Source organism: Archocentrus centrarchus, chromosome 23, assembly GCF_007364275.1.
Source record: "Archocentrus centrarchus isolate MPI-CPG fArcCen1 chromosome 23, fArcCen1, whole genome shotgun sequence".
Classification (NCBI taxonomy): domain Eukaryota; kingdom Metazoa; phylum Chordata; class Actinopteri; order Cichliformes; family Cichlidae; genus Archocentrus; species Archocentrus centrarchus.
This window is the reverse complement of record NC_044368.1, coordinates 6,671,588-6,898,044: the sequence shown is the minus strand read 5'-3', so window position 1 is coordinate 6,898,044 and position 226,457 is coordinate 6,671,588. Positions and strand designations below refer to the sequence as shown.

The window sequence follows — 226,457 nt, the reverse complement described above, 5'->3', positions numbered from 1 at the left end:
CTTTATCACAGCAGCCCATTTTCTCAACCAGCAGCCTAAAAATGACTTGTGCCTGCTCATGCACCTTTTATACCTCATTATCTCCAAACTAAGCGATGTCTGAGGTGACACTTTAAAGCCAGTATTCAAATTGAAGTGTCCTTGTTGAAATTATTGCATCCAGACTGTCCGTCCTAATCTGTCACTCTGTACTTCCAGCTGAAGGCACAATCTCTCACTGCCCCTTTGAAGCTGCTTTCTCTGTCGCACCTCCATGAAAGTGTTTCTTTGAAGTCACGCTGCGCGGCCAGCCGTTCTCTGAAGACAAATAACGCCATGTTGGAGCAGGAAAACTGCAGTAACTAAACTTCAGACGCCTCTCGCGCACGTCTCCCAATACCTGGAGCGCATGTGGAGCTGCCCTTTGTTAAAATGCCCTCTGAAAAGTCAATGAGATACAAACACAGTTCACAAATGCAAAGAAATCAAGTAATGACAGTCCAAAGGCATGACATTTACCAAATGGCATAATTGAGCTCATCAGGCTTTGAAAGATTACATTACTTTGGATGTTTTAGTTTAGATTTTAATTGTCTGAGGAAATGTTGTCCTAGAAGAGGACAAATTAGATTTTTTTTTACTTTTATCGATGAATCACCATAATAGATTTTTTTTCAACCAATAAGTCAGGGCCTGCTGATTAATGTGGGGCACTTAGAGTAATCAGATTTTGTTATTAGTGTAAAATAATAATATAACACTATTATGATAATGCAATATTATTTTTTAGCTATATTAATATTAAATGGTTATATTCTATATTCAGTCAATTTTATTACATTTTGACATATGATTATTACTTTATCTGGCACCAATTACATTATCAGCTGCTATAAAGCATATCTGAACCCGTTCCACCCCAATCCATCCGGCCTATTTTCTCACACTGCAGCCATCATCGAAATCAGTCTCTTAACAAAATGACTTCTATCCATTCCTTCATAGACCCCTCATAGACCATTATCCTAAAAACAGATGTCTATTTGAGATGGCACTACAAACCCATATTCTCCCCCTGTCCTTTGGTCTCTCAGCTTGCATTTCAGTTGGTTTGACTTCTATACTTTTGTCTCATCTTCTGTCCTACAGCTCTTTCCTTTTACGTCAGTGCAGATGGTAGATGTCAGTTCAGGATCCTCTGAGTCCCATGTCTTTCTCTCTCATAATGTCTCTGGTTTTACTTACGTCTGCTTTGCCATCTCCCGTGACTGTTGCAAGCTGCCAAATTTCCTTGACATTCAGTCTCCAGTTGTCACATTGAACATTTCTGTCTCTGTGTATGACCCTAAAGGGAGTGATACTCCTGCATTTTAATAGATTTGAACTTTCCAAATTATGTGTCCTGTTGAACTAAAAACTGTTGGTAACTGTACTGGCTTTTAAATGAGTGAATATTCCCACTGGCTAAACAGTTTCCAGTCTGTGTGTGCGGCATCCAGAGGCAGATTAGAAGAGTGAACAATTTACACAGGAAGAACTTTTCTTAAAATAAATCACATCATCACTCTGAGGCTTCAGCACGCAGAGGCAGCCAAAAAAAAAAAAATATCTAGACACCCAGATATCAAGCTGATTAGCACTGGCTCCTTCCAGCTGATGCATAAACACTTTACCAACACCTGAAGTGACAAGCCCACTCTGAGCAGAGGCTGAGAATGACTTGAGTGGCTTATTTCTCCTTCGGGAATTAAGTCATCGGCTTCAGGGATATCTTCCTGGCTATGGGGGTTGCCATAGCAACGGGATATGACATGTGTATCACCTATTCAAGTTTCTTTTTTTTTTTTTTATGTGTCTGGTTGTCACAACCTTCTTGGTGAAATTCTGCAAAGCTCTCTGCCTCTCCTGCACCTGCAAACACACCTCGTGTTCCTGAAAACCAACATCCACGTAGAAATGACATAAACCATCACAACAGGTACAAAATCCCAACGTAGTGACTGTCACATAAATTACTATATAAAGTGCTGCTCTACATTTGCCACCCACAGACTCTTAATCGTTGGTAGAACCATTATCAACACTTTATCATTTGAATGCATCATTTATCTGAACCACACAATTAAAAAAAAAAAAAAAACAACCTCCTGAAGCTAAATCGGCCATGCTAAAGAAGATGGAGAGAGTCTTCCACCATGCCTCACTTCTTTTTCGCCTCCAGTGGGTGGCAGTGTTCCCAGCCAGTGTGTGGTATAGGGAGGCAGCCTATCATGGATGTTCTATGTGTGCTTTTCTAAAGGCTTATGCGTTCAGTGGTTTTCCCGGTGGAACAGCTTTGGAATATATTGGCTAGTGTGGGGTTAGTGTGGGAATCCTGCAGCAAATCCTCAAGATGGAAAGGTGTAATTTCAGTCTCCACCTGTGGTTTCTTGGAGCTCCTTCCTAGTCAAAATAAATAAATAAATGCAGTTACATAACAGCCTGATAGTATATGTAAATACTGATGGCTAACTGCTGGAGCTCAGTGCTCAAATGTGATAGAACCTCATTTCTGACTGATCTTTCTTTTGGTAGGATGTGTTTTTGGTCATCGGGTTGCACAAGTTAAATTTGCTGTCATTTCTGTTGTTGCCATTTCCATCGTTTTCCCCATTTGCTCATCCATTTTAATAAGCCCAAACCTCCGGAGAGAGGGAGAGCATGTGAATTTGAATGTTGCTGATGACTCACAAAGTCCGTGCCAAGCAGAATAGGAGGCGGCTCTGGGGAGCATCAACAGCCTCTGAAGGTCACTCTACGCTGTTACCATGACAGCACTGGCCTCCCTCTGAGAAGTTCTGCTCGTGCTGGTTGCGTGATTTAAGGGGAGGGGGGACCCGCCCTGGGATGCGTGCAAACACAACAGTGCACGCACAAACATGTGCATCCCCTCCCCTCCCCTCCCCTCCCCTCCCCTCTCCCACCTCATCATCAGCACTACCAAGTCAGCAGGGGAGAAGCAGAGGTGCGTGTTCAGCCCTGAGCAGTCTCTTTCTGAGCTCTCCCCTGGGAAAGACACACAAACACACACATGAGCATCATTAACAGAGTTGTCTGAGAATCAAAAAGAATCTTTCCAATCAGTGTGTAGAAGCCAAAGTAACCAGAGCTTCACCTCCATGCCATCTTGCAATATGTAAACAGAGAGTGAATTGACTCTGTGCAGATGGATTAGACAGACACATACACTAATCACCCATCTGTCATCTACACTTACACTCAACCATTAAAATGTAGCCATCCTCTTTGTCCTTCCGTTCATCCGTCAGCTATCACTGCCCACAGCTCGCCGTCATATGTATCTATGGGATGCGTGCAGAGACAGACAGCTCACAGGTGGTGTCTCTCTGAGTAGGAGGAGTGCAGGGTTCATACAGTATGCATGACCATTTCCATGGCAGCTCACTAGGGAGGTGACTTCACAGGAAGCCTTAACAAGGCAATTATCTAAGTTAGGTTTCATTTGTCTCTAGCAAAAGGTGCTCTGTGCTGGAGCGCTTAGACCTTCAGTGCCTGCAAACATTCCCAGATGACTTGTTGCTCAAAGATTTGTGTTCATTTCAAAGGGACACGTGCGTCTTAGTCCGTCAGCCACAAACTGCCATTGACATCACTGCTTTTGAATGAGTCACAGTTTGAAATAGTCCACATTTCTTTTTTTCATGTAAAAAAGAAAGTACATCCTCGCTCAGTTTGAAGGTGTCATGTACTGTATCAGGACATCAGAAAAAAAAATCATTACGAGGTTCTAAAATTCTTTTAAATGCAACCTCTGATGAACAACAGCACACAACATATTACACACTGTCATTATTTATTCAACAAAAACTATGGCAAAATGCAGAAGCAGTGTGAAAAGCTAAGTACACCCTCTGATTCAGTAGCTTGTAGAATCACCATTAGCATCAGTAACTTGAACTAATTGTTTTCTGTATGACTTCCTCAGTCTCACATCGTTGTGGAGGAGTTTTGGCTTTACAGTGTTGCTCCAGTTCATTGGGTTTCGTGGATGTTCATTTATGCGCAGCTCTCTTAAGGTCCCACCACAGCATTTCAGTTTGACTCGGCCTTTGCAACACCTTACTTCTTTTCTTTTTTAGCAACTCTGTTTTAGATTTGCTGCTGTGCTTGGATCATTGTCCTGCTTCATGACCTAATTTCAGCCAAGCTTTAGCTGTTGGCTTCACATTTGACTCTATACACTTTGATTCTCTATGCTTTGGTATACAGCGGAGTTCATGGTTGACTCAGCAACTGCAAGGTGCCCAGGTCTCGTAGCTGTAAAACAAGCCTAAATAATCAACCTTCCACCTCTGTGCTTGACAGTTGGTATGAGGTGTTTGTGTGTTTTTTGCCAAATGTGCCACAGTGCAGTATGGCCAAATATCTCTCAAACACTTTGGTCTTGTCTGTCCAAAGCACATTGTTCCAGAGGTTTGGTGGTTTGTTCAGATGCAACTTTGCAAACCTAAACTGTGCTGCCATGGTCTTTTTAGCGAGTAGTCCAAATAAGCCATGCTTGTTTAGTCCTTTAGTTCAGTCTTTTTCTAATTGTACTGTCAGTAACTTTAACATTTAACATGCAAGCTGAGGCCTGTAGAGATGTAGCTCTTGGTTTTTTTGCAGTTTCTCTGAGCATTTCATGGCCTGACTTTGGGATGAATTTGCCATGAATTTAACACGGTGTAATATGCCATGTTTTGTTGTTAATCTGAGATTGTATTCATCTAATTTTATATATACTGGGCCTTTGCGCAGCCTATCAGTTCACCTTCTCTCTGAAATGGGCCATTTATCTCCTGTTCTTTTAAGGCCACAACAGATTAACATGGATTTTTGCTTTTATGGGTTCCAGTGGTTTGCAGATAATCAGACATGCACGCCTTCCAGATCACAACATGAGTTGCTTTCTTTTCCCTGACAACTGATCCACAGCTAGAGAAAACGTATTGGATAGGATCCAAACCTGGCTGGATCCTATCCAATAATAACTATTGTTATTTTTTTTCTATATTCAGACTTTCAGGCGGTGACAAAAGTTTCATGTGTATTGCTGCACATCCCAGACTCTTCGAGCAAACTTCAAAACCAGAATTTATATGAAAAAAGTAACAAAACACAAGATATTCACTTTGTCTGCACAGTCTGTGTTAAAGGGAAAGTTCACCACCAAATCATTAATTTTTCATCTGGCCTATATTGCTATTTTTCTCTCTAGAATTTTGTTTTGGTGTAAGCTGTCCAGTTATGGGGATATCAAATATAGACATGCCTTCTCTTAAATATCAGCACTGATGTCTCTTTCCAGTAAGATTAGGATGTTACTGTGAATTTTGAGCAGTTTTATCTATAAACCGTTAGCTTTCTGCTGAACAACACTTGCAAGTAATATCCATTCGCCCAAAAGAAAGCATTGTGCTTGTGTTGTGCTATGTATTGTCTTTTGGTTTGCAAGTATAGTTCAGTAGAAGGGAAAGTTTCTTTTTTTTTAAGTAGCTGGGTCATGATTTCTCCAAAACAGTCTACATGGATATATATACTGTAGCACTACAAGCCAGAATAAAATACGTACATTTGATTTTTGGGTAAATTGTACCTTAAATTTGTTTTTTTATACTACCTTCATATAAATGAGTGGATGCTTTTTCCGTTACTGAAAGCGATATTAATATAAGCTCAAAAACTCTCTATCATTTGATAAACACTGTGCAGCTTGCTGATGTCATGTGTTACGGCTTTCACAACTCTTTCTACCATTCGGCGCTGCCAACTCTCTCCTTACACAGCTTCAATACCAACTGTTTAAATCCCTTCTTTTACCACCTGCCAACTTCCGTAGAACAAAATATGAAATGTGCATCTCTGACTCTGTTTGTGTGTGCTTAAATCCAATATTTTGTTATGATCCCCTTCCCGTTTCCTTTCTTCCCGTTTGCTTCACCGGAGCATTACGACACTGACATTCAGACACGCTACGCTGAGAGGGCCACCCAGAGCATCATGGGCAGGTGACACATGGCTGAAAAGGTCATTCTTCACGTGGAGCTGCCCATGATGGTACACTAGCAGGAATCATCCACTTGGAGCATGACGCTATAGAACGGGCAAAAGCTGTAAGTGGCTGGTATGAAGTGACCCTCAGGAAGATGTGATGTATTGACCTTTACCTCACAAAGAAACACGACAGTCAGCTCAGTACTTATGCCAATGTTATCACCCAACCATTGTCTGTTTTATTGCATGACGGTTGGCGCATTAAGATTGTTTCTCTCAGATATGGGAGGTCACCTTGACAGGCTCTTGATGTGTTCTGAATAACCTGGAAATCTGGCTGTCACATCAGATGTTAATACTGCTGCCAGTCCACAAGAGATGACTGTAACGTTGGCATCCATCACCAGAAAAAAAGGTCATCTTGACTGTGGCATATGGAAAGAAAGACACAGAGAGGGAGCAAGAATGGACGGGAACAGCATATTTTGTGTTTTAATTTACATAATGGCTGGCTGTAAGGGAGATACTGTGGGACACATTGTGAAACAGCAGTGCTGATGGTTTTGAAACTCCTCTCCAAAGCCATTAGTGATTAGATAAAGAGTGTAGATGGACTTGTAATGATGCTCTCCCGCGTGTTCTCTCTCTTTATATCTCGCCTCTACCAGATAAAAGACAGCGAGAGCCCCGCAAGGCTTTTGTTGTGGACATTATTTAGTTGTAACACACTACATCACCACTCAACCACTTCACCACCTGCATTGCACCTGTTGGCTTTGATCAGTGGTTATTGGTAAGAAATGTGAAGTTGAATGGGATAGTGTGAGGCCTGAGCTGGTTCAGGGACTTGTAGCATTGACTGAATCAGAGCTGCCTCTGGTCTCATATCTTGTTTGTATAATTTGTCAAAATCCAATGCTACGTGCAATGCAAGTATAGGAGTAGATATAAGATTTCACAAGGCTTTCATCACAGAGATAACAATTTGAAAAACAGAAAAAGTTTCAGTCAAGCTGTAATAAACCTAAACATGTCTTCAAGAAACAAAAAGAAGTCCAGTCGCCTTTTTCAAGCTCCAGAGACTACTATGACCTGGATGACTGAGAATCTACACAGACAAACCTAAACATGATTTAGTTGTCTCTGAGATCATTTGCAGCCATTAAAGAACTCAGTGTCCTGCCAGTTGCATTAATGATTGGATCATCTTTGGAACCTTCAGAACCTCTTTAATTCTTCATGGCACAGATTCAATAAAGTGCTGGAAACATTCTTCAGTTATTTTGATGATTCAAGGCAGGATGAATCCATACTTGCATGCTGGTCACAGCAGAATTCAAGACTCATCAGACCAGGGAATAGTTTTCCAGTCTTCTGTTGTCCAATTTTGGTGAGCCTGTGCAAACTGTAGCCTCAATTTCCTGTTCGTAGCTGACAGGAGTGGCACCCAGTGAGGTCTTTTGCTACTGAAGCCCATCTGCTTCAAGGGTCGACGCATTGTGTTTTCAGAGATGCTCTTCTGCACAGCTTGGTTGTAATGAGTGAAGCTATTTTGAGTTACCGTTACCTTCCTATCAGCTCGAAGCAGTCTGGTCATTCTCCTCTGACCTCTGACATCACTCAGAGAACTGCCGCTCACTGGATAGTTTCTCTTTTTCAGACTATTCTCTGCAAACCTTAGAGATGGTTATGCATGAAAATCTCAGTAGATCAGCAGTTTCTGAAATTCTCAGACCAGCTCGTCTGGCACCAACAGCCATGTCACGTTCAGTGAGTTGACAAAACTCTCTTTCTCATTCTGATATTCAGTTTGAATTTCAGCAGGCCGTCCTGAATGTATCTGCATCCCTATTTTCAATGAGTTGCCATGCAATTTGGCTAATTAGAGATTTGCATTAACCCATAGTTGAACTAGTGTAGCTAATAAAGTGGCAGATATATGTATATAGACACACACACACACACACACACTTGACTAGTGACTATACATGCAACTGCTATGTCCCAGTGACTACTAAAATTAATTTGAATTTAAGTAATGCTTCAGATTAATTACCCACCTGTGTTTAAAACTGCTTTCCACCAGAAGACTTCATTCTTAGCTGGAGGCACCTGCTGTTAGCTGTTACTAACTGAATGCAGAGTTTAACTAGCAAATTTGCCTGCCAAATGTGACACCATATTGCTTTTAGATGGCTTCATGAAAAATAATTTATTTGCTGCTGTTTTTTTTTTTTTTTTTTGCTGCTGCTACTGCTGCTCAGGACAAGACTAGCTTAACCTAAGGAGTAGATAGTGGAATTTTTATAATATTTGAGATTTTTGGCCGTAGTTGAAACCAGAAACTTTTAGATAACAAAACAAGCTACTAATTACTTAACAAGCTAATTAGTTAGTTCACCATTCTTCAAGATTAACTTCAGGCCTGGAGCTGGTACAAGATTTGCCAACAGCTTCACACCACTGAGGTAAGAATTTGCTGCTTCTGATCAGGCTATTAATTTGCATAGGGTAAGTTAATTTGAGTCTGTCATTAATCTCAGTATTGGAAGCTGTGAGGTTGCTGGCTGTCTTTATTGTTCACCATTTAAATACAGTATTTGCATTAATTACTATTGTGAATAATGTTTTTTTTTTTTTTTGGTTCCTGGTTGATGCTCCTTTGCCTTGTATTTTAAATCAGGTTACAGATACTTAATGTTTTTACTGACAAACTGTGGTCTGGATGGGAAGCTTATTTTTCTGACTGACATATTGGTAACTTACTGCACTGAAAACACCTCCAGCCTCCAAATGCAAACTTTGAAGCTCTAAAAGAAGACTGCTGTCTGTCTGTATTTAATATTGAGGTAGGCCAGTTAAGGTGTTTATCTCAAAGCCAGTGGCATTAGACAGAACAGGGTTGTTTACCCTACAATATAAAGCACCTTGAGGTGACTGTTGCTGTGATTTGGTGCAATAAAATGGAATTGAACTGAATTTAATTGAATATATATATAAAAAAATACAACAAATTTTTCCAGGCCCTACATAGCAAGCTCCATGATTTCCTGATTTGTCTTGGCTGGTCCTCCTGTATGAAGCTACCTGGTTCTGTCTCACCTTCACTGGTATCCATGTTTCTGCCTGCCTGCATGTGGTGCCATGTAAAACTGTCATCCAAATGATGAAAAAATATTGCTGTAAACAGTGTATTTTGTGACACCAGGAACAAATGATGTTTTTATTTCATCATCCGATAATCTCATCATATTGCACAGCCAAAGGTCAACAAGTTGGCTCTCCACAGTGGTTTTCAGTGGAGCCATCAGTGGCACCTGCTTTTCCATAAATATGAGTCCAGAGCCAGTTTTGATGCCTTTTGAGGACCACCCCATATTCTGGCAGGTTTGAGAACTGAATGTTATAAAGTGTTTCTCAGTTTAAGTATGAAAAGAAAAATTGTGGTGGCCAGAATCTACAGGTGCAGCTGCAATAAACTGTGAATTTGTTGCCGTAAGCCCATCCATAGCCACTAACATCAGCAGTTTCAGAAGTGCAGTGCCAAACAAACAAATAGAAAAAGACCAGCGCTGGTGCCAGCTTTTGGGTGGGAATGTGTTTAGTCAGTTTCAGACTGTGCACCAAAACTGACAATATGCTGGTGGAAAAAAAAAAAGAGCTAAAGTGCTCCCACTAGGTGTGTTTCCTGTTACACAATGCATTAAACCCACTACACATGCAAAGGTACTCCTCTCAGTCCACTGACATTTCATGAGAGCAGATGGAACATACATTTTTAGTGCTATGAGTGCATAGTTGATGACTGCTCGGTTCTAGCTCTTCACGTACCCTGCTCAAAAAAATTAAAGGGAAACTTTTTAATCAGAATATAGCATCAAGTCAGTTAAACTTCTGGGATATTGATCTGGTCGGTTAAGCAGCAGAGGGGGTTGTTAATCAGTTTCAGCTGCTTTGGTGTTAATGAAATTAACAACAGCTGCACTAGAGGAGCAACAATGAGACAACCCCCAAAACAGGAATGGTTTTACAGGCGGAGGCCACTGATATTTTATCTCTCCTCATTTTTTCTGTCAATTTTTTCTTTTTTTTTTTAAACTAGATTTGCATTTGGCTAGGGTCAGTGTCACTACTGGTAGCATGAGGTGATACCTGGACCCTACAGAGGTTGCACAGGTAGTCCAACTCCTCCAGGATGGCATATAAATATGTACCCTTGCCAGAAGGTTTGCTGTGTCTCGCAGCACAGTCTCAAGAGCATGCAGGAGATTCCAGGAGACAGGCAGTTACTTGAGGAGAGCTGGACAGGGCTGTAGAAGGTCCTAAATCCATCAGCAGGACTGGTATCTGCTCCTTTGTGCAAGGAGGAACAGGATGAGCACAGCCAGAGCTACATTATGAAATGACCTCCAGCAGCCACTGGTGTGAATGTCTCTCACCAAACAATCAGAAACTGACATCATGAGGGTGGCCTTAGGGTCTGACGTCCTCTAGTGGGCCCTGTGCTCACTGCCTGGTACTGTGGTGCCCAGTTGGCATTTGCCATAGAATACCAGAATTGGCAGGCCCACCACTGGCACTCTGTGCTTTTCACAGATGAGAGCAGGTTCAACGTGAGCACATGTGACAAACGTGAAAGGGTCTCAGGAGCTCTGTGATGCCCTGGTCCAGATGGGAGGAGCTCCTCCAGGACACCATCTGTCATCTCATTGGGAATATGCCCTTACATTGTCAGGCATGCACACAAGCACGTGGGGGCCATACAAACTACAGAGTACCATTGCTGGTAGAGTTGCTGCAATGAATTCATCTGTAAGTTGATAATTTTGATTTGGTTTGGATATATGTTTACATATTCTCAAAGCATGAATGATCCAAGTTGAAACCTCCTGGTTGGTTGGGGCCTGTGTGTGTGTGTGTGTGTGTGTGTGCGTTCTGCCTGTGCCTGCTTGGGTCTCCTCCCACAATCTATGCATGGTTGTTAGGTTAATTGGTAATTCTAAACTGGTCATAGGAGTGAATGGGAGAATCTGTGTGCTTGTCTGTCTCTCTGCGTGTTAGTGCTGTGATGGACTTGAGCCATTCGGCATCCCTAAGCAGAATGAGAAAAGGGATGGATTTGCTTAAAATAATCTGTCTGTAGTTATAAGCTTGCAGTTTTCCAATCTACATATAACCTTCTGGTGTGAATTGCTGCAATCTAAGTTTGATTTGAAACTGGGTGTCTTTCTTTCTTTAAATAGCTTTTTTTTTTTTTTTTTTTTTTTTTTAAATAATGCACACAAACACAGATGACCTTATATCATCTGTGTGCTTTCACTTTCTTTTCTTCTATTTTCTCTCACTTATTGGTATAACATTCCCCAAAGTACATCTCTCCAATTGCTTCTCACCAGACTCACAGTCATTTTCAAAATCGCTGCTTCAAAAATGCCTTTAAAATGATACAGACTCGGGTGGGAGGCAGTCTATGTGAATGTTTCTTTTTTTTTTTTTATTTAGTTTGTTTTCTTTTTTTTAATTTAGCCAGCAAGGCAAGCAATGAAAAAGAGAAAACATTTGGAACTGATGTGCATCTGTGCCTTCTCAAAGCTGTCCCCTAATTAAAACGCTCATAATTAAGAGACATAATGTGATATTTGCTGCTAACATGGCGCTTTATTTGCATCTAGAGTAATTGATGTGTGAAAATGATATTCCAGCTCTTGGTGAACTGCCTTTTGGGGACTCTAATAATAAAAGGCATGCATTTTGTTTTGAATGCTATTTCATATTACTAATAGATGATAGTTCCCAGAATGCAGTCCAACATTTACCACTGGTGTAACCACCAAGAGGATATTTGTTTAACTCACATTGCAAGAAAAAAAAATGTGGACCAAGGAAAGAAGTGCTTTCATTACTGTAAATCTACCTGGGAAAACTACTTTGAATCATTTTGTGCAGTCAGAGGAATGCAGTGCATGCTGAAAAATGCATATAGGGTCTGCAGACATGAAATCTGTAGGATAAGCTCAGCTCTGAGTTTGCAGAAAGGACTCTAATGGCATTGTATAATGGCACCTAGCTGCAGGCACAGGATAGCAAGAGCACATGATGCACCACAGTGGGTCCTCACAGATCACATTTGCCTCAGTGGGTCTTCATTTGCTTTTTAAATGAGAAGCCTCTCTCAGCTCCTCTCCCCACATCAGAATGGAGGATATAAACAGAGTGAGATGTGCTGAATAATCCACCTTCTCTCATCTATTCCACAACTTAACTGATCTCAAGGCTAAAACAACAGCCATTTGATTTGCAGTCAAGTGAGGAAAATGTGGCAGTGGGGAAAGCCACTCGACCATGTGCTCTGTTCAGCCTGTGCTTCCAGCTGACAGGCTGATGAGCTGCAATCAGCCCTCCTACTCTGACTGGGCCATGCTGTGGCAATGATTGGTGATTTATGTCCGAGGAATAGTCAGACTAGGCTGCTTACGGCTACAAGTGAAAATGTAAATTTTTCTCTTGATTTTAAAACATTGGATTGTGATTTTGAGAACTTTATGCTAATATGTTTTGGGTAAAAGTGGAGAGATTTACTGCACACCTGTTCCTGACATTAGATGTTAAGCAGCATAGTTTCATCCTTCTTGACTGTAAACATCAACATCTTGAGAAAATTTGTAACGTCTCTATAGGAGTGTATTGTATTTGCTTGTTTACTTTTTGGTGTACAATACTTAAGGAGGATATGTTGCATGCAGTTAATATAGGAAACCAAGTGCTTGAAGCACTTTATTTAATCTTAGTTAGTTTAGCCAGTTTCATAATAAACTGAATATTTCACTGTGAATGGCCTTTATTTTTAGGTTAGTACTTTTAATATACATTTAAAAAAAATTGTGATCTAAAAAAAAAATAAAAATCAGTCAAAACCAACGTGAAAGTGATCTCTCTCCTTGCAAACAAACAGCATTCAGTGATGTAGCTTTTCACCTGTTTGCATGCATCCTCTAAGTTACTCCTATCTTGTGGCTACAGTTGACTATTGTCTCTGGAAACAGGCTAGACTCTGCTAGGTTATGAGCCATTGGAACCTGTAGCATCTTTCATTTTAATGTGCATGTATGTGTCCCATTAACAAAGGCTGGAGCTTGACCAGCATGCTAGACATGCTGGCTTACTTTCACTGCTCTCAGATCAGTTGTGAGCTGCACTTTGCATGGAAGGAGAACTATTATTTGCAAATAATTGAGCTTCTATGATTTTTATCATAACAGATAGGTTTCATCTTGCTAACAATCTTGGCCAACATATGTGATGTAGAGGAATCGGAGTGTAAAGTGAAGAAGTATAACTCTTGTCATGTTAGCATGGAGAACCTTGATGAGGGATCTGGAGACATTAAAAATGTTTAACCATCTGTTTTGCTAATATATGATCTTCATTTTTTATTAGTAATTTAGCATTTAGCTATAATTTTTTTGAATTTTGAATTTAATATTTTATTTTATTTTAGAAAACATTCTAAATAAAGTTGTAGGCCTGTTTCCTGAGTTGATTAAAGCTGTTCTTTTAAAGCTTCTTTTAAAGCTTTTAAAGCTATGTGGTCTTCACAGGATAGCTGGGTTACAAACATATGATTTTATAGAATACTGTATGATGCATTACTGATGCATCTTCTGATGATAATAGAATTAATAATTTACACTTCTTTAACCAGGAAGGAGTGCAGAAAGGTGAAGATATACGAAGCAGAGTGCATCAAGATGCGGCGGGGGGGGAGAGCTGTTAGCATAAATGAATAAGACAGGCAGCACAAAATCCCGACAAAACTGCATATAAATTAAATAAAAGCCCCAATTTAAATTAAGTTCATTGTGTTCATTCACAGTGTGATGGAACAGGTCACCGACATAAACTGTTGTTGGTAGCAGTGTAAGACATAGTGACATAATGTCTAGTCCTTTAGTATTTTCTTCTAGCCTCACCTATTAAAATGATTGTTCACCAACTGGTTTAATAGTTTAATTTAAATCTAACATTAAGTTCGGGATGGCCCCCAGACAGTTTTTCTTCTTTGTTGGGATAAGAATTAAACATGCTTGCATGGCAGCATTTCAAAACTGTAATTTCCACCTATTTAAATGGTTGTCTAAATAACACATCCTTGTTTCCTTAAGTAAAGACATTTCATAACCTGAGAGCTTCAGAGTTCATTTTACAGCAATTTCCCATTCACCTTGTGGCTTTGCTAAACTCTAATTTCCTTTTTGTATGACTGTAATTTTGGAAAAATAATGGTTCAGGGCCTATCCATTGAAAATGGTCTAAAATGAGACGTGTTTTATTTCAGTAGAAAATGAGTGGCAGAGCTGAGGCTGTTCTCCAAAAAGCTTAACGCATAATGTCTGAAATGAAAAAGCTCTGGTAATGTTCCTTCTAATCTAAAGCATAAGTAGAATTTATTTTTTTTAATAGTTAACAGAGAATGGAGTTTAATGGTGTATGTTGTTAGTGTGGGTTTTTGTGTGTCATGGTTCTAAGAAGAGAGCACTACTCTGCACCACATTATGCCTGTGATTTTATGTACGCAGACTGTAAAGAAGACAAAATGACAAATGCATTTTGCAATAGTTAAACTAACAGCTTGCTTGTGAAGATATAAATTTAGAGGTTTTTGGTGAGATTGTGTGAAACATTTAAGTACTCTTTTTGGATGGTACTTAGGCCTCAGTCACACGGGCCTAAAAGGTCAGTGACCCCTTGGTGACCTCCAGTTTTTTTTTTTTTTTTTTTTTTTTTAAATATAAATCACCTGTTTAAATTGTATTAAGGCTTAAAGTTATGCACCTGAGTCGGCATTATTGATGGACTTCAGAGGTCCAGACCCACCCAATAAAGTCACTGTGCCCCCTCAGCTAAATTCTGCTGGTATACTTCAAATATGTTATGCAACTTCATAAAATTTGATAATGACAAACTTAAATACCCACATATGTAGCTAATAAGTTATTTCACTGTGAGCATAGTTTAATTATTCAGATCACAGTAGTTTAGGCTTTCTGCAACAATTATTTTGATTTTAAATTCAATTCTGGATCTAACAGGGAGCCGATGAAGACTAGCCAATATGTGAACAAGATGCTCTTTCTAGTCCCTGTCATTACTCTCGCTCAGGGTTATTATAGTTAACGAAAACGAACGAAATAACGAAAACTGAAATTGAAAAAACATTGTCCTTAACTGAAATAAATAAAAACTAAAATTAAAAGGAAGAAACGACAACTAACTAAAACTGAATTGTGAGTTTACAAAACTAACTAAAACTAACTGAAATTATAGATATTGTTATTTTTTCAAAAGTCTTGTGGATTGATATGAAATCATTTTTTTCCTCTCTCCGAGTTTAAGCTCGGAACGCCGTCGGGCAAATGGGTGCGCATGTGCGTGCGTGCGCACACCGCGCTGCTCCTCAGAGAGTCCCATGTGGTGTTTTTTTTTTTTTTTTTTTTTTTTTTTTTTTTTTTTTTTTACTATGATAGCACAGATAGCAGCGAGTGTCTTGTTGTGGATGATGTTGTGGATGATGAAAAATGTACGGAACACTTCTTAGTCAGGAAAAAAAACACCAACATCAAAGTAGACCTGAGAAGCGCACACAAGGTAGCTACGGAAACCGCTCTCATCCTACAAGGCAACCCGGCCTGCACCTCCAGAGAAACGTGACTACTCGTCGGGTCAACGCAGCCCACAACGTTGTGTTTAGTCCTTGTGCGTTTCCGGCTACTTTATCAGTCAGATAATAACAATCAGGACTAATAATCAAAGCATCAATATAAGGACTCACAAATGTCAGCAAATTCCTGGAGGGAGCTGCTGAAACTATGGGAATGGACATGAAGGAATGAAGAAAGTGGAAAAAACAGGGACAAATATGTTTGCACCCTAAAAACTGAGCACAAAGAGCAAGGACCAAAAAACCCCCAGCACACAACCACAAGGTAATTAACACACGCTATCCAGCTATACATGCATAAATGCGGACATGAGTTCGGACACTTCCGTAGGCTACATAGGCCGCAAAGACCCTGCAAGTCTAATCAGTGAGCATCAAACCAAGCTAGCTCCAAAACAGAAGCAGCATCAGGTGGAGAGAACATCAGGATGCAGCTGGATTTGAGCTTTGACTCCTTCAAGGAGTTTGTTTTTGTCAAACACCACATGTAGCTGTTGTTAATCTGCTGCACTGAGGCTGAACTTTATTGGGAGTTTATTGTAGAATTTATCGAGTTTTGGAGTTCATATTGTTAGCAGTTTCTCCCTGTTGATGTTCATGTGTGTCCTTAATATTACACACATTTAGCATGTAGTGCTGCTGTCTGTGAACAGTTGGTTGCTGAATATATTTCTTTAAAGGGGATCTTTAAAGCGTACCTGATTAAGTATGAAAATACTAAAACTAATACTGAAACTAACTAAAACTAAGCATAAAACCAAAAATAAAAACTAATAAAAACGAGCAAAACCACTCTGAAAACTAATTAAAACTAACTGAATTAGAGAAAAAAAAGTAAAAACTAACTAAAACTAAACTATAATGTAAAATCCAAAACTATTATAACCCTGCTCTCGCTACAGCATTTTAGATCAATTGAAGGCTTTTCACATTTTTTTTTTTTTTTTTTTTTTTTAGGACAACCTAATTGTCCAGCCTATAAGTAATAAATGCATGAAATTTTTCATCATCACTCTGAGACAGGATATTTCTAATTTTAAAGAGACTGTATTGCACAATTGCAAGTCAGCAGTCCTATATATTTGTTTAATATGGACAACCTGGTCAAAAATGACTTGCAGTGTTACTGGAGGCCAAGGTAATGCCATCCAGAATAAGTATCTGGTTACACATTTCTAAGTTTTATGTGAATTTAGAAGCAGGAAATTAGAGGTCATCCAGCCCTTTGTCTTTAAGACATTCCTTAAGTTTAACTAATTGATGTGTCATCTGGCTTTATGGATGGATAAAGCTGGGTATCATCTGCATAGCAATGAAAAGGTCTGCTATGCCTTCTAAAAATAGTGCCTAAGGAAAGTACGTGTAATATAAATAGAATTGGTCCTAGCAAAGAACTCTGTGGAACTTCATAATTAATCTTAGTGTGTTAAGCCTCCCCAGGATATTCTGTGTGGTGAGTTCATTAATTCACTTCTGCACCTAGAGAAAATGTCTCCCGTTTGGCTTCTGATATGCCACTGCAATCCAAGATATTTCGCAATCTTATAAATGTGGCTACATTTCTCTTTTATTGCACTATGTATATATGGTTGTAATTATGCATAGCATGTTTTCCCCTTTTTGGAAATATAAAGTGACTTGAGCTGAATACCTCCTGTCAAAGTTGGTTGCCCATCCAGTTCATATGGTCTGCTGCCAAACACATTATGCACGATTAAGAGCATGGCTACACAGACTGACAAGTCAATGCCAACACAGGTGGCAATAACTGCTATTGTCGGCTAGCCTGAACTTCAGCTAATTCGAGTCAATAAACTGGATCTTTCAATGATGTTTGTGGTGCTGGTGCACTTTTAATGCAAACATCTGACAAATAACCTCTGTGTGGTTACCTGTGCAAACAGACCATCCAAGAAGTTTATTAATATCCGTGCCTGCTCGATGCACCCAGGCAGTGGATTCATGGATTTTGCTAATTATGATACCTAATGTTAGCTGATAAGTCCATTCTGTTGTCAATATCTGGGCTTTAAAAAAATGATATGGCGATGGTCAGAATATTAAATTATCAGAAGGAATGTGTAGTTAAGCTTGATAAACATTCTGCTACTACTAATGCATTAAAAATCCTTCCATCATGTTTTCGCTATGGCTTGTTTCACTATTTCACATTTTGCTGAATGTTTTGCAAGAGAAACTGTAATGCCAGGAGACATCAGAAATGCTATAACACTACCAGAACTCCTGGAGCAATTCTGACAACTGCCCTTATACTAACCTCAGAGTCTCCAACCCTCCAGCTGAACCAACCAGCCAGTCAGAACTAATTTTGCCTTGATGCCAGCCTGCAATTTCTGCTGAAGTTTCTAAAAAAAAACCTCAGGGATTTTGTTTAAGGCTTTTGTAGCTGCTCTTGTGGTTGAAATAATGTCAGTGATTGAGTAAGACCTCAGAAAATAGAGCTATAGAATCCCAGCTTTTTTTCTCTAACTGTAGTTGGATCAAATTATGGTAAAAATGACAAAAGGTAAGCACACCGAAAGCTACACTAAGCCATGTAGGTTATCTAATGTATTAGATGATAAATGTCATGTTCATGAGTAGAGCCTGAATGATATATTCTGTATCAGTCAATATATTAGCTATTTGCCGACATGTATAATAAGTGATTAATCTGAATTTAAAAAGTAAAGAAGAGAGAAGAGAAACACATTTTGACAATGTTTAAACTTCAACCATGTTTAAACTGCACTGTCATGTTAGTGAAAACTCATAAATAACTACAAAAATATCAGCCGATATGTTCTGTTTCTGAATCACCAAATATCGGTATTGCTATCAGTCTTAAATATCTCATATCAGTCGGGATCCAGTCATGAGTGACCATATATAAAAGAAACAAGAAAAAAAATCTAGGTTATGAAAGTTTCTCACAATACGATTTACTCGAGAGCACCCCGTGTTCACTTGAGTTTAATTCTTACAATTGTGTTATGTGAAGAAAAATGCAAAGGTGGTGACTTTTATGAGTAAATCGTATAAAACAAGCATTTACAGAAGTGCGTGTCAATCAGTATGCCCGTGCAATAGCGGACCACTTGTGCTTCTATACCATTTATATTTACTTGCATATTTCTTTGGCAATGAAAGTATGCTTAGTGTTTAAGAAATGTACATAAACATCTGAGTAAACCATTTGCTGAAGCTTAATGCTCATGATACCAGACCTCTTATTTCATTGCACCTGCTGCTGTTGTATATTGCCAAAAAAAAAAAAAAAACCTTAGAAAAGTTTTTGATTACAGCCTTTCAGCTGTATGATGACTCTTTCTCTAAGCCAAGCCTGTGTTTGCGTGGCCACCTCTTTTCATTCTCTGCAGCTCTCTGAAACACAGAGCAAAACAATTCTGAGGTGTGGGAGTTGGGATGAGTGATCTTTGTTGACCAAGACTGATAACTGTTGATGATCAGAGAAGAAAATTACAGTGCAGAGCCACCAGCTGTATCAAATGCGAATGCATGACAAACCTTCCCATACTTCAAAAAGTGGCAAAAAATGTGGCTAAATGAGTGCATCTCAGTGATGATAAGTCTCTTTATTATGTAATGAGCTAAATTATAGATAATACAGCTCTAGAAAATCATAGGGTGTCAGTCTCTCCTGTCATTTCTTCTTACCCATCCTTTGATTAATTTTTCTGGGCTTGAGATCAACTCTGACCCTTACTGGTGTGGATGGAGCTGCTTTGTAATAAAGCCCTCTAATCTTTGTGAACTATGACATTACATGTGGATTGATACTTCATAATAACATGAAAACAAACAGCGATTCTTTTAACTTTAGCAGTGAAGTAAAATATACACGTTAGAATCATTAAACAAGCTAAAAACCTTTGTTTCAGCGCACCCTTCACCTGCTACTCTGCTATTGCATGCATTTGGTGCTTTAATGGCTGTATGCAAACGTGAGTTATTCAACTACCTTCAAGTGATCTACAAGCATACAGACTGTTAACGCATAATTTCAATATAAGCATTTATAGTCCTGAACCAGAAGATTTCCTCTCACTTTTGAAGGATCAGTAATTACATTAACCTTTTTTTTCCTTTATTATTTCAGAATGACTCTCAATCAAGTGTGTGGGTTGTTCCCGTCATTAAAATTACAGAGCAGAATGAGATCTGTGGACAGTGTGCTGGGATAATATTGTGACTGAGTCAAATTATCTACAACCAGAACATACACTCACTGGCCTCTTTCTTAGGTACACCTTGCCAGTACTGGGCTGGATCCCCTCTGCCTTCAGAACTGCCCTAATTCATGGTCACATCATCAGCAACAACAGGTAGGCTGTAGTGTTTAAATAATGCTTAACTGGTACTAAGGAGCCCAAAATGTGCCCATAAGAAATCCCCCACACCATTATACCACCACCAGTAGTCTGTTGTTGATACAAGGCAGGATGGACCCATGCTTTCACAACATTTGACATATTCTGACCCTGCCATGTGAATCCTGCAACAGAAATCAAAACTCATCAGACCAGGACATGTTTTTCCAATCTTTTATCTAGTTTTTGGTGAGTCCACGTGAATTATAGCCTCATTTACCTGTTCTTGGCACTTGGTGTGGTCATCTGCTGCTGTAGCCCATCTGCTTCATTGTTCATCATGTTGCATGTTCAGAGATGCTCTTTTGGATACGCCAGTTGTAATGAGTGGTTATTTCAGTTACTGTTGCCTTTCTATCAGCTCAAAGCAGTCTGGTCATTTTCCTCTGTCCTCTGAGATCAACAAGGAATTTTCACCCAGCGAACTGCCACTCGCTGGATGTTTTCTCCTTTTCAGACCGTTCTCTGTAAATCCTAGAGGTGGTTGTGTTGGAAAATCCCAGTATATCAGCACTTGTTGAAATACTCAGACCAGCCTGTCTGACACCAACAACCATGCCGCAATTAAAGTCACTTAAGTCACCTTTCTTCTCCATTCTGTTTGAACTTCAGCAGGTCATCTTGACCATGTCTAAATGAACTGAGTTGCTGCCCTGTGTTTGGCTGATTAGACATTTGTGTTAGGTGCACCTGTTCAACTGCTCATTAATGATTTGGCCAGTGAGTGTAAAGAACCAAGTAGAGTTCCTTCAGCAGTTGTGAAAAATTACACATGCACTATATCTATCTCTCTAATAGACAAAGAAAAGTTTAGTATATAAGTATTGAAAACTCAGACATTGTTTGAGTGCACTGTGTGCTGTATTCATGACTAAAAAACCTTATATGCCATCTTTTTATTGTTCACAGCAACATTAAGGTTGATAAGACTTCCTGAGCTCCACAGGATTTGTTCCAGGCAGGGATCTGTGGATGCATAGCATGTTGTACCAGTAGCCTACAGCTGTGAAACTCCACTTGCACTCACATCATGTGACTGACTAAAAATAACCCTCTCTCCATGCATGATGTGGATGATACTCACACTAAGAATAGGCCCACTGGAGGGAAGTGACATGATAGTAAATCGTGAAGCAATGGCTGCAGTGCAACAGAGGGGGGGATTTAATAACTTGACCTTAAAACAATGCAATATCAGTGAACCTCCTGACAGTACAATTTGCTCAGAACAGCCGCTGCTTGGTATCTGTCAGGTATGCATGGTGCTGTATCCGTTCCTACCTCCAGACTTCTCTGGTAATTGAGTTGAGAAAGGACTGGTAGAAGACAAAAGCAGTCCTACTTGTAATTGATATGAATTTGATTTGACTTTCAGCAAGTATCTGACAAACACACACACTTGTCTATAAGATTTGCATAATGAGGGGTTAATGTTAGTATTCAGTTAAATGCTGAATTTAACAATTTAAATGAGTGACACAGTGCATAACTGCAGGTGTTGGAAATACAGATATTTTATTTAAAATTAAACAAATAATTTTTTACCCTACAAGGTCTGATCCTGAAGGAAAGTGCCCTAGCTCAAGGAAACAGCTGGCTTTAGAAATGATTGCTGGTTGATTTGAGGATTCAGCAGTGCAAGGAAACCTAGTTTTCTGTGCAGCTAGATGAACTCTAGCAGAGGGCATTCAAGATATATATATATATATTTTTTTTGGTAGCAGGAGGGAGACAGATGCTTGGATAAGAGCAGGACCTTGACCTGGAGGTAAAGAGCTGTTTGTCTCTTTGCAGACTTAGATGCATGCAACCATGTTATGAATTCATCACCAGAGTGTGGTCCACTGACCTGGAAGAATAAAGGGAGGTTCATGAGTCCGTCACCTGAATTTTGGATTAGGTGGAGAAGCGAGGGTTTAAAGCGGCCTAAGGCTAGGCAATAAACATGTAAGCTCTGCAGTAATAAGGAATCAGGTCTTGGCACGACTGTATGCACTAGTTAATATTTTGCAGGATTTTTGTTTTCTAGGTCTTTTGCTTAGATAATATAGCCATTGGCTGTAAATAAGCTTGGAGTTGGAGTTTGTTATGCATGCTGAATGGAGGGGGCAGAAAAGAGAAGCTGATCTTCCAGTTTCATGATAACTGACTGTTACATGCAATCAGATTGTTCCTGCTAATGACAATTTGATCTTGCTGGATTTCAATGCCCATGTTGACAATGACCAGAGCCGTGAGAAGGTGTTCTTATCAGCACACTGAACAGCAATGGCCTTTTGCTCTTGAGCAAATGTGCAGAGTATGATCTCCTCATAACCAACACAGTGTTCAGGCGGGCAAACAAGTACAAGACCACATGGATGCACCCTCGATCCAGATAGATGCTACCTGATAGACGCCAAAGGGATATCTGGGATATCCTCATCATGAGAGTCGTGAGAGGAGCAGAGTGCTGGACAGACCACAGACTTGTTCGTGCCACCGTCAGCCCTTGGGTACTTGGGTGGAGGTGGGCGGTGCTTTATTGATTTTTATTCAGGAATAAAACATTTTTGACAGTGTTGGGGCTCACGTTGGCCTTTTTATACGAGCCTCAACACAGGCTTCATTTGGAAATGCCCCATTTGCTCGACACAGGCCTCGGGGGTTTAGTATTAGATGTAACACCGCTGTATGTGGGATCCAACAGTGTTGGCTATGTAACATGCGTGACATTTTGCTCTTGGATGTGCACAGGTGCATCAGGAGTCATTTCACACGGGACCAAACTGTAGTACAGCCATTTTATACATGACATTTAAGGCACCATATGGGGAGCTGGCTGCATTCTCACTAGGAGACAGGCATGCGGCCATCTTGGCTGCTATAAGAAGACTCTGTGCTCTCAGGCAGGCATGTATCATTTATCAAACATCTGAAAATGACTGAGTTGACAGACTGCTTGATGTATGATCATGCAATCAGAGGTGTTATCATATGTAGCTGTGGAGGCATTGATGCATGACTGGCTCAGACCTCTTTAGGGCAAGTTGGGTGATAACACTGGTTGGAGACCTGGGTGCACTGATAAAAGGAGGAAGCTCACCTAACCCCAGAGAGGATCAAAGTTGCTGCAGTGAAGGATGAAATGAAGGACATTTTTCCAGTAGCCGTTGACAATTAACTGATTTCACTGATAAATGTTTTTATATGTACAACTTGTAGGATTTTATGTATTACTTCTTTACTTCTGCCTTTTAAAACTAAGAATATGTTGTTGACAGACATACTGTATGCATATAGTCTCTTGTAAGGATATTTGCTGCTCTGTGTTTACGTAACAGCCCAGATATTATCACTGCTGCTCATTTAGTTGATGATGTGCTCATTGTAGTTGGAGAATTGTCTCACCATGTCTCAGCTTTAAGCTCACAACAATGGAAACCAGTAGAAGATTCAGAGGTGAGAAGCAATTACAGGATCATTTCCCCTTTGTGTTTTGTTGATTACTAATAACAAAAGTTCAGATTTAGTTGGTTTACAAGTATTATATAAATATTTTTTTTGTTGTTGTTGTTAAAGTTATAAGAAAACCAAGGATTTCTTGATTACTTGTGTAATGTATAGTACTCTTATTTCCAAGCAGCCAGACATTCTTGTAGTTTTTTTTTTTTTCTAAAGTTTTCACTCATTTTCAGTCCAATCCTTGGACCCCCCCCCCCCCCCCGCCCCCCCCCCCCCCCCCCCTTTGTTAAACTGCTTAGCAGTGACCTATGAAGGGAAACAAAGAGAAGAAGTGGGGGTACGCCAAATTACACAAGAGCTGGACTGAAAATCAGTGCCAACAGGTCTTACAAAGTGCTGCATCCAAATTTGAAATTGTTGTTTCAAATCTTCGTCGATGTGTATGGAGGAGGTCAGGAGAGAGGTACAACAGTGAGTGTCTACAGTCATCTGTAAAACATGGTGGAACCTTGTGGAAGTGCCTTGTACCTGTATTCTTTTTAAATGTCAGCATGAGGTGAGTCTGGTTGAACTTTTGGTTTCAAAAAGATTGGCAGGTGTGTAAAACTGGGAAAATGGCCTTTAGTTCCCTTGACCCATAACCCTCAGTAAACACTTTCCCGATGAGATTATGGCCTCGGCAACTACTTTCAAGTCTTACTGAATAAAACTTGAAGTCATGTTTGTAAATTTTTGTCTGTGTTAGAGTCAAAATGCGGATAAACCTGGGTAAGCTCTAGGGTGGGCCTACTTTTTGATTGACATTTTCCACTCTACTCTGTAGTATCCTTCGGTTTCACAGTCAGTCACCCCATGCTTGGGTGGATTCTCATCACTAATAGTCTGTTCGTCGCTGGTGTGAACCATGAGCCAGTCATCATAACTTCCACATGACTTTAAATGGGAATGGATATTGACAAGATTTTATAGATAGCAGGGCCATCATCGATTCTGCTTGTAGGTCCAATTCATTATTGATTCCCTTATTGACTCCTGATCAATTTTCTGTTTCCAAAAAAAAAAAAAAAATCCTAGATGGCTTTTGAGTTTGTGTGACTGGTTTATTATCTCTGAGTCTGAACACAGTGTAGAAACAAAGCTTGATTGTAATTCGGGTCTCCATTGCCTCGAGTTTGATGTGATTATTTTGAAATGTCACAAAAACCATGCCAACAGTGATTAAAGGACTGGATACCTTAGAGGTACAGCACCGATCAAAAGTTTGGACACACTCACCCATTGAAATGAATGGTACTGACTGGTACTGCATATGATTGTAACGGGTTAGACAATTTGGAATCAGTTTCAGTTCTTGGTTCTCACAATAAAAAAGACCCACAAACAGCAAACAGCAGCAGAAATCTCAACAGCTTGCTAAAATCTTCCTTCATGTCTGCTGGCTTAGCTGGCTTACTTTTTCTTGCCTGGACTTTCAGTGAATACTCGGTGTGTTTGTGTTTTTCTATAAGTGCAATGTAAATGAAAATTGGTCTAAAGTTATAAATAAGTTACAGAAACCCCTGAAGGACGTGCACACTTTACCCTGTTTCTCATTTGAGCTTTGACAACAATTTTAAGTGTGGCTACAAACTGTACGTGTTGACAGAGATGAGAAAAAGAGAACGGGGTTGTAGAGACATTTGAGGTGAATTTGAAAGTCAGCGATGCCTTAGATGAATTTACCCTCACTGACCTGTCAAAATAGCAGAAGCTTCTTGGACCACGAAGCAGAGATCTGTACAGAAATTCCATTGGGGGCTTCTGCAAAGTAACATTAGTTTGCCTTCAAATGCAAAGCCAGGTAGAGTAGATAACATTGTGTTACATAGCAGAGATTTGCTGGAAAACTTTGGATCCTGGCATTCATCTGGATGTGGATATTTGCAAGCCATCTAGACATTGTTGCAGACACTCCCCCATGGGAACATCAACAGCATACCCCAGCAGAACATGGCACCCTGTCACAACTGCTCAATAGCACAGTGGCAAAGACCTCAAAGCACTAACTCCATCAACAGCCCCCACTAAACATCAAAACTTCACATATCCCAGCACAATTGAGCATATGGGGATGAAACAAGCCTGATTTATGGGAGAACCACCCCCAACCCCGAAAACACTGCTTCTGGGATTTGGGTACTAGACAGCATAATACACCCCTAGAGTTTCATATCCATGCCCAGATGAGTCAGAATTGTTTTGACAAAATGATGGGGACATACACAAAATTAGGTGTGTTTTTTTTTTTTTTTTTTTTTTTTTTTTTTATATAAATGTTGAAGAAGCTAATGACCTATGACAGTCATCCTTTGCAAGTGAAGTATATAGTTGCAATGATGGCTAGCAGCACCATTTGTTGGTTTTGAATTTGCCTCAAATAATGTGGCTGTAAATCTCCAGCAAGCTGTCATTTGAGTCACTAAATGTAAACTTCTGAATGTAAACCTCAATAATAAGGCACATAAACCTGCTGTTTATGTGCCTTATTATACTTCGGCAGTTGATGACTCAATGACCATTATTCATCAGGCCCTAAAATTCATATTTCACAGCCCACAGGATACTACTACTTGTTAGCTTAACTAAAGGTTACAGTGTCCTCCTCTCAGATTGTATTTTGTCATTCTCCTCCAGACTTGCATTTCTGTAATTTCTGCTCTTTTTTTTGCCATTCTTTCCCCTTCTCTATGGCATGCTCCGCTCTTTTCCTGACCTCTGATCATATCAGCAACTCAGCACTGTGTATTTTATAAGCTGCCCAACATGCTGTGTATTCTGAGCCTGTTTTTTTGGACCGTTGATTCACCTTAGTGATGTTACCGGTGCCTGTCTGAGGATTACTTGATATAGATTTACATTTTAGCCAGCGATCCATGTTTGATCCCTTCAACTTCACTTTGTTTAAGCCTGTTTGTGTATGCTAGCAAGACTTCCTGAAACAGCAGTGGAAGCTTAGATTGCTGTAATTGTGTGCAGGAATTTCCCAAATCACAAATGCTGAAGGAATCAGTTAAGTTATGTGCAATACCTGCAGGCAATGTTTAAACTTTTTTTTTTTTTTTTCCCCCTCCAGTGTATTTCTTGAGCAGGCTGCAATTTTCTCTGACAAGCAACTCTTGTTGTATGTTTTTTTTTTTTTTTGCAAGATTTTGAAAGATGTCATTTCTGGAGGAGCTTCCTCATTTCTATGCAGATTCATTGGGTGCCCTTGTGTCCTGTCACCTCTGCTTGTCGCCCATTTTGTCTGCTCTTCCCTGCTCCTGAGGATTGTCATCTCCAGCAGATCTGCCCTTGTCATGTGGCTGTTAACAATCAGGTGAGCTGACAGTTGCCCACTATTTACCCATCAGGCTCCTCTCTGCATGGTTTGGTGGAAAAGGTGCAACTTTAAGCTTGATCTACATGCATGACCAAATGCACATCTCCATCGTCCCCTCTGGTAGTCGAGTGTGAGTGAAGAGTGGGTGGAGAGTGCAGGGATGACACAGTGGCGCATGAGTGTCTCCTCATCCATCAGTCTGTCACAGGCTGTCGCCCAGCTTCTCCCAGGGACGCTGTCGATCTGTAAACAAGAGAAACACCAGGCTTCCTGGGGCACCATGCTAGGATGCAGACAGACAGGGCAGGGCAAGCCTCTCCTATATGAATCACACACTGATAGAAAGCTGATTAGACCATAGCAGGATTTTGATCCACACAGCCAGGTGTGGATGACTAATGCCTCTGAAGAATACTGCTTATCAGCAACCGGCCGTGTCGGAAAAATGAAAACAATTAATGGCGTTGTGGCATTTTTTTTAATGAGGGAAGAAGACGAACTGGGAGAAACTGACAACAGGACTTTTTCTGCTTCAGTGCCTTGAAAAGAGCTATCTGCTTTTTTTGGACTAAATAAGGATGGGTAACCTCTGACATTTTTTAGTGTTTTACTTATAAGTCCTTGCACTTAATGTTTATTAAATAAGCTTTTTTTGAAACGTGTTCAGTTTCTATGAGTCTGAGACTGGACTGAAGATATAAGATTTTTTTATTTTTTATTTAAAGACACCTGTGTTGTAATTGTTGCTAAATATCAGGTTTGTGTTAAGTAATTAGCTGCTAATGGCCGCATTACAAAACGCATCCAGTACCCCCTTCAACACTAAGTGAGCCAAGCATTAATGAGTTATGTGCTGTATGTTGGAACATGGGGGAAGGGACTAACTCGGTCCTTTATTGCCCCCCTAATTATTTTCCACATCACATGATTAATATTGTCACTTTGATTTTGCTCTGAGCCCATTAGATGAAAAGCTCTGTGACAGAGGACATTGCTTGTAGAGCAAAGAGTCAGAAATGTTTGCTGCCCTGTTGTTTCCAGGCCTCAGAGACACCTCTGTCCTCTAGAATAGGAAGACTGTGAGCCACATTGCTGGAGTGGGGCCTGCTGCCTGTCTAGTGGGGGCTGTTGGCTGGTTCAGGGCCAGGGCTACAACTGGGGCCAAGCTATTTCTGAACAGGACCAGGGAGGATGCAGCTGGCGTTCCTGCTGTTGACAATGTATGTGTGCCAGTTGACCCCCCCCCCCCCCCCCCCCCCCTTCCCCAAGAACCAACAACATTTCAAGATAAACTGCCATTAAAACCAGTAATCACAGCACAGCTCATGGTCAGAGCCTTGTCTAGGAACATGCAAGGGCAGGAGGCTTCACTGAGAGGGGGATTTGTTTTCTTCGGTTAGCTAACACATTAAGTGAATATCTGACTTTACATTTTCATATTGACAGGTTTCTGTCAATATGAAAATGTATTAATGAGACACAATTCTGTGTATGACTTTCCTAAACAGCTTCAGTGCTATGCAACCAGATAAACCTATTACTAAAAAGCTCTTATTTGCCCATAATGTGTTAAATTTCAAAATTTGTTCCCCTGGACAAGAGGCAATCATTTCCCAGACAGTATTAATAGTAATAATGATAGTGGACTATTTAAAAAAACAAACAAAAAACAAAAACAAAAAAAACAGCCTAGATTACAAAAAAAAAATCAGTTAAAATTAAGTCCATGCAAAACTCAAATATCAAAATAAAAAAAAAAAAAAAAAGAAATAAAAATGAGATTCAATTAATTCATAGTAAAAAGTAAATTAAAATGTGCTTAAAATTTAAAAGTTAAAAGAATAAATTGAGGTAAGCGAGGGGAAAAATAAAGTCAAAGGTATCTATAATAAAATTTACAAGAAAGCCCTTCAGAATAAAAGAATCCTTAACAGCAATTTAAAAAGGCTGGAGCCAGAGATCCTCAGGCAGGTCACAGCCAAGAAGCCCTATCAGCAGCTCAATTGATAGTAATGACATACCAATAACCAGAGGTGGGAAGTAACGAAGTACAAATACTTCGTTACTGTACTTAAGTAGATTTTTCAGGTATCTGTACTTTACTTAAGTATTTATTTTTCTGAGTACTTTTTACTTTTACTCCCTACATTTTTACACAAGTATCTGTACTTTCTACTTCTTACATTTTCAAACAGACTCGTTATTTTAACGTCAGAGAGAAGTTTGCATTTCCGGTCAGTGCGCCGTCAAACATCAAACGATCTGAGCCTAAACGGAGGAATAATAACACATAAGAGACAATCGTACTGCGTATCCTCCATCACCGGGGCTTATCTCGTACAAAGGGATTAAATACACAAACCCATATAATTAATGTATCATTTATAGCACTATAATCAGGGGTCACAGCGGGCCGGACCGAGTCCGTAAGTTGCGCTGCGGCACATAAACAGCTTAGCTAGCGCTACTGAAGAGGAGCGAGCATGAAGGGAGTAACGTGTGGCAGGTAAATGCAGCGTTTCTAAATGCTCAACAAATATCAGCAAACACACAAAGTGTGTGCAGTTTGTTACACAGCTAGCTAAAAGAAGAGCTGCTGCATTTCAGGGAGAGCAAAGAGAGAGAAGTTCACTCAGAGATGGAGAAAGAGGACAGGAGAGGAAGAAGAGAGGTTAGATTTAAAGGTAAGGACTGGAAAATAAACTGAAGTATGCTGACTTTGTGTAATTCAAAGATTGTATGAAAATACTGCAGTTTAGGTTAGCTTGTTGTACTGTATTTACAGTAAAGCTCTGTGTTGGACTGGAGCACAGTGTTTGTGTTCATGGTCAGAGTTACATCAGTGCAGCAGAGATGAGTTTGAATCAAAGCTGCTGATGCTGAGATTCATTCACTGAATCCAACATTTCTACAGCCTGTATGCTGTCAGTGTAGGGGATGGAGATCAGCTCAGATAGCTGTGAAATACTGGGTTACATCTTTGTGAGTTCACTTCATCCACACAGAGCAGTAAACCTCAGAGCAGCAGCAGCAGGTCAGCTGATCACAGCCTGCACACCAACATCATTTACTGCAGCTCACAATAGAAAGCTGTGCTTCTTCTCCCCATGCAGAACCACTACAGCTGATCTTAGGGTTCCTCCACCTTCTGAATCCCACTGTAACCCCTGAGTATCCTCATGTTGGTGTTTAGGTGGAGGCACAGTCAGCCTCTACTATGGAGGACACAGAGAATAGAGCTGTGTTTAAATTCCCTTTAACAGTTTGTGTCCTACATAACAGATTCAAGCTGAGTGCATTCATTAGAATTAAAATTTAGATTGGAATAACGTTTGTATTCTCATGTAATATTATTTTATATTATTACAATAATGTATAATAAGGTTCGGTTAGTTTTACACAAAAATAGCAGGTAGAAACATCCTCCAAAGAACTACTTTTACTTTCTTACTTTGAGTACATTTCAGAGCCTGTACGTTTTTACTTTTACTTAAGTAGAGAAGTTGAACCAGTACTTCGACTTTTACTAAAGTATTTTTTAACATAAGTACTTGTACTTCTACTTAAGTACAGAATGTCAGTACTTTTGCCACCTCTGCCAATAACAACGCCCCCCCAAAGTTGGCAAATGTGTTCACTTAAACCTAAAGATGAACTGATTAGAATTTGGTGGTCCAAGGACAAGGTCACTGAGATCTTAGAAAACACATTTTTACCCCTTAGTGTAAAAAGTCAGGTTGGTGTTGTCAACACCTCGCCCGTTGGGTGGGTGGCCAATTTCAATTTTGTGAATGATAACTCGAGAATGATGTGACCAATGACTGACCAATGATGTTCAGATTCTCACCATTGATGCATCTACTAAAAATCTTGGGGGAAAAAAGTTAGTTCTTACGACAATAATGCCAATCACAAGTTACAGTATTCTCAGTGGTTTGCATTTATTATGATTTTTAGCAATTCTTACTCCTGGTTCTTACTTAGCTATTTGCTTTTGAATTGATATGGTGAATAAAGTCACCAAGGCTTATATGCAGATTAAGATCTATCAAGATCTGGTAATTATGTGTTCTAGAAGTTGTACTTCCAGGGGATTTGTGCCACCTAAAGACTCTACTGGCTAGAGGCTGAGGGGTAGCTCTTGCAGCTTGCAGTATTTTTTTTCTGGTAATTACTCAACTCTTCAACACAATATCCAGAAACTCCTCATGGGAATTTCTGTTTTGTTTCAGTTTCTGTAGACTCACGGATGAATGGATTTGATGTTGGTCAGTTTTTAAGCTCACTGTGGCAAAAAAAGATTTCAACACGTCTGACAAATGTTTAATCTAAGATGGGCACCTCAGATTTTATCTTATTAGAGTATAGACAGACATGGATACAACCTGCAACCTGACTGGGTGTTGTAGGTATATAAATGCAAAGGTGGGAATTCTAATCTGCCACTTTACTGCAGGTGCAAAATACATTTCACTGTGCATTGTGCTGTGTATAACTGTGCATGTGATGAATAAACATTATCTTAAATTAACTACTAAAAACTCAGCTTGCAGTTAATATTTTCATCAACAATCTGCAGATTGCTTGATTTTTGTCTACAATTCCACAGGCCTTTTAGTGTATACATTGATCAATCTAAAGTATATTGTGGTTCTAGCTGCATTTTTTCTTTGGTTGCGGCGCTGCAATGACACGTGAAATTGCCTTAGGATGAATTAAGTGTCCATCCATCTGTCCGTGCCGCCATCTGTTGTAGTTTGTCACAGACATCATCCTCATGCCTTGTTTTGTTTGTCAAACAGTCCAAAATCTAAAAATATTCATTTGACTGTCACGTATGTTAAAGAAAAACATGAAGTAATGACATGTGAGAAGCTAGGAACAGCAAATGTTCACACACAGTCAAAGGGAGTATGTGCCTACTTTTTTTTAAATTTTATTTTTGGCCAGGTCCTGGATGTGCTCACACTGTTGTGCATGAAAATATTTCATTATGTGTCTCTGAATCATTTATTGATTATTGGATTCTTGAAATAAAAACAACAGTATGCCAGAGAGGCTGGTAATGTTTTAGTGCTGGAACATGTGATGACTGCAGGGTGCTGCAGAATATTTACAGGGTCAAATGCCCTTTTCTAGTTTTTAGGACTGAATCTTTTGGATTTGGATGACTATACAAACAATAAAACAAAGACTTCTCATGAAAGTTGATTTTAATTAATAAGTCCTGCTCTTTTTTTTTCATTAATGAGCAGTTGAACAGGTGTACCTAACAAAGTGGTTGGTTGTGCATTTGTCCTTAGTCCTAATTTTGCACCTTTTGAGAGTTGGCATAAAATAGATCTATCATAGGTTTAATGTTAATATGCTCATGTTCATATACGACACTATCATTTAGCAGTTACAAAAATACAAATTGACTAATTAAACTAAGTGAACCCATGCTTTTCTATTTTTTTTTTTAAAGCTGCATTATAGAATTGACTGACAGTTCATTGTAAATTATATTTTTAGAAAATTATTTTCTCTTCCATCCATCCGTGCATGCATCCTTTATCTGTATTGACCTATCTTTTGCAGTCTAAGTTGATATCAGGCGAGGGGATGGAATAATCTGGGTCAGGTCACCTGATAAGTAAAGCCATGTGAGGGGCTGACAATCCTTTACAGCCATGGTCACACCTATGGGCAACTTGCAGTTAACCTGTGTTTAGACTGTAGGATGGAACTGGAGTACTTGGAGAACTTGAGAGGTTGTGCTGCCACCTGAAGAAAACAATCTGCAGTAAACTGAACCTGTGTAATCAGAGCAAATCACAAAGGTCCCTGATGTCTGCGCTAATGACAGCTTCATTCACATGTCTGAGAGGTTTTACAATATATACATAAGAGCTCCTCCTAAGCAGCACCTCAGTCATGTCCCTTGGATTGATTTTATATTTTTACAGGAAACCATAAAACAGAGAGCTCTATTCATTCTGCAGCCCATCAGTTTCTGGCTAACCTTTGAGTGCAGCTGTACAATTTTATTCAAGCCTCGCAGCTGATGGAAAATCTCATTTTCTACCTGAGGTAGCTAAAAATGACGTTATAAGCCCCTTTCCATAGTCGTGAATGTTATGTCACATGAGACACACTAGCAAAGTGATCAACACATGCACTTTCACCTTTGAAAATGTATGTGTTGAGACATGAATTTTACCAACACATCCATTTTTTTATGAATATAAAATGCATGCACTGTAAACATATACATTTTATTTTTATTTTTTTTTATCTATTTTTTGAAGCTTTTGTAGTGATGAACTGGTCACCCAGAGGTCAAGCATGTAACACCGTCAGCCTCTGGGTGACCACTTTTCTATTGCAAGACGATTGCACAAAAGCAAGGTTGCTAAGCTCTGGTGTCATTTTGCAGTTAAATCCTTGTACACCTACATCACTATTGGAGGAATTTCCAAATTTCTGTTTCATGTCTGAGTTTCTGGCTGGACTCTGATTGTAAGCGGTTACTGTAGTAATTAAATTCTGTGTATGTAGACAGGAAGTGTTTTACCTAGTGCAACTATAGCATACCTGATCAGTAAGCCGTTCCTATTGCCATAGCATCAGATGCAACAGTTGTGAGAATAATCTCAACTCCTTACATATGGAAGCTTGAGCAGGACCCCTTGATGTCATAATTTAAGCACAATAGTAATGGACAATGTTGTGAAGAGTGTATTTTAATCCCAAATCAGTCTTTTCCTAAATCTAACCATGACCAAACAGCCCTCTGACCTGCCTATCTGAATGCTCTTTATAAAAACATCAGTTTCTACCTTCTAACAGCCATCCAAATAATTTTATAGATACAATACCGAATATCTATTACTATTTGCAAAGTTAAAAAAAAAAAAAAAAAAAAAATCTGGTGCAACTTTACATTAACAATTCAGACAATGATTATAGACAATTTACCAATCAATTACTAATTGGTCTTATCAAATTATTAACAGTAAACAACACAAAGTTTAATTACTTTTTAGTAGTAATGGAAAAAAATCTAAATATATATATAATGTCATGATATAATTTACTGTCAGTTTAAAAGCTGGCAGTAAATTATATTGAGGTTGTCAATCCAACCTCAGTGCTTTTGAAGCCGGATTGGCAACATATTCAATCACTCTAATGAAAGCTTGTCCTTGCAGGTGTTCGCATGGCTTTTCTCTTGGCAGGCTCAGCCTTCCTCTGGGGAAATCCTCCTCCCTTCGAGTTCTTGTTGGATGTTGTGTGCATTTGTGTATGTGTTTGCTCATACGCAAGGGCAGGTCATGACTTACTATGTTCTGACAAAAACACATATACACATAGAAGGGCTCCTGAGGTTCTTAGGATCCTAGGGGAGTTTTTTTTTTTTTTTCTTTCTTTTTTTTTTTTTTTTACGTGACCTTGAAGGCGACATATGCCCTGAATGGTGAAAAACACAGACAGGACATGTTAATATGTATTGAAAGGGTCAGCTAAGGTTACACAGCATTGCCCACCATACTTGACGTCTCCCCACTACTCAACCAATCACAGCCAAGGACTCAGTGATGCAGTGTCCCTCTTACTGGAGGGATTCCTAGGAACTGCCTTGTGACGAAGCTGGCTTAAACAGCCCAGAGTCTCTCCTGTCTTCTCACACCTCTCCCCCCCCCCCCCTGCTCTCTGCCCCAGGCTTATTCTCCAGACCTTGCATTAAGTGCATCTGCCTCTTGTGTTTGAACAGAAGACATTCTAGCGCCATCCACACTACTCCCACAAGACTGGCTATGTAGACGGCAGACAGAGTCATCATCCAGCCCTCTTTCTCTCCTCTCAGCTAGGCTCCACCTCTCACTTTCCCTTTCTCCCTCTCTCTCTCTCTCTCTCTTACAGCATCACATACACACACACACACAACACACACACACTTTTTCTACAAGACCTCCTACTCCTACTACAGATGAGCGCGCCTCCTCGACAGGGTGAGCCGATTTGGAGCTGAAGGTGTGCTGTTGTTGCCAGGTAAGAGACCACGCTTCTGCTTTGGGCTACCCCAGAAGTTACAAAGAATCGAGGCATCTCGTTTGTTTTGTAGTGTGTTTTCATAGTGGGGTGGATGTGTGTGATGGATCTGTTTCTAGGTGACATAATCAGGAAGGGTGGGTGTTTTGAGGGTGTCACAGGGGAAGTACACTTCACTCCCAACCCTTCTTATTAACACCATTTTTGGCGCGCCTTTCGTTGCCATGTGCACTGAAAGGCTTTTTAGTGCTTGCTCAGAAACTGCTGTAGATGCAGGGTGGAGTGCAGATAGTGAGCAACATATAGAACACATCTTTTGTTGCGAGGGGAGACCACAGTGTGGATGTGTGGGCAGATGGAGAGGAGAGGAAAGGAGGGGAGGGAAATGGAGACGGAAGACGAGCAGCTGCTTTTATCCCATGGAAGCTAATCCCTCCGTTTGTTCACCTCGCTCCATCAGATAAAATAAGCAGGCTGTAGCCCCGGTGCCCTATCTGTATATTTTTCTCCACTCTTCTCCATCTTTCAGTCCTGATGGAAATAAAGAAATAAAGAGAGGCAAGGTGTTGAATTGGAAATGAGCTGTAATGCCATTCGAAAAGGGAGCAAAGCAGCCTCTTCAGCTTCACTTTTCTAATACTTTCTCCTGACTACACCTCATGTTGATTTTATTATTCAAACTTGTGGTAATAAATTGTTTTTCAAAGTTGCAGTCTTTTTGTTTTTTAAGCTTAAGTTCCTATCTAGTGAGCAGATACAATTTAAAATGCCATTATAGTTCCTCATGTTAGCTGGCATTGTCCCTATCTGGTATCATTATTAGTGGGAACCCCCGTTGCTGTAAAGAAGGCTTATCACCTCCCACGGGTTTACTGATAGTGCCGATTGGCTACTGCACATGTAATGGACGGCTGCTGTCGCTCAGCAAACATGTCAACCATATCCATGGTGATTGTAGCGTACCTTTGCTGACAAGTCATTAAAAAAAAAAAAAGGTGGCCTGTCACCTCTTGCCTGCTCCCAAATTACCTAATATCTCAGGAGGCATAATCAGCCAGAGGTGTAGGAGTGGAAGAAAAGGGAGAGAGAAGAGGGGTTGTTCAGGTATTGCTGTTTAGCCAACAGGTTTGGATATGTACGCCAGGTAGTCTCCGATGTGGCAAACTGTTACCAGGTGATGGAAAGAGCGTGAGTGAAACAGTGCTCTTTGCTTTCCTCACCTAAATCTAAATGACCTCTGAGCTAATTCCCCAAGGCAGAGCTTATGTTTACATACTCTCAGGGAGCTTCTGCAGATGCTCCATTTCATAATCACTAACTGAATCAGACAGGCTGAAGCCGGGCACGTCCACGTGACGGATGCAGCGTGGACTGGTGACTGATGCTATCTTTTTGAAAAACCTTTAGTTTCAAACAATCTGGAGCCAAAAACTTTTCTTTGAAGTGCTGCTGTATGAATTTAAGACACAGCCTGGTCATGAGTTCTTCACCTTTTGGCTTTAAAAACTCAGTTTTTCTTCTGATCATGTTTACACCAAGAAAGTGAGGGCACACTGACTCCAAATCTAACCAAGTGGCCACTCAGCTTTCACCTGAGGCGTTGTCATGTTTTATCAGGATTGTTAAAGGGCTATTAATGAGAAGTACAGACCCAAAGTCCCAAGCCTGATGTCCGAGCGGCTCTAACCTTTTGTCTTGGCTGAATTATCTTGAGTGAGCTTTTCAAAAAGCCAAAAGCTGTCAGGATGGAAGGACGTCTGCCAGCATTACTTTGCACATGGTCAGAAGCTCTCACTTATGACAAGTTTATTAGAAGATGGAGTGGAAAGTTAGTAGAGCCACTAGGACAGTACAGTGAAGCAGTTTTAGTTCAGTTTGAAACAACAGAAAATGGAGGATATAAACACAATATTGCTTAGGATTTGACCCTGTGTGGCCATTTGGTTGTGGGTGCCTGTAAGCAGGGATGTGCACAGAACAGTAACACTGTCACCACAGAGACTGAGTCATGCTGGTGGATGCCTCATAACTAGTGTTCCCACTCTCCAAGGACATCCCTATAATCATCCTTTGATCACATTCATCACTGATAGCAGACATATTAGTTAAAAAAAAACAAAAGACTGGGAATAATGCTGTGGTAACATATTACACTTTTGTCCTGCAATAATTACGCAATTTGGGGCTGATTATTGATGGATTTACAATATAATCCTGTCTCCCTTACAGTGCCACTGCCACAATAATTTAAATATATTGAGAGAAAACTGTTAAAACAATAATACTGGTATAATTATACCATCAAGCTGATGGATAATGTAGTCGAACAGTTCTTGAAATTAAAATTGGATGAAAACAGTACATTCAGTGGCAGACCAATCTGTCTGCAAAATGTAACTAAAAGTTCAGCTGCATCATTTTTCAATCCTACTCCTGCCATCAAGTATAAAACCCAACAAACTTGTGCACAGTTCTCTCCAGCATTCGCTGTCTTCATGAAACTAAAGTACAAATTAGTTCACACATGTTAATATAAATTTATTACTCTAAATTTATGTCAGCTGCTTCTTCAACAGATCATTGGGCAGGTTGGTTATTTGATTTCTATGCTGTAGACAAGAGACTCGCCTTTATAGTACAGAGTGTGAACAGGCAATTAATTTTCTCAAGGGGCCTAATGAGAAACTGGGACTGTTGTGGAGGGCCACACCAATAAGTTGAACTCAGTTCTGCTTGGTGTTAATTTGATCTCTTTATAAGCCTATTGGTGTTGGCACTAGGTGCGTAACATGTTGACTCAGTAAAAACAAAAGACGTGTTACACCTTTAGCAGTTCATGACAAAGCATGCTTTTCAGGACTTTTTTTTTTAAACTGTTTTTTGGCACCAAAGGTTCCCTGCAGACTTTCAAACCCAAACAAGCCTTATTTAAATCAGAGATAAAGTATTACTTTAGTTTGAGTCAACCTGATGGAGACAAATTAGGACATCACAAGTGTTAAATGCTTGAGTTATCTTGTAACTTTTCTCATTTTTCAATAAATAACTCCGTCTCATTATTCCGTCAGGTTAAAGTCAACCTCAGCTCCCTGAATTTGTCACTTACAAAATGCTTTTTGAAGCTAATACAACCCTAAATTGTGTCGTGTACTGTAATGAGGGACTAAAGGTCGTTGTCATAGTTTTTCTTCCTTGCCTAACTGCTATGAGCATCGCTGTAAAGAGCTGACACTAATGGGGTAATTAGCTTGGTCTTAAGTCCTCATTTGAAGCTCTGTTTGACAGAGTGTAGAGGACTCAGGACTGCTTGATCTCTGTAGACCCACCGAGATAAGACTCAGATTACAGGATCAATCCACACACGGTCTCACAAACACACACATACTCATACACATTCTACTGACGCAGCTAAACAGTCTCATGTATGCTTAAAAACATAATCCCATTACAATAGGCAGCTTCAATATTGTGCTTAAGAGTGGGCAGACAACACTTTATTCAGTATGTGATGTTTCAAGCTGTACCACATGAGAATTTTTTTTTTTATACTTTTGGGTTGTGCCCATTTCAGCCGTCATGATTTTAAGCGCTGTGTCATCATGACTATCAGCCACCTGCTCTAATTTATGTTTGCCATCCACATGCACACTCACAGCTAGGTGCTTCCTGCAACATTCAATTACTGGAACTCTGTTTTGCGTAAAAGGCCATGCAGGGAGCTTTACTGTTAGTCACAATTTTTAAAAGTCATGATTAAAAGAGTGCAATGACACATGGATTGCATCATTGTGTTTCAACATTTTGCCTTAAACAGGAATCACAGGAATAACCGGTATAAACAGGAAAAGAAAGCAATACTCAAATTAGGGATGTTTGGTTATGGCAAAAATAGTAATCAAGATTATTGTGCTTAAAACTGACATCTCCATTTCTTGGAAAAAAAAAAAACAAAAAAAAACCTTTTTCCTGGTCAAGCTCTTTAGGAAGCTCTGTGTTTCCCAGTTTCCACCTTGGTTTTTATCTTTCTTGTTGATGGTGTACATCACATACAGACCACTGAGGTCTTTTGACCAAAATCTGTTGGTGGTTCCTCGTTCTAGACTGAAAACTAGAGACTGCATTCAAGGTTGCAGCTCCTTAACTTTGGAATGCTCTGCCATTGCACCTGAGATCTGCAGACTACTGAGTCTTTTAAAGAGCAGCTCAAGATGCACAGGCTTGCTTTTAACCTGTGGTTTGTGTGTTTATTACTATTTTTCCTTATTGCTGTGAAGCACTGCATGTTCCTAATTTAGAAAGGTGCTATACAAATAAATTTGACTTACTTACTTACATGCAAAGCTGCTAAACTGAACCTAGCATGAATGGAGGCCTTTCCACACAAAAGAAAGCTAGTAAAGCTATTCTTATTTGTGCATAATCCTGAGCAGTGGGTCCAATCTTCCAGCTGTATTCAACATTTTAAATTTATACCAATCAGCTGCAACACAGTCAAGACAATTGGCACTGAATTGCAGTAAATCAGAAAGGGTGAACACCACAGCCTGAATAGTGTCTAATGAAGCCAGTAAAAAAAAAAAAAAAGAGGCTGTTTTGGATATGTCTGCTTCAATTTGCAGAACATGTGCTTAATTACATTAAGTGAATGACTTTGGAGTAGCTGAAATGAACTAATATCACAATGACTTCATTCAGTTTTGTTTTGCTAAGGTAAACCTTGGTTAAATACAATAACTTAAACTAATTTAAAAAAAATTACAGGATTTCTGTCAGAAGATCTGACAAGAAAGCTACAATAAAAGGACTATTTATACACATGAGGGCAACGGGAGGGAATTGGGCGATGATGAGTGTTTTACAGCCAGTGACTAGAACTAAAACACAACCAGGACTAAAGGCTCAAGAAAATGAACAAATCAAATCAAAACTAAGAAATCTAGCACCAGCTCCTGAAAATAAGCGAGATTAGAGATTCTTTGGGCTGCTCCCTGATTCACAAGGGGTCACAGATTTTTTTTTTTTTTTTTTTTTTTTTAAACATCAGATTTAACCCTCCCAGAGAGTTCTCTCTCCTCTTGGCCTCAAACCAGGGATTTTTGATATGTTAGATGAACACATTAACCACTACACTATGAAAATAAGCAAGAATACAAAACTTCAAACATCTAAAAATACAAAGCAAACCTAGACAGAAACCCAAACTCATTAATCCACTAGAGACTAAAACTGTACGATGGACCATGACAAGTCACCTCTATTGCTGCATAGCCAAATCATTAGCTTAAGCTTGTTTGTTACTGACTTGGGCATTTAGCTTAATTATTACCAAATGTATGACTTAAATGTGCTTACTTGTAAAACATGTCAGTAACTCATCTGATACAAAACAGTGATGTCATTGGATGGGCCCGCCCATAATGCCGAGGCTGCTCATGTATGTCCGTCACAGCCAGTCCTGCCCCTGAATTCACAATTGTCCATAGAAAGTGTATTTATGAAGGCTATATTTCATGACTTTGTCATGACTGACTGTGAGAAAGCTGTTCATTGACAGACGTTATCTTTGGTGTACATGCTTGGCGATGGTGATGGAAGGGAGGGGCAAGAAGAAGAGAATGATTTAGTGGTAAGGCTTACCTCCAGTCTGAGTACTGTAATTTTAAAATCCCCTTTAGGAGGAAATTGCTTTTGCCCTCCTACAATTTTTTAATATCCTGATTCATACTTAGCGCTGGTGAAACACATCTACCCATAGCATTTCTCCTGCCACTGCCCGAAGGTGCTGTGTGGGGAAGTTATTAGAGATTAATACCATTTGGGTTTGTGGGACTGCTGAGGGACACAAGCCTTGCTCTGTGTGCTCCATGTCAGTTCTCCCGAGCCCCCAGCTGCCCCTGTACAAAGTAGATGAAACATCCCCTGTGCCCAGTGAAAGTATAGATGAATTATTACTGAAGGGCACGCCGCATAAAACGAGGCCCTGGAGCACATGTTCAATGTTTCATAAGTCTAATAATGCATTCTTTTAAAAAGCAATCCTTCATGTGTTTACCTGAAATGCATATGCACACCGAGCCCTAAAGAAGGAAGTACCACCCCACCTCAAGGCTTATGTCAGTAATAACCAAACCAGCTGCTATTCATTGTGTAACTGTCTTTTTGTCCCTCATTGTTCCTCTTTTTTTTGCATAAAATGATTAGATTAGAGGTGTTCCCATTTGCTCTTGTGATGATTTAGCCACTCTGCATCATGAGTGTACCCGTCAACAGGGAGATGAGCCTAGAATTCAAATTACCAGTGTCCATTCTTCAGTCCATCTTCAATTCATGAGTATACACAAGTAAAACAGCTGCTTTTTGGCAGGGAGGGAAATTAAGTAATGTGAACTGAGTATTACAAAGGCAACCGCATCAATTTGAGCAAAGTGACACATTTACAAATCAGGCATCAACACAAACTGAGTCTTGTCTAAGGCAGAAAAGGTTAATTGTGTTTTTACAGCTTGTACAAGCTCGCAATTCTCCAGCCTCTGTCGGTGTCCCCGGAATATGTCAGATAGACGAGGGGAAGCAGATCAAATTATGTCCCAGTAAGTTGCCTCTTGCCTCTGCTACAGTTAACTCGCTGCTTCTGGGCGCCCTTGGAGGATGCATTAGTCATAAAGCAATATGACACCCAGCAGTGCGTATTTAAAAAAAAAAAAAAAAAAGAACCCACAAAACAAACAAAAAAAAAACAGCAGCACGATGGGGTAAAGCAAGCAAGCAATTAAAATCAGTGTCACTCCACACCACCTTGCCTGTGACACAAATGACCTTGATGGATTTAAAATGTGTCACAATAATTTCAGCATGTGTTGGGAAATATGAGTAGTTGTCACACACACAGAACTTATTACCTCTTTCCTTTTCCATTGCTCTGTCAGCTGAGTGTATATTTGCCTAAATAGAGCAGCCCTCTGAAGTGAGTCACATTGCTGTATTGTTTTGCTACCAATCAAGGTCATTGCATGCTCATTAAATTCACTGTGGATGGATTAAACCGAATAAATGCACAGGCACATAATCAGCATTACAGCCTTAATTTTGTCAAGTGACCCAGCTGTGAAGATGATTTCATTCTTCTCTCTAACACAGCAATGCAGTGAATGTCATTAGCTGTTGAACCGGTGACTCCCTGGTTCCCTGTTAGAGAGGAACCCCCCTCCTGCAGTGTGTGTGTGTGTGTGTGTGTGTGCATGTCTCAGACCTGCTGTGGAAAAGAAATTGCAAGGGAACACCAAGTGATAAGGAAAAGGCAGTCCTCCCTTTCACCCCACCTTTTCTCATCCCTGGCCCCGACAATTCTCCATTACTGTTAGTCGAATGGTATGCGTGCCCTCCGCTGCTGACTGCTGAGATTTGCCTCTGATGCAAACATCCTTGTTTGTCACCATGGCAACCAAGTCTCCTGCCTGCTGTAGATTGTCATGCCAGCCGCCTCCCCCATGCTCTTCCTCTTCGATTAGCACCGTACTGTAGCTGACATGTGCAAGAGCCGTACATTGTTCTGTGATCCGTCTTATCTTCATAAGCTGCTCTCGTCTGTACTGCTGTCCCTGCTCCAGGGTGAAGTGGTCCCCTTTTAGAACTCTTCAAAAATCACATTGCATACAATTAAACCCTGAGCTAAAGGAATGTTTTCGCTTGATTTTGTTGCAAACTGACAGAGCAAGAGTCAGTTGGCGGAATAATAACACCACCAGCAAAAGACTAGTGCAAAAGATTGAGAGATATAACAGTAAATGGTCTCAATTTCCAACCCTCTTGTTTACCCTACCAGCTACCAATCCCCTCATCCTTGAAAAATGGAGCAGTCTAGCATGTTTGCAGATCCCGTGAAGGATGAGGCACAGTGGAGGCCTATAGGTCCGTTCTGTACAGAGTTCACTGTCGGAGCCAAGTGTCTCGGGGGCAGACGAAGGCCTTTCTTCCAAACATGTCCACCCAGTCAGACGAAAAAACACTCATTAACACGGCACCATGGGGCCAGTCCGGCCCACTTGGGGATAATAACTAGGCATCTAGTTAAATCTGATATAATGTTGTTGTACTGGGTAGTCTGGGGTCTGTGATAGTAGCAGAAATTATTGTTCTCTATTATGTTGTTTATCTTCCACACTTTGCTGCATAAATGGAGGCATTTAACATTAGGGATGGCTGATGGGGTTAATATATCAGCTATCACTGATTGGCAGTCCATTGCTGGTTGTTTATTTTGCTAATTTAATGGCCTGCCTACTTGAGAATCCATGAATATTTAACCAGCAAAATATTCGAAGTGTACACTTTGGTTGGACCATATTATACATGTTCTTGGTCAATGCCTTTTCATAGCAGGGTGTTCAATAATCCAATGTCTGTACACATGTCCATGCGGTACCAGTGGCATCTGAGTCTTTTGTGTGGCACAAGAAACAAAGTCAGTATTAGGAGGTTGTAGAGGAGGTGTCTGAGTCACAGAAGAATGTGGTTAGTGTTTGGGAGCTAAGCATTTAGCACTTTCGTTTTCACTTGCCGATTTGTCTCCTAACTATCATTGAATTAAAAACACACATTAAAAACCACTCGGCTCATGGCTTGGGTTAAAATATGACCCTTCACACCACTAACCCTACAACTTAACAAATGAGGCTTACACAGTGGTTTAAATGTCATCAAGGGATCCTTTAGAAGGTCTGTATGTGATGAGACCTTTCACCAATGTTTCTAACCCAGTGATGACAAAGGATGCCTTGTGCGCATCTTTGAGATGCTGCTGTTCCCCTGCTTTACATCTTTCCTGGTGTCTGATTGATTGATACTGAAAAAAAATGGCAGTTCATAAACTTGTAAATTGATAGGACCTCATCTAAAAAGTGCTGGTGTGGTCGTTTACCCTAATCCTTCAATCTCATATGATAACCTCACCTGTTCGTGTAGCGGCTGAGGTAGGCGTCCTCCATCTGCTCTTTCAGTTACAGGTCTTTTGCTGTTTAAAACTAAATAAAAGTCAAGTCTTCAATGATTGCATGCAATAAAACTGGCATCTGGGGAGTGGACAGCCTGGTGGCAGGTCATTGTGAGATGCTGCTTTGAAACATCCATTATTCACATCAGTGTTAAAATCCTCAGGGTAACTTTACCATATACTGTTAAGATGATTATCCTTATTTACGGTTCTGTAGAGTACCTCGAGCAAAGACTATCATGATAATTAGTAAAAAATTTTTACCCTCCGTTTGATACGATGGACTTGAGGCTCAAGGAGCTATTTTGCTGCTGGTGATATTTCAGAGATTACATTTGCTGTTCCTTATCTCCTAAATTAACTCATTACCTTGACATCCTGCTTTGCCTCCCTAGGAACAGATTGGCCTTGAATTTATAATGAAACATGGCTGTCCCATCATGTCCCATATGCACAGTCAGAGATTCAGCACAAACCTTTAACTTTCAGTCATGTTCTTGCTATTGACTTTGACCCTGCAGCCAGATTAATAACCTTGAGGAGGGTGGCAGAAATAAAAAACAGAGAGAGAAAACAGACGGGAGATGGAACAAAAACAGAATGCTTCCTCTTTCTGTCTGTGTGCGCCTCCACTCCAAATTATATCGAGCTGGCAAAAGGATTTATTTTTTTTTTTTTTTTTTAAGCATTGCATCAATTCTGCAAAGCTGTCCTTAAAAACAGGCATACAACTGAGGGATGACTTTGAGTGTGTCAAGGTAAATTAGTGAATGTAATCGACCTTTGTTGCAAAAAGGGCCAGGATATAAGGCTTTCAAACTCCACTGTGACCTTTTATTTGTACTAGTATCTTAAAATGGCCAAGGAGACACAATGGTGCAAAACAGCTCCCATAAAGGGGATCACGGTTACTCTCTAAATTGGGTTCAATCAGATCAACTAGGCAAAACATTCCAGTGCTGCCAGTCACATCCTTTCCTTGAAGCTTACGCTAATTGCATATGCAAATTGCCTGAGATTATGAGTTTGCACCCGCTGTAGGGTTTGGTGATTGCGAGTTGCGATAATGATGGATTTCCTCACATTCATTTCTTAAACATTGTTAATGAAGAGGCAGCCACTTCCAAATGTGGATTATGCATGCATTGTGCATTGCAAAACAAACTCTGCCACCATTAACAACAACCATTTGAATTAAAAGCCCAATCAGTATTTTTCTCAAGCCGGATGTGGGATTGATCATGCATATGTGCCCCACCTTAATCCTTTTCAACCTAAATGTTGCTGAATTACCAAAAAAAAATAATTTATTTAATAAAACATGTTAATAATTTATTGCCACTTTAAACACGGACAGCATGGTGGCGCAGTGGTTGGCACTCTTCTCACAGGAAGAAGGGCTAGGGTTCAAATCCACGGGGACCTTTTCTGTGTGGAGTTTGCATGTTCTTCCCATGTTTGCATGGATTCTCTCAAGGTACTCCGGTGTCCTGCCACAGTCCAAAGACGTGCAGTTAGCGGGATAGGTTAATTGATGATTCTAAATTGGCCGTAGGTGTGAATGTGAGTGTGAATAGTTGTCTGTCCATGGTGTACCCTGCCTCTTGCCCTGTGACAGCTGGGACAGGCTCCATCAGAGACAGTTATGGATCATTTCAATGATGGTTCATGTACAAAAAGACCTTACATATGGCTCAGAGTTGAAAGAATTGTGAGATGGCTTAAAGCTGACGTGGCATTGTCAGCTGATATGACGGTTAAAGAGGTGAGCATTCAAATGATGAAAACAAGGCAAGAATCCCCAAGGTAAGAATATGTATTGGACATCATTTTTAGAGATATTTTGAAAATCAGCCTACTGCTGGAAAGGTGAAACAAAGTGTGTAGCAAAAAAAGGAAAACTTACAACCCAAAGCATACCAGCTCATCTGTCAAGCGGTTGTTAGGGGTTTGGCATGTCTGGTTTTTTGAGCCATACATTGAGACAAGTGAGTATATTCCTGTATTTCATGTGCATCACAGTGACTGTGTGTTAAACTCTATGCGCTTTTGCAGTGTGGGCGACCTACAGTTTAATACTGTGTCTGAACACATCCTGTGTAGACACAGATGGCGTGCTGGAGCAACTGAGGCAGTGCAAACACGCTGCTCATGCTGCAACTTGTGTGGACACAGTGTTCCAGTGTATGGACTGGACTGTACACTCGATGCTAGTAGGAATGCAAAAGATTAGAGGTGCCTGCTGTAACCCAAGAAAATCTAAACCACGGTTACAGTAAGGCAAGGCCATTGCTTGCAGGGTAGCACTAATAATTTCAGCTGAAGAGAAAAAGAGTGCAATGATCTTTTAACAAGTTCAGCATGCTGACTTTCTTTGAGATCTGAGAACACACGAGCACTGAGATGGCAAAAAGTGAACTTGAAATTAAAAAGTTTGAAAATTCATGTTGAATATTTTTTTAAACAATTTTGCTTCATTTTTATTTGTAGAAACATTGGGTGTTTTCAACCATCATGGTCAATACTGTGGACAATTTTTATCATTATGAACTGTTTTCTTTACGCAACACTGTACACTATGGTTCTTCAGAAAAGGTGCTGAAACTACTCGGCAGGAAGGGCAAATACAATGTCAGACTCAGAGCATCACCCTGGCATCCTTGCCAAGCTCAGCCCTGCAGCACCTGTGGACCTGTTCACAGATTATGAGAAGCTTCGATCAATAACTCCGGAGCCCATCCTCCTCCTTTGGCTGACCAACCCCACTAAGAGCCCCTGCGGGGCTTGAGCACCAGACAAGAACAGACATATTTTCTTGTACTGGCAGTGCACCTGTTGTTTCCATGTGTGCTCGCTTTCAATCAATAGGAAACTTAGTTTCATGAAACCATAAACACTACTGCCTGAGTAAGCTGGCGCTGCTAAGGCCGTTGTGACCAACCGACTGTTTGCTATTCAGATTTGGGAGTAACAAGTGCAATGAGGCGTCACAGCCACTAGATACTGCTGTAACCTGAAATCTGGGTGTCCCTCTAGAATCAGACATGATGTTGAGTGACCACTGAGAGCCAAGTCAGTATTGCATAACAGTCTCACAACAACACTTTCATCTGCTCATCTGTAAATGCCCAAGAATCAGACAAACATGCAGGAGAGAAAAATTCAGAACCCTGACATCCTTTAGTGTTTTATATTGAAAGGGGGGGAAAAAAAAAAAGTTGTGCATACTTTTCATACTGATTAACAATCTCACAATTTAGCTATTAAATAACTTGTGTAGCAGTAAAAGCTGCATTGCAGTTTGTGCATTTATTTCTAAAGACCTCATGATATCTCTTAATTGGACTCAGTTCCACACTGGTGCACTTGGATTTCAATTTTGCTCACACAAATTGTGTTATAATTTGAAAATGCAAAATCGAGATACTGCACTTTGATTAGCACTCCACTCCTGGCTAGTCAAGCAATTAAAAATTAATTAGAACTGGCACAGATCATATTTGAGGAAGCTTAAAATCCAAGAATCGCATCCTGTCAAGCTGGCTGTTAAGTTACTGATTGGCTTAATTGTCTGCACACCAGCCTGTCCTTTCAGCAGCACACTGTGATCACAAGAAGCTGTTTGCTCTACTCCCAGTAAAATATATCCTCTTTAGACATCATTTTTTTTTCTGTTTTCCTTACTGGAAATCACCAGTTTCTGATTGACCTTGTCTCATAAGTGTGCCAGTAAATAATGTCGTCCCACTGTGTTGTCTCATTGTCTCTTTGTGTACAGTAAACAGTCTGTGACTCATGACTTAATCTCAAGCGTTGGGGTCACTACACACTGACTTCCTCTGTTTACCCTCTGTTCACCTCCTATCTTCCTATCTTCTTTGTGTTACCTCCTACTCTGTCCATCATCTCCTCTCTGCGTTTAACCCTTTCTCTAAATGTGCACACAAAGGGGTTTGGTGGAAAACAGAGTCGCAGGGTATTGTCGCAACATTAAAAGGAAGAGAGAGGAACACAATTTAATGCCATTTAAAAACTCTCCCGTAGACACTGAATTATTGTTCTCTGCACTCAGTTGCTTCATCAACAATCATTTGATAGTTTGCAAGCTTGGTGTCATGCCTAACGAGCGTCACCGAAGAGTCGTTTTAATGACGGAAACACAAGATTCTTGATCGACTCTGGCTCTGCATGATTACACGTGATTTGAGTCGTGATAATGCCTTCCCAACGCTTGTTTCAAATCCTTCACATTCCTCTTGTGACGGTATTTAAAAAAGGATTTGTTGTTGTTCAGCGGCTTAAAGTGGGCAGCAGCTTCCATAATCTGACACAGCCAGTAAACTAGTCTTTTAAATGATCAATCAATACGTAGCTAAACACACTCGGTCTTTGGTGGTGTGCCAGTATGAATCAAAATGGCTGCTTGACTGTTGATAAAAAAATATCTTGATGCTTAGGCCGTGTGAGTGTAGTTGGTTGGTTGGTCCATTTTAGCCTTATAGGGAGCACGCTGGTTTCTCACCTCCCACGAGGACATCCACAAGTCGAAAAACGCTATCTGTCACTAAGAGGAAGCATGCGTGTTACAAGTATGTGGTTTACTGCTTATTAATGACATGGTAGGATGATACTAATGGTGATTATAGAGCCTTGCTTCAAAAGTATATGAATCATCCATGACAGAATCAGGGAAGATGATAAAATGCTCCCATATAATGCATATTGATGCCAGCACTACCCCTTAGCCTCCTGGCAGTAGAATCTTTAGGTGGCATTAATCCCCAGGAAGTACAAGTTCTAGAACACATAATTATCAGGTCTCAGATCTTAATGGGGTGCATACTGTATGAGCCTTAGTCGCTTTATCCACCATATCAATTCAAAAGCAAATGGCTACGTAAGAACCAGGAGTAAGAAATCCTTAAATCGTAATAAATATAAACATCTGAGAATACTTTTACTATCTGTGATTGGCATTATTACAGAAAGAACTAACTAATACCCGCAGCATATCCTGAATGTTGCATGTACAGACACGGATGCTTCTGTTTTAGTGTAGTTTAGTCTTTATTTTGCTGTAGCCACTCACCTGACACCCTGCAATACACTGGGGGGGAAGTACAATCTAAATCACTAGCTAAAACTTCTGAGAGCCTTTGCTCTGAGCCTCCAGATTGCGCTCAGGTGCATCCTGTCTGCTTTAATTATCAATGAGATGTGTCTAGAGCTTGATTGGAGGCCACCTGTGGCAAACTGAATTGGTTAGACATAGTTAAGAAAGGTGCACATCTGTGTATTTCAAAACAAATAGCAAGCCATGAAGTCCAACTCCACACCTTTGTATTAAAACTGTGCAAAGGCATAGTTCAGGGCAAAGGTGAAAAACCATTTTAAACTTCACTTCTGGAGGAAGTGTGGAAATGTCTGTGGTCTTCAGACTACAATGATTGTCTGAAGTTGCTGTTAACCGTAATAGAGCCTCAGAAGATCTCTACAGAAATGGACTTTTCCAGAAGAATGACCACTTCAGAAGCACTCAGCAGCCTTTATGATAGTGACTAGATGGAAGCCACACTTCTATAAGGGGCATTTGTGGAGTTCTATAAACTTATTGTTAAAGTCTACCAGAGACATTGTATGAGTAGGAAACATGGCACTCAAAGAATCCTGAATAGAAATCTACTGTATGAGAGAATTCTGAGACTACAGGAAACATCATTTTGTTGTGCTGATGCAGTTCAAGACTCACCTTTGTAGTAACAGGCCAATTTGGTAACAGGCCTATAATTTTTTTTTTTTTTAAAGCATCCTTGGGTTTCATGAACGATACTATAAAATCTAAGTTATTATTTCTCATTGTGTTAGAAAAGTTGTAGTTAAGTGTATTCATAATGTGTTTGGGGCCAGAGTCAGATTAGACATGCAGGCATTTTTGTCCCCATTCAAAGCATCTTAACTAGAAACCCAACTGGTTAGGGAGGTGCACCGCTTAAGTCGGTTTAACTTTGCCATGTGTGATCAAAGCCACCCAGAAGATCTGCTGAGCATCAGTGATATCGGTGAGGTATCTGCACAAAGCTGGAAGAATGAAAGAAGACAATATCCACTCCAGCTCCAGCCTGGTTATCCTGCTGCCATTTTGGAAGCAGTGTAGGAGTATCCACTGTCATATCACCAGACTTAGCAGCTTTTTTTCTTCAGGCTGTAAGACTGTTGAATTCAAACTGAATGACTCTTGTATAGTTTTTGATTTTGTGTTAAATTAGGTCTCAGCTCACTTAGAGTATGCCCGCCCATAAAAAAAAAAAAAAAAAAAACTTAAAAACTGTCTGGTCTACAGAGCAGACCTGAAACTGGGGGTATTGGATCATCTTTCAGCACATTGATGACCTGAACTACAGTGCAATTGCCTGGAGTATCTTCAGGACAACTAGCTGATTGCTCTCAAGTGGCTGAGCCAAAACCCCAGACTGAAATCCACTGAACATCTGGGGACAACAAGCCAGAGCTCAAAATCATTGTTTAACATTCACTTTAAAGCACTGTACTGTATATGTTTAAGAGGCTCAAGTGACTGTGTCACTTTTCTACCCTTAGTCAAACAGTGTAAGCTGCTCTGTTATAAATATCTGATTCTCCTGGCAGAAGCAGCCAGTTTCAGTACCACATCCTGCAGGACAGCTCCCACCCTCAGCTGAAGTAGCAGTTAAGCTTCTTTCTCATCTCAGCAGCCAACTTCACAGAAACTTTCTCATTAACTTGTGTAATGAGTTGAGCGTGTAGGTGCAGTAAGTCCCAGACCTCTTCGTCTCCGGGGTAGCTCCTTCTGTCCCACCATCAGTCAGGGAGTCAGTGTGTCAGATGTTTTATTCAACACAGCTGTGTGTATTTTTGGCACCTGGCTGCTTCATCAGAAAGGAGGTAGGAGGGGATGGCGACTGTGTCGTGGGTCTCCAGAATGGGGTCATGATTGCTTCATGTTTCCAAACCTGCTGGACCACCGCAGGCTAACATCAAACAACCAGAACACCTGTTTCCACACAGCGTTCCTCGTTCAGCCTCTGCTCACATGAAAGGACCAGAAAGTTTTAGACCAGGGGGAAATTGCACCAAGATCAAAGACATGGCGTTGTTTAAATGGTGGAACAGAATCATTTGCAATTGATGAATGTTTTGGGGCTGTGTGTATAATGCAAAGTTTATTCAGAAGTAACACAGCTTGGTCTGTGATATGAGCGACATCGAGAGAAATAACTGGATTTGAAACCCACTTTGTGATCTGTTGTAACAAAAATAAGATATAATGCCTTTAGTATGTTGGGAGACAAGGGGACTCATCATTCGAAGTCTAATACTGCTACCGAGTCGAATTGTTGTTTAAAAGCTGCCAACGCCACAGGCAGTTTTTGCATGTGTTTTGTTTACTTTGCTGTTTTGTTTTGTTTTTTTCATCTCTATGATACAAAAGATGAGGCCGGAGGTCCATATATTTCATAATTAATTAGGGCTGCAATAGTATTGAATTGTCTATCAAATATTATCATGAGCACTGTATTTTCAGTGCGAAGGCATTGGTGACCACTATATTATTGGAAAAATGCAAGAACATTAAATTACTGTTATTAATCCAATAATGGAATTTCAGCTCATAGTTACTGACAGGGCAGAATCATCCAGAAGCTGCTATGACTTGCTCGCTGAAGACAAATAGCTATGAACAAGCTACAAGCAAGTCCTAACTCAGTAATGACTGAGTCTAATTAAGTCTGTATTATATATTTTCATTTGAGTTCTTATTGACTTTGAGACTGAAACCTCTAGAGAACTTTTCCTCCTTACAGCAGCAGCATCAGCAGGAGGAGGAAAGACAAGTGGATGATTGATGCTTCAGGGATATTAGTATCAGTGTGTAATGGCACTGCTGACTGATGGCTGACACTGATATTAGCGGCCAATATTTACATGGTGTGTCATATCAGTTTTGTGATTAGACCATTAAAATGCAATCCTGCAGCAACTACGACACTATTGGTGGAGTTTTTCTATATTTCTGAGTCAGATCTCTGAGGTTCTGGCTGGACCTTGGCTATAAGTAGTTAATGTGAATTTCTGTGCATGCAGATGGCAACAGACTGCATGTAATTATCAGTTTGACTGCAGTCAATCACACTGCCTTATTGCCCTTTATTGCCATCTTGATACACCAAAGTTGCTTTATTTTTTTTTAATATTCTTTGAAAAATAGCTTCAAAAGTCAAAATCAATTATCAAGATAATTTAGTAGACCAGATTTTGAATTTCATTAGTGTCTGCAGCAAACTGGTGTCAGAGACAGTAGCTAGAATCCTGTGATTCTGGAGAAGACTTGTAATATTTAATCAGTTAATAAAATTCACTAGAGGAACATGGATGCATGCATTTGGTCAAATGTCATGCACAGCTGGTGTGTGTTCCCGTCGGTCTTTTGCGCGCTTCATTTATTCACTTTTCATACCTGATTTGGTTTAATGTTTTTGACATTACATGAAGCACTAGCTTCTCAAACAGGCCTTAGACCAGAGCAGCCTCAGCAATATAAATCTTAATTATAAATTCTGACTAATATACCAATTGTGGCTGCGCATATTATAGTGCTGGCATTTTTAGAATATAGTCATAATTTGCTAAAAATATTTTCACAGTGGTCTTCTAATGGTGGCAAAAATAAAGATCAATTCCCTTTCATAGAGGCCTGTAGCTTAATGCTGAATTCTAAGGGCTTAGAAATGTCAAGATTTGCATCTTGCCACACACAGAGGGACAGACACTGGCTGAATTTCATGGCATGTGTTTGAAGTGTATCCCCCCAGAGAAAGACAACCCTGTCACTATCTGTTCACTGCCTTTTTCACTTATTGAGGATATCAGGAAAGTAAAGGAAGCCAGTGAAGCAAAAACAGTAAGCATATTGGACTGTTGGACAAGTAGATATCTCCAGCCTTCATTTATGAATGAATATCAAAAAGTCTCCTAAATTTTGCAGAGCTAGTATTGTCGTAATACAATCTGCATGCATTAGTCAGTGTACTTCATACATATGAGGCCTCCCATGTTTGCCATAAATAAACAGGTTGTGCTCACAGAGGGTATTTAGGCAGCCAGTATATGTAGATTAATGTGACTTGATCTAACCACAAAGGATGAATCGCACCTTTCAATGAAATAAGACCCTGCTGTTTGAAAATTAATTAAATTTCCAGCACAGAATGCAGAGCAGAGACCAAAGAAAGCGCTGTTGTTAAAAAGCTCTTTGTTCCATTAAATTAACTGTATTTCTATAACAGATAAAAGTTACAAAATCCACGAGATGGTCCTGACAAAAGATCAAAAGCTTTCGCTGCAGAGATGAGTTCTTTTGGAGGGTGTCGGAGGATCTGAAAATTGAGCAAAGACAACACACCGTGAAATGCCAGCGCATCAGGCAAGCGCTCTGCAATGGCCAAAACATAAAGTGTCCAGTCTTCGTTTAATTCACCATAAAATGATTTTCCTCCCCCCTTTTATTGAGTGTCCACTTGGGTTAGCAGCCATGGTTCCGCAAATATTCATTAGTCGTAAATACAAAATCAGAGTGACTCACTGGCATCGGCCACCTTTTGCCCTATCAATTTGAATGCGTGGCGTATTCGTAATTCATTCAGTTGCAGTAATGGGATCCCGCCACTGTTGTAGTGGCAACCTTCAATAACGACAACTGCAGTAATGAACTGGACCCTTTTATCCTCGGCGTGCTCTGCGCTTACATCAGTGGTTAATGATTTCTTTTTCATCAAAGAGTAAAAATAGTGTTGCACCCCATTCATTTCACATTCATTTTTTATTTCGGCATTCTTGCCTCTAACATAATTCTCAAGATTAGATAAGGCTTTATGTTTAAGATGCATCCAAACAGTTGGGTTGTATAGTTCAGTTGGTACATAAGAGCACAAATAACCCCCACATCTGAGGATGAATTCAGCCTATGGATCCAGGATATTCGGATCCAGATTAGTCTGGAGAACCCAGTGGCATTGGAGAAAACAGCAGTATTTGATGTAATTTAGCAAATTTTGGCCCCACAAATATTACTTAAGGCCAGGTGAAAAACTTTGATGTTCTTATCCTACTTTTTATCCTATAACTCCTAAAACCACACCATTCTCACTGCCAGGAAATTAAATACTGCAATTTACTCACAGCCACTGGTATTTAAAAATTACACCGGGGAACTGGGAATAGTAAGACAGGCCTCTCACTTAGTGGACACTTGGAAAGGACTCCTTGGCATCACATTTAAACTCACTGGGTAAGCATCATTTTTTTTTTTTTAACAAGGCAAGTGAAAGCGTGTGGAAACTATGCAAACAAAGGTTCAAAGCACAAATCTCAAACAGGATGCAAATGGTGGTCCCTTATGTCTGTCTTACTCTACCAGCTCTTCAGTCTAGTTGTACAATATTGCCATGGCCAGTGAACCAAAGGACACTTTTTGCATAATTTGAAGATATCAGCAGCATCTGACAGAAGGGTAGTATTTGATACCTTGGGCTAAGATTGTGTTTATCAAACTGGGTTGCCACAGTTACTAGTTTAATCAGTTAGCTAAAGTAATAAACAGGAAGATGATCATCAGCAGGGGGGGTTGCTGCTGGTCAGAAGCAACTGGCAATATGAAGAATCACCTCAAACTGAAGGAAATTTAGACAAAAAGCACAAAATGGAATAATATAAATTATGTCATGAATACATTTTCTTTTTTAAGACTTCCAAATGTTACTAGTGATTGAGAGCTTTGAAAATGTCTTGGGTTAGCAGATCTTTTGAAATAAGAGCAAGGTGACCCTCATTTTCTTCAAGGTGACCTTCGTTTTTTTGGATGGACAAAAAAAATATAAAAAAATCATAAATTAGATTTGGGTGGTTGTCAGTATATCTGGATGGCCCGTCCAGATAAAGTCTATGAGAACACTGCAAGTATTTTTATTTGTAGGCTATCAGTTCTGAGTTTCCCATTATGGTCTTTTAGGAGGGAAAATCACACAAGTAATTCCAGCCTCTCTGCTTTGAAATGAAATCTTAATTGCTGATTGATGCACCTCTCAGGTTGTTGTGCCTCAGAGTGGTAGAGTGGTTCATCCACTGAACTGAAGGTGAGTGACTACATTCCCTCTGGTCTGCATGTCTAAGTGCTTGTAAATTTACCACAAAGCATCCTCTGATGCATCCATTGGTGTGTAATTGCTGCATGTAAAAATGGCTGAATGTGGTCAGAAAGCCTAGAAGAAGAGCACTGTATAAATGCAGTTCCTTCACCGTTCCATATAGTGACTTTATAATCAGTCTTTACTCACCCTCATGTTATCACAAATGCTTTAGGTTTCCTGATGTAAACTTCATTTCAGAGTTAGTTATTATAGGCTTTAGCATTTTTGTAATCCTTCAGGGATTCTCCAGGGAAGGTGGAAGGATTGTGGGCAAAGATGTACAGCAGGTATTAGAAAAAGACAAATTTGGCAGATTGTTGACAGACTCACTGAAGTGGGACAGCAGCTCACAAGGGACCGAGTGATTTTTATCATGTCTCTCTGCAGTTCCTCCTCATTTAGAGACTGCAGCACTGTGAAAATGGGCCTAACGATGGCATTCAGTTGAAAATAGTGAAAACACAAAAACCCACATTGTACTCCATGGAAACTGCTCATATTTGCTTCATGTAAATTTTAGCATGTGTGGCCCTCAAAACCATTAACATCAAATTGAATCAATTCCAAGATCTTTTGGCATTAAAATACTATATGGGTATCAACATATTAATGGGGCCAATAACTTTATAAAGATAAACTTGATTTGTTAGCTTGTCACCACCATTAGACGTCAGCTGTCAGAGAAATTGAGGTGCTGCCAAAGGGACAAAGGGAAAGAATGGAAGATAGAGTGTTTATGAACAACCAATGATAAATTACATGGCGTAGGGTTTGATTAGCTTTTTATCTGCTCACGGGGCTCACAGGATGAGCAGAGACTGATGGGCTGCAGAGAGCTGACATGCTGTTGTTTTTTTGGATGGTGCACACTTGGCTGGGGTGTGGTGAGCCACAGAAAGATGAGCAGCAAAGGCTATTTTCTCAACATGAATTTAACAGCATTCTCCTCTTCCCCGGTAGACTCACTTGTCCCATGAATCAGAAGTTATTTTAAGGTACCTGCACAGCCACAAATGCTATCACAGCAGGTACATATTGTTTTGGTGAAATGAAAATTCTTTCTGTGAGTATCATCTTTTGCTGTAAAACTGAGCCTTGAGCTAATTTACTGAGCTGGAGAGAGTGTTGGACATTCCTACGCCTGTAGAGTTATGATGTAATAATGATCCCAAAATCAATGCAAGAGGACATCATTGATCTTACGGTCCTGCCATGTGCTTAAAGGGAAGCACTCAACCCATGCTATAGATTTTCTTTAAGATTCAAGGTCACCTTGAAGGTAGTGAAAAAAATATAGCCTCTCATATGTAAAGAGATGACACTTTAAAGCAGGTAAGAGTATACATTGCTGGAAGGCAGATGCATACTGTCGGGAGAATGAATGAACAAATGTGTTGGAAGACCTAACGCTTATTTACAGCGTGCCAGAAATAGCTCAAAGATAATCACACATGAATAACAAGCTAAGAAAGAGAAGTCCCTTTGGATTTAAAACTCAGTGTTGATTAATAACAGATATGTCCTTTTTTATTCTTATGGAAGTCAACTCTCTTAGACACAATGTGACTCTTACATGACCTGGCCAAAGCACATACATAACTTACTACTTAAAAACATCCCATCCATCCATCCATCCATCCTTCCTATTCTCATAGACCCTACCACATAGACTGCACATAACAGATAGTTGTAGACACTGTGACATCACTCACTGGTCAGTGTAGAAGCCTCTAGCTGAACAGTTTTAGTGTTTTGAAGCCACATGTGAGTGGCTATGGTAGAGAAATGAGGGACACTGCCCACTTGAAGGTTACTGACTTGCCAGTCATACTGTAAAACGTACCTCGCTTAAACCTTCTTTTTGACTGTAAATGTAAATTATGGTCAAAATTTACGAACTAATCAGGAAACTCTTTACTGAGTTTACAGACAAGGAATCTGACTTTTCCCCTTCTGCACTTTTGGGTGTCTTTTTCTAACCATGGTAGCCTTCATTAGAAATAATGAAAGTTTAAAGTTCTTTGGCTTCACTTTTGAGATCTGGAAGCTATGTCCTGTCCATCTTTTATCTGCAGTTAATATTCCTGATCCTTCCTAATGTTTTCCACTTCCTCCTGGTGGATTCTGAGGTGTTCCCATGGCAGATGAGGGGTATATTTCCTCTGTCTACCCCAGGGTTTCCTTCATTGTGGGGGTGCCTGGAATACCTCCAAAGGAAGGTGCTCAGAATTCATTCTGATCAGAGGCATCAATATAGATTTGAAGACATACTGTAATTAAAAAATAAAAACTTCAGCAGAAACAAGACTGACTCAGATCCTGAAGAACGCCATATGAGAAAAATCATGGTGAAACTGCTTTAGCACATTTTCAGCTTAAAAGACTTGTTTTTTTTAACCAAGATTCATTGAAAATTCCAATTCAGTCAAAACATGTCCAACACCCCCCCCCCCCCCCCCCCCCCAAATTATTGTACTGTACTCGGTAATTATGTTGAGATACAGTTTTCAAGAGATTAGTCATGCATTTTTGCAAACTTAAATCTCTCAATATCTGATAAAAAAGAGGCTTAACTTTACTTTTGTCTGTTCAGTGTATTTGCAATCAGTTCTGTGCAGGAGCGGGGCGGGGGGGGGGGGGTGACTTGCTTTTGCTGTACGTTATAACCAACAATTTGTGTGTTTTGCTCTTTGTTTGTGTAACTCTAAAGAGCTGAAATCACAAAGGACAGCGAAACAGTGTGGTTTTGGAAATTTATCAATATGGCAGAACAACACTCCACCCTGTGTGTGTGCAGTCTGTCAGCATCCATTTCCTTCACTTAGAGCTAATACCCTGTATTGAGCAACAAGCAGGCGTGCTCCAAACAGAAGCCAGAGCTAAACAACCATGCCTAATATAGCCTAGTATTTCCAGAATGGAAACCAGTGCATCCAGAGTGTCTGAAACTGTTGGGATAATCGGCCTTGATGAAAGTCAATGTGCAGACCTCATCTCCCCTCATCAATATATGGGATGGGAAACCAAAGGGCTCATATGCTGCTAAAGTGGATATGGATTGATACTATTTACAAAGCCTGAAGCCCAGACACACATGTAAAGGGAGCATTAACCTCTTACTATTTTAACAAAAACAGACATTTAAAGCATGTTAACAGTAGATTGAGAAGGATCAGGATATTTGTAAGGCACGAATTGGTTAATGTGCATCTATTTTAAAAAAAACGTCGCTGTGGGTTCATCCCACCAATCATTTATGTCTTGCTTGTATTGTGGTTTTAACACCTGTAGCTTCATCACAGATGAATTTCAGCAGCCCTTGAAGTCGTGTGCTGGCCTGTCTGATAGATGGGCAAAGCAGTAATGCTGCCAAGTGAAAAACTTGCTTTTGTATTTGGGGTTATCTGGTTCATTAGGTTTTACAACCACAGCATGTATGTTTCTACAAGTCAGTGCAGACTGTAGGACACCACATATAGCTAGAGTGTTTGCTTTTTGTTTCAGAAAATGGCTCCTTCATACTTGTATAGTGCAGTTGACAGTATTTACCCTGCTAGTCTAGACAGCAGCTGTGTTTGGTCAGCTAAAGTTAATAACGGACATCTAAGCTGCTGGATCTTCTGTACAGACAAGTAGTCGATCAACAACTCCCCAAAAACCTTCCTGATACTCTTTTATAACATTGCCCATTGCTTCCTTGTATTTATAAAGTATGCAAATAATTGTTTAGATATGTGTCTATTGTAAATTAGTTTTAAATAACCCTGTAGTTTGTAAAGTACTCTTCATAACTGCTATATTATGGATATCTTTTTGGCTTCCAGCCGCTGTATGACTAGATGTCTTGACTGTTCGAGGGCTTTCATTATGTTGAAAGCTTCACAAAATTCAGAACATTTGTGCTTTATTATTGATATAAAATTGCATTAAAAAGCTCCAGCTCAGACTTCACTACCTAGCTAAATTGTCTAAATGAATTCCCAATTTTACTCAGATAGTCCTTGGACAAGAAAACTATGTAGTCTCTTAACTCAGCCTTTTAGCTGAAAAGATGAAAATATGATTCTTCCAGGTTTCAGGCCTGTTTAAGTGTTCCACAAACCTTAATGAGCACCAAAGAGATTCATGCTTTCATCTTTGTAACCCCCTTTGAGTGTGTTGGCAGTTTTTACAGCAGAATACCAAAAAATATGTAAGGTTTTAGATTTTAATAGAAGATGAGCGCTTATAATGCTGCAGTTCCTAAGTGGTGGGATTAGATGTTGAACACAACCCGTTTTCATATCCAATTGGCAAAAGCTGCATTCATGCTCTGTTTATTGTGATATAACTAGAGCCCTTCACACATAATATAATAACATAATATAATGTTCACCAGACAGCATGCTGCTGACAAACTCTTGGATAGCCACACTATTAATAATTGAATAGGGCACAGGTGTCAATGCAAATATAAGGGCAGGGACAGATGCATAATACTAATGAACTGGGACACTAACAGTAGCAACATAGAAATAAATTTTACATTATTGGTGGGCTGTAATTTTCTATTTCAACAGAAAAATCATCTCACAATTTAGTCAGTGGCAGCTGAAAGCTTTTGTGTTGGACTCCAAAGGAGATTCTTGGGAGAACTTTGAAGTACAGTAAGTCTCAGTGTGCGATTTGAGCCAGTTGCCAGCGTATATATGGCTGCTTTTAACTTCTGGGAAGTCAAAACTATAAACAGACGGTAAGTTAACACCTGGATAACAATGAGGTTTTGTTGTTGGTATTACTGAACTAATTATAAAAATCCTCCAAATTTAATGCAATGACAAGCAAGCACAATAAATACTACATACATTTTGCTTGGACTGGTACTAGACAGCCTTTTCTGTGAATGATTGATGGTAAATGGACTTGTTCTTAGATAGCGCTTTTCTACTCTTACTGAGCACTCAAAGCACTTATACAACACATTTGCATTCACCCATCTGTATGTAAGCTAAGTGCTTTTACTGTCTACCATTCACACACTCACACTCCAAAGCTTGCGTTGGAGAAATAAGAGAACTTAGAGAAATAAGTTGATGTCAACACTGGCAGTTGCAGATAATAGTTGTCTGCTAGGCTTCATCTCAGTTAATCTGAGTTACCTGTATCTGTTGACCTTGTTTGTGGTGTTAGTTGCAGAGCATTTCATTAGTTATCTGACATCCGCCTTTAGCACCTCTGGGTTGACACCAAGGCGTTCCCAGGTCAGCCAAGAAACATACTCTCACCAGCGTGTCCTAGGTCTGCCTTGAGGGTTACTCATGCCCAGAGCATGAGGAGGCAGCCAGGTGCCATGGTCAGATGCCAAAATGACCTCAACTGGCTCCATTCAATGTGGAGGAGTAGCAGCTCTACTCTGAGCCCCTCCTGAATGACCAATCTCCTCACACTGTCTCTAAGGCTGAGGCCAGACGCCCTTCAGAGGAAACTCATTTCCACCACTTGTATCTCTGATCTCATTCTTTTGGTCACAACCCAGAACTCGTGACCATAGCTGAGGCTAGGCGTATAAATTGAGCGGTAGATTGACAGCTTTGCTTTCACACTCAGCTCTCTCTTCGTCCCCAACAGACCAGTACAGTGTCTGCATCAGTGCTGATGCATCCAAGAGACTGTCCAAGAAGATGTGCTCCAGTTTTAGTGAGAGAAATCCATCCATCCATCCATCCATCCCCTCTTCCACTTATCCTTTTCAGGCTTGTGGAGGGTCTGGAGCCTATTCTCAGCTGTTATAGGGCAAGAGGCCTATGGCCAATTTAGAATCACCAACTAACCTAACCCCACTAACTGCATGTGGGAGGAAACCGGAGTACCCAGAGAAAATCCACACAAACACAGGGAGAAAACCAAGATGTCGACATCAAAATTCTAAACTAAAGGCTATGCCTGGTCCCGGCACAGGGACCTTCAGGGTGGGGAAGGTTGAGCAGTCACTAGTAATTGTCATGTTGGCTGTTCAGACCCATCAGCATCTTATAACCCTTACAGTGTTCTGTGACGTCTGTATGACTCCTCTGAGAGGGAGGCGGCTGTTTGGCAGAGGGGGTGGAGATGACACAGCTCTGAAGTGCTTCCAGTTCACTACAGGTGAGAGCTTCCTCCACCCAGCCCCCTGCCCCTCTTTTGGCTCCAAAAACAAGCAGTAAAAGGTCAAAGCATCCTCTGCTGCAAGCATAAACCTGCAGTTTATGCAGGTTTATAAACCTGCAGTTTATGCTTGCCAAAAATCTCTATTGTCAGATTCCTTCTCTACCTGCTGAACTCGGTAGAAATTATTCAAATGAAAAGTATATTTTAACTATGTCTATGCATTGTTCACTACCTTTGGAGTCTGTGGGACACCCAGGCTTGATTTATTTATTTTCTATTTGAAATAGCTATTACATCCCTCTGGGTGATATTGCGATTATAGAGTATTGCAGCTCCACAGAAAATAGATGAATTACCCCCTGATGCGGTTCTCTTACAGTGCCCTGTTTTCATTAGCAGTCACCCTGCTCTCTCTTATCTCAGTATGATGCACATATGTACTGGCTGATGACATACAGGGTATATTTTACAGTTCGGTACAGATCTACATCTACCATCCTTACCTTACCAACTCATGCTGTTATTAACTAGTGCTCTCAATCTCTGGTCATTCATTGCAGCTCAATGTGTGCTGAATGATGACCAAGATACTGTAGCCCCCCCTGCTGTACAGGAGCATACAATGTCCAAGGAATGTTTAAGATGCAACAGAAAGGCAGGAGAGAGAGAGAGAGAGCACATCATGACTTAATATTTTTAGGCTGCTTGCTTCTGCTCCGCTGCTTTGTAATTATGCATGCAACTGGCACACGGCAAGTTATTTATACTGTGGAATGTGTTGCCCAACTGCCATGAATCTTCTGATTGGTGCAACTGCTTTTCTAGGTCAGACAGTGGATCACATGCACACACTCACACAGACAAATATTCTCTTTCTCGCTCCCACACAGCCAAATGCTTCCACCGGGGAAGGTGATGTGCATTATTCGCCTGGTTGCTCCTCTTCCTCCCAAATCTAAATATAAACGTGACTCATAGCAAGCCGTGGCACTTGCACTGACTCAAGATGGCGGCATACCTTCAGTGGCTCTTTATGAAGTGTGGCAGGTCCTCTTTTCTCCATCGGCAGAATGATTTTCTGTTTTTATTCCTTCTTGTTGTTACTGTAACAGCATTACAGTATTTTACCACCTGTCAATGAATGGATGATAATTGCTGTTGCCTGAGAATAATGTATAGGTAATAAACGTGGCACTGCCAGCTGCTTTGAGTTGCTCAGTGGCCCCCCCGGGGTCGTGATCAGGTGGGTGCTCATCTGGCAGCTGCAAAGGCAGGATGAATCCTGGCTCTGCCCCATCGCCTCTCTCCTCCTTTCTCTCTTTCTGTTCTTACCTGTCTCTTTCTTCTTCTGTCTGTCTCCTGCGTCCCTTGAGTTTGGTGTATCTGTCCCCCCTGACAAGAATTTTTGTAAAGGTAGAAAAGGAGAAATATATAATTTTAATCATTTTGCTCCTCAGGTGTGGTTTCAAGGTTGCCATGGATGCACCCGAAAGTGTGCATCAGTAACTGTGAAAGGTAACATATTTTGAATCAAAAACAATTTGTAGGCTTTAAAAAGAAGGCTTTATGATTGATACCATTTGACAGACGGTACATAAACCATCACTTGATTTACCAGTGTGCAAAAGATCAGTTGATGAGCCTCTGTGTAATGTCACATTATTTCAGATTCAAATGTGGGTGTTGGTGGTGGATCATCTGCCTCCAGATGTTCCAAGCCAAGTGCACTTTCTTGCTTAGAAAAGACAGGTTTCCTTATAAGGCTGCTTTTAGGGAAACCCACTGACAGTCTGAAAGGAAACCTGGTGAAATATTGTCAGTTGCTGCAATCTATCCTCTGCAGCTTTTACATACTTTTGCCATTTATCAATTATCAAGACAGGGAACTGGAGCATCCCGAGTGGGTGTGTTGGGGAAGTTTGGATTTCTAGTAGCAAAGTTTATAATTATTAGCAAAAATGCAAAGGCTGTTTTGTGCCTTTGCACAAAATGAGCGAGTTTGGTGTGGAAGAACTTGACTGGCCTGCACAGAGTCCTGACCTCAACCCAACAGAACACATTTGGGATGAATTGGTGCAGAGACTGTGAGGCAGGCTTTCTTGTCCAACATCTGACCTCAAAATATGCACTTCTGGAAGAATGGTCAAAAATTCCCATAAACACACTTCTAAACTTTGTGGAAAGCCTTCCCAGAAGAGTTGAAGCTGTTGTAACTGCAGCGTGTGCAACATCATACCAAACCCTGTGGATTAAGAACAGGATGTCACTCAAGTTCATATGTGTCTGTAGGCAGACGAGTGAATACTTTAGGCAATATAATATTCACACAACATCAGTGTTATCCATCCAAGTAAGTTGCAGCTGACTAAATGTCAGTCTGTAAAGTCTTTACAGCATGAAATATAAGCCATGATTAAATTGTGACTCTTGTAAGTTTGCAGTTTTTCCACCATCACCCTGGTTTATCACATGTAGAAATCAAGTTTTTCACCTATTGATGGGTTTCACTGAAGCCCATACCAACACCCTTTATTTCAGTCTAGCCTGTTGGTCTTACTGCCAGCTTTGTCACAGTATCGATCATCTCAGCTCCACCAGCAATGCCTCGTTGGTCATTGTTTCAACCTTGGGCATTTTTTAAATTTTCTGCCCCCTTTGTCACCACCATTTATCACGCTTCAGTACAACACATTCCTCCGTTTTACCTCAAAAAAGTTGAAGTAGAGTATAAAAAAAAGAAGATAGTTTTGATAAGTTTTACTTCATTTTGTTCATTTTGTTAGATTATTATCAGAATTTCCCAGAATACAAATGAAAAGCTGGCTCTTGTTCTTGTTGTATAAATGAGCTCTTGGCTGCCTTGTACCTTCCTCTGTGGGCGAGGCCTGTTTTTATTCCAGCACAGGCAGACTGGACACTGAAAGCCGACCGCCTGAAGGAACAAAACCTTTGAAGTGCTTCCTGTCACTTTACATTTCCAGCCTTATATTAACATTGCAGGCTGCAGAGCAAGGGACACGAGAGAACATTAGCTGCTACTTAAAGCAGACAGCCCCAAGGGTACAGTTTAAAATGTTGACCACAAACTTGACACCCTGGAAAAAGTACCGTTAAATAAGCAGTCTTGAAGCATTTTATGAGAACTTAACCTTGGGGTGGGCTAGCTGACCATTTTATGTCATGGACGATCTTAATTTAGCATTTAATCTGTTCTTCGGTGAATCATTCATTAAATTGTTTAAAAAATTATTAAAAACTATTAAGTTTTTTGTTATGACGCTGTGAACATTTAAAAAGTCAAATGTAATGTGATGTGTTTAAAGTCTGATTTGGGTGTTCCTAAATTAGATTTTATTATTTGCAATCCGACCTCTTCACATCTGATTTTTTTTATTTATTTTTTTTATATGAAATATGTGTCAGTGTGACTCTGCATCCACATGCACCTCCATATAGAAGTAGCAGCCAGTATTCTGCAAAAAGCCTTGTTTCAGTAGTTCTTTTGTGCATGCAAGTTTAGGGCCAGTTCACACTGCCTTCTGATATTGGCCACATTTAATATAATAATTATAATAAGCAGCCAAACAGACAAAACAAAAACCCTCACCTGAGTAAAAAAAAAGCAGAATTGAGCCATGAGGTTTACAGCGTGAACGTAGCCTATTCTCTTAAGGAAGGGACAGGCTTGCACTAACATGCACGTGTATCCAGCCCATCTGCCAAAACACAGACTAGAGAGACTTGGATTGCAACACACACCCAGGGAGTGTGACTTCACTTTCACTTTCACTAACGACTCCATCTTTACGCAGCAAATAGTTTTTGACTGCAACATTATTATTGAAATCTTGTCGAATCTTTAAATCCTTCAATTGATTTTTAGATTTGGAGAGATAAACAGTCTGCTCTGGAGTGATTTTCTTTGGGTGTGATGCTTTACCTCTGGAAGGGGACTTCTTTTCTAAGGCCGATTTTGTGCTTGGTCAGACTTGCCCTTTGATTTCTTTGCATCCAATCAATTAGTCCTGGGTGAAACTGTTGACAGGCACTCTGCCTCCAACCATTTGTTGAGGCACTACAGTCTGAAATTGAGATGCAGCTGAGCAGTATGTTCAAAACCCATCTTCAGGTATGAATCAGGCATGTCTAAGTCTACACTGAACAACTAAACGTTCATAAAAAATGTGTAATCTCTTTGTAATTGCATATAACTGCAGGTGTAATTTAAATTGTATAGCATGCAAGTATGATAGCTGCATGAAAATTGTGAGTTGGGATTTCCACAAAGTTTCCAGAATAAACTAATGCATATGAATTTCTTTTGGGTGCATGCTGCTCTTTTGCAGTCCCCTCCTCACATTTCTTCCATCCACCTTCACTCTGGTGTACCAGTGCAATCTTCAGATGGCTCTTTAATTAAATGCCTTTCATTCAGAAAATACAAAATGCAGACTCTTATGGAATTGCCTAAACTGAGCATAATTCCCAGGGAGACTTAGTTTGAGAGGGATATTTATTCTTTCAGACAGCTGAGATTTTGAATATTTGTGTCAGCATCAGGAAAATCTTACTTATATTTATTGTACAGTCTCTGGAAATGCTACCGTTTTAGTCTCTGGCAGCAGTTCTGTCCGGCACAGACTTGTTCACATGATGCAGCAGACCACCTTATATAACACTCATCTCTACTGGAACTGGAGCATAAAACCACAAGAGCCAATCGTTAAGAGTCCCCCTCCCTTTTCCTGAGAGTTTACCCCTTTTCAAAATACGACTGTCTATGTACATATGCAGAACGCATAATCAGAACAGTAATTTAACTTCCTGAACAATGGCTGGTTGCATTTTCATTAGGCACTAATTAGTAATCAATACATAATTTTATGAGAGAGGGCTGTTATAGTGTTGGTAATTGCATCTTATAATATGCTGAAATGCAAATAGAATAGGATCAGTTCTCAAGTTGTGGGCTGAGGCTGAGCATGGCAACAATGGAAGGCTTTGTTTACCAAGCACTGATAATGAATGTAGTGTGGTGCTAGGAAATTACAGTCCTCATTTTGGCATTTCCTTTGGACATTATTTTTTAATTAAAAGGAGAAAATGGGCATCCTGAAATAAAAGATTGACTGACATTCATTATATGCATGGTAAAAGTCAAAGCAGAACCTCCAAAAATAAAAGTAATGATGTTAAGAACACTGTAAGAGCAGATCCATGGACATCTGTGTTTCCGTTGGCCAACTCAACAGGTTTTCATTAATTTTCAGTGCGTATTGTCTCTATTAAACATTACATTTATCTTATTTCTTGAAAAAATGCATATCTTTTTGTGTTTGCAGTTAATCCAGTAACCTGTTTAAATATGATACTCAGTAGGCTCGGTAGCCTAAGTTGTATTTATTACTGTAATCACTAAAAACTACTGCATTTGGAGAACATTTAAGTTTTCAGAACTCACCTTAGCCCTGTAGATAGAGCTATCCTAGCTCGATTATTTACTGACTCTTACGCTTAAGCACGCTTAAGTCTTTTTTTTTAAATTTTTTATTTTATGTCATATCATGGATTTAAACCTGCATGTGCACAAATAAAGAGTGAAATTGTCTTTTTTGACCAAGATTAGATTGGCTCATTAACCACACATACTATCTTAGAAGTCCTGTATTTGTAACAAAATCATTAACAAGACAGAGTTTTTGAAAATTTTATGTATTTTTTAAGCTAAATTAGGTTAATCATGTCACAGAACTGACAACAGAGGGTTTTCACTGGTTGAAACAGACTCAAAAGCACTAAAGAGGCACTTGGAGAAGTTTCCATCATATCTTCAGTTAATGCAGGAACCAGACATCAAAAATCCACCTGTGGTTATATGGAAGCGCCTGTTAAGGGTATGGGTGTAAGTTATAAAGTAGTGGAGCTTTATCCAAAACCCCAAAAACTGTAGGTGTCATGATCAAAAGTGTCTTCATCTGACAAATGTTTTTCTGCTGGTTATCTGGGTGTGGGTTGTGGGGGACGCAGTCTAAGCACAGATACCGAGACCTCCCTCTTCCCCAGCCACCTCCTCCATATGGAGCAATAGCAAGACATTCCCAACCCTGGCTCTGCCCCATGGCCTCCTCCTGGTAGGATGTGCCCAAAACCTCACATAGAAGGAGTCCATAAGGCACCCTAGGCAGATGCCTGAACAACCTCAACCGACTCCTTTCAGTGTAAAGGAGTAGCAGCTCGCTGAGTTCCACCATCTCTAAGGGCGGAGTCCAGCTACCCTTCCGAGGAAGCTCATTTTCACTGCTTGTAACAATCAGTAAAAGACCCACAGTAAGAAAACATCAACTATGGCAGGAGCATGATATATGAATGATTAGGTGATAGAGAGAGCAATGCAAATGTTTTTTTTATCCCTCTACTTCACAGTTCACGCTATGCATCTTTCCTCAAAAATAAATTTTTTAACCTGCAGTAATGTGAATAGACATGATAGCATTTCAATCCTGGATTTGGGTCTGTGAAGATCTCTGCTGTCAGCGTACTGAACACACAAAGATAACATGAATCTACTCACCTTTCTCTCCAAGAACTGCTGGAGTATCCCTTTAAAGCAATCACTTACGCTCAGTATGCCTCTTGAAAAATAGATTTCACCCTGCCATAGCTTGCTGGAACTTGAAGTTCAAATTTGTAGTGAAGCCTGAAACCCTTTGAGTTTATAATGAAAAACAGTTCAGCTTTTCTAGGGTTCACACCTCTGAGTGAAGCATATTCAAGCTATTCCAGTGAAAGAGGTGATTTGATGTCCTCAGATGTCACGATCTACAATAAGACTATCAGTGTTGTTTAGCAATACTTTTCACAGTCGAATAGGTAGTTAATTAGTGTGCCAATAAAGGTTCAACTTGCCTCTTTTCATTTTCTCAGTTTGAATATCTGTAATGTTGTTTTGCAAAGTTCATAATCTGTCGCATTCAGAGGCACTTTGATGATACATGCTGGATAAACTCTATAGGTCAAATTACCATTTCATTTTTAGCAGAGCAGCATGAAACTCCCTCATAAATGTTGATGGTTAAAGAAAGATTTGTTACTTAACACTTTTTCAAGTCTGCTCAAATTATGACAGAGATGCTCCACTAATGTAGCCCACATTTCTCTTCCCATACGAGCCTCTTTGCCTCATCTGCAGCTCTCTTCTCTGTTAATTATGGATAATGGACACAAGCTGGGGAGGTACAGTCCCTTCTGCCAGAATAAAAACAACTGATTAGGAAGAGAGAGCTGCGTCATAGAGAGCCGCTGATGGCCTCGGTCATCAGACTGACTGCACCTTTCTCTTTGCATCATTACTTTGGTGCATCAGACGTCGCCACTGAACCTGCCTCAGAATAATTCTAATCATTCGGGGCTGTAACCACACACACACCACTCTCTTGCAAGCACATTTGTTTCCATCTGATATAACATGAAATTGAGCAGAAGTTTTCTAAAAGACAATCAGTAAACAAAGGAATTATTAATCATAAATCTTTTATGATTTTTAATGCAAAATCCAAGTAGGCGTGCAGAAGCACATATTCAGCAACCCTCACTGCTGGTTTCCTAACTTAACGAAACCTAATCTAATTGTGGCACCTAATGGGCATTTGTCTTGTTAAAAGGCTAATTGAGCATGCTGATCCAAGAAAGAAAAATACATTTAATACATTTTCTCACTTGAATATCTGGAAGTATTCTTGTTCTGAGAAATAAAACCTATTTCTGGGAATTTATTAAAAAAAAAAAAAAAAGCTGAAGATGGCATACAATCATTTGCACTACTCAATCTGGCACTTACAGGTTCCATTTAATGAATTTGGTGTTTGAGGACCAAGTGTTTTACCAGAATGTACTTGTCCTCTTGTTCAGTTGTGTAGTGGGGGGGCTCTCACTTCCCTTTCTGTTTCAGTTAGAGCCTGTTTGCACTGTTTCAGAGAGAAATTAGTACACATACTTGAAGGAAAGCCTTCATTTCTTAGAACAAGAGTACAGACAGGTCTCTGTAGGAATGTTATTTTATATCTATCATCAAATCAATGGAGGCTGATGCTCCAGACAGTCAACCAACCAAATGCATTGCGTCTCTCATCACAACACTGATGATGTGCCAAAATTATTGGAAAAGGATTTTTTTTTTTTTTTTTTTTTTGCACGATCAGTCAGCCCATGATGAGCGTTCATTGGTTCACATTAGAACATTAGAACAAAGGAGATACTGAAAATGGACTTCTGTAAACATGAAATAAAAATGATGCAATGATTTTATTAGATGTTACAGGTGCATAAATGCTTAAAAACAGGTCATTATAGTTCATTGCTACATGGCTACTAGGCAACATAATGACATCATAATACCTGATATAGATAAGAACCTAAGGGACCTAAGATGCACCTTTGTACCAGGTTTGGTTGTTCATGTCCAGATCGTGCAGGCGGTTTCAGCACAGGAGACAAACACACATATACACACAGATTTATGTGTATTATTGTAAGATTTTAAAAAAATGAAATCACTTTTCTTCTAAAAACAAGAACATTTCAGAGTGCCCCCAAACACCTGAGTCGTAATGTACATATTATGCATATACATTTAGAATTGTAGGTGGGAATATACTATTCAGCCAGAAAATAGGGCTGTGATCTGCAGGCTCATAGAACTGGCCTTTTCAAACCTTTAGAAATGTACTGTGCCAACTACAATTTTATCCCATTTACCTGTAATTGTCTTTACCTTCAAAAGAAGGGTATGGATGAAGCTGTCAGGAACTCTTACCATTTTTGTCCTTTCTAATCTGCCCAGCATTGTGCTCTGGTTCTTGATGAAATATAAAAGGTCATAAAAAAGTTCAAATAGCTTGACTCACAGAATACTGAGTATGCCACTGTGACGGGCCACAGCCAGGATCTCCATATGGGAATGGAAATACTTACATTTAACTGCTGTTGCACTTAAACAAATACTTTAAAAATGTTAATAATCATACTGAAGTGCTGTTTGCCTTTTTCATCATTTCTATGTCCCTTCTATGAAAATGAGAATCAGTTATGCTGTCTTTACTATAGTCTGCTTATAGATATCTAGCTGCTACATACACAATTCAATTTTATTTATATAGCGCCAAATCACAACAAACAGTTGCCTCAAAGTGCTTTATATTGTAAGGTAAAGATTCTACAATAATTACACAGAAAACCCAATAATAAAAACAACCCCCTATAGGCAAGCACTTGGTGACAGTGGGAAGGAAAAACTCTTTTAACAGGAAGAACCCTCCAGCAGAACCAGGTTCAGGGAGGGGCAGTCATCTGCTGCAGTTGGTTGGGGCTGAGGGGAGAGAGACAGGACAAAGTGCACACTGTGGAAAAGAGCCAGAGATTAATTATAACTAATGATTAAATGCAGAGTAAAAAGAGGTGAATTAAAAGAAACATATCATAGGAACCCCACAGCAGCCTCTGCCTTTTGCAGCATAACTAAGGGAGGGTTCAGAGTCACCTGATCCAGCCCTAACTATGAGCTTGATCAAAAAGGAAAGTTTTAAGCCTAATCTTAAAAATAGAGAGGGTGCCTGTGCAATTGCCTTGTGATGGAAATTTGCCCATGGGTTGAGAGTCTTGCTCACTCAACCTCTGGTAACTGCAACTACTTTCAGTCAGTCACTATGGAAAAATTCAATACAATTGCCAGGCAACCACCAATTCAGTTGCTGTCCTATTTTTTACTGTAGGGGGACTGAGCCATATCAGGACAACCTCCTACAAACAAAATTTATATGTATGTGCACATTGACGGGAGATCTTTATTTTGAAAAGTTCTATTACTGGGTGAAAACAAAAATGAAAATATGTTGCTCACAACAGTAAATTTTAATCATTATCTGCAATGCTCTGGATGGAAAATGGTCAGTGCTTTCTCAGGAACAAATCTCTGCAGAGGTTTACTGTATTGTCTACAGTGGGACTAATTCAATTCTCCTGTCCTTTGCTGCCAGCTTCATGTCCCAGTCAAACTATGCTCTCATCAAACAAACTTGATTAAAACAGTCTGATCTATGTGGCTGCTAGATGATGCAGTTTATGTGTGCATGTGGGTGTGTGGGTGTGTGGTTGTGCGGTTGTGTCCCAATGTCCTGACATACAAAAGGACTTTTGTTTATCCATTTAAATTCTGACAGAGGGCCAAAAAAGCATGTAGGGCTCTCAGGGCAACAGAGATCGACCTCAGTGACAATAAGCCTGTAGTTTGTGAGTCGGAAAACATGTTGCTGTTTTAGTATGAAAGGCTCAGCAGTCTGTTTTGTATTATGCACGTTCAATTGGCCAGTTGATCAACTTTAGCAGGGAAAGGGGGCAGATTTGGGGAATGGTAAGATCTGATACTATTTCCATCAACACACAATATGGCATTGATGGAAAATATGTATAAAATATACAATACGTAGCAGCAGATTTTGCCAGCTTGATGGAGAGAAGGAGCGAAATAAATGCTGGCTCACACACAATGAGGCACATTGTCTGGTGTGGAAACCGAATTTCACGGAAGCTCATTAGACGGGCCACCTTAAAGATTCCTAAAGAAAGAATTGGCAAGTAGGTTCACAAAATTGGATTTCTTCTGCTCTCTTAACTGTAGAATACCGACCACTCAATCTGAAACTAATGAACTGGCTCTGGATATGTGTCTGAGATCAAACATATGCACCCACAGTAACAAGGGCAAACATACCCTTTAAGGATTATTGGCTATTTTCTTCCCTCCAGTCATAAAATGAAAGAATAACTAAGCATCACTGCAAGTGTATTATATTTAAATAAGATCCAGTGTGTGAATATATTTTGAATGAGAATGATTTGTGCTTATCATAAACTCTCAGTTGGCGGTTTCCTTTTGTCAGTAATGAAATGGCTGTGAAGGAGTAAAGTAGTTGTTATCTAAACACAAAAACACCAGTTTATGGCTCAATAAAGCACTTTTAGAGTATACTAATTCCATGGTCTTTCTTTTTTTTTTTCATCTTATTGATCTTATCTGGGTCCATTTATTTGGATGTTTTATATCTTTCTTTATTGTTTGGACGATGCCCATGTCACATCTTATCAAGGCATTTTGAACAGCTATAAAGGAGTGTGAAGGCAGCAAATCTTAAAGCAACCTGAAACCTCAGCAGTAAAACTCCAGATTTTGGTGTAAAGGCTTCTTTTTCAACCCTGTAATTTTCTTTGATAGTCAGCAACACTATGGAAGACATTCATTGAAAACACAGGCATAGCTTCCGATTCCTCTTCCAACGATGAACAGACGGGGAAAAAAGTGGAGCTAAAACACTTTAAGGTTAAAGGCAAAGTCGCAGTTTTTGATTTTTCTTGACTGGGAAAAGGTTTCATACTGTAGCGCTCTGCTTCTCCCAATTTATATCCAGAAATGTTTTAAATAAATGTACGGCTGGTGTGTCTGTTTAAAATCAGTATAGAATATATTCCAGTTTCTGTGCTGATGTTAATGCCATAGGAACTCTGCAGTTATTGAGTCGGCATTGCACTATGCATCTCAGCACTTGGCAACTCTGAACTGTAACTTCACTAATCTGCCACTTTGTGCCTGAGTTGCTGTGGGTCCTAAATGCTCCTACTTTGCAATAACACTTACATTATGCGATAACTTCAAAAGGGAAGATGGGGGCGCATATTATGACTGCTTATATCTGGCAGAGGTAATTAGAAATAAAAGCATGCTCCTATTATAAATCTGCTTTAGATAAAAGACTTTTGTAGCTTAGGAATAAGTGCATTTAAATTATGACTTAAAATATTGGCAACAGAATGTGCATACCCTACAAAAAGTGTACAAAGTGCATATATTACAGTAGTATGATTGCTGCATTGAACATCTGATCTAAGCTGCATCATATTTAGCTTCATCAGAGGTTTATGTCAGGTTTTAGTATTCATTCCTACACTGTCCCCGAAGAGAGATAATTGCCTCTAAGCTAAAGTCTAACTTTGAGTTCATATGTCCCATCTCTCTCTTCGACTCTATCAGTCGAGCACGCTAATGAGTGTTTCCTAGCAACAGTTAAAACAGAGCTAGTAAAGTCAGCATTGGCAAAAAGACTGTTGCTCACTGAGATCTTTTTCTTTTCTTCTCAACAAGCCATTCATGTGCCATCTGCATGCAGTAACAATGCCTGTTTTCACATTTACATCAGAAAGGTTGCCGTCTTCTGCCAAGATTTAATTATGTTACATTCTAAATTAGGCACCATCTTGAAGCCCCAGTGTCATGTCTTTGATGCAGTAACATGGATGATGGGAAGAAATCATAATGGATGTAAAGCTGACAACATATATATATTATACATACAAAATATTTCACCATATGTGTCTTTGCCTGCCACAGCAACATGGTGATATAAATGTACTGGACAGATAGAACTGTGCTTTTCCCTGTAATGACTCTGCATCAACACTCACCCCAGGGGATTGTGTCCTAAGGGCTGGACACAATAGTTGGTTGTATGTATTTATAATTAAAATATATCACAGTGGTATCCTTCACAGAATTGTAATCACTGAAATTATACCTTCTAATATCCCATTAACCAACAGCGAAAAGCAATGGAGACCCTGTCATCAGAGGATGCTCACCACAGAAATCTGTAGAGGAAGATGAGCCAAATAAGACTCAAATTAGCCTTATTGGCAAATAATCCACATTTGCTTTGCACCTGTAGAAGCTAAATAATGCAATTTGATTGTAGTATTATCCTGAGTGCAGACGGAGTGCTGTCATTCAGTGTGATTGTGTTACACGAGTGGACTGAGGCCTGATCAACCGTAAGCAGAGAGGAAGGGGATTTCAGAGAGCATCTGATTTACTTTCTAGATTGGCTCATTGTGTCACTGTGCGCTGACAAACAGGTTTTTGTCTCAAGATTGTGTATCCCAGAAGGTACAGTAATGCATCACTTCAACAAAGACAAGTTGCAGAATTTTGTTATTCATCATTGCCTTAAACAGCTTAACCGAAGCCTTAAGCTCAAACCCTGTTCCAAATAAAACAGCATTTGATCGATGCGCGCCTCAAACTGGGTCCATTCTTAGAAGAGCGATTACCAGAGAGCCTGGCAGCATGCCACAAATGGTCATGGTTGTCTCCTCCAATAACACATCAAGTTATGCAAAGTCTGCTTACCTTTCAACTCACTTCAACTCGTTCACTGGAAGAAGTCAGGTGTATCAGGTGGTTGCACCCCAACCCTTCACATAATGTGGAAAAACAGGATGTAAATACAGAGGGTAAGGGTTTTATCATTCAAGGGCAAAGCACAGGAGAGGCAGGGATTGCAAATGCTGTGTCATCATCATGCAGGGAGACCATCTGAATGTTATTATGCTGTCTGATTTGAGTGCCAGCTTCAAGGGCATTTTCTGCCCAGGCACTGAAGTTCTTTGGGGCACTCAACCAGTCCAACATTTCATTAATGCAAGACAAAAATATTTCCCTTTATTTCCCCAATCCTTAATAAGTGTACTTCTGAGTGCTCACATTTCTAACAATGTCCAATGAGGAGGCTATCTGTGGCTCCAAGGTTACAGCTATTTGCTGGCTCTGATATCTTGAGGGAAACATCTTGTATATAAAGGGTACTTTAGTGCTACTAAATAAGTCTTTGTTTTTTTTTTGACTGATTGAAGAGGATCAGATGGCATTTTAGGCCTACTTGCAGATTTTATTTTTGGTATTGACTGTATTTCACCTACACCTGCAACTGAGGACCTGTAGTGCTTTAAAGGGCACACATATGTTAACTTATTTCCATAATCAAAATTGACAAGTCCTGTTTCATCAGCTTATGTTCTCCCTTTAACACAATCAGACCAAGTCAGACAAAGTTCACAGGCCACGCCTGTTGCATACATTCCTGTCAAGTATTCATGTTTTACTTGCATGCTTTGAGTTTTTTTTAATTATTTGTTTTACCTTTTGTAAATTGGCAAAAATACAATTCATTGCTAACTGTCATGCAATTTATTCTGATGACAAAGAGAAATCTCGGGCAGCATAATTAGCAGGCGAAGCATACCAGACTATTTAATTTTTTTTCCTCCTCTCTGGCATCTGTAGCAGCATGATTATCAAATGTTTTGATGTCAAGAGAGAGAAATGTTGACTGACAGGCCTGGCTAGGCTGGAGCACCAGATCATACAATAACTGACAGCAGAGACCCATCCTTTCTCCTTTGCACAAAAAGGGAAAGAAAACAAAGCAAATAAAACATTTAATTATTCTTCCACAGCCTCAACAGACAGAGTCAGAGTAGAATTGATGCACAGCAGAGAGTCTGACGAGGCCGTTTTTGTATGTCAAAAGAGACAAAACATAAACACTAATACCACAGAGTGGGGGAAAAAAGACATTCATAGGAATGCTAATGTTAATTGAATATACTTTTTAGATACCTATTCATGAAAATCCATTTGAATCATACAAATAATAACATCCAGCAGCAGCAGCAGATTGAAGTGACCTTCTCTGCTCAAGTTATCTGTTTTGATAAATACTTTATTGAGAGCAACCACTGTGTGTCTCTTCATCAGCACTGAAAATTCCTGGTTTTTCTGATTTGACAGTGATTTCCATTCTGCATGTAAAAGGCAACAAAAGCCTCCAGTACTGTTGGGCTTCAGCCAGATAATCGACGGAACGGGAAACAACACGACTGGAGCTTTCGCCCTTTTAGATTCCTTTTGTGTACCCACATTGCAAGTAGGTGAAATTGTGTTTTTACCATGCTATCTGTAACAAGTACATCACCAGAAACAAAACATCATGTGCTAGTTTGCATAATTAATCTTACTGGGGAAGAGAGAGGAGGTGTAATCTCCAGATGCCACTCTAAACAGAAAACAAGGCATCAGTATGTAAACAGCTACCCCCCCCCCCCCCCCCCCCCCCCCCAAAAAATAAATAAATAAATAAATAAATAGTGTACCAGACAGTGTCATACTCCGGTCCCATTACATCCCATAAAAATACAAGTGCTCCTGTGCAAAGGTTTTGGCAAGATAGCAGTGTATTCATCTTTTCACTGTTTGCTAACAGCCTCATTGCTGCACTTCTGCCAGAGTCTTTGAGCCAAATTCAAGTGGGCCTCAAAGCTGGCTGTTCTCAAGGCTGCTGGTCTGGTGGGAAGGAAACAACTGACTTCAGAAAAACAATCGAACCTGCTCCATGCAGCCTTCAAACTGCACAGAGAGCTTGAGTTGGAGAATGGCAAAGCCTCTTGTTTCTCAGGAGTAATATCTCCATACAGGATATTGGCTTTGTGTCCCTGCTGCTAAACAAAGAAGTGGCCATTGTTCCTTAAGCATTTGTCCCTCAGGCTTCTTATTAAATAGATGTTGAGATCTAAACACTAATATGAGCCTAAATTTAATATGGTGTGTGTGTGTGTGTGTGTGTGTTTTTATGAGACTGCCCCTCTATTGCTTAGGAATATTGAAGTATTCTCTGGTGTTACACTGAAGAATATTTAATGTGTTGTCCAGAGGAACCAGATAAATGGGCGGTGGGATAGTGAGCTGTTGATCTCAACTACAGATATTTGAATCTCCAAAGCACCGGATGTAGCAGTCATGGACTGCGTGCTCCTGATATTGTCTCTTGCCTGGCATGACATTATACTCTGAACTCACCTAATACAAGGACAGCAGATGGTCTAAACTGTTAATACCACCCATGTATCTTCAATTTTATTTATACACCACCAAATTGCAACAAACAGTCGCCTCAAGGGGCTTTATATTGTAAGGTAAAGACCCTACAGTAATTACAGAGAAAACCCAACAATCAAACAACCCTCTATGAGCAAGCACTTGGCGATAGCGGGAAGGAAAAAGTCCTTTTTAATAGGAAGAAACCTGCAGCAGAACCAGGCTCAGGGAGGGGCAGTCATCTGCTGTGACCGATTGGGACAGAGGGGAGAGACAGGACAAAAGATGTGTATGATTTTATCATCAACTAGATCCTGGCTAACATATGGCCAATATTATCTGCTTATCACCAATAGAGAGCATTCAGAAAGACCACTTCAGCTTTTGCACACAATTTTATATTAAAGGGTTTTATTATAAAGGTGGATGCTCATATTAAACTTCCCTGTGAGCTAAGGAACCCCATCCACTTGCTTTTTAAATCTTTTGCTTCTAAGGAGGAAAAATGACCTTAAAGGGAGGTAGATAAGCAGAGGGGCTGCATAAAGATACACTATATGATAAAGAAAGATTATTTACTTAAACAATGCATCATGCAAAGCTACTGCCTTAAAAGCCACGATTTAAAAAAAAAAAGAAAAAAAGAAGCTGGAATTAGCACAAGGGATCCCCTTTTAATCCATGAATGCTGTTAAATGTGAATACTGTTAAATAATCTATAATGACAAAGTGAAAAAAGGCTTTAGAAATATCTGGAAATGTGTTTAAAAGCAAAAGTATTTATCTCTTTTGCAGTGGATTTCCAAATTCTACTCATGCCTTTTTTATAATTATCCTCCGTGTTTCTGGAACCTGACTGAAGTCCACCTGTGACAGATTTCATGGCACATGCACATAAGAATAGCTAGACAGAAGCCACTCTTGAGAAAAGGCATTTGGCAGCCTACTTTGAATTTGGCAAATTGCTTTTTAGAAACTCTGGTTTATGATCTGTAGAGACAAAGATGCAATTCTCTGGACAGAACTCCCAGCTCTGTGTCTAGCCTACATCAGACACTGCTCATCAGCTGGCTAATACTATCCCTACTGGGAAGCATAAGTGTGGAGCAGCAAGGACGAGACTAGTTGGAAAAGAGGGAAAATCCCTGCAGTCAAATAGAAAAGTCCAGAGTTATCCACAGTGCATACGGGCTCAGCCTAGGGGCAAGATGTCTTTCTTCTCAACAGTGATTCCAAGAAGTAGCTGAAAGACAAGTCTCTGACTGTCCTTAAGCAGCCCCACAAAGCCCAGGCCTCTCCACGGGACATCTGTGGAGACGCCTGAAGAATCGCAGTTGACATACGGTTTTATAACCAACCTGATGGAGCTTGAGAGGGTCTGCCTGGAAGAATGGGATAAAGTGCTTCTGAGCTCTAATTGCTGCCAGGGAAGCAACAAATCTTAAAGGTCTGAATGTTTGAAGTTTTACATGAATGACAGAATTACATTTTTTTTTTAATTTTTGTTTTTAAATGTGACATTTTAAATAAATTTACAAAAAATCACTTTGTTGGGTACACCTTGTTAGTACCACGTTGGACCCCCTCTTGCCATTAGAACTGCCTTAATTCTATGTGGCACAGATTCAACAAGATACTGGAAACATTTCTCAGAGATTTTGGTCCAGATAACATGTTATCATCGCACAGTTGCTGTAGGTTTGTCACCTTCGCTTCTGGTTGCCTGTTCCATCACATCCCAAAGGTGTTCTATTGGACTGAGATCTGTTGGAAGCTATTTATGTACAGTGAACCCACTGTTATGTTCAAGAAACGACTTTGAGATGATTCAAGCTTTGTGACATGGTTTATTATCCATCAGAAGATGGGTAAAATGTGGTCAAAAGGGATGGACACTGTGTGGTCTTCTGCTACTGTAGTCAGTCAGTCTAGCTTGCAGCAGTTTGGTCAGTCTTTGCTGACCCCTGGCATCAACTACTGTGGGCATTTTCACTCAGAAAACTGTTGACTACTGGATATTTTCTTTTTTCTTTTTTTTTTTGGACCATTCTCTGTAAAGTCTTGAGATGGCTGTGTGGGGAAAATCCCAAGAGATCAACAGTTTCTCAATAAATCGGCCTCAAAATGTCAATACTGGTCAGCCTCTAGTTCTAATAACTCTCTCATGTTTACTCAAACTGACACTAACATAAACAATTTATGAAGCATACCATGTAGTCTCAGTTGGCTCCTACACTCTTCATATAGCAACGTTCAGTGTTGATGTTGAGTGTAGACACTGACACTGACCCTCCAGTTTTGCTTTGCTTTGCTGTTCTCCCTGGCTTTGGTCCACAGATGAGCAATGAAACTGCCATGATAATAATGTTTGAGCTCACCTCCGGTGGACTCCCGGGATGAATATTTGCTGTGGATATTAGTGTGAAGGCAGGACAACATAAGACGGGTCCTTTTGAATAAGAGAGTGCAGAATGAAAGATGGGTTAGCTGTGATGGTGCAATAGCTTTGAAAGCTGTGAAATAGAGTAAAACACACAGATTAGAAGTTTGAGTTGGAATTTTTTTTTCCCCCCCTTTAAAATTAGGATAATGAAAGATGAATGGTCCCATCATGCCAAATTTGTTTCAGCTTCAAGAGGGCTGTCATTACTCACTGTAATTTAAAAACTCAATGATCTTTTTTTTCTAACATCATGTCTTTTAGATACACAGAGAACCTGTTACATCTGGTTATTTACCTTGCATTTTTTTTTTTTTTTTTTGGTAGCAATTGTATTTGCAATTGAGTTTGCTGATTTTAGGACATTCACTACATATTATAACATTGTAGAACCCTCAGGCGCCGGTACTCACTGTAAAGGGTTTATTTTTGACCTCTCCACTGTAAAAAATAAATAAATAAATAAAAACTGGACATTTCTTTAGGCCCTCTTCACCTCGTTTATTGCATGTCAGAGATGCTGACTGGTTTCCCCAGGCATTTGAAGTCTATTTTGGGACCAAGTATCCTAGTGGGTACATGGTGAGGTGTTTGTTTTTCAAGCCCACATGTCTGTTACACATTCATGAAACACCTTTTCAGTAAAAGCACAGAGTTGGCTTTCAAAGCCCTCCTGCTGTCTGCTGGTAAATATCAGCTGCTAATTAGCAGCTGATATCTACCAGTTATTTTACTCTCATATATTTTCCAGCAAATTTTAATTATACATGAAGAATATTTTAGCACAGTCTCTCGTCTGTCATATTTTTCTGAAATAGTCAGCCTATGGATTTGCTTTACAGGACATGTCTTTTTTTTTTTTTTTTTATAAACCTGTGTGTACATGCACACACACTCAGATGCAGGACAAACTGAAGGTACTTTCACATTTTGCCATGAGAGCAGGCTGTTATTTTTGTTATCAGTGTTGTTAATGCTGTGTAGTTTTACACCTTTTGGATATGGTGCAATATAGTCACCCTTAAAAAAATGAACATTTCCTCAGGCAACACTTCACTATCCTGCTCCGTGATTCCAAAAAAATATCCCCAAATTTCTCTTTAATAGCAGTAGCCTTGCAGGAGCCAACTTAGGGAGCCAGTGTACAATACAACTTTGGTCTTTTAAGCTCTGTGTTTGTTAAGGTTCTGGAAAATTTAATTAAAAGGATTAAATTGCGACCACCTACATAAACAAGTGGCTGTGGAAGCACTTCCTACAATCTCAAGTCATCCTCTTGTTTCGTGTTGGTTTTGCATGTTTGGCTGGATCAAACACAAGTACCTGTTGTTTAAACATGTTCTTCTCATCTCATTTTATTATGGGCCTCAAAGATCCAGTGACGAGTATCCAGTGCAGTTATCATTATAGGGACAGCTATAAATAGCAATCATTTCTTTTTTGTTATGAATTCTATTGCTTGTTTGTCCTTTGAACCTATTTAAGGGTACCAGCATGTGCTGTTTATTACTGCTGCAGTGCTACATGATGTGCCATCTGCTTCCTGTAAATGAGACCACCAATGTCTGTCACCAATTATTGTAAGATGTATTAACATTTTAAAAAAGAGGTTTGGGGTTAGGATAAAAACCAGCGTTATTATAATATTAAAAAAAATGATTGAAACCCTAGCTATCTGAGTTTAAAATTAGGGTGAGCTCAATTATTTCCTATGGTACTACAGGCCAAAATGAGAATTGGGATGAAAAATATAATAAACTTATTTTATAATGCTGTATGAGGAAATTAGAGGCATTGCAATAGTAATTTAAAAGCATTGTATTCAGGATGAGCTTTGATCCTATCTGCCAAAAGTAAAAGTTTACAAGCCATGTTATTAAATGTAAAGATCGTGTGACAAATGTGGGTTTTCTATATTAATACATATACAATTAAAACATTGTGAAGCTTTTCTTAATCCTCTGGAAAGCATGGGTTTGAAAGCATGCCGTTTAATTACCTTGAATCGCCTCATTATTCTGCTTACCTTAACACCCCTCAGCCTACTTCATTGCAGTTAATAGTGGACATCGAAAGATTTAACACTATAAACTGTATTAATTAGTGGCTACCAGCAATTAACCACCATTACACCTCTGCCTTCAGGCACAAGTAGTTTTTATTTAAAACTTTAGCTAATATTCTGCAGCTAATACTGGACATCTTTGTTTAAAAAACAAAAAAAAACTACAGTGACCCACTAATTTAATTTTCAGTCGTACGCCTTCATTTGACTCATTTCATTACATTGTGCTAAACACTGTGGTAGGAATACCTAAGCCATTTTCCAGAATGACCCTGTATTTCTCTGTGCAAATGATATACTGTATCTATCTCTGTTGGTGCAGAGGTTTGTTTTTTACAATGACACTGTGAAATTTCTTTTTCAGTGAACTGGAAGAGGAAGACAGGAAGAAACCTCTTGGACTGAAGACACTGTAAGTGTTAGGTTTTTCACCAGATCTGTCATGTGACCTGTATGGACTGGACAGGACCTTTAATGTAGGCTATTTAGTGCCATGCTATACACTCCCAAATTCCAATTTTCCACCAATTGTGTAGTTTATAAAAATGCCCTAATTATATTTACCGAAAATGACATCTTGCCCCCTGTTATTCTCTGATGCACGCACACAGTATCAATCAAATCAGTAAATCCAACAGGGAGCCAGGATGCTTGATGGCCTCTGGTCTCATTTGAGATGCAGACATTGTCCTGTTGCCTCCTTTAATGAGATCTGGAGGCGTGCAATCTAATATTCACCAGTGAGGCTCCAACATGGCCCCTGAGCCTGTAGCCCAGAAAGCTGTGTGTTAATTCAATGAAGTGAAGTCAGCTGTGATCAGAAGGACTGGAGTGGCCATTCAGTCAGGTGGATGAGCGCCACTGGCTTTTGTGTTTTCTGTTTATTCGTTATTTATTAGGCTGGACTTTTACTTTATGTTTGGATGAATATTTCAAGCAATTCAATCAAGCAGAACTGCTTCGGGATTGAATCTTAGAAACCGGCACGCTGGGGGCAACAAAGGTGCATAAAGCCTGTCTTTGAATAACAAATATGAACACTGTAGATGGAATTGCTTATTCCACTTAAAATAAAAACACAACTTCACAACAGTTTGCGAAACAGTTCCGACTTTTAATCAACCCATTTGTGCTTCTGGACACTAAATTTGAAGAGAAACCAGAGACCCAAATTCAAGTTCTACACATTAGAGATTTTTACATTTCATTTGTATTATTTTTCAATATGTTCATAGTTAAAAAGATTAGATTTAGACATTAAAATGACTGTTTTTCACTCTTCAACAGTGTCACGAAAAATGGGACCATTTCTGTCCATAAACACAAAGATATAGTGATTTAAGAAAAAACTATTTTTTGTTGCTATGATACCAGGCTGAAAATTGAAGTTTTATCATCCCTTCTGGCAATAAGTTTAATTACACAAACACCGACATACTCTGTGTGGACAGAAAACATTGGGCCAATCCTCTTAATCTCTCAATTCAGGTGTTTTCAGTCCTATTGCCACAGGTGTATAAAGTCAAGCACCTAGCCATGTAGGCTGCCTTTACAAGCATTTGTGAGGGATTGGGTCATTTTAATGAGCTCACTGAATTTGTCATGGTGCTGTAAAGTATTTGGATAAAAGTTTAGGGCAAGGCTTCCAAATTAGGGCAAAAGAGTTTTGCAGAAGGTAATTAGATGTCTGTTAAAGGATTTTCTGTTATGAAATCGGGCTGTAATGTTATTCTGACTTCTACATATATTTTATATTTTCATTAGGAATAATTCATCAGCACAAAAACATGGGTTTCCATGGCCGAGCAGCTCCTCCAGGAGTAATATGTAGGTGGCCCAGTACTTTGTCTATATAGTGTATGCCTCTAATGGGGAAAATGAGGAAAAGGCATGCCATTCTAGTTCAAATTATCTGCCTTTCATGAAGTGAAGGCTGGCCTCCTGCTGAGGCTGTTGATGCAGAAACTATAGGTTACGGCAATCTCAGTGTTCATGTGGGAAAAAGCATCGGAATGATTAAAGACATGAATAATTTGAGCAGTGAGGCTTTATTACATTTTCTTTTTTCTTGTCACTCTTATTTCCAATGGACATGAAATGACTATCAATAGATAGTGCTGGTTACTGTATCTGCTTCTGGCTCTTTGATTATCAGTCAGTCATCATTTTTATTGTGTTGTCATCCTGTTTCTTGCTAGTAGCCACTCAGGAGGTTTGTATATAGTTACATCCTGTGGTAATTTGTTTTTTGGTTTGTAACATAACCTGTAAGCAAGCAGCTACAGACTTGTATTAAAAGCAGCCAGAAGTCAAACTGTTTGAGATGCTGTGCTCAATTTTCCCAAACTATTTCTTAATTTATAAGAAAAAAAGATCATATAAGATCATCTTACCCTGCTTCTGTGTGTGGACTCCTGCAAAATTGACAGAAGCTAATAATCGTTACAATACTTCCACAAATGACAACATCAGGTATAAATGAGATAAATCACTCCCAAAGCAACATTGCCTTTATTGTGCTCAGTTGAAAATGCAGTCTACACAAAGATGTGTAAAATAATATATTTGGATTGCAAAATGCTAATAAATACAATTTCTCTATACATAAGTGTAGCTGGATAACCTTTGCTCAATCTCCTGGTTCAGTACATACATTTGTAGATACTACTAATTAGCACTGTGGTTTGATGCAGTCTTGATGATGATGATGATGATGATGATGATGATGATGGTGATAGTCCCTTGCATCTGTCCCAGCTGTCAGCTGTGATTGATGGACTGTGCACTTCCCACCTCCACTTGCTGGTGTTCACTGCTGTTTATGCTTATACCTGATCTCACATCCAGACATGTTTAAGCCGTCTCACATTAGCAAGCGTATTAATCATCCTTCATGCCATATGATTGGGTTAAAATCCTAGTGTACCCAGACTCCACATTTTGCCTGAGGGAAAGAGAAAAATTAGAGCTCTTATTTCCCCTTTAAACTCATTTAATTTTTGTCAGCCACTGATAATCCTCAGAAAGAACTCTACCGCTAACCCCAGGTTCAGTGTGGTTCAAAACAAAAACAAAATGACCAGAAATGCGTTCACCAAATTACCCATATGGCACAAGACAAGCCTTAATGGCTTCCAACACTGAAGTGTAGTGTTTCAGAGGTGATTCATTGTTTCTTTGCTTAAAGTAAAAATCTTTGCGATTATTTAAAAAAAAAAAAAAAAAAAAAAGGTGGAAAGATTTTTCCATTTAGCAATTTGCTGGTGTTTTCACAGCAGTTTTTGTTAGTGTCTGCTAATTTGCAGATGTTTTCTAGTGTTTGACCGAGAAGGCTGTGTAACCTCGCGGCATTTTCAGTCTGCACAAAGCAGAGAACAGTCTGTATGCTGAGCCAATTTGGAATTCACATTACTTTAACAACTAATAAGTGGCTGATGTGTTCACCTCACCTCCCCATCTAACTGCTAAAAGTGCAATGTTTTGAAAAATGGCAGAAGCACTTTGGAGATGCACAGTAATCATGTAAGCCAAAGAAGAGTCCCATTTATGTCATTTGTGGTGTTTTTTTGCTGTGGTTGCTTTTATTTACAGTTTGTGGATGCACTTAAAGTACTGTACAAAAGTCTTGAGTCACCCCCTCATTTCTTTATATTTTGCTAAGGAAAATAGTGGAACTAGTGCTGTGTTTCATTGAAACATGTACATACATACATGTAAATACAGTATAGAAGGCAGTAATATTCAGGAATAGTTCTCCAGGCTTCTTTGGATGTTGGCTGCCTTCTGTTCTGTTGGGGTCCAGGCTCTGGGGAGGCTGGACCATGACTGATAGTGTTCCTGTGTGTGTGTGTTTTGTGTTGTTTGTTTGTTTTTCATATCCAGGTATGCGTTTGCTGCACTGTTTGTTTTGCTCATTGTCATGCTGAAAAAATAAAGCAGTTTCCAATCAGATGCAGTATTGCATGGTGAATAAAAGTCTGATGGGAGTTTTCTGTGTTGATAATTCCATTGAGTTTGACAGGATCTTCAACACCACTGGCTGAAACCATGACATAGCCCCCACCGTGTTTTACAGATAGCTGTAGTCACTGTTGTACCTCTTTCCTGACTTTCTCTGTACACATTGACGAAGATTTGAACCAAAAATTCTCCCCTTTTCCCTTCCTTAAGAATGGCTTCTTGACAGCCACCCTTCCACTGAGATGAGGCAGTTGCTGAATCAACTGAAGGGCCAGATGCATCTCTCAGGTCCTGTGTCAGGTCTTTTCTGGATGTCTTCCAGTCTGGATGTCTTCTTAAGGATATGACTTTCAGATAGTGTTCATCTGCTGCAGTTTTTTTTAGGCCTTACATTTTTTTTCCTTTCCTCACTTGTCTAGTTTCTTTAACATTTTTAAGGACACACTGCACGCTGTGCAATATTTTCAGCTAATATCTCTTTAGGAAACACCTTGTTGGTATAGAAATACAATTTTATGCTATTAAACTCTGTTATCTTCGGTATTTTTTTTTTTTTTTGTAGGTTGAACATAAAAAAAAATAGGAGCTAATTATATGTTTTTCTGCCAGCCTGCTGGCAACAAAGTGTCTAAAGATACAATTTAAAATTGTGTCTTTGCTAAGTTCTCTGTGTGTAGGCACAACACTGAGTCATCCCTTGACTTAGGTGCCTTTTTATGCTTCAGTGACTCATAGGTCAGTGTTAAGTGACTTACTGTAGAAAATAAACAAAACAAAAAACATTCCTCTGAAAATGGCCATGCACTGGACCGGATTGAAAAGGAGCAAAAAAAATCCGCCAACATCCGAAGGAAAACTTTGAAAGACCTTCAGAAAGCCTGGAGAATTATTGCTCAAGAAAGTCTGGCATCGTGGAAGCAAAGTATAAAGAAATGAAAGTTGGCTCAGGACTTTTGCACAGAAATGGAATTTGCCTGGTAGTTTGTTTGTTTTTTGCCCCAGCATCTGTATATATAATGTCATTTCCTTTAGCCTCAGTTGTTACTTTAAATTTGTGGGTAGGAAGTTTGGTGAACATGCTAAATATAAAACTTATATCAGCATTCAGTTGTAAGCTTGTTAGCATGCTGAAGTGAACATTTAGCTCAAAGCAGCTCTCAAAGAGCTGCTAACATGGATGCCAAGACTATTAGTGCTGATATGTGGTATCTGCTCCTTAAAATGAAATCTTAATAACATTGATGCAGACATAATTGCTTTTTTGCATATCCTGCCATATTAAAGTGATGCCCGTGGTATCAGGTTGATTGTAAAGATGGTGATAAAGATAATGCTAATCTCTTAGGAAATCTCAATTAGGTTTAACCTTATTTGTTAAAGAAAGACCAAAAGATAAGCTGATAGGTAGCTCATTAAAAAATTTCAAGCTTCAGTGAAAACGAATCCTTTTTTGGTAGAAATTTGATTTTTTTTTTTTTTTAAACTTCCACTGTAGGTCAAATTAAGTGCAAACAGATGAGGTAAAATAAGGATGTTATTGAACTTAAGGGGGGATAGAGTTAAAGCAGATTTTCATAACAATTTCTCACTATTACTAGCTTTGTAAATGGCTGATATTTCCCAGACTAGACCTCTATCAGTCACATTCTCATTCACTTTTTAAGCTTGTCATTGGCAGCACAAAATTAAATCCTCCTTCTCCACTGTCAAGCTTAGTATTCAGCAGTGTTTTCCTTTCAGAGGGCCAGACAGCCACTCCTTGTTCTCCATTTTAATCTTGCTTTGCTGCTATTTCATTTCCTGCCGTGCTCATTGAATCAAATTTGAGTCAGGCATTTGATAATGATGCGGTGTCACCGAGTTTCATGTAACATACAGAACTGAGCTGTAGTTCTGTAATTGATGTTATGTATTATTATAACTTGCTTTGTGAAGAAGAAAGTAATACCTAATGTCATTTTTTACTGTGGAAATAGAAAATACCTTTTGCTAAAAGAGATGGATTTTAAAAATTCACACCAAAAAACACAGCATCCACAAACAACATTTAACATAAACTGCTGCATAATCTTTTCAATATGAACCTTTAAGCATGGAAAAGAGAAAAAGCAGGCTGCATGTTGTTAAAATAGTGATCTCAGGCACACAGCTCTGCCTGTGAGTGCACAGCCCCGCCCACCTGCTCTTCAAACCTTCTATTTTCTAGGGTTAGCTAATCAGAAGAATGTTGGCTTATGGCTCAGTCACACTAGAGTGAAAATAGGATAGCAATCTCCTTGTGACCGGGAGGAAAAAAAAAATCCAGTGATTGTCTCTAATTTTTTCTCTCTGGTTGCCCAGAGCCTGAGTATGCAACACTCAACCTCTGGGCGACCACTTTTGATTGCAAGGTGATTACACAGGTTGCCTGGTGGGAGGCAACCTGTCTCCAAACCATTACTGTATCAGTTTGCAACTGCCCACTCTATCCCATTCGCATTGCAAACTGATAGCAGACTGGCTGTGTGTTATTGTGTTATTGTCATCTGGATGCATCAACTGAGGGACTGCACCAAGACAGAAGATAGATAGTGGTTTCCTTTAGTTTTATGCTGAGCTGTGAATTTTCCTGCTCTAGTACAGTCCAAGAATAGAAATATAGAGCTGATGAGTACACAGCAACATATCCCCATTTCCCCATACATTTATTATATTTAAACTTTAGTTTTACATACTTCATACATAGCAGTATGCACAGCTTTGGACACATAGGAAAAATAGCCGTTAAAGATTTCATTTATTCTCTGAAGAAATGTGCTTTTTGTGTTCCTCAGTGCCTCGAGGGTGCCACATAGTGTTTTTAGTAACCATCAGATAAAGCTTGTCAATGCAGCTCTATGATCCTTATTTGGTGAGAGAGGGAAAAAAAAAAATCCCCCTTGGACAAGCTTAAGAGAAGGCAGCACATGTGGGAAGATGGCCTGGCATGTTCAAAATGGCCACGGGGAAGCCATTTCCCACAATGCTCCAATTCCCCTGGCTCCTTGGTGTCGATCTGTCCTTTGTGAGCCAAAGCGTTTGAGACACATTGCGGTCACCATGGGCTGGAGGAGATATGACAAATACAAAAGACCGACCCTGTTTGCTTCTCCCCTTTGAGAGAGAAACGTGTGGCTCATTGATATTGTATGAGCCGAGCTGTCGAAGACACTTCTGGTTTCTTTGGATGGCTGTCAAATTCATTAGTTAAGTTTCAGAAAATTTGCATACATCTTTAGCAGTAAGAAGCCCAGCTGCACTCTAATAAAACTGGATGAATTTCAATTGTTTACAGGCCTTGCAGTGCAGCAAGATGTTGCTTTGATAATGGGAATCACTAAAACGGGAGAAATGTAATAATAATCCAGTTTACTGCTGTGCTGACTTTACTGAACAGGAGGGTAAACTGCTTTTCATAATTCAATTAAATGAAGTCTTTTAAATGTGAACGTATTTAAAGTGGAACATTTGATTGGATTAATTTGGTTATTTTTAGGCCAAATCACTTCAGATAACACATAAATAAACCTCCACTCACTGTGACATCAGTACCTCTGCTGATGTCGACATAGTGGACACTACACCGGTTGGAGAACAGATTCAGTCTGCCACCCCCACCCCCAGTTTGCACAGGTACTCTGGAAAACAGACTTCAAATTTCTGACTTTTCTGTTCATGTCTGGACAGCAAGAGAAATGCAGCAGTGTGAAAGGGCACGGCCAACTCCCAGTGTGTGCTAAATTGAAAGAAGGTTTTCTTATGCCTTGAGTTTGTCTCCTGAAAGAGAGCTTCATGGTGTTGGATAACTCATAGGGACCAAATATAGGAAAGCTCACAAAATCACAGTTACACAATATTGGCATCACATTCAGACTTGTTTTTGATTTGAGCGTGTGTTCAAGAAATCTGTAACTGCACTCCAGAACAAATTAAGTTCACTGATGACATCAACTGTCCTCGTTATCGCCACCAAAGTGGTTCTTAGAGTTTTTGGGCTCGCGTCTGTGCTCTCATGCCCAGATTTTTATCATAGTTCAAAGTCATTTTGAAGACAGTTACTGACTGGAAGTGGTTGCAGACCTGGTCCACGTCTTTGAAGCAACCATTTTAAATACATTTGGGTCATGTTGCAGTCTCCAAACACTGTTTTCCCCAGTGTGACAGAAGCATAAAAGATCTGAACAAACTAACAAACCAAATATTTGCAAATATTTCACAGCTTTGTAGATACATGTATCGTCTCATTTTCACTAAGAATATAAGAGTCCTAAATTGTAGCAGTTGACGGTTTAAATGGCATCTGTCTTAAGTTCTCTGTGAGCTATTTAGTATTAAAAAAAATCCCGCAATTTTATAAAAAGAAATTTCACTAGCAATGAACACAACCCCAGATAGCTCGTAGTGAACAAAACACAAAAGTCTGACCAAATAAATGTTCCCGCTATGACAAATTGTTAATGTTTCTAGAGGAAATGTTCTTGCAAAAACACTGAACTTAGCTTCAAGCATGATATTATTACTTGATGATTGAAACCCAGAAACTGTGACGAAACAGAGCGAGAATGAAAGAGACAGAAGGAGCCGTGGTCCCAGCCCACTCTGCTGATTGCTGGCAGGAAGAGGCAAATTGTCTCATGCACCAAAGGTGGCAGAAACCATGGTAGGCATCATATTAACAGGATCAAAGCTGCTGCATTCTAATCTGTTCCTCGACTATGTGAAATATCTGGGGCAGGCGAGCTTCTCAAACTGCTCTTAGATCAGCTTCTTGTGACTCATCACGATGCCTGAGCCCGAGGCACTTCCAAACCGAGTCAGTGTCAATATTAAGCAACATTTGTTTTTGTGTTAACACCACAGGGACCCCAAAACATCTGAGACTTGGGGAAATTTAAAACGGTTTGAGTGGGCGGGTGTAGGTGTGAGGTACAGTCTGTGGGTTTAATCCATCACTCCACTCCTCGGGGAGTGTGGGTAGAGCTTCTTTTCAACTCGGGAATTAAGCTACTGCTTGGTAGATATTCAAAGGATAGCAGAATGCCACTCCTGCTGCACAAGCAAGCTTAGTACAGTCATAACAAATGAGCACAAATGAAGCCCTTAAACACTATGTGGTTTCTAAACTCGTTTTCACTGAGGTGCAAAACTGGACTCCATGAAAGGCTGAAGCTTTTCACTACCCATAAGAAATCAGAGAAATAACAGGGGAGATGCAGCATAAAGCAAATAGACTTCCTTGCAATTCATTTTCACTGAGTTTTCTTATATTTACTGAAATACATCACAGTTTTAGTTTTCGTTTGTTAGCCTGCATTCTTGTAAAGTTCATTCAGATTCTCCCACTCACAACTGTTCCCCAGAGCAACAAATACTTGTAATGTGTTTTTTCTCCACCTGCCAGTCAGTGCTATAAATTTAAAAAGGGATCATAATCAAATATGCTTGTTTGGGGATCTGATTCTGTTTTTTTTTTTCCCGTATTGACATAATAGCATCACTCATTTAAAAATGACAGCAAGACCAGAGATATGTGGATATTACTTTACTCAGCAACTTTTTTTTTTTTTTTGTGGTATTCTTGATCTAATTGTCATTTTATCTGCATCTTTTCGTTTGCTCTATGCTTGCCTTAGATTAGGGTTCTGTTCTCCACACTCGCTTTGTGAGTTTTCCAGAGTTTAAGCAAAGCAGACATTTGGCCTTCTCAGTTTGTCTGCCTGCAGGCTGCTTTGAATTGAACATCCAGTGGATTGATAGGCTGACTCAGGAGCAATTTAGTAGCCTCTGACTGCCACTGTGGCCCATGCCCATCCCTGTGCCTCAGCCCCAATAATGACATACGCAGAGGCTAACGTAATTGTGTTGAATTGCGTATTTAGCAAACTTAATCTGGCAGGGAAATATTTAAACAGACCACAGGGGTGAACTCAATCACACTGATGATGCCTGTTGCTTATTAGAGCCTGTGGCCACAAACTCTCAGATGGATTAGTAAGACTAGTGACAATCATTGTTTGCAGCATGTCTGCCTCAGACATGGATTTGCAATATTGGCTGTCACTTTTTCATCCTCCTCATGTTCTGTGAAGGCCACATGGTCTGACATAAGCTCCTTTACTGTCTTACAGTATCAAAATGAATATAAGATCAGATGTGGTGTATATTTGTTTTGTACTTTGGTACTGCTGCATGTTTTTCCTTTATTTCACCTTAAGGAACAGTTTTTCTCTCATTATGTTTTCCATTCAGACAAGCACCACAAGGGAACACTGGATTGTTGAATTACAGTAAAGAAACATCAGAGCTGCAGAATGAAACTGTAGTTTTAAGGTGTACCTGCTGCCTTCTTACAGAAAAATCTTTATATTTCTGTGACAGCTTTATAGCAGTCAGCTTTTTTTGGCTGCCCTTTTACTGTTACTTGAATGCTCTACTGTAACATTTATTTTTTTATATATATAAAATATATTAAATGACATAATATATAGCCATAAAATATAGTTTTTCATGCTGAATATTTTCTCTATCTGCATATCCTTAGCCATGTATTATAATCCCATCCCTTACTCCATGCGGTTAGAAGAGAGGTGGTGCATTGATCATTATAACAACCTCCCTAAAGATGAACATTAGCTGAAGGTGAATCAACTCTTCAGTCATGGTTTCCCATTAATAGCTAAACCATAACACTGTTTTTGGTCACAAACACTTCAAAGCACATGAAAATCCTTTCAGCTGACACTTGAGTCTAAATTGGTTTGAATTTAAATGTATGCTCACCAGCACTGGGTTGGTCTGCTTTTGCCTTCAGAAAGGTTTTAATCTTTTATGGCATTGATTCAACAGGGTGCTGGTTCCTTATTTACTTTTTTCCCATATTGACATAATAGCATCACAGTCGCTGCGTATTGATCGGCTGCACATCTATGATTGGAATCTCTCATTCCACAACAATGCTTAGCTGGCACTAAGGGGCCCAAAGTGTACCAAGAAAATATCCATCACACCATTACACCACCAACAACAACCTGAACCATTGATACAAGGCAGGATGGATCCATGCTTTCATGTTGTTTCTGACCCCACCATCTAAATGCTGCAGCAGAAATCATGGCTAATCAGACCAGGGAACATTTTTCCAATCTTTGATTGTCCAATTTTGGTGAGCGCATGCAAACTGTAGCCTTAGTTTCCTAAGCTTGGCTGATAGAAGTGGCACCCAGTGTGGTTTTGTGCTGCTGTAGCCCATCTGCTACTAACTACTACTAACTGTGTACTAATAGGGTGAACCTGAAAAGAAATAGAGTTTTATACTCTAAAAGTGTACAGTATATTTAACTGTATTTACAAACAACATCACATAAGAGTTCCAAACACTCTGAATTTCTACACAAATCTGTTACAGTGGCTTATTATTCAAGAGTCAAGCCAAAACTTTGCTAAGCCTTCTACTTTGGTGCCTTGGAGATGAGATTTCTTTTGTTTTTGGTTGCAAATGCATGTTTTGGTATAATTATGGACTGTAATGTGCAAAAATTGATTATAGTAAAATAGCCACAATTACGTGTGTATGTGTTTATACACTGATCAAAAAAGATTAAAGGAACACTTTGAACACACATTAGCTCTCATCATGCTGAATATTTATACTAATATGGACGGGGTAATGTGTTTGGAATGAAAGGATGCCACATCGTTTGATGGAAATGAAAATTATAAACCTACAGAAGGAAGAATTAAGAGACACCCTGAAATTCAAAGTAAAAAAAATGATGCGGCAGGTTGGTCCATTTTGCCAAAATTTCATTGAAACAACTCAAAATGGTGCGCAGTAGTTTGTATGGCCCCCACATGCTTGTATGCATGTCTAACAATGTTGGGGCATGCTCCTAATGAGACCAGGATGGTGTCCTGGGGGATCTCCTCCCAGATCTGGACCAGGGCATCACTGAGGTCCTGGACAGCCTGAGGTGTAACCTGGTGGCATTGGATGGACTGAAACATAATGTTGTACTGATATTCTATTAGATTTAGTTCAGGTGAGGGAGGGGGGTGGCCAATGGTATCAATTCCTCCAATAAATGCCTGCGTATTCTCACCATATGAGGCCGGGCATTATTGTGCACCAGAAGGATCCCAGGACCAACTGCACCAGCTCAGGGTCTGACAATGGGTCCAATAATTTCATCCAGATACCTAATGGTAGCCAGGGTCATGCTGAACGATGTAACAGGCAGCATAATGTTGACCACAGCTTCTCCAGATCCTTTCATGTCTGTCATGTCATGCTCAGGGTGAACCTGCTCCAATCTGTGAAAAGCATAGGGCGCCAATGGTGGACCTGGTATTCCATAGCAAATGCCAATCAGGCTCCACGGTGCAGTGAGCACAGGGCCCACTAGAAGACATTAAGCCTTCAGGCCACCCTCATGAATTCTCTTTCTGATTGTCTGGTCAGAAACATTCACACCATGACCTGCTGGAGGTCATTTTGCAGGGCTCTGGCAGTGCTCATCCTGTTCGTCCTTCCACAAAGTAGCAGATACGGGTCCTGTTGTTGGGTTAAGGACTTTCTACAGCCCTGTCCAGCTCTCCTAGAGTAGCTGCCTGTGTCCTGGAATCTCCTGCATGTTCTTGAGACTGTGCTGGGAGACAGCAAACCTTATGGCCATCCTGGAGGAGTTGGACTACCTGTGCAACCTCTGTAGGGTCCAGGTATCGCCTCATGCTACCACTAGTGACACTGCCCCAAGCCAAATGTGAAACTAGTGAAAAACAGTCAGAAAAGATGAGGAGGGAAAAATGTTGGTGTCCTCCACTTGTACAACCATTCCTGTTTGAGGGATTGTCTCATTGTTGCCCCTCTAGTGCACCTGTTGGTAATTTCATTAACACCAAAACAGCTGAAACTGATTAACAACCCCCTCTGCTGCTTAACTAACCAGATCAATATCCTAGAAATGTAATTGACTTGATGCTAAAGTCTGATTAAAAAAAGTGTTCCTTTAATATTTGTGAGCAGTGTATAAAACTGCACACCATGTACTTTAACATTACAACACCATAAAGCACAATTAAGTCATCTAATGACTATGAAGCAAAGAAAAGAAAAGGAAAGTTTGTTTATTTTTTTCTTTTCACATTACATGAGGCGTCCTCCGATGTGGTTGCATTTCTCTGCTGAGCCTCGCAAAGGAAGAGGGATTTCTCCGCCTAGCCCATGGCAGCCTGAGCCAAAACACCCAGATGCTTGTTTAATGCTGCGCTGGCTCACAGTTGGCTATAAATTGAACATTGGAGTATAATTCTGGGTGTCTGTTTGTTGTGTTCAAACACCGGTGAACCTTCTGCCTGCATGACTTCATTAACACTTCCACAGAGAGAATTTTTAATTTCCCCCTCCCATTTTTCAGGGATGGTACCTTAGGCGATTGTTGCTCCCATTGAAGACGAAAGAGACACTTTTTTTTTTTTTTAATGTTATTTTGCTCTGTCTTCAGCTCAGTCTGTTGGTAGTATGTTTCAAATTCTGTTTTATGTGTAACTTAATCATTAGCGCTGCGTCAAAGTAGGTTTGCAGTCACGTTGCTAGGTAACAAAACGCCTCCTAAGACCGCAGTTATTTCTGAAAACTACGTCAGGTTTTTCACACCTCCAAGAATAAGTGCTCTGCCTCACAAGCTGCTTTGTTAGACAAATAAGCTGAGGAATTTTGTAACCCCAAAGCTAAAACTGCATTATATTATTATTTGAAAAACTGATTAACTTTTATTAAATCCCAAACATCACATATATTATGTTTGTCAACCACAAAAATAGCAACAATAGTAAAAAAAAAAAAAAAAGAATGGAAGTGCACCCAGAAACACTGCAGGAAATCAGAACTGCATTTCAGTGAATGCATTAGTTCGAGAAAATTGTGACAGATGCACTGTAATTGTTGAACAGACAGGTTCAATATGATGTAAACGTTACACATGAAGTGACCATCTTAGGAAGAAGAAAAACAAATTCCAGAGTGCTTTTAACGCTACAGCATAAAAGCGCCACAGCATCCATGTGTCCCATTGGAGTAATTGTCACAGCAGGGGTTATCTCAACACTGTATTTTTTCCCTTTCAGGTTGGCTCTCTCTGAATCACCAAACTTTATTTATCCCACTGAAATGCTTCTATTTAAAAAAAAAAGCCTGAAAAATAAGGAAAACTACAACATTTATAACTTAGGTTTTTTTGTTTGTTTGTTTTGTTTTGTTTTTCTCTTCTTTTTCACACACACCTACAGTAGTCCTCTTACATTTAAAGATGAAAAAGCAGCAGGCATCTTTTGGGGCATCTGTTCTTGGTAAATAGCAGTGAGCCAGGAGTACCAAATGAAAGAGCAGATGGGTTCTTAAAGGCAAGGGAGAAGAGCTGAAATCAATGGTTGCCTCTGCCCTTGGAGTCAAGCTTTTTAAAGACCTAGACAAGCTTTGATCGTGCACTAGAAAGCCCATGCTGGAGAGATGCATTGAAGGAACTAGTGTGGCAAGCTTTGTATGATGCCATGCATTAGGCATCATTTTGTGGCCAGGAATGAATTCGTGAATGTAATCCAAATCCAACAGAAAGGCACCATTCTAATCTTTCAGGAATATACTTAAATATCAGGCTGTTCTCATTCCCAGTGATTCAAATACTGCCTTTTTATCAAAGGTGCAAGCAGATCTCACAGATATGCACAAGTTGTCCTTTGGGTTCTGACAGTGAGACACGTCTTTTACTCGTCACAGATGCTTATACATTTAAGTGCACTGACAGAGCATCATTTTTCAACATATGGTAGTGTGAAAGGGCACGCTTTAACCCAAATCATGAACTACTAAACCAGAGAGTGGAAATACAGCAACACAACATCCTGAGTAGAACAGAAACCACTCTTTCAAGGTTGTCTCACACCACCCTCCAAACTAAGAATGTGGATTTTGTTGCTCTAAAAGAATAGAGACATCTTGGCATCCATAATTTCTGTGTGTGTGTGTGTGTGAGGCTGGTGGCTTCCGCCAGAATGGCAGTATTTCATGTCCTGGGATGATCACTGGAAATATGAGCTTGTTGATATTTAAGAAACAAAACACTTTGGACCTTTAGTTCTTCAGCTGAAATAGCGCCAGTCTTTTTACTGAGAATTTTTTTTCCTCTGGGACCATCTGCCAAGGCCATTCTCACTTATAAAGAAGGTCATCCAGCTGTAGTTTGTATAATGCAATATGATTACAAGTGCAGCAAATATATCGACTATGATGATGATAACTACCCAGGATACTTGAAATTCTGATACACAGAAAATGAGAGATGTTCTGTAATAACAGTGTGCTTTCTTTCCCTCTTCTGAAGGTCGCTGTTGCAAATAAGGCTAAGATTACCACCCTTTACGCATTCTGAAAAATGTCAGGAAAGGAGGAAATAGAGCACGGCATTTTTTTTGTGAATCCTCAAATGAATTTAACCATTTGTGTTCTCATAATACTGCAAAAACCCAGCTAGTAGCTGGCGCTACACAGGTGCATCTGGTTCTGCTGCTGCTGCTGTCACCATGGAGACGACCCCCCTCTGGCCTAGTTTAGTTTGCCTGCCCGCCCTGGCACATGAGCATGAATGCAGTTCATACAGTGAGCACCTGCTCACACATTTACATTCTGCTGTGACAGACCTAAGGAGAATTAGATACATCTTTTAGACATGACTTACTTATAGGGACATTTATTAGGGTCAAATAAGAGATGATGATCACGTCTATGGTATATTTAATGTACTGGTACTATAGTACATACATAAGGGCAGTAAACATTAGATTATTTGGATATCACAAGCCTAGTATTCCTATTGTAACCACTTTAAAAGCCCAGACAAAAAAAAAAATTTCAATATAATCATCCCTGTCATCTGTAACCAAATGAAATTTAACACCAGTTCAAAGCAGTGGAATATATAAAAAAGTCAGCCATATAAACAGTTCCTTTAGATTGCGTTGTAGGTGTGCATGCCCTCTGATATACTTTCTGTCTGCACATGCCTTCCATTTTCACCTAAGAACTGCAACCACAAACTGTATATAAAAGATAGTCATAGCCACAGTGGCATCACTTAATGGTTTGTTATCCCATTTGAACCTTGAACATGTTGAACATCATGTTGGGTTTTTTTTAGAGCCAGAAATAATATCCATATTTGGATATTATCAGCTAATGCTAGCAAGCTAACATTGCTATTAGTGCTAAGTAACATACAGGACTTCTTGGACAGTACTACTGCTTACTACTGCATTTAACTGCACTGTCGTTAATTAGTTGTTTGTAAGACAATTCAGTGAAATGCACCAGGGCCACAAACAAGGTTAGAAATAGTGTTTCATGCCTGGACCAGGGGAAAACTAGCCATTACATGAGATGCAGCTCCTCACACCCAAGAAAAGGCCAGCAGCACAGAACAATTGTTCACTTCGGAGGAGAGCAATGCCAAAACAGCAAACAAAACATCTAATGACCCCATTCTTCCCTAAAAGAAAATAAAATGCAAACAAGTTATGGTTCTCTAACATATACTCCTGACCAATAAACAAGAGAAATGGGGTAAAAGGATTTCAAAAAAAAGAACTCACTCCTACTAAACTGCTACTGTACAAGGTGCTCAATATGTATAGTGTATAAGTATTTATATTAAATTAATATAATAATTTATATATTATTTATATTTACAAAGACTACTTACACAAGGCTCTCAGTTAAGAACGCCACATAGAACCAGTGAAGAGAGGCCTGAAAGCTGAAGGCTCTGCCTCCCATTCTACTTTTAAATATCGCAGGAACCACAAGTAAGCCAGCAGTCTGAAAGCAAAGTGCTTTTATTGGGGTGATACGGTACTATGAGGTCTCTTAGATCAGATGGAGCCTGATTATTCAAGAACTTGTATGTGAGGAGAAGTATTGTAAATTAAAAACAGGCTACATTTATTACAAGTATGATTATTAGTAAAGGAATCCAAGGAGTAACTAAACATTTGACACACTGAGCAGGAAAGTGTGGAAAGGGCAGGGAAAGGTGAAGAAGAAGTGATCCTGATCTGGCTCTTTGTTGGGTGCAAAGGAGGCATTGAGAGGGGCGAGATGGCTGTCAGCTGGAGGTTAAGAGGTCGCTATCTATCCAATCATCCAGTCTGCACACAGCAACTTTTTCAAACCAGCCAATCAGCAGTTTCCACACAGACAGACACACACACATGTGCGCGCACACACACACACACACACCTCCAGCGGCGGAGAGAGAACTGCACACACCCACATACACTCTAATGAGAGTGGCTCTACATGTAAACAAATATTGCATAGGATTATGGATCATCCCGATTGGTTAGAGAACTAGAGGTGAGACACAGCAGACAGCTACTTCCTTCAGCTGTCTTCAGTGGCCCTGACCCTAACTTAAAGCGCTGATAGTGTTTTAAAAAGGTAGCTCAAAGGTTAGATTAAAATATGTCAACATATTTTTGATAGGGTTACATTTTGCTTACAGTTTTGCGTTACTTATTTTTAACAGAAAGTCATTTGTTGAGACCATAAATTGCACAGAGCAACACATTTCCTCATCAATGGGAATAGCAAACATCTGTTTTACATGTGTATGTTATAACATAAAAATACCACATGTCTATAAAATAGTGATATGTAGAGATATATGAGCAAACCTTTTGTTGAATGACTAAAATTGGTACATATTGGAGGGACCAAGGAAATTTTCTTTTGCCAATTATATTCATTCAATTCCAGGTTGTGTATTACGCTTCATACACACACACACACACACACACACACAGCTTCTGGGACCAAAAAAAAAAAAAAAGATTTATTTTTTTTTTATAGCTCACAGTTGGGCTTTCTTATAAGGGCATGCTTTTATCTCCTGATGCTTCATGTGGCGTTTCCTGTACTCATGTAAAGCCGGTGAATATCTTGAGTGAAGTGGCACAAGTCTTGTTTATCCTGAATCTCCATGTCTGTCCACAGTGCGGAAGGTAGATCACACAAAACCTGAGGCATTGTGTGATACCCTCAGCACTTGTGTGAGAAACAGTCATCTTAGCTAAGCTAGTTATAAGAGCATTGCCTCCAGTAGATGGATAAAGCAGGGTGGGAAATGACAGAGAATGAGATAGGAATCTTTCCATCCGTTTTCAAGATGGAGCCTACTCTCAAATGGCGGCCTGCCAGCCAAGTGCACAACTATCTCTGTGGCTCTGGCAATTACACAACAGAATAGACACATGTCAGCATCCATCATGATCATATGTGACCTGAACTAGTCAAGTTCATAAATCGTGTCTATACAGGCTGATTAGTACAGCTGTAGTGACACAGTAAACACTGCTTTATCAAGCATAGGCCTTTAGAACAGAAGGATGCTAACATGTGGGAATATTCACTGATTTGAGAAATAATATTGCTGAAAGGCATTATTAAAGCCACCATGTCACACAGGGTTACGTGTTAATCCGTGCTTGGAAAGGGTGCCCATTTCTTCATATTTTAATATTATTTGCTTGAAAGTACAGTTCCCAGCTGGGTTATGGCATTATTTTAAAAAAGAAACAGAATATTTGTAACCACCAAAGAAATATTATATAATTTCAGTGGAAACCCAGTGCTTGAATTTAACAGACAGGTTATAGAAAGGTATTCAATATCCACTCAGGGAAAATAAAGTTGATTTTAGCATTTACTTCATTATGCTGGGCTATTATGCTCATTTTCAGCTCTTTATATAAATTTTTCTTAGACTGGTTTTGAGTGGCTTTGTGTGACTCACTGTTCAAAAAATAATCCTTATTTATCTAACACTGCACCGCTTGGTGCAGCCCCTCCATTCACTCACCGTCTTGGAACAAGCTGTTTTGTCTCCACTTTTCTTTAAGCCAGCTTTCTTCTGATTGGCTGCCCTTTGTAAACAGAAGGTTTGAAGAGCAGGTGAGTGGGGTTTCTGTGGTCATAGCTACCATGCTTGAAAAGGGAAGTCATACACAGACAATAGACATTGTCTTAAGTAAATCCAAAAACATGCATCATTTGCAGGAGACAGGGGTGGTTTGAAAGATACAGACTTTTGTAATCCACTGAAAGACTTTTTCCATGTGCTGAATGTGGCCCATTGTCCCAGGCCTTTTGAGGGCAGTAATGCAGAGATATTAATATGCATTTAACATTACAAATAACAAAAGAGCAGAGAGTTTTTGTTAACTTAAAAGGTGGCCCCACCCCCACCTGAGAGCAACCCAAGAAGCACTGATTTTTTTGAGAGCTGGGTTTACAGAATCATTCTTTTGTTCACATCAAATACTTGAGAGCTAAATATCATCTTCCAACGTTCTTCTTTCTTCTCCTCACTGACAGATTCACCCTCAAAGTACCTTGACACAAGGAGTAAACAAGCCTGCCTCTGTTCATCAAGGAAATTGTGTTTGCTTTAGAGGGCAGTGTCCGTGGAGGACAGATCACTGCCACAGGGATAAAGGCCCACGCCAGAGGTATTGTGATCAGTGTTTCCGTGTCTTTTAAAGCAGACAGGTTGGAGGGGCCTTACAGCTGGGCATGTGTGCACACAAATCTGTGTGATGCTGCTGGAGATGAAAGGTGACCCACAAAGCTGAATCACAAAAACTGGGAGACTCTATAAACATGGATGCTAAAAACAAACAAACAAAAAAAAAAACCCACGAAATTATTTTTGAACATGTTAAAAAAAAGTCAGTTGACCTATGACAGCAGGGACAGGCTCCAGCCCCCCCCCCCCAATAGTTCTGAATTGGATAAGTAGGAGAAATAGATGGATTTAAAATGACTTTTTGATGCTTAAACAGAAGTGTACTCTAATTACTTAGCTGTCTGTAAAAACTACCTTCTGACTGTTTTGAAATGATCTCCACATGAAGGTCGTTCACCATTCAGTGTGATCTCTGTGGTTCATAATTACTCTCCCAGTGAGCTGCCATCAAAAGCAGGAGAGAACTGCATTTGTGTCACAACACAGTACCTCATCCAACAATAGCACAGCTGCAAGTAGGCATTTCACCCAAATGCAGCACGTCTCCACCCAAGACTTGATTGAAACTCTTTGGTGTGATGAACACTGGGTGATGTGTTATGATGATGACAGATAGACAGCAAGAGACTTTCTTGCAAAAGTGGAACTGCAGAAAAAAGAAAACATACACATTATTCTCATGCTACCACTTTGCTCTGAGTCCCGTTTTTTTTTTTTCCATTTCTTATTCGTTCCACTGTTGGTGTCAGTCTCTACACCGTGTAAGATTTAAAGTTCACTGTCACTCAATATTTTTCAGCAAACCGAGCGCAGCACAGAATAAAACCTTATTATGGACAACAGAACAATGCTTCTGGGTGACAGCAAAGGGTGAAAGACCACAGATGGCAAATAGACAGCAGAAGGATCTCAAGAAATGAAAATAAAATGGAACAGCATGCAGTGGCTTGAGATCATATAAGTGTCAGACACTGTATTTCACAACAGTCTATTCCTCACAACCTGCAAAATCTCTTCTGGAAAGAGAGGAACTTCAGACATATTTTGTTATATTTTGCCATAATTTCATGGGGAGTAAAAGCAGCTTTTCAACACTTTGAGACATATTATGCATTAGCTGTGAAATTTGACCAGCACCTTTTGGAGCAGATGGCATGCCTGGTGGAGACCCATGCACACATAGAGAAATGCCTTATGTACTGTAGATGTAATGCACATTGGAGAAGGGTTGCTGTGAGACATGTTGGGGAATCACTGCCAAGACCTTCAGAAGCTTTCATTTTGTAGCAGTAAACAAATGGATGGTTGGTTATCGTCCTCATTCAGTCAAAAAAAGTCATTCTATGCTTGAAGATATTTCAATAGGTGTGATTGATTTCAGGCTCATTAATAAAACACAAAATACCCCAATTTAGAGATGCTTGTAATTCTCTATGCTATGTCACTGATGCCCCCTCTCATACTTGTGGTTTGAATCCAATACCAATACCAAGACACATATATGTAAAGCATAAAGGTAGCAACATTTCCCCTGGTGTTTTAAAATCACACCAAATTCAGTCAGAAAAGTGGCGCACAATCTTTTTGTGTCTCCACATCATTTATACATCTGGGCCCAGCTGACATATCTGGGTCTTTGCTTTTCTGCCTCGCTGCCTGTCAGAGAGGAGAAACACTCTTTTGATTGGCAGGTTAACCTCTTCAAGGTCAGCTTGCTCTACAGCTCACCCTCTCAGTGTAGATTACTGTGGTAATATCTCTCCCTGTGAGTGTCTCCCATCCCCTCTCGACTGGTTCTCAGTCTACACTCAGATCTAAAGATTGTGTCCTTGCCTCCTCATCATATTGTTACATAAGCTACTGCACAGGTTGTTGAGCACTAAGATTGTGCAGCATTTTACATTTGCTGTGAGACAAATGAATGGTGTTTGTGTTTGGGAATGTGGTATGGGATGTGATCGCATGCTTGCGGCAAATATCCTGTTCATTTGGTATTGGTATTCTTCAAAGGGGCTTCATGCAAGTTGTTCTTGCCTAAGGTTCTTCTCAAATCTGTGCTCAAAGGCAAAAAATGAAAGACACATTGTGATTGGAAAAATGGGACATACTATATATATCTACAGTGTATATATATATATAATATGCATGTGTGTGTGTCTGGTTTATGTGTGGAAAATGGATATAAGTGCTATACTGACAAATACAGTAGGTAGGCAAATATCTCCTGACAAAGATATTTTCAAGACTAGTTATAATGAATCCCAGAATTTTGGGCTAAAAAATTGTAAAAAACACACAAAAAAACTGATGAGCAGAAGGATTGGAGGAGAAAATGTGAAAACCCAGCAGGAACTGAGAGCTGTGCTCTACAAAACCTCACAAAAGAACTTGTGCAGATGGCTTCTGAAAGGCACAAAGGCAAATACTCAGTTTCTAGCAGCTAATATCATCATGACATGCTCATTGTGTTCTGATCATGCTATTTGTTATCCATGCATATTTAGCAGCGAATTTCAAGTGATGACGCATCACTGACTTGTGCACATGACTGCAATAACACTTGCTGTCACCACAGCCTGCTAGCTCTGTATGTGATTTACATGTGAGAACAGCTGGAAAGTGTGTGAATGCGCGTTTACGGCCATTGTGCGGCCAATATACAACTAACGCATTAGTTCACACAAAAACAAGCTGGTTGGTAAATGAAAATTCAAGGACATGGGGATTTTTTTAAAAACGTATTTCACATTGCTGATGCAAAATGTAGTCTAATCTGTTATCTGCCACACACTTGTATAATTAGAATATCTTTTTTATGCAAAACTGAATTTATTTACCTTTTTACTTTTATCATAGTGCATTGAGACGAGGTCTGACAGGCGCATTGAAATGTGAATGAATGCAGGTCTCCTGAAATACCTTCCCTTTATACTTTTGCCAAGTAGAAGTAATGGCTTTTAATCTGTGCATCAGTTGGTGGGTAAACACACTTTTCACAGTATGAGAGGGAGAATGAATGGCAATCATCAGCAGTCATACCACATTCACACAACTACAGTACAGAGTGATGCTGTTAGTCTCATCTCCTCCTGTGCCCACTGAATGTTTTTCCTACTAGTTTTCTAGCCTTAGAACATGGACGCTGATTGATCTACCCAGTCACATCTGGATTAGAGGTGGAATCAGAATTTAACCATGACACCAAACGTGAGATAGAAATCACTATATTTATTTAACTGCTGTTTTTGAGCTACTTTGCATTACCTCTATTCGTCTGTTCTGTTCTGTTAATTAATGACACATCAACCCTCTGACTGTACAGTTTCTGGGTCCAAGCTTCTACTGCATTAGCTAAGCCTCTCGTCTTTTCAATATGCTGCAGTGCTCTTATCCTTACCTAAATGAGTCCTAAAAAAAACAATTCATTTGTCATTCTACCCCCTCTACAGCTTTTTATTAGCACTAATGATGTGTAGCACATCTTTTATCTGAGCTCTTAAAACTCGGACACTCATAAGAGGTGAGTCACTGTGTGGTTGGCTAGGATTTCAATATGGAAATAAATCTTTGGATCATGACTTTTTGGTAACAGCATATTAATTACTAATATATTTTTAGATGGCTGGTGCCATCTCGGATACTGTCTTGGATGCATATTTGTTACTTTTTGGTGTCTTCTTCCTGTGCTGTGATGGCACTGTGCTCACCTCTGTGACTGACCCTCAATGTGTCCTTTCGTTGAGAACAAATTGACCCAACATCTTAAACATCAGTGCTCCTGTTTTTATATTAGACTAACAATAGCTCTGTAACTACAGTAGCCAGGGGATAGTTGATCATTATTAATTTCAGTTACTCCTGGAACTGTGTCATGTGCATGACTGTCATGTTGTACCTGTAACCAACGAAGACTCGCCACAGCTTGCTTCAGAAACATCCCAGAAGTGACTGTTCATTCCCTTGTTGTTACAGAGGTAGCATCAAGCTGGACAGAAGTCATATCAAGTCAGTTTTCACAATAAAATACCCTGTGCAGACTTAGTGCACTGCAGTGGATGAAAATTGCATTGGATACATAATGTCAAAGAGATGCAATGGATGTATTCCCGGTATCCATCCAGTTTCTTCTGCTTATCCAATTCAGGGTTGCAGTTTGGCTGGATCCTATCCAAGCTGCCATAAGGTGAGAGGCATGATACAGGTCGCCAATCTATCACAGGGCTATCACAGAGAGACAGACAGCCATTCATCTGCATTCACACCTACAGCCAATATAGAATCAACAGTTAACCTAACATACATGTCTCTGGACTGTGGGAGGGAGCCAGGGTACCTGGAGAGAACTTATGCAGACACAGGGACATGCAAACTCCTCACAGAAAGGCCCCTGCAGGATGGTGGATTCAAACCCAGAACCTTCTTGCTGTGAGGCGACGGTGCTAACCACCACATGATCTTGCCGCCCATATTGCAGGTGTAATCCTCTTAAATTTATTCAGCTTTTCGTCTTTGTAGAAGTTGAACCTTGTAGCAGTGATCCAGGTTATTTTTTTGAAGGGTGTACCCTGCCTCTCGCCCTATGACAGCTACAGTAGGATAGGCTCCAGCTCCCCCTCCCCAGTGACCTTGAAAAGGATAAGCGGAAGAAAATGGATGGATGGATGGAACGAGATGTCAACAACCCAGCCAGCTTACTGCTTGCTTACTCACAAATCCTGTTTTTCATGGATGTCTGGATGCTACACCTGATTTAAAGACTTGTTAAAACACGTGTAGTGAGCACTGTGTTGGAGATGACTATATTTTAACCCTCAGTGGTGGCTCAGTGTTTGTTACATGAAGAAGGCCTGGAATCTGGAAATTCTTCATACATCACACAAATGGATAAATGTAGCTATTATGAGCTTATCCAATTATGCATTTAATTTTAAGTACAACAGCAAAACCACAGGTTGCCATCATCTCCAACTATGGCTACAAATCATGATTGTCACTTAATCTGTCAATTTGTCTGGTTATTGTTTTCTATTTTTTTTTTAGATGACATCAAAGTAATTCACTAAATAAATCTCTAAAATGACTATTTGTTGTAGTACTGAAATCAATTAATCGTATCCCATACAAAAGATTTTTTAACGTCGTGAGACAAAAATATGACAATGAGTGTAGATAGCATTCTGACCCCGACATTATCCCCCTCCAGGGCTGTATTGGAAATCTTCCCACACCTCTTGAACAGGCAACATCTGCTGGGAGGAGATCCCCAGCTGCTCTCTGCACTGGTTATCCAGCACATCGCTCATCCCCACTGGCCATTCGCTGAATATGGCCAATTGTGTGTGAAAACGGTCCGTCGATAACGAATAACTGTCACCTCAACATCAGCGTGCACACATGACTCAGCTGGATGAACAATAAACAGGGGTAGAAGAAAGACTTACTTATCTGCATGTAGTTTTAGATTCAGTTCACCTGCCCCATTGTGAAGTCTGATTATTGCAAGGTTTCAAATTCAAAGCAGCTGTGTTGTGTTTGTCTTGGTCCCTGCAGTTTATTTTTCCTCAGCGTTGTTTTAGAACAGAACAGTCTGACTTTTTCCAAAGTTCCCAAAATGGCTCACTAATGGGATTTATTTAAGCTATTACATTTACAGTTTCCAGGATCCTTAGTGATTTGTGTTTGTTGCCTTTGAGTTGTTGTTTGATTTAGTTTTTCTAGCTTCTCCAGCATCCTTTTGTTTTATTTGTCTCTTGTACCTTATATTTAGGCTTACCTTGTCTCATTGTCTTGATTAGTTTCAGCCATGCATTGTTCCCCAGTTGTGTCACATTCCCCTGATTAGCCCTCATTGTGTCTCTGTTACCCTTTGCCCTTTGTAAGTGTGTCTGTTACCTTCCCTTGCACGCTTTGTGTGTTTTCTTTGGAGTTTATGGACTTTGTCCTTCCCTGCCTGTTGTTGGATTTAGTTTTGCTGTTGTACTTTCTTTGAACTGCACCTCAGCCCAATAAAAAGTTTGCTTTTGTTTAGTAAGTCTTCCAAAGAGTCTGCATTTGGGTCCACTTTCTCTAAACCAAGACACAGACAACATGCTAACGCAAAGCTAGCAAAGAACCCAGAGTAATGGATTTTGTTGCTGGTTTTCAGCTTTGCTTTGTGTTGAAAGATCATATGTGTGTGCTCATTAGGATAGCGATTTGTGTTGCATTGTAGCCTCAGGTTTATATTGTTGTGTGATAAAGTGTTTTAGGCCATATTATGGAGAAACACTAGTAGTGTCACAAATTACTGTCTACTCTGAGTATTTATTGCAATGCATTAATTTTAAGAAAAGTGAAGAGTAATGCACAATATATTACTTTATTTGAGTAATGACCCAAACATTGCACACTACTCACAAAATAAGATGTATTTATAGTCAGACTACATTTTGTTACCTTCGATTACCTTACATGTTTATGCAGCTAGCAGGTCTGTTAACAATTAAAATCAACTACAAGTCATTTAATTTTTCAATTAATTTTTAAGTAGTTTGATATTTATTTGTGATACAAATGACTCCATCACCATGGGTCGCCATGTCTGATTGGTTCTTGGTCCCCCACTTTTCATTTTTGCTACTTTTCATCTGACTTCATATTTATGAATTTAACATGCCAGTCTCCCCATAGTGACCATTTAAAATTCATTTAAACCTACTTTATTGTGCTTTGTTATTGCTCTGGGATGGTGAATATTATGTTGTTCATGTTTTACATGTCATTAAGTAGATTTAATGAACCGTAAAATGTATCAGCCCCTGGGGAATATCATTCTTTTCCTTAGAGTCATTAACATGTTTGCAACACTGCCTTACAACCCTAAATTTTATTAGGTGGGCTCTAAATACACAGCAATTGAAATGACAGCTTAATGGGAAATTCTGAATATTGGAATAAATAGAATTAGATGTATGCTTCAGATGGTAGGCATGATGATGGAAAATGATGTGTCAACACAGTCCGCTTGGATAAAAAGGTAACAGCATGTGCATGGAAAGTTATTTGCAAATAGAACTGCTTAAGCTGCTTAGTTACCTGTAATAGCAAGTCAATTAAAATGTATTTGACTGGAACACTCCCAGGCAGAAAGTAAAGCTAAAAAAAGAGCCTGTGAATATATGAATAGAAATAAATAAGTCTATGACCTTGGAGGACTCATTTATAGATGCACCCACTGTTATGATGCACTGAAGGGAAAACTAGTGAGCTGTCACTTACGCGTAGCCATCCAAATATCTTCACACTATGACAATGCATTATTTATGGGTCCAATACATATGGGTCAAATAATGTATTGATTTGACCCTATAGGAGAGGGGTGTATAATCACAAATTAGACCACACTTATACATCCACCTGTCACCATACAAGCCGCATTCTCAGGACAAAAATGAAAACAGGATGATTCATTCTGTGCATACATACAGAGAAAAACATGAGACACATGCTCACTTGAGGGCTAATATGAAAACATGTTAAAGCCACGTGCACAGTGTGCAGTTTGGATTGTTTTTCTTTTTTTCAGTAAAATTTAATTGAATTGCTCATTAGTGTGTGATTTATTTATTTATTTTAGTAACAGCAGAGGCATTGCACTTAAAAGTATTCTGAACTGAGGGAGAATTCTGCAACAACAAAGACGATTGTTGACGGTTGATTTCCAGGGAGCAAAAAAAACCCAAAAAAACTGCAGGCATTTTTTTTGGAAAAGTTTAGTGCAGCAACTCAGTGTATGGATGTAGACAGAGAGGATTGTGTGGAAGCCGTGGCTGAGAAACACAGGGATCCCTTCGTTGCTGTCGCTAACTGCATGGGCACTGCTAGTGTATTTGCCAAAGCCAAGCTTTGTCATCAAATTACAATACAGAAAATGATTTGTGTTGGTGTAAACAGCTGGTGTGTAAATATAGGATGAGTAATAATAGTTAGGCATTATGTTATGATGTGCTAATTAGCCATGTGTGCATGTCCCTCGTGCTAGTTAGCCACCTGCAGCTGTTAATAACTATTTGAAGCATGCTGGTCTGGTTTTAATGTTGAAACATCATTCAGGTGAAGCGTTAACCAGAAAAATGTCACCAAGATTTTTTACTGTTGATCAGACAGTAAAGGACATTTTAATATGGATGATAATACAATCAATTATGTTAATGTAAACATACTCACAAGCCAGTTTTTTAAAGAACATCTGTTCGACTGTGCCTCTAATCATCCAAACACATTTAGGCATGTAGACATGGTCAAGACAACCTGCTGAAGTTCAAATCCAGTATTACACTGAGGAAGAAAGGTGATTTAAGTGACTTTGAATGTGGCATACTTGTTAGTGCTAGGTGGGGTGACCTGAATATTTCAGAAACTGCAGATCTGTTGGGATTTTTCCCCACACAACCATCTCTCAGGTTTACACATTTTGATCTGAAATATTAGAAAAGATTCAGTGAGCAGCAGTTCTCTAGGTGGAAACATCTTGTTTATGTCAGAGATTAGAGGAGAATGACTTTGAGCTGATAGAAAAGAAACAGTAACCCAAATAACCACTTGTATGCAGAAGAGCATCTCTGAATGTACGTGTCAGACTTTGAAGCAGAGGAGCTACAGCAGCAGAAGGCCACACCCGGTGGCACTCATGTCAGAGTTAGGTGATTCTAAATTGCCCCTAGGTGTGAATGTGAGTTTGTGCCTCTGTGTTAGCGTTGCAACAGACTGGCGATCTGTCCAAGGTGTACCCTGGCTCGTGCCCTATGGCAGCTGCCATAGGCTCCAGCCCCCCGTGAACATGAATTGGATAAGCGGAAAGAAATGAATGGATGGATGATAGGTTTCTATAATTATTATGCAGTTCTATTTTAATGTGTTTAATTTTGCAGTCCTGATTTGTTCTAACAGAAATGATTATCCTCCAGAATGAAATAAAAAGTAGGAATATGAAAAAGTTTGACTTTAATTGAAAGTGTGTTGAGTTTTCTATTGTGGCAAAGAGTCATGCTGACTTTGGCATATGATTTTGATACGTGCTAGATTTGTATTTTATGGTGAATTCAAAGCACTGAAATACTCTCTGTACTATCAAACTCTGTCCACCTACTCCACACTCCTATTTTAAAGTCTGTATTCAGCTGCAAGTGATGGTCCAGGCAGGGTTCAGTGGCTATTTACTGAGGCATTGTGAGTGATTCTGGCCTTGTTAAATCCTATTTTGTTTTGGGAGCGTGGAGCTCAGCCTCCTCCAGGCATTTGAAGGTGGAAGGATGGAGCCAGCGTGCCGGTCGCACACCCAAGGAGTGGTCCAATTTTTCATCCTTATTGCCCATGACATATCCAAAGTGGCAGAGTGCAGTCCATGGACTGATAAAGGAGGAAAGAGAGGGAGAAAAAGTGAGAAGTGTGTAGCTCAGATGGACTGAAAGGAGTGCTTCTCCACTCCCTCCTTCTATGGTCCTAAGCAGGGCTTAAATTTTCATTGCTAAAACAATACAATTCACCAGCATTCATTAGGGCAGATTAGGGTTAAACTCAAAGTCCCAGGGTTCTGCCTCTAGGCTTGTCATTTAGCCAGAGAATAAATGTGGATTTGAAGCTTACAGAGAATAGAGTGAATTAAGAAAAACACACTAAATGAAGACATTACATAGCCCCCTTTTCTTCCATCTTTCACCATTGCTTTCCACAGGCCCTAGCTTTTTTCAGTGCACAGGTCTAATCTCTCCACTGATGTCCAGTGATTTGTCATATTTGTTGAAACCATCTGTCATCGTAATCACTCGAAAACCCCTTGTCTGTACAGCATGTGCATAATTTGTCAAATAATTCCAGTGGAAATTGTCTACTTTGTTTTGATTAAGACAGATCAGTGTTGATGAAAAATTGTGACAATCAAGGGAAGTAATTTTAGCTGGATTTTACTTTTTGGTGTGATTACTTTTGTTTTCTCTCTCTCTTAATTTTAATGCCCTAATTCATACAACAGCAGAATGGTGATTTATGAGGTTCTATATAATATTAGTCTTGCGTAAAAAAAAACAAAACAAATATATATATATATATATATATATATATATTTTTTTTTTTTTTTTGTACTGATAAATACAAAGGAGCTGGGCTCAGGGTCAGTTGCAAGGTGTATTTCAGTGGGAAAGCTACAGCATCTTAAATCGTGTTGTATATGAGATTTGCCAGTTGACTGTGGCTGAGCTTGACTTGGTGGCTTACATAAACTAATATTTTCTTAACTAATGTTTCTTCATGAATGAAGACATTTTCAGGGATTCAGAGCTCTGATACATGCATATTTTAGGAAACACAGTGATAAGATCGTGAACTGAATTAACACGACTGTCAGATCTGTACTGATAAATACATGTTGTGTAGCGAGGGCTGTGAAGGGCGCTGTCAAGGTGACTGCTGTGGGTGGGATCATAGGTAGGCCCCACAGAGCCTGTGTCAATGGGAAATTCTCCTCACACATACACACACACATTTTTCTTTTTCTTTCATTCACACAGTTAAGATTAAGATCTCTTGTTATAATTATTGCTTTGTGAGGCTGCCTAATTCTGTCAGATTGATAGCATCACACCCATCAGGTGCTATAGAAGGTATCTGGCACCAGCTGTCCCTTACATGTTCCAGCAGGCTGCAGGGGAAGGTAATGGTACAGTTATGTGACGTGTGATGATCGACTGGCTTCTGGAGAGCTGCCAATACCCCCCACGCTTCCCTTTGTTTCCATCCAGCAACTGCAGGAAATAGTAAATTAAAAAAACAAAAAAGAAATCCTCTTGTCATGTCTGGGATTATGAACATCTAATGTACAATATCTTCTCCTGTCCCAGTAGACATATGGCAGGTGGCATTTCCATCCCAAACACAGGTGCTTGACAGACAGATTCAATTCTGATTAATGAGCAGTTGTTATGCCATGTACCAAACTATCTGTTGTGCAGAACAAGGCACGGATCTAACCAGACTGCTTTTATCTGAGTGCAGACAGAGTTGACATCTAGCCTAATAACTTTTGTCAGTATAGTAGGCATTGGATGACATCCAGTTAGAATATGAGGAGCGAGAGAGATTACATGAAGCAGTCGTGGCTCAGTTTATTGTTTTTTTGCAAACAGAACTTTGACAGATCTGCATTTTTCATTATTTCATACCTCAAAATGTAATCAAGAATTTATTCTAAGCAATTAACCACGTCGTGTATTAACATCTAAGCATCCCTGTGGAGATAATAAGTATTACACTGATGACTTTACAGGCTCCAAACTTTCTTCTTGCTCGTGTTAATGTTATTTTAATATGTCGGTAATTGGAAAACGCCGTCTTTGCAATGATGATGATGATGTTAAAGTTTGTTTAAAAGTGTTTGGTGTCATCGAAAGGACAGTTATGATAAGGTAAACAATAGCAGTTCGAGACTGCATACCCTTTGCCAAGGGTGAAAATTCCCTTCACACCATTCGTGAGTTGAGTCCCTGGGCCCTCTTTTTCTCATTTAAAAATATGGTATTTTCCCATGCGATAGATTGGCGACCTGTCCAGTTCATTCCCCACTTCTTGCCCTGCGGCAGATGGGATAGGCTTGGCCCAGACACGACCCTGAACTGGATAAGCTGAAGACATTTTTTTTTTTTTTGACTCTGTCTCTTTTAAGTTGGCCCAGCCAATCACATAACCTCCTTGGCAGAGGCAACTATGTTGAATAGATTATTTAAATGCTATATTGTCACAGTCACTGCACCACTTTGCTCACTTTGATGACAATTTAGGGGTATCCAGAGTGTGGTGTGCTGGGCATAACATGTTCAAAGGGTTTGGCCGACAGCTACATGAAGGAGCTTGGACTTACCTAAGCAGCTCAGATCTCACTTGAGAAACAGCCCCTAACCACAGACCTGTGGATGCTCAGCTCCATCTCTCCCCATATTCACTCCTGACATTTGGGCCAGCTTGCGCAGTGCTTGGTCTTAAGGTGTGGTTCCTTAACACGTTGACAGTTTGATGTTTAGTTGACAAAAAGTAACACAAAAATTGTTCTTCAAAAGAGGATAAGGGTCGAGCAAGTCACTTCTTGAAGGACAGTTTATCACAACTGGACAAATAATTGGGTGTGGGTGGGGGTACCGTGACAATATTTATAGTTACTTCATATCTTAAAAAATAATCCTAGAAAAATCATCTTATTGAGAACATTGACCTCAATCAGTGATTAGTTTTTGTGCATGCTTTGTTTAGTGTGTTAGATGTAGCTGGGAATAAACCAGCTCAGTGCTCTGGCCAATTTATTTTCACAGGAGGACCTACCAGAAGCTTTTGTCTGAGTCTCTAAATTAGTTCAGTCACTTTGATCTATTGCCCTCACTTGGGAGTGGAGTCGGATCATTATTTTGGTTTACCAATACAATGGTGGGTGTTTAGATAAGGGTCGCTCCATCATAAAGCTTGAAGGTGCAAGAGAAAACTATTACAGAGCGTGTGATCACAATTTCAATAGAGGGAAATCAAAGTTCCCTTTTGGGAAAGGCAGGTAATGAGTTACATGGTTCGTGCATTTCAGTGATCTTTCCATTTCTTTTTGATGAATGTAGGTCTGCGTTTGATGTGTATATGTTGCTTGCATGTGCTTGAGTACACATTCACACGTGGCCAACGAATGCTTATGCAGCAAGTGCAGGCTGAAGGTTTAGGTTGTTATCATGCGGCTGCAGCTTTTGAATCTATAGAAGCCACGAAGAAGCTTCTATAGCTTCATGCACTGACATAAATTTAATGCAAAGTGTATATAATGCTTCTGAATAATAGAGTCATGAGCATGTATGTGAAGGGAGATTGCATTTCTGCTTGGCAGTTGTTGCTGGCGTCTGTATGTCAGTTTGAGAAGAGTGAGTATTGCTCAGTGGTCGATCGTGACTCTCATGCCTGTGTGGGAGATGCTGCTACTCCCACGCATTTCTCTCTCCTCTTCCTCTCTTCCTCTCTTTTGTCTCACTCCAAATCCACTGCTCTTTAACCTCCGCTCATTTCTCACTTAACCACTAATCTACTCCATGTCACAACTATCTGTAGAAGTTAACCATGTAATTGCTTCTTGATGGAAATCTCAGGTTTGAAAAGTGTTTTTCTATTGCATGTTCAGCTGTATATCACACCACTTGAACACTGTAGTGCTTTCAAATTGCTATGGCATGGTTAATCATAATAACAGCATACTTTAACATAATGTATGACTTCTCTACAAGCACACAAGCACACACAGCTCAGCCACTGCCATTTAGATAATAAGAATATCACAACACAAACACATAATGAATTCTGATGACTTGGTTAATCATACAGAAAAGTAAGCGATTAACATTGGTTCCCATTTGCATTTTTGACATATATGAGAAAAATGTTTATTTATTTGTGAACATGAGGGATTTTTTTTAGTGAGACGGTCTATTTGGTGAGGCGTGATAGAGACGGGTCGAGCTCGGTGGAGCCTTTTTGTAGAATGATGACCCGACTGTCTTCTGTTTGGCATTTTCTCTTTGCCTCTGCAGAGGCTGAAAGGACAGCCCAGCTGCTTGTTGTCTGTGTCTTTATCTAAAGACTTAGAAGACAGTACAAAGAAAACTCTCTGTGTAAGGCCAAACTCAGAACTGAATGACTGTCCCTGCTGTAACACGTGTGCTCATCTCTCATCTCCTTGAAACCACGTAATAAATGCATATTTTGTGCTTTATCGCTGAGTTTCCTGAAGTATTATTTCTGCACAGGGAAACACCTGGTTCCATAGTAATTACTAACAGTTGTTGTGCTTAACAGTCAATGCTTTTTAAAATGACAATGTAAAGCAAAATTTTGCATGTTGTAAAATTTCATTCTGTCTGACCTTCGAGGTTCTGTGTGGCTGGGCAGTATCAAGGTTGCTAAGGTAATTTAATTACCAAACCCTCAATGGGCAAGGGTAATTACTGCTCTCTAAATCCCCACTAATCCCCCTTCTGAGTCCCCTACACAGACTCAGCCCGGGGCACTCTAACAGACAGTGCTGACTCCTCAATCCTATCCCAGACCCAGGCCCTCCCAAAAAACACCCAGTTCTCATCTGCACACAGATGCTCCTCAGTGTCTTTATTTATGTACGATGTATCATGTGCACTGGTGTGTCTGCTTCATGTGTCTTCAGTCCAAAGTCCTTCAGTCATCAGTACTAGTGAATTCCGCTCACGTTGCTCTCCTACTCACGTGTGTATGTCTGTGTGTGTGTGTGTGTGTCAAGGGGACTCTCAGGTCAAAAGGGCCACTCATCTCTCCATAAGAATGTCGTAATTATTACTGCTGGGAGGAATCGGATGTGACCTCTGTGAACAGCAGCGCCTGGTGACTGGAGTTAGAAGCGAAATAGAGGAGATAAAGGCTACTGAGCATGCTAACAAGACTTTCTGGAGAAAGAAGGTGGAATTATCAATGGCGATTTCACAGGGTTTATGTTTAATTGAAACCGATGGTGGTGGTGGTGGGGTGCAGCTCTTTGTTAAGACCAAAGAAAGGATGCTAATGCTTTTGCATTTATCCCCGCTTTATACACACACATAGGGAACCAAAGGGGAAAAGAAAGTCAAGAACATTTTATTCATGCTATTTACCTATACAGTATGAATGAGAATGCACAAAACAGTCCACCTTAGACAATTTTTTTTTTTTTTTTTTTGTGGCCACTTGAGGGCAACAAAATCAGCTGTAATCACAACACTCACATATTCTCACCTCAATGTTTTTTTTCAGTTGATCAGAAATAACATTATATGTTCCCTTTAAAGTCAGATGCAAACTGTGCCTCAGTGTTACAGGCCAAGTGTCCCTAGGCGGCAGTTCTTGATGTCCTGGTCAGCTGCTAAATGTTTTCGATTTAGTCACTAAAAGCTACGCTGATTCTGGAAACAAAGCTGGCAAACGTGGTGACACTGATCCAAGACACTGAAGTGAAAACCATTAGCTGAGAATGCTAAAGTGTTCACTGAAGATGCACAAAAATTAATGGAACCTGTAGAAGTAGGTGACGGTTCTGTGACAGTTTGTCACAACACAACACAACCTTTATTAGTGGAATATGAACCTAGTTTAAATGTATCCATTCTGTCAGTTATCACTGGAACATGTTTTGAACATTTTGCTCTGTAATTTAATCTCCACATATACAAGAAGATTGGTTTGTTTGGGTTGCCTTTGACTTTCCAATAACAGGATGCAGTGACTTTTGACAGCTACTCTGAGTTCCTATTTTCAGAGAAGGCTTTTAGACACCAGAGAGATGCTCCAATGCATCAAATTCACACCATGACAATTGAACTTGACAAGATAATAACTAGAAATTTAATAATAAGACTGGAAACAAACTTTCTTAGCCCCGAATGAATGGACAGCGCAACAGTGTTGGCCTAAAACGCTGAAATAAATCACATGCACTTAATATGCTGCTAAAAATGCCCTGAGTGATGTTTAGTGAAATAAGTATCTATAATTGGTAGCTGACTGGTGCAAATAAAAAGGTGGTAGTTTGCATTTTGAAATGGAAATTTTGTGGAAAACCGCAGTTTCTCAGTTTTTCTCTGTACCTCTCGTGCCCTCAAATGGCAGCCAAACATCTGCATGGCATCAGTGACCTCGGCGTGTGTTACTGACCCTAGCAGGTGTTCTGTGTGTAGCGTTGTGCTCTGTATGTTTGCGTGAGTGCATCTGTGTGTAGGTGGAAGTTTGTGTACAGTATCTGACGCACGCATGTGAGCGAGAGAGGCCGGGTGGTGGTGAAAGGAAGCACCTGTGTGTACTGAAAAGAGTTCTCTGAATAGCTTCATATTTGAACAGCCACTTATCCAACGATAAAGCTGTAAGTGATTCGTGGCAGCTTCCTGCCTGCGGTGGAGAGAGAGAGAGGGGCAGAGGGAGAGAATCGGAGAAAGAGAGAGAGATTAAATGAGTGCATCAGCTGTAATTAGGGCTACTTTACTCCATTTGGAAGTGCATGCCTCAGTAGCAGAGAGAATTAGCACTGGATAGTCTGGGTGGGTCACAGCAATACAACTTGAATGCATTTAAAGGGGCAAAAAATAAGATTGTGCCAGAATCACAGAATGAGTCTAATATCTGCAGACATCAGTGTTATTGGTAGTTATTGGTGCCATTTTTATGATTTAAGGTGCAGAAGAGACACTGTGAATGTGGGAAACATGAAGCATTTCTTAGCACCACATATGAATAAAAATAGGGTTAGAGGATCACTAATTCACGCTAGTGTCAAATTAAATTCGCTTATTATTTCAAGAAGAAAAGCATTTGTTGATATATATATATATATATATATATATATATATATATATATATATATATATTTTTTTTTAGGAGCAGTGTATTCTTAATGATGTTTGTCTTTTCTTCTTATTAGGTTTGTAGGCACGCACTTGGCTGGAATGCTGAGTGCTTTGGACAAAGTGAAATCTGATTTCTTTGGAACTCATACCCGGTCTAAAGGGTACCAAACCATTTAAATCTAGTTCCAGTAAAGCAGTGGAGTGCAGAGCCGGTGCAGGTGGGGCACTAATGGCTAGACAAACATGAGTTTACTAATGCAGTGTTGCTAATCTTTATTTAACCAAAAATTCAACTTTGATCCCTTTTACTTATTAATAATGAATAATAAAAACCTGGTGTATGCTAGAAAAAGCTTTTAAAAAGTTCAGCTAGAAGAAACTGAGATGATTTTATGTATTGAGGAAGTTTTTGGCACTGGGGGGATGATTGTTAAATCAGTAAAATGGACAGTTATTAAAAGAAGTTCTTTTGAAAGCAACGAGACATAATAGAAGAAGCCCTAAGTGCGTGCAGTGATTGGATGAATAGGATTAAGTGGAGCTGATAGGCCAGAGAGGAATGAACGGATCAGTTTGTAAAGTCCAGAAATGCAAGTTTCCTGTGATGAAACTTTAAATTGGGAGTTGGAAGAGCACCGTATGCTGCCAAGGGCAGACAATGATGATTTTTAAATTGAATTCATGGCTGTGGGCAAGCAGAAAGTCCAGCGGTCACCTTGTTTTTCATCCAAAATGCAAGCGCATGATTCTTATCAAGGAAATGCACCCGTGCCTCTATGCTTCCACAAACATGTATCATGAATATACAGATATTCACAGATGCATTTAATTACTCCTCAAGACACTGAAGTACTGAAACACTGGCTTTGGCATCACAATTCATCCAAAAAATTTGTGCTAATTTTTGATAGGAGAGCAAGTGTTTGGAATCAATCAAAATGTAAAATATTAATAATTATTTAATAATTTTTATGGTATTCTCTTTTAAGCAGCACATTGTTATCCCAGTGCAATTAAATTTGAGTGCAGCTGTGTGGAATAGAGAACAAATTAGTCATTAAGGTTTGTATAGATGAATTACAAAAGCTACTTCTAACTGCTTCACATCCTCTCTCTTAGTGCTTGAATAAGACCAGTAATTTGCAGTGTCCAAAGGTGACCATTCAAATACCCCCGACATTTAGGAAATTGTCCTTTTTGTTCACCCATCTCCTTTTATTTCGCCACCTTTTTCTTCTAAATGCCATTTCGGCCTCCTTCTTCCTCTTCCACGCTGTTGATCTCTGTTCTTCACTTTTCCTTTCTTGTTCAATCTAGCCAGGTTCCTGGCCTGAAAGATTTTTCACTCTAAGCTTTCCTCTTCATATTCCCTGTCCATTTCTTTTGAAATGCTGCTTCCATCAACCTGTGCAAAAACGCAGGTAATGAAAGTTTCAGAGGACACAGTGTTTGTTTTAGACTGACCTTGGAGGGAGGTGACCTTTTTTTATAATTATTATTATTTTAAAAAGAATGGTTTTGATAGCATTTTACTTCTGTTGGTTGATTTTTATTTTTTAAGCTGCTTTATTTTCATTATGTTCCCTTTATCTTTCCTCAGCCAAGGTTTAGCATTGCTCCTGATTAGGGGTGGGTAAGATTTTAATCACTCCAGAGCCATTATCCTGTCTTCTCATAGGTTTGATTCTTTTTCCTTGACCATGGTGTAGAAGCTTTGCACAGGGTTTGATTTGCAAACCCTGTGCTGTAAATGTTGATTACGGATTCCGACTGGCCAGTTGGAGCCCGTTTGCAGCTCCATTGCTATTTTGTCAAAGACACTGGTGCCCCAAGATAAACACATGGTGTCCTTTGGCATCAGTGCCGTGGTCCAGCAGCTTATGGAAATACTGAAATAGGTTTTTGCTCCCAAGTACCTACATATGGACATGTGTAAAGGCCCTTTGGCACCCCATTTAAGCCCACTGGGTTAGTGTACACGTTCAGCAGGATTACTGTTTTGAAGGGGTATAATTCAGACCCTGCACAGCTTGTTTTTGGTGCTTAAATATACCTGGCAAGTGAAAGCTGAAGTGAAAAGCGAGTGAAAACAAAACAAAAAGTAAAACACAGAAATCCAAATTGGACAAGAATGATGGTCCCCTGAATCACAAAATTGTAACTTATTCCTTCACCACCTTGCCAACCTCATTTCCTGAGAAAACAGCAGTATGTTGTATCCTGGCATGAGAACATGTTGACATCAGCGCCATTGTTATTCTAAGAACAACAGTCTTTCGGTAATTTAATTTCTATTGTTGCATTACATTACAATTAAACTTAAATTAGTGCTCTCTCCATATTTAGGAGTAAGTGGAAAGATTTTGGCCCTATCTCCAACTTAAGCTTTTATGTTTGTTGTATTTCTCATTTATAATTCTCCAAGCCACTTGTCAATCAAACCTCAAAGGCTTTGTAAGTTCCTCCTTTTTCAAGCATAAAGGCTCAAGGTTGATTTCTGACACTGTTAACCCAAATCAACCAGTTGTCACAGGCTGTCAACACCAGTATATGTAGGACAAATGCTGGCAATACCAAATAAAGAGAGAACTTAGTGGCTTCTGAATACAAGCCTCACCATCACTCACAAAGTTTCCATTTAGCAGAGGAAATATTTATCTTCTCCTGCAGGAAATATGATGTGTAAACAGTATGAATCCTTATTTCTTGGTCTTTCAGTGTCAGGGTGGTTCATGCTGCACCTTTGGGGCTCAATGACATCTACAGAGGGCCTTAATCTGGACCCGCAGTCTCAGTTCAACTGCAGTGATTTCACAGCTGCCTGCATTTTTCCTGTTTTAGGCACTATTACTCTTAAAACAACTCATTATACTGTATACACATTGTATAGATTTACCCAAATGTTTATTTTCTGTCTCAGGGAAATTGTTTGGCTGAAACCAGTTTACGTTTGCAAGGAGATAAGCATAGAGGCGTTTCGGGTTTATAATTTCCAGCCCCTAGCTGTGATAGTGAATGGCCTCTGAAGCGCTGGGTTGTGTGTTTAGCAGTCTAGGTTGAGCTACACAACAGATATTCTCCACAGAGGATGGCCTGCACAGCTCAGCATGAATGCACTTCCTCCTCTTCTCATTAGGGTCGAACCATAAGACTGCTGAGATGCAAATCTGCAGCGGCCACATCACTTTACCCAATAATCGATTCCTCCCACAGCTACACAATACAAAACACACACAGAATGCACATAACCAGTGAACCAAAGCTTGTGTACAGAGAAGCTGTGCCTGAGTCCAGGCAGGGTGTTAGCTGGTAATCATTAACGCATACTCCCTGTTTGCTTTGCCTCTGTCCCTCCTATATGTCTGTTCTCTATTGTGTGTGCATGCGTGTGTTTGGGTGGGGGCGGGGGCGGGGAGGTTGTCAGCAGTGCCATGTGCCTCATTGTGCTTTATCAGCCTGTGTGCTTTATTTACGCACTGGGTCTCTCCATAGACATATGTAGACGCACACAAACTTGCACACACATTTAACATCTGTTCACGCCTGCAGAAGCATACTGTGTCTCACAGTTGCTTTTTGCTGCAGACTTCCTTTGCTCGTGGAGCAGATCTGTTGTAGAGAAGGAAATAGATACCGTTCACATGCCTTATTACTAACCTGTAGGCAAAACAAGCAAACATTGAAAGTAATTCAAGGATTTCATGGAGAGAGGATGTTTGCATGAGAGATGACCCATCAAGGAGAGGAGTTTCTAGTTGATTGTGGATGGATGTGCAGAGAAGACAAACGTAATAGGGTGGTATGGACCTCTTAGTCATATACTCCACACACGAACACATGAAAAGGAGGTTTCTATGTCTGAGTTGTAATTTTGCCTGTAAAATAAGCAGCAAGACTTGAATGAATGAATCATATCAGATGTGTTTTTTCCAGCCTTGCAATTCCTTACATATTGGATCACAAGCCAGCATACTCCTAGTGTCAGTCACAAGCACTAGGGGAGGGTTGTGTCAGCAAGGGCATCCAGTATAGGAAGGGCTCATTAGTAACATATCCATACCATATCGGTCAGCACCCAGGTTAATAAGAACCACCGGAGAACAGGGTGCTGGTGGAAACTGTGCTTCTGGTGGCTGAAGACAAAGGAAGAGGAGAGTTGGAAGGCATGTTCAAAGACAATGAGCGAGAAGGAAGGCATGTTGAATATGTAGCTGCTGGGCAGGAGGAATAGTGGAAGGTTAATAGATGTAGTGAAGGAGGATATACAGAGGGTTGGTATGACAGAAGAGGATGTACGGAATATGATGAGATGGAGACAGCCTTTATGGTGAGGTTGCTGCTGCCATTAGGGTAAGATGACTACTCCCTTTAGAGGCTGCTGTGCTGACCCCAAAAGAGAGCAGCTGAAAGAGGAAGATGACAGAACTGTAGGCTTCATGCCATAACAAACCAAATCAGTGGACATGGCATGAACATGACTGACATGAATAAAGTTGGAAGCAGCCCTTGGTACTTCTGTATTTTAAGGTATCAGTTCAGGTGCTGTTGACCTCAATATGTCCACTGGAGTGAGGTCTCAACTGCTGGGAAGATTGTTGCTGCTGGATCTCCTTTGCCTTTGCATCTGCTGCCCTCTCCCTGGGAGAGCCATGTGCCACATCTGGTCTGGCTGAGTGTCGAGGGGACGCAAGGCAGCTCCTCGAAGCAGAACATTTGCATACACTTACTCTGGGAATGCCCTTGACTAGCTGTCTGCAGAATGGGACGTGACCAGCATCACAGACCTGAAGAGAGATGGGGATAGATGGAGTGAGACAGCAAGATGGGGAATGAGTAGGGAGAGGGGAGAATTAAGGGATGGCTCTCAAAAGGGACTCTAAATCGTATACAGTATGAACGCCTCATTAGCATTATTCATTAATCCCACCATCTGATGTTATTAGCCTTTCATGAGTAGCTTTGTCTTATTCCAAGAGAAAATGTCTTTCGAAATGCTCCATAAACCAAGAATAAGTTTGTAGATGGCATGTGGAAATGCACATCTAATAGTACCACCGACTGATATTTGTTTTCACAGAGCAGAGCAGAGCGTGCGAGTGGGTGGGGGGAAATGTCACCCAAAAAAAAAAAAAAAATGTGAGCTGAGAGAATAAGGGGGATGTGTGCATTTTGTCTGACAGTGGAAGAGCAAGTGAGGAGACTGATGGAGAAAGAGAGAAGCTTGGGGAGGGGGCTGGAGTAGGTGGGCGGGAAGAGAGGAGGCTAGTGTCAGGGATAGAGAGAGGGAGAGAGAGAGAGGGAGGGAAGGAACAGTGAGCTGCTCGCCTGCCGGAGCTGTCAACTGGGTGTTCAAGTGTATGATCGTGAGTGCATCTTGAGCCGTCGCGTGTGAAAGAAAAAGGGGACGTTGCTTTTTAGCCACTTATTTTGGTTTTCCTTTTTCCTTCTTTTCAAAGTGTCACATTGAGCTTGCTCAGCAAACTTGTCTGAACCCCTTCCTGGGATTGTGAAGAGGACCCAGGGTAGACAGCGTGCTGCCAGGTAAGAGATTGTTTATTTTTTCCAAAAGAATAACATTGGAGAATCGCAGTGTGGTGATGGAGACTGCATGTTTTTACAGTCAAAAAGGCACGAGAGCTCTGCTTTGCTCTGCTGCTTTAAAAAATAATGCATGCCCACTTGAAATTGAGAGAACACGCTGCCTGTGATGTGTGCACGTGTGTGTGCGTGCGAGTGTGTCAGCAAACATGGCTCTGAGGACTCCGTACTGTAATAGTGATTGGAAGAGTCAGGTCATATAGAGGAAGAGAAGGAAGACGAGGAGTAGGAGGTGCGGTTTCCTTTTCACAAGAGCTTATCCAGGGTGACAGATGTCGGAGGATGTCAGATTTACACTCACAGGGATTACTGAAAAGAGAAACAAAAAAACATATCTACAAGATTAAATCAATTGTGGAGAAAGTGAAGAGACTTGCGGTTCTAATAGTGGGGTGGAAAATACTTTCTACACGTGGAATCCATTTTTTTTTGTTTTTTTTTGTGGTGCGCTTGTTCCTTGAAAACTGGCCAAAATTATTAGTTTGGTGTGCTTCAAGATTTTTAATTTGGGCTCTACAGCTGATAGGATCTGTGACATCACTGACAGGCAGATAAGCAGACCCCCACAGAGGGTTAGGCCGAGCTCCAGATCAACGGCTCTCTCAGGGTGGCAGTAGTACAGTCAGAAGAGACCATTATTGCCATACAGTAAAGCAAAAACACGCTGCTTTTAGTAGGTGTATCCAGTATATATTTAGTGTTGTGGTTTCCTGATCCAGGGCTTGCTTTCTTTGTCATTTAATGAGAAGTTGTACTGTAATCGAATCACTGAGCCGCCTACCCTGCCATTTGTCATATCCTCTTTGTCGTTCCTTATCTCTTCCTCTCTCTCTCTCTCTGGCCTCATTATCCCAGATTCAAGTGAAAAGAACTAGTCGATCTCTCTTCCTTCGAATTCTTCCCTCCACCCATCCATCCATGCACGCTGAGGTACACTATATATTTGAGCAAAGATGGAATTGAGAGCCAGAGGCTGAACAAAGCTTCCCTGTTCCTAGTCGCTTTTGCACTTAGTTTCCGCTCTCATTTAGAAACATGAAAGAGGTGAAAGTTTGCAGATTGTGGGGGTTCAAATAGTGCCTGTCTATTTGTCTTGCACTAGAACAAGGCAGCACAAAGCCCTAGTCTTTTCAGACTCAAAGCCAATACATTTGGATTTTACTCCATTTTCCCACCACCTTCCAAATCCTTTATTCTCCTACAAGGTCCAATAAATTCTTTTCACATCCACGGTGCCTTAGTGGCTCACTGGAAAATGGAATTGTACGTCCAGTAGAGGACATGAAAAACCTGCTCATCTCTCATATTCATTTCATTGTTATCATTTGATTTATGTGTAAGATCATGAGTAATTTATGAAAGCTATTTAATAAGATTAATTCACTTTGAGAATAATTTAATCCCTTTTTTTGGAAAATATTACACCTGCTGGCATTGTCATGTGATTTCACAACTGTGTGTTGCACACAAGTGTCTGTGTTGTGTGATACATATCTAGCTGTGAGATCTCCCATCACATCAATAGTTAATGACCGTCTCAGGCACTCATTCACATGTCCTATTCACTGCGTTTTTGTTTATTTAAATGGCCGTTTAGCCTTGAACGACAGGCGCTGTGTTATACCATTGCAAAGCTTAAACACAGCTCAGCCTGAGCTGGAAGTAAGCAATATGCTGACCTTCACGCAACCTTGTAACATTACAGCGGGTGCTTCTTGAGTTATTGAGGGTTGGCAATATCCGAGAGTAATGAACTGTCTCATAAATCTCATAAAAGAGGGCAAGGGTCATAAAACTATGGCAAAGAAGAGGGAAATTCTTTCCTTTTTACATTAAACTAGTTCAAATTTAGGGAAAAACATATCTATGATTTGCATGTATCTCCTGTATGTTTGTGTGCGCTGGAGTTCTGAGCGGATCACTCCATCCATGGATGTTACAGCTTTTGCTGCCCAGAGCATCAGACAGCTCCTTTCGGTCCACTGGATACGGCCAGCCCTCCCCGTGACTCATTGCCTTGTCCTCTCTGATTGGCCAGCTTTTCTACTCCAGGGAAAGACGGGATGGAGCGGGGTTGGCCTCTCATGACCAGGGATCAGTCGTTCTTTTCACACAACTGGAATTGCATCCTCAATATGTCGGCCTGAATTTTAAAACACAGGCGTGAAGCGCGATGTAGAAAAAAAAAAAATTGAAAAAGCTTTTGATCGTTGAAAAAAAGTCCAACTGCTGTCATTTCTTTTGTATCACACATTCAGCTGGCTTCCTAGGACGATCTAGTGAGACAGGCAATATTCGACCTAGCTCTATCCACAATCATTTTTCTATCTATCTAAGGGATGCGTTCAGACCTCCAGCTCCCCATCCCTTCGTAGATGACACTGTCACATGTGACAGCTCTGAAACAAACAGGGCGTGGAGCCCCCTGCCTGCTGAGACTCTGGCTTGTTTGCCACTTACAGACAGTCCCAGCTGAGGCAAAGTCCAAGCCACTCCATTCGTCCATCCAGCCAGCAAAATCCTTATTTTTTTCTCTCAGTGGGAGACCGTGCCTCTTTGCTCAGGCCATGTGGTGCTGATTCAGAACCACGGACAGTGGTCATGTGTTCAGGGTAAAATTTCAGTACCACCTCCTGTGGACAGATCCAATAGTCAGAGAAAAATGGAGCTTTCGGAGTGATGGCAAAAGCGGGAGATATTGCAAGCTGACAATGTGAGAGCAGGGAAATTGTGCAGGATGTTGGCTTGTTTGTAAAGATTATTCATGTGGTGATTAGATAATATACTGTGAGGAATGACAGATTTTGTATTTTGGTTGCAGAAGGAACAGTCTGCGAGGAGCAGACAGCAGTGTTTGAGTATTTATTAGACTTAATCTATTTGTGTTTACGAACTAGCACTGACTGTCAGTGGAGTCCGGCAGCATTAGTGCTCGGCACTTAACCAGGTAGTTTGGCTGAATAATTACAACTCTTGCCATATTGACAAAGCTTACAAATGGGGGTGTGTGCTTCTTTGCCACACTGCCCATAATTCACCAAAGCATCTAATCTGTGTTTGCTTGCAGTAAAGGATATTCTTAATGCTTTTACCTATAGTTTCATTATCTTCAGTGCAAATGGAAACAGCTTGAATTTGAATTCATGGAAGAAATGGCACACAACAAAGACTACATTGCAGCAGCTACATTGATGTAGCAATGTAGTCTTTGCTACATTGAATCAAATTGATCTGAATTGAATCCACAGATTGATCACACCTTTTCACCTTCTGACATTCTAATTGGTTTGAAGTGGTTAGAGGTGGAACTAGACTCCTGCTCCTTATTTGGGTTCTGTTTTCAGGCTTTAAATAATCTAGCTCTTAGGCTTTGGCCAATTACAGGTGTTAGATCAGGTGAGTAGTACAGGGTAGTATCAGTCGAGAAAAAAATCCATGTGAGAAGCAGGGTGCAGTGGCACTACTCTTCTTGGACTTTCACCTAGAAGAGTAGGGTTCAAATCCCATGTGAAACCAAAAGTTACTAAATTGACTGGAGATGGGCAGTTTATGTTTATGAAATGACTGCTAGATAATGTGCACAGTATTTATATCACAGTAACCATATTTAACGAATATTTACACATTCATTAAGTATGAACCATTTTATATCCTGCCACTCCCTGATCACACTTTCTTCATCCCTAAGGGAAACTAGCTGTTTGTTAGATTTTTCTTGAAATACAAATTTATTTTAAAATGAAAAACAAAATGTGTCTATATTTTGCTAAATTTGACAGAAAGGTACATTTGATTCAGCAGATGTACCTTGATGATGATGCTGATTTCTCTTGTAGAAGATTACATCCACATATTTGTACTGTAACCTGTTTTTTAGCTTAGCTTTGCCTGGCTTCCTTTTCCCTGATCTAACATACTCAGGAAGAACACACTCTCCCACTGCAAAATGCCTCATTTCACTTTATAAAACACTGATTTGATTAATCTGCTTTGGCTGTAATAAAAGTGATATATGAGTCACTTAGGGTTTCATTGATCTGTTTTATTGATTTTAATGCATGGTTTTTACACACATGCATCCAACGCATTTTAAATCCCAGCTTCATGAGTTAGATTTATTGTTTAAAGTTAATTACATTCATTGATAATAAAATTTTGACTATAACCAGTACTGCATGTTCTACTGCTGCAAGATGCAAATCACACAGTTTCATGAATTAATTAAATGCATTTTACATCTCCCGTATGATAACAGTGAAGACAGCAAGAGGGTGTGAAATCAGACACGAAAACGAGTTATTTCTGTTAAATGAGATCTTAGTGTACTCCACTGTCTCTCTGGTGAGGGGGTCCACGGAAACTGGTGGACTTACCCCCATCAGAGGGCATGCATTTTGCTCTCACATGCACGCACGCGCACACACACACACACACACCCACACACACACACACACACACACACACACACACACACAGATATGCATACACTGGCTCAGCATGACATTGATTATGTGCACTGCTGCATGTCCTCCAAGAACAGAGGATAGCCAGCACCCATCACCAACACCCCCATGAGAGAAACAATAAAAGCCTCCCAGTCTTTGACCTAAGGCAGTGCACAGCAAAGCATGCATCGCTTCTCTCCCTCCCTGTCTTCTGAACCATCATACTCATGTTCCCTAATTGAGAAAGCTAATAATGAACCAGGGTATGTGTCTGTTTCTATTAGCATAATTGAAAAGGCATGAGTTAAGTGTTTCTATAGGTATGTTAATCGTATGCACATTCGGTTCCCTCCCATTTGACCTATGTTTCTCCTTTTTCCTGATCTATCAATGCCATAAAACCAAAGTCTATCACATAAACTAATCATCTGAACAAATCCAAATGTTGGGCAACAATCCTTTATCTTGTTTTCATAACCATCAGCCAAACTCATAACTGAAACCCAAGCATAGTGTCAGTTCAGCTGATATACATCCAGTTGGCAAACTGTCAAAAAGGACATTCTGTTTAAGCAGCTTCAGCCTGCTCAGGGTTTGCCACACTCCGCAAGCCACTTGGCAACCCAGCTGACTTAATCAAAATTTGTGTCCATTCTTCCCTGCTCTGTTCTGTGCTTGGGTCTTGCTGCTGCTCTCCCGTTGATCTCATCATTAAACTGTGCTGTGGCAGGAAACCCTGGTGTTGAGCAGGAGAAATATTGATGATAAGAAGTGGGGCATATAAAGACAGTTGATGTGAACTGGGGTTAAAGTGAAGAAAGGGAAAAAGGAAGAAGAGTTGTGATGGGAAAGGAGCGGAGATATATTTTCCATCTCAGTACACGGCGGCAGCTGTCGTCCTTGTCACTGCACTATGTAAATCAGCATGCTGTCTGCTATGGGCTGAGTGGGGAAAAAGGAGCTGCTTTTTATCACTAGATCTCTGACTCCACAGAAGGCTCCATATTCACCACAGACCTGCATTTACAGAGAGGAAAGGGGCTAGCCTGACAGCACAAAGAGAGTGTAATTTTTTTTTTTCAACACTCAGAGTACAGGTTAGTGGAAGGTAAAGGGAGAGTAGCACACCTCGAACATATTTAAGTGTTGCATAGCAACAATCCACTGGTTTTCAGTAGTTAAAGCATTAAGCATGGGCTTGTTTTGTGTTTGACAGAATGAGAAAATATCACTATCTTTGTGTCATCGTCAGAAAGATTTGGCAATAATTTGCTGAGTGTGTACAGTCCGGTGTTGTATGCCCACCCCTCACATTTCATTTTTGTTTCTTCTGCGTCAATAAAGCAAAATACAGAATGAATTGTAGTTCATGTGATTAAGATTAACAACTTTCTCAGTTGTCATATTAAATTCTGCCTCCCACTGATTCTGTATATTATTATTAGGTAACGTATTTGCATTAGATCTGTTTTTATGTTTTATTGTGTTTTATTACTTTTTCCCCCTTGTACTGCTTTTAACTTTAGTTTTATTTGTTTGTGTATTGCTGTGTTAAATGTTGTTATTGCTGTTATTTGTTTTTTGTATTTCTACCTTTTTGTTTGTAGCCGTGTGTTAGGCTGCCAGTAAACATGTTCTTTGTCACTTTTGAATGTGACATTTGTTGTTAAGTTGTGGCTGAAAGGAGGTTCACCTAATGTTGAAAACCTCCGTCACAAGGTGGCAGCCTCACAAAAAGCAGTGGTTAACCCTTCAAGATTTTGCCAAGTGCGTTTTGGTCTGTGGCTTGTTGTACGTTGGGGTTGCGTCTGGCGGCGCCAAGCTGAAGATGCCTGGAGGATGGTGATGCAAAACTGCTTTCTAAAGTACTTGGGGGGCTACAGGCATGCTGTGACATGCCTGTAGGCATTTTATTATTATTTGATGGTTTGAGCTTGGATTTAATTTGTTCCTCTGTTTCTGTGTGTAGCCAGACCCACTGCTGTATTTTTTCTGTGCATTTTTTTTTTTTTTTTTTTTTTGGCGTATGTTTTTGCATATATTGTGTGCCATTGCAAATTAAAAGCATTGCTTTTAATTAAAATTTTGCTGCATATTGGCTATAAATCACTTTGTGACTCTTTAAGAAATGTTACACACTGCTATGCAGATTCAAGCTGTCCTGTCATGTCTGTAAATTGAGCTTCTTTCTGGGTGAATGAGAAGAAAAGGAAGAAGAGTTTTCTTCTGTTAATGTTGATCCAAATCTGATTTTCAACCTGCCAACCAGTGAAACAGCAATGAAAAAATATAGTCTATTTTCATAATGTAAGTCATTAAAAAAATGGATTTCTATCCGTGCCTCTCTTATATATATAAGCTCGGTGATGTCACCCTCTGTCTGTGACCTTCCAGTCAATCCGGGTTTTCTGAAATTAGTGGCTCTGTCATGTAAAAGGATGCCACAGAAAGAGAAAAGCCAGGAGGAGGTTATCTGCACATCTGGCATTTTGTTCCAACTCTGTCCTTTAATGCATCGGCCCTGAAGGAGAGCAGGCTGTGGTAAATGGAGGGTCATCATTGATCTTAGATATCCGCCCAGGAGTATATTATCAGCTGCACCATCGATGAGGCCCACTATGGGAGAAACAGATCCCATTACAGTTGTGTCTTGCAGTGCTCGTCGTTGTAGTGCACAGGCATGAATGCACACGGACACAAATGAACACTGTATTCATGCGCGCAATTTTGATTCATGTGCTCATGATTGTGAGGATGAGGGAGGTGGGGAAAAAGGTGGCTTGCAGATATATTTCAAAGCTTTCAGAGGTTTTTATTTTTTATTTTTTCTGTTCTCTTTTTCTGTGGAGGGGAGAAGTGGGTCACGCAGGGGACTCCTGTGGGAGTATAAATTCACATTTTGTTGCATTCGTTTGATGAGGACTGGCAGAAAAGGCAGCTAAAACGCAATCAGTGGCTTTGCACTTCCTCTGAAGAAGTACCCCACCCTCTGCCATCCCTAAAACACACGCGCACACACATGCAGGGCACATCATAATGAATTTCTTTTATCCCAGTGAAATGTTTAACTAGGATGAGAATACTTTCACTTTGTTTTTTCCACCTGAATGTAGGGGTGACATAGCAATGTGTGATCACTGTCATTAACTACGGGAGCCTATGCATTATTCATTTGTCATCACTTTCACCCACTGCCAAAAGTCGTGACTGAATTTTTGGGAGGAACATGTGCGCGTAAACATTTGAAGGCAAATCAGCAACGGTTCCACACTGAAGTCTGAAGACTACCTGGGACTGAATAGCAGCGACATGTTAGATCAAACTGCTTCATATCATCAATCAGCTTAGTTACATTTAAAAAGTATCCTCCTGATTGTGTAACTCGAGCCCTTCTCTCTCCAACAAACACAGACATCCCTCTCTTTCTCTCTCTGTCACTATAAATAACCACGCTGGCTGTTGATATGATCAACCCCCAAGAGGAGAAAAAAAATTACCCAGAATGCGCAGTGAGAGCATGGTTCATGCAGAGAATGAGCTGTTGGATTATGGTGGCCTTAGTTTGACATTCACTCAATACTCCTCACTAATTTACTGTTCCATCAATAGTCACTGCATGGTCAGAGTTCACCCTCAGGACTAAAATGTCTTTAGGGAGTGAATGCAGGGGCTAAGGTAACCTTTTTTTACTTGGATAAAGCACATCAATAATTTAGTAACTGTCTGTCGCTGCAGACTGGTATTTTGCATTTTCAGGTATTTTGCATTTTGTTGCACAGCATCCCATTTAAAGACTTTCTGTTCAGCATTGTGCTGATTATTGCTAGTGGATTCTATTTTGAGACATGGATGTATGGTCATTTGAGATTTTATTTAGTGCTATAAAAATCTGTTTAACAAAATAAAGACAAAAAAGGATAAAACAAAATCTTTATGTATTTGTTTTATATGAAATTAAGACCTTTTTGAGGGCAGACACTGATGTTGGATGATTGGGCCAGTCTCCACTCTAATTCATCCCAAAGGTGTTCTGTCAGGTTAAGTTCAGGACTCTGTGCAGGCCTGTCAAGTTCTTCCACAACAAACTCATTCATCCATGTCTTGTTGCGACATGCAACAGGAAGGGGCCATCCCCAAACTGTTCCCACAAAGTTGGGAGCATGAAACAGTCCAAACATTTCTTGGTATGCTGAAGTATTAAGAGTCCCTTTCACTGGAACTAAGGGGCCGAGCCAACTTCTGAAAAACGACCCCACACCATAACCCCCCCTCAACCAAACTTTACACTTGGCACAATGCAGTCAGACAAGTACCGTTCTCCTGGCAACTCCCAAACCCAAACTCGCTCATCGGATTGCCATACAGAGAAGAGTGATTTATCACTCCAGAGAACACGTCTCCACTGCTCTAGAGTCCAGTGGTGGCATACTTTACACCACTGCGTTCGATTGCATTGTACTTGGTGATGTAAGGCTTGGATGCAGCTGCTCTGCCATGAAGCTCTCTGCACTCTGTTCTTGAGCTAATCTGAAGATCACGTGAAATCTGGAGGTCTGTAGTTATTGACTTTGCAAAAAGTTGGTGAACTCTCTGCACTATGGACCTCAGCATCTACTGACCCCGCTCTGTGATTTTATGTGACCTACCACTTCATGGCTGAGTTGCTGTCCATCCCAATCGCTTCCACTTTGTTAATAACACTAACAGTTGACTGTGGAATATTTACTAGCAGGGGAATTTCACAACTGGATTTATTGCACAGGTGGCATCCTATCCTATTAGGTGCTTGGTTTATACACCTGTGGCCATAGAAGTGATTGGAACACCTGAATGCAATGATCTGAATGGGTGAGTGAATACTAGGGAATTATTTGACTAAACAAGTGGAAAAAAATTATACTAATCGACTAGTCTAAACTAAATCGAACTTTAAATGCTGCTTAACTGTGCGGCACCCTGCATCATGCCATATGAATGCTGCACGTTATACTCCAAACACCGAAGACAAAAAAGTTAAATTTATGTTAAATATATGAAAATGTATTACTACAATTGATGTTTATGCATCATTAAAATATGGAAATGTTTTATGTGTGAATCAAATATGTATGTGTATACTGCACAGTATGCATGTATGGTTTTTGCCTAAAAAAACAAAAAAAACAAAAGGTTTTTACTTCTGTTTTTATAATGTCTGTCAAAACTGCAGGAGACTTACCAAGTCTTCTTTTAAAAAACAACAACAAAACACAATCATGAGGTGTGGAGTTGTAGCTGGGAGGTATGTTTCATATGATTTTTTTGGACACACACAAAAAGTGTCACTTTGCCAGCCTTGCTCTTTAAGATTATTGTATCATCACGGTGAACATTTATAGTTAGTGTTGCATAACTGGTAGATAAAGGGCTTAAATTCTCATTTTTTTCTGTCACTGTAACACAAAGTGTTATTGTGTTTAGTGTTCAAAGGTGTCAGTCCACTAAATGGAAATTGCTACAAGGTATTCAGGACTGATTACATGTAATTACATTTGTCAGATTTGTTTTGAAAATACAACACAGGCAAAAATTAATACAACACAGACACTGGCAAAAAAAAAAATAAAAAAATAAAAAAAATAAGTGGAGGTCAGTGTTTACAATGTCTCTGTAATTGGAAAGAAAATGCAATGTCAGTCACATTATTCTTTCCATGTTTGCCCTGACTGGACTGGAGCTGGAAAATGTTGGTTGTGCTGGAGATGAAGGTTTAAGAGCTTTTAGTGAGCCGAATTACGCCCTCCGGGCACTTTTTTCCTGGATGCACCAGTCAGATCAGTGACAGTGTCTAACCTTAGGTTTTCTCCTGCACGCTCTCTTTGCATTTTCCCCTTTAGTCTGTCAGTCAATCCAGCCCCCATCACGCTCTAGTAAGCTTGACTGGCACTAAGGAGGGAATCTCGCCTTGCGGTGCTATGTGTGGTCCTGGCAAGTTCATATGCACACATTTCGATTTTCCTTCATCTGTCTTCCCCAGAAATGCTGCTCAAAATTGGAAGTAAATTGCTCAGCACTAAAGTGAAATGCTAGAGATGGCCGCTGCTCTGTGATTCTCAGAGAGGCCCGTCACTTCTTCTGGTCAAGGACCTTCCTTGTCAGGTCATCTGGCTTTTAAACTGTCCAGCTCCTCTTTGCTTTTAATGCTCACTACGCACCCCTTTATTGATCTTTTCATTGATCCCATTTAACGGCCCTGTCTGTTTGTCCCCGAGCACCCAGAAAATATCCTATCATGTCTGTCTACACATTATTACACCACTTGCACAGCATCTGAGCTGGATCCTCTTTTGTCTCAGCGTGATTAGTGGTGACAGCGCTCGGAGCCGTGTTTTTGTAGTGTGCGCAGGCATATTGTGACTCGTTGTTGTGTTTACCAGAGACTGTCGGGAACTGTTTGTGACCCCAAAGCAGAGATGCTTAGGCGGGCGGGGTTGAGAGTTCAGGGTTGAGCCCGAGTTGCATTCGTGCACCACTTGGCACGCAGCGTCACACTATACCGATGACCTGGACATTCACAGTTGCTCATCATGTTGTGATTTTCCCTGTCTCGTTGCTGATGGACGGCTGTATGCATATCCAAATCATAATTAAAACCTCTGATGGCACAGTGTGGAAATCCAAACTAGATCATTTTCAGGCAAAGGCTGTTAATTTCATTTCATGAACCACGAATGTCTTCAGAGGGTAATGAACAGGACAGCCATCCGCATTTATAAACTAGTGTAAATTAAAGCTATGACAGGCTCTAATTAAGTCTCAAGCCACACTGGATTGTTATTACACTGTTTTGTCACAGAAATGCAAAAGGAAAGGACAGAAATGAGGAGTGGATGCGACTGCGAATATGCATGAAAGGAAGAAGACAAAGAGAGAGCCACAGAGAGAGTGAGAGAGAGGGGGGTGGGGGTGGGGTGGGTAAAAGTTTTCACCGTTCAGGAGAGGTGGTAATAAGCTTTTTTGCAGCATGAGCTCACAGATGGCTGTCCTCTCCTGACGTGGCCAAGCCACTCCAGCTTCATTTATCTCTTCACAGCATTGTCTCCATCTTTTTGGATGCCTCTCCATCCAACTGTGCCCCCCCCACCCCCTCCCTCTTTATGATGTCCCTCACAAAAAATAGATTCCAGCCTTCATCTGCCTCATCCAGGATAATGAAAATGTCCCTCAGACTTTCCAGTTCTTATCTGCTTTACCAATGTCCACTGATTGAATTATGCTAGATTTTTCTTTTTTTCTTTTTTTTTTTTTTTTTGCTTCTGCTGCTGATTCAATTTTGAGTCTCTTAGAGCTTCTGATGTTTGCAAAGTTTTTAAAACCTAACATTTGGACTACAGATGTCAGGCTCTATCCAATATGGGTTAAAATTAACACAAGCATAAAAACAAAGTCATGTGAGGAGCTGGGCAAATGTATTTTATCTATTTATGTTTAGGCCACCGCTTTGTTTCATCTTCTCACTATAACATAACTGTTGCACAGTGTATTACTCTGGAACAATTACACAGTCTGTTATTATATATGATTTTAAGTTGCCACCAGATTTTCATTGGGAATGACCAGGATGGACAGGATTATAAATGAGCACATCAGAGGGACAGGTAAGGTCGAGAAGTTTGGAGACAAAGTTAGAGAAGCAAGGCTGAGGACATGTGCAGGGGAGGGATGGTGGCTATATTGGGCAAAGGAGATTGAAGATGGAGCTGCCAGGCAGGAAGAAAAGAGGAAGATGACACAGAAGATTCAAGGCTGTTGTGAAAGGGGATTTGCAGATGATTGGTGTGACGAAAGAGGATGCTAGGGATAGGGTGAGATGGAGACAGATGATCTGCTGTGGTGATGCCTGACAGGAGCAGCCAAAAGAAGTACATTTTTATAAATGAAAGATCATATTGGCCATTGTTTCTCAATGTTAGACACTGGCTTAAGAAAGAGTCTGATTGAGGGAAATAACAGAAAGGAGGAGAGTGATATAAAACAAAAATAAAATAGGTTAACCTTGGATAGACAGTGAGTCGTTTAATTCATTTGGCATGATTTGCACTTGATCAGCATGTTTAAATGTCCCCCTGTCTCATTTTAAATCGTTTTAATTGCACTGTCAGGTCTGTCAAGGTGTTACCTGAAACTCCACACAGACCAAAAGAGAACAGTATATAACCTGCATTTATTCTCAACACATTTAGAGCCATTTTAAAGTTTACATGTACCGCTCTGACATTTCTTGCTTTGTTTAATTGAATGCATAAATTACAGTATGGTCATGTACAGTGACAGAATAATGCACACATTGTATTTCTACCCCACATGCAGCCCATAAACACCAAATGTGCTAAGCTGCCTGAGAATGTGCTTATTATGAAAGACGGAATTTGTCACATCTTTTATTTTAAGGGAGCTGAATTTTCACACTAATTCCCAATGTTCTCGGATGTGTAAGGGACGGCTTAACACCATGCGCCATCCTTGGTTTCCATGACGACCGTGATCCCTGTATCATAATCGGATTCCCGCTATAGCTGTGAAAACACTCATTCCTGCCCAATCCAAGTAAATTATAACGTAAAAAAATTGCTCTGAGGAATTCGACTGTTTGGAGATAAACATGCCGAGTGAAGAAACGCTTTGTACCCGAGCCAGCCTGCAGGGTCACACCTCGGTGGGTCTGTTCATAACTTACAGCACCAAAAGTAGATCACAAAAGCTACAGTATGGCAGAGGAATGATAGATGACTTATTAGAAGCAGCGCCTGAACAATCCATTTTGTTTTTAACTCGTGCAGTTTGGTAAAGGATGAAGACCCTTTGGGGGAAGGGGGGGGGGGTGCAGTGTCATCATCTTGTCTGCCTTTCATAGTGGAGGATGTGGAAGGAGAGGAAGCACATGTGTTGTGTGCTTTGTGTGGACAGCATGCACTCAACCACATATCCCACATTTTCTTTTCCTTCTTGTCTGTCATTGAAACAAGAAGAAACAGGATGAGGTACTCCCAGAGGTGTTTGCTATGCAACATTTTAACAGGGGGGATATAAAGCATGGTGTCTGGCATATCCAATAGCCAAGCTGCATTGGAGCAGCTCTTGCTACGTTTTCTGTGTAGGGAGATTCCTGGTGAGAGGAGGGAAAAACCATGGAGCTTATCCCCCCAATACACACACACTTCCAGCATGATCACAGTTAACCTTGTTCACATACAGTGGAGGATTATTTTTCTTATTATTTTTTCTAGTTTTAATAACTCTTTTGAGCTGTTTTAATATGTTTAAAACCCAAAGATGGATTTAACCATAAATGGGGACATAAAATAAATCTAAGAATATAAGAGAACAGACAGAATCAATGTTTAAAATCAATAAATACAAATTAAAAAGCAGCAGATCCAGAGCAAAGGGTGGATTTCTCCGGATGCTCATATATTAGCAAACTGTCAATCATAAAGTAGCCACACCCTAAACCATACACTGCTTTATTGTCTATTGTACATTTACAATAGAAACTATCAGTCTGGCCATTGTCCTCTGACCTCTGGCATCAACAAGGAATTTTCACCTAGAGAGCTGCTGCTCACTGGATATTTTCTCTTTCAGACCACTCACTGTAAATTCAAGCAATGGTCGTTTAGGAAAATCCTAGTAGATCAGGAGTTCCTGAAATACTCACTAGCCTGTCTGTCACCAACAACCACACCGTGTTCATAGTTACTTAAAATTCCCTTTCTTCCTCATTCTGATGTTCACTCTCAACCTCAGCAGGTCGTCTTGGCCGTGTCTGCAAGCGTAAAAGCACTGAGTCGCTGCCGTGTGATTAGCCAATTAGATATTTGCATTAACAAGCAGTTGAACCGGTGTACCTAGCAAAAATGGATGGTGAGTACTTTTAAGCTCTTGAAGTTGCATACCTATGATAAAGTCCTGTCATAAAGAGGATTACTTTAGAGTCCTGTGTTTTTAGGCAAACCGGGTAATGGCTGTTTAGGGTGTACTTGGTGCAGGCGCGGCCGCCTTGTATCATATCCGAACACAATCATCCCCCCTCCCTGCTCCTTCGTTGGCCTGCGTTCACACTGCACTTAACGATCTGGGCCTGAGCACACATCACTTTGTCTCAACATCTGAACTACTTGCTCATGCTTGCTATCTCTCTCTTTCATGCACATGAGCTTTTGAAAAGCACTCTTGCAGATCACAATGATGTTAATGATCTTATTTATTTTGTAGCTAAATTGAGGAAGTGGTGACACTGGACGTTGGGGCTCACATGCACTCAGGTACTCTATGGATTGCCTATTGTGAATACACCCTTAGTCCCAAACAGTAGTTTTTGAAACTACCCCCAAATCTTTTCCCTTATTTTTTAAGAAGGATCTGGCAAAAAAAAAAAAAAAAGCAGCATAATAGAGGCATCATGACAGCATATACAAAACAGACAATGTGAAGAGGGCAAGATGACACAAAGTAACAAAAGAACGTGGAGTAGATATTTGATTAGAATTTAGAATTTTAAAAACCCACACAGAATTGTATTATTAATATGATTAATAATTAAGTGAATAAAAGACATCCACAGTTGTTTTAATTGCATCCATTCTTATTTCCGGTCACTGAGTTGTTTCCTCTTCTTACATCTCACACTGTTAGTGAGAGAACAAAGGGCTTACTGCATGAATTCTTTTCACAGGCACAGAATTAGCCCTTTCACATTTATCTCCAGCTCAGGGTATGGCAACTATAGATCCTCTCTCCTTTGCACAAGACAAATGACCTTATTACCACAGCAGACCATTCAAAATAGGATCATGTCAGGCATGGCAAAACGCTTCTGAGAAAATACAGACCTGCTCTGCGAGCCGTGCACTGTTTCTCGGGGAAACCATCAAAAGCACATTTTACAGACCAAACGAGTTTTAGAGCTTGTTTGGGCTTTCAACACACATCAAGGGTCTCATCCAGAACCACTGGTGGACTGAACAACACTGTCCATTTTTGTATAATTCAGCACAGCCCAGACCTTTGTAAAAGACAAGAGATTTGCTGCTGAGGACACATTTGTTTCACCATAATGAAGTTTTTCTGTGTACTGACAGAGATATGCCTGGAGGGCAGCAGTCCTTCTCTAGTGTGCTGCGTATCTCTGTAGGTGTGTATGGGCTTTTTCCCCTTGTGTTGTCATAGCTCGAAAGGGGGGGCAGGAGAGATAGGCCGGGCACACAATGTTCCCCCTTGAGGAAAATTAGCATCTGCATGCATAATTACACGATAGGATAGGATGCCCAGGATTCATTGTCCTAAGCTATGTACATAAAGCCCTGAAGCAGTCTAAATTATCTACAGGTCATCATAACTCGCCTTGTTAAATAATTCATGCTTGCAGCTGTGTGTGCGTAAGTATGTTTGATGCCGTGAAACTCTGTGAAGATCCGAACTGTTTAATAACAGGTAAACTTGCCTCGCTCTGTTAGCAATTGATTTCAAGCAATTTAAGGGGAAGTTGGGATGATACTGACCTCCAAGGGTCACAACTGTTATAGTCCTTTTAGAGAGTAGAGTCCATTGATTTGGATCTGGGCAGATCTGCTGAGAACAGTAAGGTCTAATGAGCCCAACATGCATTAGTGTCTAATCACAAACTATCAAGCCTGATTCATAATGGCAGACCTTAATAGCATGACTGATAGGCTAATAGACCAATCATATTTGTGTCAGTCATCCAAAATAGGCTTTCTCTTTACAAGGGATTCGATCGATTTACATAACGATGGATGGAAGGTCAGAGTTTGCACAATATTTCAAAAGGAAAATTGAGAGGAGTTTTAAAGTTTTTCTATTTAAATTGCACATATTATTGACTGAATATTAACTGCATTGAGAAACCCTGAAGCATCACAGAATAAATATGAGGAGTCCCAATGTGATAAACTAGATGGATACAGCTTTGGTCCTTATATTCAAATGAAACAGCTGGATTCAGCCCACAAATGTGCTTTTTCAGGGGGTGACTATGCACATGAGCACAACTGGTCTGCATCCATAAAAGCAATTAATTTGTGGTAAGTTACTGGATAAGAGTGGTCCCATAGTGTACCTGTTTATACATTTGTTTAACAAGCAAAAGATCCCTGATTCGATCGTTAAAAACCCAAATCAAACGTGGAGCTACCTGCTGTGGTGACCCCTTCTAAATAAGAGAGCAGCCAAAGGTAGCTGCCTTTGTTGGAGTTTGTATTTTTTGTTAGTGATTTTGATTTGGTGCTTTGTTTTAAGGAGTTACAATCTCAGAAAGTTGTAAAAAACCTTCCATGGAAGTTGGAACTTCAGCATAGCTGTTCCAGTTCCAGCGAGCCTTGAAGTTAAGATAGTAGATCAGCTGATAACAGTTGATCTAAATGCCAATCCCATAGCAGCTGATGCCTCTGGTGAAACCCTTTTACACACCCATTTGGCAATTCTCATGAAGCCTGCTACTAGTTGCTGCAAGCTACTTTACAACCCAGCTCTACCCCAGCTCCTTTTCTCGGTGTTGTGTCTGATTCAATCAATGTTATGTTTGTTGTGCATAATGCATGATGCTCTATTTTGTAGGGTGGTCGTGATGCAGCTCCCTCTGCCTCAGGCTTTTCATGGATGGAAGAATGGAGAAATACCCGACGCAAATATAGATTAGTGCAAATGGAGATAAGAATTTTATTTTGACTTCAGTGGTCCTGAGTGAAGTTGATGTTTAACATTTAGTGGCATGTTTCTATGGTTCTGATGCAAAAGTAGCATACTGAAAATAATAATGCCATTTTTGAATTGAAAAGCAGCAGTAAGCTTTGAAGCATAAATACAAAACTCAACACCTAATGAAAGGTTCATATGCAACAGGGGCAGTTTGGTGCATTCTGAAGCCTTAAATATATGAAGCCCCACCCTAGTGCTGCCTGTGAATTCTATCTGGGGACACTAAAGTGCCAAATCTCATAGGTGGAAACATTGTGGATGTACACTTCTTCAACAGAGTGTTTCATAGCACAGATTTAGCCTAAGTGAACTTGTTTTCATTTGAGTGACTCGTCAGATCATTCATCCTGGCTTTTGCCCCTCAGGTGAGCCACACTCCTCACTCGATGTTTATGCAGGATGTCAACACCTGACAGCAGACCAAACAGAGCTGGCAGTTGGTTTTCTCTTTGCCTGATCGGTCTGGACTGTTGGCCCACAGCTGAAGGTCAGAATAGGGCAAACATCCACACACCCTCATTCGCATGAAAAATCAGGACAATTTGGGAGAAGATTTATGAAGGAGCTGTGAGACATCTGGAAGGCTGGAGGATTACTGAAAGAGGTCCAATTAGACAGAAAGTTACCGTAATATCTGAATATGTACACTGTACACTTTAATGATTGTTTCATTATTTATTATAGTAATTTAAAAGTCCATTTGTCTATTTAATCCACTTTTCATTATTGTCTTCTGAGATTCCCGAGGATCTTCAGGAGCCTAGTGGTGGTTTGATTTTAGTGTCACGTAATAACAAATGAAGCCATGCTGTCAGTCTTTTCATTCTAGTGTCGCTTTCCTGAACCGAAAGACTCTGCAGCACCAAGTTATGGCAACAAATTTTCACCCTGACAAGTGGTGCACTCAAGTGCCACCTCCTTTGTGTTTTCAAAGCTTGTATGAGAGCTAAACAAAACTCTGTCTCGGCTAAGCTCTTTAACGGAGACAAAGCGGTTGTCATTTTTCCTAACACCACCTAATTCCCCTAAATGTCACAGGAATGCGTTTGGCTGGTGCTGAACGGCAGCAGCGTCAGACGTGGTAATGCTGTTTTCCTCTTGGGAGTTCTTGTCTTTTTTTTTTTTTTAATCGATGCTTTGTCTTGACTTTTTTTTTTTTTTTTACAGTATATTTTCTCCACAGGATAGAATCAGGCAGGTAAGATTCAGTTCAGGTCATAAGTTTTCCGTTGTTTTCCTTTGCCTTAAATGTCGCCGCCAGGAAAACCAGCAAACAAAGTGACAGTGAGAAACGGTGCCTTAGGATCCTTGTCACCTCACAAGCTGTTTCTGCATCTAATTGAAAGAAATGCAGATGTCATATCTGGAATCTGAGTAGCTTTTTGACTTTCACCCTCTTGTCTCGTGCAGTTTTGTAGATCGCCTACAGTGCTGCCTTCCTACAGGAAAGTAATTTCTAAACAAGTATGGTTATTTCTCCACACTCCCTCTTGGGATAACTAACAGCTTGCTCAGTCAAGGGTTATCAGCTGCAGATGGCTGAATACAATAAACATGATCAAACATGGGGGTGGGTATTTTGAGACTGTTCGCCTTAAGCCAAGTCATAAGATGATAAAATCCCGTCCTCTTGCAAGATTTCCTTATTTTCTCTCCAAATGATTTTAAGTGTTTTGCATCAGTTTGACCTTTTATATCAAGTGCACCTTATGATTGAATATCTTCTTTCATAGCAGTGAAGGCACAGCTTCTTTACCAGCTATAAACAATCTAACTTATGTAACGAGATGTGTGGTCTGCCCCTCACTATTAATGGCTCCTATAAATCACCTATTTATCTAAGCTCACGAGTAATGCTGAGTCTCAGCCTTTCTGCCTGCCTACAGCGAGCCACCTTCAAGCCATCCTGTCCAGTAATCTTGATTAATTTTGTTTACCTCAGAGCAGTCATTATAGAGAATGGCTCCTATAATTTTAGCAGACAACTTCTTGAAGTTAGGAGTTTGACCTCGATCTTGCACTGTTCTTTTCACTCAAGGTTACAGCCTTTAAGTAATTTGAAACTGAGAAATATTTATAAGAGTCATCTTTCATATTGTGGTTTGGTTAATACAGCTTTTCTCCTACAGCAGCGTGAACTGTCTTCAGGTAGATTACAATAAGTCTCTGTATTTCTCATTCAAGGGAGAGCATAACTTAGCATTTCAAAGATGATTACACAGCAGCAAAGATCATATAGCATGCCACTTTTTTCAAAATCAGTGGAACAAAGAAAAATAAGACTGCCTGCTCCCCAACCCTGCATCTCCATTTGCCTAATAATCGTGTAGGAGAGGATCCCACTACAGCGACAATGCTGCCTGATTGTATGGTCCTCAGTATTAACAGAGAGAGCTTGTGCCGAGACTTGCTTATGTCTCATCAGTTAAAACTCTTTTGTGCATAGATAATACTTTGAATACTGCATTTATTTGTATAAAACCATTCTGCAGCTAATCCACTTTCACCTTATCCACTCGCACATCACGGATGGAAAATAGGGGATACGAATCAGTCCACTTATGTGCCATTTTGCTCACTTAGATAAAGGTCGATTGACAGCTCTGATTTGCTATTATGACAGTTTCTCTTTTGTGGTTCAGTGAGTGGAAAAAGTAAAGAAAGTGCTTGATCAGTGCTCTACTGCAGCTGCAGTGTTTATAAGGTAATAACAGATTATATTTTAGCTCATAGGTATAGGAGGTGATCCATCTTTATAACCATGTTTAGTTGGAGCTTAATGTAATGTCAGCTACAATGTCATATATTCAATTTGAACTGATAACAAACCATTCGTTTTTCCACCTAAGTCATTGAAATAAAAACTGATTGGTGATATTGTCCTACATGGTTCAATGGAAAAATCTTTAAGTTCTTAAAGAGGCTATTATAACAAGGATATGATCCTGAGGCCATCCAGCTTGAAGTTCATATTTCCATCAAGACCACTTATAGTCAAAATAAGATGTGGTGTTTTTTAATTTGGTGGCAACAAGATCAAAGCACAGAACAGAGCGGGCATCACTGACAGCAGATATGATGCTGATTAAGTCAGATACAGCATGAAATTAGGAGCGAAGGTGGAGGTTGCAAAGTGATTTGCAGATGTGCAGCAACTGTGGGCTTAATAAAACTATTTAAATAGGGTGCTGCTGTACAGTAAATGAGATTTGCCAATTAGCCGCATAGAAAGGCATCAGCTGATGTGGCATGGCACCGAGATCATCTGATCTGCTGGGAATTTTGATCGTTTTGTTTGCGTTCATTGCTGAAAATGCTCCTGTTTCTTTGAACTTTTACTTTATAGCTGAAGATCACAGTATTTCCTGTAACCTATATTGGCCAAAATGTCAGACAACAAAGGGGAGAAACACAAGAAAGTCAAGAGAAAACCCTCAGTGCTTGGCCCTGCCACTCCCTCCTACATTGATTTCAAATGGAGCGGTGTAATAGACCAATTTCAGCTCTGCCTGGAGCAAACCAGTCCCTTTATTCATGTACTCTGGTCTCTTCCTCTTAGGCCAAATTGCACAGGGAGCGATTCCCCCTCCCTGGCAGGATAAAATGAAAGAAGATGTTAGAGTTCTAAGGTTTCTGGATAGGCACAGCAGAGAGCCCACATTATGGATGGTAATGGAATGTTTGTATGCTCGGCTTCCGCCCCGCCTCGTATTATTCATCCTGTGGGCTCCCTGGGAGCTGTACCTCACTCCAAGGTCACACTGGCTTAGCTGGGGTCCACGCTACAGTATCTGGGTCCCTCTGGTGGAGTAGGGTAAGTCCAATCACAGAGACAGCTGAGGTAATAAGCTCTGCTTTATCCGGCTGCACACAGAGAAGAGGAGAAGAAGGACAGAAGAGGATTGGGATTCAGACCATGGCAGGGGGGCCGGTCCCTTGATTTTTCTCTCTCTCTCTCTCTCTCTCTCTCTCTCTCTCTCTCTCTCTCGCTCTCTCTCTCTCTTTTTCTTTTTTTTTTTGAGAAATAGCTCTCTATTTGGGTGCAACTAGTGTAATATAGCAAATGTATTTCTCTGTAGCATCATAGTGCTCTTCATCCTTATTGTTATGATTCACTGATTTCATAAACCTCTAGCATGGTTTTGGTGTAGTTAAAAGTAGTTTTAGTGTACTTGCAGGGTTTTTCTTGGTTAGAGTGGACCCATGAGGGGTGACCATAAGCGCCATTGGTACACAAACAGTCAAAGCAATTGAAATAGGGATACTTATATTGTTACTTAAACTAATTGACACTCTTATTGATGCTTCCAGACATATTTTGGTAGAAACAAAATGACTTAACAGTTGTTGTAGCTAATTCTGATACATTAGTAACCTAAGCAGGTACAGTATGAGGGTGCAATAACATGATCACAGTGGTAACTCTGCTATAAATGAAACAGCTATGATCCGTATCATACTAGTTATCTCTAGTTGTCAGTGCAGGAAGTTGAGGAAATGAAGGAAGAAAAATTGTCCATGGGAAGGGTAGGAGTCATCCTAGATGAATGCTTGAGGCTCAGTGGATGCAGTGTTGGTTAAAAATCTCCAGCATGGATGTAAGGGTGCCACCAATGATCTTCCCTGTGGTATTACATACAATAAATGAGAACACATTCATTGAAGCCTCTGTAGAAGGTGAGATGGGTAGGTATCCTTCAGCTTCTGGAGGGGTAGGCACTGCTGTTGGTAGATGAACTAAGGTCATCTGCAAGGAACCTGATGGAGCTGACCCTCTCCACAGCCTCGCCCCATGTTCAGCAGATGGCCCTCCTGAAGTTTATGACTGTTTCATTAGTCTTGTGCACATTCAGGAAGAGTTCGTTTGTTGCACCAGGCTGGTAGCTGCTCTACCTCTATCATAAATTTCACTGTTACTGACGAGACCCACAACTGTAGTGTCATCAGCAAACTCGATGATATGGTTGCCGCTAAACCTGGCTATGCATTCATGAATCAGCAGGGTGAAGAGTAAGGTGCTCAGAACACAGCACTAAGCAGAACCTTTGCTCACTGGGATGGGGCGGGAAGTGTGGCTGCCCACACTGACTGGCTGCTGCCAGTTTATCAGGAAGTCCAGGAGGAGCCATAATTTCAATATAAAGTTAATGGAGCTGGGAAGAACCAGAACACCTTGGCACCATGATTTGTTTAATATTCGCACGATGTAGTGATAGCCCCTCAAGCTGGATCATGTTATCCAAAATAGAGCCGTGTCTGAGTTCTTGAAAACTGCAACACTGGGTACTCGAGAGTCAGTACCCAGTACTCTCCCTGTCAGCCTGCAAGTGTAATAAATTATTATGACCAAGCACATTAAATGTTTGTTCAGTCATAAATGTATTTCCCTATCTTGGACTAATTACATAAGAAGATATGCACAAGAACAATTAACTCTTTTGCAACCATCCAGCAAACATGCCCAAAAGGGCAAAACTGTGACGGGCCCACCATGGGCTACCCTACATTGGCCCCACATTGGTTTATAAAAACCTATATAGGGGTCCCAAAGGACAAAACTGCTGTGATCCCTGTGTGGGCACATTCTTGTGTGGGATACGTGAGGGTTTGCCCTGCCCACACAGCTCCACAGTTCACCCACAGCTGCCCATTGTGGGCCTGCACGGGCATGTTTGCTGGGAAAAACCAGCTGTCATGCCACCATGTTGGACACTAGTGTGTGTGACTGCTGTCCACTGCCAAAGCTTTAGCTGCTGCACCAATTCAAAACATTTAAAAAAACCTTTAAAAATTTTAGTACAATTTGTCTTTACTGTATTTTGAATTAATAACTACTGACTTATTTTAAAAGTAAATCTCGTCAGCATCACATCTGTGAAACTGCACTCAAGACGTCAAACACACTACACTGTTTCAGATTTAGTTCCATTTTCTAAAGTGAGGTCACTCTTTTGAATATTCTGCCCTGTCAGTCAAGCCTAATGATGATTAAGGATCAGCATCTTTGTAATTATTAGAGAATGGTTAGAGGTTTAAACTCTTGGGTGTGAGAGAATTAATGTTGCATAAATACTGATGACAGCACTGTTTGTCTAGGCGCTTTTCAATACTTCGAATTTGTGTATTCTGGAACCTGAAACAATTTAATACTGGTCCTCGGTACCCATCCATAAGCGTAATACATATTCATTATTTTTGTCTGAATTGGAGGACACTGGATCAGTTATGTTCTTCCTCTGATGGTGCTCCAAATGAATCCAAACAGGCGTCATAGATTTAGAGCACAGTAAACCTCAAAGGGTTTTAGATAACAGAACCCAGTAGAAGCCTATCTGCTGTATGAGATAAGAGATAATGCACAAGGAAAGTGATGCCATCGCCAAGTGTAACAAAGAAATTAAGGGAAGGTGAGGTGGAAATTTCTTAAGACAAACAGTGCAGCAGTGTTGCATGTAAACAAAATAGTGCGTAACCAGCAAGATCATCACTTAGAAATTGTATTTGTTTAACCGTCATGCAACATCAAGGACTGTCTTCATCAAAAGTGACCTGACCATATCCTGACAGTAAACATGCACATGTTAACTCAGTAAAATGAGAGTTTGATAGCGTTAAAGCTGGAATATTCTTGACACTGTTACTTTCCACTTGACTGCAGTTTTTAAATGCCTAGTCCTATTGCAGTGCTTTCAAATGAAGTTTGTCTTAGACTGACAATTCTTCCAAGTTAGGGTGCTTAATGTGAAGAATAAACTCTAGGGATATTTAAGTAACCTCTGGGGAATTACATATCTGTGTGATTATAAAGAAGTTCTCACTGCATTCATTTAATGACTTGATTGGATTCAGAGTCCCTGCAAAAGTCCAGGTCTGGTATAACTTTAATAATTACCAGACCTAGAAAATTGGATCGTGTTACCTTTGGAAAGAACCTCTTTGTTCTCAGCTGTGCAAACTGGCAGCTGGTGTTACTTCATAATTCATATATATATGCAAGTGGGTTTTGAACAAGACAAAAAAAAAAAAGAATAGTTCCCCAAATGTCACATTTCTGTGTAAGTATTTTTATAATTTATGCATAGTGGTCTGTGTTTATGAGATCTTTCTAAAAAGCCAGCTCTTCTCAGCCCCTTGTGTAGCTACATTAGTGCTGTCAGATGGGGAACAGCAGTGAGGATTTGGACAGCCTGCTTTTGTGTGCTTTGACCTCAACTGGACTAGAGAGTTTGGCTCTGTTTGGCGGCAGTCGGCTGGCCTCTTCTCTGCCTGATCGGATTGGGCCACAATTGAATGACACAACTGTTTGCCTGCGCCCAGTGGAGGCTGACTGGCATTCTGTTTGTGCCAAACTGGCTCTCTCCTGAGATGTCTCGCCGGGAACATATCCCTCCAATCCAGCTCCACCTCTCAAATCTCCTGCTGTTTACCAAAAATAAGGATTATCACAGCAGCCCTATCTGGGCTCAAGTTGTCACTTCTCTTTGTTTAAATGACCAAATGGCACTCATGCATAGCTAATTAAACAGCTATTTTAAGTCTCCAAAAAAATCTGTTTTTTAAATAAGAATCAGGGCCTGACAGACGGGGTGGTAGACAATTAAAAGTGACCTGTGATGCTCATTTCTAGCTCTGTATTTTTATTCTTGGTCTATAGGAGTAGATTTGCAAGATTCAGTCACAAAGAGTTCAAAATAATCCTCTATTGTTTTTATATAGGATTCTTGGTCCTCAGGTCAAAAGGGTTTGAAAGAATCCGTTTAGCTCCATTCCCCCTTCCTTTACGCCTACTCGCTTCTGATTGGCAGCCCTTCACAAACAAAAGATTTAAACAGCAGGTGAGTGCTGCTTGTGCTCTTACAGGCCAAGCATTGTATCTGGGATGACATTAGGCATATCCAGTCTAAATGGCATAATACAGAGCCAGGAGTAGAAAATACTGAAAAAAAATCTGAAACTGGGCCTTGGTGTTGCATTAAACTGTGTTTAATACATTTAATTTGCTCATTATAGATCTGTTCATTGCATCGTAGCATTTACACAATGAAGATTTGAAAGCTCCTTTAAACAACTTCTTTGTGATGTTGTTGCTCACTTGGCTCGCTCAGGCGCTCTGCTTTCTAACCAGAATAGGGCAAATGAAAGGCATCACAATGGGTTACTGCTGGGGAGGGATGTCAGAAAAGATTCCATGCTGGTGCTGGCAAGCCCTGACATTCCATCCTCCATAAGAAGAAAGTAATTGGCCTCCTAATTGCTCTCAGAGGCATGTTTCACTGACCGAGCCAGTTCCCGGGACTGCCCTCTGCCTCAGAACAAGTCCAGTGTCAGCCTTGTGTGATCTGACCTGAACAGAAGCGAGCAAAAGCAGTACTCTCTTCTTCCTCTGGCTTCCTCCTTCCTTGGTATTTCATTATATTCCATCAGTCACGTCTGCAGCTCTGTTTACGTCCCTCAGGGGGCACTCTCTTCTCCAGTCAAACATCCTCGTCACTGAACTGTTAAATCACACTTGGATCAACAGGTATTACACTTCTGCAGCCATTTTAAGCATCGTCACTGGAGACACATCTTCATGATCTTGTCTACTGATTTTCATCCATTTTTTCTGTCTAAGCTTGCAACTAAATTAAGTAATATTAACAGAACTTTTCTCTTCGTCCTGCCTGGCAAAGCTGAAATCCAGGGGAAACAGGAAAGGAAAGTAGATTACTGCATTTCTCTTTTCATTGTGCAGAGCAGAGTAATGGCTATATTATTCTTACAACCTTTAGGAAAATATGTCTAGCTTAAATCGCTTGTGATTCATGGGTAGTAAGTTGAAAAGAAGGTTGAGATAACCTCAGGAAGAACAAAAGAGAAGGGCGCCCTCTTCTAGAATAGACAGATATGTAATATATTTCACATTTATAGAACATCTGATTTCAAGAACCCATCAGCTGTCACCTGGTGACTTAGGGGATGACAACCAATATTTTGGGGTTTCTGGTTTAACCAGCTGCTATCCTGGTCAAAACCTCCTGTTGTGTACCCCAGTCATGGTTTAAGAATTAACATACAGTACAAACATATAATCATACAGTGCATACAGTCTTGTTTTGAGAGCCAAAGCACATGGGAAAAGTTCTGAGAGATGTATGCACAGCTTATGCTAGTCACCTACATTCCCCTTAAACTCTACACGCTGATAATCGTGTGATAAAAATTTTATACTTATTTCCCCCTTGTAATCAAAGCATGTTTACTTTTACAATGTGGCTGCTAGTTCTGCTGTGAATATGAGAAGGTAGACAAAAGGCTCAAGTGTTCGCAGCATCTGTTAGTCATCTCATGGCTTTAGTCATCCGTGAAAGCTTTTGCTCTGCATCTGAATGAGCAAACATCACATTTGAATCCATGTGGTGTCTTTTCACTTGTTTTTCCTCAAAGAAAAAAAAAAAGTGTTGATGGAGCAGCTATAAATGGGGGGGGATCAGTGAAGTCAGAAGACTCAGTGACTCATAAGAAACCATGACAGAGAGGTTTATATAGGGGGAGATTTCAGCGACCCACTTGGAATTAAGACTTTCAGTCAAACTGGATGTGTATGGGGTGTTGGGTCTGGGCTTGATCCGTTCTGACAGAGTGGTGTGTCAGATGCAGTTCTCTGAAAAGTACACAGATTGGAGTTTACTTAGACAAATTCTGTGGCAGAGCTTCCTCTGAGGCCAAAATTATCTCAAGTGTCACGTAACGGAGCCGGTGGAGCCAAGAAAAAAACAACTTGATGAAAAAGACGGCTGCATGAAATCTGAACAACAAAAATAATGCTCGGAATTCAAGTGAGAGTAACAAGTGCTTGCTGTGTTTTAGCAGAGAGGATACCATATTTGAATCAAAGACAAATCCTGTGTATATAATTTAAAACACAGTTCTATTAATTTAATTGTGCATTCATTTTAATTGTTTTTTTTTTTGTTTTTTTTTATCATTTCTTATTAGTTGCTTTGCTAATGCTTTGTTTAGAAGGACCTTCTTCAAAACAAAATATACCTCAAGGAGTTTACACTGGCTAATTTGAATGTACTGTACAAGGACGCCTGAGCTACATAGGTAGTGTTGTAGATTATTTGGCTAAGTACTTAAAAAGGGTTGCAGTCAGCCAGAGAAAAATAATCTTAAATAGTTTAAAAAATTTTCATACAAAAATGATAAAAAGCTGACTGGGGGCTGACAGTGCAATATTACAATTGTTATTCACTGTTGATACCAGGCCAAGAAGTGTTGATGAACACTAAAAATTCCTCAGTTCCCATCTTTTGATCCCATTTTTCTGTTTTGATTAGAGTGGAGGCTTCATATTCCCCTCTATCTCAGTGTAGCTGCTGCTAATGAATACATTAAAGCTGCCATAGGATATACCTACCATGCTAAAACCAATCTTAGTCCAGTCATACTGAAATATGCCTGTTCTGACATGTTCACTCTCTTAAGTCAGAATTTGCAAAAAGACACCTTAGCTTACTGTCTATAGATGATGTGCTCCTGGTTGCATTGAAACTACTGCAACACCTACATCTGATGTAAATCATGAAAACATTAAATAGGGTCGACTGGTCGAAAGTTATGAAAATATGGGGGTGTTTTTCACTGGTAGTCTCATTGGAAGGCTGTTGAGTTTTTCTGATAATGGGAATAAGCAACATGAAAAAGGCTGCACTCTCAAAGTTCTCTGGAAACCTTGTCAGTTGTATGCATGCGCGATGAATCATCTTATAAAATAAGAAAAAAGTGAAGGATGTTCTGAGTCATATGAGGAAAAATTGTCTTTCACATATATTAGAGCTTTTTGTGACTGTGTTGTATTAGTATGTTTTTAGTTATTTTATTAAATATTAAACAGCCATTTGGTTTAACAAATGGATATTTTATTAAGAGTTTACTAGTGAAAACCTCTGATCTGCTTCATAAGGAGGTGTAGGTGTCTGAAAACTCTACAACTGTCATCCTGATCTAAACATTGCTAAATCGTTTTGGGAGCAAACAACATTGGAGACAGCCCACAAACACGAGTGTGTATTACTTTGAGACCCCATAGCTTTATAAGAAAATGTATATTAGAGCTTTTTCTTACTCATTTTTCTTACTCATGGGTTTAGCCCAACGTTAATGTGTGTATCCAGAAAAAAAAATCAGACCTTTTCTGTGTGCCTGGTTAAACTGAACCATTGAAATTGTTTCTGTCTCCAGAGCAACTCTTGTCTGTTTGTGTAACCAAAACAGTTATTTGCGTGAAGTACTGTGAGCCTCTTCAGCACCATGGAGAGCTCCCAGTACAGAAAGAACAAGAGTTTACGTGGATCAATGCAAATTATAACCAAATTTACAACAGATATGCTTGTTTTCAAATAACACACACCCCCATAGACCTCATTTGTTTTAATCACAGGACCATGATGTTCCCAAAAACTACTGAAGCGTTACTTGGACGTGGCAGTGTGGAGGGTGTGAGGTTGTGGGGGGAGCACTGGCTTGGCCAGAGCCAGCAGTGATAATTATCTTGTGGGCCGTGAGAGGTAGAGGGGTTTTCTGTTGTTGCCGGGAGGTATCACTACAGCAGATGTTTTGGTTCTTGCCTTGCCTGCCAATGCTGGGCTCATCGTGGTTATGATTCTGTCTCCAAGTGTCAAAAGCAGTAAGATGGTTGTTGCTGAATCACTGCCAGTTATGCTACCAAGAGAGAAGAAGAAGCTTTCTGAAAATGATTTACATATAAAATCAAAAGTAATTCTTAAAGAATTGGATAATTAATAGCTCTAATCACTGTATAAAATATTAGAAAAAAAAATCATCTTTAACATTATTTATTGCAGTGTTTTCTGGACCACTATTTTTGATGTGGGGACAGTGTGAACAAGGTAGGTAAAGTGTGGCAGTGGCACAACTGGGAAATCAAATTAATTAAATGGCAGTAGTGGTTCAGTGAGTCACTGATGATCAGTGTAATCTGACATTTGGCCTTTTTTAAGCCCTTTTTGACAATTGCAAACTGTTATTACATAAAATGAAAAGACATCATGCGTGCATCATACTCCAAAGGTCAACCCGCAGCATATGACTGTGTAGGCATGGAAGCAATGAATATAATACCCCACTTTGATTTGTCATATACCATCTTTCCATCCCTGTATTGCACTATCATGGCTGTAGTCTGTATTATTCAGGAGCAATTTCAACCCAATTCCTTGATATGGCTGCAGACAATCTCACAGGTATAGCAAGCCTAACAAACGTATTCAGTTTATTTGCCAAGTCTGTGACGTGTAGGTTTCTGCTGCTAAAACCCAATAAAAGCTGTGCTTTACCCGCAACTGAGCTATGAAGATGAGATATATTAAAGCACCAGAAAGAAATGCATGTAAGACAATCACATCTGTCTCTGCTCGCTTCCTTCCTCCTGACCTGTTACTCTATCCCATCTGAGCGACAATAACTGCATTCTTGCAAATGAGAGCACTTCGCCCGTATGAGGAAATAAAACCTGTGCTAGTGCACTGTCAGAGACACCTGATGGCATGAACGATAAGATGAAAGAGTGTTGGTCACAATTCCTGTTTATTTCACTGTCACTCTCACAATGTAATCTGTCAAGGTGCCACCACTGTCAATGAATTCAGCCTCACTTTTCAAGCCAGCCTGGCACTGTGGAGTATGATTTAGCGGGGCTGTTGTGTTAAATGATACCGTCGGCGAGATCCAATCTGACAGCTCACTCTAGTTCGATGAAAGAAATCACAGAAAACGATAGCATCTTTCATTTTTCGGTCTTCTTGCTCGCTTTTAAGGGGGTTAAATCCCCATTTGCTGGATATTCATTCGGTGGCAGAGCTTAATTATCATTTTCTGACAATTATTGAGCTAGTTAGACATTGGCAAGCATGCTGTTTTTCAAACAAAGTGTGTTGGTGGAAATGTTGTGAGAGGCTGTAGGCGTATGAAAGGATGCCCAGTGGGGGGAAAGGCGCTCTAATGGACAGAAAGGGAGAAAGAGAATAGATAAGAATGCATGGAAACTGACACCATGAGGAGATACATAAATTAAGGGAAGAGAGAAAATGCACTTGTGAATGCTAGCAAATGAAGCATGGTATCGTAATCACCCTAATCACTTTTCATTCTTCTCCAGTGTGCTGCCATGATCTACTTACATCTGCTCGAAATGGCAGATCGCTGACACTTGCACTGTTATTTCTGAAGTTGAAGTATTTGTCACCTTCTAATCACACTCTCACATCCCTCTATGACACCTTTATCAGATTACGAACCTGTCAGTTTTGTACATGTGTACGTGATTGTGTGTGTATTAAGAAGAAGGGGGTTTAGACATCCTGTGACTCAAAAGTGAAATCAGACCACCAATCTGTTGAAAGTGTCAATTAGATTCAAGATGTGGGTGCATGTGATGAAGATGATTTATTCCATCAATCAACTGAATGCCGATATTTGGTGACCCAGAATTCACCCACTTCAACGAGTCTGTTCTGGGCTTAGATAATGTGTAATTTAGCCTGTTGGCATAAAATGTCAAAGTTGAAAGTCGCACGCACGATTCATCTTTGTCAAGAACCAAATAAGATAAGGCAGTGCTGATTTTTTTTTCCCCCTGAAGATGTCAATGCAAATTAAAAAATTTTAAAAAACAACACTCCTGCTGCTGAGCACAAACTTTGAATCTACTGGCTTCCCTTAAACACACAATTTAGTCGAAATACCTCCTCGTTCTCATTTGAAGTTGGTCTTTTTCAAGTGACAAACCAGATGAGACAGCTCCTGTTCATCTCTTACTCACTCACCATTTCTTGTTTCAGCTAATCCTCAGCTCTGTCATCAGTAAGCCACCATCTAAACAGAATTTAAAGGTCAGTTTGGAAAGAACCCTTCAAGGGACGTCTGAGAACAACAGTAACACCTTTGGAAAGGTGCCATTTTGACATAGAAAAAGGCAGCAATGACAAATTAGGAAGTGCAGCTGCTCTACTGGCTATCTGTAACCACAGAAACAACAAAGAATCCAGTGGTGGTGGAAATCAAGACATTTGCAATGAGTATTTTAAAATGTGGAGACTTGAGGCGATAATAACCCTAGTTATTCTGACATGATTTTTTTGTATATAATTGCCTTTTGGTGAAGCCCCAACTTTATGTGATGTTCTCCTGGTTATTTTCCTTTATAAACTGTCAGTTGTTGTATCTGTGGCTGAGCCCCGCGGACAGGCAGGGCGTTAGAGAGGGAGGCATGAAAGTGAAGGCGGGAAGAAGAGAAAATGAAGCCGGAGGGTGGAAGCTAAATAAAGTCAAAGCCACAGGGCAGTTGTTGTTGTTTGCTGTTCCTACTCTTGAGCTGTAGGCTCAACAATCACATCTGTCTAATCACAAAAATGAAGATGTGAAAATGTGAAAATGTGGGATCACAATAAAACTACAACTGGTACAAAAGAGGGGTGACCTGTAATTGGGACACTGAAGCATGCAGTGTTTCATTGTGTCTAGTAGTGACTCTTAGCAGAGTCACGTCATGACTTCTTAAATGAATGAGAGAGAAGCAAACATAAGTTAATTAATTGACACAATATTAATATTGATAATGCACATCCTTACTGACAAACCTCCTGCGTTTTTCATTTCCTTGCACAAATATTGTGATATAATTTTCTTGCAGTGTAATGAGTATATTGTTATTGTAAATGGCCTGGTACTTTCTACTCTAACCGAGCACTCAGAACACTTTTTACTACACGCCTCACTCACCCAATCACACACATTCATGTCTGACATTCACACACACACACACACACACACACATACACACACACTCCTATGGATGTATCAGGGGCAACTTTGAGTTCAATATCTTGGCCAAGGATACTTGAACTTGCAGACTGGGGAGCCAGGGATTGAACCACCAACCTTCCAATTGGTAGATGACCCGCCGAGAGAGTTGGTATACAACCCTGCTACACACTAATGTCTGGGGCTGCTTTTCCAAAACAATGAAAAATAACCAATCTTTTGGTTCAGTACATTTTCTGAAATACCTTAGTGCCACTTGAATGAGCCAAGCCAATTATATAAGCAGATATTGTAGTTTCATTAAAGAGGACAGTGGTACTGCCTAGTACTAGGTATACTATACCTAATACTCTATAATCCCTAAGAGTAAACCTTTGCTGTGCTTTAAGGTCCAGTCTTACTCATTAAAACTGAATTTCTGCCTCTCCCAGCCTGTCACAGAAGCTAGTGGTTGCTGGGCAGATTTCTCTGTAGCGTAACCCTGGAGGAAGGCAGTGGCTGAGCAAATGGTCTCCTTTTATCTGTATGACTCACCTACCAGTAGTCGCACCATGGCCCCTGGCCTCGCTTCCGACATCAAACTGATTCTAACAGACATAACTCCCCAGGCACTGCTGTATTAGCTCCGGCCCTCGACCACCTCCATGCTCCCTCCTCCAGACTTGCAGCCAAAGAACCACGCAACCAGAGCTAAGGGTTGCTAAAGGTGGGAACGGGGTTTTCAAGCTCCTTCAAACTGTATTTGTCAGTGTGGTTAAAAAAAACAAAAACAAAAAACACAACTGATCCCTCTAGTTTGTGTAGTAAATATAGGGGCAGTGACACAGTGGACCAGTAAAAATCCCCAACAGTTCATGAGTAATGGACCTGTGCTGGACAAAACCAAGCTAAATGCTGAAATAAGACTTCTTCTTTCACAACTACAGACGCTGTTTTTTTTAAACTGAGGAGTGTGTACAAGCTCTTCTAGTCAGCTACTCAGCTGTGGATTGGACATGAATGCTCAAGTTTCTCGAACCTTTTAGCAGCCCAGCAGATTGGAGTTAAAGAAAGAAATCAAGTTTTTCATTATGCTGGTATCGTCACCTCAGCAGATATTTCACCTGAGCTCTCCACTATTAATGGCTACCATAGTGTCTTTGATTAGTTTTAAAGCTATTGTAAAATGACTGTTGGGATTTTTAATTGGCTGAGCATTGATTTAAATCAGTGGACCATAATTCTAGGCTGGGATCAGGATCTAAATCTAAGATCCCTCTGGGTTTTTACAACCTGTTACTCTGCTCTTTAGTCCCCGGCCTCTCATTTAGCCCCTGGCTGACAGACCTATTTTCCGTGAGTGTGCCTCCTTGCAGTGTTTGTCATATAAATAGACTGAACATATCCTCCAACAACTCAGGGACTGTTGGACATACACAGTATGAGGAACAAGAGTAGATGATAAGAGCTGCTGGGATCTGGGACCCCTGAGTCCTTCTCTCTTGCAGACAACAAGGCCGCTTTTTCTAACTTTCTTCAGCGCTTTGGAGGCAGTAATTGAAAATAGGGGAATCTTTGTGCGCTGGCTTAATAGAGCTGTCCTGCCCTGGCTGCAAAGCAGGGTTAATAACTTTTTCCAGTTCGATTACCTGCTGAGATTGGCTTCAGGTGAGTAAAGAGGCTGCTCTGGACAAGGGGATGTGGCCAACAGGCCTTCTCAGCCTCGTCTTATCTCTGCTCACTGCAGGCAGCTCACCTGACAATAATTTACGTGACTTATTATATACAAAAAAGACACCCCCCACCCCCCATCCCCCCAGTGTGCATATGTGCGACTCTCTGGAAATACTACCCTCTAACAAATGAGCACCTGGCAGATGGTTGTGGATACTTGACTGACAGCCTGCAATTTATGTGCCAGATCACAACTTATCCCCTTTACCAAAGTTCAGGAGGGCTGCTAGGTTTTGTACACGCAAATATCAGTGCAGTGGTGTTTCTTAAGTTTTAACATTTAAGTTCTTGGTAGTTTATTGGCTTAAGTGGTTTGAAATTTGACATGTGTTATTGCCACTCCATAAAATTGAGGGATTTTTTTTGTTCTTGTGAAGCAGTAATGACACTTTTTTTTTTCTCACCCATGATTTTTCTTTGTGATTTTCTTTGATGGAGAGTGAATATAGACAGAGAGAAATAGCGAGTGCAGTAGGAGCTTGAGTTCTGCTGACACTGAATTTTTATGCATAAATTGTTGTTGTTGTTTTTTTAACTGAAACAAATAGATTGAGTAGTAACATTTATATGCACAAAGTGAGCAAGCTCTGAGGTTATAATTGCCTGAAGGTCTTTTTTTTCCTTAAATGTGGATTGAATTGACTGGTTGTCAACAAGGAACCACGAAAGAAATACTGACCAGACAGCAGATTCAAGCAGAAGAGCCACACCGATATGGTGTATTTGGGATTGAACCGAAGGTTCGTTTTAACTAAAAGGAGTAACAGTTCCAGAATTTATACATTGCAAGTAGTTGCAACAGTCAGCAGTCTGCCCAGAGGTTGAGTGTGCAATATGCTCAACTTCTGGGCAACTACTTTTGTGCCCAGGTCACCTGACAGGAAGCAAAGTGCCTCCAAACAATCATGATCTGACTTGGACTGATTAGACTCACTCTCAGACAAACTGGCAAAGGTTTGCAAATAATTGCTGACTAATTTAAAAACACTGACAGATTGGCAACAAGTTGTAATCAATCTGAGACAGACTGGGCTATGAGCACAACTTCTCTGTGACACATCTCTTTGCACCAGAGGACTTGACTCAACTGGTTGCCAGCTGGTTATTTTCTGGTTATGTTCCCATGTAAAAGCAAAATTGGCGAGTGCCTATGTCATTTTGTAGTTACATGGCTGTCTTGCAATAACTACATCACTATTTCTGGAGCAATTTCGGAATCTATATGGTTCAGACTCCGAATTTAATATTTACTCTGAAGTTAATATGAATTTCTGTGTGTGGACTCCAACAGATTTGTAACAGGCAGCAACAGATTTGCAATTTTTACCAATTTGTCACAGTTTATCACAAACAGATTGCATGCAAATGCCAACATGACCCCATTCAATGGAAAACTAATAGCAGACTTATTGTTGTTTTATGACTATCTTAATGAACCACAGTTGAGGACAGCAACTGACTGCGAGTGGTCGCAGACCTGGTTCCTGTCTTCGAAGCAAACATTTCTTAGGCGATGAGATTGCAACTTCATTGCATGCAGCCGCAATAATTTTAGTTGTGCTGCTGCCTCCAATCACTGCTTTCCCCAGTGTGACTGTAGAATTACTAGCCTGGAAAACTGCAGTTGTCTAGCTGCTTTGCTAACATAGCAAACAGATGTGTTGAGCATGAGTGACATGCTTACATTAAGAGGGTGGTGTACATGAAGATAAGGGGAAATTGTGGGGCCATTGCTGAACTTTCCAGCAATATATTTCAGGAACTATCAAACAACCTAGAGTGAAGACACTGCTTCTGGTGGTACGTAAACGACCATATCCGTCTCAGGCGAACGCATATGCGCTTCCCCGTAAGCTGTCGAAAGCTGTCGTTTACTAGCAGCGCCCGCGTCAGTATACGGGGACGAAAATCACTCTTTTCGTGCAGTGTAACCTCTGTTCAACTGCAGCACTACTCTGTTACACGTGCTGCAGAAAATGTATTGAACTGAATGAAACATTGTTCTGTTATGCAAAAGAAATCAGGATTTCATATTGCCACATATTGAAAAATATTGATCTGTGGGTTATGGTTATTATGAAAACAAAAAATAAATTTAACTTTTATTCTTTTTAGTTTATCTCTTATATGACTGAAAATAATTGCAAAAGAAAAGTGTAGTACTTTCTTTTTGCTTTTCTGATTTACAGCAGAGAGAAAAAAAAAGGTTACTTACATAACCAAGGTAAGGTCTAATCTATTCATTAAAAACACTTTCAAGCCTTACTGCCATTAGCGCGATGGCATTGATGACTAATTTGAGGCCTTGTATTGCTAAATGCTCTGTAATACTGATGTCAAGTGAAAGAAACAAATTAATCGAATAATGAGTCATAACAGTTGGATAATAAAACGTAATCTTTAAAGCAAGGATGTACTGATTTATTCGCTGATATTCTTTTTGTCCTTCTTGTTGTAATAGTCCTATTGACACAGGAAGCCTTTCACCAGTGGCACCAATGGCTTCCTTAACCCATCAGATCTGCATCCTTCTATCACAAATTTGTGTGGCTGAATCTATGTTCATTTGAAGAAAGTGTGATGAAGTCCTAAATGACTTTAAAGCACTTTTTTTTTTTTTTTGAGAACCACAAAGGTAAGAAACAATACCATAAAACTATCTGCATCACCATTGGCTATTTGGTTCATTTATTTTAAGCATTGTTATCATCCGTACTTTAAAGCATGGAATTGCTCGAAAACTTCATCTGCTAAGTATTTCCCCCAGCTCAAAATAATGGTCTTAATTGGTTGATGCAGCAATTTATTATGCATGCAAACACAAGCTTTAATTTGTTTGTTTTTTTCTGTGTCATTTATTGTAATTACACAGTTAGCACTCCCTTTGGATCAAAACAAGTGTCCTTGCTATGATTATTAGTTTATTCAGATCTGTAAAGCAGTCACTGAGTGTCGTCCTGAGGATTGCTTTGAACAGCAGGAATTCCCATGCTTTGGACTATAATCGAATCTGTGACTGGTTTGAAACCTCCAAGCAACCATTCAGTGGTAAATGATTAAGACTGTCACGCTTGGGTGCATGAAGTTATACAATACGACTTAATTAAGATTCCATTGTTATAGATGAAACTTGAACCAATCATTCACGATCCAGATCCAGAGATGCGCAGAGATGTGCAGTCTTCTGTGATTGTGAAATTCTGAAATGATTACAGTGTTTAAAATAACAATTATTCCAACAGTTTTATTTTGTTTTTGTAAATTTGTATTGTATTTTTATCTAAATGGGATTAGTAGTGTAAACTACTTTTTTTAATTAGAAAGTGTTAATTGTTATTACTTGCTGTAATTGCAGAAAAGGTAATTAAGGCTTCAGTCACATAGGCCTAGAGATCAGTCAGTGACACCCGTGGCACCCTCCGGTCGCTGGGTGAAATCGATCGCAAGGAGGGTGCTGCACCAAAAACCTAGCTGTGATTGCTTTGGTTGCTAGCAGATTGTCACCTGTGCGAATACTTGTGTGCAACTACTCACCAGCCAAACAGTAGTGAAACTTGAGAAAATGCAGCCCAAACCAACAATATAGAATGTTCACCATCAAAGTAAAAGTTGTGCCTTATCTGCAAAAGGTGTGGCTTTTACTTTGAAGGTGAATGTTCCTTATTTCTGGTTTGGGTTGCACTTTTCACTGTTTCTCTGCCACTTGGTGAGTAGGTAGCAAGTGTTTACAGACAAGTCAGCATCTTCCATGCAAACTACAAGTAACCACAGTCTGCTAGTGACCAAAGCAGTCACGAGGGTTTTCGGTGCAGCACCGTACCTCTTTGCAACCGATTTCACCTTGCGAGAAAGAGCAAACTTCAGCAACCAGTTGCCAACCAGCACTGCACATTTTTTTAAACACGTACTTTTAGTTGAATGAGCTTCAGTTTGAGACATGCGACTTACTAATTCTACATTGTGCACAATGCACATGTTTATCAAGATAACAATGGTTGTTTCTACACACATGTATTACATTTATTTCAGTCATACTGAAATACAACAACTACCAAATCATTTTGTGAGAAGTGGCGGAATTATCTGTTACTGGGGGTTGACTCATGAAACCTAATAAAATGGCAAGAGGGGAATCATATCAGTAAAAGGGCTGTGTGTCTTGCTCTGTGTACTTTTCTGTACTTTCCGGTGTGAGCTGTGAATTGTATCGATTTTGATGGCACCATTAGACCTGAGTTTGGCTGGTTTCTGCTGGTTTTTCACTTCCCTTAAACAGCATGAGATGTAACACCCAGCGCAGTGAGAAAGCTTGCCAAAACTAGACCCAGTGGGGAGCAGGCGATCCCACATGACACCAACGTGCTGTCCAAATCTGAACTCAAGAAGGGCTTACAAACATCTCTGTAGTCACCGTGTTTAGTCGTAATCTATTCCATCATCTGCGTTTTGCCTTTGCTTTTTAGAAATGGTTATGCTAATTGCTTATTATAATCCAAGTTAAGAAGTGCAGGCTTTAAGGGAGAAAGGAGAACATGAAAGCATGATGAAGAAGATAGCAGGAATGATAGAGGGAGGTAGAGAGCAAGGGAGCTGACCCAGTTAGCAAAGGAGCGAGAGAAAGATGGAGAGAGAGGTGATAGGAGGGAGCTGTGTGCCAGCATCACAACTGTGGTTGGGGACCTGCTGGGCCATCTGGCGGCCCTGTAATTGGGTTGGGGTTTTACACCTGAGCGGCACACCTCTAAAGAGATGGCTGGAGCAAAAAAAAGAAAAGAAAAAAGAAGCACAGACAAGCAGTGTATTGTGTCCTGGCGGGAGTGACAGCTAAAGTTGCGAAAAGGTTAGATCAGTTGCTGCCGTAGTATTGCCTAAATTTGCATTTAGCTCTTTCAGCTTGCCTCACCCACAGCTTACATGACGGAAAGATTTAATTTCGCACATCATCTCTGGGATGGAACGGACAAACTGCAGTGTGACTGTAAAAGGAAAGTGCAGCCATTTTGTGCGAGACCAACAACATTATTTAATGCTGTTTACCAAGTGAGACGTAAAAGTGACAGGATAGACATTAACTTTGTGTTGCAGTGGAGCTCCAGTAATGATTACATCGTGATGACAGCCCTCAGAAAAGAAAAAAAGGTCAACACTCTGGTTTCTGTAAAGATAAATAAGCTCATATCCACACTAAATGAGACTGGGTTTCACTTGGACTGCCTGCTGTGAGGCACTGAAGATAATACGGAAGTTGTCGTCTTATGCTTGAATGGGCAGGAAGTCATTAAGGCGCAAATATGAGATGAATTAATGTTTCGTTTTTGCTCGTGATGTGAGGGCTGATGTCAGAGGCATAACAGACGCCATGGGTGGTCCTCCACATGCACTGCTCATATTTGGTTGACTTTTCATGTGACATTTTGCACTGAGAAGCATCAGTCTCACACAAGCCTAAAGAAAATTGTGTAAAATCAAAGCTCGGAACATTATTTCAGATGCATGTCTCTTTCTGGATATTTCAAAGGTTTCTAATTAATTGTAATGCTGTCATTTACATACAAATTTGCACCTAATGTCTGCTAAATTCCTTAGGGTGATTACTGCTACCTAAGAAAAAGACCCTTTTAGACGTGCACCTCTTTTCATTAATCTGATGACATTTGAATGGTCAGCTTCATGTCTGAAGAAACACACTCATCACTTTTCCCTAAAATTTGTGGCAATACTCCTACTAGATTGGACTTCATAGGAAATACTTACTAGTTGCAACAGTGTGCAGCTGTTAACTCTAGCTCAACACAGCAAAAAGGAAAAAAGTGCTTTACCAAGTTGAATACTTACAGAGGACAGGACTTTTAAAATGAAGTGGAAAAGGGGGGACCAAGAGGGAGGCCCACGAGAAGCCAGAAATAAATGCCAAAAAAACCCACTTTGGTTGGAAATTCAGCTCACACAGGAAGTTATTTGCTCATCGTGCATCAGTTTGTCGCTGACCGTTGGTCGTTAGTGGATATTCCAGGCTCCAATTGCCTAGGTACCTCTCTATTGTATTTACTACCTGGTCATATGTCAATCAGTATCCTGCACTCTCACTGGTAGTCACTTAAGTCACTTAACTTGAAAGTGAAAAATTTTAACTCAGTAGTTGTTCCACCCATTGTACCTTAAAGTCACTGCCTTTTCAACGTCTCTGGTCACCCCATCATGACTAGTTGCTTCATGTGTGGCTGGAGCTCAAGATTCAATAATGAGGTAATAGAGCTAATAAAAAAAAAAAGTGGTTTGGTTACTGCTGTAAGTTTGTGTAACTCTACAGAGTGATAAAAGTTTCTCACACAGCCATTGTCTTAAGTTCAATTTGCAAAGCAAAAGAGGTAGGGAATATCATATATATTACATTATATTTACAATGACAGACTGTGGAGGGGATCTAGAGTACCTTGCAACTGGCAAAAACTGGATGCCTAATATGGCTCTCCAACACTGTAGTGGGTACGACTGAATGAAGCTGTGGAACCTTAAAGGAATGTTAAAGTGAACGTGACCTACGTGGCACTTTTACAGCTTGATCAAGCTATGATTATTACATATTCCATGGCTGAAAAGGGCTAAAATATACCTCCCTGAATTACTCATCCCTGTACAGGCATGGTGATGCATCATGCATGTATTACTGTCTCACACTCAAAGCCTATGTTCTTCTCAGGGCATGATCAGTTCTTTTTCTATAGAAGCCTCCCACATGCACTCATCATTGTTCTCCCTAAAAGTCCTCGCCTGCGTTGAAGTATCTGTGTCATTGCCAAGCAGGCATCTCAGTGGATCAGCCCCCACACTCACCTTGCAACATTTCAAAGAGAGACCACAGAGAGGCTGAGTGAACATGGACATGTGTAGGCGACCGTGTAACTAAGGGGGAGGTTGAAAGGGCAGAGGTAACCAGTGGCTGCTTGTTTTTTATATGTTTGGTTGGAAGGGGGGTAAGTTCATTGTCACTTTTTATTGAAATCAAAAGATCTGTAAAGAATCTTTTTCTTGCTTTGATTGCAGGTTATCTTTTAGTAGTCACTGTATTGTTTGTGTTTTCTGCAGCAGCTGGCCTCCTGACACCTCTCAAAAAATATCTGTTGGTGATAGAGAAAGATGCTGTTAAAGAAGTGTTAGTTAAGTGTTAAAAACAGAGCTGGAGAGTGCAGTGATATCGTGCTTTTGCAGTATGTTGGGAACCAGCAGCGGGCAAGCATGTAGTGATTGTGAACACCACCCGATGCTAACAAAGCAGAGGTGGTTTTATTCATGTTCACTGATAACACAGGGTGTTCTGACTCAATTAAACCAACCAGATCCACATAAAGGTGTGTTAGTCTTGCAGTTGTTACTCTGCCATCTGTTGACAGAGTTATCAGCATCGTGTTTGAAAGTTAAACTCTAGAAAATCTGCTCTGTGATTCTGTGATACAAGTGAAGCAAATGGAAATTCAAGTACCTGCTATTTTATTAAAGAACAAGAGATGAAGATAAATACCAACCATTTTCTAGCTATTACTTAAATGTAGGGCAGGGGTGTTGAACTCATTTTAGTTCATGGGCACATACCTAATTTGATCTCAAGTGGGCCAGATCAGAATATGAATAATTTGATCTGAATATGTTCCCATTTAATGAACCATCTCCTCAGAAAACAGAAGATGATCAGCCTGAGATGTCTTAAGAGAAATAAGGTCCATTTCAGATATGTCTGTCAGTCTGCTGTCACTGCAAAGAAACACTGCTCTCATTACTCAAAGAAACATGTCAGCATGGTTATGGACCTAACTATTATTTCAGTTTGGTATGGCAGGCCACAGGTACTGTCTTTATCATAATTAGAGATAATTTGTCTGAATTTCAGGAGCAGGATGACACCTTAAACACAGCGCTTCCTGCTCTATGTCTGTATATGGCTTCTCGCACTACAGGTTGTTTGTTCTTATTTTTGTGCCCCATCATCCTTTGTCCTTTCTGCATCATCACACATCACATCACATAGCCCAGATCAGTGCATCAGTGACCTTCACTTAATTTCTGAAGATTTTCTTTCTCAAAGTAAAACTAAACTGTAAGGCGTGTGTATGTGCGTGTGTGTGCAGCAACTCCCAAGATCTCGTAACCTTCACTCATCACTGCTTCTCATGGATGCCTTCTTTGGGTATCTGCCCAGCCTGGAAATGACTGCCAGTCGCCATTGAGGGCTTCCCCAAACCGCCGTAAGATCTTTGCTTACTGCATCCACTGTTCTCCATCAATAAAGGTAGTCTAATCTAATTGAGGATGTGGTTCCTGCTAGTGAAAAAAAAAAACTGTAAAACTCATTCAAACTCAAGGTCAGATGAAAAGAACAAACCAGGCAACCATTCTGATGATGTGAACTTGCCCAGTGCTTGGTGCTAATTCCTTTAAGATACTTTCTGGGCTCATGGTCTATGAACTACAAGCACTATACTTACATGTTCAAGTGAGAGTCTTTAAGGCAAACCTTCAAAAAACCCAATGCAATGTGTGCAGGACTTCTAGCCACAGCTATTTTGAAAACTTTGTCCCTGGTTACATTTTTCATAGTACAACAGTCTCATACAAATATGGAGGCTATCAATTTAAAACAACAGGCAAACAACCACACAAATGAAATGTGACAAACAACGAGAAGCTGTTCGCTCACCAACTCAATATGGTACAGTTTTTGTAAGCAACAGTACATTTATTAATAATGTTCAGTTAGCAGCAAAAAACATTACTGTTATCAGCCACTGATTCTTATTAGCATTGCTACCTAACCACTCTATCACCAGCACTCACCCAATCATAAACAAACCAAACGAGAGATATTTTATGCAATCAAATGTTCTATTGTTTCTCTTAATAACAGAGAGATTGCCCTTCAAACAGTGACGCTTACTCTGTTTTATATTTTTACCTTCCCCAAAAAGACAAAACTCCTTTACTGTTTCCTCAGATATCACCTTACTTAGTACAGCAAACCATCCCAATAATTTTGGCAGGCTAGTGCCATAATAAGATCTCTCACTGGTTTCTTTTGCTGAACACTACCAGTTGTAATCCTGGCTGAGCCCAAAGCACTATAGTAGTCCGCAGGTGTCTTTCCTCTAGTTTATTTTTCCAAGAATATTTCAAGCACCCCGTCGCCACACTTACAGACTCTACCTCTGTGCTGAACCAGCAGCGTATTGGTTTCTTACTACCAATCAGCTCAGCCTGCTGAGTGACGGTTGCTCTGATGTTAATTGTCCCAGCTGGTTGCGCTGCTACTGGCCAAACTAGCTGGCCACCACGGGGCCTGCTGCTGCCTGTGCTTTTATTGTTCTCTATTTCCTTAGTGGCAGATTTAGTGGTTTTTGGAAAGGATATTTTAATCTTAGGGCCCTTGCAGGCCTTTTGTGTTTTGTTGTATGGGTGTGCCCTACTGCTCTCGCTTGCTGATTCAGGTGCCACCCTCTTTTTCTCCTTGGGAGCTAACTCCACTCATCAACACTGGAGTTCAGAAGCTGGGGAACAGTGCTACAGCAGCAAGTGCCATTTGGCCAGTTTGGCAGTACTGTAAGCTGTTAGTGAGCAGCTATTTATTCTGACTGATTGCTTTGGTTATACACTTTTACTGACAAGTTTGTTTGTTTGTTTTTTGATTGGTGTGGTTTTGTTCTTGTTAGAAATAGGAGAGTAGCCTTCTGCGTAATATTTTATTCTCTTATATCTACTGTTGAATTCCTTTTGTTGGTCATAATTCTGTTGTGACAGAATAACCACTGTCCTTGGTCCTGATTTGGACAGTGCTTGTTGACTGCTTTCAGCCAGAGTGCAGCCAACTGTCTGATATTTAATAGATAAAGAAAAATAAATTGCATTACACTCTCAGAAAATCCAAGGGAAAGTGTTATGCTCCTCTTCATGTCCACATTTTTTTCTTGGACTAACATAGCTTTGCATCCCAGTTAAAAATAACCTTTTTTTTCATATTATACTGGGCCTTGGTGCAGCCACTCAATTTGTACACAGTTTGAACCAATTCATCTTTAGCTTCCTCCCCCCCCCTCCTTTTAAGCTGCAGGTGGGTGGGGCTTCTGTGCTCATACCCAGAGCTGTGGACCTGAGATGACCATATTAGGGATATCTGCTCTCACTGTCATCATGCAAAGGCAAAAGTGGAAAAAAAATAGTCCAAAACAGAATGTTAGAGCAGTCTGGATTCTGAGGTGTTGGCTCACATGAGTACTTATAATACATATAAGTATATATTGGCCCTGTTTTAATATGAGTGGCAATATGATGTTAAAGTGGACCTATTTTCTGTCATTCATATATATATATATATATATATATATATATATATATATATATATATATATATGCATGCCACTTTTATCTCTGTCTGTAAACAGCACTTTTCTCTTCCCTGTAGCCCATGTTTAATGTGAATTTTACATAAAACTACTTAAACATAGTCTTTATCCTCTTGAAATATCAGACAGGTTAAATGTATTTAGACCCACTACTCACTTTATTAGTTACAGCTTGCTTAGTGCTGTCTTGCTTCTCCACGGCTTAGATTCAGCAAGCTCAGAGGCTTTTGTTCTGGATTTGCATGACAGCATTACACAGTTGGATTTATAGGCAACGTCCTCATGTTGCAAACCTCCTTTTCCGTGACATCTCAAAGGTGTTGTTGGATTGCAATCTGGTGACTGTGGCGACAGCCTGAGTACTGTGAACTCACTGTTATCTTCACGAAACTCGTTTGAGCTTTTTGACGTGGTGCGTTATCTTGCTGACGGGTGCACCATGCTCAGAAGGGAATGGACATGGTTAGCAAAATTACTCTCTCATGCTGTGGCAGTTGGCACATACACATTCAAAGTATTCAAAACCAGAACACAACCAGCAGCAGCCTTAATTGCTGGCTGGATCGATTCATTAATTTCATGTTAATCAGAAACTCTGACCCTGCCCTTCGGATTGTTCTGGCAGAAAGCAAGACTTAAGAGATCAGCTTGCATCTTTCAAGTCTCCTGATGTCTAATTTTGGTGAGCCTATGCATACTGTAGCCTCAGTTTCCTATTTTTAGGTGACTGGACAGGCACCCAGTGTTGTCTTACTGCTGTGGGCCATCTGTTTCAAGGTTTGATGCATTGTGTGTTCAGAGATGCTCGTCTGTGTGCTTGTAACAAGTGGTTATTGAGTTACTGTTTTCTTTCAATCAGCTCAAAGTAGTCTCGTTCTTTACTGACCTCTGCCATGAACATGGTGTTTCTGCCAAGATAACTGCCACCCACTAGGTGTTTTTTTTTGTTTGTTTGTTTTTCCCTCCTTTGTTCTGTGTCAAACCCCTGGTAGGTCACCCATTTCTGTAACACTGAAAGAAACCTTCTGTATGCTGAGGTTTGGTTTGAATGTCTGTAGATCCTCAAAGTTTTATGCTTTTGGTTTCTGCTTCATGATTGGCTGATAAAATATTTGCTTTAACTTGTAGTTGAATAGAGTGAAGTCCTGAAAATGAAGTCTCTGCTTCAGTTAAGCATCTTGTCTACCTACACTGGGGATTTTATTGCAAAGAAAAGAAAAGGAAAATGACATTTGAGTGCTTTTGGATTGGAAATGCATTGTTAGCAAACCACGAGATAAAATATTCACCCACGTTTAAAGCCCCATTGCCTCTTGGTTCCAGTTGTCAGGCAACAGATTGCATCTTAACTGCAAGTTATTTACTCCAAAAGAATAATACTCTGTGTATTTGATGGCTCCATGATTTTGTTTCAGTGACTGTACTTTTTTGTTTTTTAAAAAAAAAAAATGCTGGTTGTCACTGCTGTCAGTCTCAGTAGTAGCAGCAGTAAATTAGATTTTAAATCAACAGTGAGGCCAGACTGAATTTCTAGATTGGCTGTGAAAACTTGAAAAATAGAGACTGAGAAATAATCATTCCTCCCCTTCCAGAGCTAAGTAGAAAAGAGAATAATATATAAGTGTCACCAAGATGTAATTATGAAACAGATCTTCTTAAATAATCGCAAAATAATAAAGCAGGTTCCTTTCTTCCTACTCACACCCAAATAAAGTGTCTACATAAAGCCTGAAGTGGTGAAACTCAGTTGCCTTTGTCAGAAAATAACAAATACTGAGAAGATACTTTACATCTGTAATGTAATTTGGGTGCAAACTGCCTCGCTGTCTTTGTAAACCAAATTTTATATATCTGGAAAAAGATAACTTGGAAATCAACTTGCTAAAGCTTACTTTATGTTTTTAAAGATTGTATTTTATTAAAGGAGTGAATTGCTACCACATTCTGTTTCCAGCTCTTCCACTTTTAGAAATGAACATCATTAGAGGAAATACTGAGGGCTTACATTTATATTTTTCCAGTTACATTGAAGCCTTTAACAGTCTTTCTGTCAGGTGCAATACCCTTATATGAAACAGCACTGTAAATGGAAAATGCGAGTATAATAAGCGGTGACTGGCAAAGGAAGAAAATAATGCCATCAATCTTTTCTGTGTACTGGTTTTCTTTAGTATGCCATTATCCTCATGGAGCGCTTTGGTGACAGTGCCAAATTACAACCTGCACTGTGAGAGCAGACAATAAATAGTTCCCATCAGGATACAACACATCACCAAAAAAAAAAGTTGTGCGTACACGATAACAATCAGTTACTGTATGCAGTAAAAGCAACAGTGCTGTTTAAAATTATACCTATCAAAATATCTTTTACTTAGGGACCCACTAATTGTGAAATTCTGGGTCAATATCTGGCAGATATCGATATTTTTTCTGTTTATATATCTTGTTTTTGTTCTGTTTTCATCCCAGTTTGTTTCAGGGAAACACAGAAATCTTAATTATCAAAAGGAACTCAACAACTTTAAAGTCTTTCAGCTCTTTATCACAACATCTTTGAACATTTAGTTTTTTTAAAAGCAAAACACATGCTTATCTTTGAATTTTAAACAGCTGCCATTCCTTAAAAAAAATTTTTTTTTTTTATTTAGGCTAAAACTAAAAATATTTGTAGTACTGGAAAGGCAAGTCCCTGCTTCAGTGCTTGGTGGTTACAGTCCACTGGCTGCTTTTTTACAGCAGCCTGGCTTTTGACAGCTGTGGTAATGAAAATGGACATGAAATCCTTTACAGAAAGATCAAAACTTAAATATAACTATATCTGAGGCACCGGGGTGGTTCAGTGGGCGAGCAGGAGACCATGTATGCTGCATGGCTATGGTGCAGGCAACCTGGATTTGCATCAACCCGTGGCCCCTTCCTACATGTCTTCTCCTTTCTCTCATGGCATGTTGTTTCTTGTTGTATATACTGTTGAATTTATGCAACCCCTATTTTTAATGTTATTTAAGCAAATTACAAGAATGGCAAACTCATGCTTGGAGGTAATAATTTTGGTGTTTATAATGCCATAAAGTCTTTAGTGTCTTAGTAATACATGTGCCGGCTGTTGTTCCTCTGCAGTGAGAGAGGCGATCGTTATCACATGTTACTGATACACAGTACATTACACAGACTCACACATGCACAAATGCGTGAGTCCATGCACACGGAAAGCTGTGGTTAACATAAGAGATACAGTATTGCCTTTTTTTTCCCTTCACAAAAGACCTGTGTGTAAAGTAAATACACCTGGTGTGTACAAAGAGCTTGGTGTAAGATTGAACTTGTAGCACACTTTCAATTTTCCTGTGAAAGCACAGAGTTTTTGATGGCGCCAGCAGCGGAGCTGAGATTCACAGTCTGTGCCATATGAGAGCAATAAATAATAATTTTATCTTTGCTCTGTGATGTTAATCTGGGGTTTAAGCAATGACTGAGTGGCTTTGTTCTGAATTCAGAGTGCTGGCCAATTCATCCTGGACCCCAGCTGATGTTTACTCAGGCTGAGCCAGCAGCTGCTCACACGGTCTGCGTCAACTCAGTCATCTGACAAGGCGTGCACGCTGCCTCTGACATGCATCTGTCACAGCAGCAAAAGAAAATAAAATCTAACCGATTCTGCTTCCGCTTTCTTTTTCTCCACTTGTCCAGCATCTGCCTGGCTGCCCAGCATCGCCACAATGAATGAGAGTCGAAGGGAAGCACTGGCAGCGGCCGCCCCCGCGCCCACCACCGCCTCCTCCTCCACGGCTGGCTCCAACACCACCAATATGGCCGGACCGGGCACAGGCGAGAAGGATGAAGCCTTTTCCAAGCTGAAGGACAAGTTCATGAATGAGCTGAACAAAATTCCATGTGAGTGTGTCTTTCATTTCTCCAGTCTGGCAGTGGGACAAGTTGAGAGCTAAAGCAGAAAGCCTATTTTGTGATGTTTCATTTAAGTTGTATGATTATAGTGAAAGTACTGAAATATACTGGTTCCATCCTTAGAAGTGTATGAGTACTGTATGATGGATTTATTTGTCTTTTGTTTTTATCAGAGTAATGGATACATCTTTGGGTTTTGCAGTGTTAACTACACAGAATTACCAATTTGAAAACAAACTATTATTCCATTGTTTCAAAGTACTATAACTCCTTTTTTGATGCTTTATTGGTGTTATTGGTGCATAAATGCTACATTTTAACCCACTGTTCCCAGGCAACATTATGATGTCATATTATGTGAGTTCAATAAGAACCTTCAACTTCTAATTGTGTTGGAGGAGTTCGTGGACAGGCAAAGACATCATTTGTGTATTGTAATAATAAATACAAACTTTATTTATATGGCACCTTTTGAAAACAAAGGTACAAAGTGCTTCACAGATAGGAAAAACAGCAAATAAAACACTTTAAAAGAGATAAAAGTGAAACAACATTAGGTATAGGAACACTGGCAAAACGATTTAAACAGGCCAATTAAAAGCAAATATAAAAAATTTCAAATAAATAATAGTGATCACTAGGAAAAGATTAACAATTACATCTGTCTTATCCACATTTAGCTGCAGGAAGTTCTGTGCCATTCATCATTTAATATATCAGATACACTCAATGCATTGAGTTCAAGAATGTCACTGAGGTTAAGAGATGTGCAGCTGTGTGTCATCAGGGGAAACACTTATAACGAAAACAGGAGAGGTCTGAGGACAGACTCCTGACGTACCCCACAGGTCATCTTCATAGATTCCTGTGACTTTTCAGTAACAACACTAAGAGGGATATGTAAATAAGAATTAAAACCATTATGAAACTGAACCAGAAATGCCAAAGTGTAAGATTGTGAAGTATACAATACTATCTTACCATAGTAGTTCTTTTTTAGTAGTAGTAAATAATAATAATAATAAAAAAGTAAAGAAAAATCTTGTAAACAAGCTTCCACCTGTTGGAAATGAAGCAGATGGCTGCACTTCATGACATTGCAAACGTCAGTACAACTTTCTCTTAGAAATACTTTTCAACCATGATGTGACATCTTGAATGGACAATTAAACCACCGTCGTTCAACATCAAAACGTTTTTCTGCATTGTGACACTATGTGTATTTTTTTTTTTTTTTTTTTTTTTACAGCGCTGGAATTTTATGCATAGAATATATGGGTCAAATACTCCTACTTATTGAGTGAAATTTCTTTCAGAAACGATGGATGCTGTGAAAAGTAACAAATTGTCCAAACTGAAAGGAAACCGTAAATTTGGATGCAATTTCAAAGAAATACAATAAGCACAATCCTGCGTTCCCAGTTTGTATGTTTAATGATGTTTATTATTTAAAATAAAAACATCTGAGTGCATTCAGCAGGACTGTGGTGTAAGCATGACTAAATTGTGATTCAGCAGTCGTTGTGAGTGAGCATTTGTTGGTGACGCACAATAAACAGTCAGTGTCACCCATGACCTTTGACAACAACTTCCAGTGAACCAGGCGGCCTGATTATTTACTTATTCCTCTGTTTTTGTGGCACTTCTGAGTCAAAGTAGTAACAACAGTATTTCAACCATTGAACTGCTCAAAAAGAAAGGTCTTGCTAAATCATCTTATGAAAGACGTAATCACATTTGAAGTGTGGAATAAACATCTGGTGACAATGAAGTGTTTGACATGATAAATCACCAAATTATGCTCAGCAGCATTTATTATTTGCTGTTAGAATTTCTGCTTTTCTTTCTTACTAGTGCGTTCAGTCAGAAGAGTCTATTTACGTTGATATAATTCAGCACCTCCTGCCCTTTTATTGCCAGATCTTCAACCAAATTCTTTCACTTTTAGATCTTTTTTTTTTTTTTTTTGCCTGCAGAATTTTGGAGTATAAAACATGTGAGGAAATGGTTGCTATTGTGTCTCGTTCGGGATAAAGCACTGCCTGGAGATCTGTGTTTGCATTCAGCAGAAATCTAAATATAGATATATCTACAGGCTCATGTGGAAGTAATATTCTCAACAGGAAATGGCTCCTGTGGAAGAGAAGGACTCAAACCGAACTAGTAATATTCCCCCATTACAGAAATTTAATAGTGCATGGAGTCAGCATGAAAAATTTCACCTGCTACAGAAAAAGCTGTAATTTATATTCAGATATTTCTCATGGCTAAAACTACAGAGCTTTATCTTCACGTGAGCTTAAACGAGACACTGATGTAAAATGAAAACACATTTTTTTGGTGCAGAAGGTGAATGAATAGGATCAATGGCATTCAGCATTGTGATTGGCTGAGGTTTATGTCTCCACGTCTGTCACCGAAATGCATTGCAGTTCCAACATAACTGAAGCCTGACAACTTCTTCACGTCTCATTTGGTGGTGGAGTAGAAAACTTCTATTCATATCATTTTTAAATTTTGTACTTTAGAGAAGTAAATTACACTTGAGGCAAAAAAAAAAAAAAGTTCACCAAAATCAGTCCAGAGTCTTAATGCTGTCCCCACCCCACCCCCCATGCACAAAAGTCAGTTTGCTGCATGCTCAGCACAGCCTCTGTACTGTGGCTTTGGAAGATCTTCTCTTGGGATTATAACCCAGTTTAAGACCTGCAGGCTTTGAAGATGGTCACATGGTGCTGTCACACTGGCCTAACGTGTTGTTGAATTCTCTGAGGCGAGGACATTGTATTGACCCACCTCTTGGTCGATGGCTGCAGCAAACAGCCTGTTTTTAGATTTTCAAAGCATATTTTGAGATAATATTATTTCTGTTATCTTATTAAAGAATATGGATTTTTTTTTGCCTCTCTAGTTTTACAACCCCTTTTGACAAGCCCCACCCCTTTTTCCTTTCATCCTGACTGATGTGCAGGCGTACCCATTCATCAGGCCGCCACCACCACACAATTGACCTTTGTGTAATGTGCCAAAAGGAGGGCGTTGCTTAGTGTTCACACAGTAACAACGTTATCCTGGATAAACGTCCACCATGGCGGTAGTTGAGTAAATACATGACACTGAGTATCTGTGCTGACAAAAACTAAGTTGTTACTTGTGGGCTATCCAAGTCTAGAGTAAATACACTCTCTTTTTTAAAGACGTCAAACACAAATCTAAGAACAAACATATATGTGAGTGTGTTAAAACTGACCACGATAGCCCACAGAAGGATTGTTTTGTTGAGGATCCCGGCAGTACCAGGACGACAGACTGGCGCCTCACTTGTGAAACATATTTTGCTATAGTGATGCATCAAAAAAAAACAACTGAAAATTGTAGAGTTAAACTGGATGTATTAGGTTTCAATTAGTCATGAGTAATGATTATTGGTCTTTATTGAAAAACATAAGTTGTCACATGCTGTTTCTTAAGTTACCTGATTAACTTAGTGCTTGGTACAATAACCCCAATTGAAATGCAGTTTATGGAAGGGAGATGATGCACAAAACCAGAGATGACAGTTTTTAGATTTTCCATTAAGAGCGGTAGATTTCAATTTTTACTTCATGTGAAACCTTTTGACAAATTGGAACTTGTTGCAGAGCTGCACAGCAGATGGAGTTGATTCATGATAACAGAATACAGTCAGAGTTCAGGATCTAGGCTTAAAGCTTATGACTACCTACAAATATCTTAGACTTAAAACTGGCAAGAGATGAGTAAGTGTCTCCCTGGAGCCCAAAGGTACTGTAGATCAGGGGTGGTGGAAGGGTTGAAACAGTAGGCAGGAATGCAGGACAGCAGCAGGATTGACGTGTCAAAGGGAGAATAATTTTGCAACTTAAATAGACCACCAATAATGATTCTCAGTAAGCCAAGATAATCATTAATGCATCTCCAAATCATTAGCATGGAAGGAGCAATGAAGAACTGCTCTGGCTGCTCTGTGCCGCACAAAATGATGGGTTTTTTTTGTAGATGGTTTTCAGCAGCACATGACCACATGGTTGGGCAGTACTCCAGATTTGACAGAACAAGTGAGCTAACATCAATCAGAATATAAGTTTGCAAGTAACTCATAGACTGCAAAGCTTTCCTTTCAAAGTACTTTACCCAGTCCTTTTACAAAAAAAAAAAAAAAGAAGCCTCTGATCTAGTTTTTTCCAAATGATCAAGCCTTCACATCCTCAGAAATATGAGCACACACACCCAAACATACACTAAACCACAGTCTGACTTCTGATTGAGCAAAACAGCTGCCTCCAAGGAACCCAGTGCATTGAATTTCCAAGTAAGTTTTCTAAACACCCAAAGCTTTACTTCCTGATAACAATTAACCTCTGAACACAGAGGCTGTTTGATCTGTGGCTGCTGGCTCCACCAGCCATTAGTCCAAATAACACAGACAAGCGATTGACATTTCAGGAAAATAAATAATGAAGATCTTTTTTTTTTTCTCTCCCTCTTTTCTTTCACAGTGTGCTTTTAGGCAGTCAGCAGCACAAATATTTAAAAAAAAAGCTGCAGAAAGATGTCTGTAAATTAATGACTTTCAGAAAACTGGGGAACAAGCTGTCTTTGTGATTTTAATTTCAGCCAGAAACACTTACATTGTTAGCAAGTACAACCCTCTTAATCCAGTGGATTTGTATCTTTTTTTTTTATTTCTCAAAATCAAGGCATCTGATTTCACTAACCTCAAAGTACTGCAGCATATAACCCACATTATTTTTACTTGGTTCCTCTAAGAAAATAAAGTATTTTAGATTCTTTACCTTTTGGTATAAAGTGTTAAAAGATGTCTGCTGCTGTGAATTGGGACTACTTTATGTTAATAAAACTGTATTCAACTGAAGACCTCAAGTGAAAAAGCATTCTATGACACACTGACATACAGCTGATGTCTGAAGCTAAAAGACTGACTACAAATACCAGGCTAAACAAAATGTTTTAAATTGTCTTATTCTTTGACTCTGTGGCTGCTCACATGCAACAGACAGCAGAGTTTATTAAAAGGGATTACGGTGGTGGATCAGCGGAGCTATTCATCTCTGCCTCCCTGCTGCTCTGGCAACACGCCTCACTGCCTACTCTCTGCCCTCGCTTAACAAAAGTTTGCCCATCACGAGACACCATGAGGGACCGGTCCAACCACAGCCAGAGATCAGTGCTCAACCACCAGCAGCCTTACTCTCAGAGAACATCTTTCTCTGGAAAGCAGATCCTCCCTATTCTCACATATGAAGATATTTGAGAAAGTTTCTGCATCATTACCCTGAGGGATCAGGGTAATGACCAGGGTGACATTTGGAGCTCAAATGTATTTTATGAATCTCTGTGCTGGAGCTTTGTTGGTCTGAAAGGCGATTAAATATTCACTATTGTACTGAACAAAACACTCAGTGAAATGGTGATTTTTATTTTAGCAGCACTCAGTAACCTCAGCTCCAATACCATTTTGACAGGCATATAATAGAGTATTGGACACGTTTTCAAAGTTATTGAATCCTAACAAAATCTGTATTTTCCCTCGGTTTAAAATGTGCTGCTCAAAGTTAGTAGAAAAGAAAAACTTTTAATCACAAAAGAAAAATATGAGCCAGAATTTTTGTGTTATGGCTTTAAAGCAAGACAGATGAGAACAAAGCAAAGACTCGACAGCCATGCTGGGAAGCTTAAAGTCAACATGCCAACATGCAGATTTGTTTTCCATCAAAACCAAACTAATTTCACTGAATGAATGAAAAGATAAAGGGTCACCATTAAAGTCAGGGGAATGCGAATGTCAACGTTTTATGGCAATACGTTTTGCACAGTGGTGCAGTGTCGCCTCACAGCACCAAGTTCCTGGATTTCAATCTGCCAGTACTCTGACTTCCTCCCACAATCCAAAGGCATGCATGTTAGGTTAATTAGTGATTCTAAACTAGTTGGAGGTGTAAATGTGAGTGTGAATGGGTGTGTACCCCTGTTTTAACACCATGTCCCAAGTAGTTATAAATATAGGCTCAAAATGATATCAATGATTTCTCAAGGAAGATTGCGATAATGATATTTCTGTTAATATAGGAAAAAAAATACTGAACAGCATTTTGTTGGTGATTGCATGTAGTGCAAACAAAATGAAGACTTGCTGTCTTTGACAATAGACAATCCCATTTGAAGTGTGACTCTATAGCTACAAGATGCCAGCAGCAATATTAAAATGGAATATTGCTGACACAGCATTAGATCCAGTGACTCAGCATAAGTCAAATGCAAGAACTAGTTAGTGTTTTAAGTAAAAATATAACAAGCTCCCTTTTTGTTAAATCATCCCTGGAAGCTGGCATGCGGCGCTCACTCTTAGACATGCCCAGGCTTATGTTGTTGTTATATGTGCTAGGGAACGTAACCGCATGGCCCTAACTATGTCATTGATATCATGATATGAAACTTTTTTTATCATCTAAAAATTTATACTGACATCACAGAAAATACAGACATCCAAGATTTCAGGGCTGGCAGAAATACAGTACCAGTCAAAAGTTTCAAATGAATAGGTGAGTGTACTACAGTACCATCCATCCATCCAGCCATCCAGCCATTCTCTCATTCTTTTCCTGTTCAGGGTTGTGGGGGGGCTGGAGCCTATCTCAGCTGTCATAGGGCGAGAGGCAAGGTACACCCTGTACAGGTTGATAGCACAGCCATCAAATAATTCTGAAGAGTAAACAGTAACAAAGTCCAGCACCCATCAATACTTGTTTTGAGTTGATGGATCTGAATTTTCTGATCGAAATCTGAATAACAGAAATTCCTAATTTGACCAAATTACAAAGAACTAGACCTGCTGATGTTAAACTACATCTCATATAAAGGAACTCTGAGTGCCGTGTTCATTTTAATCAGCTCCAGCCTACTGCATAGCGAGTCATTGTTGCAGAAAGCTGGATGATGCTCCCTGCTGCTGATGCATTGTTTCCTTAAACAAGCCACATTGGGGAAAATGCCATGGACTCATAGGCATAGAAAGATATAATACCAAGGTTAATTGACCAACAGGGTCCTGTCTTATTGGATTACTGTGGCTATAACCCAGGTGCAATATAAAACTCACAGACACACCCCACCCTTTTACACGTATCCATCCACCTCTATCCATTCGTGAAGCCTCTCTCTGTAATGTAAAGTGCTTTGTATTTCCAGGGAGCTGGGAGATGATGAATTCGACAGAAGGCCTTTTAATTATAGAATGAGTTAGAACAGAGACATCATAGCATAAATCCTTATTGCATCAATTTATGTATTAATCATTTTAAGTGGCAAAAATGAATCCTAATTGCCTAAAAAAGTCCGTATGTAAATCTAAATGAATATAAATTCATTTGTATTTGTGGATTTATATACTGTATGTAGGCCATGTGCTTGAGGTGCTTGTCAGTCTGTAGTCACTTCCTGTGTTTATTTTGTTAATCCATTTCTTTGTATGTCATTGGGTGCTTCATTTCCTTTGTTTTCCCATGATGGAAACCAGGGAATCCACTGGATTAGGGTCTGTAATGTAGCATCTCTGATGCAGTTTTGTTCCCTGTAGTGCCCATATTCAAATCACAGCAGGAACACTTAGAAGCTGGGTGTTTAGGCTTCACAGTGTCTTTTATTTTGAAAATTGAGTGGCCACTGCATAATGTTCTTTTGTCTAACTTCCTTCCTTATCTGCTCGGTGCAGCTTGATGTAGATTCTTAAAAAAAAGAAAATACAGTAGGTTCATATTTTTTTATGATGCATGCTGCTTCTGGGGCTCTTTTGGTGGAATCACAATCACTAACTTGAGTAGGAGTGATCAGTTTTAGCAGCCACGATGCAGGAACTTCTGGTGGGGTTGTCTCCTTATGGCTAATTTTCCCGGCCTGTACCCTCCCTTGTTTCAGTTCCCCATGCTCATAGTTTAACTATCGAATAGTCTCTTGGTGCAACCGTTGATACTTTGATCATATGTTACTTGATAGGCTTAAGGTTTTGGCTGGTATCTGTGACTCTGTGTTAGACTGGTTTTTGTCCTGTTTCTCTATCAGGAGTTTCTCTGTTAGGGTGAGTATTTTTAACACTGCTTCTCTATCCTGTGGGGTTCCACAAGGTTCAATACTGTATCTATTATTATTTTCTTTCTACATTCTTCCTTCGCTTGGTATCATTTGATGTTTTAATGACATTTCTTATTTTTATGCCGATGACGATCAGCTGTTTATGTCTTTTAAGCTTCACCAGCTGGATCAGCTGTCAACCCTTGTTGACTGTTTATCCCAGATTAGTGACTGCTCATCTACTAAATCCAACATTCATAATCTTGGTGTATTATTTAATTCTTTTCTTGGCTTTGACTCTCTTTTTTGTTGAGATACTTTTGATAGTAACTGTTCTTCATGTGTCTATCAGAGAACTGTTTGGCCTACACTTACCAAACTTAATGGGTCGATAGCTTATGAACAAAGCAAGGTTGGGATTTTATATGAGGTCACTGGGGTCAATATCAGGTGACCGTTACTAAAAATAGAAAAACAGCGTCCGCTCATTAACTCAAGAACCCACACAAATCAAATTTCATAGGGAAATAGCTTATAAAAATAAAAAAAAACAGGCCAGGAATTGAGTATGGCTTTACTTGGGTCAAGGTCTGATTTTCATCAGACTTGGTGAAAATGTTTGTTGCCATGATATGTAGGCCAAGTTTGATTACCAGCAGAATCGCTCCAGCACTTCGGGATTATGGCTCTTGAATTGTTATGTACCCGTTTTCTTTATGACTCATTGGATGATTTCAAATCAGGAATGTCAGTGTGCAATCCTACAAGTATTGGTATTTATTTGGTAGTTACTCTATAAAGTTCTCACATACTCCAGCATAAAAAGTCACTTTTGAAAGCTGCATTGTTCCATAGCCTCCATGAGCATTCTTTAAAATAAAATCCACAATCTAACTGTACTAAATCATTGGAGTTTGTATTCTAAATCATTGATTGTATTCTAAAACATCGGTATATGAAAAACATTGTTTTGGGATTTCTTTTATTCTAGCCACTGGGATTGCTTTTGAGTTTTAGTGTTCATAGTAGTAGTTAGAATGTGCGGTGTACTCAGTAATACTGCTGAACATCTACCATCCTAGTTTTAGTACCATTTTCATGTATTGCTTTGCTGTATTTGTATTTGCGTTTCATGTGAAAATGTACAGAGTTAATATGGCTTTCGATTTACAGGGATTATTTGTGCATACACTGAAATCATTATCTGAAAATGTGGCCATGTTTAATATGAACCTCCACCATTGTATATGTCCTTAACATATAGTTAAAAATGCACTGGTTAAAGGCATTTACAGAAAGTTGATATGCATTTTTCTTTTCTCAAGTTCATATTGATCTTATTCACTGTGGCATACACCACATACTGTCAGAATGACTCACAGTCCTGCAGTATTTTATACTCCTTTCTATGGAGTCAGTTTTAGAACACCTACAGTGTTTGTAAATGTCAGCCAGTGAAGCTTGACGTTTCCCCTTTATATTGAGGCTATTGCTCTTTGACTTCCTTTCACTGCTCAAAAATGATATCTAATAATATCTTCTTAAAACCCAACATGGTAAAGTATCAGTAAAGTCATCAAAATCGTTTGAGTCAAACGATTATGTTTCACTGTTCTGCCAGCTCGATGTGGATCTGTCACTCAGAGCCCCTTGATAGGATTAAGCAAATCCTGAAAAATATAAAGCAATTCATCATCAGTACATCTAATTCTTATCTCACTAGAGAGGTGAAGGCAGGTATAGAAAGATGGACTACATGACTCACCATGTCTAAAGTACTTTGAAGGTGTCTCACTGTTTAGGGCTCTGCTTTGTTGGCATGCCGTTCTGTTGACGGAGCTGAAAAGTGATTTCAGCCTTGACGAACAGCAAACATGGATCACATCATGTGCAACCCACCCATTAGAGAAACTCCATTTTCCATGCCATGTCGCACGGCGGAACGAGAGATAAGTGTTGGGAGTTGAAGTGTTGAAGTGCATGCGCTGGCAACACTCCCTCCCGCTCTCTCCTTTTCACTTTCTCGCTCTATTTCTCTCTCTCGAGAAAAGACACTCACACAATGTAGTTAATTAGGAAATGCTTTTATTGCTTTCTGGGACTCAGGTTCCTTTAATTAAGGAACACAGAAGTGCCTTTCACTGGAAGACGCACGCTTGATGAATAAGATAAGGGCTGGTTTCATGCGTTGATTGGACTGTTACTGCCTAAACGACATTCCATCAGGCATTTTGAGCACCGATGAAATGCCAGAATGACAGAAAGCATTTGGGATTTTGAAAAAAAAAAAGATTTTACACAATTTTTATTCTGATTTCTTTTAATCAGTTTTGGGGAAAATCCACAGTGATTGTTATCGTTGGGATTCACCTGCTTGAAATACAGACTTGTCACATCTCTGACACTTCCATTAAAATACTGTCTCCTCAGCTTACCTTCTGTTTGCATTTGTGTGTGCAACATAAAAGTAGCTGTTCAGATGCTGAAATGTGTCACTATATAGCCTCAGAACTATAAATGTCTAACAAACTCTATAATATATCAGCAGCATTTATACTATAGAGGTATAACTTACTGCAAAAGCTAAGTTTCATTTCTTTATATTTTGCTAGGAAAATGGGAAATTGGTTCAGTGATTTGTTGAAAGGTGCAAACATAAATGGAAATACAGTATTTAAGGCAAAAGCAGAGCTTGTGCAATTCTAACCAGCTTGAAAGTCAATATCTGGTATGATTACACTTATTCTTCCTGTCTGCGTCTGTTATGTGTAGACACAATATTGCTTCATCCCTTGAGTTAGATGTCTTTTTTATGCTTAAATGATTCATAGGACAGTGTTAAGTGGCTAAACAAAAAAAAAAAAAACATTCCTCTGACAATGGTCAGGTACAAGGAATGGAGTGAGAATGAGTGAAAACCCAGCCAATAAATACAGCTGGTACAGCTTTTCTAATTAGGCAGTCATTATAAGTGGTGTGTTGGAATAAATGTAACTTTTTTTTTCGTGGGTAAACAAATAATTTATTAAAGTGTAATTGGAGAATTATTAACCACAGCTCCTGGACTGGATGGTTTTTATAGCTCTATGAACCATTAGTAAATGTTTTATTGCCAATAAATAGAGCCATTAGCTTAATTTACCTATATTTTAAGCCCCTAATATAGTACAATTGAGTTTTCTCCATAACATCCTACTGAAAAGGCGAGCCTCAAATGAGACACAGGTGAATACAGACATAATGACCTGGCCCATATCCCAGGTCTCCTGATTGGCCAGTCCAGCCCTGGTCACAGCCCTTAATTGCATACTGTGGATTCGTCAGCTGGGCATGGTTTTCATAGTATGATATGTTGCACCATGTCATCATAAATGATGTGCCTAAATTTCTGAATTTGTGTGTAAATTTGCCACAAAAATATAACAAGACTGACAAATCCCCAATAGAAATTGAGTCTTATGTGTCTAAGGTACAAGCAAGCATACACGTCCAGGTTCAAGAGTTTATTCTGTGTAAAGGAAATACTGCTGGTTTTATTTGGCTCATTTTAAACAAGGCCTATCCAGTTTCACCTCCATTACCACACTGCTCCAAGGCAAGGCCAAAGCTGTAGATCCTGAAGTTATTCTAGAGCATCACTCACTGTTTTTCCTTGGAGGAGAGTGCTTATTGATTTTGTCAAAAAAAATTGATTTTTTTTTCCTCCTCTCTCTCTCTCTGTCTCTCTCTCTCTTTCCCCCCCTTGAACCTCAGCATAGGAACCGCAGCTGAATGCTGGCGAGCAAAACCCCAGAGACATAGGCTGTAATATGCTTTTCTGTATTGATGGGTCTTTTTGGAGTTTTTCCAGATGAAGTCTTCAAAAGGTTTTGAGTGTGACTTGGCTTATGTTTTCTATTAGTTTGTAGGATTTAAGAGAATGACAGGTTTTGTATCTGCCTGGTGTTTTTTATTTTCTTCTATTTTATTCCTTTCTCATATTTGACTACATGGATTAGTTTTGTGACTTCTCCACCCTCCCGTGGTCGTGTATGGAAAGCTGGAGGTGTGGACAGCAGCAGAACAAGAACAGAGCAGGAATCAGTGACAACAGATGTGACTTTGATTAAGACACAGCATTAAATGGAGGATGTTAAGCGAGAGTGGGTTGCAAAGTGGCTTGCAGATGTGCAGCAATTGTATTTACCGGTATGATCAGCCAGACTGCTGTGATTGCAGCTGAGCTTGGCTTTATAAATGGCCTGATTTAACACTTACAGAAAATATGCAGAAAATATGCTCCTTAAACAGTTTGTTATTCCTCAGTATTAAAATGAGGAGTGGGCTGCCAGGTTTTTGGTGCCTGTTGAGTAAAGTCAAGGAGCAGTGATTGTGACAGCTGAGGGGGGAAGTCTGTTATGAGGTCTCTCATTATTTTCAGTGCATCTGGGCTTTATGCTGTCCTTCCGGTGCTTAAAACCACCCACTTATCCTTCCATCGGTATGTTTGTGTGGTGTACACTGTATCCCTGTGTGTCTGCACCAGGAAGCACCAGCTGACTGCTGGCTATAGTTGAGATAGGTGTCACTGTGTTTGCAGCTGGCTGTCAGCATGCTGTTGAGCTGAGCTTCTGACAGTGTGACAGTGTTGATTGCTGCTTGTCCAATTTCTCCAGGCAGGTTCATGGAGTAGACCAGTGGCATATGGTGGTGGTGGTGGGGGGCAACTCATATGAAACCTATTTCATGTTAGGAATAGTTTTAATCACAGCTGAGCACAACATCTGCAAGTGTGCTTTTAAAGAAAGATTTACTGGCAGGAAGCACAAGCTGCCTTGAATCTCTCAATCACTGTTGTTCCAAACTTTTATAAAAATCACAAGGTGACAGTAAATTCATTCATTTTCTCTTGTTGTTGCTATTTTTCTTTTGTTATATATATTTTTTAATGTCGCTGTCTTAATCAGATCCAGGTGGTATTTAATCACTAATTACTGATAAAGTCAGCACCTGTTGCCGAGTAGTTCTCACAGAAGCGTGAAGTAAATGTCAATATATTCATGTATTCGTGAAAACAATCCAAATGTGTGATTTTCACTGATATTTTGAATATTTTGCCAAGCATAAAAGTTTCTAAATTGAATTGATGAACCATCCAGAAACACCACTGAAGTGATTAGATACAAATAATCTTGTCTGGCTTTGTTTCAGTCTTTTAAGTTTCCTGTCCAAAACACAGTGTTTTACTTCATATGTAATTCATCATATCACTATTTTTGTTTTTGTCTAGTGTTAAAAAGTTATCTGTGCAAAACAGTGGTGGCTGCTGACTCCAAAACTTGGAAAACTATCATGCAATTTTCTTTTTTTTTTTTTGCACTAATTGGCTACTTATTTTCACTTTTTTATGTTTAATACATGTCACAAGACACATTCAGACAAGTGGTGAAGCAGCATCTGGTATATAAAAATGAAAAGCAAAAACAGGAAAATTGGGAATGAATCCAAAGTGGTGCTTTTACATAACCAGATGTTACAAGTTACCCGTGGGAGGATGAGCAACTTCTTTTGCCTCTTTGGATCAGCCTCTGGTATAAAAGTAAAATGAATTTACTTCCTAACAAAACAATTTACACTAATACTGAGCTATTATGTTTGATTTAATTCAACACAGATTCAATAAAGAAGATGTTCCTCTAATGTGTCACCAGCCCAGTTTGTGACTCTCAACTACACTCAAGAATTTGATTCTTAGGAATATAAATGCTCCTCATGGATAATCAAAATTCAAAAACTCATTTTGATTCTGATTTCACTGTCACCAAAAAAAAATTTCAAATTGTGCACAGAAGAAAAAAAAAACACTTGCATCAACTGCATGGGTAAGAAACTTACCTAACTTATAGTAAATGCATATAATCTTGATTGTGTTGAGTAGTACAACATGAAAATTAAGGCCAGTGCAACCACTGATAGGCTGGTTTACTGTTTTCACAGTGAGATAAACTTTGAAGTAATAATACAAAATTTTATCTTTTTGGTTGTTTTTTTTTTCTTTTTCCATCCATCCATCCATTTTCTTCTGCTTATCTGGGGCCGGGTCGTGGTGGCAGCAGCCTAAGCAGAGAAGCCCAGACCTCCCTCTCCCCAGCCACCTCCACCAGCTCATTTGGAGGGACCTCAAGGCATTCCCAGGCCAAAATTAATGTGGTGGTAAATTTGGCCTATAGGTGGAAAAAAGTCATTTCAATTAAGAAGGAAGACATACCCCGGTCAAAAAAGTTATCCTTCAACTTTTTATCTTAAAATATTCAGGTTTAACATAACCACTGAGGGGATCAACAGCTCTGCCGTTGAGGAAGGTTTCTGTCTAAACCTGCAGCCTTTCTGTAAAAAAATAAATAAATAAAAGATAACACCTTAAAGCCTTAAATCCCAACACAAAAGATTAATTAAAATTTTTAAAGGTAATATGAAAGCTTTAAGCATGAGAACAATGTGAAAGCAAAACCCCCCATGAACCCGTTTGGTTTTACTGCATTAATGGATTGTCATGGTCATACCTCTGCTAATGCCTCTCGAGCACACACTGCCAATTCACCACAGCTCTCGCTCCAAAGCAAGTTCTGTGTTGCCAGTGATTACCGTGAAAGTGTCAGGCATCTGAGAAGCTTTCGTTTAAATGGCAAGTGGAAAATGCCAACATCTGTTACTTCCACTAAATTGGCCGAAGCCGTTCAGTCAGGTCCGGTCGTTAAGAGTCTGACACTTTTTGATGGACTTCGGTGCTGATCTGGTGCACCAACTCTGCAATCACACACATTTTTCCTGCTTTTATCTCCCCTGTGATTTGGTATCATCTCTACTTTTTGGGTCTTTGGTTCAAAATGTTCACGGAAATTCTTTTAACTTTCCTACAAGATTTGCTGCTACTTCTGATAGACATTTGAAGAACATCTCTGTGCTGTTTGTCCTTCTCACAGTGCCATCGTGGGCCATCGTCTCAATTGCGTTCGTGGCCATCATCCTGGTGTTAGCTTGCTGCTTCTGCGTCTGCAAAAAATGGATATTCAAGAAGAAAAACAAAAAGAAGGGCAAAGATAAGGGCAAAAATGCCATCAACATGAAGGACGTCATAGATGGGGCCAAAACCGAGGTAAAAATTTTTAACTATTAATTAAAATTCAGAAACATGACCATCCCTACACGACAGTTTAATAGGAACTTTAATGGCAAAAACTTTTGTTTATGAATCTTGATTGAAATAAATATATCCAGTAATGTTTAATGTTTTATGTTTTTTGCTGTTTGAAATGCTTTTGCTTTTTTTTTTTTTTTTTTTTTTTTATTTTAGGAAATCTGATTCAGTATGATGACAAATTTGGCTGATCACCTGATTATTGATTCTTTAGGAAAATATTTTCAGTTGCAAACTATATTCACAGTTTTCACATGACATCACATTATTATAGTAACGTCCACCTGGATGGCAAAACAGGGCTTTTTCAGTGCTATTTCCCCTTAGTTCATCTTCTGTTCTTCTTTAAGGCCATCATTGCTATAAACCAACTTTCTGAGAGTACAGCTGTCTGAAAACTGAGCTCGTGGGGCTACTTTCTTATACTCTGACCTCATTATTTAATAATTTGAGGGAAAAAAACATCACATGTTCCCTTCAAACTGACTTGGAAATAAGTTTTTATTAAATTTATGTCATATAACCTTTTCAAAATGTTGCCACCTTCTCACTACTGACCTAGAATGGTGACTATAATGATCACAGCAACCTGGATCAGCAACATTCACGGAGAAGGATTTTCCACAAGATAGATTTACACCATTGCCAAAGTGTAGTTTCACCAGGAATTTTACTGTTTTTAGTGACTGAAAAACTGCGACAGATGTGTACGGTTTGCACATCTGTAAAACTTGCAGCTTCCTCACAATCTAACTATTTGTTGCTTGAAACTTTTGACGTTTTTGTACTGCAGTTCTTTGGATTTTCCAATGTTTTGCCGTCCAGGGTTCTGCGGCGGTCACGTGACTGAAAACTGTGAATAGCTGTCGATATGTTGCATTTTTTTATGCAATGGCTGCCACTGTGCCATATGTATTTTCTATGTGTTATGTATTTATTGCAGCCAAAGAGATGCATTCAGCGTTTTTATTACTAAAGAAAAGTTTAAAAGTCATTTAAGATGGCCTCAGATTTAAGAGAATTTTTCAGTCTCCTTTTTTTTCCCCTCCTGCTTATCATTTTTGTGCTTTTTTTAAAATTAATTTTTAATTACATTTTAAATATATATTTTTTATGTTTTTGGTCATATGAGGACCTGCTCACTTGTTGAAGAGTGCGAGTAACGTTTGTTGTGTAATGAAGCGGTATCCACCCAGAGAAATGACGTCGCCAAATGATACACATTTTACCTTTTACCTTTACACTGCACACAATAAGGACGCTATAACACACAGACGCTTGAAATGGAGTTAGCACACTAATTGCACCAGCAGAGCATCATTATACTACCGCCCTCAGTGGAATCGTGTACAAAATGTGTTTAATTTGTTGCAACACCCCTGCGATCGGAGGTGGATCACAACCCACGTAGACGGAAACCACTGACATTGTTTTCATAGCTCGTTTGACTTAATTATTGTAGCAAAGGATCTAATTATGACTTAAACATTAAAGAGTCTTTTATTTTCTTATATAATAGCGAAGAGCGGAAAGCTTTATTAACCACCAAGGTCATCCAATCCACCGCAGCATAGCAGCTTGTTAGAGTACAAGACTTTTCATTAATGTCCAGTAGTCTTCCTGTCTTTGCACCATCCAGTTTCTGAAATTATAACTAAAGAGGCATTAATCAAAATAAAAGACATCAGTTTTTGGACACCCTAATAGCTAATCTGTGAGATTGGTGAATCTGCCACTTCCGAGGCAGGCGGTCATTTCTCCTGGTGTGCCCAGACTTTGGTGTGTTAACTCCTGTGTGTGGTTGTTTTAATTTGTGTTTCTTCCTTCTATGTCCTCCTTATCTGTGTTGTGTCTGATGACTGTTCGGGATGGTCACTGGCGGTAGGTTCCTAATTGCTGTTGGATCTTCTTAAGCCTGCTGCTCTGACGTTTTTTTTTATAGCCTCTTGAGAACAGCTACTACTCCCATAGAACCAAATATATGTAACTATGCATACAGTACATGTATATCTACTGCATATATGTGTGTACAAGCTGCATATGCACATATATATGTATGAAAGAAACACTGGGTGCGCATTGACAAGGTTGAACCACACTGATTCTTGTGCCAAGCTAAAGTCTCCTGCCTTTTGAATCTTTCATTTGCATTTCAAACGAGTGGTGGTAAGCAAACTAGAATGATTGAGAGGCTCTACAAGTAAAAGCTCTTTTGAAGCTACTGATGAAAAGGAAGCTTTATAGCATCTGCAACCACATCTGTCAACCCAGGTGTAGCAAAGTCACATACAAGTTGGTTTAAAGGAAACACTTTTGATAAATTAGGGAATATTATTTCCTCAATCATTTTACTCGCTTCTCTTTTTCTGTCCTGAAAACACTCCAACTGGATTTGCTCACCAAAGACAGAAACCAGGTGGCTCAGAGGCAAATTTTAAAACCAGTCAGTGTTGTTCAGCCTTTTGCTTTCACAACTTGACAAATTGGAGCAGGGAGGTACATTACGGCCCCTTTAACCAACATCTACCACCCACTGCTGGCATGATGCTTCTAGCTACCATCGGCGTAGGGGGTAACATTCAACCTTTAGGGCTATGATGACAATGCGACTGTATGTCTGAGGATGTAACCGAACTTGGGAATGGGGAATCACATAAGAGCACTGTTTTGTATAACAGAGAATGCTCTGCATGCCTAGTGAAAGAGACTTCTTGGAAGGCAACTTTTGATGCTGAATGAATGACTTTGAGAACTAGTCTTTGCCTTTTCAATCGCATGTTGTTCTTATAACAAACTCCTTCACCGTCCCACCCCCCCAGCCTCCCCTACCTTCACTATCACCAGAGCCACCACCTGCAATCCTCACCTCAGTACCAGGCTAGGAAAGGGCAACTTCACTTCTCACTCTCTGCCACTTCAGACATTTCCCAGTTGATATGTGTTTTTGCCCGAGACTTGATCTGCCTGAAATAACATCAAGGGAATTGTCTTACTGTGATCTTTTCTGGAAGCATCTCTCTCTCTTTCTCTTTCTCTCTCTTCTTCTTTCTATCATCTCTCTCTATGTCTCTCTACCCCCACCCTTCTTCTTCTTCCACTAATGCCTGCCCATTCTCATTTCTGGCGCCATCATTTGATCTTTCCCCCTTCCTTTAGACTGAAAAACCCAGAGATTGATAGAAACGCACCATCGGGGGACCAGGCCCGGGGCTTTAGTGCATCACACAGCATGTCCTGGTGTTAACTGCTATGGTGTTTTAGTGCTTGCTTCCCCCATTCCCCCCTCCCCCCCTTGTACACCATAAAACAAGTGGGAGCTTTTACAGGAGTAGGTCCAGTGGCAGGACCTGGGCGGGGAATGGCTGGCAGGGTGCTAGCACCAGCGACAAACAGGCGACACTGACTCTTGGTGGGTGTCTCCTTCAGGCCTTGAAGGATGAGGAGGATGCGGAGACAGGGCTGACTGAAACGGAGAAAGAAGCAGAGCCCAAGGAGGACCAGAAACTGGGCAAATTACAATACTCCCTGGATTACAATTTCACAGAGAATACGGTAAGGATCCGTTTTCCAAATCTCTCTTAGTGTGTGTCGTTGTAGAGAAAGATCCTTCCTTGTAAGTATGGCCACACCCAACCTCTGAGGTCCAACTTTTCATCTCTCCAGAGATGAAACCGGACCCAAACCAGGTTTTGCACAACATTTTCCTTTAGTACTGAAGCTCTCAAACACAGCAAGATCATTGAAGCTTGAGAGCAATCTCAGGGGGATATATCATGGTGGTCGAGTTTGTGCATTTGCCATTGAGCCTGGTAAAGGAGACAGTATACTATTGGGATTTAGTTTGTCTCTGTATTTGTTTCTTTCTTTCTCCTTGATTGAATACAGCCTCTGCAGATATCCATCTGCTTTATATTTTTCCCCAGCGAATGAGTTTTAAAAAGCAGAATGAGGAAGCACATCAACTTCCTGGTGCCAGATGTTGTGTGACAGATAATAGACGCGGTGCATGAACACACTGTCCCTCACTGGGCTAGCTAACTCCCCATTTTAAACAGAACTGACAGCCAGAGATTAGCTGGTAACACACAATGCTCCTATACACACTGGTGTTAGTACCTCTACTTTTTCACAAAAACGCTCACCCACAACTTGTGTCTTTCACTGGTCAGTATTCAGTAATTATTTGTGTTTAAATTGTGAAATATTCATCAAATCACAGATTATGAAAGGCAATAATGGTGCTGATACAATTATACTGCACAGATATCGTTAGTGTTCAGTCAGCCAATCCCTTATTTCTGTTAGCAAAGCAGTCATTTCATAAAAGAGGGATATTATGTGGACAATATTGCTTTTCACAGAGTTGATCTGTCATGTAGCAGGAGGCACTGACAGGTCTCTATGAGGTTCTTGATTACACAGGTAATAAGCTCCACAGTGGCGCTCAAGCGTAATGAATGGATGACAGTTTTCACATTTTGTGACGGTGACCTCGGAGAAGCTGTGCTCGGCTCACGACCGGATGAAGCTCATAGCAGGCAGACCTAAAAACTGAGGGGAGGCAGCAGTTCATCTGACCCACTTTCAGCCCTGCGACGGACACAGTCCAGAGGCACAGCGGCCTTCAGCATTTTTTTGCTTTTTTCTTTCCCCAGGCAATCAACGTGAGTGGGAAAGAACTGTTCTGGGAGAACTGGTACAGGTGACTGGCCAAACGCTGTGTGTGAAATTCCTATTATTACTGTCATACTGCTTTTAAAGAGGAATACACGAAGTGTCTAGTTTTGGGATAGTTTGGAGTTTGGCAGCAATTTCATTTTATAAGGGAGAGGTCCAAGAAGTAACAAAAAACAAAATTACCTTCTGACTGCAGTGATAGACTGGAAATGCTAACCTTGTTTTCAAAAGATGGGTTCACATACCTATAAGCCAACCCCACCGTGCTTCTCTTCACAGTGGAGACAAAATGGTGCAAATTAACACACAAAAAGCTTAAAATGTGCCAAAATGGGAAGTTTTCTTTTTTATTTCCCCAAGCAATCAACATGAGCACCTAAGAAGTACTCTGGGAGAACTGGTACAGGTGATTGGCTAAATGCTGTGTGTGAAATTCCTATTATTACTGGCCTACAGTTTTTAAAGAGGAACACAAGAAGTGTCTAGTTTTGGGATGGTTTGTAGTTACACGGGGAGTGTTAGCGGCACACCATGATTTAAAAATGGTGTTTTTCGCTTAATGACACAGAATCACCATCACTGGCCAATAATGCAAAAATGCAATGATTTGTGCAGAAGCACCTCAGTTGTCCTCTTTCTTTAGTGAACAAAGACAAAGATCAAGTTAACAAATTAACATGTAATTTAAAAATGAGCTTTGTTTTGAAGGAACAGAGAGACTTCATGATGCCTGCACTGAACTGAGTGGACAGGAATAATTGAAAATTGGATCACCGCCAACTGGCAGTCTTAGAAATATATTGAAGCATGAAGGTAATCTTAAACCTGCAATGTCCCACATGGAAAAACCAGATCTGTTTGCATCACCTCACAGATCGATGCTATTTTTAAAAAAAACGATTATCATTATGTAGCTACAGGTGCCTGGCAGGAGTAAAAGAGGAAGACTACAGAGAAGATTCATGGATCCATAGACCTTAAAGGAAGTTCATGGGCATCAGAGGAAGGCGGACATGAGTTGGTGTGACAAAGAAGGGTATTAGGGATAGGGTGGAGGCAGATGACTGTAGCGACCCCTAAAGGGAGGGGCCAAAAGAAGAAGACGCTCATTATGTACCTATAAGCAAGAGTTTTAGTTGCATCAACTGAACTGTATCTCAATTATTGTTGCTTGATATCAAAGAGGTAAAACAAAAAGATTGGGACACGTGTTACAGCAGGCACAACGATCACCATTCTGAAGTTTATCCTCCCATCATGAGTTTGCTTTACACACTCCCTGCTTTGATAAGTGAACAGGAGGAACATCTACACTATCTGCAAAACTAGATATCAGGCGTCTAGGCTATCCTTGAGGACTCTGCAGAGGCAAAATAGAAGACACTGGGGTCATCAATCTCCAAAAAGGTTCCACAGAGCCTGACCCTTTCAGACTTGCTCAAAATAGTGAAATCTCACCAAACAAACCTCAAACTTTCTCTAGCTTAATCATGCCTAGTTTGTCATTGCTGTGCACAGACACAGAATTAAATGAAGTATTCATAGGGCTTGTACCTTAGTCCAATATCAACCTTTTATACAACAATAAGGTTTTGAGTAGCTAATGATATTCTACTTGGTCTTTAGCTTCAGAATCAGATTTATATCCTGCTGGAGCTTTAGGTATAACAAGTAAAATATGTTGGGGGGGCACACTACTATTGCTACTACTACTACTACTACCAGTCAGTCAGTTTACTGGATTGTGAGTAATCCTGTTGTCATGTTTATGAACCCCAGATGGCCTACTCAGTAGAGTTTCTTGCCTTTGGAAACAAAATGTCATCAGTAAGCTTCATAGACATACTGAACTCTGACTAATTTGTCTCAGATATTAGAAAATCTGCTCCTCCTTTAAGATCCCGCTGTAAGCGCTACTATCTAATTAATTGTATGCGTTTCAAATGTCCCCCAGGCCTAAAACTCTGTCAGTAAATATTCCACCCTGCCAAGAAAAAGAAGGAATTGCTGGTATGTCTGTGTGCAAAACTGAGGCAAGGAGATCAGGCTGAGTGGGAAAAGACTTGCAGATTAATGTCAAGTCCTTGTGGCAAAAAAAATCTCAGCTTTGTTTCTGTCTGTTAACCACCACAAATGGCTGCTGCCCCTGGTGTTGATGACACTGGGTTTATACACTAATGAGACGAAAGGTTTTGTAAAAGATCCAAATCATTTAGGGAGCGGCGGCGCGGCTACATGAGGCAAACACACAGCAAATGAACCACAAAGAGCCCTCTCAGCACAGCAGGGAGAGAATTAGAATGTCATTCCCACTTTCAACATCATTACCATATTCATTGCTCTTTTTTGCAGGTCAAGAGCAGGCGTATTGCATTGTGTCCAGTCAGGATATGTGAATTATACACTGAATTTAGAAACATTCATATATCACTTTTTTATTATTTATTTCAGAATACCCCCTAGACAGTTCATTTCCAAAATAACACACAAAGCCTCTGCATATTAGCGGACTATTTTCAGGAGGGCAAATCCATCTTGGGCTTCTTTGGAAGTGTGTGTATGTGTGTATGGAGTCACAGCACAGACATTATGCACTGGGACAAAGCCCTCCAAAGATAAGGTGCCAAGAGCTGAATCACCATCCTGTGCCCATTCTGGTCATCTGCTCACCGTACTGAAGAGTAACATACAAACAAAAGGGGGTTAATACCAGCAGCCTTTTGCCATGAGAGGGCTGGAGTCCCATTGTTAAATAGAAAAACCCACACAGATGTGCAAACACACAGCCACTGTTGTTGTGTTTTACTCTGAGGTATAATGGTTAGTTAGATGTTTTTTTTGCTTTTTTTTTTTAATTTTAGACAAAAGGGAAGAGTGCTAAGGCTAACAGGCTTGCATTCATAAACTGTACAGGTGCAATGCACATACAGAGATACCTGTTTATTATTGCAAGTAACACACTAATAATATATTAGAATTTCACTCCCAAAAACTGGAGCACAGATTTCTTGGACAGTCTGCGGGACGGGTAATTCCATTGCCTGTGCTGTTCGTCCATTTGACCTAGATTTCAAATTTGAATGAAGCACAGCAATTCAGTGCATGGTAAACAAAGACAAACCAGAATGAGTATGCTACAGTTACACTAGAAGAAATAGTGGTCAAAGACAACTGTGTGCAATCAACTTGTGATCACAGAGACCACATCTGCAACTATTAACAGTCAGTCGCTGTCTTCAAAGTGACTTTGGTGCCTCAAGAAGGCGACAAAACAGCAATGAGACTGAGTCAGTCTGCTATCAGTTTGGGGGTCAAGTTGGCCAATCAAATGCAGTCTGGTTGTAATAATACAACAATTAATTGGGATAAATCTGTGAAGACTGAAAATATGTTGCTGTCTGCATACAAAGAAATTCACATTAAACAGAAATTCTTATTAGCTACTTGCATTCAGAGGCCAGCCAGAACCTCATAGATCTGGAATAGAAATTCAGAAATTCCTCCACAAATAGTGACGTAGTTACTGAAGGAGCTACTACTCTTGGTTTTATATGGGAATATGATCAGACTACAACTTTTTTCTGTGTTTGTGTGTTGGTGGAAACAGGATGTGAATATAGAATGAATAACAACAGTTAAGAAATTACTTGGGTATGTAATGAGATGCTAATGCAGTGCACTCATGTTGCTTATGCTAGATAGCCACAAGGAAAATAACATTGTTTGTGCTTGAGCCATCTTTTCTTATTCACCCCTAAAAGGCAAGTAGAACTGTACTGTGCATACATGATTATATGTATGTTAATATAAGATTTGCTGCTTTTCTATTTTTATGGTGGTTTTTTCTTTGTATTGTTTGTGGGGAAAAACAAATATTTGAAGACATCACCTTCACCGCCAGGGTGGCTCTCTGCAAGGTTTGATTTTAAACTGGGATTTTTAATGAGCTTTGAGGAAAAACCTCTTGTCAGTTTGTTCTGTAGACATGTAGTGTCATACAGAATTGGAAAAGGTACAATTAGCAGAAGCAGCAAAGTGCCCATCAACATTTCCAGCCACGTCCCGCTCGTATCTCTTCTCGAGCGCCGGTGCTTCTCCCAGTAAAGATGGTGTGACATGCTGTGTCTCCCACTGACTGTGCTGATGGATGGGTGGAAATCAGCAGGACAGCGCGGGAGGATAAATTGCTACACTTAAAATCCAAGTGCCGCTTCACAGCACTACAGTGCACAACATGGTTCCAGTTAGGTTACGGTAAATGACAGCTGGAAAAAAATGCTTAAGTCACAGTAAACTGGAGTGTTTTTTTTTTTGGTAATGTCATGAAAATGTTGTGCATAACCTGGAGAACAGCAATCGGTCACCCAAACTTCATACATTGTATTTGCCTCATGTTCAATACTGTCATGTATAACTTATATTAATGTGTGTGAACACGTGTGTATTCATACTTTAAATTTTTTGACCTTCGCTACCATTTTAATGCAAATATTTACCAAGTAATGGCATAGATGTAACATCAGAAATGGTGACTGAAACCTGTGTCATGATCACATTTTATTGACCGCACTCTAGCACCTAAGTAGCACAAGTACCCTATAAATAAATATAGTTTCCTGAGGGTTAAATACAAATAAGAGTAGGGCTTTTTATCTCATTGGACTGTTAGGTATGTAAACATATTGTAGAGTAAAAGCTGCTTTTAAGGCAGTAATAATCTCATTAATCAAGTTATACATACTGTACATAATGTGTGGTGGCAATTTAACTTTTTCTAAGAAATCGTGTTTTGTCTCTTTAGTATGGCAGATAGGTTTTGGAACTATGGCATTCAGCTGTGGTACTGTTTGTATGCAAAAAAAAAAAAAAAAAAAGCTAGTTTGGCAGGACTCACATCTACACATTGGTTGACTATGGGCATGAATTAATGCCAATTAGCATGAGCTTAGATAGCTGCCTGTAGCTAAATCGACTGATTACGCCTTCATTTGGATGTCAAATGGCAGGCTGGCCTAAAACACACCCTACTCACTGAGGATATTTACATAGCATGATTTGATTGGCTAGTGCCTCAGATGTAACATTTAAATAAAAATAAAATTTATCATCAGGTGCATGTGCTGCTGTTTAAAAGATTGAACTTTTCTCAAATTTTTGCAATAAGTAAGGCAAGCCGTACAACACAGCAGACCAACAGTTTAGGTCAGCAATGCATGAAATCATCTAGTGGTTGGTACGGAAGAGGATTAGGGCCACTAAAAAAAAAAAAATGGGGCATTGGGGAAAAAGGGCAGCCTTTTTTTACTTTAAACTCAGAATTCTGACTTTTTTTCTCAGAAGTCAGAATTCTGACATTAATCTCTTTTTTTCTCAGAATTCTGATTTAATCTCAGAATTCTGACTTTTTTCTCAGCAGTCAGAATTCTGAGATTAATCTCTTTTCTCAGAATTCTGACTTTAATCTCAGAATTCTGACTTTTTTCTCAGCAGTCAGAATTCTGAGATTAATCTCTTTTTCTCAGAATTCTGACTTTAATCTCAGAATTCTGACTTTTTTCTCAGCAGTCAGAATTCTGAGATTAATCTCTTTTCTCAGAATTCTGACTTTAATCTCAGAATTCTGACTTTTTTCTCAGAATTCAGACTTTAATCTCAGAATTCGGACTTTGATCTCAGAATTCTGTGATTGATGTCAAAATTCTGACTTTAATCTCAGAATTCTGACTTTTTCTCAGCAGTCAGAATTCTGAGATTAATCTCTTTTCTCAGAATTCTGACTTTAATCTCAGAATTCTGACTTTTTTCTCAGCAGTCAGAATTCTGAGATTAATCTCTTTTTCTCAGAATTCTGACTTTAATCTCAGAATTCTGACTTTTTTCTCAGCAGTCAGAATTCTGAGATTAATCTCTTTTCTCAGAATTCTGACTTTAATCTCAGAATTCTGACTTTTTTCTCAGAATTCAGACTTTAATCTCAGAATTCGGACTTTGATCTCAGAATTCTGTGATTGATGTCAAAATTCTGACTTTAATCTCAGAATTCTGGCTGCTCTTTTTTCCAATGCCCCTTTTTTTTTCTTTTAGTGGCCCTAATGCTCTTCCGTACATTGGAGACCGTGGCACATCCCAAAATTACCTTTGAATTGGTTGCTTTGAAGATGGGGTTGAGGTTTGCGACTTCTCGCAGTGAGCTGCCATCTTTAAAACAACTTTGGTGCATCAAGTGGGCAAAATGGCAATAAGTTGGAGTCAGTCTATCAGTTTGAGATTGAAAGGGGTCAAGTTGGCAATGACATCAACTGCTCATATTCAGTCATATTCAGTATATTTAGATTAAATAAAAACAAATATCAAATAATTTTTTTTTAAAAAGTGCAACAAGCCCAGCTTTTAAGTTTATATTTAAAGATCTAAAATTGGTTCTTTCCACTTAATAACTCATGAAACTGGAATCTGGTTGGACTAGAAGTAACTATGAGGTTGACTTACTTTCTTAATGTTTTTATCTGATTGTCCCCACCCATGTAAATTTAACTCAGCTTATAAAGTTAGCTTTCAGAGCAGGTATGTTTCTCAGAATGTAAAAAAAAAAAATACCCCAAAATCCACGGGTGTTGGCACATCATACTGGTGGTTAGTTAACTAATGTTGATCAGACTGGAGGTCCGCTGGAGGTCACTGTTTATTTGCCACCGCATCAGTGGTAGCCCCCACATAGTAAACTGATGCAGCTCCTGACAGCTGTAGAGCTCCATGGCTGAGTGCCCTGGTAAGCCTCCAGATTGCAGCTTGATGGGTGCTTGATAGGAAGTTGATTGACTGACTAGCTTTGAGTAGAGGCTCTGATGGGCAGGTCAATCAGTCCCCTCCCCCCCTCCCCCCAACCCCCCTTGGGGTTATCAATTATCAACCTTATGTGAAGAAAAACAGTCCTCTTATTCCAAGTCTGACACAGTGACCTTTACAAACCCTCCAGCTTTGAATCATCTTCAGGACACCATTATAAATCAGTGATAGTTGATTAAAAATAAAAGATAAGGATGGAAAATCACTTCTTTTCTTTTTTTTTATCTTGGAACAATGAATAGGCAGTCTTTATCAGGATGTTGGTGGGATGAGGGGGGAGTTATGGTGATAGTTTGGATCTGTGAACACTGACAGCTCTTCGCTCACTTTACTACTTGTTTTCTTTTCCTTCTCAGCTCATGGTGGGGATCATTCAGGCAGCAGAGCTGCCTGCTATGGACATGGGTGGCACATCTGACCCATATGTAAAGGTCTACCTGCTGCCTGACAAGAAGAAGAAATTTGAGACCAAAGTCCATAGGAAGACCCTCAACCCTGTCTTCAATGAACAGTTCACCTTCAAGGTACCCTTTACATTAAAAGTTGCATTGAATCTGCATCCGCTGAACTTTTAGAAACATCTGTGCATCACAAATGCTTTTTCTGTAGCTGGAGATCTTTTGCTTCCACTGACAATCCAATTTGCATGCAGCCTTGAATGCTGGGAAGGTGTGGAGACAGCAACCAGCTGGCACATTAACAAGCTCCTGACAGAATATCTCTCACACGCACAGTTACACTCACATACACGCACACACGCACACACACACACTGAAGCCCGATGTGATTGGGATTAACACAGGCAGATGCACCGCCACACCCTGGCCTTGCCTCGGCTATAATGGATGCGTGGCTCCTGCTCAGTTGTGTGGAAAGTTTTGTTATTCAACCAACAGCGGAGAGCACAGGTGTTTGGTGTAAGTTAAGCATAATGTGATGTGATATCTATGCAAGATTTATTTGTGTGTGTTTTTTAATGCTTAATTCAGAATCTCTGATGCATTGCAAAGGAAGAAAGAAACAGGAAATGGGATTATAAGCAGCAGCGATGTTGTCAAGGAGAAGAGATGTTTATGGCAGATAATGTCAAGGACAGTCTTGTTGCTCCTCCTCTCTCTTTAAGTTTGGTCTGAAAGGAGAAGGCAAGCAAGGACCACAAGTCAGTGTCTTTTAGAGAGAAGGTAGGATGGACAGGACTGATTTGGAAATAAACTCTCCCCGAGTACTCCAAAAGCACACGTCTGACTCTGTTTGACATGTAATTAACTTTAAGATGGGTGCAAAGCAAAGAGTCAAGGACTGATTAATATCAGCAAATACAGGCATTATTACAGGTTTGGATGGCATCGTATTGTACAAGTGTTACTAAGAAGCTTGTAACTCTAAATGTGATCTTTTTCATATTCGTCAGAGATTTATAAGTCTATAGTTAGATGTTCATTATTTTTCTTGGGTTAATAATTGATATTGGCCTTCTTCATTCAAAAATTTGGCTATTCATTTGTCAACATCAGGGTTTTACAGTCAGACAAGTTCGCCCCATTACAGCAACCCATCTTCGGGAAGAGCAAATTGATTGAAAAGATCTGAGCACATGAGCTTGTGCCGACAGACTGTACTAATGAGCTAAAGATCAGGCTTTTTGCGAGACACTGTTTTTTTGATAGTGATCACGTTGGTTCGGGAAAGAGTTGAGTAACTTATACACTATTAAAAAAACAAAAAAAACAAAAGTGAATTGTTGCAAAGGTTAGACACTATGAGCATCCTCAGTTGTATTACACTCAAAATGTCAGCTTTTTGGCTTTTTGCATTGTTAAATGTATATGATCAACTTCTAGTATACCTTATAAATGCTTGACCTCTTCCTTCTTAAGGTCCCCTATGTAGAGCTTGGTGGGAAGACACTGGTGATGACGGTCTATGATTTTGACCGCTTCTCCAAGCATGATGCCATTGGCGACATCAAGGTGCCCATGAACAAGGTGGACTTCAGCCACATAACAGAGGAGTGGCGGGATCTGCAGAGCGCTGAGAAGGAGGAGGTAAGACTTCTCCCAAAATGTGTGATAACTCCTCATAAAATCTCAAATGAATAGGTTTGAAATTGTCACACCTGTATCATGTCGAGGCAAAGATTTTTATATCTGGTTGCTGCCGCTTCAATAAAAGGAGCATAAGTGATATCAGAAGCATTATTTTATTTTGCTCAGCAAACCATTTAAGCTTGTACCACAAATGCGGTGCAGTCACCGATGTAATCCATCTCCCCTGGAAATGTCACTTAATCATATGTCCACACTTCCCCTTCAATTAACAGAAGTGTAACTTCCCAGGCACCAGTCCAGGAGATTCAATTTTCATGGTAAATGTCATGGCATATAGCATGTGTTGCCAACCTTATTTTTAGCATTACGGTGGGTTGATGTAAAGGTTAATTATAACAGTGTAGAATAGGTTAGTGGTGGTGTTCAAGTTGAATGGCATCACTATACTTTCTTAGGGTTTTACCTGACAATTTTATATAAGGTGTGAGACACTGGCGTGATGCTTTGTATTCCTTATCATTAATTAAACATCGATTAATGAATCATTATAAGGTGATTACTGATATGGCCGGCAACAATACTCAGCTGGTTGTGGGGTTAAAATGATGCTCACTTGGTACTAAGAGGCCCAAAGTACCATTACAGCATTACAAGCCTGAACCATTAATACAAGGCAGGATGGATCCATGCTTTCATATTGTTTACCTCAAATCCTGGCCCTACCATCCGAATGGTGCAGCAAAAATCGAGACTAATCAGACCAGCCACCATTTTTCCACTCTTCAAAGTAAGGAAAAACAAAACAGGTCTCATTTAAGTATATGTAAAAGTGATTTAAGAAAAGCATATTTTTTTTAAAAAGAGCTGCTTTGAGGTAAAAATCATTTACCAGTGACCTCTACTTCTCCATCTATACACAAGTAACACAAACTTTTATATTTTTAAGGTCAAATATGAAGTAGCGGAGTCCCTAAAATGCCTTTTACATTATAGAAGCAGCAGCTCACCTTTAACAGTTCAAAGAAAAATATTAAAGAGCCCGGTCACTGCTCTTGACAGGCATAATTAACTGGCACTGCTTCTTTTACTAGCCTCAAGAGGAGCGTGCATTTGTGTTGATTAAAACCCGGCCCTATCATCAAAGTAAGACTATTTAGTCTTTGGTTTTTAAAGTAGCTACTGTACAAGCCAGGGTAGCAGATGACAAATGAAATGCAGGGGGAGGGTGTCCATTACAATATAAAACACACTGTACCCATTTCCAGCACTTCTATTCTACAGGAGGAAATACACCTTGATTGGAAGTTGATGGAAGATGAAGAGTCAATATTCAGATCTGGATTGCCTTTGATTTATAACCCCTTCTAAAAATGACCAGATGTAAAACAGGTGCGTCGTAAGAGGGAGTTATTGACTGTGTCTGCTTCAGGTGTTGATAAAGGATATGGAGAGAATATGAACCGCTCTCTCTTTTCAGTGTCGGATAATGAGGCTGCGTTGTAATGGCGGTCTGCTTGACGTGCAGTGCAGGGCTTTTCCAGCAAACAAGGAATCAAATCCGTGGCAGTAGATTGAAAACCTACAAGGAGCTTGTTGTACAATTGATTGCTATGACTCTGAAGTTATGACTCAGAGATGCACTTTGATCTGAAACATTGCATTTGACACGCTGCATCTCTGTTTGCCGCCTCGTAATAGAAACAATTTTCGATTTCATTTGTGTCCTTTGTAACTTAAATGCAGCCCCCCCCCCTTCTCCTTGCACTTTTTATCTTCTTTTTTTAGTCTCACTATTTTGACTTTCATAAAACAAATCACATTCCCTGCTGAAGCTGAGTTTCTCTGTTTAGACAAATTACACTGTAACTAAAAAATGTTTTTTGTCCTCATTTTTCTTTCCTGTATTTTGAAATTATTTGTCAGGGAGGCAGACAGCTGGCCCACGTAATGACTAACATTGTTAACAGCTTGTCTTGATCAGTGGTGTACAATACACTGGAAAGTGCTCAATTTATTAAGGCAAATTTGTCTCAAAAAAAAAATTTGCATCTCTACATCTTATTCATTTTATTGTGCTCTCCATATGTTCTGCACAGTTTTGTCCTGTAAATAAAAATGCTTTTTGTCATTAGCGTCTATTTTAGAAGGTGCTCTGCTTTATGAGCAGCAGTCATTTTTCAGTAGATGGTGCCAGCTTGTAGATTTAGCACTGCTGATATTCTCCACCTTAAGTTATTTCTCCAGTAGGAATGATCATAAAATCAAATCATATTGATACAAGTACAGTTTACCAATTTTCATTGCTCCTTTATTGCATTGCAGATTAATAATGGATCGGTTTCACACTGATCGCTGTGCCAGTCTTCCCAGATTTAATCTACAGTAGAAAGCATAGTGCATATAAATGTGTGCGCTTAAAGCAAATATCACTTAAAGCATCGTGATTCAGACTGTAATTACTATAACCAGCCTTATGACTCAGTGTGTCAGCATCCTGTACATTAACCTTTAATACCATCAGACTTTTAGTGCAGGCACCCCGCTACTTGCAGCTTTGCACATTAAAAGCTCTCCTTTCTGCTCGCAGAGAGAAGAACCAAATAAACATGTTTGTCGCATTGAGCGTCACATTTTGCAGGGGAATTTTTGAGTGACTTTTGCACCTTTGTGTAACCTCACATGCTCTGAACATGTGATGGAGTAAATTTGCATCGAGTAGCTGCTTTTCTCACCTCTGCAATGTCTCTGCTTTTCCAACAGCAAGAGAAACTTGGCGATATCTGCTTCTCCCTGCGATATGTTCCCACTGCCGGCAAGCTGACTGTGGTCGTCCTCGAGGCCAAAAACCTCAAGAAAATGGATGTGGGAGGCTTGTCAGGTGAGGAGAATTTGAAAGGGTGTGCATATGTGCCCGCTGGTCTCCGACAGGGCCTTTGTCTGTAATTATACATGAACTACAGCACTCACTTTGCCTCTCTTACAGCACAGTTTTTCTTCCTATTTTCAGCACACACTCAAACACAAACCTGATCGTGATTGCATTCTGCACAAAAAAAGATTTTTTTTGAGTGTCCGTAGAGATCCAGAAGAAACTGCTGCCGTTGTATGTTTTACTGATGGTTAAATCAGTATCATTTGATATTATGCATAAATTAAACTAGAATTTCCACTAAGTTATGATTTTCCTAATGATAATGTTGACAAGCAAGATACAGTTAGCCAGGAACAAAGTATAATGGGAGGCATGGCACTGACAGGATCCTGAATAGAAATCTATAAGAGAATCCTGAAATGCTAAAGATAGCAGTTATCTCACCCCCAAAGAACCAATCAGCTAATCATATTATGAAAATGTCCTCGTGTGCAGTAGGAGAATAACATTTGGGTAAAATCTTGTTTTGATGTGTTTGTTTTATTGGATTTTGCTGGCAAGTCTCTTGTATAGATGTAGTTTTTATGACCCAGTGATCACTGATATTAAAGATGACTTCAAAAAAAAAAAAATATCCAGATTAGATCCAGGATGGCTACAAGACTTACTTCCAGAAGGTGTAATGTTGCTGCACTATGCTGGCTACAGATTTAGCAGTGGTAACATTAGCTGATAAACTAATTTGAAATTAACCAGTTTAGTTGCCACATTAGCCAAAAGAGGGTTGGATTTAATCCCACAAACTAAACAATCCCTCCATAAACTGAATATCTTGCTAACGTCAACCATCTTTTCAACTGTTCCTGTCAGATCTTTTGGATTTTCACTCTTCACAGTTCAGTCCAATTCCTTCACATACTGTAGAAGTTACTCCATTTGATGTTGGACTCATTTTTTAAAAGTATGCTACAGTCCTTTCAGACATTAGCAATAAAAAGGACAGTTGTAAAATTGATTGCTGTGACTCAGAGATTCACTTTTATCTGACACATTTCACTGGACATGCTGTAGTTTGTATGTTTGCCACCTAGTAAAAGGCATTTGTACATTTTGTAATTTCAATGCATTCCCCCCTTCTTCTTGCTCTTTTGGTTTTAAATGCTTTTTTTGTTCTTTTGACTATTGTGCCTTTCATAAATCACACTACATTCAGGACCAGCCCTGCTACTGCTGAGTTCAGTGCTCAGCACAGACAAATTACACAATAGAAGAGGGTTTTCCTCCTATTTTTTCTTTTTTATTCTGGTATAATGATAGCAGACAGCTGGTTCACAAAATGTGTTTAATAAGTTAAAAGAATGGTGTAATGGCACCGATGTAGCCGGTAATAACTGTAGTGTGTTCATAAAGAGAGTTGGTTCCCTCTTTATGTATGCACTGAAAAAGTAAAGCGTATGTAGGGGAAAAAAAATTCAGCAGCTAGAACGAATGAAGCATTGTCCTGCTGTGGTATAGCTTCAACGCTACAGGATTAAGATCAATAGTTGACATTTATCACAATACAGTCAAGTCTGAATAGTGGATCTGATGTCATGGTAACTGAATGAGAGGGATGGAAGTCCTCCACCCACAGCTGACTGGAACATAAACAAACTGCACAAAAACAGACAGACTCGTTTTGTGTCTCTTTCAGCCGGAGAGGACAGATGTTTCATGTAGGGACTGAAAAAAACACGGCGGATCTTTAACAGAGTCCCAGGACACTACTGAAATCCACTGTGCGTTTGGACTTAAAGACCCACGTTAAAGTTTTAATGTCTTTCTCACTATGAAGTGGAACCAAAGCAATCTCATTTTGTACAACTGTGTATTTCCTTTGGGGGCAAGTTAGCAATGTGGGCAGAGTTGCATAGCAGAGGCAGCTGTTTGCACATTCCAGCTCTACATCCAAATACGCCGTGCTGTGCATGAAAAGATTTTAAAGGGAGGATGCTTCCAAAACATGCTGTACAATAATGACATGCAGAGGTTTTATTAATCAGTTAACTTGATGCAAAGTGCAGTAAATTTGACCATCCTTTGCCTTTAAAATGGCATCAGTTTTTCAAGGTAGCTGGCGAGAAGTCCTGCTCAGTGATCTAGAAAAACTTACCACAGTTCTTCTGTAAATTTAGGCTTACAGAAGAACTGTGGTTCCCAAACTGTGTGGACACTTCAAGGGTCATCCACAAAGAAAGCAATATGCTGGTCACACATCAATTTGTACCTGACCGTTGGTCACTAGTGGATATTCCCGACTCTTGTTGCCCAGGTAATCCTCAGATGTGTTTACTGCCCTGTCATGTGTCAATCAACGATATTCTTCACTATCATTTGGAGTCGCTTCAATCATTTGCGTCAAAGTTTTGAAAAGTTCACCTCCCATCTGCTTTGTGTCGCCAGTGACTATTTCACCTGTCATCACTTGAAGTTGCTGCCACGCTGCTGCGAATCGCCTCCCGTGTGGACGCTTATTTAGTCTTTGTCTGCTTTTTAGTAACAACATCTTTTGCAGAACTCCACATTATTCCAAGGAAAATGCTTTATGACTCTGATTGGGTTTGATTGACTGTTTTAGAAAGAAAATGCCTTCACCAAAACCTTAATGGCTGCAGTTTCTAAATGCTATACTTTTATTAAATGCCTTGAATTAAACCTGAAAGTTTGCACTTCAATCACATCGGGATTGTTTGATTTAAAATCAACTGTGATGGTGTAGAGAGGCAAAACTGCAGAAATGTTGTCATTGTCCAAAGACTTATGTACTTCCAACCCTAGATGGCCTTTGCACTGTGCAATTAGTTACAGATCAAAGCTGACATTTGTGGGGGAAACATGCTCAAAATGGAAAAATTGTGAAATGCAGTCTGTTCTGCATTTCTGTAACATGACCAAAGTTCAATAAAAGCATGAATAATTTAAAAAGATGGTTGATGTAGATAGCACAGTATCAAAGTCCCATTTAGAGCTTTGTTGAGCAAAGATAGGCTTCATCAAAATTCAGCACAGCCCCACAGCATCTCCAGTTTCACCATCTACAGTCAATTTAGCATAATTAAAACTGATGGAGTGCAGTCTGACATTATTAGACCCACTTGTGTTATGTAACCTGCTGTTTTTATGACATACATGACATCTTAACTAATATTCACCAATATATGGAGGATTATAATGATGACATAAAGTTTTCATTGATCCATTCCCCAGTGTAATATGGAAACAAACACATTTTCATTATTCTGAACTTAGTGCTGTCTATTTCTGATCATATCAGTCCTCACACAGACACCACAAGATTACAAACTCACACAATAAGCTGCACCCTTTCCCTCCTGCTTCTCCTCTGAGTTTCTTCAGTGGTTTCATTTCAAATTTTGCACCTTCCCCAACTCTTTCAGCTGCCATTACCATGCACCTGGGTCCACTTGCTTTCTGTTTGACAGCCCAGGCTCTCCGCACACGCCTAAACAACCTGCGGTACAGTAACACTGTGCACATTAAAAGCCCAGAGCTCCCTTTCATCTATCAGACCAGTGCAAGCAGCCATTTGGCTGGAAAAAAAAAACAACACTCCCCCGCTGCCATTTTCTGATATTGGTATTAGCACTCACCTGAGCCCATTTACATCATGGGATTGTCAACATTTTGAGCTGTCCGCCTGGTCCGGGCAGTTTTTAAATTTACAGGGGAAAGAAATGCTAGGAAATGTCAGGAAAGCCAGACAGTTTGACACCATATACCATATGTCATGTTTAATTGGAGCATGTTTCATCTGTATGCGGTCATCTGTGGCTCACAGGGTGAATTATTAGCATACTGTAATCGCACCGTGCATGTTTCTAATTACATACAACCAGAATATACTCTAAATTGCAGTTTGTGCTTTGTTTTTTGTTAGTAGTGTCTGCTTTTCTGCTCCGAGAATGGACTTAAATGTGCAGCAGATGGATGAAATAATAGGCAGGTCTTTAATAACAATAATTAGCCTCCATCCACAGAGTGGCTCAGCCAGAACTTAAGGAGGAGGACAAGTAATTGATGGCCTGGGATCAGCCTTCTTTTCTATTGTCATCCTGTTTACCATGCCTAATTATGGCTCACAGAGGAAGATGTGGGAATTATCATTAACCAATGTATAATCAGAAATAATTCTTTTGATTTGCTCCTCATGAAGCATGCCCCAAATTTACCACCATGCTGTGTTTCTTGGGAAAAACAAACTTTCGAAATAATAGTTTTAAAAGTACACTTGACTTTTGGTGCCCCTCGGAATTGCCGCTGCAGCGAGGCACCATGTTCTTTAGCTGTCGTCTCAAAATAATCCTCGTTACAGACAGGTTACTCCTCTTTCCTCTTTAGCCGGCTCCACAATGTATAGTTACAATAGATCCATTATGTGTAGTCGCAGGCAGTCAGATTTTAAAGAACTGTGAAACTCCGCAGGGTGATGCATTTTGAAGTTCTACAAGCTTATAACAGAATCAGCAGCCAGTCATCTCTCTTTCAACCTCCTGCATGTGTTATTATATTTTGTGCTTCTGCAGCATTACAGCATTTCATGGTACTGTACTGTCTTCAGGGGATGCTGCAAATCAAAGGTGAGTCAGACTCAAAAATGGGGGACACAAAGGTTAAGTGTCTGGAAGCAACTCAGTATAAGGACCAGCAGGCTTACAGAAACAGCGGCAGTTTAAGTGTTTTGTCCTACTCTCTTTGTACCTTCAAAGACATCCCAGGCAACAGTGAGGTGGCATATAACCAGGTAATGGCCATCAGTGGGGGAGGTTATCAAAGCACACAGGCACCATGTCAGTGGTAATGAAGCTGTACTGACCCGACCTAGTGCTCTAGCTCACTATCAAGCCTCTTGGGTTGGAGGGGTTTATTTGTTTTGCTCCTCTGACTGGTCAGACTAAGGTTCCCATCATCTCAGCGGGCATGAGGGATCATTAAGATGATGTACGAGGCCTGAGGGAAGAAGGCAATTTGAAAGGGATTAGGGAATGCAGCATTTATTATGTCAGTGTCTATTGTTTCAGAGTTTTGCTTCCATAGATTTGAAAAATAATAAGTAGGTAAGTTACTGCATATTTCCAAGCTTTTACATTATGAATCTTGCCATTTCCAAAATAAAAAATAAAACAAGTAAATTGGATACTGATATGGCATTAAATGCAACAAAAAGGCCTAATTTAAATGCAGGCATTTCTAACTCACTATTAGTAGTATTGTGTTACCTAAAGAGCAATGTCCTGACTGCTGCGAGCCCGGCTTTGGTCATAAAGTTGACCAGTGCCACACTTCGAATAACAGTCCCCCTTATTTGTATACTTAAGTAGATAAATAATATTTAAAAATACAGAAAATGTATTGTGGGGAAAAGTAAACACGGGGAAAATGAAAAAAGAAAATCTATACAAAAATACAGTACTTTGCAAAAGTCTTGAACCACCTCTCATTTCTATATATTTTCTTCCAAAGAGCCAGGCTTTCTTGTAATTTTTTTTAAGTGGCCTTGTGCAACAGTTCTCTGGGCTTTCTTTTCAAAGTTTCTGTTGTCTGTAAAACATGGTGGACACTCTGTCATGGAACAAAAGGCCGCCGGCATCCAAAGAAGAGCTTTGAATGTCCTTCAAGAAGCCTGGAGAACTATTTAAGAGACTGCCTTCTTTAAGACCACTTAGAGACAGGAAAGAAAGCTGCCTAAGGGAGTTCAGGCTGTGTTGAAGAATAAAAGTGGTTGTACCAAATACTGACTTTCATGCTGGTTAGAATTGTACAAACCTTTGTATACTGTATTTCCGTGTGTTTGCACGTTTGAATAAATCACTGCATCTATTTCCCATTTTCCTGGCAAAATGCAAAGAAGCGAGGGGTGGCTCCAGACTTTTGCACAGAACTGTAAACCTAAAACTAAAAATTACTGATAAATAGAACATAAATGTGAAGTGAATGAAGAAATAAGGGGAATAAAATACAAAAGTAAACAAAGAAACAACTATTCTGCTGTTAAATTTTATGATTTTTTTTTTAATTACTTTAATGCATTCAGTGACATTCATACATTTATTTATTTTGGTAGTTTTGATCCTCCATTGACAGTAGAATACAAAATAGTATCACACCGACTTCCATCAGATTTCATGGAGGTGGTTTTACGTGGGTCTGCACCCCAGAGAGCAGTTTCAATGTAAACACTTGTGTTTGCATGGAATGTGTGTGATTCACCGCTGAGCTGAGTGTGTAAAACTAAACCGACAGTCACCCCTGCGTGCACCCACCATGGAAAATCCGAAATGATGGGAGGAAAGCTAAGATGACAGCCAGGCTATATTTAACCGTGCTTGTATTGGTGTTCATTTGGCACAACTCTGGGAGAACCCAAACTCAATGATAAAGGAAAGGAAGAAGGGAATTGTGTGTTTTATATCTCTGCACTGTAGCGTCAAGTTTGATGACTAGAATATTCAAAATGAGTCACAGCCGGTAATTATTCACAGCTTGAAATCCTATGTGTAAGTAACCACTTTTAAATAAGACAGCTTTGGTAGCTCTTCTTAACTCTAAAGCTGATTTGACTCAGAGCTCCCTGCTTATCCATAAACCAGCGCCTCCTGGGGGAACTGTATGGACCGATGATAGTGCATCGCCTCATAAAACTGTGGCCAAGATCCAGGACGCCGATGAGTAACCCCTCAGGGTAGCGAAGATGAGCCACTGTGCTGTACACATATGTGAGGAACCGCTCTTGCATCTCAAGCGATGCCATTCATCCGTAAAATGGGAGAGATTATATCCGTCTGGGATGAGGCGGTAAAATGGGTCGGATATGAGGTACAGCGAGCCTCCCAAAACTCAATAATGCCAAACTCTCGTCTGCTGGCTGGAAAGATAAGGGCATCTGGATAGCAGAGGCACCACAGGTGTTTTCTTTTTAGGGGGGGGGAGAAAGGGTTATCTTGCATAATCCCATTCAGCTGTTGTGTGGTGTCTTTTCAGGCACAGTTACCAATATAAGAGTTACAAGAAGCTACTACTGTAGCCTTATTTTAATATACACAGCTGTATGCAATATTAGATAGCATTATTGACTGTTCTTTAACCCCCCAACCCCACCCCCAAGAATAGTCTAGCACAGATTCTTTGTATATTAAACCAGTGCACACTGAGTTTTATTAAAAGCCATTCTCTTCACTTGTGTAAAGAATGGATCAGAGTGTTTTTGTCTGTTCTACCATAAGCTGCAAACATTAGCATGTCCAACTGCTTACAGCCTGCAGTAGCCACCAATATTGCATCACATTATTACATACAATATTCCATTATTCAGGGTGTGTGTGTGTGTATTAGTAGGTATATGGACTGCCACATCTCTGCTGTGTGGAATGAATTTAGAGGAAGGCTCTTTAGTGAACTTTGAAAAGTTTGCATTACAGATTCTTCATATGAAAATGTAAATCTGGGACTGGATGCTTTGCTGGTTTCTGTCCGGTTGCATTAGAGTGTGATTTATTTGCATGTTATTAGCGTCTTTTTTTAAATGTAGCTACATTTGTAAAACTTGACAGATTGGCAATACAGTAGCCTACAGTACTGTGGAAAAGTCCAGTGCTAACTTTCATTTCTTTATATTCAAAAAGCCTGACTTTCTTGTAATTTTTAAAGTAGTCTTGAGCAGTAGTTCTCCAGGCTTTCTGAAGGTCTTTCAAAGTTTTCAGCCTAGTCCTTATACCTGACCATTTTCAGAGGAATGTTTTTTGTTGTTGCTTGTTTATTAACACTGATTTATGAATTATTCATGCATAAAAAAGGCACCAAACCCAAGGGGTAAAGCAGCGTTGTGATTTCACATAACAGACAACTTAGCAAAGAACCAATTTTAAATAATTTGTTCCCATTTCTTTAGTTTAATCAATGAAAAACTGAAACTATGAAAAATCTATGAAAACCCAAATAACACAGTATTTTGGTACCAACAAGGTGATTCTCAACGAACTATTAGTCATAAACTTGGCATATCTCAGCATGGTGTGCAGTGTGTCCTTGGCATATCGCGGCACACCCTGCTGCAATATGCCAAGAAATGGTAGGACTGAAAACCACATCTGCAGCAGATGAACAGTGTCTGAAAGTCATGTCTTTAAGAAATTGGAACAAAATGCACTAAAGACCTGATGCAGGACCTGAGAGATAGATCTAGCCCATCTGGCTTCAGCTGGTCCATCTCCTGGTTGCTAAAGCCTTAGAAATGGTCCCATTGGAAAGCTGACATTCTTAAGAAAGGTAAACTGGAAGATGAGGCTGAAGTATGCCAAATTATGCAAGAGTGTCTACAAACACAGCTCTGGAGATTTTAAATGTCCTTCAAAAAGCCTGGAGAACTATTCCTGAAGACTGCTTTAAGAAATTACAAGAAAGCTGCCTCAGAGAGTTCAGGCCATGTTGAAAGTAATGTATGCTATAGTAATGTCTTCTCAGCCGTTAGTTTCAGGTCTTAGTGAACGCAACATGGTGTTCACTTTGTAAATTATGGATGGAATTGGAGCAGTAAGAGCCATGACACAGGCTGTTCTTTGAGGTGTGGCTACATTGTGATTTTAAAAAGAAAGAAGATGGTGAAGGCCAAAATGCCCAACTCAGTGCATCAACATGGCAGTCTACAAAACAGTGGTTGACGTCACAGTGGCTAAATGGAGCTATAAAGCCATCATTACATGAAATAGCATTGTCAGTCTTTCTCTGACAAAAATAACTGACATATTTTTTCTTATAATGCTTAGTCTACTAAGAGGTGCAATACAAGAACAATGATCAGCTTTGGAAGAAAGTGCGTTTTTGCTTGGGTAGTTAAGCACAGTGTATATAGCAATCAAGCCCATATATAAGACCCATTTTACAAGGTTATTATGAGCCATTTGGAAAGATTGAAAAGTCAACCAGAGATGGATTTTGAACTCAGGAATCTGACATCTCACCGATATTCTTGCTACACTGTGTATGCCATCACTAAGCTTTTATCTGTGACCTTCTTTAGACCTCTGTGAACTTAATGAGAGAGAAGTCTGCCTACTGAAACTGAGGTGGGGGGGGAGAAAAAGGAACTCACACAGGTCAACACGACAGTGCTGCAAAGTCACTTGTGGGAGTTCAGTGCAGAGGTACTGCAGAGCACCACAGCGTAGCACAGAAATGTAAGATTTTAACTTCAGCTGATACCGTTCTTTGGTAGTGAGGCACTGATTTCATTCATAAAAATATTCAAAGAGACATCTGTTTAAGATATACTGAGGCTGTGTATGCTCCTTATGAGATATGCTGGATGTAGTATTTATTTCCTGCACACATACACACAGCCCTCCCTCGCTGTTTTTCTCATCCCGGCACTCCAGCTCTTCGCAGCAGGGGAGTAATAATGGACACCCACTCCATTAAGAGCCTGTTACCTTTTCACTCATGTCTCTGCCATCTATTTATTCCGCCGCTTTTCTCCCTCTCACTCTGTTTGCGCTGTTTTCTCTCTATATTCATGTCAGCTGCCATGGACAGTCAGATCCTTATTCCCCTAAATTGGATAAAAGATTAAGAGTGCTAAGCTTGTTCAGCATGTGCTACTGTGAAAAATCCCACAATGATCGAACTTTTCTTGCTTTTTTCGGAGCCGCTCTCTCATCAAAAATCCTAAAGCATTATAAAGACTTTGTGCATATGGGATCCAGAGATGAATCCAGATTATCAGATCAAGTGGTGTTTCAACAACTAATTATAGGCTTCACTTCAGACTCTTACTACTTATTCATGCCGATGCGCAGCTCTAGGGTTCAGTAGCTAGAGGATGATGTTGTTAGCCTCAGGCAAAAGTCTACCTCATTTGCATCGTGGAGATCATTTGTGCTTATTTGTTTTTATGTGTTTTTGCAAGCAGCCTGTTGTCTTATGTGATAAATGACATTAAGTGGGGTTTTTTTTCCCCCTCGTGCTATTAGTTTTGAGAACATTTAACGTCATTAAGCCATCTTCCCATGTGTAACCACAATTTTCAACAATCTGTTCTACATTTTTCACACCGCAAACAGTAAATGCATTAATGCATAAATCAATTCTTATTTACTTTAATTCATCTATAGCTGCAAGAAAAGATTTGTGAACCCTTTGAGATTTGCTATACGCTTACACACAAATGTGTAAAAGTCCACGAGATTTTCACAAAAGTCCTAAAGGATGAGAGGAATTTGTTTATCAAGGAAAATTATGAAATATATCTCTGTACCAAGAAAAATATACAAATCTTTGATGTTCACCTTAACAGGTGTAAATAACTGCATTTCTCTGTTTCTCATTTTTTCTGGACTGATAAAGGCTAACCCTGTGCAGAAAGTGCAAATATTACAATATTTGAAGTTTTGATTTCCTCTGGGCTGCTGAAAATTACAGTGCTAATGATTTTTAGTCTTCAGCTGTTCATAGTTTGGGCTCACGAAGATCTCAAATATAGAATTTGAGCCTCACCTCATCCATTTAATGTGTCAGTTAAACCAAAAAAAAAAAAAAAGCCTAATACTTACCTGGCAGTTCAAAAGGATCCCTGCCATTTTGTCAGTTACACCCTCAAACCAGGACACAAACTCTCCTCTTCTCCAATTTGATCTTAATAACTATTTGGAGAACATAAACAAATTAGGACGAGTGGTGTCACATCATAAATGAAAGCAGTGGGTGGTTTGATATTTTCGGACACACACTCTACCTGATTGCCAGATGAGGATGGGCGAAGCAGGCTATTTGGGTGCCACTTGAGATGGCATTTGGACAGATGACAATGGGGCTCTTGAAAGGGGAAGGTTAACCAAGTGATATAAACACAGTGCACTCTGATGATGAATTATATCAGTATTTTTGTATTCTGAATGGATCAAATGACTAGATGTTTTTTAATGGGATGTCTCATAGTAGCAAGCGCACCAAAAATGATCACCATGAGTTCTGCAGAGCGTTTTATTGTCTTTTAGCTTATTTGTTTTGGTTTTTAAGGCCTCGAAACACGGTGTAGCTAACAGCCCATGGGCTCATGGTGTACAGGAAACAATCTCTCTGGGTCCCACTAAGATTTCAGTGTGGACATTAAGCATAGGATAACAAATTTTTCATAGCAAGTAATCAAAACCATGCAGCGGTATATTAATAACTAACCTTGTGTTGTAGATGGGCTTAACTCAGATGTTCTCACTCTCTGCCATATGATGATGTTTGTCTCTGCCGATCAGGGACACTCAACATGACCATTTATTGAAAACATTTTCCCTGTGCTCGTGTTTTTAATTTTAGCCTTACTATAGATTTGTAGCTACTGTAGCAATGAGACAGCAGATCATTAAGTCAACTAGCCCAACTTCATTAACCCTCCAAACGTCGTTGGTTTTTAGTTTTCTTTGTTTACATCCAAAGTAGACTATACTTAATCAGAACAGCATACATATTTTGCTGTAAGCTATCAAACTCATTGTTAACTTCCAACTCTGCGAAACCTTGCAAATGCTGTTTTTTTTATGGTTGTTAACAGCTGCGAGAACGGCTGCACTGATCAATTTATTGGAGCTGAAGGAAATTGGACTGTTTTTCACTCTAAGTGGTTTGTGTTTGCTTTTGGGAACTGTGGAAGGATTTGTATCAGGAACAGATAGCAAGCTTGGGTGGATGTGGGTTGAAAGTGGCTCGCAAAGGCTCCATGGAGTCATGCTTTATAGCCAGTTGTGGACCCTAAGAGTCCAGTATGCTTCTAACTTTGCTAATTCCCATATAATGTCTGGCTTACTCTATTTGCTTGGTAAATATGAACTCATTAAACAATTTCAGGTCCATTGTCATTGTTGCTTTCTCTGTTCTATATAGCAGTCTACTGCTTGCTCTCTCCACTTTAGGCTTTCTGTGTACGCAAATGGAAAGACAGTGAAATCCCAAAACTGAGCCACACTACAAAATATAAATTGCTGCAGAAAAAAAAACTATTTTCTTTAACTGCAGCAGTCCTGACTGGATTTTAATCTTTAAAATAATGTGTAAAAATACCTTTTTCTTTATTTTAGATCCATATGTGAAGATCCACCTGATGCAAAACGGTAAGAGGCTGAAGAAGAAGAAGACAACAATCAAGAAGAACACCCTCAACCCTTACTACAATGAATCCTTTAGCTTTGAAGTCCCATTTGAACAAATCCAGGTAAAAATTTCATCCGTTTACCAACCATTACTCAAATTCTGAAATCACATATTCTACAAGGCAGAGTGCTCTATCACTGGGGCAATTGGACAATAAAAATCAGCAGCAAACATTTGGTTACATATAAACCATTTTTAAGTGGGAGCTCATTTACCAAATAATCAGCTTAGAGGCTTTTCATCATAACAGAATAATGAGAAGCGCTTCAGTCAAAATCAGCCTCAGTTTTGCAATTTGACAAGCCAATTGCTCTGTGAATGTGATTGTTTGCACTTTGTTGTTGCCCGTAGTATGGATCTCGGTGCTGTTTGTAGCATATCTTGCAATGATCAGCACATCATTACTTACATTTAACCAAGTATACAGCAGGGAATGACAGCGAGGAAGCACAGACCCTTTTCAGTATATTTTTTTAAAAAAGGATAAAGGATGCATAACTTGTGCCAGAAAGGAATACCAACAAACAAGATTATCTCTTCATGCAATACAGTAATTAAGTCAAATTGATTAAGCCTGCCACATTTCATAAACCACAGGTTTGGTAGAGTGTGCCTCAGATTCAATTTAAACACCACTGATCTCAATCAACCCCATCCAAACATGGCCTTATTCAGTGCTGCTGATGCCAGTGTGTTGGCTAAATTTACATTTCTTATCTCATTAGCAAGAACCGGGCTGATCATTAAATAATTGATTGTATGTTAAAATTGTTACTGATTAGGTTTATTGAACACTAAAAGCCACGACAGCATTAAACACACACTTTGACTACCTTCCTGTGGTCGAATTAAGTCTTTAAAGTCCAGCTACCAAAGAGGAAAATGCTAAACTAATGATTTGTTTAAACGCCCCCATCACCACTGACAGCTTTTTAGGCCTCTGGCTATATTGCATCTGATTTGAAATGAAGACACTCAGAGCTGAGACGACTTTTAATTACACACGAGCAGTTTTTTTTTTTTTTTTAACCAATACACTTTAATCTGCTAATCAAGTTCTCAGGCAGAATTTTTAAATTACACAGACATACAGAAGTCTACAAATTAACCACTTTTATCAGCGGAGGCAAAGTGCTGGATCTGACGTCAATCTGACCCAGGGACTTTTTTGAGTAAATAATCGAAAGATTTTAATTGTCTCTGAGATTGTGTGGGAATTGCAAGCAGTGCTTTTAATTGGCCTATCTTGTAACACAAACAGGTTAGTTATTGACTGGTGTTATTTCACAGCCTCCTTAGCCCACACACAATTAGCTGTGCAGCACTTGGTGACATCATCTGAGATATACTCTCACTCTCAGTGACATCATGTTTGACCCTCACACACCAGCTTCTTTGCACCCTGTACCCTAGCCTGCTTGAAGAGGTGGGATGTAGAATATTATTATATTAATGTTTAAGCCTCATTATGTTTGCTGCAAGCCACAGGGAAGATTGCCCAAGTTATACGAATTAAGTAAATTAATTAATTTCCGATATTTGACCTGAGCATAGAATTGTAAATGCAGGAAACAACAAGCTGATACTTGAGTGTCTGTGCTGGATTGATAAAAAAATAACAAAATATCAGATTGTTTTCCTCATTTTCCAATTCTGGCCTCTGATGAAAGCCATTTTCAACCATTTACATGCCACAAGGGTCATCGCAGCAGGAAGCTCTGCGTGTTTGATTTGGCAGAGATTCACATCTTCCTTAATATTTAATGTTGTTTATAAATGTCAAAGTAAGCAAGACCAGTTAATGTCAGTGTTCATTTGCATTGCATACATATATCATTTTATATTTTCATGGTCTTGAAATTTTACAGTGTTAAATATATGTGTACATACGAATAATAAAACTTTTAGAAAATGGCTTTAAAAGTAAATTTAAAAATGAATGAAAAACATAATGGACGGAGTTTGTGGTGGATAATGCTCAAAAATAAAAAGAGTGAAGGAAAGTATGATACCTTAACAAAACAAATTTTGTTTTGTCTGATTCAGATTTTATATTTTGAAGGAATAGGTGAATATGATTTTATAATACATTGTTTCTTTGCAATCCATGTCTGCTAATTAGTAGTACAGTCCTTGAGTTAGGCTGTAGTTAGCCTAGCTTAGCATGAAGACCTGAAGCAGGGGGAAGCAGCTAGCCTGACTTTTCTTTTTAAGCTTGTTGTTTATTGCTAAGCCACAGCTTGGTGCAGTGACTCTTTGCAGCGATCCAGCAGGGGGTCGGCACTCGAGCATCTGGGTAACCAATGCTCAACTCACTTTACTGTTTCATAGAAAAAGAAAAAACAAGGTGAGAGTGCATTCAGACTGTAACGCATATTTACATGATTACTACAAGAAGTAATCCTGTATCATTTGTAAACCTAAACCGTCTGCCACCTTTACAGGCTTTCGCAATAATACAAGGCAAATGAATTATATTTTATGACTGTTAATGATATGATTTTTTTTTTTTAAATATACACTACCAGGTACTGTATATTCAATCTTCTCATTTAAATCCAGGAAAGCTATTAAACCTGTTTGCAAAAATGCTGAGCTGCTATTTTAATGGTTGTCACTAATATGATTATTATTGGCAAATCAGTCACAGCGAGGACAAACGGTACTGTCTGGTCAGTGATGAATAGCACGTGGGTCTGCTAATTTTCCATTGAAGAAAGCTGTGTTTGAATGAGCAATTTAAACCTGAAGTGTCCCTTTAAAAACCAACTAACCCCAACTGGCCATCTGGGAGCCTTATTCAGTATTTCATTACATGGCGTATTAGGCATGCTCTTTTAGAACAGCGGCTCAGAGCTCATGCAGGTGGCGGTAGCTCCATCTCAGTGTGCCAGTGGATCGAAACTTAATCAGGACGCTTTGTGCGCTAATTCATATTCTCTGCCAGAGATTGATGCCTGGGTCACTCCTCTTTGCAGTGTCCCTTTGAATAAACACACAGTGAAGCTGAGTCTTAGACCTCTGAGTAATCAAACACTCTGCTGTGCTTGGCTCTGAAAATAACTGAGGCTTGGTCAGGAATGTTTGTTACTGTTAATCAACACTAATGTCCGAAGGAGCACCGCACTTGCTGCATTACTATACTATTTAGAGAAATAATGAGGAACTGTTGGCGCTCAATACGCAAACACATACATTAATCTGCCCTACAACAATGTATTTGTTTATTAGACTTTCAAACACGCTGGCAATGCTCTGACCACTCAGTAAATTTTTCTCACCTTCTCTCTGCTGTAAGACTCCATGTGTTTTACATAATTAGTTTATTTAGAATTAGAAAAGTAGAAAAAAAAAAGTAGAAAAATCAGTGCATGCAAGAAATGCCTTCAGTATGGGAAGTCAAATATGAAATACTGTTCAAAAATGCCAAACATAAAAGAGGAAGCCTCATAGAGATTACCATGTTAGCAAAGAGGCATCAAAACCAGCGTCCCCTGATCATAAGAGCTGTACTGGACATTATGTGAAATTTATTTATCTGTCTTCAGATTGGATTTGGTCTTTTTGAAGCTAGAGCTAAATGTTGTTAGAAAATTCATGTGAATCCATTTTAAAATTTTAAAAAAGCATGGAATCAAAAACCAATATTTGAATTGTATTTCCTTAACAAAACTTGGGCCTTTTAATTTTAAGATAAAACAATAGACTATATATAAAAGATGGTCACAGCTATCATGACAGCCGCCATTGGTTTGTAAAGTTTTTATGAAAGCAGCTTGTCAGTCAGAAATAGCTACATTCTAAAGCCCCAACCCCACCCTCTGTTATCACCCTTGAAATGGGACAATAACCTATAAAATGAACATAATGTTGTATTAAATGAGACTTAAACATAGCAACTGAGCTCTTAAACTCATTAGGAAGACCATTAAGTATGAGAGAAGTAAGGTTTTCTTCCATACAATTCTCCCCCTACTGGCCATTTAAAGACTGCAGATTTAAGGCACTAGCTACACTTTTCAGGCACGGAGGCTACACCTAGCTTTTATATATTATCCATAAAATGCAGACTAAAAGACCGTTTTTAAAGTTAAAGGAATAGCAAAGTCTGGGATTGAAATCATGCATAGAAGCCACCATAATGAGAAGGTAAACCTGGAGAGTTATTGGTTAATGGTGATGCTGACTCCTTAGCTTGATTAACATGGTGCATCCCTAATGAATGCTAAGATTGGCTAAAAAAAAAATCGGTGATTTAAAAATGGACAGTATTTTTAAAAAGCATATTAATTGAAGTAAACATTTGTAGAAGGAGTTTACAGTCTATACGCCGATGACACACTTGTTTACTTTTATGTCTACCTCCTTCTTCCTCTCTTCCCCAATACAGAAAGTGCAAGTTGTTATAACTGTTCTGGACTATGACAAGATCGGCAAGAACGATGCCATCGGCAAGGTCTTTGTGGGCCTCAACAGTACAGGGACGGAGCTGCGCCACTGGTCCGACATGCTGGCCAACCCCAGGAGACCCATCGCCCAGTGGCACGTGCTGAAGCCTGAGGAGGAGGTGGATGCTCAGCTCTCCGTTAAGAAATAGGCAGGGCTCTTTCAGTACCTGCCTTGTAGTACTCTTTAGCCAGTATCTGTAAATACCTCAGTGATATATGGGTCCATCCATGTAACTCCTTGCCCTACTTTAACCCCTCCCCCACATGTCAACCTCTCCCAGCTTCATCGCTCCTAAGTTCACACACAGTCCTAATTGTTGAAGTGTCCTGCAACATCTGTTCTCTGCTTTTTTCTATCAGGTTCTCGCTTTGATTCAGAGGTTTTTGATTTCCATCTCCAAGCCCTTAACCACCCAGACCAAATGCCCCCTTCTTTTAAGCAATATGATCTGTATAGATAGCGCATGACTGAAAGAATTTATTGTACCACAGTTGTATATATAAGTATGCAGACATAAATGATTTCTAGTTTATGTGTTTGTATGTTGTTACCCATTTCCTAATCTGTGTATATCTTGATGTTTTTAATAAGATGTTCTATTTTAAATTATGTAAATGCAGATATAGAGGAAAGCCAATATTATATATCCCAGGATTTAAAAATTAAACCTTATTACCTTATTGCATTCCAGAAAAAAAAAAAAAAAAGAATTTCAACCTGCAAGATGCTAGTGGAAATATATTCACATTGTAAAGGACTTTAAGTTCAGCAAAGGATCATCACAGAAAACACAAACAGATGAATATATCCACACAAAACTCCAAAATACAAGGCCATTAACTACTATGGTTCTGTAGGATAAATTATGCTGCTGGAAATTATACAAGCACATGATTTCTTATGACTTTTTGTACCTATTTCTCAATCTGAGGACCTGTATGTTTTAGTTTGATGCACACTGTTACCAGTTAGCGTTTCATTTTCTCCATATTTGGCAGTTCCCTCTGAAATAGGTCCTCAAGTTAAAGGTTAATTTTCTTTTCCAACAATGGAAATGATTGCCTCCAAGAAACACTCCTTTAGAAGCAACCCCCATGTGGAAAAAAAAAAAAGCACCAAGCTGTAGCCATTGTGTCCTTAAACTCGTTTAACAATATTTTATTAATTGCTTACTTTAAACAGCCTTGTCGTTGTTGGAGGTGTATCGCGTCTAGGCCAGGGTCCGATCTTTCAGAGGGAGTTTAAAAAATAAAAAAGGGGTCGCACTCTGGTTTTAAGAGGACTATTTTTTAGAGCAATTCAGCGTCTTGACTATTTTTAGTAAAATGCATGTTTTTTTTTTTGTTTTTTTTTATAATCTTCTGGGATGGGAGGGGGGATCTAATGACACCAGGGGAGGCTCTTCTGATAGGATCCCCTTGCCTTCAATCAGAGGAGCAGACAAAAAAAAAAAAAAAATCAACAGTGATGTTTAAACTTTGTGTCAATGTAATATTGACAGAGGTGAAGCGAGTTTAGTCTAAACACTGCCATTTTCAGGGAGGTGACTTTATGTAGAGACCCTCTCTTCATGCACACTCCCACTTGCTAGTGGTTGTAGCTTTGGTTTACTGGGAACAATGTCTTTGGCTGCAGTGGTGCCCTGAATCGCAGTCTTTGCTTTGCGTTGCCTTCTCACAGTGACAATAGAGCTAGCCATGTTTTACTGCCAATTCTAACTTTTATGTGGCTGCTGTTTTGCACTGGATGTCTTTGAACTAGCTTGTTGACTTCTTTAGAAACCAGTTTTGTTGGATTGTTGGCCGGTTTTATTTCAGGACACCTGCAGGAGGGGAGGGGGCGGAACCAGAGATCCTCCTGCTTGATTGGATTAATTAAAAAAAAGAAAAGAAAAGAAAGAATGCAATGATGACAAATCACATTTCAGCCAACAGCAATTACATCAGTTTTATTTTTCTTGTTGGCACGGGACTACACCAGGGGAGCACGAAATAACCGTAAAAGTTAATGGTCTGCGTAGGCTTTTAGTTCATTATGTCCTTTACTACGGGTCCAATTAGGAAAGGAGTATGTTGTAATCCATGAAAACCATGAAGTCTTTTATCTTGGAGGAACCTCTTGCGTATACTCGATGCTAGCTTCAGGAGGACTTTCTAAATGTTTTCAATGTTATTGTGTAGTTGATAGCACTATTATGAAAAAGCTATTTGTCATTCCATAGGAGTTTTCTGAGGACTGCTTTGTGTATCACTGTGACTGCCGTGTGTGCTTAGAGATGTAGACTTATCAGTAGGTAGCGAAACCAGTCTGTTCTGTAGTGATGTCGTAGCGTTTAATGCCATTTTTTCCCCTTCTACACGCAAAGAGAGAGAGAGAGAGAGAGTGCGTGGAGTCGCCGACTACACGCAGCCAAAAACAAAACAAAAAAAAAACTAAAAAGAGGCTTTTATCCGAGCGCGAGCGGGTCGCTTCACACAGCATTTTGTTGAGCACTGTGCAATACTTGTATGTTCATCCCATAGTGTTAACGTGGGTGGCGTTGCCCGAGAAAAGAGATTATAACCCTTGGAGGATGAATTCAGTCCAGAGAGATGGTTAGGACACAGCACATGTAGATTCAGCTTAGAGGGTCGGAGCTTAACACCCGCTGGCCTCCGTTTAGGGTTCCCTCCCTTTTCCGCAGGTTCGTTTTCTCTTCTTGCACACAGTTCCAGCATCAGAAGTTTCAGGGAGTCTTCGTTAAATACCAAACAAGATTCTGCATTTAAATATCCCCTTAAAAAAAATGCCATGTATATATTTACATAATCATGTCAAAAAAGAAAATGTATATCTAGAATAAATATAAAGTGACCTGAATGATTATTCAGCCGCAAATATCGCTCTTTTATCCAGATACTATATCTCATCATCATTAATCCATTTTCATTATAGTTATTTTATTTATTTTATTTTATTTTATTTTTTTTTTTACCAAAACCCCCTTTTCTATTTGAGATGAAAACTCTGAATGTACAGTAAGGACTGTGTTGGTGTAGATTACTTTAATTGTGAAATTAGATGTACTTTGCACTTTCTGTTGTTTTAAAAAGGTAATTTTAATATTTTTTCAGCTGTTATGGATTCGTTTCATAATCCTGTGGGGGTAAAAACCTCCCCTGTGATAGCATTCCAATATCACTGAGCATACTTTAATACAGCTGCATTCCCAGTCCCTCTTCAACTGAGGGACTCTTTTATTTAACATGATTTTTCCATGTGTAGATCCATGAATTCCAGTACAGCTTCAGATTTAAATAGAAAATAAAAGATTAAAGTACAGCGTGCATTTGACGTGAATACTAATGCACAAAAGGTTGCACCAAAGGAATTATCCAATCAAAGCTGAAAGTAAATCAAACTGAATTATGTCAAAATATAACAAGTGCATAAACGCATCAGGGAATTCAGTAATGGGCAGCATCGCAGAACCCATTGGATTGTGAGGCGTGTGGAGAAACTCCAAAGCAAAAGCCATTACCTGCACTGCAGCGCAATGCTCCTTTTATTGCGATTTCCTGCCAAAAAAGTGTGCGCATAATCGAATCCCCCCCTAAAATTCAAGCTCTCTTCTGTGTGACAAGGAACTGAAGATTCTCTCCAGTGACACCGACAAAAAGCCACACTGACCTTTCAAAAACAAAGCTGTGTAAAGTATTAGAATCTGATGCTGTAGAAAGATCCTAGTTGCCTTTGTGTATATCAACTGCCTGCTTGAGTATTTTGTGTGTGGAAATTTTCTCTGTAATCTTGTAGAACTGTTCGGGGTGTTTTTTCCTGCCATATCGCTCGCAGTGACAGCGAGCCTGCTGACAGTTATATTTGCTGTGTATACCTTCATTTTTTGATGAGGTGTTTTCCAGTTTTGTTTCACTTTGTGTAGTGATTCACTCTGTGGAGTTTTCTGACTGTTGTTATATAACTTCATATACACAAATGATCAATAAAAATGTTTTATTTCCTGTTGATACAGAAGCCTTTCATGTCATGTTTTCATTAAGGATGCACGCAGTGGTGCAAAACTGCTACTGTCACGACACTGCTGGTATTGATTGGCACGAGTGTGACTCACTGCTCACGCACGGAACTCTTCACTTCAGACAGAAAGGCATCTGCATGCTTTACGTGTGTGACAAATTCCCATTTTAATGATGGCACTTTGAATCGGACACAGAGGCCTGTGGAAAAGGTCACTACTGCCATCTAAAGGACACACGGGAGAATACCGATTTCCATTTTGCCCTGGGCACAGATCAATTTCTATTAGGGAATATTTTCTTATGTGTAGCAGAGCCAGAGAATGGGGACACGAGTTTGTGCTCCACTAAAATATGATGTCACATCAATGTGATGCTCAGATGGTATTGAATGCCAGGGAATGGAGATTTATAGATTTCAGGCTGCTGCTGCTGTAAAGCTCATTTGGATGTTGAGCACTATAAACCCCCCTCGTGAAATCTTTACTATAGCACAGTGCAGTTAGTTTAAATTGAAACCACTGAACATGCAGGTTCTTTTAATCTGCCTTTTAAGTAGCTGAAATATGTCCTTTAGCTGCTTCATTCTTTATTAGCAACATTTTATCAAAACCATGACAAGCTCAAAGACTCCCTAGTTTTGGGGCTGTGTTATTAGATTAAACCTAAGTATTAATTTTGCTCTGTATTTTATTCACACGATCCCCCAAATTTTACCTGACCCAGTGTACCTCTTTGGACATAGTAGGATCTTTACATGAATTTAAAATAAAGTTCCACAAGAACTGCAACCAGACACTTGTGATATCTGGCAGTGGGTCTTTACATCGCTGTGGAGGAATTTTGGGGCCGATCAGCCACACTGGAGGGTTTTCCCAGCATGGATGGCCTGTTTAAGGTCATGCCAAAGCATCTCAATCTGATTTCAGTTCACACATTTACTATACCACTCCAAAACCTTTATTTCGTTTTGGGGGGGCATTCAGAAGTGGACTTGCTGGTGTTTCTTTTTTTCCTTCTTCTTCTCTTTTCATTGTCCTGCTGCATAACCCAAGTGTGCTTGAGCGTCAGGGCTGGACACTCTCCTTTAGGATTTTCTGGTAGAGAGTAGAATTCATGGTTCCTTCAATAACAGCAAGTCATCCAGGTCCTCAAGCAGCCCCAGACCATCACACTACTGCCACCATGTTTGACTGTTGGTATGAAGCTCTTTTAATGAAATGCTGTTAGCTTTACACCTGATGTAACAGGACTCAAACCTTCCAAGAAGTTCAACTTTTGTTTTGTTAGTTCACAGAATTTTTTCCCAAAAGGGATCATCGAGATGTTTTTGGCAAATGTGAGACGAGCCTTTGTGTTCATTTTGGTCAGCAGTGGTTCCCACCTTGGAACAATCCCATGGATGCCATTTTTGCCCAGTTTTTAAAAAAAAAATTTTTTATTGTTGCATCATGAACTCTGACCTTAACTGAACCAACTGAGGCCTGCAGTTCTTTAGATGTTGTTCTGGGTTCTTCTGTGACCTCCTGGATGAGTTGTCGATGCGCTATTTTGGTAGGCTGGCCACTCCTGGGAAGGTTTGCCACTGTTTCAAGTTTTCTCCATGTGTGGATAATGGCTCTCACCGTGGTTCACTGGAGTCCCAAAGCCTTAGAAATGACTTGCAACCCTTTTCAGACTGATAGATGTCAGCAACCTTGTAGTCAGTTACCCAGTTACCCCCGTCTGCTCAACTCTAAGCCCTAAACTGCACTATTATTGCACAATGTAAATTATTCTGTTATTCTATGTATAATGTATATTGTGAATTACTTATTTTTATTCATATATATATATATATATATATATATATATATATATATATATATATTTTTTTTTTTTTTTTTTTTTAACTGCAGGTACCAAATACATTTCACTGTGCATTGTACTGTGTATAACTGTGCATGTGACAAATAAACCTTATCTTGTCTTAGCTGTTTCTTTAGCTCATGGCATGAGATTTCTTGATTCAAGAGGTCTGGCAGTAATCAGGTCTGAGTGTGGCTACTGAAACTGAACTCAGCTTAACCAAAAAAAAAAAACGTGTTTAATCACAGTTTGTTTTTTTTGTTGTCACCTAGAGGCAGGTAGGTTTGGATAGCTTTTCTCCCCAAATAAGTGAAATTATCATTTAAAAACTGCAGTTTGTATTTACTCAGGTTATCTTTGTCTAATATGTGTTTGATGATCTGAAACATTTAAGTGTGGCAAATAAGAAATCAGGAAGTGGGCAAATACTTCACAGCACTGTGAACATGTCACTTGTTCTTCAAGAGTGATATATTTATGGTTCTAGTTTGAAGTCAGAAGCATTTCATTTTGTGTAGTTTGCCCCAGATCATCGTATCTGCAATGTTATTCCGCTGATTTATTCCGTGCATGAAGTGGGGTAACAAATAAAAAGATGAGTGTTTGAGCTCAAAGCAGCATTTCTTGATTAGATAAACTCAAGCATGACGGTTAAAGAAGGAAATAAACAGATGCACAATACAGATAAGCTCGTGATATAATCATACATGAAACGAGACAAAAATAGATAAAGAGGAACTAAGCTCTTAAAAGCAGAGTTATTACCGGTTTGTATTCTACATTAGCTTTTATATTTATTATTATTATTTTATTTGAATTTATTTAGGTTTGAACGAGTTTCACTATGTTTAGGCTTCACACATGGACTTTGCAATAATATAAAAGTTGTCATTGGTGTTTCTGTGTTTAACTGATGAATTAAGGCTCTCCTCTGGCTGCAGTGTGAGCAAAAGCCACACTGCAGAATTCTGATTGTTCTTCTTCAGATAATATCGTCGCCCTTGTATTTATGTTTGCTCTTATAAAGCTCCTCTCTACTTTGGGAAAACTGCGCAGTTTAATGCGTTATGTTGTTTCAGCTTTTTATTTTGAAAATC

At 39.8% G+C, this 226,457-nt stretch overlaps 1 protein-coding gene across 3 annotated transcripts; it reads left to right on the top strand.

Annotated features, from left to right (window-relative positions):
* The first annotated feature begins 34,876 nt into the window (after window positions 1–34,876).
* Window positions 34,877–223,505, top strand: syt1a (synaptotagmin Ia). Of its 3 annotated transcripts, none has more exons than XM_030720632.1 (11): window positions 34,877–34,957; window positions 81,918–81,965; window positions 122,954–123,038; window positions 170,914–171,117; window positions 186,198–186,370; window positions 189,848–189,964; window positions 198,292–198,459; window positions 199,813–199,980; window positions 202,744–202,861; window positions 214,975–215,108; window positions 219,438–223,505. In XM_030720632.1, exons 4-11 carry the CDS (start codon window positions 170,943–170,945, stop codon window positions 219,642–219,644), a joined length of 1,260 nt encoding a protein of 419 aa, XP_030576492.1. In that variant the 5' UTR covers window positions 34,877–34,957; window positions 81,918–81,965; window positions 122,954–123,038; window positions 170,914–170,942; the 3' UTR covers window positions 219,645–223,505. The 3 variants fall into 3 exon arrangements, with proteins under 3 accessions (XP_030576492.1, XP_030576489.1, XP_030576491.1); XM_030720629.1 differs by having other exon boundaries at window positions 189,839–189,964; XM_030720631.1 differs by lacking the exons at window positions 34,877–34,957; window positions 81,918–81,965 and having other exon boundaries at window positions 122,801–123,038; window positions 189,839–189,964.
* Window positions 223,506–226,457: the final 2,952 nt, after the last annotated feature.

What these genes read in the sequence shown, in the direction of transcription:
- syt1a (XM_030720629.1), top strand. Translation starts at nt 170,943, where the DNA reads ATGAATGAGAGTCGAAGGGAAGCACTGGCAGCGGCCGCCCCCGCGCCC. An exon ending in AGAGCGCTGAGAAGGAGGAG is followed by an intron (nt 199,981 to 202,743) that starts GTAAGACTTCTC and finishes CTTTTCCAACAG; the next exon opens with CAAGAGAAACTTGGCGATAT. An exon ending in GGATGTGGGAGGCTTGTCAG is followed by an intron (nt 202,862 to 214,974) that starts GTGAGGAGAATT and finishes TCTTTATTTTAG; the next exon opens with ATCCATATGTGAAGATCCAC.